General features: G+C 44.6%; 5 protein-coding genes across 7 annotated transcripts in view; 2 read left to right on the top strand and 3 right to left on the bottom strand.

Moving 5' to 3' along the window:
• The first annotated feature begins 16,751 nt into the window (after positions 1-16,751).
• On the top strand, positions 16,752-28,381 carry RFC2 (replication factor C subunit 2). The gene is made up of 11 exons (XM_032786955.2): positions 16,752-16,881; positions 18,987-19,056; positions 20,186-20,227; positions 20,643-20,749; positions 21,724-21,825; positions 22,522-22,622; positions 24,418-24,575; positions 24,926-24,991; positions 25,635-25,715; positions 27,035-27,148; positions 28,047-28,381. Exons 1-11 carry the CDS (start codon positions 16,772-16,774, stop codon positions 28,155-28,157), a joined length of 1,062 nt encoding a protein of 353 aa, XP_032642846.1. The 5' UTR covers positions 16,752-16,771; the 3' UTR covers positions 28,158-28,381.
• Positions 28,382-29,609: 1,228 nt separating this feature from the next.
• Positions 29,610-67,136, bottom strand: LAT2 (linker for activation of T cells family member 2). 3 transcript variants are annotated; one of them, XM_032786956.2, is made up of 13 exons: positions 66,997-67,136; positions 58,345-58,451; positions 55,359-55,398; positions 52,075-52,118; positions 48,868-48,922; positions 48,189-48,226; positions 46,020-46,058; positions 43,808-43,838; positions 42,681-42,736; positions 37,933-37,998; positions 36,697-36,759; positions 35,555-35,615; positions 29,610-33,574 (listed from the first exon to the last, which is right to left on the bottom strand). In XM_032786956.2, exons 2-12 carry the CDS (start codon positions 58,430-58,432, stop codon positions 35,557-35,559), a joined length of 579 nt encoding a protein of 192 aa, XP_032642847.1. In that variant the 5' UTR covers positions 58,433-58,451; positions 66,997-67,136; the 3' UTR covers positions 29,610-33,574; positions 35,555-35,556. The 3 variants fall into 3 exon arrangements, with proteins under 3 accessions (XP_032642847.1, XP_032642848.1, XP_032642849.1); XM_032786957.2 differs by having other exon boundaries at positions 33,300-33,574; positions 48,198-48,226; XM_032786958.2 differs by lacking the exon at positions 46,020-46,058 and having other exon boundaries at positions 33,300-33,574; positions 48,198-48,226.
• Positions 67,137-75,916: 8,780 nt separating this feature from the next.
• On the bottom strand, positions 75,917-92,081 carry EIF4H (eukaryotic translation initiation factor 4H). The gene is made up of 7 exons (XM_032786959.2): positions 91,947-92,081; positions 83,041-83,225; positions 81,876-81,940; positions 81,665-81,764; positions 80,880-80,945; positions 78,190-78,351; positions 75,917-77,962 (listed from the first exon to the last, which is right to left on the bottom strand). Exons 1-7 carry the CDS (start codon positions 92,000-92,002, stop codon positions 77,826-77,828), a joined length of 771 nt encoding a protein of 256 aa, XP_032642850.1. The 5' UTR covers positions 92,003-92,081; the 3' UTR covers positions 75,917-77,825.
• A 69-nt stretch (positions 92,082-92,150) lies between these two features.
• On the top strand, positions 92,151-168,498 carry MYBBP1A (MYB binding protein 1a). Its single transcript, XM_032786961.2, has 28 exons — positions 92,151-92,548; positions 94,664-95,298; positions 96,061-96,156; positions 97,480-97,563; positions 98,316-98,390; positions 99,140-99,247; positions 100,549-100,739; positions 101,085-101,252; positions 102,384-102,501; positions 104,518-104,807; positions 105,775-105,882; positions 106,794-106,919; positions 108,939-109,145; positions 110,255-110,363; positions 111,611-111,698; positions 115,124-115,275; positions 116,185-116,277; positions 117,031-117,177; positions 117,938-118,102; positions 120,424-120,581; positions 121,814-121,948; positions 123,450-123,570; positions 124,450-124,581; positions 126,483-126,551; positions 152,232-152,348; positions 164,350-164,451; positions 165,263-165,387; positions 168,034-168,498. Exons 2-28 carry the CDS (start codon positions 95,122-95,124, stop codon positions 168,401-168,403), a joined length of 3,831 nt encoding a protein of 1,276 aa, XP_032642852.1. The 5' UTR covers positions 92,151-92,548; positions 94,664-95,121; the 3' UTR covers positions 168,404-168,498.
• Positions 168,499-181,353: 12,855 nt separating this feature from the next.
• LOC116828607 (SPNS lysolipid transporter 2, sphingosine-1-phosphate) overlaps positions 181,354-225,197 on the bottom strand; it is a 166,484-nt gene continuing 122,640 nt past the window's right edge. Inside the window, exons 8-13 of the mRNA XM_032786962.1 lie at positions 221,032-221,221; positions 217,615-217,680; positions 211,831-211,929; positions 201,201-201,364; positions 184,399-184,445; positions 181,354-182,188 (exon numbers count right to left, since the gene is read on the bottom strand). Of these exons, the coding sequence (XP_032642853.1) occupies positions 184,403-184,445; positions 201,201-201,364; positions 211,831-211,929; positions 217,615-217,680; positions 221,032-221,221 (562 nt within the window). The 3' untranslated portion in view covers positions 181,354-182,188; positions 184,399-184,402. The remainder of the gene's footprint in view (positions 182,189-184,398; positions 184,446-201,200; positions 201,365-211,830; positions 211,930-217,614; positions 217,681-221,031; positions 221,222-225,197) is intronic.

Here is a 225,197-nt window from a genome sequence, read left to right as displayed (position 1 = left end):
GGCAACCTGCCTGCCGCCCTCGTAGCGACTGGCAGAGTGGCCCCCACAGCTTGCTGCCCCAGGCACGCGCTTGGCATGCTGGGGCCTGGAGCCGCCCCTGCTTGTGCAGCAAGAGTTTACATACTAGGCTGCAGTAGAATGGCTCCCATGTGCCCAGTCCTAACCTGTCCTGAGGCCCTTCAACTCTCTCTGATGTCCATGGGAGCTGAAGCCCCAATCCAGCAAAATACGTAAGTGCGTGCTTAACTTTAAGTGGGGGAGCAGCCCCACTGAAATCAATGAGACTACTCATGTGCTCGAGGTTAAAAACTTGCTTGTGTGTTTTGCTAGCCTGAGGCCTGAGGATGCTCAGCACCCCACAAGATCAGGCCTTTACACGAACTCCATGTACTTCCATTGTTTCTGGGGAGCACAGCACAGATTCACTGGGATGCCATTAGAGACAGCACTGGAATTTCAAATTGTCAATTGTTCATTTCCTCAGGAAAACTCCACTCTAATGGAGCAGCTGGTATCTTCTGCCCCTTACCCAATTTTCCAGCTGGGCTGATTGAGGCATAATGAAGTCGAATGCATGCTCAAGGTTACAGTGACTGATAGGCTTTTTTTGCCCAGTACATTTTTGACTGTTGAAGATAGGGTGACCAGATGTCCTGATTTTATAGGGACAGTCCTGATTTTTGGGACTTTTTCTTATCTAGGCTCCTATAACCCCCCAACCTCTGTCCCGATTTTTCACACTTGTTGCCTGGTCACCCTAGTTGAAGATGACATGTATCTTCAATCATTTACTGCAAGCAGAATTTTTTTAAAAGGACACCAATTCCAGTAGGAAAAAATGATCATTTATAACCCTGTCAGATGAGGTATGTCTGCTAGACATGTACTTCTTTTTCACACATGCACAAAATGCTCTGTGGAACCCTTATTGTGAAGTCATTTTTTTTTTTTCAGAGAACAGCATTCTGAGATGAGATGCACTCTAATTGGAATGGCCATTTGTTCTCTACAATGCTATGAAAGAAGGGGGATATTGATGTATGTTGGTTCCATGATAAGTCATACACCAACACATCAATAATGTTAGAGGTGTGGCTGACATTGATAACCCATACAAGTAAAGCAGGTTGTATAACTGCTAATACTGCTAGACTCCAGTGATAAATGTGCTCCAGTCTCTATGCTGGCTTTGATGCTGGTGCAACACAGCACAGGATGTCACATGCATTGTCCTACCATAGTCTATGAAAATAAATTCTGAAAGGCAGAGGGAAGCCACTAGGCCAACTGCACCTCCATTCCAGTTTCATGGGAGTACATGAGGTTCCCTCATCCTTTGGCGCTTATACCACAAACCCTCAGTGACGATTCCCTGACCTGACAGTCAGTAGTGTCTTTAAGGGAACAGTAAAGGTCTGTCAGGTCACTATACACTTATGGAGCACTCAATATGCATGCTCTTGCCAGCCCACGCAGCAGTTTAACTAACCAAGAATCCTCCTGAACTGCAGCATTAAAGGGTAGTTACAAGAACAATGGCCACCTTATTGGGTGAAGAATAATTTGAACACTTAATAATTGCACTTGATTTACTTTAACTAGTACAGAACACTGCAGCATTTCTCCTCAGAAACACAGGCTACTCCCAGCACATCAGACCTGTCCTTCACTCCCTACACTGGCTTCCCACAGAATTTTGAGTCAAGTTCATGGTCTCAGTCCTTATCTTTAAGGTGCTCCATGGCCAGGGCATAAAGCCCTGGGATGAAGACCATAGTTGACAGCTGCACTCCTGTGGCCCAGTGGAACTCTCCATTATAAGGGTAAAACTTGTCGGTCCGTGAGGCAGAACTTTCTCAGGGGCTGGTCCAAGACTGTGGAATGAACTTCCCCAGGAACTAAGGGCCATCATAAACCTCACCACCTTCCGCTCCAAGGCGCATTTCTCTGACCTTTCCTTCTCTAACAAACAGAGAGCAACATGTGGATTTATTTTAAAGCAAACCAAAAGAACCCACCCACCAAAACAAAACATTCCACTGCACATGCTTCTATCTCTGGGGAGAGGATGAGAGAACAATCACGTGACAAACAGTAGTCGCCTTGCACAATGCATTAAAGGAAGGCACTCAGATCTACAGTGATGAGCATGGTATTAACACCTACATAGAGTAGAACATATAGCATCTGAATGTACAAACACCTGTGTGTCCAGATCTACACCAGTACTTGCATGTGCACACACACTGAAACATACATGTACATACACTTTATATAAGTGCATAATAAACACATGCACATGTATACAAACGAAGGAGGAACATACTAGTTCTTAATGAGAGTCATGGTTCCAAGTGTATGCCTGGCTTAGCTACTGAATTGCTCTGTGGCCTGGGACAAGTCTCTGCACTTTCTTGCCTCAGTTTCCCACTCTATAAAATGATTATAATAATGCTAAATGCTGTTCATTGCTCTGTAACCGTTGGATAAAACAGGATCTAGAAGGATGACGAATTATTATTAGTGCCTGTGCATAAATTATTTCAGGCCTGAATCCTTCTGTTACCAAGCAAGAACCCTGCCTAGATTCTAAACCTTGGAAATAGTGAGCTACAATAGAAAAACTGGTACCTAGCAGGTCTGTTTCCTGCTGAGATATATATATATATTACACTCAAAAAGCTACATTAAAAACTTTAAGGTTCAAAGTTTAGTACTCAAAGATTAGGCAATGCCAGAAGTAAGGTTGTCTGTGCAACCTTAATTCAGCCCCTGCATTATGATACAGTCTTTAACTATAGGATTAGATACTATTTTATCCACAGAATTGCCTGGTTCCTAGTAGTGAGAGCAATGAGAGCACAGGAGAGATGGTCACCTTCCTCATTTCTGGTGCCTTGTGCCACAACAACCCACAGTAGCCAGATGCAGCAACTGGAGGGAAAGTCCTGCTCAATCCCTGCAGCCAGGGCCTGGAACATGCTCAATACAGACCAAGTCTTCAGAGAATTTAGCTGCCAAACTCTCTCAAGTCTCTACCGAGCATGTGCAAAGTGAGATTTATTTTTTTTCAAAGAACTAGCAAAATTTGGGTGGTTTTCATGGGAACAGCAAAAGGTTCAGCCCTGACATCAGTGTGCCCCCTCTGCCAAATTTCAAGACCCTGCTCCAAAGCATGGAAGCACTAAAGCTTCTCAACAGAATGGCTGTAAGAAATTTTTTAACGTAGGTAAAACAATGTTTTTTTCTAACCTCATTCTCAGAAAAGGCTGAATCATTTTGCTGAAACTTTCCAAAACAATTCAGCCTGAGGCAGACACCCAGCATGGAAACTATCAGCACAGACAGTGAAAGTTTGACGAAGTTATAAGCAACTGAAAACAAGGTCTTATAATGGGATGTGTTGGACAACATTAGCGCTGCCTATAATTTTGATGACCATAATTCAACTCTGCATGTCACAGCGCCTCAGCAATAGCTGACAGCATTCTGTCTTGAAGGCTTGGGAATTGCTCTTTTGCTCTGTGTATGTGAGGCAGGAGTCATCAGCAACCAAAGCAATAAAGAGCTGTGGGCCACACCAGCTGGCAGTGGTTTCCTCCTTTAGTGGCTCCAGAAAAACAGCTCATATTTTATTCATGAAAAGCGGCTGCTGGAGGTCTAGGCAAGAAACAGGAAGTAAATATTTCTTGGGGCACACTGGGTCGCAATCTGGCCAACATCCAAAAAAAGGAATCGAGAGGGAGGTTGGGGGCAGGAGGCGTGAAACCTCCCTTGCTACCACATGCAGCCGTGGGAAGGAGAAGGATAATGGAAGGCATGCAAGCCCACCCAGCAGATCTGCTCCCTGCATTATTCCCAGGCGCGGAACAGCAGGCACACTGCATATGGAAAGAAGCTCCCTTTAGTGCAGTGCATGCAGGGGCTCTTTCACATGGGGTGGCCTAACATGGCATCTCTGCTCATGTCCTGACATTGCAGATCTATCCTCCTGCGAGTTGTTCTGAGTGCTGCAGAGACCCTGCGGGGTATATATGGGAACTCTCCAGGGTTTGGTTCACAGAGGCTGGCACCAGTCTAGTCTCTGCTGGTCAGCCTCTTGCAGGAAGGTCTGGCATCAGGTAGAATCTAAACCACCATGGAAACTTCCCCTCTCCCCCTACCAGGTCTCCTACCCGGGGTTGCTCTCAGGCTCCTCTCCAGATGGGGCTCAAAGCATTTTACAGACTATGACCTCGATCCTACAAACATTTAAGCACATCTTTACATGTTCACAGGCTTGAAACCAACAAAGTTATTTTGCAAAAAAAAAAAAAAAAAAAAAAAGAAATGAAAACTAGTTTAAGGTACACATGTCCCTGAGTCCCCTAGCCAATTTCGCTATATTTTTTATGTTTTCTTCCTCTGTGTAAAAGACTCACACAGACAACAGAGGAAACTGATTGAATGCACTACCCACAGGAACCCTACCCCTAGGGTGGTTAGCCCTACCCATAGGAACCCTAACTCCAAATGGCCTATTTATAGGAACCCTAACTCTACAATGTGGAGCCCTACCACAGCAACCCTAATCCTAGGGTGTGGTGTCATACCCATAGGAACCTAAACTATAAATCCAAGTGGCCTACCCATAGGAACCGTAACCCTAACTCCAACTCCAAGTGGCATAACCATAGGAACCCTAAATCTAGGGCAGGGAGCACTACCCATAGGAACTCTAACCCCAACTCCCAGTGGCATAACCATGGGAATCATAAACAGGAAGTCCTACTCATAGCAACCCTAAATCTATGGCGGGGAGCCCTACCAATAGGAACCCAAACCCTAGGGCAGGGAGAACTGCCAATAGGAACCCTAATACTAACTCCAAGTGGCCTACCCATAGGAACCCTAGGGTGAGGATCCCTACTCACAGGAACCCTAACCCTAATGCCAGGAACGCTGCCCATTGGAACCCTAACCCTAATTCCAAGTGTCCTGCCCATAGGAACCCTAACCCTAGGGCTGGAGACCTACCCATACAAACCTTAATCCTAGGGCAGGGAGCCCTACCCATAGGAGCCCTAACCCTAACTCTAAGTGCCCTACCCTTAGGAACTGTAACCCAAGGGTGGGGAGCCGAACCCATAGGAACCCAAACCCTCATAGCAAATGGCCTATCCATAGGAATCCTAACCCTAACTCCGAGTGTCCTACCCAGAGGAACCCTATCTCTAACCCTAAGTGGCCTACTCATAGGAAGCCTAACCTTAGGGCAGGGAGTTCTGACCATAGGAACTCTAAACCTAACTCCAAATGGCCTACCTATAGGAACCGTCAGCAGGAAGCCCTACCCATGGCAACCCTAAACCTAGGGCTCGCAGCCCTAGGAGAAACAGTAAAACCGACTATACAAAAAATGTTGTCCAATTCATAGAATAAACAAACTGAAAGAAAAAAAAATGAGAGAAATACTGTTTTTTTGCTTTAAAGGCTTTCCATTACTGTAATCATAGGCTTTACTTGGAACAATAGCAGGTAAAAAATATTCAGAGAGAAGTGGTATTTTTTAAGTTAACATGGTACCTGTAACTGACTGTATTAACGATGGATTAGATTGCGATCTCAGTTATTCTGGTGACACTCCACTGATGTTAAATACTGGACGAGATGGGCACTGGTCTGATCTGGTTTAGCAATTCCTAGCTTCTTGCATGTGAGATCAGTGGGGTGACAGAATCAAAAAAGTGCAGCCATCTCTAGGTGAAATGTGACAGCTATTTAACAGCGCCCAGCAACACCTTACAACTGCTGAGGGCAGATTTTCACTACCAACTTTTTCTGGCATAGCTGTGTCCGTCAAAGGTGTGATGAGGTATGATCTCTGACCAACATAGCTATGCTGGCAAAACCCCTATTTTAGATGCAGTTATACAGACAAAACTGTGTTAGCTGGCAGCACACAGTATTATCATTCTGCTCTGATCCAGCACTTTGCATCCCAAGGTGATATGCAACCGTTAACATCAGTCCTAAAAACACAACCCCTGTAATTGTATCACGTGTGTGGAAATTTATATATAGCACTTTGGGTGAAATTGTGCAGAAGGTCACCACAAGGATGATGAACCACTTAGGTTTTCTTTTCCTCCAACAACCTTCCCACTCACACATCTGCATGTCTGTCCACTGCCTCTACCACAACATTGCTGGAATCCATCCTTACCGTAACCTTCTGCTATAATCCTTCTTCTGGCTTCAAGTACTTCCTGACTTGACTACTGCAGTTTCCTTTTACGGTATTTCTATATCCTCACTCTGTTAATTTCAAGGAGACCAGAATGCTGCAGCCAGATAAACAATAAACTATTATTAGTCCATCTTTTAAACATTGAAATTGGGGGCAAAAATGCAACTGGTTCTGATCTGGGTCCCATTTTCTCATAGCCCCCCAGAGCTTGGGTGGATGGACCCTGATGAGTAGTTCTGACCTCTCTTTGAGAGGCTATATGCAAATGAAATGAATTGCAGTGTGATGCATCACCAAGAGTGGCAGCCAGTGCTGAAGAATACCTGAGTGCTGATGTTAGGAACTGAGTATGAGATAGTGCAAACGGTGTTAACACCATGCCAAGAACCTAGAAGCCTGCAATGGTTCACAGTAGAAAGAAAAATGTAATAGCTTAGGGTGCAGTAAATGGAAATGCTCTAAATCCTTCTTGGGCTGTGTCTATCCCGTAATCAGGCATTATTAGTATTATTAATGCTTTGTACTTCTGGCACACTCTCCATTTAAAGGGTTTTTAAGCACTTTAAAACATTCATCAAGTTTTATAATAACCTGGTCCACTTTTTTATACGGGGGAACTGAGGCCACAAAGGTTAAGTGACTCTGCCTATGGTCACACAGTATGTCAGTGGCTCAGCTGGGAACAGACTGTGCTTGGATCCCAACGGCAGTTCTCACCACTAGACAACATTACCCTATGTTAGAGGGGACTGAGCTACTGTGTCACAATATGTGTCATCTGGATTTGCACAGCACCACAGCTGAGTTTCAAAGCAGGATCCTCATGGTGCCTTGACTGCAGAAGCATCAGGTGAGACAAAGGGATCCTTCCTCTGGCTGAGCCAGCGAGCTTGTCTCAGCTGCAGGTTGCCCTTTGAAGAGTTTACGTTTGGCAGCAAAACTCACGCACACAAATGCTTTCTTTGTATCTTCAATGAAAGGAGAGGAGGTGGCATCATCTCTGCAAACACATAGCATGCAAACAGGACGCTGCAGCAATTCATACAAGTGCCTGATCCTAACAATAAAAAGGGCCCCCCCCTGCCAGCCATTAGCAGCAGGTGTACGTGGCCAGAGAGCCCCAGAGTGTATCAGCTGTAAGAGGGGAATCTTTTAGGAGCCTAAATGAACAGTCGCTTCTCCATCATTTTTAGCATATTAACAATATCCCACATTTGCATTGTGGTCTCCAGGAAAATTTGTGCTTAAAGAAGTTCTCTGTTTACATAGACTCAACAGGAATCTCTGTCTAGTTCTATTTGTTTTCACGGCTGGGATACAGCAGTATAACTCCCTCTAGTGACTAGTGTTGTAACTTCCGCTCTCTTGCACTGATTGTAAAATTCAGATGGTTGAAACAAAAAAATTAAGGGGCTTTCATGAGGTGGTTGTTTTTAGGCTATGTCTATACTATAGCTGCTACAGTGACACAGTCACGGCGGTGTAAGTGGGCCACTGTAGTTCCATAATGTAGATGCTTCCTACATTGAGAGAAGGGATTTTCTGTCATTGTCATTAAGCTAACAGAGATGGTAGCTAGGTCAACAGAAGAATTCTTTTGTTGATCTAGCAGCATTTACACTGAGGGGTTAGATCACAGAATATCAGGGTTGGAAGGGACCTCAGGAGGTCATCTAGTCCAACCCCCTGTTCAAAGCAGGACCTATCCCTAACTAAGTCATCCCAGCCAGGGCTTTGTCAAGCCTGACCTTAAAAACCTCTATGGAAGGAGATTCCACCATCTCCCTAGGTAACTCATTCCAGTGCTTCACCACCCTCTTAGTGAAAAAGTTTTTCCTAATATCCAACCTAAACCTCCCCCACTGCAACTTGAGACAATTACTCCTTGTTCTGTCATCTGCCAGCACTGAGAACAGTCTAGATCCATCTTCTTTCAGGTAGTTGAAAGCAGCTATCAAATCCCCCCTTATTCTTCTCCTCTGCAGACTAAACAATCCCAGTTCCCTCAGCCTCTCCTCATAAGATCTACCTAGCCACAGCAGTCAGAGCACAAACTTTTTCACAACCCTGAGTGACTTAGCTAGGTCAATCTAATACTGAGAGGTAGACCAGGCCTTAGTCATGAGTCCAGAGAGTGTGTGATCTAGAGGTTAGAGTAGGACCTGGGAGTCAGGACTGCTGAGTCCTATTCTCAATAGTCCCGCCACTCATTCACAGGAGGACTTTGGACAAGTTATTTCTGTGTCTCCATTTCCTTATCTGTACAATTGGGATAAACTTTCTCTACCTCATAAGAGTGTTGTGATCCAAATCCATTCTTTTAAGTGTTTTGATATCCCTTTATGAAATATATTTGTTATTTAAATGATAATAAAGATATCCGAGCTTCCCACTCAGGCAGTATGCTGCAAATTCGATGCTGGATTGCTGCTATTTTTTTACAACCACAGGCCCTACTGAATGTGCCATGAAGCTCTTCAAGCAGTATGAGATTGCTAACCTAGGGCTAAGGCACCAGGGTCACACTCTGATGTTGCCTGTGACTCTCTCTAACATAAAAACCCACATACAATACTTAGGCACGTAAAGTAAAAAGTGAATACCTGCAGTGCATAAAGGTACCTGCCCAGAGTCAGTTAACAGCAGTGAATAAACATTTGACTGTACCCATCCTGCCCATCCTGAGGTGCCTCCACTGCTCTGCAACAGCTGGAGATGCTCACTTGGGAGGAAGGAGGACCTGGTGGGTAGGATAACACAGGGCTTGGCAGAGCCAAGTTCAGTTCTCTGCTTTGCCAGAGTTTTCCTGTGTGACCTTTGGCAAATCATGTAGTCCCAGATCCACAACAGTATTGAGACTCCTAACTTCCACTGAAATACCTTTGCGGATCTGGACCTCTCTGTCTCTGTTCCCCATCTGTAATATGGCATTGATAGTGAGTTCTCTAGCTCACGGGGTGTTGGGAGGATAAATACAGTAAAAGGTTATGAGATGCTTGGATACTATGGTGATAAGGACAATCTAGGCATCTTACATTGTTAGCAATCTAGGATACTGCATTCTTGTTTGGGGTGATCAAGCCTGTTAACTCCATAGTAATCTTGGCCTCTACAAGTCTGAGGAGGGAGAGCCCAAGTCTTGAAGCTGAGCCCACACAGCAGTGCAATGTTTAACACTAGAGAACCAGCCAGCTTCCCTTGTGGCAATCTCTTCATTATTCCTTCAGCTAGTGGCTTCTGTACCTGCTTTACCTTCTGTTATAGGTAATCTCTTACTGCACTGGGAAAAAAACCACCTGTGCAAAATAAAATGATTGGCAGCAGTGGTGGCAACAGCATTCGTTCCAACCCCACCAGCATGAAAGAGAGAGAGACAGCAGGGAATATTCTCAAAGGGGATTGCAGACACTGTATTTCTCTGGCAATGAGATACTTGTGGCTGCTGAACAACAGCAAGTTGCAATAGGAAGCAACGGATTTAAGATTAAGAAGATGCTGATGGGACGGATGAGATACTGCTCATGGAAAGAACCCTGCATATCTCCTAGTCAGCTCACCTTTGTCTGGCTTGTCCTCATCCATCCTACCACGAATGCAAGTCGATGCCACATCATTCTATTTTGTTGCGAGCACATTCCTTCCATTTCTGGCCAAAGAGTTTTGTCATGGGATCAGCCCAGCACATTTTCAGTCTGCCCAGAGATCTCTTGTAGTCTCTGGAGAGCCAGTCACCGATGCAGGTTGTCCACGTATTATCATGCCTGCAGACTACACAACTCAACCATCTTCGCTTTGCGTTGTACATCGCCTGCACTACATCAGTCACCCCTGTATGCCTTCTGATCTCCTCATTCAGTATATGATCATGGAGTGATATCTTACACATTCGCCTGTCCATTGCTCTCTAGGTGACAGCAAATTTTTCTTCCTCCACTTTCGTCGTTGCACAGCTTTCTGCTCCATATATCATTTCTGGCAGAACAGTGGCATTAAACAGTTCTTTCCTTTTCTTCATGGGCAGTTCATCATCCGTTAGAGACATTTTTATTTCGTTGAAACTTGCCCAACCCACCTTTCGCCTCCTACTGCATTCCCCTTCGAATGAGTTGTCTCTGCTCAGCTGCTGACCCAGGTAAATATATTTGTCTACCTCCTCAATTTCTTTCGCATTTACAGTGATGATTCCTTCTGCACAATGCTCATTCCACATCCACTTCATCTTCAATGTGTTCACTTCCTACCCGAAAGTGTTTGCAGTTGATGCAATTTGTTCTCCAGTTCTGCTGTGTCCTTTGCCAGTATTACACAGTCGTCAGTGAAGAGAAGATGCATTAACTGTTCTCCATCAATTCTGATTCCTTCTTCCCAGTTCAATTTCTTGAACAGTGACTCCAGTACTGCTGCAAACAGCTTCACTGAGATTGTGTCACCTTGTCTGACTCCTCTGTGTATAGTAATAATGCAGGAGACATTGAATAATGTTATCTCTGTCCAACAATTGTGGTTAATTTCTTCCAGCAGGTCAATGTACCTCAGGTTAATTCCAATTTCACTGAGTGTGTTGAGTACAGCGTTAATCTCTACTGAGTCAAATGCTTTTTTTCAGTCGACAAATCCAGTACACAATGGTACTTTGTATTCCCTGCATTATTCTATGAGCTGTCAAACTAAGCGGATGTGATCAATTGTCGAACACCCTGAGAGAGTAACTTCCCCTGCTTTGAGATATTCTGGCCAAACATCATCCACGCCCGGACTCCTCCCTCTCTTTATGTTACAAACTACAGATTCAATTTCTTCCCACATAACTTCTGGAACTTCTGTAACCTGCTGCCTTGACGGTGTATGCTGGGCATTGACATAAGAGGAGTAGTGGTCATTGTAGAATTTTTTACATATTTCATTCATCTTGCTCCTTTCCAACGTCCTTTCACCATTTTTATCTTTGAGCTCTGCTGGGATAATCTGTTTCAGCCAAACATCTCTTTCTACTTTCTTCAGAATCTCGTTCTTTTCAGCCACCCCTCTCAATTTCTTCTTTCTATAGTCTTCGTAGTCTTCTTTGATCTTCACATGAATTTCTTTGCAGTGTTCTATATTCTTCACCCATTTTTCCTTCTAATTTCATGCATGCCCTCCTTGCCATCAGATTCACAGTTTCCACCTGATTCCCTGATTCCTCCTGATTCCCAGCGTTTTCAATGCTTTTGCCTTCTTAGCTGCTGAGAAGTCCTCATCAATGTCCTTGTTTACCTTATACTTGACTTCCATTTCACTCACTGCCTGTGCAAATGCCTCTTTCTTGAAATGCCATGTGTGCTTCAGTTTCTTGCTTCTCTTAATTCAGTCTTCATAGATATTGTCAATACATAGTTTTGAATGCAATGTACCATGGACTGAGCCTGTGAAAATGATTCATTCTCTTATTGTCGCTACAGTGTTAAAAATTCTTCTGGTATCTGTCATTACTTAATCAATCTGATTCAGTGTGTGACCCCATCTGTACTTTTCCATATCCACGGCCAACACTTTTTAAAAAATATCGTGTTCATTATGTGGAGATGGTTTGCCTCTAAGAATGCAACCAGACATGCTCCATGATCATTTCTTACACCTTTACCAAATTTTCCCACGTACTTTTCTTTCTCACTCTCCTTTCCACCTAAGATTGCATTGAAGTCCCCTTGGATAATTGCATAGGTGGATTTCTTCTGCATCATCTCCTCCAGCTCTTGGTAGAAATGTTCCATTTCTTTGTCTTCCGCTTGCTGCATGGGAGCATACACCTGAATATTCCTAGTGCTGGAGTTTATAGTCTCAGCATTTGGCCTTGTATAAATACACAGCCACTCTGTGTTAGTCCCAGCGTCAAACTAAACTAAATCCAGATGTTTCTTGGCTCTTTGCGTCCCCTCACCAGCCTCTTCTTCTGGTTGCTTATGGACAGAGTAACTCTTCTGGAGGATTTTAGAGCATATATGGAATGATCTCCCAGGAGAAATAGTGGAGGCTCCCACTGCTTGGTATACTTAACATTAAGCTATACTGTTGTGAACCTTCCTGCACGAACACCCAGTGATGGACTATCTGGCCTAATTTTTCAATTCTTTGAGCTGGTTCTGGATGGTGTTAGAGACAGGGTAGCAAGCAACAGCACAGCTGACTGCAGCTGACCAGCTGCCTGTCCAGTGGGCTATCCTGGTACACTTGAGATAAAGAACAAGGATTTAGAAGCGGGAGTGTAACAAGAATCTATCTGGGGCCATGGGGCTAGGAGGGAGAGTCTGCCTCAGGTTAGGTGGGCTGTATAGGAATTGTATAGTCTGTCCCGGGGACCACAACATTTTAATTGCATGTTGGTTCCACTTACCACTGAAAATAATGGGAACTGCTGGGTGAGCACTTTGGAACATCTGGCTACTTCCTGTAGGCACCTAAAAGGAAGCAGAACTCTTTTGAAAATCTGAACTGAAAGCTTCATTACTCATCACCAATTCCTTGAGATGTCTAATACTCAGGTTTTTCTACTTTGTTTGCTGTTTGCAGTAGGTGCGGGTGGGGAGTGTGAAAGCTTCAGAGAGAACAGTCATTATAAACAGAGAACGGTTTAGTTACCTTCTTCTGCTACCCATAATCTTCTGGCTTCTTCCCAGTTTGCAGGCTAATAGGATGGACAATACCATATCCTTTCTTCCGTCTGGATCTCCTTGGTACTTATAATTTACTGACAGCAGTCACAAGGGCAATTTCTCTCCTGCCAGAAAAAGAGGATGAATGATTATCTTGGGGTCCAACAGCACCCAGAAAGAATTTGCCGTGAATATATTTTCACAGCACAGTAGTTCCATGTGGTCTAAGCCTGAGGCTTTCTGCTCCTAAGAGTGTCTAGGGGCAAGTGTTGATATTGTTGATTGGGTTTGCTTCTTCTCATTATTAAATGCCATATGGCTTTACTTGTATTTGCACATGAGCTGTGTGGTCAGATCTTTGAGGGTTTGGTTAGGACATCAAGAACATATCCTCCTCCAAAGCAGGGACATGGATAAACAAGGAACCAAAACCTTTAGAAACAATAACCCATTTTCTGGTCTGACAGGGAACCTGACATAGTCCTACTGTACCCACCCCTTCTCTGAGGACCATGGCTGAGCGTCCCTAGGATTATGTCTTCTCACATATATTATTTTTCCAGTTTTTTTATTATGATTCTTTTCCCTATAGTATCCTGGTTAGATGCTGATGGCTGCTTATTTTTTTTTCCTTCTTCAGGGTGTTTGCTTGTAACTGGACCTTGAATTACAGCTCTATCTGCTACATTCATGTTTTTTACCCCAGGCTTCTTCATTAACATATTAAACAAGTTCTGCCATTTGACACTGAACTGGATAGAACTGTACCCTGAATTTGGTCCAGGAGCCTAAGAGGCTGGCTTAGCAATGGTTGAAATTGTGGCAGGGAAATTATGGTTTTAAAAAGTCCAGTTCAAGGGGTTCTGATGTCCTAGAGAACATAGCAAAAATCCACTTTGCAACCTGCCCCAAATCACCACAGTTACAAGCAACTTTTAACATTCTTCTGCCCTAAATGAGCGCCTGTTCTGCCTTTATGGTGGCAAAGCCATCCCTGGTACCAAACTACTGGATCACCGTGAATCTGAAAGAGGTTACTGCTCTTAACAGAAGCCTGGATGCCTACATACAGGCAGTACAGGGCTACTATAGAACACTGTACACAAAGGAAATATGTTAATTGCATTTAGCTAGTGGAATGATATCATGCAAGCTGTCAACATGCACTCAGCAACAGTTCTTCTGTACGTTTTCCACAGTGCCTTTGGGTGCAAATTTGCAGCAATACTGCACACATAATGGGAAAATGAATGTCGGCCAGGAAATTCTATCTTATCTGAAGGTTGGCACCTCCTAAGAGTGCAACACCTGTTGAACTTGGCAAGAAACCAAAGCACAATCCACTGTTTTGTACAGTGGGAGCGCTCTGACCAGCAGCACTCAGTCAGTTCAATGTATCTGCATTATCTCACTCTACAGAGTAGGCTCGTTACAAAGTGGTTTAATGAGCTACCCCCCAAAAGACAAATAAAATAAATGCATTGACAGCCTAACTCTAGTGAGTACATAGTAAGTTACTAGAACTATGCAAGGGCAGCAAAGAGTCCTGTGGCACCTTATAGACTAACAGACATTTTGGAGCATGAGCTTTCGTGGGTGAATACCCACTTCGTGGGATGCATGTCATCTTGAACTATGCATTCAGTTATCAATAGTGATGGGAACAGCACAAATACTGAAAAAAGATTGACAGATAAATAAATAGGAGAGGCTTGTCCTGTCTCTGTCAGCCATATATTGCTTCCTTAATAAGTTTATTAATTTACTGCCCTTGAAAATCTGACCCAAAGTGACTTGCACAGTAAGTCTGTGTCAGACTTGCATCAGAATCCGCAATCTCTTAGCTGTCATATCACTCAAACTCACTCTTCTTTCTATATTTTAATCACTAATTCAGACTCATACATTTGTTGGGTTTTTTTGGTCAGCTGCAACCTTACCTGGGAAACCTCAAGCTATACAGAGATCCTACTTCTGAGAATATATGACTCGCTGACTCTTCTCACAACAAAACACTGATCTGAGCATGAAGTTTAACTACTGAGACTTATAAATATAATTTTAAAAGGTGGGTATCATCTCCTCAACGATCACAGCCAATTCCGAATTTCTAAACAAGGGAACATTACATTCCCGATGTTTTTCTCCCCAGTTTTACATCAGTCTAATTCCATTGACCTTGAGTGGAGTTGCTGATTATTTACAACAGGAGAAAATCAGAATCAAACCTTCTATTTCCAATTTTTTTTTAATGAAAATGTGTCTGACTCTGCCATGGCTCACCACTTACACCCACACAAAATGCTTCTGTTCTGATTTGTCTAAAGGCAGCAGTACTGCACCCAAAAGTCCCAACCACTTGAACACCAGCTCAACCCTCTAGCTCATGCTCCCACCTAAGGGGTGAGACCAGAATCTAGGAGTCCAGCTTGTCAGTCCTCTGCCCCTGGCATGAGCATAGAACCCAGGAGTCCTGGCTCCCAGTCCCTCTGTGGTGGAAACAGCACAGGAGCCCTGGCTCCCAGTATAAATAGAACTCAGGAGTCCTGGCTCCCAGTCCCTCTGTGGTGGAAACAGCACAGGAGCCCTGGCTCCCAGTATAAATAGAACCCAGGAGTCCTGGCTCCCAGTGGAAATAGAACCCAGGAGTCCTGGCTCCCAGTTCCTTTGCGGTGGAAAATAGGACCCAGGAGTCCTGGTTCCCAGTCCCTCTGAGATGGAAACAGCACAGGAGCCCTGTCTCCCAGTCTCAATAGAACCCAGGCGTCCTGGTTCCCAGTCCCTCTGCGGTGGAAACCCGCAGGAGCCCTGTCACCCAGTATAAATAGAACCCAAGAGTCCTGGTTCCCAGTCCCTCTGAGATGGAAACAGCGCAGGAGCCCTGTCTCCCAGTCTAAATAGAACCCAGGCGTCCTGGTTCCCAGTCCCTCTGTGGTGGAAACCCGCTGGAGCCCTGGCTCCCAGTATAGATAGAACCCAGGAGTCCTGGTTCCCAGTCCCTCTGAGATGGAAACAGCGCAGGAGCCCTGTCTCCCAGTCTAAATAGAACCCAGGCGTCCTGGTTCCCAGTCCCTCTGTGGTGGAAACCCGCTGGAGCCCTGGCTCCCAGTATAGATAGAACCCAGGAGTCCTGGTTCCCAGTCCCTCTGTGGTGAAAACAGCGCAGGAGCCCTGTCTCTCAGTGTAAATAGAACCCAGGAGTCCTGGTTTCCAGTCCCTCTGTGGTGGAAACAGGGCAGGAGCCCTGGCTCCCAGTATAAATAGAACCCAGGAGTCCTGGCTCCCAGTTCCTCTGTGGTGGAAAATAGAACCCAGGAGTACTGGTTTCCAGTCCTTCTGCAGTGGCTATGGAACCCAGGAGTCCTGGCTCCCAGTGGAAATAGGACATAGGAGTCCTGGCTCCCAGCCCTTCTGCGGTGGAAAATAGGAGCCAGGAGTCCTGGCTCCCAGCCCTTCTGCGGTGGAAAATAGGAGCCAGGAGTCCTGGCTCCCAGCCCTTCTGCGGTGGCTATGGAACCCAGGAGTCCTCGCTCGCAGTGTAAATGGAACCCAGGAGTCCTGGCTCCCAGTCCCTCTGCGGTGGAAAATAGGAGCCAGGAGTCCTGGCTCCCAGCCCTTCTGCGGTGGCTGTGAAACCCAGGAGTCCTGGCTCCCAGCGGAAATAACACCCGGGAGTCCTAGGTCCCCACCCCGTGCTCTGTCCCTCCGGTCCCCCATGTAGGTATCCAGGAGTCCCCGAGCCGGGACGGGGCGGGGGGTGAACACGGAGCTCCCTTAAGGCTGCCATGGAGGCCCGGGCAGGAGGCCGCGCAGCCCCGCTGATCACTGGCTGAGCGGCGTGGCTGTGGCGGGCGAGGGGGCGGCGCTACCGCCCGGCTGGCGGGAAGGGGAGGCGGCCGCGGCCGGGGCCGGCATGGAAGTGGAGATGGCGGAGGCTGAGCGGCCTGGGCCGCGAGACGGGGAGAAGCGGGGAGCGGCCGACGCCCCTGCGGCCTCCGGCAGCGGCCACTACGAGCTGCCCTGGTGAGAGCGGGGCCGAGTGGGGCTAGTGAAGGGGGAAGGAGTCGGGGATCGCCCGGGGGCGGGGGCTGCGGGGCGGGCCTGGGCCTGGGGCTGTTGGTTGGGGTCTCCTGGCAGCTGGGGCCCCTTGAGGGAACTGCGGGGGGGTGCGTGTGTCCCCAGCTGCAGTAAGGAGGGAGGGAGGGAGATAGATCAGCTATTGAATGGGGGGGTTGCCCTGGGGGTGCAGCTCTGCCAGCATCTGGGGCCGGCTGGTGCGGCCCCATTATGCTCAATGTCCTGTAACCCTTCCTTAGCACCCATCACCCTAATGTGCTCTGGGGGTGTCCCGCAGCCTGCACAACCTCACGGCCATGCAGCTGGCTCTGGGGTGGGGAGAGCTAGCCCCAGCATTGCCGCACAGCGAGCGGATACAGCTTTGGCCAGGACATCATCAACTCAAAATCTAGTCAGTTTGATAAATAATTAAAAGTTTCAGGTACTACACCTGCCCATGTGTCCCTTTGCCAGTTTTTGTGGCCTGCAGTTTTTAAATGGCTCTGTTTTGTGAAAAAACAAACAAACATCCAAACAGTACAACAGATGGCAGTGTGGTCTAGTGGACAGGTCACTGAATTGGGTGTCAGAAGGCTTAGGCATTGTCCTGACCTGAACAAGTCACTAACTCTCTCTGCCTGTGTTTCCCTCTTGCCTTGTCTATTTACATTTTAAACCCTCTGGGGCAGGCACTGTCTCTTAACTGTGTGTTCGTACAGTGCCTAATACAATGGGACCCTGAACTCAGTTAGGTCTCTAAGTATTACTGTAATACAGATCATGACAATGAACTGAAATTGACAGCGTGCTGTCATATGCACAAAGTAAACAAACTGAAAAATAAGACTCTCTAATGTTTTTCTACTTTAATAATCTATGCTTGCATCCGACAAAGTGGGTATTCACCCACGAAAGCGGGTATTCACCCACGAAAGCTCATGCTCCAATACATCTGTTAGTCTGTAAGGTGCCACAGGACTCTTTGCTGCTTTTACAGATCCAGACTAACATGGCTACCCCTCGGATACTTAATCTATACTTCTAGCAGTAATAATTTTTTTAGATACTTAATCTGAGAGATTTGGGATATGTTTGTTCTAAGCTGAAGCTCTTTTAAGTTAGCAGATGCTTTGGAATCCTTTAGGAGGAGGAGTGTCCTGTAAGTGGAAGAGGCCATTAAACACTGCCATCATTCTGTATGACTGTAGAACCAAAATGATTTACCAGATATTTATACTGAGTTCTGTTTGCAGAGTATGGTGTCTTGCTTGTGGTATAAACTAGGCAAAATGAGGACATGCTTATATGGCCCTGATCCTACAAATGGCTATGCAGGGTCTGTGCAGAGTTCCACTGACTTCAGTGGGGCTCTTTGCAGGTGCAGCAGTCTGCCCAAATGCAATCATTTGTAGGATCAGGGCCCAAGTAAGTATGAAAACAGGTGTGGGGAAACAGTAATTAGATTAAAGCAGCAAAGAATCCTGTGGCACTTTATAGACTAACAGACATTTTGGAGCATGAGCTTTTGTGGGTGAATACCCACTTGGTCAGATGCATGTCTGGGTAATTAGATTGTTACCCAGCATGGGATTACAGGCCATGTTGCATTTGTGTATTGATAGTGTTCAGTGCAGCAGTTCAGCCTTATGCTAAGTGTCACGTATGCAAATCAGTTAAATAAATTTCTCATCATCCTTCTTTGTCCTTTATTTCATCATTATAATCTGACTGATTTTTTTTGTAAACAGTCATTTGGTAAGCTAAATTACCATGAAGGAATACAGTCAAAGGATCAGTATCCCTTCCCTTTGCATTTAGCAGCACCTGAAGATTATCAAATGGCCATGTTATAATATAGTGACATATTTAAAATATTTATTGAATGTTTGCGCTTAATCACATGAGCAATCTGCATGTAAGTTTCCTTTTGAAGATGTCAAAAATCCTCAAGAAATTTAGACATTGACTTCAAACATTTCCAATTATTTTATACTAATTGAATCTGTTTTGATTAGTGTAAAGCATGATCTAAATTAGATATGTCTAATGTTTTGGGATTTATTTTTAAATAGGGTTGAAAAATACAGACCTATGAAGCTATCTGAAATAGTTGGGAATGAAGATACTGTGAGCAGACTGGAAGTATGTAGTTGGCTTTTTTTATAACAAAAACAAAGTGTTGTCTTCTATTTATTTTGTATATATTGTTTTACTACACCATTCTGTTTAAAGCTCCAATTCAGGAAAACATTTAAGCCAAGTTTATTCTCTATTCAGGAAAGCACTTTAAACAAATGTTTTTTCCTTTAATGGGATTTAAGCCTGAACCTAAGAGTAAAGCTTGTGCTCGAGTGTTCGTCCTTTTCAGTAAGTATGCTTTCCTGAATCGGAGCCTGAGTTTATTCATTTAAACTTACTATCAATTTGTCTAGTTTTGATGTGGTTCAGAAAATTAAATTAGTGCCCTGCATGTTAACTGTAATCATCACTAAACATAGTTAGCATTACAGCTGACTTTACGTTGTATCTTCCTACAGACATATTTGTTGTTTTTCTAGAGTTTGTCAGGTGAAAAATATTTTCATTGTAGTCATCCTGACAAACTACTGTAGTTTGTAACAGACATGTTCACTGATGTTGTGGTCATACAAAGTTATACTCAGTTTTGTATACATAAACATACTCAACTTATTTAAATTGCACTATTCTGTCGTGTGTGTGTGTGTGTGTGTGTGTGTGTGTGTGTGTGTACGTACTTGAAATTTGGAATGACCATTTTAACAGTCTCCTTGGGGGTTACTCTAAGAGGAAGTCTTGTTTAATGGTTATAATATGGGACTGGTAGTCAGTATTCTGGAGTTCAGTTCCCAGATTTGTTAGTGACTTATCGCAATGTTGTTTTTTAAATGGATGGAAGGAAAATGCATGGATACTAAAAATCTCAGGTTAGATGAGCCGTTTTAAGTATGACAAGACTCTGCACACAAAAGATGAATACAAAAGGATCAAGTAAGAAACCTGAAGTAAGTAAGGGACCTGAAGAAGAGTGCTGAAGCTCAAAAGTTTGTATCTTCTACAAACAGAAGGTGGTCCATTGAAAGATATCTTTATTTACTCTCTCTCAAGTAAGAAATATGAAACTGATAAGATGGGGTAAAAATTAAGAGGGGAGGAAGTGAATGAGGAGTTTTTAATTTCAATTATGAAAAATGGTAGTATGTAGAAATTCTCCAATTTTCTGGCAAAGTAATCACTCTTTTTTTTTCCCTAGGTTTTTGCAAGGGAGGGGAATGTACCAAATATTATAATTGCTGTAAGTATTTTTGTCCTCCACCATATTTCTTCTTGCTGTATTTTTGTTCTCTATTGATGGTGTCGGTTCAGGATAGTAAACAGACTCTCTCTAGCATTGCATTGGTCCGTGAGTCTGTTGGTAAGGGAGACCTTAAATGTATAGCCAAAGATCAGTATGTTTGTTTAATCCATAATTGTCCCAGATACACACACGCTCATGCTCCAGGGCTTTAGGTTTTGTCCCATAACTGCAAGGTTTTTTGCAGTCTTCTCTGAAGCATCTAGTACTGTTGGAAGCAGGATATTCGACTACATGGACTTCTCATGACAGTCTGTATAGGAATTCCTGTGTTTTTGTTACTGATTTCAGAACACAGTGGTTAGAGAGTGCAACTCACTTGAATGGTATAATACTTAACTCATTATATTCATAGGGTCCTCCAGGTACTGGTAAAACAACCAGTATCTTATGTTTGGCTCGTGCACTGCTTGGTCCTGCATTAAAGGATGCTGTTCTGGAGCTGAATGCTTCAAATGACAGGTGTGTATGAGAACTCCATAACTAAGTTTCAAATTAAGGAAGAAACACAACAAACTTCAAATGTTTTTACTTGAAATCTACTATGCTTGTTAGATTGCCAATATTTGCTTCTCAGTCTCTTCCTGCAGACCTCCCCCCACAAAAAACTTAGGTGATCTTAGATGTTTTAAGGTCTCTTGTAGACATTTTCCACTTCCTGTTTTGGGAATGTCATCGATATTAATGGAATGGAATTGTAAAACATATGCAGATTATTAGATCCTATATAATCTGTAATTTCTGTTCATAACTTCTCAAATTTATCCTAAAGAGCTCTCCTCAATCTGTTGTGTTCATAAAGTTCTCATTAACATTTAAAGGAAAATAATTTTTTTTTGTGACAGAGGAAAGATTTGAGTATAGGTGGTAGGGACCTCAAGTACTAAAACAACAGGAGTCTGGTGTTGGTTTTGTTGATACAGACTAACACGGCTACCCCTTGATACTCAAATACTAAAGATTGCTTTGTGGTGAAAGCTTATGGGCAGGAGAACTGGGTTATATTCCTGATTTTGTTAGAGACTTCCTTTTTGATCTTAAGTAAGTCACTTAATTTCCCCCTATGTCATTTCCCTGGTTCACAAGGGTGTTTTAAGACTTGCTTTGTGCATAAGGGCTTGCCACACTACTGATTACTTTCAGGCTCTAAGTGCTTTAAGAACGTTTGCTGGAAGAGTGTAAGTATTTGTTCTGTCTTTATTGTTAACTTCAATTACTGAGTAACTGTAGAACACTAAATTTTTTAACTCTAAACTGAACATCGCAGGATAATGAAATGTTTGCTCTTATTTTCCCCAAAACTATTTACAGTTCTCCTCAAATGTAAATAGCGTCCATTTAGTGTTAATGAAATGTAATTTGTTGCGCTTCTTTCTTTACATTGATGTGAAATACAAACTGGTCTGAGTGATCATTGAATAAGATTATTGTTTCAGGGGCATTGATGTTGTGAGAAACAAAATCAAAATGTTTGCTCAGCAGAAGGTCACACTTCCCAAAGGTCGGCATAAGATAATCATCCTGGATGAAGCAGACAGGTAAACTGTTTCTTTTGATCACAAATAACGCCTCAGAAGTGTTCTGCCTCCATGTTTGGAATAACTTGCATAAAATGCAAAGCTTCTATTATAAACCAATTTCAAGTTTGGGGTATTTTGCTAGCCTCTCACAAGTCATTTAGTTGTGAATATATGTCCATTTAACAGCACTCTTAGCAGACTCCCTTCCAGCAGAGGCTGCTGCATTTCAGAAATGTTTAGTATCTGAGAGAAGCACTCTAGGATTTGATGGGAAGTAAAACAGCATCCAATTTACTGGATTTATTTCTAAGGTCTCATTTGAAAAAGGGGTGGCTGATATAGCATTCGTAGTCCTGAAGTGGATAGTACTATTTTAGCTTTACTGGATGAAAAGGGGTTATGGGAAGATTACTCCATGTGCATCTACAGCTAGAGAACATTCTTTCACATTTTGATGGCTTGGTTTTAATTGTGTAATATTTATAGAATATTCAGAGATGGTATGTACTGGGGGGTGACTAGTTCCTCTAAGCTTTCTGGATAAAGCTACTTAGATTCCTAGTTGCCTAGCCAGAAGATCAAATAATTCACAAGGCAGTAGCTAATATAAATAGAAACTCTGAAGGTGATATAAACATTTATTAGACTGTAGCTGGATGTTAGATAGTGAAGGGCAAAAGCCAACCTAACTTTTTTTTTTTCCACCCCCACCAGCATGACTGATGGAGCACAGCAAGCATTGCGAAGAACAATGGAGATTTATTCCAAAACAACTCGCTTTGCACTTGCATGCAATGCCTCAGATAAAATCATAGGTAAATGAAAATAGCTATGCTCTGTGTACACCTTTATTACACATCTTCCATGTTTACAGTTAGCTTCCTGCCGCTGTTATAGTATGTGATGGTAGGGCCCCAAGATTGGAGCTCCAAAAGTCTCTCTAAGTATAGCTGTAGGGTAAACTCTCTTTAATTGTCTGCCTTTGCTTGCACTTTATTTGTAGAAGACTTCGGAGTTTGAGGCAAATCTTGATAAGTTCAGTAAAGCCAAACTTTTCAAGTTTAAATCAAAGTGGCCTTATTTTCATAGATGAGTGAGCATCTGTCTGCACATCACAAGAAGGTGTAGGTGCTCATCACCTCCCTTGAAAAATCTAGCTACCTATAAGCACCCATGCTCACAAAAGTTCCACTGGAGTAAACTCTCTGACCAGCTAGTCTCATAGTTAAGGAGGAGAAAACTTAGCACAGATGAATACAAGCTATGTCAGAAGTTAGATCATCTAAGTAAAATGTTTTATCTCATTGTTCAGCTCCCTGTAAATATACTTAAAGTTTCAAGGTTATGTTAACTACTGTTGCACTGTGGACTACACAAAGTGCTTTCAGATTGTTCTGTTCATAGGGGCAGTTAAAAGTCTAGATAAAACAAGGGTATTTTTTATTGTGGACACTGTCACAGGGTTCACTCACTGTCAGGGCACCTCCTCCTTACTGCTCTGGAGGTTAGCTCTTCCCAGTCTGCTGCCCCCTTCTGCTGCTTGTTCACAGACCCTACCACCTCTCTTTTCATGACTTGACCCTTCAGCTAGGTTGCTGGAGTCCTCCCCTTCTGCAGTATCAAAGTCCCACTGGACAACTGTCCTTGGCAGTCTTCAGCTGCACTGCCTGGTCTGTGCCACTTCCACAGTGGATGGTAGGGAACCCAGGCCTGCCCACTGCTCCAGGTTCCAGCCCAGGGATCCTGCAACCGGCAGCCAACATCTGCACAGTTCCAAACCTTGCCACTGTTTCCCTGGGCTGCTCCTACTTTGCCTCTAATCAGCCTCTTTTTCCACTCTCTAGGTACATGAAGTCCTGAAGGAAGCTATTCTCCCCCTGGTTTCCTCCTTTCCCTGTCAACGGCTAGCGAGTGATTGCCTGCCTCTATGCTGCAGCCCCTCTCTGCTGCCAGCTTCCTGACTTTTTCATAGCCTCCCCAGTTCGTTCTTAGCTGAGTTTTACTCCTGGCAGGGAGGGAGGAAGAGAATGTGTGCTTATCCAGCCTAATTCTTGTCAGGTGTACCCTATCCAGTTAATTGGCCCCCTTCTCTCCCTCATTAACCCTTTCAAGGCTGGTATGGGGTGAACTCCCAGTCACAGTTAAATTTCAGAACCAAATTTGGCCTTCGTATTAGCTTGCCAGAGACCGGGCCTTTGGTCTCAGTTGAAGAGCTGTGGCCAAAATCTAAGGATATGTCTACACTGCAAAAAACCAACTCCTCTGCAGCTTCAAGTCTCAGATCATAGGCCAGCTGACTTGGGCTCGTGCTACAGGACTAAAAATCCATCTATACTGCTAAATATAGTGACTCTGAGGTAGGTGGGGGTGCAGTATAGGCCCACTGCACACCACAAGTAGTGTGCATTGTAGACATACCCTCAGAGTGGGCTTTGACAGTGAAACTTTTCCATATAAAAGGAAATCAGATTAAAAGGTGATGCAGAAATTTCAGATGCCTTCTCCCAAGCTGAAAAACCTTGGATGGATATTTTAAGAGAACAAGATGTTCCTCCTGCAAATGTGTGTCTGTCTGTCTGTCTGTCTGTCTCTCTCCCCTTCCCTCTTCAGAGCCAATCCAGTCTCGCTGTGCTGTGCTGCGCTACACCAAGCTGACAGATGCTCAGATCCTTGCAAGATTAATGAAAATTGTTGAGAGGGAGAATGTACAATACACAGATGATGGACTGGAAGCCATTATCTTCACAGCACAAGGAGATATGAGACAGGTATTAAAACAAACCCAGCAAAAAAGAGGCCGTCTTACTGAAGTACAAAGCCTGGGTTGTGGGAAGTAAAGGGGAAATGACATGATCTGCAGTTCTCCAGGAACTACACTGTATGGTTTTGCTGAATTCTGAAACGGTTAGTCACTAGACCCTGCATCAATGGAAATTGAATGCTGACCTGTAGCTGGAGGAAGTAAAGTCTGCACAGCTTTTAGAGTTTGTGCTATTGATTCATGGGAATGGTTGATATGGCAGCCGTTCCAAAAAAAAATTCTGTGCTTGACTGAGGAGGGGGACCAGAGGTAGAGCTTTACTGATAGTAAGAGAAATGTTAATTTTACTCTTTACAGGCATTAAACAACTTGCAGTCCACATATTCTGGATTTGGCTTTATTAACAGTGAGAATGTATTTAAGGTTAGTACAAGTTCTTATAGCAAGATGTGATTGCTCAGTATTTGCACTGTAATGGGAACATATAACACGTTTTCTTCCTAGTTTTCAGTATCTGGCATTGTTCTCACACTAAAAATAGTTGAGCTTATAGACTTCAAGTATACAGATATTGATCAGGGCATGAAAAGTTTGACATTGGTTTGTCAGTTCCCAAACAGTATTATGTCTTGAACAAGACTGCTGTATTAAACGTAAGAGATGCATGCACCTTTTGAAAAGATTGTCACAAAGTAAGAGGTTTTCCCTTTAATGCTGGAGAAAGAATGCATCTGAATGTAAACTGACACAGCTCAGACCCATTGTTTGTATAACAAATCTTAATAGAACTGCTGTGAAATTCACTGATAGTAACTGTTAATGTCAGTATGTTGGGTGCTTTATACTCAGTGGTATAAAGTCTGACTTAATGTTAGTTGAGTAATTACGTTACCAGCTAAGTTAGTCACTTAAAAATAAAATGTGTAGCGAATAACCTATATTATAGGGCTCTGTCAGATATAGTTGAAATGCTCTATAGAAGACTGAAAATTATTCAGGATATTTGAGTGCAGGAGGGAATATGTGCATTGATGTCTCCTAAAATTCGAATTTCTCTTTGGTATAGGTGTGTGATGAGCCACACCCTCTGCTAGTGAAGGAAATGATACAGCATTGTGTGAATGCAAATATCGATGAAGCATACAAGGTGTGTATTTTAGTCTTTTTGGGCACTTTCTCAACAGACTACTTGCTTTTCAAAAGACTTTTTAGTTTGCCTTACTTTCCATCCAAATCAAAGGTAAAACTATACAAATATATAGATAAATTCATGAATATAAACATTTTTCACGTAAGGGAGGGAGGGATCTTAATATGTAAAAATCCCAATAGCATGTGTATTTCTACACTGAGGCATCTTTGTGATTGACTGGATCTAAATGTCCGAATACAAGTGACACACTTTAATTCACACAGAAATAGCTGCAACTCCACTTCTCAAAAATGTAGCAGACAAGACAAGACAAGGGCTAGTATCATTACCTGTATTTTCAAAGAACATACTACAGAACCCTTCCTGGTGTATTTTGATAAATGGAAAAAATCTGTTGCCAAGATAAACAAACAAACAAACAAACATCTGAAGCACTATCCTTGCTTTCATTCTTCACTTGCAACTCATTCATAATTATGTGAATTATTTACTGGAGAGGATTAATAGGGTTCTGAAGTTTTATTCTAAATAGCCCTTTTGGCATCCACTTGAGGGCCTCTGTCCTCCGCCCCCACATACTCTTTGGTGCCATTTTTTATTTATACTTCTCTGCTTTTAGTTGTCAGACAGTCATGGTATTTCTGCTTGCAAAGGAAAAAGTTGTTCATTATAGAATCCCACCAATACTACTTTGTAATATGGCTGGGGGGAAAAGATTTTGGTTTAAATAACATGTCTGGTCTCTGTTGGCCTCTGAAACAGCTCAGTCTAAAACCTGGATTATTCTAATGGCAGCAGGAAGGGTACCAGTGAATGAGGGATTTTAATATGGACTGTTTACCTTATGGTGGCAGATGTAGCTACTGTGTAACAATACTTGATATGAGTATTCGGACACTAGCAGCACCAGGAGCAAATATTTGCTCTCATATCACTAAACAGGAAACTCGTTGTTGGTCAGTCTCTCAATGTTCTGGTCAAAGATGCTAAGTATAGCAATAAAATACCAATTTATTAGTTTATAAATGGGAGACCATTGATACTGGCTCCCGAAATTTGCGGCTTGCCTCAGATGTAATTATGTCTAAGGTGGGAAAAAAAGTAACAACCAAAACAAGTACGAATGGAGTGTCACTTTGGCACAGAACTTCTTGCTAGCACAGGATGGAGATTATATCTGTTGCTTTAACATTAAAGAACTATATGCAGTTTCACCATATGGGAAGTGATTGGTATGCAAGAATGAATACAAACTTGATCCACATAACCTTTTTTCTCCCCGGGGAAATTCACATTTGTTTTCTCCTGCACAGATTCTTGCCCACTTGTGGCGGCTTGGGTACTCACCAGAAGATATAGTTGGCAATATCTTCAGAGTGTGTAAAACTTTTCAAATGCCGGAGTATCTGAAATTGGAGTTCATCAAGGTTAGTGCTAGCCTCATTATCCCATTATTCTTTTAAAAAAAAATCCTACTAATGGAGCAGCCTCAGTTTGTTCTCTAAGATTTGCTAGTTCTTAGTACAGAAGGTATCTAAACCTCACTGTTTCCCCTCCCACGGTTGTAAGAATGTTGAGAGTTTATTTACACTTTAACAATAAACACCCATGCAAGCTCAAGGTGCCATATCATTTAATTAGACTTAGCCAGAATATAATCCTATTCAAATAATGAATAAACTCAACCAGCCACTAAATCAAAGCTTCAAATAACCATTTCAGCCCTTGGCCCTGCAACATACACTCTTATTTCCCCTAAAACTCTGTGCCAGATAAATGTTTTTTACAGCACGGCCAGGTGGTCATCAAGTCTGGGTTATTTCAGTAGCTTACTAAAGGTTAAATAGCATTGAGTTCTAATTTGATACGTGATAATCATTGTATCTATTGGAATCAGACCCCGTAGGGTTAAATCCTGCCCTCAGACAAAAATGGGAGGGATATGCATGCACCACAGAGCCAGATTTGACCTGATATGTCTCAAAGTTGCTGTACAGCCCTAGTGTGGCTGGCTTCAAGAAGAAACAAGCCCTACTCTTGTTGACAACTTAATTTTTCCTTCATCTCAGGGAGCCTGAGGCCAGCGTTTTTGGAGCTGATGGGCAAGCTCTGTTCTGTATGGTGTATACGTAATTTGTTAATGTCTGGGGACTCTGTACAACATGTACAATCACAGGACAAAGTAGACAAGACAAACTACTCTTGCTGCTGGGGGAAAAAAGTACAAGTCAAAGTCTTCCACTAAAACTGCCTCCCTTTGCTGTAGAAATGTAGACAAAGCAACAGAAAAAGCTGAAGTTTGACCCCTAATATTTTTATTGCCAGGAAATTGGATATACTCACATGAAGGTAGCCGAAGGGGTGAATTCTCTCTTGCAGATGGCTGGACTGCTTGCCAGGCTCTGTCAGAAGACGGCTGCTCCTGCAGAAAGTTAAACAGAGGATTTTACTGGGCTGCAATTACAGCCTTGATTCTGGAAGTATGAGGTTACTGAGTTTAAAGCCAGCTGCTATCTGCATACTTGAACCTCGTGTATATAATAATTTCTGAATTCACTCAACTTACTCTGTTCTTGCAGAACCTGAAAACGAAAGCCAGCATTTATTTTTAAATTGCTTTGTACTTTTTTAGGCCAAATAAACTTAAAATCCACTGCGAATGGTTGTATCTGTGGTGTAAAAGTGGTGGGGTAGGACTGGATAGTACAGATGATTAGCAGTAGAGTTAAAACCCCTTGTCCTGGTCTGCCTGTTGAAATCGTTCATGGCTGTACCGACCAGAAGTTAACAGCCAATGGCTGTTCAGTGACTTGTGAAATGAAATGGTTTCAGTCTCATTCCTAGTGGACAGGTGTATATATCACACAACTGATCATGACTGGAGATCTCAGTGAAGCCAAGGATAAAATGGGCTGTGGAAAATGACCTGCCCTCTTGCACATATGTTATTTTACTAGGTTAATATAGAGCAGGTGCCATGATCTAAGCTATACCTGTGCTGTGGATAACAGGGAAACCATCCAGTAGGCACCTTTTAATACAACTAACAAAATTTGACTACATCTGCGCTTTATTATACAAAGTGACACCATATCTGGGATACTGCCTTTGAAAATGGAAGCACTGTGTCAGTAATGAAGTGTTTGTTTGCCCATCTCAAATAGATGCTGGTGCATTCTAGATTTAGGCATCAGTTCTGGCTGACCTGGGTTAACTTAATCATTAGAAATGAAAAATGCCTGATCTTTTGCCTGTAGGATTAATTCATCTAAAAGCTAAGGCCTCTTTTCTCTGCTTCCATGTTCAGCTTCAGAAGTAATTAGCAAGCAGTTCAAATACAGTTGTTCCTCTCATAAGCAGTAACTGTATAAAATGCATAGGGAATATAAATATGGAGTGAAAAATTTACCAACCTCTCCAGGAAGTCTATTTGGAAATGGAGCCATGTTAAAATACCAAGTTCATAATTTACAGGAATTATGGATACATAGAAGGAAGACAAATTAAATGTTGATGCTGCTGGTGATTACCTGGTCATGCTTCTGTACACAGGGGAAAAAATGTCTTGCCTGATTCAACTGCATGATGTATATTCCTGCTGAAGAGACATGAAAGCTGAGTGAATTACTGTCTGCACAAATCTCATTGGCTTTAGGGATTTCAGTTTAGGAAATATTTGTAATTTTTTCAGAGGTAAAAAAGTGGAAATAGTTGAGGCAGTTTGGCAGAAGGATGTGACAAGTTCCTTTTCTGAAAGGGTAGTTCTAGACTGTGGAATGGAGAGGGGAAACTGCGAATGAGGCCTTTGCCTCCAGAGTACAGGTACATGTGGCCTAGGTGTGATTGATTGATTGGTAATGCAAATGAAGACAGCACTAGAAAAGCAGATAAGTCAAAGTATTTCATTTAATTAATTAACACAGTATTTCACTAAGTCTTTATCAAACTATACATCATCACCAGCACTTTTGATTCTCAATATATGGAGCAACTCCTTAGTACAACAAGTACAATGATAAACTATGCATTTATTAAATACTATGAAATCTGGGTTGGAACCCTCATCTGCTGCATGCTGTCCACACAGTCTTGGCCCCAAAGAGCTTACCAATCTAAATAGAGTAGTAAGATACGAAAGGCAATGAACTACTTCCCAAATCCTTCCCCTCTTTCCATGTATTCCAGACAACCTTCTCTGCCCCTAATGGCCCAATGTACCCTCACTTTCATAGCATTTACTACAGGCCCAGTCCGAAGCAAGGGGGAAAGAACTACAATTGCAGACTAGTCATATGTTCAAGGGCTTCCACTGGTACAGTGGCCAGGACCCGATAGGGTTGGTCTTTGCCCCCATTGTGTCCTCCACTGGGATCTCCTAGCTGTCCATTTTCCCTATTCCTATAGAGGAGAGAAGAGCAGCTCTTGGTGACATCTAGAGTGACTCTGTCTTCTGTAGCAGCTAATGCCTGTTCTTCCACCATCAGCAGCTTCCAGCAGGACCTCCCAGGATTGAATGAAGATGTGGTTGTAGGTGTACTCAGCTTTGAGCTAGTTCACGTCTCCCTGGGTTGTTGCTGGAACACATAGGCTAGATGCTACGGGTAGTCAACATTGTACATACCCTGAAGTCTCTGTACACCTATAAATTAAAGCTTTCTGAAAAGGCAACCAATCTGTCACTGTAGATACTTTTTCTTGTGTCCATAGGTGACAAAGGGGTGTTTTAAAAGCTACACTGTAGAATTCCAATCACTTCAATATAATTTTTTGTAAAATTTACTGGATATGTTTCAGCACACTGAGCCTTGAATGAAAGGTACTTTTGTTAAAGTGCTTCACAACTAAGAAAGGGTTTACCTTGCTCTAGAGGACCACTAGAAGGTAGGGATTTGCCTGAATTCGCACAGATTAAAGGAGAAGATACAGATTTTATTCCCCAATCACTTTCCTACTCCTGTTTGGGCAAGAAATATTTTCTATAAGTGCTCCAGGAAATACTATTTGGTTTATTCACCTCTCCCTGCTGAGCACAGAGTACAAGAAATCCTGTATTGCCCTGGCCTAACATCTGTTTAAATCCTAGAATTTATTCAGGGTTCTGTTACTTGATAAACTGTATCCCAGGGAACTTCTACTATTGCTAAACTTTAAACATTTGAATCTCTCCCTCCAAGTATTACATCAGAATCTTAAACTGACACATCAACAAAATTGCACTTCTCTAACAACTGAGACCAACATTTTCAAAACTGAATTGAAATTTTGAGACACGTTATAGAGCAGGGGTAGGCAACCTATGGCACGGGTGCTGGAGGCAGCACACAAGCTGATTTTCAGCGGCACTCACACTGCCCGGGTCATGGCCACCGGTCTGGGCAGCTCTGCATTTTAATTTAAATTTTAAATGAAGCTTCTTAAACATTTTAAAAACCTTAATTACTTTACATACAACAAAAGTTTAGTTATATATTATAGACTTATAGGAAGAGCCCTTCTAAAAATGTTTAATGTATTACTGGCACCTGAAGTCTTAAATTAGAGTGAATAAATGAAGACTCGGCACACCACTTCTGAAAGGTTGGCGACCCCTGTGATAGAGTCACAACACTTCTGAAAATGAGGCAGTTTTGAGAGAGATCATATTGGACATCCATCATCACCGGTCACATAACATTTTGTATGGTCTGTCAAGTAACACAATATTTCTATAACAAAGGTTAGAACTTTTCAGTTTAGTCACTTTGGATGAAATTCACCTTTCAACAACAGAGCCAGGGCAAGGACTATGCAGTGGATAAATCTTCAGATTAGGGCTTTAATTAGGGTGACCAGATAGAAACTGTGAGAAAACGGATCAGAGGGTAGTGGGGTAATAGGCGCCTACATAAGAAAAAGTCCCCAAAACCAGGACTGTCCCTGTAAAAATAGGACATCTGGTCACCCTAGCTTTAATGGTTTACTAGGCCTGAGCCCAAGTCTATTGTCTGTTGATCGTTGGTGTCCCTTACTTGTGTGGGCCCTTTGCACAGCAGAGAAGAATATTTTGGAAAAAAGAAAATGTGATTCTAGCTACAAACTGATAGGAAACTTGGGTAGATGTAAAACCAACCAGCTGTGTTTAAGTCCTGTTCTGAAACTGACTACTTGTATCCCTTTCAAGAGGTTAAGGACGTTCTAGATAGTTTTCTTTCCTACATGGGCTACATTAAAGGCCCTGTCTTGCTGCCTCTATGCAGACTTGAGGAATAAACCCATTAGTGGGAGCTGCGATTAAGTTTTCCCCCAATCACTATTAAAAAATGCTTTATTGGCCTAGTTTCAGACACACAAGTAACAGGCACCTTGTTGCTGTGATTAAGGTGTCTCAAATACAAATGAAATATTAAATTCACATCTGTAAAGAGGCTTAAATTCCACCTTAACTCTCACTGGGCATAGACTGATTAGATCAAATAGACTCCTCCACTCAGAGCAAAATTTCGTAAGTGAAGTACTTTGTAGTAAGAAAGGTTTCATGTCCATACCTTCCACTTCATAGCTGAATCTTATTACCCTTATCCAAGGTTCTCTCTAGTCACTGGTACCAAAAGGGAGGAAATTGCTTGGGTAACCCTTTTCCCTGCTAGTTAGAGAGTACCTGTTCATGCTAGAGCACAAGAGCTTGGTGAACCATTGCCAGCAATAAGTAGAACTGGCAGGAGACAGTCGCTCGAACACATAATTTGCTGTTCTAAAAGAACTCCCTTACTAGGCATTTACCTAAATGTTCTCACTCTACCATAGGTGAAGTTTGCCCCTATGCAGCAGGCCAGCATGTACACCACTTAAGACTGAAGTAGTGTGTGAGCTTTTCCTTGATTTCCTGCACAGAGCTGCATTTCACCTGAAACGAGCACATGCTGAAATGCTGCCAGGTGAAACACCAGGCTCATGGACAGTTTAGTTGTCAGAACTGAAGCATGGTTCCAAGGCAAGGTTTGAGTTCTAGCACTGATGTCCTTCTCTACAGCCATTCTGAAAAGCAGGTGCAATTCCTGAGGCTGGCAATGTTGTAAAGACGAGCTCAGTGCCCCGTTATCTGTCTCAACTGCTATGGATTGCTGTAAAATAGCATCTTGCCTTTGTGCTTTTGGGATTTATCTATCAGCACTCTGAATATTATCTGTAGCTGCAGAAATCTTGTTTGTAGTAGCCTTCTGTCCTTCACCATTTGTGAGCATTTCAGTGTATTACTTAGCTATACAGAACTACTCCTATTTGAAAAACTTGCCATCTGGCTGGAAGGTTGAATCCCTCTGCTGGAAGCAATGTCTGTCCAAGAGCTTTGCTACACTGGGAACTAAACAAGAAATATAATTCATCAGCTTTAGTACCTCCTTCCAGGAGTCAGCTTGGCAAGTTCAACTGTCAACTGCATTGCCACTCAGAGGTTTAAAGATTCATTTCCCACTTGACAGCAGAAAACAATGTTGAGCAGACAAGCCATCATTCCCTTGAATGGATGGGGAGCAAAATATGATAGAATAACAAAACCTTGGCATTTCTCTTGGTAACTGCTGTACCGAGCAGCTGAAATTCACTTGTTGGGGGGTAGTGGGGTGGGCTTTCTCCATATACTTTTTCCAGTTGTACTTTTGTAGGACTTCTGGATCCAGTGCATTTACTTTCAGCAGTGTGTATCCATGTCCTTAAAGTGAGTTAGCTACTTTTGGCAGGGTTTGGAGAACAGGTTATTCCATTACACTTGTGAATCAAAGGCCCCCTTTCCACTGTGTGTATGTAGCAGTCTTCAGAATGAAACATAAGCTTCTGCAGCTTTGCAACAGCCTTTTTTCAGATTGTAGGGAAGGTACCTTGAAACAAAAGAAAGACAGTGAGTTCACTGCTCCCCCCCCCCCACTACTATTGCTTTCTGCTCGCATTTTATTTTCAGTGCTAGGGTTTTCTCCCTTGGCTGCTATCATTCAGGTAGATTTTTGTATGAGCTGGATAATGTAAAGATTTAAAATTTGTAACTGATAATCTCGGAACAGTTCCAAAAATATATGGATGCCAGGAGTCCAAATAATTTAAGAATCCATCATTCCTGGAAAATCCATCTAACTAAGGGCAAGTCTAAACTAGAAACTCTTGTCAGCATAGGTACATTGGCAAGGGGGGTGATTCTGTTTTGAAATGACATTTCTGTGCCAGCAAAAGCCCTAGTGCGGGTGCAGTTCTAAAGGCAAAAAAGTGCTTTTGGCAGTGTAGCATATGTTGTTTGCAGAGCTAATATGAGTTGTAATGGCAAAAGCAGCCTTTTGTAGTATAGCTGCATATACACAAGATGGGTTTACTGGCATGGCTATACTGGCAAAACTTTTGTAATGTAGATTAAGTGTTTGTATGGCCACTCCCGCTGTCATTCATAACAGGGGTTCTCAACCTTTTTCTTTCTGAGCCTTCCCCCCACCCCAAGGTGCTATAAAAACTCCACGGCCCTCCTGTGCCACAGCAAGTGGTTTTCTGCATATAAAAGGCAGAGCCAGCATTAGGGGATAGCAAGCAGGGCACATGCCACAGGGGGCTCTGTGAAGCTAAGTTGCTCAGGCTTCAGCTTCAGCCCTGGATTGCCAGGCTTGGAACCCCAGGCTTCAGCCCCAGCTTTCTGCCCTGGACCACAGCAAGTCTCATGCCAGCCCTGTTTAGTGAACCCCTTGAAACCAGCTTGGTGCCCCCCAGTGGGACCCAAGCCCCTGGTTGAGAACCACTGATTTATAACATTCAGTGTTGTTTACTATTTGTTTGTGGTGTTAAGTGCTTACCTGAGATTCACGAGGGGACTTCCATAGAGATTTTTTAAATTACAGTATTTTACAGAGGTCTAATTAATCCTTCCCTCAGCCAGTGAGGTAGGTACCTTCCATTTTACAAAGAGAAACTGAGGCATAGAGAGACTGACTTGTCGTAGGCCACAGAGGGAGTCGTTGTCAGAGCAAGGATTGGAACTTGCTCAGTCCCATAACAAAACCACTAAACATGAAAATTTAATCCCCTCCTCTTTGAAATTCCATTGGAAGGGGGGTTAAATGGAGAACTGCTTGCAAATGTTATCAAGTAGCCTTTTTCTCTGCTTTCATGTAGATCTGATTTCCCCCCTGCATTTGTCTAAACTACTGCCTTGTAATTCAGTAAAAGTTTCACACACACCAAGAAGAAAAGCTTCAGTTAATTATCCCTAAAACAAATTTCCCATGCCCCTTTCTGAATGAATTCACTTTTATAATAATCACTCATGGAAAACTGTCATTTTGCATCTGTTAAAGCGAATAGCAACACCTAGCTGTGAAATGCTGCTAAGATGTGGACAGTGAGCATCTTTAAAGATAAAACTGTTCTGCTCCCACAATTATGCATTTTAACTTCTAGCAGACTCCTAGGACCTCTCAGCTATAGTCTTACCGGGACTATAATGGCATACAATGACTACTTGCTTTGGAAATTTAGGACAAATATCAGCTAACTAACGTTGGCACAGCCATGACTTGGTTTGTAGCATCAAGTAGATAATTTTATAGGCACTAGATATTTGCTAGCTGATCCAAAAATGTTAATTCCTGTCACAGGAGTAATCAGCACTTGTCATGCTGTGACTCCCATTATGGATACATCAATACATGCAACATCATCCCTGCTTTCTTAGAGTCTGCCAATATAGAGATTCACTCCTTCCACATTTGCTTTTAAAAAAGACTAAAGCCATCTTGCAGTAGAATCAAGTTTGAGTGCAAATCATTATCTAAGAACAGATATGCCCCCACCCCTGGGTTTATAAAATATGCATCTGTTTTTACCTTTAGTTTGGCACAGCTGCAACATCTGAGTTAACGTAATCTGGATAATCATCTGGGCTTTCTAAATGTAGAGAGTTGTTATTGGGAATTAAAAGCACTGATCAGTAAATGCATTGATCTACACACCTTTATATGCCCTGTCAACCTTTTTAACCCATGATGTTGATATCAGATTGTGTGTTCCATACCAGCCATTTTTCTGTATGTACCAGAAATACCAGCATCAAGGCTCCTTGGAAAGTCTATAAGACTGTAGATAACAGCAGTTTGCAGTGTTCCTTCAGTAGATTTTTATAATAGATCATAACAGATCTACACAGATATTACAATCTACTGGATTTATAAACAGGGCACAAACACAAAAAGCAAGAAACAGTTTGCCTAGATTTCAGAGTGGTAGCCATGTTAGTCTGTATCAGCAAAAACGAGGAGTCCTTGTGGCACCTTAGAGACTAACAAATTTATTTGGGCATAAGCTTTCGTTGGCTAAAACTCACTTTTTGGTTTGCCTAGAGCATCCCCAAATCAGATACTAGAAGTTCCTAAATTCACTCATCAGTGCATCTCACAACTAAAGCTGTCTCAATGTCCTTCATGGGAAGCTACATATCCAACTGAACCTCTGTTTTAAAAAGTTAACCTAACCAAGGCTTTTATGCTGACATAATTACTGCTGGCCCATCAGGGAGCTTCATACTCCAGGGACATAAGATACAAAGATACGGTTGCTTGTTTGTTTCATGGTCTTAGGGCTCCAAAAGCAAGGCGGGGTTTGCAGCTTGGAGAGTTAAAAACTGAGAAGGTTTGAAATAAGAGAAGAGACATCTTCTATAAGGGCCTGCCAGGGGACCTCAGTTAGACTGTAGGCCTTCCAACTCTGTGCTCCCTTAAATATCAGAAAGGCAAAAAGCACATAAAGATTCCAAGCTAGTATTCAAAATAGTTGCTAAGATATGCAACAGTGTGCAACTAGTTTGTAAAATGTTTCTATTATCATGACTGTACAGGAAAAGTACAAGGAAAATCTCTTGAGGCAGAGGTCATGTCTTCATCTACAGCTTGCAGAATGGGACCCCAATTTTAACTGAGGCTTGGGGGTGCTACCATAAAAATATTAAATAACAATAGTTTTCAGAACATACCTGATATATTTGATTGTTGCCATCTCTTTATAGAGGCGCTATTCTCATAGTCCTCCACATCATCTGTGAGCAAGAAAAGTGTGCACAGAGCAATGGAAACAAGTGTACTAAGAATGTGGAACTGTTCTTTGAAATATCTCACTTCCACCCTCTAAAAATGTAAGCATTTGGACAAGACTGAGTTTCCAGTCAGACCTGTGGGCTTGTGCATTTTCATGTGGAGCAACTCCATTCCCACGTCTGGTCATCGCCATCTTATCTACTTCCCAGTTTAGTGTGTGGTTTGTTTTTTAACAGGCGTGGGTTCAGGGCTGGCTCCAGGCACCAGCGAAGGAAGCAGATGGTTGGGGACAGGGCCAGCTCCAGGGTTTTTGCTGCCCCAAGCAGCAGAAAGAAAAAAAAAGCCACAATTGCGATCAGTGGCTGCTCCACTGCACTGCTTTCTTCTTCAGTGATAATTTGACGGCAAGTCCTTCCCTCCGAGAGGGACTGAGGGACCCGACGCCAAACAGCCCGATGGGCCACCCCTTCCCCTTGGCCGCCCCAAGCACCTGCTTGCTGAGCTAGTGCCTGGAGCCAGCCCCACTTGGGGCAGCCAATGGAAAGGGGAAGCATATCCGGGTCTTCGGCAGTGGGTCCCTCATTCCCTCTCAGAGCGAAGGAACTGCCGCCCAATTGCCAAAGAATGAAGTGGTGCAGTAGAGCTGCCACCAAGGTGCTGCCAATCGCGGTTTTATTTTACTTGGTTTTTTTTCGCTTCACCGCTTGGGGTGGCAAAAAAGCTGGAGCCAGCCCTGCATGGGTTAGACCTGCCTGTTGATGCTACTGCTGCCCATTAAAACAGGATACCCAATGTAATCATTCAGCATAAAGCTAGTTGTGACCAGAGTCTGAGATGTTATCAGCACAGCATATAATATCAAAAGCCAAAATTAATCCACAATTTTGCAAAAATATCCCAGAGATAAAAGTTCTCAGAAGTTCACAATCTCTAAGCAGAATTCCCCCTCTTCTTCACTGAAACCAATGGCTACAATGAAATCTGTGCAGAGCCCCAATGACTTCAGCTGGATTCCATGCAGGCACAGGGAACTACCTATATGGAGCTCATTTCAGGAGAAAGGTCTAGGTGAGTAAAGCTTTAAGCGAAGTGACTGGGGGCTGGGCTCCATGACTGGGGCATCTCAGCATAACTGGAATACACATAGTAATCGTCCCCCAAAATCTGACACTTACCAGACTCAGCGCTGTTGGATGCCCCAATCACAACATTTTGATAGGAACAGGAATCCTCTTCTTTTTCTGTACAAGATAAAAAGGAAGGTGAATGATGGTGAGAGCTCTCTGCATGTGGCCAGGGCTGGCGCTTTTATTTAGGCGACCTAGGCAATCGCCTAGGGCGCCAGGATTATTGGGGGGTGGCATGCGGCTCCGGTTGACCTGCCGCAGGCATTCCTGTGGAGGGTCCACTGGTCCCGCAGCTGTGGTGGACCTGCCGCAGGCGTTCCTGCAGACGGTCCGCTGGTCCCACGGCCCCGGTGGACCTCCTGCAGGCACTCCTGCAGCAGCTCCACCGGAGCCGCGGGACCAGCAGAGCCTCCGCAGGAACCCCTATGGCAGGTCCACCGGAGCCGTGGGAGCAGCGCACGGGGCGGCAAAATGGCCATGTGCCTAGGGCGCCAGAAACACTGGCGCCGGTCCTGCATGTGGCTCTGTGTACAACACTAAGTCTCAGCACCATCTGCCTGTGGAGAAGCAATGTTTACCACAGAGGAACAAATGCACTACTTAAGAAAGTTAGCAGAAAGGTCACTGTAAAAGACTCTGGAGTCATGTTCACTGTCAGTATAATCACTTTAACATGGGATCGGATCCTGCATTGAAATCAACTGGAGTTTTGCAGTTGGCTTCAAGGAGACAAAGACTGGGTATTCAAGACAGTGTTTAGAGAGTATCCAGGGTAGCCATGTTAGTCTGTATCCACAAAAACAACAAGGAGTCTGGTGGCACCTTAAAGACTAACAGGTTTATTTGGGCATAAGCTTTTATGGGTAGAGAGGCCGGGAGCGTCTGCTGCATGATATAGAGGTTAGGAATTGATGCCCTACTGCAACCTCAAATAGACTGTCCTGTATAACTAGGAGTAAAAATTTAAACTGGGGTTATTAATCCTGCATAGTAGGGTAGCAATAGGAACAACCAGCTTGTATTAGCTCAGTGCAGTTCTGGTAAACAACCAAAACCTCTATGATTTAGATCAGAACCTACAAGCAGGGGTAAAAGATCCTCAGGCTCATACTCCAATCGTACAGTTGTAAGTGCAGGGTTTTTTCCTTCTTGTGAGCTAAGAGCTGGTCAGAGGCCTGATCTACACTGAAATGTTTCACTGGTATGTTGTTCCAGGGTGTGACTATTCACTGAAATACTTATTACCAGTACAACCTCTCGAGTACATGCAGTTATACCAATATAACAGTGCCTTACACTGACATAGTATGTTTCCTTTCCTGCATGGGAAATAAGCTAGCCCAGTATAAGCCCTTTTATACTGTATCCACACTAGGAAGTTGTATTGCTTCAATGATACTAGTATAGTTAAAGTTGTCTGAACTGTATGTATAGACAAGCCCAAATGTGCCAGTTGGCAGCCCCTTGAAACCAATGTTACCTACTGAGCCCATACGGCAACCAGGCAGTGGAGAAACTGCATCTGCTATGCACTGCTCCACCTAACAAGATAAAGATCATTTCTGGGGTGAAAGGATTCTTCACTTTCCATTGCTAAATCACTCCTTGGCCTCTCTGCTGAGACTGATAACAAAGGTGCCAGCTGTGGTGGTTTTCCTGGGACAAGGACACAGCTTCATAATGAATTGGATGGAGACTATCACCAATGAACCATTAGAGAATAAGTTTCCATCATTATCAGCCTGGGCAGGATTTGAATTGGCAATCTACACATTTAAAGTCTGTTACACATCCCTCAAGTGCCACCTACTCTGAAACTGGCCCTAAAAACCATAATGATGTTGAGAGGTGTCTGTGTTTACTGCCAGTCAGTGGCACATCCCACTGGTTTTAAAAGACGTTTTTTCTAAATACCAGCCCTGCAAACTCACTCTGGAATCTTAGAATCAAGCTGGGTTCTTTACATCTCACACATCATGACCAGTAATGAAAGTTTTGCAGGTCAAATTAACCCCTCAGTGATACTTGAGAAACACCCCTGTCTTGCAGTTATGGCCTCAGTGACAACTATATAGCCCCATTGCTTTATTTATATTAATCATTATCAGACAAAATTGCCATATTCCAATCAATTTATCCCTAACTCCGCCTAAAATAAAATAATTGAACTACCACTGTTTTGGGTTCTAAAAACCCCAAATAACATCCTCAGACCCTACTGGAATACAAATAGTAAGCCATTACAATCACACAGCCAGCTGGGAAGATTGCTTTTGAATGAACAGGTACATCTTATGGGCCTGATTCCAAATTCAGCATAGAACTCCAGGAAGCTACTCTGGATTTACACCATGTAAGAGAGATCACAAGCTGGCCCTAGTCCTTATGTACTAAAATTAGTCTGCTCTCTTTGTGGTTTGCTGAATGGGTGCTTTGAAGAATCTGTTCCATTTGATGAGTAGCTTCCCATTGCCTCTCAGCCCACATTCACTATTTATCTTCAGACTAGCACCAAAGCTGAGAGAGACTATTGGCTGAGAGAAAGGCTCAAGTGCAGGCATTTAATAATATTTATAATTAGAATCCGTTTAAAAAGCAACCATGATATACATGGGCAGTTAAACCACACGAGCAACTGCCTGTAGTTTACTATCTGAAATGTACGTCCACAAATGCAGAAAATGTAACTGAAACCTGAACAGTTGATGTGGTCACCACATCAAAGTTAGGAAGATTCTGCAGATATTCATTCATGCAAATAAACATGCCAATCAGTTTTCATCTTGCTTTAACCCCTCCCATGGCACAAAATGTAAGTGCTAGGCTAATAAAGTCAGTTGATGCTGTAGTCACAACACAAAAGTACCATTCGTCTCTGTACCACTCAAAACTCAGGATTTTCCCATTTAGTTTTGGAATTCCCCCCCTCAAATAGTTACATTTTTGCCACACAAAAAAACATCCCATCAGAAGAATATTTTTCTTCTTTTTTACCCCCCACAAAAATAAGACCATCTGAGTGGAAAACAGACAAGGTTTTGAAATTTCTTTTGGACAAAAAAAAATGGATTATCCAAAAATGGTGTCAGAATCCGATACAATTTCAGATAAGTTTTGCACACTTTGGAATATCAAAATGGCCATTTCACAGAATTTCACACATGCAACATCTGCACTGGGTTTTTTGAGAGTCTTCTCCTGCCCATAATTTTCACACAGTCCTCAAGTACTAGTTTTATAAAATAGAAAAACAAAATTAAAGACATTGCTTGGATTGCAAGCTTTTGGGAGAAAGATTGCCAGTTAGTATGCATATATATAGCATCGGGCACAATGGGGTCCTGATCTCCATTAAGTCCTATGGTAACTACCACAATATAAAAGAATAATAATTAAACAAATAAGTCAGCGATGTTTTTTAAAGGTCTTTATACCACATCCGTCTTCTGGTGACAGACCTAAATTAGCTACCCTCTTTTTTGTGCTTTTAAGAACAGTGTATTAAATAAGTTGTAACAGAAAGAGGTGTTTAACTCTAAGTGTGTTACAGGATTTAGTTTTGCAGAAGCAATTTGGGACAGAATTTTCATGAAAGACCCTAGACAAACCAGGACCCTAATTATTATGATTATTTTTTATTGTTTGTATTATGGTATTGCCTAGAGGTCAGAGCTTCATTGTTCATGGCACTGGACAAACATACAACAAAGAGACAACCTCTGCCCTGAAGAGCTTTCAATTCTGCAATGGGTTTAGCTGGGCCTGCATGGAGCCCCGTTAACGTCAATGTCTTTCTAAACATTGCTTCCAGCCTCGCTACCTCATCTGTTCTGTATTTAACACTGATTAGTGTTCCTAGTAGTAGAGATCTGGGGCACCGTCCTGCATCCCTCATTCACATGAGCAGGCCCACTTACTGCCATGGGAGCTGCAAGATCAGCCCCCAGGTCCAGGTCCTGGAAGTGTTTTACTTTCAGGAGTAGCTTGAGACACCTCAGGTAGCCATAGGGGATTATTCCCTCCCAGTGCATACAGGTAAGCACATCTATAAGTGTGTGTGGCTTCAGGGCCTAGGAGGATGCACTTTTCTGTACATAGACTCAAGTTATGAGAACACAGAATATTGTATGGTTTGAAAAACAAAGTGACCATTGGAGATTTAAGACCTGTGGCACTTCACATTCTCTTCCTGGGACAGCAAGCTGCCTCAGGGAATTCCACTGTAAATGTAAAGTGCTTGGTATACCACGGCCATGCCCGAAGCACTTTCCTGACTTGCTTGGGCCTGGAGCTGATCTTGTTTGCACCACCTACAGTACCCCACTGAGCCAAGTACTTGATGGTGCTGCTGTTAGGCAGGGGAAGCATCACCTTTGAACATTCAGGGCTTTGGCTCTGGACTACATGCGGCTTTCGGCAATGCTCTGCCACTGGCCTGAAGCCAACCAGGACTTAATGAAAATAAACCAGCTGATTTGCAGTGAAGTAAGGCACCTGACCATAGCCCTGAAGCGTAGCACAGCTTTTCAGTGGTTTTGCCGCTATGTAGCACCCTCCTTTTGGATTCCCCCCCAACACAATAACTTTTAACCCCTTGCTGCCCACATCCATTCCTTAATTAAAATTGCATCAAACCATATTGTAACAAAGGAGAAAGATAAAAGAAGAGAACTGTCTGTTTCCAGCTCATCCCAAACCCACACTACAACCTGGCTGGCTGGAAATACTTCACTGGTTTTATCTTCCACAAGTGGATTGAACAAACAGCCATTCATTTGTCCATCTTGTAAACATACCATTTGGTGGTCTCAAGAACGTCACACAGTTGTAGTAATCTGTAGCTATAGGGTTGCTGAAAAGATAAAACATCTCAGTCTTAGATATTTTCTGCCTTTGAGATGGCGCTTGGGGCAAAATTCCACTTACCTTACTCATGCATGGGACCCCAATTTCCCAGCCACCCCATGGCCTCAAATCAATCAGAAAGAGCCACAGAGCCTTCTCTTCCCAGAATCTTAAATTTTCATTAAAGTTGCCACAGCTATCACAAACTGCCTCATCTCCTGGGCAATACACTTCTGTAACTGAGTAAACTGAATACAAAACTTCCAGAGAGGCCTCCCAAAGCTATTTCTTTTAAATGAGATTTCTGGGACCTACATCAATACCACTGTCCATTTCTGTGATTAATCTAATAGGTAGATTCTACAGTAGTGGGTCCATGCAAGGATGTAAATATCTTTGTGAAGGTGAAGTAAAATATTTGGTTTTCTGTATATATTGCATTCTATCTTGGTTGCATCTGGAATGGGTACGTTTCTTGTGATTGGCTCCTTGTCCAATATCATTCTTGAAACAAGCCTGTTGTATTCCTCATGGTTCTAATACTCCACAGCCTATGAGATGTGTAGGTGTGAGCTGCACTACAGACTAATATGATACAATGGAAGTCATACTCTATACGAGTTATGTACAACTGCAGAACTTGGACTTGGAACACCTTCTCTGTGCATGTATCCTGCTTAGCACCTGGCTTCCCATAGGTTATTCATGACCAAGTCAGAAGCACTTAGGACAGATTTTTCATTTCCATCCTGAGATCTTGCATGTTCTGCTGAGAGTAACCACAATAGCAACAAGTTACTATTCACAGCGGAAACAATGGCTCACAGTAACGTGGTCCATTGCAAGGCCTTATAGAGAGTGTGAAATTAACAGAGCTATGCACAATCTGAATAATGAAACAGCATGATCATGATCTTCAAAGCTCTGCTTTGGAACCCAAATCTTTGGAATTTAATTTCCTCTGTAAGAAGATGAACTAAATGCTCTGTAACATCCTACAATTCAAAGCTACCATTAGCAAGGGAGACTGAAGAGATTAGATTCAATGTACTGATGGATGAGAGAAAGATTGACTTACACATAGGCAGCATCCAATTCCTGGTTGTCTTCTGCAAGTACAAATCATTTACCATTAGCGTAGTCTCAGGGACATTTCTCATAGCGCAAAATCAAAATAAAGTCACAAAACCGATCCAGAAAAGGTCTATCCACTTAACAACACACAGGGCCAGGTTAGATTCTCCAGGAGCATCTGCAGGTGATTGTTTCCCTTCAGACAAGCCTTCCAGCTCTTCCCTTTCTCATTCGGTTTTTCACTGGATCTGTGTATCTCTTGCCATGGAAAAATTAACACTTCTCCCCCCCAGTGGACTGTTGCACAGACTGCACCAGTCTCACCTTCATGTTCTCTTGTCTTGGTGTTCCTTGTCCCCTCCCCATGCCCCATTCGGCAACACCTTCTCCTCTGCATGCCCCACCCTGCTGCTTTCTAATGCACTCCCCAGAAACTTCAAAGTGCACTGACCAAAAGGCATCAGCCATGTCACTCGCGAGCCTGCAGCTCAGACACCTCAAGAGAGGCATGTGAGCAGGCTCAAAATATTGAGCAAGCCACATCCAGCCTGACACTGCTGAACTAAACATGAATTTAATGCAAGTTTTGCCATTGACTTCCATGGGATCAGGACTGGACCCTATGGGTATGTCTACATGGAAATAAAACATCCGCAGCTGATCCTCATCAGCTGTCTTGGGCTCTTGGGGCTCACGCTGCAGGGCTGTAAAGCTTGGGCTGGAGCCTGGGCTCTAAGACCCTGCGAGGGGGGAGGATCCCAGCCCAAGCCTGAGCATCTACACAGCAATTTTATAGCTCCACATTCCAAGTCCCATCAGCCCAACGCCGCTGACGCGAGCCAACCATGGGAGTTTTATTCAGTGTAGACGTATCATAAGGGCCCAGTGAAAGAGAATTTAAGGGGCTTTGTTTTAGATAAAGAGTAATTTAGCATATAGTCTAAGTTATCCAAACGCAGCAGTTCTCAACCAGATGTACGTGTACCCCTGTAGATATGCAGAGGTGTTCAAGGGGGTACATCAACTCATCTCGATATTTGCCTAGTTTTACATAAAAAGCACAAGTGAAGTCAGTACAAACTAAAATTTCATACAGACATATATGTAAACTGCTCTAAGTGGTATACACTGAAAATGTAAGTACAATATTTATATTCCAATTGATTTATTTTATAATTATATGGTAAAAAGGAAAACGTTCGCAAGTTTTCAGTACTAGTGCACTGTGACACTTCTGTATTTTTACTTCTGATTTTATAAGCGAGTGGTTTTTAAGTGAGGTGAAACTTGGGGTACGCAAGACCAATCAAACCCCCGAAAGGGGTACGGTAGTCTGGAAAGGCTGACAGCCACTGTTCTAAAGGACAATGAGGCCTGGTCAAGGGGCATGAATAGTTAAACAAAAGGATTTGACGAGCTCCTCTATAAAAAACAGACTGAGCAATGCCATTATTTGGGCTTTAACACAATTATCTGTGGCATTTGTGATGGTCGCTTCGCTTTATCCTTGCAGCACAATGGGCTAGTGCCCCCATCAGCCCTATCTTCCTCCAAAGATAAAATGTCCTTTACAGAGCTGTGCTACTGGACACCTCAAGACCAGAATAATTACTATATTCCTACGCATTAAAGAATAAAATACTAATGAAGGGAATTCGGACAGCAGGAGACGCCTTCTTCCTGCTGCCTCTATTATTATTATTAATTATTTGTATTATGGTACCATCCAGAGGCTCCAACTGAGACTAGAACCTTCTTGTGCTATGGATGCTACTAAGAGACTGTCCTTGCCGCTCTTACAATCTAAACAGGAGAAAGGCAGCATTCTGACCTCCATTTTACAGCTGGGGAACATCTTGTAGCCTAAGAAATATCCTGACACAGCTGAATACAGACAGGGTGTGATTAGAAACTCCAGGGGAAGCCAGTCCATATACTAACAGATTCTCCACTCAGAGAAGAGACAGGAACAAAAATGTGATGTTGCTTCCAAAGGCTGGTGACCTTCCATCTCACATGCAAAACACCCACATACATTAAAGCAGGGATCACAGCTTTTCATTTTCCACTATTATTTTAAATAGAGGAGTAGATCCAGTCCTACCATAAGTGGGTGCAAGTTCTATTGACTTCAATGGGAGTTACTTATACTAAGGCTGAATTTTGTCTGCTGTGTTCTTAGCCTAATTGAATTATGTTGCAGTCGTAATGTTTACCTCTCATGAAATTTTGGTATCTGGGCTCAGCACTGTCACCTGGAAGAGAGCACATGTTGACATTGTATGTTAGCCATGATTTGCTAGCTAGCAATTACAGGGGCTATGAAATCTGATTCAGAGGCAATTGAGCCACCAGATGTGAAATACAGGGGGGAGGGATAGCTCAGTGGTTTGAGCATTGGCCTGCTAAACCCAGGGTTTCAGTTCAATCCTTGAGGGGGCCATTTAGGGATCTGGGGCAAAAATCTGTCTGGGGATTGGTCCTGCTTTGAGCAGGGGGTTGGACTAGATGACCTCCTGAGGTCCCTTCCAACCCTGATATTCTACGAAATAGAGCTCAGTACAAAAATAAAGGGGAAAATAATGAATAGTGGCACAAGGGACCAATCTGCAGAAAATGCTCTAACGGGAAGAGCCACTAAGGTCACTAATGAGGAAATAGATTTGAGGGTGAGAAAGGAAGAATCACCAACACCATCTGCTCAGTGTAGCACTGTAGAAAAACCAGAAACACCAGGTAGCAAGCTATAATAGCAGAGACTAGAATCCAAGACACTCTAGAAGACATTTGCTAAACTCCACCCCTGGACAGAGAGGGTGGTGCTATGGTCCAGGTCTGAGACTCAGGACAGCTCGTTTCAATTCTCAGCTCAGCCACAGACTTCCTTTGTGAGCTTGAGGGAGCAACTTAATCTTGGTTTCCCAGTTCCCCTTCTGTAAAGTGAGCATAACAACAGACTGCAGTACGGGGTCTGGGGAAACATTCATTAAATATTTGTGAGGCCCTCACATTCTACCTAGAAAGGTGCTTGAAAACTTGGACAGAACCCTTAGGGACTCTGTCTCCATGGGAGGCAAGGTGCTTTGGAGAACAATCCCTAGCTATACAGGGGGCCAAAGATGTGAAAACTCCCTCCTCTCTGGTATTTCAACGGATCAAACCAGGGTGGGGTGCAAGACACACGTTTTAGAGAACGCTATGGTCCATCACTGAGTTATCTATTATTATTGGGATGTTTAAGCGGTTGAAGGGCTCAGCATTTACAATCAGCAAGATCTTTCCTCCAAAGGAACAGGGTTTTTAGCAAGGGAAGGGAGGATAATAAATGAATATAAGCAGAAAGTCAATAGGAAAAACTCCCCAGATTGCAGTTTAACCCAGCCATTGGATGAGAAAACTGATCTTCGAAAGGGCATTTTCCCCTCCACATTCTCACAAGCAGCCCCTTCTCTAGTCCTTAGCTAAGCAAGAGGAGAGGGTAAAACTGAGCTGGGATTAACTCCTTGTTCACCAGTGACTAGGTAGACTATTGTATCACAGCAAGACAGGGATGGTAGCTGTTTGTACTGAATATTGTGGGAAAGAGGAATTTCACTTAATACCACATTTAGGGCCGGATTCTCAGAAGCATTGAGCACCCAAAACTCCAGCTGAAATTACTGGGAGATGCAGGTGCTCTGCTTCTCTGAAAATCCAGGTCACCTGCCCACATGCTCCAGCAATGGGCACTCCGAAAATTAAAGCTGGAATACTGTGTGCAGAGCTGGCTACTGCACTGCAGCAAGACGGCCACTGCTTCGGGAAGAGCGCAGTGTAGGGCAATAGAGACCGGGTCTGAAGAATCTGCAAAGTTGTGGAAAGACTCAGGAGGCTGGTCTTAGTCTCAAAGGAAAAGAGAAGAGGAGAAAGGACTGAGAGAGGTGCTGGAAAGAAAGTCACATAGGTAAAGAGTTTAATCAGGATAAAAATGGATAGAGAATGTAGGCAAAATTCCATCATGCAAAGGGTAACAAATTACATGGGACATCATGAAGGTGTTTGTATAGTTCTACAAATGTTTGTGCATTAGATATTATTATAGGAGTAGGTTGTAGCGTTAGCTAACTTACTTCCAAGGTAACCACTATCCCCATAATGCACCACTCAGAATTCAAAATGGATGACCATAAATGGGAATGGAACATCCTCTCCCAGGCTTAGTTTCTGTGAGCTTTATAGGTGTATATAGCAGTCAGAGATCTCTTACCATGTATGTTCCATTTGCCAATATAATCAGGCAAAGATTTGTAATATTTCCCACGTACTAATTTTGTACTGACTAACAACCCACCCAGGGCAGATAACAAAAGGTGTAAAGAAATGGATACTTTTGTATAAATACCTACCATCAATACCCGTGGCCTGCAGTCGCTCACTGGTTTTCCTGAAAGAGGTAAATTTATTAATGTAACAGATTCTGGCAAATACTCTTTCTCCCACGGTATAGGTCTATACCTGGAATACAAGCCATTCACACTGGAAAGCAGCTAAAATCCCAGTTCTAAATACACCATAGTAAATATTGGATATTACAGTGGTCCCCAACCAATGGGCTGAACAATCCCCATGCTTCACAGAGCTTTTCCTGGTGGTGCTGTGCAATAGGAGACATTTTGAGGACTAAGAAATGGGAATTGGGGTATTTGGGATGGGATTTGGATAAACAAATATATATTCGAGCCATAATATTCTGCCATATATTTTCCATATCAGTTTGCTTGGGCTTCATAATGTCAAAATGGTTAACATCAAGGACCTCCTGCACTACTTGCCTTTCACGCACCATGATAGTTCATTTCCCTGTCTTGGTTTTAAGGATTCATGCTAGTGGATGCTATAAAAGCATTTGGAATGCAGATATCAAGAGGATTTAGAACATTATGAAAGAATAAGCAGTAAATTTAATATAGGCCAAGCCAGAGAGTTCAGATCGATGTGGACCCAAATCCTCAATTCTCTTCAAGTTTAGGTGGACTCAGTGGTCCAAATTTTGGCTGAAATACTGTATCTTATTTTGTCACCTACCTTGTTACTGGGACGTTGTCTGGCAATTTAATTTGATCTTGCCTTGTCACTGCAACTGGGGTGGAAAATAAAATCACATGTTGAAGGTTATGGCAGCAGGAGACACGTTTTCAAACTGAGCACAGAGCAGTCAAATGCAAAGGATTTCCAGATATTTGCAGACTACGAAATCCAGAACTTTTTCAATTACCTTCCTAAAAAATATAGGGTGGGCCAGGGAAGGAAATGACTATAGAAACCTATTGTGTCTACAAGCAACAGGAACAGGCCACTGCAAACAAATACCTGTTAAAGCTCCACTCCTAATAGTTAGGCTGGTCCCTAGTCCCCTGCAAGTTATCTGACATTTTCTCCAAATTTGCATGAGTTTCCATCCCCAAGCTGCTAGCAGTTCTTTTTTTATACACTTTCACTCTCTAAAAATTATAGCTATGGGTTCTCCTAGGTCAGGGGTGCTCAAACTGGAGATCAAGACCCCTCAGGGAGTCATGAGGTTAAGAGCTGCGGGGGGGAGGTCCGCAAGCTGTCAGCCTCCACCCCAAACCCTGCTTCAGCTCCAACATCTATAATAGTGTTAAATATTTTGAAGTGTTTTTAATTTATAAGGAGGGGGGAACTCAGACTTGCTGTGTGAAAGGGGTCACCACTACAGAGGTTTGAGAACCACTGTCCTAAATGCTCCAATAGCAACTTCTCCTGAGGTTTGGTTGCATCTGTCATTGTCCTAGATCTTGTTAAAATAAAGATTTCTTAGATTGTTTGGCCCATCACTGCCTAATAATTCTCACTCTCCTCCAGCGATGAAGGGCTGCAGAAAGGCCAAGTATTATTAAATGTAAGTTGCTGCAACCCACTTTTGTTCATTTTCAAATTAATTTATCTCCACACCACAAAAACCTCTCCCCAGTTCTCGCTATCTGCACTGGGACTTCCCTGGCCTCCCTCACTGTAGTAGTCAAATGAGGCTGAAAATTGCTATTATCCCCACGTATTACAGATGGGGAAACTGAGGCACATAAATACTAAGCAACTTTCCCTAGCTCATATAGGGAATTTGTGGGAGAAAAGGGAACTGAATCCAAGTCTCCCAAATCCCAGGCAGGTACTATATCCACTAGACTCTCTCTATGCTGGTTTAATCCTTCTGTGGCTGGGAATACATTCCATTGTACAACAGAAACAGCACTCCTTGGACCGATGGATCATCAGAGGCCGGATACCCACAGCTCCTATTACCGGAGCATCATTTGCTGCTGTTAATCATGATTTAGCATTGTCCCGTTTTAAAGATATTGGAGGAGTCAATGGACACCTGCTGTGATGACCCAAATCCATTCCTTGCAGGCTGTTCCCAGACAGTACTGTTGGACAACTGCCCTTCTGCCACCAGAGCACTCCGTCATGTTTTCCGCCATCCCAGACAGTCACAACACCTCGCTGCTGGGGAAAACTGAGACATCAAGTCAAATGCCAGCAATACATGGATGACACCCAGATCTCAGTTTCATTTACATTCTGAGCTAGCAGCACCATTTTTCAGCTATCAGAGGTCAGCACCTGGACGTAAAACAGCTGCTTAAGGCAGCAAGACAGAGGTATTGTAGGCAGAGAGAAGGAAATGCTTTGAAAATTCAACTCCCACCATAAAGTCTCGCTCTGTGGCGGGAACCTTGCTGCTCAGATCCTCATGTCACTTTGCAGCTCTTCACCCTTCTGGACTCCTCATTGCTCCTAGATACTCTAATGACAACCACTGCAAAAGATGTTATCTTGCAGCTGCAGCTGGCCAGAAGACTGCACCACATGCTGTCCAACACGGACTTGGCCATGATGCTCTCTAGGCTGGATTATTACAATTCACCGTATCTAGCTTCGAAATACAATTGGTTCAAAATGAAGCAGCCCCATCTCCTCAGCAGTACAATCCCATAGTGCTCTGCTTGTTTTAATAGTGGCCATTAGAACACCAGTCACATTCCAAGGTCTCCGTCCTATGCGCTCCATTGGATTGGCTCATGTTACCCAAGAAATGTTCCCCTCTCTCGGTGTGACAACACTCTCCCTAGAGATAATGTGGTCCTCAGTTGCTAGGAAACAGCCTCAAGAACCCGAAGACAGTTTTCTCAATAGTCAGCTCAAGACCGTGTAACTCATTTGCACAAATCTTGCTCCTTTCAGAGCCAGGCATAACACTTTTCTTGCAGATTAGCTTTCCCAAAACTCAAACCGAAACAGCAGGGGAGGGGAGGTAGCAGCAGAAGATGGCATAGGAAGAGAAATGAAGAGAAGAGGGGGAAATCATTAAAATTAAAAAAAGAGAGAATAGAAAATGTGAAGACAGACAGACAAAGGAAGGGGAAAAGAAAGAAGGGGCAGCCAGAGAGGAAAGAAAAGCGCAAAATCAAAGTCCCCTGGAGGTGACTCAAAGGAACAAGGGCCCAAGTGATGGTGCCTTTGTTCAGTGCTGTGATATCACTGCACTCAGGATGACTGAAGTACTTAGATCGACAGCAGCGGGAAGCCAGGGCTTCGGCAAGCTTAGCTTCCTGCACCGTCTTTGTTTACGATGACCTTTAATACCGACCCAATCAGCAGCTCAGTTTAGGATGAAATCAAAAGGTCAGCTTGTAACCAAATGTGCCGCAGGAAGCAGTGACAGGGCAAGGATATATGAGTCATTTGTATCAATTTGGGTTCAAGTGTTTCCCCCCTCTCTCTGTCATTTTCAGGGGGAGTTTAAGTTTCTGCTCAGAAGAGCAGGCACCCTGTAGCCTAAGTCAATATGTTGTTACATTTCATGATACAGATTCTATGTGACACTAAATATTTAGGCTGAGATTTTAAAGGAGCTTAGGGGAATTAGGCACTCAAATACCAAGTGGGCACCTAAGTCTACTTTGAAAATCTCAGCCTTCTAGTTTTGTCAGTTAGGCTTTCCACGCTTTCCCAATTGTAATACATTATTCTTTGAGACAGGAATTAATTCTCCGCACTGCAGGATACTGTCATGAAAAAAAGACACAAATTGGTATCCTTGCAAAAACTACAGCCTGGAAAACGCTCTCAGTATTTAACAACTACAAGATTCTTCCAAGTATCAGAGGGGTAGCCGTGTTAGTCTGGATCTGTAAAAGCAGCAAAGGCTCATGCTCCAATACACAAGATTCTTCCAGATACCTATAGAGCTTTGTAAGAAAGTATACTCACTTGAATAGGATCGTATCACCTCAAACCCCGGCTGGTTTCCATGCCTGAAAATACAGGGAAAGTTCTGTCTAATGCAATATGTACTAAAGGGAAAGATATGCAATGGGAGTGTGGGGGGGGTGCATTGTTAAAGTCACAGAGCATAAGATGGAGGCAGAAGCCACTAAGGGCATGAAAGTGGAGCCTAAGGAAAGATTAGGCTTATACTGCACAGCACGTCAGCACGAAGGCTGTTACAACTGAAATCCAAAGAAAGGGCTTCCGTGATCACATTAAATGTTAATATTTCTAGGAGAGGGGCAAAGAAGTTGTTTGAATTGCAGCTAGAGCTGGGCAAATAACTGGTTTTTGCGTTCTCTGGGCTACAGAGTCGTTCTCTCTCTCTCTCTGGCCCAGTAACTAGTCATGTATTTTATGCAAAGTGGAACAGCTTCAACAGGAGAGAATGAGGAAGACCCAGCTCAGAATACCCTACGGTCCAATGACTAGGACACTCCCTAGTGAATGTCTTAGCCACAGGACGATAGGTATTAGGGAGGCACCACCATCATCTTCTCCTCCTCCTCTCCCTCCCCCATCTCCTCTGGCTGTGTTATGAATGGAGCCTAAGTCCCAAACATATTTTTTTGGCCAAAGCTATTTGGTGACATGTCACTTCATTAATATTTTCAGGTCAATCGAAACTGTATTTTCAACAAACCATTAGTCAAAAAATGTCACCCAGCTCTATTTTCAGCCTGTTTATGGGTCTGGTCTTGACCTTTGACGTCAATGGGAGCATTTCCAATGACCCTTAAACACACAACAGGAGCTGGGGAGGGGACCCAAGGATGGGGGCAAAGCCACGTGTGATGAAGAGATATCCTGGTCCAGAAAACAATGATGATTTCGACTCTATTCATCCCATGATGGAAGCATTTCAACACGAAGTAAGTGCAGACTTGCAATAGAATTCAAAAGGTTCTAGAAACAGGTCCACAAAGCCCAGAAGGAAAGTTTAACCTCTCACATACCTTGGGTCTATTCAGTCTTTTCGGAAGGCAAGCATCATGTTTTTTACTCTTTTTTTTTTTTTAATAAAGGTAAAAGAGCTGTTGACTATGCATTTTGCTGTGGTAATATTTAAAAAAAGAAGGTGACATGTCAAAAGGAAGGGAATACAGCAGAGCTGAAACACTAAAGAGTATCTGTTACTGCAGGTACATACATTGAGGGAGATTTTCAAAGCCCTAATGGGATTTGAGCACTCAGCTCCGATTTACTTCCCCAGTCCCCAACCCAATGTCTTCAGAAGAGGGTTGGTCTCCTTCCTCTGAAGCATCAGGGCTGGTCATGGCTGGAGATGGGATGTTGGACAGAGAGGGACAGGGCTCTGAGGTGGCACCGAGCATTCTCTCTCTCAGGTGCTTGGCTGGCTGGTTCTTGCTCACATGCACAGGATCTAGCTCAGGGGTAGGCAACCTATGGCACGGGTGCCAAAGGCGGCACGCGAGTTGATTTTCAGTGGCATTCACACTGCCTGGGTCCTGGCCACCGGTCCAGAGGGCTCTGCATTTTAATTTAATTTTAAATGAAGCTTCTTAAACATTTTTAATCCTTTATTTACTTTACATACAACAATAGTTTAGTTCTATATTATAGACTTATAGAAAGAGAGCTTCTAAAAACATTAAAATATATTACTGGCACAGAAAACCTTAGAGTGAATAAATGAAGACTTGGCACACCACTTCTGAAAGGTTGCCGACCCCGGTCTAGCTGATCACCCTACATGGGGCTGGGAAGGATTTTCCCCCACATCAGATTGGCAGTGACCTTGGGGTTTTTGACCTTCCTCCGCTGAGTATGGATGTGGGTCACTTGCCAGGATAATCTGGGTATACTTTACTTAATCATTTCCCTGCCATTGTCGGGCCTCAGGCACTGGTGCCTCTCCTAGTCTCCCCATGACACATAATTGTTAAGTCTCCTGTGGGCTGTAACACTTCAGTTTCATTTCAGTTGTTGGGTTTGGTGTGCGGATGCTGGTCACTGTTGGTGGCCTGTAATAAACAGGAGCTCAGATGAGGTGATGTGACAGTCCCTTCTGGCCTTCAACTCTCTGACTTTCAATGGGCCCTGGGCCCCCAACTCCCCTTTGTCCCTGTGAAAATCTCTCCCTCTTTCTTCCAGTAGTGCAGCTATTACTCTAACACAGACAACAAATCACTCCATTTCTCTTCATTCTGATCAGCCCGGTTCCTACAGCTGGCAGTTTGGTGGTGATCAGGGGTCTTTTCAACCAACGTCCCTGTTTAGATTCCTTTTTACTGTGTGAGTGTTTCACTGGGGTTGCAAAAAAAGCAACAACCACCACAAAAACAGCTATAGAAACGGAACGTGAAATCTTGACCTCTCTCAAGTCAGTGGTTGTTTAGCTACTGACTTCACTGGACCAGGAATACATCCAGGCTCTTGGTTTAATTTCAGCAAGCCAGGACATCTCTCTAACCCTAGATGGGATTCAGAGGGATAGAGCCCTGCGGTAGCTCTTCCATCAATTGACAAACATGACACCAAAATCCTCTCACTTGGTCATTTTTAAATGGAGCAGCAGGGCGGCAGCACACAATATGGCCCATCCTTGGGCCATTCCAGAGCCCTTTGCAGCAGGTTAGCTATGCTGCCAAAGGCAGGAAGAGGTTAAAAGCCATGATTTTTCTTTTTTCTCTAATCTTCTGACTTGTGGTTTGTCTGTTATTGAAGGAAACCAGGGTGTGTGTGTGTGAGAGAGAGAGAGAGAGAGAGAGAGAACTCATGTTTCCTTGCTTAGCTGACATTGTAGGTCTGGTAGTTTAATGCTAGCATCTGTTCCTATTAGCTAGCACGTTATTGTTTAAATACAGGCTTTTGTACCTAATAAAGTTGTTCATCTACCTTAATCCTAGTATAGATCTATGTGGTGGCAACATTTTGCAACATACTAATTTGCTCCTCTAACCTTTCTCATCCAAAAAACTCTTATTAAAGCATCATTCAGGCCGAAGGTCATAGCTTGTCATTTAATTTCATGTTATTCTTTCTAAGGGCACTACACAGCTTTCCTGTGTCTCTGATCCATTCTTGGGCACTATGGGATTGTGGACTATCATTAATACTCTAAGGCAACTATTTTTCACCTCCAGATTTCCTAATATGTGCAGATCTGGGATGCATAGAACTCTGATCCCAGCTACTGTGTGGGCTCTCATCTCCTCCCTGTGAGGACCTCTTGGGAAAAAATGTGAGTGTGAAGGGTAACTTACAATTTTCTCTGCTTGCACAGCTTCTTTTCCCGTTTAGTAGCTGGAAGAAGATCATCAAAATGGGTGACTTAGGAACTGAAGTGCAGAAAGAAGACAAAACACTTGACAACATGAGCTAACAAGAATTTAGACACAAAGAGGAACTGGAGAACAACAGCTCTGAAAGAAGCTCTAGTGCCTCCATCAAACCTGCAGCCAGGACCAGGAAAGAGCGCTGGACTAAAGCGGATGTCTCATTGGCCAACTAAGAGATGTTTTAACAACATCTGGAGGATCAGAACCAGGATCAGTCAAATTAATCCTGGATCCAACAGCCTGGAATGCAGTTCAGCCCAGCCATGCAAGTCTGTGCCCAGCAAGCCGCTCAATATCAAATCTTAGAGCATTACTGTAAGCAGCATTCTCCAAGGGTCTGCTCTTTTGTGGAGCTGAGCAGTCTCCATTCCTGACATCTTGCAGCAGATGCTGAACACCTCACTTCTTAGGTATTCTGCTGGCCCTCATTGCTGAAGGGTCTGAGCACCTCACAACCTTTCCTTTACTGTCCCTCCCACACTCCTGTAGATCAGGCAGTGCTATTATCCCCATTTTACAGACGGTGAACCGAGGCCCAGAGAGACTAAGGGCCAGATTTTGAAAGTATTCAGACCCCCAGTGGAATTTTCAGAAGCACTTCAGCACTTACCTCCCCTTGAAACCAATGGGAGTTAAGTGCTTTCAAAAATCCCACTAGGCACTTCTCTGCATCTTTAAGCACGTAAATAATGTTAACAATCTGTCCTTAAGTGCCATGCCCAAGGTCACGCAGGAAGTCTGTGCACCAGCAGGAAAACGAACCTTAGGCTATCTCCCTGACCAGCAGACCATCCTTCCTCTCACAGGATCAGCCATAAGCTGGGCAAAGGTCACTTGTCCAAGATTAGTACCACCGCTGCGTTGGGTTTTTCTCTCTCTCTAGAGCATGGGGTCACACTCATCCTTTGTACAAATCCAATGAACCGAGTGGAATTCCACAAAGGATGAATTTGACCCAGGGTTTCCTTTAAAGAGTCATTTGATCTCATCTCATCTCAGACAACAGGTAGGTATACAAGCTCTGACCTTCAGATGGGAGGTTAGGGTCCCTGTATCCCATTGCCCTAAATGATCACAATGGCCGGACAGGTGGATGCCAGTAGCAGAAGACAGATCAGTATTGCCAGACTTTGCTTTGAAACCATTGGCACCATGCTTAGCATACAGCGCCTCCTGTCTGCGACCTCTTGGAATGACACTCTGGGCCAAATCAGTGCAACTTTATTCAGCTGCTGCAAAACACAACCAAAGCACGGCCAAAACCCACCGTAGCAGGAGTCCACTCTGGCACTAAGCTCGTTAATTACCAACATCTCCTAGTCAAACCAGCCTGGGGAGATCCTTAATGGCTCCGCACCACTGCAAGACAATGGATGAAATGCATCCCTGGAGAATCTCCATGGCCTTGGAGGTGGATTTGCCCCATTGCGCACAGGTGCTGAACTGAGAGATGAAGTGGCAGAACACAGATTCAGGAGGGAGATGTGATACTGAATGCGAGGGCTCTGGGCCACTTCGGAGATGCATGTGCCCTCCCTGCATTAGAAGGCAAATGATGAATGAATCGCAGAGTTGTGAACGTCAGAGATGGCAAAGCACATCGAGTCCACAGCCTCTGCCAGAGGGGGAGTTGGCTACGAAGGGGAAGTTTTAATCTCAGTATAAACTTTATTGCTGAGCTAAGCTCCACTGACCAACCACCACCAATCAAATGCCAGCCAGATATAGATCCTTTGCTGGAGGAGAACAGAGACAGAGGCAGGTCCTGGCTGCTTGTGACTATTGAGCTGCAGTGGTTAAATTCTTTTGCATAAGGCCTGTTCAGCGACAGAGCAAGTATGCTTGGCAAGGCAGGACTATGAGCCTGTCATCGGGGTCCCATGCACACACAGAGCATCTCAATTTCAAAATAAGACTTCTTAGTGTCTTGCTTTCCTACGAACCCACCACAGCAAAGTGCTTTTCAGATTTCTCCGCATCCCCAAGGCTTTGAAGCTTTTCCTTCTACAGCCTGCAGTTAGCTGGAGAGGGAACCCCGAACCCTCCTGTTGGCTCTCTCCGTGTAAGAAGCCAGGGATTACAACCCCGTGATCAGTGGTTCCTTGCCTCTGTTCCCACTGGCTCCTAGACAGCACAACTTCTGAAGAGGATGTGCTACCAGGGACTGCCCCATCAACCACCCCCAAAAACCTTCCACAGCGTGGATGAGTAAAAGTTGCAAGCCCACACGCAGGCTGTATTAACTTTCCCTGGTTACATATGGCAGGGGTTAGAATCTGGAGGGGTCCAGGCAGATCCCCACCATCCATCTTCCTCCCTACTCCATTCCAGCTCTATAGAGCTCTAGCTCTGTGTAGGGGATTGCGCTAGGTGAAGGAGGAAGAAGGCTGCAAGCCACAGAGGTGGGCACTGCCTGCAAGCACCAGCTTCCTGCCACCCACCATTTCACTAGCAGGAGTTGCATGCACAAAGCAGTACTTGCTATGCACATGGCGAGGTCGGGGCAAGTGACTCCCTCAAGAACTTTGTGTATCAGAGAATTGGCAGCAGAAGCTCACTCTCCACAGAGTGCGGGTGGCAGACACTTAATGCCTAGATCCAGCCTTCCTCACATGCCCAGGAGAGAAACGCGAGCCCAGGCACCTGCTTTAGGACATCGGGCTCAGCTTGATTCGGAGGGGTGGGGGTGGGGAAATCATCTCTGCAATACTGAATGGCAGCAAAACCATTATGCTCAGGCAAACCGCTCATCACAGTTAACTCCTGAGTAGGAGAGCAGGCACCATGCCCAGCCCACACTGGGACTGCAGGGAGATACGTAGCTATCTGGCACAGGCAAGCAGACTGAGCAATGGAACATTTCCTCATGCTGAAGATGCCCCTGATTCAAGATTGAGGGAGAAGGTCTTACTGGAACGTTGACACTTCATGCACATGCTCACAAGGGCCCCCAGCACCATCAGTGAGGCCGCAGCCCAGAGCAGCTCCGCTTGGTTCATTGCTCCGCTGAGGTCCGGCCTGAAACACACGCAGCAGAGGAGACAAACATTAACCGAACTGTCAGCGCTTGACAGCAGTGTCAGCCAGATGCACGTCTGTGGCTGGGAGGGTTTAAGCACAAGCAAGACCTATTTCACACCTGCTCAACAAGCCTCTCACAGAGCGAAATACTTCCCTCCCTTTACCCACAGAGCCAAAAGTGCTTTTCAAAGGGGGTCAAAGTGTCGTCATTAAATTGTGTAGAAGTTGCTTTTTCTTATTCCCCTTTCCCTGATCTTCGTGGTTAGATTGTGAGGTCCTCGGAGCAGGGACTCTCCTTAAGCATTTGGAAAGTATCTAGCATACAGTGGTGCTACCTCAAGTCATTCAAAATAATCATTCCCATTTCACACATGGGGAAACTGAGGCACAGGGTGGGAAAGTGACTGGCCCAAGATCACCCAGGAGGTCAGTGACAAAGCCAGGAAGAAAATCTGGGTTTCCTGACTCCCAAGGCAACTCCCGATCCACTAAGCCATACGCCCCCCCCAATAATTTTATTAATTAAAAAACATCCAGGAGAGACTACAATAGAGGGCAGGTAGGGTTTCCTAGCATGACAGACCTACACATTAGGCCATCCAGTCCTTCCCCCTGTTAATGCAAGTTTGTTCTCTGTGCTATATTCTCCAATATTTTTTCTGCATTTAAATGGCTCAAACCATTGGGCCTCCACTGCTCCTCCAACCCCTTAAAGCGCCTCGACAACAAATATTTCTCACTAGTCCTCCTGGATTTTCTTTTGCTTGGATTTCAGCCGTAAAAATGTGAAGTGTTACGTATATTACCCAGGACTAGAGAAAACAGAAGGCCTGATCTCCCCTGCCTTGACCTCTGTGAAGCGGGTGTAAAGTGCTACCAAATCAGAGCTCTCCATACTCACCACTGGTATCCTTTTACAGGCACTTTGCACAGGTGAAGGTTGGAAAAAACACACCCAAGATGGCCCCATTACCACAGCATTCAAGCACTTCACAATCTTTAATGTATCTTCACGAGCCTTTCTGTGGGGTAGGGCAGTGCTACTATTCCCCGCTGTACAGATGGGGAACTGAGGCACAGAAAGATTAACTGAAGACCTAACATCAAATGGGGAGGCTGTAGTAAAGAAAGAATTGAGCCCAAGTCATCTGATTCCGTAAGATAGGACTCTGCCACTGGGCCATCCATGCTCTCATGGGAACTCGGCCTTGGGTGAAGTTAAGGAAAGGACTGTCCAGTACTTTAGGCCGATGATCACCTGGAGACAATGATGCTTTCCCTCTGCCAGCAGCACCCGGATGTCAGAAAGAACAGTAGGAGCTGCAGCAGGTGTGCAAGGATTACTAGTAACCTCTACCCGTTAGAGCACAGTTTATTGGCAGACAGTCTGTGTTCAGCACACAGGTCCTGGCAAAGCCATCTGACTTTCCAAGCATGTTCACAATGACTTTAAGGCCAGCATGTCATTACAGATGACAATATTAATCCACATCAGTTTGGAATCCTCTCGGCTCATCTAGGATTGGATTAAAGCTCCCTGAATTCACTACAAAAGCATCTTTCACTGACAGTTTCCACATAGATTCATAGACTCTAGGACTGGCAGGGACCTTGAGAGGTCATTGAGTCCAGTCCCCTGCCCTCACGGCAGGACCAAATACTGTCTAGACCATCCCTGATAGACATTTATCTAACCTACTCTTAAATATCTCCAGAGATGGATATTCCACAACCTCCCTAGGCAATTTATTCCTGTGTTTAACTACCCTGACAGTAGTAGACATCCCTCTCTCCACCCTCTCCTCAGTTCTTTTCACCTTTGTAGAGAACCTTGTGACATTTGCATGGGTACTGAAACGATTCTATGGCCGCAGTGTGTGGAAACCAGTCCTGCCACAGCTGCCTTCCGGGGTATGGCCAGGCCCTTGCTTTTTGTACATCTCTGTCCTACGCGCACACATGCACAAGGGAGGATAGCTTCCTGCAATCCCTTTTCCTAGGATTGACAAGGTGGGCAAGGTATTCCCTTTTATTGAACCAACTTCTCTTGGTGAGAGACACAAGCTTTTTCCCCTCGGACTGCAAGTCATGGCTGGAGCTGGTGACTTTCTGGAAGTTCTCCTAAGCAATACCCAAAGTTAGGGTAAAAACTAAGTCAGGGATATAAACCCTCATTCTTCAGGGCATAAGCAAATCATCAGCTCCCCAGGCTTAGGAAGAAACATCTCGTTTCAGAATCATAGCTCACGCTTAGAACTAGGAGGTGCTAAGCACTCCGGCTGCTCATGAGCAAACACCTTAAACATTTACTTACTCTTATAAACATGAGTAGCCCAATGGCACTGGCAGAGAGGATCCTGGACTAATTCGACCATTAGTACGATGCTGCATTGGAATACTCTTCTCACATTCTGTACTTATCTATATGCACTCAGACAGACAGAGAAAAATATGTCCCTCAGTTTTCTCCATGCATGGTCCAAAGTATTCCCTGTTGCAGACTGCAGCCATTCAGGCAATTACAGTAGAGTTTTAATTTTTTTTAAAATAAAGGTTCTACATGGTGCAGTTAAAATCTCTGCTCCCTGCAGCGGGCAGGGAGCTATTTAGGCTCAAAGGGCTGTGACTGTCCTTTGGCGAGGCCAGCATTTGCCCCCACAGGAAGGAATGGGAGTTGGGGTATCTCAGGAACAAGATTTTAAATCAGTAACTACACTAGCTGACTGTTAGAAGAACTGCAGAAGGAGAGCACTCCCGCCACGGAACTCGTGCGAACACTGTTGTCCTTGCAGTATATCGTCTTCTCCTTCCACGGGAACCCATAGCCCAGTGTCTCTTGTTGAGGTTTGTGCAGGAAACAGCCCTTGTGAGGAAACAGCTACTGTGAGCCATCAACCGCACTCTGCCGAAGCCCTGAGGACTCCCCCTTCTTTATACTCCCAGCCACCGACACCCCAACCTCATTGTATTCAATTCTCTTCACTTGTGTGTGCATCCATGTAATTTCTAGCTTATTCCTCTCTGTGTTGTACAGACTGCCATTGGCCACCCCAGAGGTGGCTACATTGCTCTGGTGCTACAGGTACTTAGCCTGTGAAGCGCTTCAGGATGCGAGTTACTATAGAAGCATAAGATGTGACCATTAATGAGGCCTGCAGAATACAATGAAACTTCTAGGCCCTGGTCCTACTGATTCAAAGGGGGGAAAACCTCCCATTGGCATCAAGTGGTACAGGATCAAGCCCTTGGTCTAAAGACATTTTTGGTATTTAGCAAGGTTACAGGTTAGCAAAATTCATCTCCCGACAGGCTATTGCTGTCAAAACTCAATAATTCCACCACCACAAGATGTTAAGAACAGCTTTTTCTTACAAGACCCTCTCTCTGAATCCCTGAAATTTCCCACTTTTGCAGTGTCAGAAACTGTTTGTGGACATAAAATCCTTCTAGAAAGCTGAGCCCCAACAGTCCGGTGATGCTACATTCAGTTATAATTCATTCAATCCAAGCCCAGACAGAGGCAATTTGCACTCCTCAAATAGGGGTGGAATTGGTCTAAAAACTAACAAAACACCCCAAATCAGAAAAAAAAAGTCCTCAGACCAGATAAATGCATTATAAAAGCCCACTGGATTGCCTGCAGCATGACCAGGTTCATGACTGTGCAAGGATGGAAGGGGTAATCTGACTCTTGGAATCTCCATGTCAAGCAGACATCACATGAGCTGCTGGGAACATGACCATGAGGGAGCAAGCGCGTATGATGACTGTCTGTCTGTAGTGCGTTAGTCCCAGAGTGCAGAGATGCTGAAACACACAAGCCTCTCTCTCTTTAAAGATCTAATGGAAGAAGTTGACAAAAGGATTTACAACCCGGCAGAGTGAGGCCGGTAACATTTGCTCGGCCTTTGAGGAAAATGAACCAATGGGATGTCTTTCTGAAAGGTTGAACTCTTCCTTCTCCGGCTGTCTTTGGGAAATGGGTGGGAAGGGTCAACATGCTCCAGCAGCCATGTTTTTGTCAGGGTTTCCAACACACCACAGATCAGGGGATTTCAGAGCAGAGAGAGTTCTGGGGTGGGATCATTTAGAAGATGAGGGCCATTTGCAAAATTCAAGTGTGAATAGAAAACAGGATTCCCTGTAGTTTAGGGGCGGCTCAGCTCCTTCTCTAGAACTAAGTCTGAGAGAGCTCTGCAGGTTTGGCCCATTTTAAAGTTTCTCAGGCTTCTCTTTGATCTGTCACCTGTCCTCACACAAACAAGGAGACCTCTGTAAGTATTAGGTAGCTGGAGCCATTAATAGTCACTGTGCTATAATGCTTAGATTTAAACATTGTAAGAGGCTGAAGAAGAATAAGCAACCGTCTGTGAGTCACACACTGCATGATAGTTCCTGGAAGAATGTCTTATCATAAATGCTTATTCCATTCAGCACAGCAAGTAGTAGGGTGGATAAACTACTAGTATTTTCCAGTCCTTATCACCCCTGTGAGGATTACACATACACTTCAGAGCAGGGCACGCACCAACAGCAGCCTGGGGACTCTCTTTTTTTCAAATAAAGGGGTGTTCTGCACAAACAAAGATGTTATTTTAATGGAGATGAAATAGGGAAGTTTTCAAGTGTCCTTCAGTCTATACCAGCTAGGTCCTGTGATCTGGACTGCTCTGGTTAAAGGTGTCTCAGCAGTTGGACATTACAACCTGATCCTATAATTAAGTCCAAGCAGAGAACTGCGAAACCATTTCGGTTGCCAACCCTCCAGGATTGTCCTGCAGTCTCCAGGAAGTAAAGATTAATTTTTAATTAAAGATTGTGTCATGTGATGAAAATTCCAGGAATATGTTCAACAAAAATTGGCAACCCTAGAAATCATTATAGTGAAGCCAGCAGGGCTCTGTGAAGGCACCATATTTGTCCTGATTGCAAGATAAGGGCTGAAATTGATACCTGAGGGAGTTTATAAATCTCATCCATAAAACATGTACTTGTGCCTAAGAGTCCCGTGTAAGCAGAGGGTCATCCACGTCTTCCCCCTCCCACCATTTTAGATTATGGTTATGACAGGAGCAGCCACTTGTATAACCCATACTGCTTTTAAATAAAATGTGAAGAATTAAGATGGTTTGGTGATTTGCTGGAATAAAAAAAATCAAATGGGTGGCTGATTGAGAAGCGTTCCTCCAGGAATGATAGCACACATACTAAGGCTATGTCTAACATGAGGCACACTTTACTGGTACAGGAGTTCTGGTATACTACCATGGCAAAGCGCTCCTTGTGTGGATGCAGCTGTGCCAGCATAACTGCACTTCGTACTGATATAGTAAAAATCACCCTTCTCCCTGCCCCCTGAGAGAATTACACTGCACTGGTAAAAGCTGGTGTAACTGTTTTGCTGGTGTAACGGTCTATGTCTGGGACTTCTGGCGACTGCTCTGTTGGTCTTGGATCAGCCCTGACTGACAGCCATGCTGGCAGCCATGCTGGCAGCAGCCTGTAGCATAGACAAATCCTTCCTAAACAGATGCAGTCCTCATGCCAACTCAGTAGCTTCTAATAGTCCCAGAGAAAGACCCTTCCCTTTTGCCCTCATCTATGCTACTTCCCCAGGAATTCGAACCGATTTTAAAAACTGTCAAAGCCCTAGGATAGGCCAGGTTCCAGCGACTGCAACTGTTTTTATAATCCGTTTATAGTTAAACCTTCAAAGCCAGTTACAGAAAGCAATCGGGCTGCCAGAACTTGGTCCACACCAGTTCCAACCAGTTTTAAAATCAATTTGAGTTTTGGGGAAAGTCTCAGCAGCAAAGATAAGGCCTTCATGTGTATTTGTGCAGCACTCGACACAATGGGGCCCCAATCCTGACTGACCCACTACCGTGACACAAACAGCAACAGTGTCAAGGAAAACAGACTAAAGTCAGCTCACTTCCCAAATGGAAACCGAAGGAGTTGCAGCCACTTAAACTAGAGCTGCATTTTGCTCATGTGTTTTCCAGATAGCCCTGGACAGATGTTCAAGTAGACACATTTGTATTTTGTGCCAAGAGAGGAGTGGATGCATGTTAGCTGTAGATGGAACAATAAAGATAAATAGTCCCTTCCAACTCTCCATTTTTATGATTCTATAAACATTTGAATTGGTAAATTATGACTTTCACACAGATTTTTAGCTAACTGATTCGGATGGATTACATGACAATCATGTGATTTGCTGTTTTGTTTCGTGTTTTTAAGTAGGCAACCACACACACCCCAATCCACCCACACTACCTCCTCCTGGAAAAAGAGTTGCCTGAATCTACACGTATTTCAAAGGATATCAGTAAATGACCTGCTACTGACATATTGTGTTCCATTTGGGTGCATGTTACATATGCCCACTGTAGTTGTCTGTCTCTGTCTATATGCAATCAATTCAGGTTAAATGCAACACTTTAGTGCTTATATGGCCCTTTATAGCCATTCACCTTAGCTCATCCTACAAAGTTTATTTTGCACAAAAGCCTGAAACTGTAAACTTTGTAGAAATGTACAGGAAAACATCCTGCCTGAATTCCTAGGATGCTTTGTGTCTCCAATCTGGCAGACAAAGGTATAAACAAGATCCAGTGGCTGAAAGATGAAGCTAGACAAAAAGGAAAAAAGGGGCAACTTTGTAACAGTGAGGTGATTATTCACTGTAGCAATTGACTGAGGGTTGTGACGAATTCTCTATCATTGGAAATTTTAAAATCAAGAGGGGACTTGTTTTAAAAAAAATACGCTCTAGAGCAAGCAGGAATTAATCAAGGAAGTCCTAGGGCCTGTGTAATACAGGAGGTCAGACTAGATTATCACAATGATCCCTTCTCGTTTTACATTCTGTCAATCTTATGTTTTGAGCATCAGGATTGAATTCAGAGCTAGGCAAAACAAAGAGGAGACAATGGCTCTGCCTCTCAGACTTACAATGTTAAGGCCACAATCCTGCAATGTGTAGGTGCATCGTGGGACCATCACGATGCCCCATGAAAGTCAATGGGGAGCCATCCTCTGCTCACTTAGATCCCATTGCAGGATCAGGGGTAAGGGGTCTGATTCTGAAAGCAACTGATTGCTGAGGAGTGTTTGCTGTTTAACCCCACTGAAGTCAGTGGGCGTAAGCACTGAGCTGGTAGTAAGTGTTTGCAAAGTGGTTTAAAAAATTAGAATAATTTACCCAGAAGGAACCCAGCACTGCACGTAAATTACATATTGTGGATGTCAGTCGTGGAATGGTCCACGCAAGGATAAAATGACATAGCACAGGAGAGAGCTAGAGTAAACGCAGAAGCTGCATAGAAAGAGTTAAAGAAGGAATCAGATAGCAGGTGAAATCAAACAGAATGACAAAGAGCCTCCCGTTATCAACTAGTTAATTCCTTAGCATCTTGTAAAGTGCTTTGACAGCCCCAGAAGATCCTAAGGAAAAGTCTACCACCTTCTGCACTGGAGATTGCACACTTATGTAAGAAAATATCTGATAACTACCCATTACTTGTCAAGACACATGCGACACTGAAGCCATGCTGCATGGTTACTCATCACCACAGCTCCTGGGAGGGACTCGCTGTTTGGAATGGCAATATTAGCGTGTATATGGAATAAAATACTTCTATTAACTGTTCTGAGACAGAATGTGTCACAAAATTCTTTAATTATCCCAGATTTTGCTAACCTCTCTGGGGCATAGCTCAATAACCTAGATTTCAAGAACACTTTACCCCTGTCCTGATCTTAAGAACAACTTGGCACAAAGAGGGTTTTATTTTTTTCTAACCAGAACTGCTAGATATTCCAAGGCATCTGTATGCGGGAAAATTCAAACACATACAAGCCATGAAACAGGAGGAAACCCAAGATAGTGTAATTACAGCTCAGACTTTTCATAGAGCTGGACTTCTGTAGGGAAAACATGGCAGACAGCTGGAGCCCTGAAGTCAGGAGTCGTACGCAGAAAGCTACGGTCCGATTGCAGGAGAGGGCAGCTAGAAAAGCCTAGCATGTAACTTATATACAGGACCCTACAAAACCTAGGGCTCACTGCAGATTTTAATATAAAGGGCATAATAAAAATCAACAGCCAGGATCAATCAGCAGGAAGATAGGGAGGGATATGAAGCCACTTTTATGGTCTGACTCAAATGCCGTGGAAGGAGCTGGTAGGAGTCTAATGTCTTTTGGAGCAAGCTCTTTGTGTGAGTAAAATGCTGCTGGGGGAAGTATATTTTGGTACCTTCTTCGCATGGTGGAGCACATAAATTAGCTGATGGACCTTCCACTGGTACGCCCACCACAAGGAGCCACATACAACAGAAGGACAGCAGCCCAGCTACAGTCCTTCTTGACAGGGATAAGCCAAAGCTCCAAGTGTCCTTTCCTTCCCAAATCATTGCTGAATTAGGGCCCAACCCAAAGCTCATTGAAGTCAAGGGGAAGACTCCCACCGACTCCAGTGGACTTTGGAGCAGGCCCTACCCACTCCCAGCCAAAGCCCCTTCCCAACCCATCTCACCTGTAGCATCAGCCAGTTCTTTGCTGCTTCCCCATTCTCCTCTATCTCCCCTCACAGAAGCAACCAGCAATACTGGAACAGGTTCCTCGTCGGGACTGTAAGCAGGTCTCTGGTTTCCTGTCACCATGTGAATCACTAAACCCGACATCCGTTGCTGTGCTGGACAACCCCCTTTGGCTGATGAAGAAATCGGCACACAGTTTGACACACTCGTCTCAGCTGGCTCTCACTCAAACACTTCACTTCATGTTCATTAGGTGGGGAGAAGGAGACTCAACAAGCCACACTAAATACACCTATTGCCAGAGCTTGTTTCTACACTGAAATAGTGCTGCAAAAATTGTCTTTTGCCTCTAAACAAATCAGTGCCAGCAAGTTATTTCTCCTTGGTCAGCAAGTCAGTACCAGGAATTAATAGCTACACAATTAGTCACAATTGTTATTTTTCATATTACAAATAGCACCTAGAAGCCCCAATTCAGTTCAGGGCCCCAGCCTGCTAACTGCCGTTTAAACACATAGGAAGAGACAGTCCCTGCCTCAAAGAGCCACTAGTCTAAATAGATGAGACAAAGGGCTTGGCTACACTTGTGAGTTACACCACAATAAAGGAACCCCGGAAGTACTAGCTCAATACCCGTCCACACTAACAAGGTACATAGAGCGCTCTGACACCACAGCTACAGCACTGCTGGTTTCCACCTCGGCAAGAGGAATAACATTTGCTGCGCCTTGGCTACAATGCCCGGGTGTTTGTGTGAATGAGGTGCTGCGTTACTGCGCTCTGATCAGCCTCAGGAAATGCCCCATAATCCCCTTAAGTCAAGTGGCCACTCATCATTGTTTTCAACTCCTGTAGGAGTGCAAAATTCCTGCTCAAAGCTCCATTTCTGGCAGCCAGGATGCAAGCCGTTACCGTGTAATGCTGTGAGAGAGAGGGGGGGTGGCTGCAGGGCGGAGGGGCACAGTTTGCTGCAGTCTGAATTTACAAGACAGCTTGCTGACATGCTCTCCCCCCACATACACACAACACTCCTGTCACACTCCACCCCACTCCCCCATTTGAAAAGCACCTTGCAGTCACTTGCATGCTGTGATAGCTGCCCATAATTCACCGCTCCCAATGCTGCTGCAAGTGTTGCAAATGTTGCCACACCAGTATGCAAGCAGCTGTCAGTGTGGACAGATTGCAACGCTTTCCCTACTGTTTAACTCACAGTGCTCTACATCTGCAAGTGTAGCCTGCCCAAAGAAAGCACTGTCATCCTCATTTTACATATGGGTATACAGAGGCCCAGAACAATTAAAGTGACTTGACCAAGACCCAAGTTGCAGACCAGTGCCTTAACCAGATCCCTCCCTTCGATCTTCGGCAGCGCTTTCCACATTGGAAGCCTGCAGTTAGATCACGGTCATAGTTTATTCCATTTAACTTTTCTACGATGCTCAAATAATTTTCTTTTTTTGGGGGGGTGGCAGGAAGATAGAATTTCTGCTTAATGGCAATGGGGAAGGACTTATGAGCTCTCCCGACAGGGGATTTACTTACCGGCTCAGAACTTTTCCATAGAAGCACATTTTCATGTTTCAGGAACAAAGTGTGTATAAACAAACACACACACTAAACATACACCCATCCACACATTTAAAAAAATACAATTAATAAGAAATCTGTTGGATATTCCATGTTGTAAAGCACCTTCCATGGCTGGACAATATCTCCCAACTATGCAATTGTGTTTGTATTGTATGTGCTTTAATAATTACACACCTACCAGATGTTATTCAGCAGAGGGAGGGGTTTATTAAGCATGACATTGAACAGTGATGCCATGCAGTATCTGTCGCAATGACCTGGGATTTGTGCACACGTTCAGCAGAGGGTGGGATTTTTCTATCACCATGCCTTATTGAAACAGCTCCCCAATTTTGTGTCAGGAATGCCGTTAGCCAGGTTAACATAAGAAAAAATAGAACATTAGCAAATATTATTTAAGCCTATATAGAACTCTGATCTTGTGACAAAAAGTAGGTTTTTTTTCCACGTCTTTCAAAATAGCTACTATGTAAAATCCAGATTTGTGGAAGGCCACATTGGAAGCAGCATGAACGCTTGTAGATAAAGCACTCTAGGAGTAGGGCAAGGAATGGAACATTCCTCTGCTTATTTGATTATGCTGCATTTTATTAAGGGAATGTGACACTACCCAAGGGTACCCAGGAGCACCGCTCTACCACTCCACCCTTAGCATGAGGAAGCCTTGTCTGTGCCTGCCAGGGCTCAGCTCCCTGACTCTCCCAGCCACAGGCAGCACAAGCCCCCCCCCCCCCCCCAAGCCTGTGTGAGCTCTGCCATCCCTCATGCAGGTTAGCGATAGACATACTCCAAACTCCAGCACCCTCCCAGCAGCATCCAACTTCTGTTCCACTAAATACACACAAATACCTGACCCGCTGTTCCCAAGGGAACAGTCACCGCAGCTTAGTTACACCTTAGAACACAACTTCACTTAGCACAACATGCTTAGATTTTGTGTAGACAAAGCAAGGATTGTTTATTGAACAAAGAACAGAGATTGATAGGATCGCAAACACATATTGGCAAACAGTGTTACGTAGAAAATCAAATCATAACATGCATTCTAGTGCCTAAACTGGACTAACAAGATGCCCCCTCTTGTTTAATAAGATACTGCTTACTCGAAGCCCTTCTCACAGCATTTTTCAACCAGGATGGCTGATATCCTATTTCATAAGGCAAAGATTCCTGGGAGTTTGCCTTCACAGAAGGATGCCCAGGTGTCTCTCTGCACCCTTAGATATATTAGGCCAGTCCTTTGTTCTACAAAACAGAGTCCCTCCTCTGTTTACCTATACCTTCTGAAATGCCACAATCTCTTCATTAGCATTTGACTCACCACGCTAATAGACTTCTCTGTAAGACACACAATGGTCAGCTAGGGAGAAAAGCATCTCACCCTCTGTCTGGGGGACTCTCCAGGCCCACTATGGGTCACCTGCCTTTAACTACAAGGCCATAAAAACAATTTCCAATATATCTACAGATCTCCTTATATATAACCCACACAAACCTTGTGCAAAGGTTAGGATGATCATTGAGACACAGGATTTCAGAAAACTTCAGTACCAAATCCAGGGATCCCTGGGACCCTTATGCACCCCTGTGGACCCTGCTCGTTGGCATTAAGAAATCCCTAGTCAGAGATACTAAATGAGGTTATTTACCCTAGTGCATAATTTTGGATGCAGTTTTGAGTAATAGCAGGGCAGGCAGAACTTTGAATGAGTTTTTTTCCAAAATAAAATAAGGATTTTAATCAGAGCTCTTAGCTATCAGTTTATTAGGTGTTTTCCAGAGATTTTTCTCAAAAGTCTGCTAGAATAATAGCTGTGCGTAGCTATTTAATCTTAAATTACAACCTATTCTAGTCCCCATTATTACAGGCCTAGTAAACACTGCATGGAGGGAAGTGAAGAAGTTCTTTTACAAGTGTAGTCACCACAATAGCTGTATGTTCTATAATTAGACTGACGATCATGGCTGGTTTTGTGTCTTCAATATTAAAAGCAGAAGTGTTTAATTCCATTTATGGTTCCATTCACATTTTGACTGTATGTGACAAGGATACAGTAGGCATACAGATAGTTCTCCTATTCTTCTTGGGAGGTTTACAGATGACTTCTTTTTTTTGTTTGGGTGGTTGGCATACCCCTCTGTGGTAATGATATAGGTGTACTTTATACCAGAATCCCCATTCTCTGCTAGTTTTCAGCTTACGTGGCCATTTTCACATGGATAGCATAGCTTTGAAATGCCACTGCAATGGAATGGCATTGTTACAACCACACTGCCCAGAAGTAAAACAGAAAGTGCCATGGTGGAACAGACACCTGCTGGATTCAGGTGGCATGCATTGCCCCCAGTGCTGCAGGTAGACCCTTGCTACTTTGCTTTTAGTTTTAGATACTGGGCCACTTCCTTAATTTCTGACTTTGATTTAAAAAGTAATTATTTCAACAGTAGGGTCAGGTATAAAAGCAGACTATTTACCAAACATGACAGCTGTGCCCAAGAGGCTAGTTTGCACAGTTGGCAGGTTCCAAGATGCTGACTCTTCTAGTGTTTAGCTACTTCTAGCCACCTGATCTTTGACTTGTGAAGAACCCAGGTGCCTTTAAAAGCAACTGGAAATGAAGAGACAGCCTAGCTGCAACAAGGGAATAAGAAAGATGAGGCCTTGGCTTATTCAAGAGTCCTACTCATCATGACAGAGCATCCACTCAAAGCAGCAGAAAAGCTAGCCAAATACTCTGGTCTTTGTAATACAAGACAGAAGATTTGGGGAGGGCTGGCAGTCTTCCTCCTGCCTGAGAGCAAGTTGGTAAATGGTTATTCTGTTGATATTTGAGGCTGCAAGACCAGTTTTCCTTCTCTCTCACACACTCCCACCCACCCAGTGTTCCACTGATTTGAGCTGCTGGTACAAAGGAGTGCTGATTAAAAGTCAGTGATAGAGGCTCCTGCTGCCACCAACTGCAATAAATCTCAGGCTACATCTACACTTGGAACTGAGGGTGCGATTCACAGCTCATGTAGATCTGCTCACGCTAGCTCTCAAGTCAAAAGTGGGTAGCCAACCACAGTAGAATGGACAGTGGTAAGCAGTGGTAGGGGCTAGCAGCCCAAAGTATGTACCCACAGTATCCAGATGGGTTTGTTCTCAGGGTGACTAGCCTGGGTTGCAGCTCACCAGGGCCCATCCTACCACAGCTACACTTGTTTTAGCAGGCGAGCTCGCTGAAAGCTAAAGCAAGTAACGTCTATTTGAGCTGGGAAGCACAGCCCTTGCTCACACAACAGACCCAGCCTCAGATGCCACCCTCAACTCCATTACACTTTTAAAAATGTATCCATGTCTGTTTTTTCTAGGCAAGTTTATACAGGTCGCTCCTTTGGGACAGTGCGACCCTGTACACATTGTGCCAGTTCACATCACTTCTGTATTCTAAAGCCACATAGAAACTATTGACGGGGGGAGATTTCTAGGGGTATTTGTCGGAAGTAGGCACCCAACTTGTATTTGGGTCACTGAAAAATTCACCTTCTATGACTGGGAGAGCTAAATGATTCAAATGTGAAGGATTTTAATCTGCAACCACCTTGTCTGGGAAGGTTCGCTGACACCCCTTATATGCCATATAGAAATAGGAATAACTGATCAAAGTCTCTAGCCCAATGAGCATGGAACAGAAATTACAACTGGCCTTAGCTAAGGAAGAGTGAATGTTTCCAACAGCCCACCCTTCCCCCAGCCATAATGCTGTAGGTCTAAGCTCACCACAGCTGTAACTGTAAGTGGCAAGGTTGTGGCTGAAGATATACCCTATGCTACCACCCAGTGGAAAGAAGAGCTAAGTGCAAAATAAAGACTAGCAGTCATTTATACGAGCTGTGTAGCAATTTGACATGAAAGTTTATCCTGGCACAAAATTTTAACCTTCCAGCTTATACTTACAAAGGCTACTGTACACTACTTAATGTTAGGATGCTTCTGGCAAGGAGTATTCTCATGCTAGTATTCAGTTTTTATGGTCAAGACAATCATTTCTAAATTGGAACACATAATCCTACCAAGGGTAGAATGCTTTATTTGATTGTTTACAGCAATACAAGTTACACATTTGTTACAATAGAGAGGTAACTGCAGGAATTTATAGAGGTACTTACTGATTTTGGTTAAATTTAGAACAAAGAGGCAGCTCTCAGGAGCAAGGTGTGCACAAGTCATCCAGTCTCAGATACCACTCTGGACACTAACCTGGCTGAAAACTGGTAGGCAGAAACAACTTGATATTACTATATGTGGCAAAGAGAGCAAAATTAAACACCGACCCTAGAGTTCTACATGAGAGCTTGTGGGTTTCCAAGTAGCACTGATGTTTCTTAACAGTGCTTAAAACTAAGACTCCAAGCCCATGGAGATGTTTTACTTGGAGTAGAAGTACCAGGGAAGCCGATGTTACAAGTTTTAACTTGCAGCTGAGCATGCAGTGTTAAAGTGAGTCAACCTGGCTCCATAAAAGTCAATCCATCCCTCCAACACTAGACATATGGACCTATGTATACACTGCTGTGTGAAATTGGCTTTTTTTTTTTTTTTTTTTAAGTAGTCTACAGTTTGGACCATAAGTCCCCAAATTGTGGGGTGCACGTAGGACCCCCAGCCTCAGCCCTGATTCCCCACTGGAGCTGTGGCCCTGCTCCCAACTCTGACTTGGGGGGGCTGCACAGAAGTAAAGGGGTCATGACCCTGAAAAGTTAGGGGACCACTAGTTTACACCCATTGACAATTTATTACACAATGATCATTTACAACCCTGGGACCAGTACTGCATTCTTTATGAACCCCTACACTTCCTCTTTAAATCAAGAGTTTTGGGAAGACAACAGAAATGCAGTACCTGGCCCTTTATGGGTGGGACAATTCTACGCCATTATAGCAAGGTACAAGAACTATGGTGGAACAGAACACCAAGACCAATTAGAAAAACCTCAAGTATTGTCATGATAGCAACATTACAACATATAAACCAGGCTGTGTCAAGCTTCTAGTGTTAAAGTTTTAAATTACTGCTGATGTGACAGTCCATGTCTACTTCTACATTGTTTCAAATCCCTTTACCAGCTCAAGATGGCTTCTGCTGTAATCCCCTGCCCATTAAAGTACTTTGCTTTAAAAATAAGCTTCTGAACACGTCTTTTGTCACGTGGAGCCAGTTATCAGTACCAGAAAGGCCAGTGTAAGGTGGTAAAAGATACAGATGCTTTCAGTGTCATCTGGATTACAACAGATTTTTGAGTCCCTATAATCCAAGGTAAATGGCATGTAATGTGGGCGGATTTAGCCACCAGGCTGATAAGAGGTTGATTACTACAAATTTAGCTCTGTCTTAAGAGTGAAAAGCAATCTGGTATCCAAGCACACAGAAGTAATTTCTAAGAATTAAATACAAACATCAATACTTCATATTCAGAATTAAAATCTCAAAAGCTGAGACCAACTGAATGCTTTTAGGTACCTCCAAAATGATACTTGATTCTACGTTAGCTGAACAACATACATAAATATTCTTCATAAAACTACCCTGTGCACCACCAGTACCTACAGTTAGCTAAGAAATGAAAGGCATTTTATCTCCAGGACACTAAAATACCAGCAAGACACTAAAAGCCAGATGTCCAGGAAACGGCAAATGTGGCCTTGAATAGGACACTGCATGCTGTGATACTTCAGTAATACATCAGTAGAACAAATTGATGGTCTCTCCTTTTGTAGTTAAGCTCAGTCCGTGCCATGGGATGCATGCTGTTAAACCCCAATAGTAGGACTGGTGAGCCTGGATCAGAAGGTACATTTGATACCTTATTTATCTGGATATTCGGGTTTGCCACTGTGATCCAACCCAACAGCAAGATATTTAAATTTAGTTTCAGTAATAAATTATGTCCCCATAGTATTTAGTTAGGAGACATTCAATATATTAGTTTTCCAACACTGACGTTTACTTCCAGTTCTGAAAAATATTTCACTAGGTTGAAGACCCCAAATCCACTGCCTGGTGACTGACAGGTTTCATCCTGCCACTTCAATGACAGAGCAGAGGAATAGTAAGCCTGGATACTCAGAGAAACCAGGTATCAAGTTTATCTGAGATTAACGTGTATTGGTACAATGCTGCTACAAGTTGCACTGAAGGACTCTTGTCTCAAAAATATGCATTAAAAAAAAACACAGCAGCCGCTGATCCATTGGTGAAGAGGGACTATTTACAGTCTCAGAGAAACAGGTTGCTTTCAACCTAGTACACTGCACTTAGTTTAAAAAGCCCAAGTGAAGTGTAAAATAAATCAGTATAGAATGATATTTTTTCAGTACAATTTAGATGCGCTTATGTAATATTTCCAGATTTCCCACAAAAAAGGCAGAAAAAGTACAGTAAATCCTTGTTTTCACATGCACCTAAGAACTTCCACTCCTACTGCAGGTTTCGGTTCTGCTACTAGGATTCTCAAAACACCAAGTCTCATGTTTCCCACTTTCTGTTGAAGATATGGATTTGAAATGCTTCTGTATTTTAACCCATCTCCAAGAGATCCTATTGCAATGGTTAGAACAACGCAAACTACCCATAAAAACAGGCACGTAAATTTTTCATTTCAACAAAGTCAAGTTACAGAATAGATTTCTTTATGAGGAAGCCATCACACTGAAGGCTCCTTAAGCTTATGAGCAGTTCACCCAGTCTTGCCCAGCCACCTTTTATCTCACTACAAAGAGAAAAAAAAGACCCCACTGGAGTACTGATCTGTGTGAGAATACCTGTGTGTCCTATCAGATAAGATAGATTCTAGGAACAGTCCAGAAATCTGTCCACTTAAGGCTGTTAACTTGTTCCACTTGAATAAAATGCTCTGCAAGAGGGACAGAACTCAACTTCTAATTTAAAATGAATTAAACCAAGAGACATCAAACTAAGAATTGCAGCTTTCACTTCTGCATCTGTCTAACATCCTTTACTTCCTAATCCAACAGTGGAATTCAGCCCAGGCAGAGAATGAATAAAACAATCCTAATTTTTTAACAAGTATTTTTACTGTATTTGCAAACTAATTGATCAGTTTTATGCCATTCTTATATGCTCCCAATGCTTTATTGAACAAGAATCTCTCCACTGAAGATGTTCCTTTGCTATTGTAAGATACACCCCATTCTACATGAACATCTAATCTGACAGTTTCCCTATTTGAAATGGACTGACCAAAACTTTAGAATTAATGCAATGTTGCAGAGGGCTAAAAAAAACTGTAGCAGACTCAGAAATAAAGATGAGCATTAAATATTACTTAATGTTTTCTTTTATTTAAAAGATCATCACAAAATACCATATTCATAAATTTACTTTCTGTTATGAAGCAGAATGTGTTAAGTGTTTGGAATTCCTTTTTTACATTTAAAAGTCAACTTTATTGAGTAGAAGTGAGTTTATATGGGAGTATTTTTGTTCTTAAAATCTTTTCCACATTGACGATGCAACTAGGTCGTTGGCTATTATTGGTTTGGAATACAACCACACAAATGCATGTCTTTGTCTTAAATTAAGTATTAGTGTTAGACAAATGGTTCTTATTTCAGAAGCAGATTAAGTGACAGACAGAAGAAAGGAACGAAGGATCGTTCTGTAAATTGCTCAGACTCTGATGTTAACAAGGTAACTGTAAGGAAAAAAATCCAGCACTGTCAGTGTATTTGGTACTTCCAAAACTCTTGGGCTTTTGCAGGTACTCTGGTAAGCTTGTTGCTTGATACTTGAAAATTCTCAGCCGTTGTGTTTGGGACCCAAGAGTAATTTTCATGCACTGGATAAGTCTTCACTTAATATTTTTTAAGAGTGTTACAGCTCAAAATTTTTATAACATTGCAACTATTCAAAATGTCCTTCCCCACACTCTTCCATCAAAACTGATAACAAAATAATTCAGATCCAAAGAGATGCCGCTATTACTACCTATCTGTTTGGCGATAATTATCTGAAACTCTATGCAGTACAAAGTAGAATTCATGGAGTGAAATGAAGGTAAAGAATTTAAATACTGTTCATTTTAGAGACTAATCTGTCAGCTCTACACCAATGGGCAAAGATATAGAGGGGCTGAAGGCAAAAAGAGTGGCAAATGATACATTCCTTAAACAAAACAAAAATAGTCAACTTTATTTGTAGAAACTTCATTTAAAAATTTACCAACCATGTAAAACTTAAAGAAATAGTAAGCAGAAAAAGCCAGACAGCAGTAATGTGCTAGAACAGGCACAGCTTTATAGCACCAATCTGCAAGTTCAAAAGAATGCCGCATTATACCATTGGGGAGCTAGAAGTAGATGGCCCGTTGCAAAACCTAACGGCAGATGCATCTTCCTATTTAGTATGCCTATTGAAATGAGTGCTTTATTTGTTCAAAGACCAACAGCCACAGTGGCTTGGTGAAATCAATTACAAGGTACAGTCAGCCCAGAGGATTTCCTTGCACACTATACACAGATATTTCAACAGAGATCTTTCTTCTCTTTTACTTTTATCTTTTCAGAAGAGATTTTTTTTCCTTACCATTGAAAAGGACAATCTAATTTGTTTTCTTAGTTATATGGAGCTCTACTGTTGTATATGGTAATCTTATTCACCACTGCATATGGTACTTAATTCTACAAGGTCAGGGCTGCATAGCTTACTGATACTGTTCCCTTTGCTGGGACTCTTCAGTTTACCTCTTTAGAGCCACAGCAATACAGAACAAAACATGCAGGTCAGAAAAGAAGCACTGAGAACATCAAAAGAAAATGATACTGGATAATTAAGTCTAACCTGTGCTTCTAAAGTAAAACAAACTCAGAAAAGAGAAAGTGAAGCAGCACCTTAGTCTAGAGAGGATGCCACAATGGTGGAAGCAGCCACTGATTTACCTACTGGAAACAGTGTGCTGCAAAGATGATGGAAGGAAAAGCAGAGAAGGGAAAACTTAGCACAAAGCAGGCACTAGATACAGCAAAGCCAAGAACCTACTAAAAACCACTTGTTAACAGCTGACATGCATTCACAAGCTCCGTGTTTTGGGTTTCAAAGAGGACAAGCATCAGATGGCAGGAATGGTAACTGCAGGGTAGACGTTCCAGCAGAGCTAGTCACTCTGTGCTGTCTTGCTTATTCTCCTGCCCGCCCCCAGCCCCTCCACTCCCATTCCCTCAGCCCCAAGCTCATTCCTGCTCTTTTGTTGTTTCCTCTCGGGGCCTGGCTCCACCGAAGATAGCAGAGTTAGGGTTGGCTACTTGATTGAGGGGAGTAGCAACTGTTCGAGGTTTGAGCTGAAGTCGGGGCCGCTGTGCTCTTTCCTCTGGAAAGAGAATATTTAAAGATGTTAAAGAGGGACGAAATGCTGAGGAACAATTTTGAAATGCTCAGCTGTATTATTATATGCATCACTTTTGCAGACCAATATAGTTTACTTCCAGGACAAGAATAAAAATATTGCCTGTTAAGGGTGCTAGTTTTAAATTTGGAGTGAAGGTTAAAGGTTAATTTTACTGGAGATACTTCATGCAAAATATACAAGTTTTCCACCTTCTGTTGGCTCTCTGAAGTCCATGGAAGTCCCACGAAGGGGAGGTCCATCTCTAAAGCGACCAGTCCCACCACCCCCCATTGGGGGGGCGCATGTTCGACGATCTCCACCAGGACGAGTTCCTCTATCCCGGCCTCCCAAGAAATCATCATCTTTGAAGCCTGAAGGAGGAAGATGTTGAGTTTTGAGAGCACATTTTTATCATACCTTCAAACTTAACAATACAAATCTGGCGGACTTGATCGCTGTATAAACTATCACTGCCGTTAGTCCAAATACTGCAATGTGATTTTATGTAAGAGACAATTTATCTGTCACTGAAAATCAAAGATCACCTCACGGATCTGAAGGAAGCCAAAACTCATTTTAGAAAAAAAATCTAAAACTTCAGCTTGAGCTGGTAACATTACCATGTGGTTTTCTTGGACTCAGAGGCTATTTACCCATGTAGATATATATACCATGGTCACCAAAATGTCAGCTGAGCTCTGGACATGAGTTCTTACCAGCAAGTGAAGGTATTGTTAAAGTCACAACCACTATAATCTGGGAAGATGGCTGAACATTACACCAATGAATAGATCTAATACAGGAATTCTGTTTCGAAGCACCTGACCTTGCTAGCCACAGAAGTGGAGGCAGCTTTTGCATGGGGTATGTACAAGTCTATGAGGAAGAAAGGAACGAGGGAGCAGAGAAGTATATACAGTTTTTAATGCTATGAAAGCGAAGCCAGACAACAGTAATCTACTGATAGTGTGAAACGGACTGCATGTCTCCAAAAGACTAAAGTTCAAGAAACTAAATAATCAGTCTCTTCCTCGTGTAATACAGAAACATCGGGGGAAAAACATCACTGGATCATTAACAATGAGGTTTATTCATTGGTCTATTTCATAGACTTTAAGGTCAGAAGGGACTATTACGATCATCTAGTCTGAGCTCCTGCACAATGTACCTCCCTGTGATTTTTATATCAAAAGAGAAGAGAGCAGCAGAGAGAACCAGAAGGAGGTGGAGACAGGAGGAGAGGAAATCACATCAGAAAAAGATTGTACTATACCACCTTTGTGGTAGCAAATACTTCTGCTACATTACCAGTGGAGCATTCTCTCAGATTCATCAGGAATTAGAGAGTTTAGTAGATCTCCCAATGCAGTGTTTCATAACTATCAGAATACCCAGGTGTATTTGGAAGCACATTAAGAGATCTTGCAGATGTTACCTGGGTTTGAAAGCTATCTTGCCTCTATTATTAAATCTCTTGAATTACAGTGATAAGGTCGTCCCCTTCACCAGAGGGGAGGTAGTAAGGTTTAAGGAAGACAAGTTTTAGACCAATGCAGTGCCCCAAGAGACAAAGGTTCTGCAAAAACTAATTACAGTGGCAGTTATTTAATGACTTGTAAGTATTTGGGCAAACAGTATCATTTAAACTGTAATAAATTAACTGCTGCATTTTGAAATGCTTAAATATCAGACTTGCTGTGCATTTCATTCAGATCAGCTTATCCAAGCAGTGCAACTTTTAAAAAGTAAACTACTTTCATGAATAGGATACCTTCTGATTGGGTTGATGGTTTTATCAGTGAATCCATTCAACATCTAACTGGCTGGAACAGATTCCATTTCTTTCAAAAGGAAATTAATAGTGAAAGGCACAAGACTAAGACCTGGGAATCAGAACTCTAGCTAGAATACACTGTATGAGCAGTGGCATTACAAGATTCTCCTATTCCCCACAATACCATGCTTCGTCTTCACTCTGGAAGAACTAATACTATTAGGAGTGTGTTGTGCAGTTTCAATGTCCATTCAATTTCAAGTAGGGACTGAAAACTGTCCATTTTGCAACATAACATCTCCCCACCAGAAAATGGATCCAACGCATCAACCCATTTCACAGAGGACCATCAACAGCTATCAGGTGGTTATAAATGATCTCATCCTAGCAAGCAGGTGGGTTTTCTAGATGAAGAGTTATCAACTCTTCCAAAACATGAAAAATACATCCACTGTCACTGCTATTTACAACAAGCTGTTATCTGAAGCTACTTACAACTACATTACAAAAAAACGTAGAAAATTCTGGAAAACAACGTTTAATCATTCAGACATGACAATTTCTTCTGGAGAAACAAATCATGATTGTCCTATGTATTTGAAAGAAAAGATGAGAACATACTCCCACCTGTAGCAACAATATATATTAACTTGTAATTATCTTGTGAAAGTTAAATGGATCATTTTCTGCACATGAAGTACCTACTTCTGCTCCTAGTCAGATGTGTACTCTGTTGGTTAGTTTGTTTTTGTCACAGATTATGAGGGAATACGCCAACTGACATTAATCATCAGTTTTTGTTTTTTTTTTTTTAAAGGAAGCATCTATTTTGCAGATTCACACTGAACCACAGGCATCATTTTATCATCTTTTCGAGAACTAAGGTTACTCCGTGAATCCTGCTAGCATCCCTGTCCTTACTATTGTCAAAGATAATGGAAACCTTCCATCTGGAAAGTTCTGTTCTAACTCACTTTAGATGCCTAAGTGAGATTGGCTTACAAATATTACTTCTATAAATCTGATACTTAATCAGCAGTTATGGGACCCGTGTAGTAGACATGTCAATTCATAGGCAGCATAAGAAATGAAGGAGTTTGTCAGTATGAGTATAAATACAGATACCAGAACTGAAATCATCTCTGGGTTCCCATCCACCTCCTCTTGACTCTCGAGGACCTCCTCCCATTCCTAGAAAGAAAACCATGTCACAATTGTGGTCAGCTCTAAAGTTATGCAAGAGAATGATTAACAGGAAAAAAAATCTGAATTCTAGTCCATAAACTGCCAAATTAATCTGGTGTAAAACCTTTGTACAGTTTAATCAAGTCATAGTGCTACCTACTCCCCTTAGATATACACAGAAACAGTTTCCATAGTGAGAACTTTCCAAGTGAATTAAGGAAGGGCTGATGACAAAGCCTCTCTAATGCAACATCAACTAGACAGAAATGTTTAAAATGCTCTCCCTTAGAAATCCAGCTCAGAGAAGCTGTGGTGAAGGAAATAAGAACTCAAATTTATCACAGGATGCTTGATGAATGTCATATTGAGCCTATATCTTCTCATATTGATTTAGTCTGCTCATCTTTTATACCATGAAAAAGCATAGAAGACCAGACTGCTGGACTAATGATTGTGGTTTCACTTCCTGGGCCAGGAGCAACAATGCATCCAGCTCTCAAGGAAATATGGAGTTTATTTACTCCTCTAGACAACTATGGAGCAGCAATGACTGGGCTAAACAAAAGTATGAGTCCCTTCTACTTTACATTTAATCTGAGTGGAAAATTTATCCATATGCTTTCTCTTCAGATGTCAGGTAGTTTTCACCTTACATGGTCATTATAAAGCTATAATCCAAAATGTGAACACATTTTAAAACTGCCATCTAAGTAAGAAAAAGTTACCTCTGTCATCAGGCCCAGCACCTTTTCTGAAGCCAAAGCCCCCTTTGTCTTGTTTTCTGCCCTCGGCTATGTCCACTCGGAGTGTTCGGTCATTCAAGAGCTATTGAAAAGAAGAAGCGAGAGTCCTCTAAGAATCTGCCAAACTGGATTGCCAAAGAATTCTAACATTCTGCTTGTCTTTACATTTAGAAACCAACGGAGTTATACTTACTGCACCATCAAATGTCAAGGCTTCCTTAAGTGATTCCACCTCATCAAATTCTACGTAACAAAATCCTGTAAGAAAAATTAGAAGTTAATTAAAGAGCTTCAACAGTGGGAACACACATCAACACCTAGAAAGGTGAAGAGCAGGGATATGAAGAGTAATTCTGCTGTACATAACTAATAGATGGCATGCACATGTCAGACTACTTGCTTTTAATTTTGCAGGTTCTCATGATAGATTAAGTTTAATATTTCTCAGATTTTACAGTTAAGTATAACGTTTTCAACCAGATCAAGGAGTGAACCATTACTTGCTTCCAAATTTTCTAAGATTAACTGCAGCATCTGTTGGGCTGAAATCCTGATTATTTTAAATGCCAAAGTAACATCGCCTTAACACTACCATTCTGCTTGCCATTCTGTTTTTTGAAATCCTCTCCTTCCTGAAGTTACAAACATTCTTCCTGCTCCAAACATCATTAGATTATACACAGGCTACCCACTCTGGCAGCTGCTGAGGGAGAAAGATGCCAATATCTTAGTGGTGAAACAGGGGTGCCAGAATCTTTTCTTTTAAGCTGGTTGCCCTCATGAAATTCAACCCCTTTCTGCAGTTTATCCTTTTCCTGTAGTAACCAGAATTGAAACCCATTTGAGTTTTCCTAGGGGCTAGAAACTGAGTTAATCTAAGGATCAAGGATCAGTAAAATCTGTCTAGGTTTCACGGTGCTTAAATACTGCAGAAGTCTCAGTTCTGTTCTCAGAAGACTGTCACTTGCACAAATTATTAAAAATATGCATGGCCTGAAAAAGCTTGTAAGGGAAATCCATGAGAATAATCCAAGTTCCTAAGTCCCTTGTGTTGGGGAGCAGAAATATTTACTATTCTGGACCATGTCACCTCAGTTTTCTGCAAATGAAGTTCAAGTCTCTCTGTGTTATCCACCTGAGAGAGGTTAATGCTGTTTGTGTTCCTTCGATTCATAGTCAGGTCAGATGCCAATAGGTCCACAGAAGTCATCACCATGCATGAGAAGATTGTCAGATTTACTTTAAAAATACAGATTAGAACCCTCAAAGATAAAGCATCTGTGCAAACCTAATGAGTTTCACCACCCTTTACTAATCATCTATAACTATGTAAGGAAAAAAGTCACACAAGTGCCCACCTTTAAATTTGTCTGTTTCTTTGTCTCTGACTAGTCGTACACTCCTTACACTGAGATCCTTAAAGATTTCATCTATGTCTCCTTGAACAGTGTTGAACGGTAGATTTCCCACATATGCTGTGAAAGGGGGTTCTGTTGGCAGATCTTTCTGTTTACGAGAACCAGGGCCAGCACCACCACGAGACCTAATGAGAAACACAGAATTACAACTCTGACACTTGGACAGCTTCCAGGGTGGTTAAGTACTAGTAGTTACATTAATTGTTTTTTGGCTTGTAGTTTTTAGTCATTGAGATGATCCCAGGTCTTAAAAAATTAGTTCCTTCCTTTTTCTTTCAGAAGGTTAGGTAATACTAAATATGAATTTCCCAAGAGAGACTGGCTTTACGAAAAGTCATCACTTTATTGCAAGAAACACTGGTTAGCTCAAATACGTTAAAGTCAAACCAATAATAGCCATGGGGAATGAAATCTACCTTAAGAACTACAGTGCAAGCTTATGATATACTTCAAAACTAAGCAGAAAGGAGGGAACACTTCCAGGGGGTAAGGAGCTATGTTCCCTGTAAGCTGAATGGCTGCGCAGCAGGATCTCGAGGGCCATGCAGGCAGGCCAGGAGAGGCGCCCCTCCCTCGGCCCAGGCCCACCAGAGCTGCCAAGGAGAGGATGGAGCCCCGTCCCCAGCCCAGCCCAGGCCCGGCCCACCGGAGCTGCTGCTGTGACGCATTTCTCACCCTGTCATAAATAAATAGCTAAGGGTTAATGTTTCTTTCACCTGTAAAGGGTTGACAAAGGGAAGCAAACATCTGACCAGAAGACCAATCACGAAACCGGATTCTTCAAAGCTCAGGGAGGGAATGTTTGGGTCTGTGTCTTTTGTCTGGCTCTCAGCTATGAGAGGGGTCTTTCTATCTTTAAGCTTCTAATCTTCAGTTTCAAAGTTGTAAGTACAAAGGTAGAAAAAACAATAGGCTGTTATTGTTTTTTTTGTATTTACATGTGTGTAGTTTGCTGGAATGTTTTAAATTGGATATTCTTTTTGAATAAGGCTGTTTATTCATATTTTTCTTTTAAGCAATAGCCCTGTATTGTCACTTTGATACAGAGATTATTTTTTTTTGTCTTTTTCTTTTCTTTTTATATAAAGCTTTCTTTTTTAAAACTTGTTGACTTTTCTTTTTCTAGTTATGGCAAGGGGATAGGAATCTCTGTGCCAGGATTACTGTCTCTCTCAGGGAAAGACTGGAGGGGGGAAAAGAAGGAGGGGGAAGGTAAATTGTCCTCTCGTTTTGTGTTTCAAGGGATTGAAGCAGGGAAATCTCCTAGTATACCCAGGGCGGGAAAATCTGGGAGGAAGTAAAGAGCAGGAAGGGAAGTGGGTTATTTCCCTTTGTTGTGAGACTCAGGGCATCTGAGTCTTGGGGGTTCCCCATGGAAAGTTTTGGGGAGACCAGAGTGAGACAGGCACTGATTCCTGTCTGGCAGCAGCGATATCAGATCTAAGCTGGTAATTAAGCTTAGAGGGTTCATGCTAGCTTCTCAGTTTATGAATGCTAAGGTTCAAATCTGAGTAGGAAGCTATGACACACCCAGCCCCGAGTTTCTGCAACAAGAGACGGGTTGGGGAGAGTCCTCTTCTCCCATCGCAGCCCTGGTCAGCCTGTACCCCAAACCCTTCATCTCCAGCCCCACCCCATAGGCTGCACCTCCCACTCAAACCCTTTGCTCCAGCCCTCAGCCCCCTCCTGCACCCTGATCCCCTCATCCACAACCCCACCCTGGAGCCTGCACCCCAACCCTCAGCCCCCACCCCCGAACTCCCTCCCACACGCCAAACCCCTCTGCCCCATCCACACCACATCACCTCCATATTGGTGCACATAACAAAATTCATTCCTCACATGGATGTAAAAAACTTGAGCTAATACTGGTGAGGGGAAGTCTATCTGACTTCCGCAGAGAATGCCCAAAGGGTTCAGATTAGTGTTTATTACATGGACATCTGACACTTACACCTTCATTTTAGCATCTTTAAGTTTTTGCAGTACAGTCTTGGTTTTGGTTTGTTTTTTTTTTAAACTCTTAAGGTTATTTTTCAACCATCAGAACAAGATGCACCTGTGATATCACAAGCACCCGCTGCTGTCAAACAAAATTAAATACTCAAAGGAATACTAAGTAATCAAGGAAAGTCAAACAATGGGTGAAAACTGAGGGGAGACACTCCATCTTTGATTATAGACAGTACAGGGACAAAGTGCTAACACAAGACTTACAGGGCCCACTGTTATGCTTTAATATAGAGCAGTTAAAAGATTAATTCAGAGTGTGATTTTCAAAGGCACCTAACTTCCTTAGGCATTCAAAGTCAACAGATTTGGGTACTCAGCTCCTTCGAAAATCTCAACCTTAGACCAATAGATAAACTCAACTGCCCCTTACCTATCATTTCTAGACTACTGAAATTTAGACTGTTAACTCCAGTATGTTACTAGATTAAGCTGTACCAGTGTAAGATCCCCCTTTGCACTGGTGCAGCTCATCTACATTGGGGGTTGCACTGTGTGCAGTTAACCAGTCTGAATTTTCTTAATGTACACAGGACTGGAGATTGGAGAAACATCCATTCAAACTACCTGTAAGAGAACAATTTTAATATCAGGTTCTTAGAAAACAAACTTTCCTCCAAAGCTGTTAAGAACTTGGCTCTACTGAACTTTTTGTCAAGCCAACTGCATTTCACTGTCCAGAGGCTATAAAAACATAATACAGCTATTTAATATTACAAGCTTACTCTGCAACCTCCAAATACACTCAATGAGATCATAAATAGGGTTCATTTCAGGCTGCAGAATGATGGCCTAAACATGACCTAATGTCAAAACTGTTGTTTTCTAGGCAGTATTAACACAATAGTTCTTGCAGGAGAAAGCAACAGGTGAAGGAAAGAATCAATAGCATGGAGATTGCTCAAGACTTCTCTCTCTAGTGATCTGTACCAGAAAGCAATGTACAGGCTACATATTGATCAGTCTCACTGTAGGACTAAAGGTAAGCCAAACCATATTGGCCAGTCTCATGTTTGTAGCTAATAGAATTGAGTTTGGGAAAGAGGGGAAAGGCAGAGGGAATAAGCAAATGTTAAATTTTCAAAGGTGTTTTCACCTCCAAGATTTCCAAGTGCATTTGGCATTTTAATATTGTTTACTATACCATTCCTAAAACAGGAATACAGTTTAAAAAGAAAGTATGAACAGGAACTGTCCCAGCAGTATTCTTTCCACCTCTGCATCAAGTTACTGGATTCTTTCGAACATTGTCCTTTGCCCAGATGTCTGCTGCTACATGTGTAGTCTGCTTGTCAAACTGGCACTGACTCTCAGTTGCCAAGTTAGCTTCAGGTTAAACCTTCATTTCATCTCTATAAATAAAAATGTTTGCACACTGCTGCCCACCCTATTTAAAGGTGGTAGTAATAGAGCTATGCTTGTATTTGTTCAAAAACTACACGCTTGTATTTGAACTTTCACCATGTATGTTCTATTTGCCACCTCACTTACCTATTTCACCCTATACAAGTGAACTATGCAAATGAACTGAGGTAGGCTACAAAAGAAAGGAGTGATTTACCTACAATTGGCAACACCATTAAAACATGGTGTTCTTTGCAGGAATTTGTAACAACCTGCTTCCACTACACTAGTAGTCTCCAACTTTTTTACACACAAGATCACTTTTTGAATTTAAGATCAACCCAGAATCTACTCCGTCCCTTCCCTGAGGCCCAACCACGATCACTGCATTTCCTCACCCTCCCTCCGTCGCTTTCACTGACCAGGGTGGGAAAGGGGTTTGGGAGAGGGTGCAGGCTCTAGACTGGGGCTGAGGGGTTTCGAGTGTGGGAGGGAGCTCTGGGCTGAGCCTGGGGCAAGGGGTTGGGGTGCAGGAATGAGTGAGGGGTGCAAGCTCTGGGCTGGGACAGGGTGCAGGAGGGGTGTGGGCTCTGGGAAGAAGTTTGGGTGCAGAGGGGTTCTGGGTTGGAGTAGGGGATTGGGGTGCAGGAGGGTGCGCGGGGTGCAGGCTCCTTCCAGGAGGTGCTTACCACAGACAGCTCCCCATTGGTGGTGCAGCAGGGCTAAGGCATGCTCCCTGCCTGCCCTGGCCCCATACTGCTCCCAGAAGTGGCTGGCTTGTCTCTCAGCCCCAGAGAGGAGGGGGTGTTGGGTGGCTCTGCGCATTGCTCCCACCCTCCAGTGCCAACTCCTTCAGCCCCCATTGGCCAGGAACTGCACCCCACTGGAGCTGCAGGGGCAGTGCACAGAGACCTTCTGCCCCTTCCCCCTGGGCCTGCAAGTGTCACCCACGCAGCTCCCGCCCCATGGGAGTTGCGGAGTCAGTGCTGGGGGGTTGGGGAGTGGCAGCTCACAGAGATATGCCAGCTGCTTCCAGGAGCAGCATGGAGCCAGGGCAGGCAGGCAGCCTGCTTTAGCTCTGCTGTGCCACTGGACTTTTAGCAGCCAGAGAGTGCAATAGACTGGCAGAAGCTCCAGAATCGACCGTTGGTGATCCCTGCACTAAGCTGTAGAGATTGCCATCTTGCCATGATGTGACATGACAAAGTTTATTTATCTGTACTGCAGTAGTACCTAGACTTCCCAGTCATGGACTAAAGTGCCACTGTTCACGGCCAGGGGTGGGCAAACATTTTGGCCCAAGGGCCACATCGGGGTTGTGAAACTGTATGGAGGGCTGTTTAGGGAACCCTGCCCCCTCCCACTCCCCCCACCCCTCGATCCCAGCCTGGAGCACCCTCCTGCACCCCAAGCCTTTCATCCCTAGCCCCAATGGCCCCACCCACACAACGTCCCATCCTATCCCCCAGTATGGCCCTGCCCCCTCCCACTCCCTAGACTGCCTCTGTGTCTTACTCAAGTACCAAGGTGGTGGGTGTGATGAAGTGGGAGATTTTCTTGTGTTTTTCATGTTTTCCAGGGGGTTGCATGCAGAGGGAGGGGGACTCAGTGTCCCCGGGTGTTACTGGTTTAATNCAACCCCCCCTGCTCCCTGTCACCTGACTGCCGCAACCCCATCCACACTCCTGCCCCCTGACAGGCCCCCCAGGACTCCCACATCTATCCAACCCTGCCCCATTCCCTGTCCCCCACCCCCCTTGAACCACCGCCCCCTGCTCCCTGCCCTCTGATGGCCTCCCAGGTCTCCCTGCCCCCTATCCAACCCCCCACTCCCTTACCATGCTGCTCAGAGCAGCAGGAGCTTGCTGCCCAGATGGAGCCAGCTGTGCTGCCCAGCAAGAGTGGCAGGCCAGAGCCCTGGTGGTGCAGAGCACTGAGGCTGTGAGGGAAGGAGAACAGCAGGGGAGGGGCCAGGGGCTAGCCAGGACCGTCCTGCGGACTGGATGTAGCACGCGGGCTGTAGTTTGCCCACCTCTGTTCTAGGCTCTGAACAAAGTAAAAAAGATCCTGCCCCAAAACAACTTACAATTTAAGTACAAGACAAGAAACAGTAGACGGATGCAACTGAAAGGGGGCAGAACACAAAGACAGTAAAAGAATACTAGTCACCAGGAGAGGCAGTGGTCTCAGAACACCAGCTGCCTACCTGTACTGATCAAAGTAAACTGTCAGAAAGATTTGCCCTATATGAGAGAATTTTACCATCTAATAATCTGTTCTCCAGAATCAGGTTTCAGATCTGTTTGGTATTCGGTGAAAAATGCTCTCTCTTTAAGTCAATGGTTCTCAAACCTATTTGATTGCATCCCCCCTTCCTGTCTGTAATAGTTTATGCTCTCCCCCCGCCGCACAAGTACATATACTGAAAAAAATCAGCATGCAATTCTCATTAAATATTGAAAACAGTAAGGCATTGATTCAAACAGAGCCTGCCCAGAATACCTTCCGCGCCTGTTTCTGCAGTTTGAGAACTCCCTCTGCCTCAGGTCAACCAGATATGATTTTGGATATACCTTATCAATACAGTAGCTATTATGTTTCAAATGATGATTTTGCAAAGTTTCTACAACAATTTTATATATGCTATTTTATAAAATGGGTAGAATAAAGGAAGAGATCATTTCTGAATTTAAGAAACAGGCCTTAAACTTGACTTGCAAAGAATAAGATTTAACTTCATTTCCATTAATCCTTTGTTTCTATTAAAACAAAAATATAAGGAAGACTGGAGCAAGGAGTACAGTAACCTGGTATGCTCATCATATTTATGATGTCAAAGCGTGAGTCAGCAGTGACTAAACAGTCATTTTCATTGGGAAACTAGTAAAAGCTCTGAATTAGGCACAATTTAAGAGATGATGCAATGTTTTAAAGTACCACAACCATTAACAAAACTTTACTAAATCGAGAGTTCGGTGTTTCAGGCACAAGAACAAGACTCCATTAAATTAAAAAGTAATATATTTCTTCAACCAAAGACTTATTTACTGATTTGCCAGGTATGTTTTTGTATTTCAGCTTCATGTGAAAAATTGTGTAAACAGACTAAGCTGTCCTTTGGTTAAGAGATACAGGCTGTCCCTTCGTTTGCTAAATCTAATCTAGATTTTCAGCATTTTTTTAAGGACAGAAACTTGTCCTGTCTCTAGAGAACCACAGGAGTGCATGGCCCTATGTTAATACTAACACAGCCTGTGATTTCCTCTTATAGGTATCATATAACTTCTTGCCTCCCACTTTGTGCTTATTTGATTAATATACATTCGATCCTCGCTAGAACTTGGGATTTATGCATGATACAGTGTTAATGTGGTGACAGCATTAACATGAATTGCAATTCAAGTAATTAACTTTGGAATCTATAGCTGCAACCGTGTTGTATGCAAATCTGCGCTATATAGACACACATTCTAGCAAGGGTCCAGTGTACTTATGTTTCAGCCTTCTGAACACTATTTGAAACATCTGAGGAAGATGAACATTGAAGTTGTTTTAACTTCATTTTCATTTCATGAGTTTTCTACAGAACCTTCGAAGGTTTACCAAGGTTATATCATTATCTGGTAATAGCAAGATTTGCTAAAATAAAACTCGTAATTTGTTGTAAGTCATTGTCAAATACGCTTCTAACCTAACATGGGCTAAAAAGTATTACAATTGTATTGGAATTGCAAACAAGCTGATGCTGTATACACCCTTCAAGAGATTTTTGCCATAGAAACACAAGAACAGTTGATCATTCTGGCACAAAGTTTAGCTTGCTTAATTTACAAACCTAGACATTCTCAAATATTTCCAAATAATAAATGCATGGGTTTCTTTTGACTTTCTGTAAAAGTAGCAAAGAGTCCTGTGGCACCTTATAGACTAACAAACTTTTTGGAGCATGAGCTTTTGTGGGTGAATACATCTGACGAAGTGGGTATTCACTCACGAAAGCTCATGCTCCAAAAAGTCTGTTAGTCTATAAGGTGTCACAGGACTCTTTGCTACTTTTACAGATCCAGACTACTACAGCTATCCCTCTGATATTTTTGACTTTCTGTTTCTATTCTTACTACTCTATGCATTGCTTATTATTCAGACAATATGCTAACATACGGGAACCAGAAACTGAAACTAATTAGCCAATTTTCACTGTGGAGGGCAACATCACCACCACATGTGACTAGTGGAAAGTAAATCTGATATTTCAAAGTGTTTTATTACCTGGTATTATATTTTAGTGAAGGCATGTTTTAAAAAATAAGATCAGAATACCCCTTTTAAACACATCTGTGACCCAACCTAAGCAAGATATATTTTAATTAAGCCATCTGACATGTATAAGCTGCATAACAGTGGAATGCCACCTGCTTCCTCCTGTAGCATGCAGTAGTAGACTATGATGTTATCCTAAAGGCAATATAGCCACTTTACTCCATACAAACTTGGACAACTCAGTGGTTTGAGCATTGGCCTGGTAAACCAAGGGTTATGAGCTCAATCCTTGAGGGGGCCATTTAGGTATTTAGGACAAAAAACTGTCTCAGGATTGGTCCTGCTTTGAGCAGTGGGTTGGACTAGATGACCACCTGAGGTCGCTTCCAACCCTGATATTTTATGAACCCCTATTACTCTTCAGAAGGGCTTTGAGACAATCCGGAAATATAGCACAAAGCACTCCCAGGGAGCAGGACAGCTCCACGAGACAGGTTTACCAAAAATGTCACCCTGCAGTCTCAACTCTTTCAGTGAAGCAACCCCCCCTCTCCCCGCACGGACTCGCAGACTCAGGCGTCAACTCCCGAGCCCTGAAGCCCCAAAATCTCAGCCGACAGCACGTGACAAGTGCGCGTTCCCCACTCCTCCCGCGCCCCGCGGAGATACCGCAAAGCCGCCCCACTCTCCCTCCGCCGCAGGCCTCACAGCGCTCCTCCCCCTCCGCATAGTCCCTGAACTGAGGCGGCCCCACGAGACCCTCCTTCCAGACCCATCTGCCGGCAACCCAGCCCGCTCCCACCGGAGGCGCAGCCACTCCCCTGCGCACACAGTCCTCGCCCCGCCGTCCCCTCCCTGCTCCACGACCGCGCTCGGCGGCCGCGGGACCGGCTCTTCCCAGAGTTGCGTCTCCTCCCCCCCGTTAAACGCCTTTCAGCTCTTCCCGCACCCCCCCCCCCGACAATTCCCCCCAGCGCCTGTCCCCAGAAACTCGCTGCGCCCTGGGCCTCCTTCCACCCAGCCCCCAACGCCCCCAGGACGCGCCGCCCGCCCGGCGATTTCGCCCCCCAACCAGGACCAGCCGCAGCCCCAACGCTGCTCCTCAGCCCTGGCCGGGGGAGGGGTCCAAAATTTCCCCACCCCGGCCCCAAGGAAGGGAAGCGCCATCCGTCTCCCCGCGCGCCCCAGGAGTGCCCCGCCAGCCGGGCCGAGCCCCGGCCCCCCGCGCCCACCGGCCTCCGCCGAAGCTGCTGTAGGCCCGGTCGTCATAAGCATCAAAATCCGCCATCGCCGCCTCAGCCTCCTCCCCGTGCGAGCGTGACAGGGCCGCGCCCGTAGGACCCCGCGCCACTTATATAGGGGGCCCCGCCGGGGCTGCCCGCGCCGCTGCCTGCGCCAAATTCCCGGCCCTGCGGCAGGTGTCCGTCGTGCTGCCTGTCTAAAAAGTCACCCTCCGCCCCCAACCCACATGGGGCTGGGCCCGCCTGTGGTAGCACCCCAAGAGCCAATGCAGCCATCTCGCCCCTGTGGCAGCACCATAGGGCTAGTGTGTTGCCTCCCCCAACTCCCAGGCTGTGTGCAGTATAGGGGTGAATGCAGCTGCTGCTAACTCAGCATGCCTATGTATGGGCCATAGGGCCTAGGTGCTCGCCCCCAGGCCTCCAGCTTGTATGTGGATCATGAGAGGTAGTTCCTACCTTCAACATCGCAGCCCAGGCTAGCACCATCACGGCTTGGGCCGTTATAGGGTGACTAGATGTCCCCATTTTATAGGAACAACGAGGAGTCTGGTGACACCTTCAAGGCTAACAGATTTATTTTGGCATAAGCTTTTGTGAGTAGAAACCCTACTTCTTCAGATGCAGATGTCTGAGTACGTATTAACATGGCTACTCTCTGATATGATTTTATAAGGACAGTCCTGATATTTGGGGCTTTTTTTTATATAGGCACCTATTATCCCCCCCCGCCCCCGTCTCGATTTTTTCCCCATTGCCCTAGGCTGTTATCACATGTATGTACTTGTAGAAACCAATAACATGTAATTCATAGCAAGCACATTGGTGTACTCTGTCAGGTACTTTTAAAGCAATGCTGTCAGCCAGCATAGGGCCGCAGCATTTAGGTTTTGGAAAGAAAAAATAGTTTTACAAACTCTATGATTCATAGAAATGTTTTTTGATTTTTTTTAAATGTAAAAACAGTGGATTTGAACAGTGCTTGCAACACGAACACTGCAGCACCAATACGGAAACTAGAAAATGAAATGGCCTTTAAAATGACACTTGAGCACTGTCCATTGTGCCATCCAACCTGAGTGGAATGTAAAAGTAAACAGCATAAGTTGTGAAAAGCCTTTAGATGTTACAAACATTTTCACTTTCAATGATCTAAGATATCAAGAACACAAAGGATATTTAATTTAAAATAAGATTTTTAATTGTTTTAAAATAATATATCAATCTGTCAGGATGTCTTTAAGTTGACAACAGATTGCCTAGCTGTCGCTAATAGCATAATAGAAAGTACAGTTATTTCACATTCCAGATACTGTTGTTCTGTTTTCTCTCTATATGTGTAACAGATAGGATATGAGAAGAGATTTTAAAAGGAAAAACTACACCACACATTTATTGGACTGGTCTTCCTGATAAATAGCATCTTGAGTGGGAACCTATCCTGGTTCTTTGTGGCAGTGTTGAGGGAATATAATGGATTCTAGCCGAGAAACTGCTAATATCTTACAAGATATATCTTTTGCGTTATTTATTTATTTTTCTTTTATTGGGCTGCTCTTTGGGTTTTTATTATCGAACTACAGGACTTACTGACTTTTTTCCACAGTTTGATTGATTCTGTCAATATGGCTAATGTCTGACCCAGACAAAACTAGTCTGTCATATTTCAAAAGCATTTAAGAGGCTAGCTTTCTCAGCATCCATTCCACACAGCAGCCAGTTTTAGAGAATCTCACTTTAAAATTTAGGTCAGGAGAGATAGTCCCTATTCATAGAATCTGAACTGACTCTAGATGCTACCAATAGGAAGATCCTACTTTGCGTATGTATGTGTGTTTCAGACTTCGACACTGGTCGCTCTGTGGAGTTGTGTGAAATGGAGATTGTGTGATTCTAGAAAATTTAAACAATACATGTAAAAAACAAATGAGTTGATCCCACATCACTGGTTCTTGATTTCCAGTTCTCTGCTGTGAGTTGTTGGCCCATCTGCCTGTGTGGGGCCTATCTCAAGCTATGAGAGTTGGTCTTAAGTTTTACAGTTCCTATCCAACCTTTCTGCCAAGGGGACCCTTTCCTAGATCTCTCATGATAGCCTGTGAGCTCCTCTCCCTGCTTATAACAAGTAATAACAATGGTTAGCACATTACATAGAAATTTCATAGTCAAAACTGTGTACAAACACTAAAATCACTTGACAGATTGCTCATGAATTTAAACTGGGTAAGTCACTCAGCCTAAAAATGATGGGGGAATCTTCAGACATTGTGATACGGTGGGGGATTGTGAACACTGAAGGACACGAAGGCCCAAGGGGAAGAGGGACAACACTGTGTGCACACTGACAGCACAGGCTACTCCAAAATGCAGCACCTCCCCAAGCGTGGAGCTGGGGTATCACCCCTTCTTGAAGTCTAGATTTTGCATATGTGAGACAATTTAAAGGAAGGGATCAAGGGTGGGGGTGTTAAATCAATAGTCAGCGAGTTTTTAAGCTTTTTCCACTGAAGTGCCCACAGCAAAACCCTGCATTTCCCAGAGAGAGAGAGACTTTAAATGACTCCTTAAAATATGATATCTGCCAATATTTGAAACCTATAAATGGACACTTAATGAGCTGGTAGCTCAGTTTAAGTACATTTTTGGATGGATGCAGTGGGAAAATAATAAATATTTCGTTAAAAAACAGAGACTCCACTATTTTCATACAGGCTTGGCCATGTGAGGTGCGGAGTGCCTCCTGCGCTGGGCTGAGAGGGCATGCTGGACCTTGTAAGATGGTGGACCAGTTGGCACATGTGAAGTGACTTCCCAAAGCGGTGGCTGTGGCTCCCTACTCAGGAGTAAGACTGAAGGTAGGTCTAGTGAAAGCAGCACCATTGCTGGGAGTGGGACCCTGCTACTGGTGCCTCTCGCCTGTTGCACTGGAAACCTGAAATCCAGCAGGGGATTTTCTGCTGGAACCGTACGATTGACCAACACAGCCAATGACTCCACCCTTCCCAGGGCTGGGGAGGCTTGGCTTCCCAGGAGGCCAGGGCACAGGCTGGAGGCATGGGGGTACCGGCGGCTGCAGCTGCTAGGACTAACCCGGAAGAGGCTGTCCCCGGGAGCCCACGTGCGGCTGCAGCGTGGCTGGGGAGCGCTGAGTAGCAGCTGCGGTCGCGTTATGGAGACGGCCCCAGCCCCGGTTCCAACTCCAGCCCTCCCCCCCTCCGGCCCGCGGGGGGTCCTACAGCAGAACCGGCAGTTCCTGGACTTTTTCTGGGACATCGCCAAGCCCCAGCAGGAGGTTCGTCTGGCTGCCACCGAGAGCCTGATCCGGTACCTGCGAGCCAGCGAGCAGGTCAGAGCGGCGAGGACTGGAGGAGGGGACCCAGGGGGCTGGGGTCGCGGTGGGAGTTTGTGGGGTGGTGGGGTGAATCCAGAGCCCTCGGGGCTGTTGTAGGCGGGAGTGGAGTCCCGGGGTGTGGTGAGGAAGGGAGGTGGGTTCAGGGTCCTAGAGATCTACTCTGTTGGGCCTGGGTGAAGGTGGGGGAGTGAAGAGAATCGGGCTATGGGGGGGCTACTGTGGTTGGAGGGTGGGTGGGTGTGCGGTGGATGTAATTGTGTCCAGGTTCTCAAATGGTTGGAGGTGGAAGGCGAGGAGGAATTGGGCCCAGCGTCCCAGGGGGCTGGTTGGGTTCTGGAGCGGGTGGAAGGGTTAAGGGAATTGGGCTTAGGCTCTCAGGAGGGTGCTGTGATTGGAGCTAGATCTCGGGCACTGTTTTGTTTGGGGTGTCTGGTGCATAATCAATCCCAGCCCTACCTTCTGTGGCTGTGAAGTAGAGAATCTGGTTACAGTGCAGTTGTTCCCTGGTCCAATCAGTATCCCTTTACCTGAGCAAACCAAGTTGCAGGGGTATATGCTTGGGCCTGGTGAATCTAAATTAGGGCAATGAGGTGGATTTTTAGAACTGGATATTCTTTGTAAATCACACTCTTGAACCCAGTTAGTGGTATGGTTCAGACAATATTTATGTATTGACTAGTAGTACATCCATATGATTTTCCTTATTGTAGGAAAGTGTTCCTAAAAGTACTGTATTTTTAAAACATAATTTTTTAGGAAGATGAGCTGAAATATACTCTAAAACGATTGATAGAAGGACTGGGAGCAACTCGAGAGGCAGCCCGTCCAGGTTTCAGTCTGGCACTAGCTCAGGTTGGTATTTTCCCAGGGGAGCGCACTCTCTATGGAATGCTGATGGGTATGTTAATAACATTCTGATAGAGCTTGGTGAAAACATGGTGCTTGTTTTTTGTTTAAGTACTTGAGAGTTGTGTTTGGTTAACCTCTGGATGCATAGGGGTCTTGAGAAGAGTTCTTGTATCTCAGAGTGAACTCTTCTAGGCCTTGTCTACACACAAAAGTTGTACTGCTTTAGCTACGCTGATAAGGTAAAGGAGTACAACTCCACCCCACGCCTACTGTGGGCATGGTGATGCTGGTTGGTATAGCTTTTCCTCATAAGGTAAGGGGAACGTGCTCTATGGCAGGACTACGATTTCCTGAACATCAATCGTACGGACCAACTAATTATATGAACTGTTTTTTGCTGCTGAACGAGAATTCAGTCCTTTAGCCAATGGACAAGCAGCTATACAGGTTGGAAAAGATGAGAGTGGGTAGCAAAGAGATGCAATTCTCCCAGAGAAAAATCAAGCGTACTGTGTACATATGTTACCATTGTTTGCATACTCTGTTATTGAATGACTAATGCATTAACTTTTCAATCGTACCCACAGTCATTTTGAGATCTTCAGTTTTATGAACTTTTGGGGTTTTCATGAACTCCTCAATCCCAAAATAGTTCATAAACCAGTTCTTCTGTACCTACATTGGGCACCTTTAGTGTGGACACTGTTGTCCTGATATCGAGATTGTACTGGTATAACTGTATTGGTTTAAAAAAAAAATCAACCCCCTTGCTGACATAGAATGGTACAAAAACTGTGTGCAGACCAGGCTTTAAAACAGGTTAGTCTCTAGAACTGATTGAAAAAACTGAAAACATTTTAAAATCAAAGCCAGCCTGCTCATGTCTGGTGCCAGTCTGTTAATACTGAAGTACCCTGCCTTCGGAACAGGTACAATATGGGCAGTGAAGACTGTTGTCTTTCATGTGCTCCCTTGCTAGTAGCTCTCTAGTCTGACCCAGAAGGACCACCTCTAGAGGTCAAAGGATATTTCGTACCCTACTATAGACACAGTTATACTTCAAAAATTGTGTGCGCGCTATGGCTGTTCCCAGCATAGCCTTGTCATTGGAAAATAAAATACAATTTAAAAAAATGGCACCTCTAACCAACATAGCTATGCGGGGAAACTTTCAACTGTAGGCCTGGTCTAAGGTTGATAGAAAGAATCAGAGAGTTCAGTTCTAGTTCTTCCTTCAGTCTATAGTTGTTGAAGGTAAATATGGATGTTAGTTGAGCATTTTGTCATGGAGTTTAATCTCTGTCTCATGTTGGTTGTGATATCCAGGTTTTGCAATTTTTTGAAGAAATTCCACTGCATGCCATCCTGCAGCAGATACAAGAAAAACACAATCTTGAGAGAGTAAAAAAGGTAGGTCTGCCTTGTGCTCATAGCAACTCCAGACAGTTGTTGTAAATCCTCTGTGTTCCTGTTACCGAAATATCGGATCTCCCTAGCTGAGAGCCAATAACAGCCTGACAGCGATAAGGAAAAGATGCTTTATTCTGCAGAAGAAAGGAGGGCCTTGCACCTTGGTACAAAGACTCTGTTCCATACAAATTTCACAAGCCTTTTATACACTTTGAGACAAAGACCCTTGCATGTTAACACTTGATTGGTAGGTGTCAAACCCCGCACTCTGTTATCTGGTTAGTAAAAACTGGTTTAAAGCAAGTTTTCTCTGCTTTGAGGAAGAAGGGAAAAGATAGTTCTGAAGTTCAGGTTACTGTGTACGTGAGGCTTCTGCTTCCCCCTACTGGCTGCTTGTAAACTGTTAAGGGGGCTACCAGTAACTTTCACATTCCTTAGTGAGTATCGATTACCTCTTCACCCTGGCTTTGGGTCCCCTTTTGAGGTAAATGATTGTATTTGTCTGGTGGAATCTGGAGTTAACCATGTTGTCACAGGACCCCGATGTGCATGCACCTCTTCCATTGAAGAGGTTTGCATGTGTGTCTTGAGGGCAGCACAGTACCTTTTGCATGGAAGCGTAGTCAAGGCTGACTCTTCCTGCCTGCTTCTGAGCAGTTTTCACCTGTGGTGGGAGCTGTTGTTGAACTTGAGATCTAACTATTTTTGCATTTTGAATTGTTGGACTACAGTGTTGATTTTGTTCTTTTTAGAAACTCTTTAGAAATGCTGCCTTTGGAAACTTTTTTGGGGTACTGTCTCTGTTCCAGTCTGGTCGTCTTGCAAAGGTAACATGAGTGTTGCTTGTTCATGAGCAATTGACCTGGTGCTGTCCCAAATGTGGAACAAGACCCAGAGAGAAGGGATGGTCCAGTGGTTATGACATTAGCCTGGGGACTTAAGAATCACAGGTTCAATTCAATTTCTTACTCTGCCATATACTTCCTGTGTGACTGTGGGCAAATTACTTAGAGTCTCTGTGCATCAGTTCCCCATTTTACAAATGGAGGTAATAGCATGTCTCTATCCCATGGGGGTGTCATAAGGATAAATACATTTCAGGTTGCAAGGTGCTCAGGTATTTTGGTGATAGGGGCCAAACAGGTACCTCAGACAGATGATACCTGCTTCTAAAATCACAAGCTTTGTTTCATTAAAATGTATTATATACAGCTGGAAATCAGAAGTGTCAAGAAAATGCAGAAAATGTATTTAAGGAACCTCCTTGCAGAAACGTTATCAAATCCAATCGTCCTGTGATGTGAAGCCTGGGGAGGGGAAGGGAAGGATGTGGAGAGAGGCCAGAAGCAATATGGTAACAGTATAAAAACTGACAATAGATGGAGGGACAGAGGAGATAGAATATCATGTGTCAGTCATACACAGAGAATGCTATATCGGGAAGATCTGACTTATGCATCAGGAAGCGATTGGGTCAGTTTATTATTAATAATAGTAAGATTCAGCATATTCATTATGGAACTATGAGCTTAACCTTGGCTGTGTAGCCTTTACTTTTTTCTTTTTTAATTTCTAGGACCAAAAGGCCCTCCTGGAGTGTGTCCGACTTCTGCAGAGCTTGGCACAGCACCATGCCCACCTCAGAGATCTCCCCAGGAAAACGCTCGTTGACATCCTCTCGGAGGTAGCTGGCATCTGAATAGCGTAACTTTTTGTTTCTGGTATTGTTTTTTCTTAGGTTGGGTCTGAACCAGCTCTACTGATGCCAAGGGAGTCTTTCCATTGACTCCATTGGGTGTTGCACCGGACACTCGGTGGTCATGGAAAAATGTCATATGGCATGTGTATAGGGAAGCTTATTGTATGTCCATAAAATTGGTGCATGGGCAACAGCAGTATAAGTCTCCATGTGTTACTCAGTGTTGGTTGCTCAGGATAAGGGTGGATATGTTTGGACTGTTGGGACTGGAGCAGAGGTAGGTCGGGAGCTAAGGATTATAGCATAAAAAGAGCGTAGAATGATTTAGATGCGTATTTCCTTGCTTCATATGGTTTCCATGGGTAGACTATGCAGACTAGCAACCTTAACTCCAAGCTAACCAAGCTTTTTATGTAAGAATGTTCTTGGTCTAGCAACTTTGATATTAGTTTTTTTTTTGTTTTCTTTTTGTATGCTTGCCATACTCCTAGTCTCTGGCAGATTCAGATACTTTGTAGGTTCTTCAACAATGGAGCTTATCTTTTTTTTTTTCAAAAGCATCTATCCAGTTTATTCCAAAATATATTAGTGTTCAAAATATTCAGCCAGGAAAATCCCATTGAGATAAACAACACCATTTTAAAATTGATTTGTATCAGTGCAAGAAATGGTACAAAAAACTCATGGCTGTATAGCACTGAAAGAGAGAAGAATCAAAATGCAGCAGGAAGTTTGCAATTACAGTCATAAAATAAAGCTCTTAGGGCAGAGACCATCTGGGCCCCATTCTTGGTTTGCCCTTTTTTTGGTTACAGCAGTAAAAAGTAAGTTTTTATAAGGTGCCAAAAATTATGCAGCCTTTGCTGCAATCGATGATGGGTCTCTAAGATATTTTTAGGTCAGAATCTGTGTCTCTTTTAAAAGCCAAGGAAAAGGGTTGATATCCCTCTTCCTATCAGATCCACCATGGCTTTTGATGTTGTGCATTCTTGTCTCTTAGGGCCTATTTTAAGCACAAACTTTTTACTCCTTTAACTTTATCAGTATAATTACACTAGTACAACTATATTGGTATAACGATGTTGTATATCAATATAGCTATTTCTGTATAGGAAGGAGCATATGCCATACTGAGCATAAAGCACATTTGTACTGCTATAACTGCATCCACTCTAGGGTATTTACAAAAAACCCACCCCCTTACCTCATATAGTTATAATATTCAATAATGGTGTGTAGAACAGGTATCACTTGCTGTGTTGCTTCTCAATTGCATTGCTGTGTAGATTCCTGAAGCTGTGTTTGAGGAAGTCCTGTTCAGCGCCTTAAAGGCTGACTTCACTTTGGCCTTCAGCACCCCGGAGCAGCTGCACCTCCTGCTCGTGGGCATACAGAAATTCCCTGGGGTTCTGAAACCCAATAAGCTGAAGATACTGCTAGGCTCATCTGCCGTCATAACCACGGAGAACATTCCCAGGTGAGCTGTAGGAGAAGGGTGCAAAGATACCAAGTCTCCAACTTCCTGAATGTAAATGAGAAACCTAATTTGGCTCTGAAGCCTAGCGGTGCTGGATGCCTGCATCTCCCATTGAATCTAATGGGAGACACGGTATGGAGTGCTGATCCCAGAAAGTGCTGATCCCAATGTTCAGATCAGTTGCTCATCTTTAGAGGCAATGGCCATGGATAACTTGTTAGTTTCCATGCAGTTGTCTGTCCACTCCAGAAGGTGGTCAGAGGAAGGGATTTTGCCTTCAGAAAGTTCTTTACCAACCAGATAGTTCAGATTTCCTAGCCTCCTCTGATTGCTTTTTCTCTCAAGGCTTGTGAAGGTTTTGAAAACTGCTGCCAGATCTGAGAAGAAGGATAGGAATCTTCCACATGTCGGGCTGGATTTGCTACGAGTGTCTGTGAAGGAAGGTGCTTTTGAACTCTTCTGGAAAGAAGCTGTGGAGAATGGGCTGCTAAAGGAAAAGTCGGGTCCTAACAGGTTTGTTTTTAAATGTCATTCATTGTTCACAATATAATCTACTGTTCTGCTTCCTATCTGAACATAAGTTCTGTTGCTGTATGGCAACTAAAACCTAACCAAAAAAAAGTGACAGATTTTTCATGAGAAATTCCCCCACGCTCCCACGCACACTTTTTCTTTGTTAATTTTTTCATCCCAGATCTAGTTGTGACAGACTTAAGGAGCAGATGTGCTCCTTGCTGCTATCTGGGAAATACTGCTTACAATATGATGTTGTTTCCTGTTCGTAATAACTGGGACAAAAAATTAGGCATATGTGACTGTGAAGACCCTGGAAACTGGCAGAGTGACTTAAGGGCAGATGTGCAACCTGAAACTACTTAAATTGACCAGATTTCAATGTGACAGTGTCCTTCTTAATGTAAGATTTGGAGGTGGACCAGATCCTGAAACTTGTGTCCAATCCCCTTTGTGTGTTACTGTGGGCTGAATTCAAATCGTCAGACCTTATGCGCACCTCTGTTGGATTTGGATTTGACACAGAACTGAAAAGTATCTTTTCCATTTCTAACACGGAAGTGGTTGAGACTGCAAGAGTTAGCTGTTTTAGCAAGCTTTCAGGGTAAGATACCAAAATATTTTAGAGAACAAAGCTCATCAGTCATCTACTGTATTGAGATTGATGCTGTTTGGAGTCAAAATCTTGTAAGATTTGTTTTTTTTGGCACTGTTTAATCTGAACCTTGGTTTGTTCACAAATCTGCTCCCTGAAACCTGACCTGAATCCAGAGCCAAACACTGTTTCCTTGGCCTATCGCTAAGGGATTTTGTTAACTTGCTGCATGCAATTTACAGGGAAAAAGAGAGACTATTTTCCAACAGGAGCTGCCCAAATCTTGTATTTTGGTGCCCGAATCAGCATCAGGATAGATGAATCAATGCTCATTTTATGCTCTGAAGTGCCGTTCTTTTACAAAATCTGCCCGCCTTAGAATGCTAGGCTGGTAGTGTCCCTGTTGTCTTAACTGCTGTCCTTTTCTTTACATCTCTGTGAAGCGCACACAGGTGCTTTTCTTTCTCTGCCCTGTCCATTTGTGTGGTATAACTACTGTGGCCTTCGCTGAGGGAATCTGTTCTCTTTTCACTCAGTTACATGTGCTACCGGTTGCTGGGCAGTTCTCTCCCACTCTTGTCTCTGGACCAGCTACAGATTGTTCTCCGAGGGGAAGTGATGCGGCACTATGGGGATCATGTGGTATCGGCTCAGGTAGGCATCCCTGTGAGGATATGATGCAACCCATGCTAAAGGCCCCATGCTCATCAAAAAATGGTATTGGCTAGGCTCTGGGCTAATGCAGTCCTGTTGCCGTTTGCTGTGGATGCAGCAGTCATTGCTCTTTCCTTTGTTGGGGCAAACTAGTGTTCCAAGCTTCCATTGCTGGTATCACAGCAGCAGCTGAAGTGGAGTTGTAGTCTGCAAGTGAGAGTAACAATGGCACCTTCTGGCTTTTTTTTCCTCTAATATCTGCAGATTTACAGTTTTAGAACATCTCGCACCCATTAGCCCTGCAAAGCCAATACAGCTGTGGGAGAGTGGACTGAATTTTCTGTTCCTCTTTGCACATCAGTAGACTTGTTTTCTAAATTCTGATCTGTCATCCTTGTACGAGGCCATGGGATTCTAAGGGTGACATGGAAGGCCTAATTTGAAGGCACAGAAATAAATGCTAATTAATTTAATCTCCAACACCTTTATTACTAGTTTGAGCCTCCATTCCCCAGTTAAATTAGCAGGGTTGGCAATTGGGGAAACTACTGCTCGGTTCTTACTTTACTCCAAGTCACCGATGCAAGCTATTGGAGGCTGGGTGCTGGTTTGATTCCCCTGTTCCTAAAAACACAACAATCCATATATGTATATTTTTTTACTTGTAAAGTGAGCACATTTGATTTTGTTTAATCAAGAGACAACAACATGAAACCCCTGTATCCCAGTGGTACTCCGCTTTCAGCGTAGAATCACATTTTAATGAAATTTTTCAGGGTGGTTCTATTGATTTTGGACAATGCTGACAGTACTGGAGTAGCTGACCAATAGAATGCAAATGTAAGCTCATTCGGTTGTGCTTTGCAGACAATATCTTTCTGAGGCATATGTCTTATGGCCAAATGGATGTGGCTGCAGATTAATCACCTGTGAAATTTACTGGCTTTCTAGTTTAGGGAAGATTCAGTCTTTAAATTTCATTACTGCTCCAGCTTCCCTCGTATCACCTTATTGATCTTGACATTTCATAAAACAATTTGTTTAATTCCCTTAGAAAAGTTGCTTTATGTGGTTGGAATGGAGTCACTGTTCTTTTCCCCTTCAAGCTTTCTCTAGACATATTTTCATTCTCCTCACAGCACAGTAGAGTGAGTGGGAATGAATGTGCGACGTAATTGAAACGCTGTGGATTGTAAAAGACCATCGGGAAAATGGGATAAATAAATGTGTCTGGTACTGCTGGGTTGAAAGTTCTAACCCTTGCAGACTGCTGTCTGTATCATTCTAGCATATATGCAGTCTGGGTCTGGGCTGTAGTGTAGATCTCAGCACCATGTGGCACTGTTTACAACACTCCTAGTCTCAAAATTTGAACCACTTGATTTACACAGCTTTCAGCAAGCTGGGAGAACAGGCCCCATTGAACATTTGTGCTGTGTTTCTACTGCAGGAAGATAAAGCAGTTCTCTCAAACTTTTTGGGCAACATTGTCAGCTGAAGGTTCTTAAGACCTCACCTATATCTGTGGTGTCTGATCTACCAGGGAGGGAGGGCTACTTGCAGTTTGAGATTAAGGTTTGGTGAAGTCCAAGATCAGTGACAGGTTAGAGCATGCAAGACTCCATTGCTGGTAGGTGAAGCAGTTGGGTCTGGTGGATTGAGCACTGGAGTGGGCTTGAGACCTGAGTTGTATTCTTGGCTTAGCCATTAGCCTCTTGGGTGACCTTGTGTAAGTCACTTCCCTTCTCTGTGCTTCAGCTTCGCCATCTATAAAATGGAGCCCCTGAGCTCATTGTCCAGCACTTTGTGCTCTAATGACATCTGAAGGGGTGAGTGGGTTGTGGGAATCTGGAGTATTGGTAATGCCCCAGTGAATGTTCAGACCCAGGATTTATTGTACCAAGTGCAAGTACAGAGCAAGGTCAGTTTTGTACAGTGACTGAGTGTGCATATTTCTCTGTCTCCCTCATGCAATAGGATGGGCCGTAACCTGCTTGCATTGACTATGTCTTTCAGCTTCCAGACCGGTTCAAGTTCGCTCCGGAGATGGAAACCTATGTTAACTCATTCCTAGAGGGCTGTGATGATCCAGAGAAGCAACTGGCAGTGATGATTGGCTTCTCCACTCTGACCAATCAAGGCTATCCGGTTGTGCCCAGCTTCTGGAAGGTGGTGAAACACTTGCAGCCTGTAGCATTGCTGAAATATGTCAACTGGCTCAAGAGGATGTTCCTTAGGCCAGATTTTGACTGCTGCTTAGATTTCACCACCAGTCGGCAAAACCAGAACCAGGAGAAAGTAAATATGTGAGTGTATTTACAGTACAAGCCCCTCCTCTTTCTCAGAGCTGTGTTGTATGCATCTTCCTGTGTTTAGCTCTGTTTTGATTTCCTGGGGGAGATGGGGGACAGCTACAACAGCTGATTACCAGCAACACTTTTAGCTGGTCCTAGGTCAGGAGCAGCTTGTGTTTTCTTTTCCTTTATCCTTATTGGGAAACCATAGAAATTTCTTATTGAGAGAACGTCTTGGGGAAAAACCGGGGGGATGAATTGTGTCTAGGTGGTCTTTATCGCTGTGCTTTCTCACTGTGCTACTACCCCAGCTGGACACTGTGTTGCTCAGTGTCTCCTTCAAACTAAGATGTAAAACTTAGGTCCTGATCAGTTGTGATACAGCACCCTTTGTGACAGTTGGAGCACTGGTCAAATGAAAGTTTGGGTAATTGTATTCTGCCTAGTTTAAATTCCAGCTGCACTCCCTCAATTTTAGATGACGTGAAGGAAAGGGACCTGTGTGTCTTAACTGTTACTGTGGTGTGGTACGCTAGTGTGATGCTTCACCCCAGACATGGGCAGAGACTTGTCAAGGGTAAAAGACACTCTGTCAGTATGTTGTATTCTCCTTGTGACTTAAGATCTTCAATCATAGGAACATGCTGGCTTTTCTTGAAGCAGTTTTTGGTGGAATGCCGAGGCTCAGTGGATTAGAATTGATTTGAGTTCATATTTGTTTATAAAGTGCCTGTATACCAACTGAAGAGCAAATGCAGGTAGCTCAGGAAATGTACCTTTCTACATGCACCTGTCACTTCTTTCTGCATATGTGTCAGTATATGCTGCATTCTAGCTGATTTCTAACTACATAAGGCCTCTGAGCTGCTGAAAGTTTATGCAGTATTCAGAGTCTCATCACCCATTGTTTCAGTGTTTTCTTATCCAGTGCAGTGTCTGAGCTTCTGTTTTATAATTGTATCCATTTGCTTATTGAAAGGACCCAGCACCGAGTGGTTCGGCTGAGAAAATGGATTATTGCCCGACTAGTCAGCATCATTGACAGTCAAGGGAAGATGGAAGAGGATTTGGTGATGGACGTTGTCAAGTGAGAAGGCTTTAAAGACTACTTAGTGCCACCCAATGGTGGGATGATTCTTGACAGAAGGCTGGAGTGGTACTAAAGCAGGGGTTGGCAGCCTTCAGAAGTGGGGTGCCGAGTCTTTATTTATTCACTCTAATTTAAGGTTTCGTGTGCCAGTAATACATTTTAACATTTTTAGAAGCTCTGTTTCTATAAGTCTATAATATAGAACTAAACTATTGTTGTATGTAAAGTAAATAAGGTTTTTAATATGTTTAAGAAGCTTAGTTTAAAATTAAATTAAAATGCAGTCCAGTGGCCAGGACTTGGGCAGTGTGAGTGCCACTGAAATTCAGCTCGCGTGCCGCCTTTGGCACGCATGCCATAGGTTGCCTACCCCTGTACTAAAGCAACTGACAGGCAGTCTTGGACCAGTCATTTAGGGTAAAATTTTCAAAAACGCCAAAATAATTTAGGAGCCTAACTCCTGTTGGTTTTCAGTAAGACTTAGATTACTTAGGCACTTCATAGATGCTTTGAAAATTATACCTCTAATCTTTTGGGCTAGAGTTTTCAAAGGTATTTGGGTGTCTATCTGCATCTTCGAGCACCTGACTACCTTTAAAAAGTTGGTCTTTGTGCCTCAATGAGTATTGTAGTAGTAAAAATGATGTTGCAGGGTGTTAATGGCCTTCTTCGAGGTACTGAGCACCCTCCTCTTCCATTAACTGCAGGTACCTGGTGGGGTCAGGTGCCTATAGAATTCATGAGACTTTATTAAAATTTGTGACGTGCTTGGAGATACTTGGATGAGAAATGCTGGATAAGCACATGCTGTTTACAATGTTGAATTGGCTTTTTATAAAGGTGGTTTTGTATAGGCCCACAGAACCCAAGTCAAATCTTCATCTGCTCTCTTCCTTTTTCCCCTCTAGGTTTTGCTTCTTCCATGCTTTCTTCGAGACCCAGAAACCAACCACTGAAATACCAGAGACGAAATCCCTCCCCTCAGTACCTCTGAATGGACAGACTCACTCAATGGCTGCAAACTTGTTTTTCAGGTATGGACTTTGCCTGCATTCATTTAGCACTGGAAGTTGATCTGTCCAGAGAAGAGCGTATTATTATTTATATTGCCCATGGGTGGGGCTTCTGGGTGCTAAGACAAGTACCCCATGATGATAGGTGCTGTACAAAACACAGAACAAAAAGATGATCTCTGCCCCCCAAAGAACTTACAATCTAAGTGCCAGGAAACAATGGGACAATATTGTCTAAATAGACAAGACAAACACAGGGTAGGGCAATGGGCAGAACACACAGGCAGAGTGAACAATGTAATGGTGGCAAACATTATGTTCATTCAAAAAAAAATTGGGGGGTGGGGAGTGTTACTTAGGACAGTGTCAGCTCAATGGGACGGGAGAGTGGGATGGGACAGGTGTAGAGTGAAACTGAGGTGAGAAGGGAGCGGGAGGGTTGGTGCCAACGGCACCAGGCAGCCAGAACATTCTGGAATTTTGACTGGAATGTCCTGAGATCCCAGCTTTGGCTGCTTCTGAGGTGTCTCTAGCTGGCCACTCTGGCATGAGGGAGAAGGCACTGCCTTGTCCTACTGCCCCCAGGCATTTGTGTGGTGTCTCCCGTGCACAGTTGTGGGTCCAGGAGGGGTGCTGGGGAGAGGGATGTGGCTGGACCTCGTCTTGCCCCCTCCCCTGCCGTACGGCAGCCCCTGCTTTGGGTACTTCTGGCCCTGTCAGGCGCATGGGAGGAGACAGGGGTTATTGCACTTCTGTTGCATTAAGTGTTGTGTGCTTGTGCATCAGTGCAGCCATAACCAAAACCCCCTTTCCTTAGAGATCTTGGGTAAAACTTCCTAGAAATGCTTAAGCTACTGCTGCTTCTTAACACAGTAACTGACTCAAATCGTATCTGTGCAGTGCTGAGGTCAGGCCAGATTGCCTTTCTCCTCCAATTTCCGTTCAGCCCCCATTACACAGCAGCACTGCTGAGGGGTGCACTATTTATGGACTCCAGAGAGGGAGGGTTAGTTATGACACTGCAAAGTCTGGCAGGGTCACGTGGCTGCTCTCTGTTTCCTGCTAGCAGTGTAATATAATTCCAGTAATCCAAATTTCCTCAATCCCAAAAACCTTGTTATCCAAATCCACAGTGTGTTCCAGATGTAGCCTGTGTTAGTTAAGATAAGTATCGGCTTATCTGACCAGCTGGTTATAGGCTGTCTCATTTGGATGAATAGGAGTGCATTGTTTTTGGGACCTGCTGATTGGTGCTCCACTGACCGTGCCTGTTCTTAAGCAAAAGAAATGGAGTATTGATCTCAGGGACATTGCTGCATCTGAGCTCTTCTGTCAGGCAATTGAGAGGCCAGGTGCTCAAGTGCCCCTCTGTTGGAGGTCAGGAGAAAGGAGGAGGTGGTGAGGGGAGCATAATGAGGGGAGCTGTCGCTTTACGAAGAATGCTGTGAAGCCTTGTGGGATCAAGGCCTTGTGGTTATAAGACACTGGACTGAAAGTTGGGAGAGCTGGGTTCAGTTCTCAGCTCTGCCACAGACTCCCTTGGTGACCTTGGGCAAGGTACTTAATCTCCCCCGTGCCCCAGTTCTCCATCTGTAAAATGGGGATCATGCTTCTTGTTCCTGTCCTGTCTAAGTAGATTGTAAGCCCTTTAGGGCAGGGTCTCCTCTGACTTTCTGTTTAGACAGCACTTAGTCTTGACTGGGGCCTTGAGATACTGCTGTAGTACAAATGGGGCTGCAGAAGAGAACTGCAGCTATGTTTTGGGCCCTGGAAGCAGAAAGCTTGCAACCTGTTGTTAAATTAAATACATCCATAGAGCTATCCAGAAAGGAATAAAATGAGTGAGCCATGTTTTGAGACCGGTTCCTCTAACTCATCCCAGCCATTGTGGTGTTGGGAATGGATGGTGGTAAATCAGGCTCAGTGGGGCACTAGTCCATAATTAGTGTGTCTCAGTGCTGTAATAATCCGGTAACTAATGAGAACGGCAGCAGTTCTCCATGTTAATGTGGCACTCTCTGCTGTCTGCTTGCCTCTCAGTTTGCTTCAGATTTTAAACTCTCTGCCCGTGCTGGGAAACACGGTTGAAGCTGCAGCCCTGAGGGAGAAGCACATCCACGGGATGACTGCAGACAGAAACCTGTGGATCTACCTCATTATCCAGTATGCCAGCGTCCTCCTGTCCCACGAGAAGCACGTCAAGGCTGTGACTCCTTTCACCGCTGAACAGAGGGCTGCTTGGGACCGGTGAGAGGCTTGGGAAGCCAGCTGAAGTCTGTTGACTAGCTGTGGGGGTGAGGAAGGGCAAGGGCAATGGCTGATGCATGCAGGAAATTGAGGTTTCTGTAGCAGAGTGCCAGAGATTTGGGGAAAATGTGCTCCATGAGTGTGTTTCCCCGGACTCTTCTCTTGGTGTCTCCAAGGCTGTGGGCTATGCCTCTGCTTTTGGGTCAGATCATCCTAGAGCAGCTCATTTGTCTAGGCTGATGGGTCCAGGTATGTAACATGAGACAATGGAAGCTGCCTGACTGAATAAACATCTCCTCCACTCTGGGTGAAGCAGCCTGTATCTGCCTGCTTTGTCTTTGCTGAGGGTGTATCCTAGATGTTAGAAGTGGATAAGCCCTGTTGGGGCACCTAGTCCAGTGACTTGGCCAGTGCAGGATAAGTTCCCTATACTGTACTATTCTTTTTATTGCTTTGTCCAGTGTGGATGAATCGTCCTAAGCAGTGCGGTTCCGTTCCTTCCCTTTGGAGACCTGTCCTCGATGTTTGTTAGTCTGTGGAATTCTGCCTGAAATCCAGGCTGTGTTTTCCCTTTAACTTCACCCCATTGCTCCTGGCTAGACTCCCTTGCACCAACTCTAACTCTTCCTCCTGCTCCTTCCTCCTTCAGATACTTGTTAATGGTCATGTGGCTTCCCACTCCCATTAGCTCTCCCGGGCTGGATTTCTCTTTTAATCTTTCCTCCTAAAAGGCCAATTCCTTTGGCCTCCATCTGACCTTTTCTGAACTCCTTCTCCTCTAAATGAGTGTGCTGTTGCTGTGTATTCAGCTGAAGTCTATTGAGAATCCGTACCTTGCCCTAAATACGTTATTTAGAAGCCATAAAGAGAGTACTGTTGTGAGAATTCAAGAGAAGACATTTATTCCTGCCATTTGTTAGTCAAAGACAGATCCTTTCCTACATGCTTTGATGTCATTCTGGTCTAGTTAAATTGCCTCTGAGTATTTGAAGTGGTGCAGTTAATGAGTGCAGGGACCAGCAAGATCATCTGAAGCTCTTGCTCTTGTCTGAGATGCCGTGGACTTTTTCTTGTAGCACTGAAAGGCCCATTGTCGTTTGTCTCTTCAGAATGCTACAGTCTCTGGAAAACCTGCAGAAGAAAGAGAAGGAGTCCCGCAATATGGAAATTTTTGCTTTCCAACACCTTCTGCTCTTAGTGGGCATTCATCTGTTCAAGGTAACAGTCGTCGTGCGTATTGGGCTGTATGAACCATACTGATGTCGGCTGGGCTTTCTGAACTGCCGGCAGAAACAGTTGGATACTTCCTTTGTGTTTGACAAGATATGATCCTTTGGAATTTCTGGCTGTTTAAATGAAGGGGTCAGAAGAATAGGAATCCACCACTGGTCATAAGCACTGAGCTTTCAGCCAACAAAGGAAATACGCTTGGCTATCAGGGAGGGAGCAAGAGTGACTGGGAGTTGGAGTCCTGGTTTCTAGTCCCAGTTCAGCCTCGAACTTGCTGTGTGACTGTGGCAAGTCACGTACTCTCTTGGCTCCTAAATGGGATAATGTTGCTGCTTTCTCAAGGGTGTTGTGGTTGATTGAAGTCTGTAAATGTTTGGAGACCCACTGGTGCGTAGTAGTATATACATGCAAAGTTATTAATACTGTGGGGGTTGGAGGACTCTTGTTGGACTGCCCGTCAGAGTCCTCATTTAAAATATAAAAAAAATCCAAAAATACATTGTGCAAAGTGTTGCTGTATTCAGATCCTCCACTTTGGGATTGGCACCTTGTTAAAATAAGAATCGTGTCTGCTACTGGTAATAGAAAACAACCAGAAAATCCTCACTGCGCCTCATCTTGGCCACTCCAGCTACCAGCTTTGCACAGTCTCCAGCTCAGATGTGTGCTAGGGGGTGGCCTAGTGCTGACGGCCAAGGTGGGCTCTTCAGTTGTACATTCTGCTTGAACTGGAATCCCGGGTCTGAGCTAGAATATAATGTTCACATGCGCTATATATACAGAAGACCAGCAAAGCGTTTCCTGGCAGTTAATGACTGGAAAGTGAGGGGCTTTAAAACTGCACTCTCCTTGCAGAATGGTCCTACGTACAAAAATCCTTTTGGGGGGTGGGGGGGAGTGTTGGGCAGTTGCCTCTGAAGTGCTGAGCCCCCTTCCTTCCCGTGGACTTGACTCCCAACTCTCCATGGCACTTTCCTGAAGGCCTGCACAACCCTGAAGCACTGGGTCCTGTAGGTTCCTAGCTAGTCCTGTTAACTCCTGCCGTTTGTCCTGCCATATCCACGTGGCTGAGATGTAAACCCCAACGTGTCGGTGTGCCTAGCATCCTAATTGTGGCACATTGTGCTGCATTCAGGAGCAGAAATGGGTACGTTTCTTGCGTTGTTGTTGCACTTGCACTAGTAGAGGGTATTCACTGCCTGGCTTCTCTCTTTCTCCTGTTTTACATCAAACAGACTCCGGCAGAAACCCAGGACCTTCTGAATGACCTTCTGAACTGCATTGAGAGGGCATTGGACAAGAAATCCAAGAAGAAGAAGCCTGGTGAGTTCTGGTCTAAAGAGAGAGACTTTAGGAATTATTAACAATCCTCTACCCTGTTAATGTGTTTTCCATTGCCCAGAGCACAATGGGAGCATACCAAAATATAAAGCCCATCTTAAAACAAAACCAGAGGACGTGCACTACTAACCAGCGGGGGCTAGGTCCTGTCCTCTGTGGAGAATGTTGATTTTTGGTAGAGGAGGGAGTGAGGTGAGTCTGTTTCCTTCCTCAATCATACAGAAATACTCAGCACTGAATGTCAGCATTGCTTGTGAGCTGGGGGTCGGCTTGTCATGCTCACGTACCAGCAGGTGCGTAGGGTGCCCATTCAAACTCAAAACTCACTTCACCATGTGACTAGGGTGTCCAGATTTCCCAATTTTCTAAGGACAGTCCCGATTTCTGGGTTTTTTTCTTATATAGGATCCTATTATCCCCCACCCCCTGTCTTGATTTTTCATACTTGTTGTCTGGTCACCCTACATGTGACTAATTCCCTTCTTCACCCACCCAAGGAGAAGAGCTATAGGGTATATACTCTGAGATCCTGAGCACCTGGATACAATCGTTAGGGCTATGTTATAAATGACAAGAGTAGTTTTCTTGGTTAGAAGCTCAGGACAAGAATTCTAGATAAATCTCATGAGGGAGTTGTCTTTAGGAGTTTGGACTGAATATTTACTTGTGAAAAACCTATTTCTTAACCACTGAGGGCTAAATTAATCGCTGTCATAAGTGGGAGCTTCTCTAGTGGATTCGTGGCATCTGCTTGTCCCAGCAGTGAATTTGGCTTACTTTGGCTTACGTCTGCTTTGAGTGTGGTTGTTTGAAATGGCTGCTCTCTACGGTAATCATTGGGGTAGAGCTAGTAGCTGATGCATGATCCAGTGATTGCAGCTGGGCACTGGGAGACAGGACTCCTGGGTTCTAATTCTGGCTCAGTCACTGACTCATTGTGTTGGACAACTTGTGTTACCGCTCTGTGCCTCAGTTTCCCCATGTGAGAAACAGTGAGGATAATACCTGACTTACAGGGTGTGTTGTGAGGCTTAAGCCTTTCCCTTAACTATTTTTTTCCACAGAGCAGCACAGTAATTCGTGTAAAATATATGGATATAGTTCTATCTTATAGAACTGGAAGGGACCCCGAAGGGTCATCGAGTCCAGCCCCTGCCTTCACTAGCAGGACCAACTACTGATTTTGCCCCAGATCCCTAAGTGGCCCCCTCAAGGATTGAGCTTCCAACCCTGGGTTTAGCAGGCCAATGCTCAAACCACTGAACTATCTCTCCCTGCAAAAGATACAGCATAGAAAACAAAGCATCAAAAAACATGCAGGGGATTACGTAAAAGTACATTGTTAGATTATTAAAATAGAACTTGTTACATTGTGGGACCATTAGGACCTCAAGATCCCATATAAAACCCAGATATAAAAGAGGATGGTTAAATTGTATGCTCTGGGGATTGTGGAAGGAAATGAGAGAGAGAGAGAGAATTAAAATTAATTTTCCCCTGGCCAAGAGGGTAGGAAGGCTAATGGAGTGTCCAACTCATTGGGAACAGAGGGCTAAATTCCATGCTTATTCGTGTGAAGGCCAGGGTATCAATTCAGAACCATTTGCTCCCCAAAGCAACCTGGATGCCCACTGGCGTTAGTGGGAGGTTTGCACGGAGATCAGGGGTGAGCATGACCTGTGTAGATTAGCCAAGTGCTCAATTATAAGTGAGCCAGTGCTTTTTTGAATGTTCATCACCTGGTGAGAGAATCTGCTCCCCTTTGGGCCACTGCTACCAGAGTTGCCCGTCATTTCTCTTTCTTCCCCATCCTCCTCTCTGTTTCTCTCTTCTCCTTCAAGCCTTCCCATCTTTGTGAGTCTTCTTTGTTCGTCCCTGTGGCAACCCTCAATTCCCCTGCCAGAGAGCGTCACTTCCATCCCTGTCTCTGTCATCCACGGAAACAATCAGCCGTTAATGGTTAATGTCAGAGGTGGGCAAACTACAGCCCATGAGCCATATCCGGGACCATCCTGCTTGGCCCTTGAGCTCCCGGCCGGGAAGGCTAGCCCTCGTCTCCTCCCCTGCTTTCCCCCCTTCCCCGCAGCCTCAAGTTGCAGTGCCCTGGGCAGTGGGGCTGCGAGCTCCTGCCGGGTGGTGTGGCTGGCTGCCAGACATGCTGCTCTGAGCAGCATGGTAAAGGGAGTAGGGGGCTTGGATAAGGGGCAGGGAGTTCCAGGGGGGCAGTCAGGGGACAGGGAGTGAGAGGGTTGGGTAGGCGTGGGAGTCCCAGGGGGCTGTCAGGGGTCGGGGCAGTAAGAGGACAAAGAGCAGGAGGGTGCAGGAGGATAAGGGCTCTGGCTCGAGATGAGAGGTTAGGGGCAGGGGGTCCCAGGAATGAGTGGTCAGGGGACAAGGAGTAGGCAGGATTGGATGGGTCGGGAGTTCTGAGGGGGATGAAAAGTGGGAGGGGGATGATAGAGGGTGGGGGCCAGGCTGTTTGGGGAGGCACAGTGTTCCCTGCCCGGCCCTCCATACAGTTTTGAAACCCCAATGTGGCCCTGAGGCCACAAAGTTTGCCCACCCCGGGTTAATGTTGTCGTTCTTGGTATGAGTGTTGGCATTTAAAGTTGATCCTCCAATCAGATTAGTAGAAACGAGGGGCGTTTGCGCCGTCAAGTGATTGGTTCCAGGCTGTCTGTTGATTCAGGCATAGTTACCCTTGGTTCATTTTTCTAAGGTTTTCTCTCCAGTTATAAGGCAAGGATTTTTGTTTTTTTAAATGAAAGCTGAGATTCTGGAGACTGAATATTCCCGGGAGGCTGAATCCATCCTGCCTGCTCTGTGTGTGACACCCTGATCTAGTGGGTGAGGGACTAGCCTGTGACTCAGCAGACCTGGGTTCAATTCAGAACTCCTCCGTAGACTGCCTGTGTGGCCTTGGGCACATTACACTTCAACTACCCTATGCCTGCATTCCCCATCTGTAAAGAGGGGCTATCGGTTCCGGGACTCCGTGGGGATGGGGACAAATCCATTAATGGTTGTGAGGCACTTGAATACTAAGGCAAGGAGAGCCTTTAAGTACCTAGATATAGGTTTGTGGAGCAAACCAGATGGCAGGACTGGCCAGGCCTGTTGCCTGGTGGAATGCTCGTTTGCTTAGGCCATGTTCTAAAGAAGATTTTAGGTCTGTCGTCATTACAGTGACAGTAACCTGTTCAATACAAATGCGTTACCTAGCAACATGCTATATTGTTCCCAGTCCAAGTCACGACAGGAAAACCGGTGTTCTTCCTCCATTTGGCTAGCGCTGTTGGTTTTTTGCCTGATGCAGGTGTCTGCAGCCCTTTCTTTGAAGCACCTTGAGAGCCTGCTACCCAAGTTTTAATTTCTCCTCTGCTGATGCCTTTCTGTTTCCTGCACAGATGACGAAGAGCCAGAATGGGTAGAGGTGATTGTGGAAATTCTTCTATCCCTCCTCGCCCAGCCCAGCCTGCTCATGCGCCGGGTCTCCAAAAGTGTGTTTGGACGCATATGTCCTTACATGTCAAAGAAAGGTCTGCACCTGGTCCTGAATGTAAGTGAGGGATCTTTGGTGGGAGCTGGATTGATTGATGTTTCTGATTGATTTACAAGTAAAGTGAAGTTTTGGTTAAATTAAGACAGGGGACATACTATGGCTCAGAGGGTTGTGGTAAAGGAGATAGCTCCTTCACCTTCTAGGCTGCATCCTGCTATCTAGCTGCCTGTGTCATTCTAGGTCCAGCAGTATGTGTCCAGTTTCTAGGTCATGAGTTAAAGGAGAGGCCTCCATGAAAGTGCATGCTATGAAATGGGAATGTCCTCAAATACGTACTTCTAAGTCTTAAAATAATCTTATGAGAAGATTTGTGTAGGGCCACCTGTTCTTGAACCAGCAAACCTGGGAACAGCTTATATTTGGTCACTTTTTTCCTTTATCTTTAGTTTAGGAAATTATTGTGTCACTTTATACATCATTGTGCTTATATGTTTTAGCACGAATCATAATTTAAAAAAAAGCAGCAGCAGCTAAAAGTAGCTAAAATTAAAAATCCGAATGAATAGGATCACATCACTACCTAGTGTTGCATCTTATGAGAGAATAATCTATCGATTTGTAAAAAAAAGACCTAACAACTAGAAAGTACTTCCTATGAGGAATATAATGTGTGTTAGGAGTTAAAATAGATGTTTGTTCATTTTACCACCCTCTTCCTCTGATATTTTTCTTTCCCCTCTTATTTGTTAGCTGTAGAAGTATCGTATGGCTTTTTTCAAATTTTCTGCTATGGGTTTCCATAAATAGCGGGTACAAAAGTATTGATGCAAGCTAGAAAGCTATGTTTTTTTAGCCTGTTTTAACTTTAACTTGGTCATTGTTCAGCTAATTCAGTTTGCTGAAAACAGCTGTACATTCTGTATAAAAAAAATAAAAGTAAAACTTGTTTGGAAAACTGTTCCACAGGTTGTTGATCCAGAGCAAGATCAGGATGAGGAAAGTGCTGTTGTTGTGATGGAAGAAACAGACAAAAAGAAGAAAACCTTACTGGAAGATAGGGTAACTCCTTTGTTTAAAGAAATAATCTTCCATCCCTGACCATTGAAAACAGTGTTACTGCAGATCTGTGTCTTTAGAAGTTGGTTGCATTTCTCTTTTAATAAAGTGACTGCTCCTCTGCTAAGGGATATTTTTCTGATGCAGTCTGAACATGTCTTGTTGAAAGTGCCTAAATGTTAGTTTCTTTGTACTGAAGGAAAATACAGCTTTAAAAAGTGTATGATTTCCAGCGGACAGGTCTCCGGATCAGACAGGCCACCATGATGGTCACCTCTTGTTGGAAGTTAAGCAGAAAGGCCACAGGCTGAATAGTTGTGACGCAGGATTGTCTGGATCCTGGAGCTCAGAGTTTAGGAACTGCAGAGCCTGAAGTGGTGTTGGCCAAATCCAAGTTCATTAGGCATGAGAATAACTCTCCAAAGCAGGTTTCCTAACAAGCCCCCTTCCTTCAATGCCTGCAGGTCTTTTTCTCCAAAGCCAGTCCCAGTCTGACTTCTCTTTGGTAATTCTCTTATTTTATACCGTAGAGAGGTTTCCTGGTCCGTCCTGCTCTTTCTGCTACAGTGATATCCCTTTCATTCAGACCGGATGTCTTTTCTGCCAGCAGCACTCTTTCCCCATCCCATTTGAGGCACACAGGCAGGGCAGGACAGCACTGAGAGAGCGTGCATTGTCATTGCTTATTCTTTGTCTCACCAGCCTTAAATTCACACGCCGCTTAATTGGTGGGGTGGACTCTTTTCTTCTTCACAGAACGAGGAAGAAAGTGCAGACTCTTCTGATGATGACAGCTCCGAGGAAGATGGAAAGGAAGACAGTGAAGATGAGAATAATAATGAAGGCGTAGATGAAAATTTTCGGAATCAGCTGATGAATGTCCTGCAGGCGGGGAATGCATTGGTAGGTGTTGACAAACCTGCAAGATGATTGATGCTTCAGAGAGCATAAAGGAAGGCTTGGAATATTCTGTGGTAAAGTATAACTAAGGTCGTGATGCACTGTAATCCACTTTCCTTCTGGGTAGCAAGAATCCTGATCCAGCTATCCTTTATATGCATTTGAAACCCGTGGCTGGTGATTTCACAGGAGTCTAAGGGATTTAGGCACTTAACTCCTATTGAAAGTTAATGGGACTTGGGTACTGAGCCCCATTCAGGCACCTCTGTAAATCTCAACCTGTAGCTACAAGTTCCACATGTATCCATGTCAGAAGCAGTCTGAGTTGGGCCTATATTGCGTAAGTGTTTCTGCCTCTTGCCCCTCGCTGGGTTCGGTGGCTGGAAAGCATCCAATTACCTGTCCAGTCAGTTACGCAGTAACCTGGCCGTCAAAGACATGCATGCAAGACCTAGGCAGGTGGTTGCCCTTTTAGGCATCTCTGTGGCCTTCTCACAGCCCTTTGCATGGTAGGCTTCTACTGGGCTAATCTTTGCTGGGCAAAAGCTTCTAAGGCTCAAGTCGGTCTCCACATGTGGGGAAGTCTGTCCGACACCTGCGCTAGCCAAATCCATCCTGTCCCTCTTGAGGCTTACTGGCTGGAACTCTCCTTTCCTCTGAAGTGTTTGGACATCAGTGAACTACAGTCCCAAGAGGCTGAGGAAAGGGGGATTGAATTTTAAAATCAGTAAAATTACTTTTTTGGGTTGTTTTTTTTTTAAAGGGAGGAGACAAGAGTGATGAGGATGTGGATGATGAGACCATGCTGGCCCTTGATGAGAATGTTTCAGCCCTCTTTGCTGAACAGCAGAAGCGGATCCAGGCAAAGAAGGATGAGAAAGAAAAAATGCGGAAGGAGAAAATCTTACGGAGGGATTTTAAGATTAAGGTAGGAGGCAAATGTCCTATTGAATGGCCCATGGCTATCTTTGTAGCATGTCGTTAGACAGCTGGATGTATTTTATTGCGTTGAATAAGCTGCTAAAGAAACCAAAAACGTTAAATACGTCTTTATATTGTAAGCTTCGTTTGACAGGGACTGTGTTTTGTTCTGGTTTTTGTACAGCTCCTAGCACATTAGGGTTCTAGAGCATGAATAGGTCTCCAAAGACCTACTACAGTATATATTATAATAAAGAAGTAAAGCTTTTCAAAAGAAAACAGTGATTTTTGGGTGTTTTAGCTATTGTATGTTCAATTGGGGACACCTTAATGGGGCCTGATTTTTCAGATGGTGAGTACTTGGCACTTTTTGATTTTATGTCTCAGGTTGAGCACTGAGAAATAGAGGCACCTAAAATCCCTCCTGGGAACTCTTGGCTGTATATTTTTCCCTGGGTTATTAGGTATAAGAATGTGAGTCTTGGACTTGGCAGTGAAAACAGTTTCCCTAGGTGTGAACATAGTATTAATTTGTGACAGGTTTCAGAGTGTTAGTCTGTAGCAGCAAAAACAAGGAGGAGTCCTTGTGGCACCTTAGAGACTAACACATTTATTTGGGCATGAATTTTCATGGACTAGAAACCACTTCATCGGATCTTAAATAAGATGTCACAAGGACTCCTCATTGTATTAGTTTGTGACCACTAGGTGGCAGTAGAACCTGTAGAATGGATTTGCAATGTGTCAAGCTGCTTCATCCAGTGAAAGGATTCTTGAGCAGTAATTTATAAATAGGGCCCTGTCAAATTCTCGGCCATGAAAAACATGTCATGGACCATGAAATCTGGTCTACCTCTGTGAATTGTGGTCTTTGTTATGCTTTTACCCTTTACTACACAGATTTCACGAGGGAGATTAGTGTTTCTTAAATTGGGAGTCCTGACCCAAAAGGGAGTTGCAGGGGGGTCACAAGATTATTTTTGGGGGGATCGTGCTATTACCACCCTTACTTCTGCGCTGCCTTCAGAATTGGGTGGCCAGAGAGCAGTGGCTGTTGGCACCCTTATTTCTGTGCCATACCATGGCATCCTTATTTCTGTGCTGCTGCCTGCAGATCTGGATGGCCAGAGAGTGGCAACTGCTGAATGAGGGCCCAGCCTTGCAGGCACCAGCACAGAAAAAAGGGTGGTAATACCATACCATGCCCTCCTTACTTCTGCACTGCTGCTGGCAGTAGCTCTGCCTTCAGAGCTGTGATCCTGGCCAGCAACCGCTGTTCTCCTGTTGCCCAGCTCTGAAGGCAGCGCTGCAGCAGTGCAGAAGTAAAGGTAGCAGTACTGCAACCCCCCCCTACAATAACCTTGTGACCCCCTCCCCCCAGCTCCTTTTTGGGTCAGGACCCCTACAATTACCACACCGTGGAATTTCAGGTTTAAATAGCTGACATTGTGAAATTTCTGATTTTTAAAATCCTATGACGGTGAAATTTACCAAAATGGACCCTGAGTTTGGTAGGGCTCTACTTATAAATGTTGCCAAACTGATGGGGGAAAAAATAACTAAGGGGTGTCCAGGGTCACAGGAGCGTCTGCTTTTTTATTTTAGTAACACCAATGCACTGGTGTGAGATCATCATGCTGGGCTGGAAGTCAGTGGGCCTTCAGCTGGTGAAGTGTTTGTAGTTTCTTTGTCTTCAACTGAATTATGCCAGTTTACACCATCTGAGGATCTAGCCAGGAAGTGTAATTGACCCATCAACAGCACAGAAACTGACTATTCACAAAGCACTGTCAAATGCATTAACTAAAGAGAATGTTTTTCTCTCCTCTCTTTCAGTTATAGCAGTGGTCCCCAACCTTTTTGGCTGGCGGCCGCCAGTTGAAGGACCATTGTGGCGGTGGAGCACCCGCCGAAATGCTGCCAAAATTCAGGGGCGACGCCTCTCAATGACGTCACTTGTCAGCGACAAACGTCGTCATCGAGAGGTGTCCCTGCCAAAATGCTGCTGCGGCATTTCGGCGGGTGCTCTCCCAGGGGCCAGGATGCGGGCTCATTAAGATGACTCCGCGGGTGCCATGGTGCCCGCGGGCATTGCATTAGGGACCCCTGAGTTACAGTAATTCTGGGTGTTAGTAGGTGTCCAATTTTCAGACAGAAATGTGATTTTGTTTGTTTGTTTTAAGTTTTGTTTTATTCCCTACTACTTCCCCCAAGTTTACAGGTGACCCTTGAAAATGGACAAATTTGAAGGAGCTGTTTTTGGCACATCCTGATAGTCCATATTGCCTAGTCTACAGGGATTCTCATTTGAACGACCTATATTTCTAGGTGCTGGACCTCATTGAGGTGTTCCTTGCAAAGCAGCCAGAGAGCCCCCTTGTGTTTGATATTATTGACCCCCTTCTTCTGGTGATTGAGCGGAGCATGAGTTCAGACTCTGACAAGCAGGAGCAAGACTTCCTCCAGAAAACAGCTGATATCTTCACGTAAGTGTCTGCACTGAAGTGTCTTTCAAAATCCTTTAACTACCTGTCAGTATGTCTTTGGTTTCTATAGTAGCTGCTTGGTGGTGCTGATTTGACTTCTAGCAGCTGATTGTGATGAGTCTGTGCATGTGGATTAAGTATAATTCTTTTTTCTGCTAATTGCATGTTATTAGAAGGGAAAGAATCCTGATGGGTTATAGCATTCCTCCTCCACACTCCTCCCACTGAAGTATTTCAAGTACAAAATACATTTGAAGAAGGTGAAATCCCTACATACCATGCTGCTGAAGTCAATGGTAACCTTTCCATAGACCTCAAGCTATGTGTTGAATCACACACTTTACGTGGAAACTTGCCCTCTTTTGTCCAGAGTGAAATCACCCAGCAACTTTGTCTTTTACTAAATTGCTGTGTCAATTTCACGGCACTGTAAAAAACGATTTTTGTAACACCCCCACCCTGCTAGACCTTGCCTGGTGAGCCCTGCAGATGGGGGACAGCACCAGTTGCATTGTTCATGATCATGCAGCAAGGAATCTCACTCGGCTGCTGGAGATTATTTTGAGAAACATGCTATCCTCCTACGCAAGGTGAGGAGACACATAGGGTTGACACATTCCTGATTTCTCTGCTAGTTGACATCATCCCAGACAGCTTTGGGAGGGGAGGGTGTTTTTATGGTTAGAGATTCTTCATGTGCAGAAGCAGAATTCTGCATGTGTGTGTGTGAGAGAGAAAGTGTGTGTGTTTGGGGTTGTTAAAGAGCACAAGGGAGACTGATAGGACAGGCTGGAGTTAGGGATTAAGTGCTGTGCATGGTACATGGCACTCTCCTGTCCCTCACACAACCCTGCTCTAGGCACCTTCAGTTCTGAGTCATTCTCTCACTTCCAACCAGTGCTCTGCATATGCTTCGGTACTGACGAGGTTTGAGGCCACCAAATGCATTTCATGTGTGAGCCTGGATCTCTAGGTGAAAGGTGTAAACAGCTGCTCCGCAAACCCTACCCTCCTTGAACTGAAGCACAAGAAGGATCAAACAGCTAACGAGTGCCGTACCCACTCTGCCACAGGGCTTCCTGTGGTTGCGGCACAGATCCCATGTCCAGCTGCGAGATGCATGCTGGTTAACTCCGAGCCGTAATGTCCAGGGTTAATGCCAGCGCATTGCTCTGAACTCTCTCGTCTGAGCTGACAGCCCTGCATTCTTAATGCCTGCGTCCTCTTTTCAGGAATCGCTTATGTAGAGCCAAGCAGTACTGCAGGAGTGTGGGTGACCTGGTAGAGGATTTGCATGCCTTGTTGGAGAGCCTGGTGAAGAGAGCCAGCAAGCACATGGACTCCGTGTTGGCACTCTACTATTTCAGGTGGGTAGCAAGGTTGGGAGAACTCTTCATTTAACACCATGCTAGGAGGGGGGCCTAACACCATGCTAGGAGGGGGGCCTATTCACAGCTGCTGTAAGTGGGTGCAGTTGCATTGACCTCAGTGGGGACCTTACACGAGGTTTGTCTTTGGTCCAAATGCCACAGGCATTTTCACTAAGTGGGTGGGGAGGTACCTCCATTCAGGTTGGTGAAACCAAAGACCTTGATGGCTCACAGGCTGAGGAAATGGTGTTAATATTTCAAATCGGTAATTGGGGGACAGCGGCAGTTTTGTCTGGTCCATTTTAGTTGGTTACAATGGTTACAACTAACCATTATAGCTGGTTAGTTATGGTAACACTGAAACTATGCTAGTAGACAGAGCTGGTGAGACCAAGTTGACCAGTAGGCTTGAGGGAAATGTGAGCATTAGAAAATTGTGAGGAGGCTGCAGAGAAGTGAGGGGACCCAGCGTCTGAGCTGGCAAGCTAGGGAGAGTGTCCTGCCAGTTTGAAGCGTTGCTGACATGAGAAGCAAAATTTGTCATGCTCCTCTTGCCTGAGATATATGGTACAGAAATGGTCCAACTCAACTGGTAGAAAGTGGAAAGACTCTTGCTGGCTTCCGTAGTAGGCGATGGAATTGGGTCTTGATTCCAGCTGATCGGTATGGGAACTTGTGTCACTGCAGGACTGGCGTCTCCTTGCAGTGGCCGTTCTGCATGCACCCTCGTAGCTTTGTTTCCCCATCTGTGTTTCACAAAGGAAATGCAGCCAGAGCTTTAAACAACTGAAAAACATAAGCGGAAGGGCGCTAATCTCTACTTGACAGTGTCTGCTTCTCTCCCCCTTGGTGCAGGTGGGTTAGGAGCTCCCAGGATGCTATGCAGCATATATTTATTTCTTCTGTTGTTGTTATGCCAGAAAGCGTGAGTGACCTCAAACTAGTCCCATCCCATCTCTGAGCCTTGGTTTCCCCCATCTCTGAATGGGGATGCCACTGCTTAGCACTCTAAACATGCCTAGTCAGGTTTGACTCAACTATAACATTGTGCATCCCTCTGCAGTCTGTTGGCTGTATCCCCCCATGCATGAGGTTGTCTGCTCTTTGGGGTAGGGACTGGTTTCCCACTGCATGTGTGTACGGTGCTTAGTCCGATAGGGCAGCTGTAGGCGCTACCACAATACAGTGAATAAGAGTGTGCAAGGCACTGGGCTATTCTTGGGTGGAAGGTGTAACAAGAGCAAAGGGGTGTTAGCTCATGACGTAGCCGTCAGTAAAACAGAGACTGCATTAGAGAGAGGAGACCCTGCAGCCACGCCAGCATCCAGACTACTTTGTTGTCTGTGCTGCAGATCACTGAGAAGAGCTCCTTGCTCTGTCTGTCTGACCAGTGGCCTGCTTGTAAGTTCTGTGGGAGACCTGATTGCAGGGGCCTGGGCCTCGGCTTTTGAGCACTCCATTAAACACTGCCCACTTCTCGGTTTTGTTTCTGGGTCAGCGCCTCTTTGTACCTGTTCAAAGTGCTGAAAGGAAACGTGGCCAGACAGACGGCAACTCCGCTTTCACCCTTGAAAAAGAAACACAAAAACAGTGAAGGGAGCAGTGCACAGACTGACCAGGTAAGAGGGCTTGCCCGCCTCCCAAGGCAGGGGCTCTGTGGGGCTGGGATCCCCGGTGGGCTTTGTATTGTCAGTCTGCATTGTGTTATTGCCATTGGTGGTCATGGACGTGGTCCCCCAATGTTCCGCCTCTTCGTTTCTTGAACTGCCATGTCCTTGCTGACCCTCCTAGTCCATCTTTTTCTTAATCACCTGTCCAGGTGAGGTATATCCTTCCGCATCAAAGGGTGCGAATATGTTTTGGGTGCCTGCTAACTGGATAATAAACCAGACCCCGAGCTTACATATTAATGCTGCTTACCCCACTAGTCTCACGTATCTTTGCCCCACTACCTCTTCCCGCTGACTCTGAGCCCTTTTCCAGGAGGGGTCAGGAGTAATCCAGCAAATTGGAGCATGGCCGAACTCATGTGTGTATGGAGGCAGCATTGCCCAGTGGACTGGCAGTCAGGAAACCTGCATGCTGTTTCTAGCTCTGCCACTGATCTGCTGTGTGGCCTTGGGCAGGGGTCTTGAGCTGTTCTGAAAATCCCAGTGTCAATCCCTTTCTGTGCCTTAGTTTTCCCTACCTGGATGATGGGAATAAGGATAGTTATCTTTCATAAAGAACTTGGGGAGCTATAAATGAAAAGCACCCGGTAAGAGCCAAGCGGTCTTGATCCTGCATTCCTTGCACACTCAGAGCTTGTGTGAGTTTGGGGATGTGAGGAAAATGCTGAGGGTGGGCCCTTGATAAGGCATGTTGTTTGGGACAAATGTATAAGTTACCCAAGAAGGATAAGTTTGGGCAATCTCAACATGTGCTCCCTGGTGCTCTGGTGTAGATAGAATTGCTCCCATTGTTTCACAAACTTCATATTTTCTTGCTGCCCTTTCCAGCTTTCTGGCACAGGCATTCTGGACCTGAAGAGAGTGACCATGGTGTATCAGGAGGCATTGAGTGGATTCATGACCAAGCGGAAGAGTGCCCTCACGGGGTCTATGTTTCTTGATCTCTTCAACCGCTTCCCGGTAAGTGTTGCTAGGAATGTGGTACCCTGTGTTCCAGGGTAAACCCTCAGAAAGCAATGGGTTTTATTTTTCAGTTCATTGCAGGCTTGCTGAACAGCTGTAAGATGTAGAAGAATGCAGCTTGCTATGTCTAAGAGGCAGAGGAATGAACTATTGTTACCCTCTGCCATTAACACATCATTGTATGGGGGGTACTGGCATAGAAATCTGAACTGAATTGAAAGGCCATACTTTTTAGGATGTCTTATGAGGCCCCAGACAGATGAATTCTGCCATTGTGTATTAGCTTGATACATGTACTCAGGATGGTAGGGATGCATTAGACTTGCAATTCTAGTCCCGCTGCCTCCGGGCAATGGCTTTTTATCTGCACTCACAAGGTGTGTTGAGTGTCTGCATTTTCTCAGTCTCCTGTAAAGTAGACTCCAGTGGACATATTCCAACCTTGTTGGTGAAACAGTGTCATCACCCCCAAACCTTTGGGATTGGCAGTGGATGTTGACTCCTGCAGGCTTTGAACCTCTGCACTTAATTGGAACTAGTACTCCTTATACAGGCTGTTTCTAACCCTCCTGAGCCAGTTGGCTTTCCAGGAGTCTGTCCAAGAAACAGTTCTCTGAACCCCTTCCCTCCTCTTGACAGCTAGAGGACACGCCCCTCCTGGTACTTCAGATTCACAGAGGCTTTCTGGTAAAGGACGCTCTGCTTTAGGAGGGCCCTTTCTCCAGAACCTTCAGCACTGTAAACCCTCTCTGGGGATGAGGCTGACCTTGGTGTATTGAACTCAGTGAGCAGTATTTGTCCTGAACACTTCTCTTCCCAAATAAAACCTCAGACCTGCAGACATCCATCTCTCCCTGGGCTGCTGTGGCAGTTGAATTAGTTTCCTGGAGAGCAGTGGTGTTTGCAATAAGCTATGATCATGGAGCCTCTGAGCTGGGGCCATCAAGAAATGGAGGTGATGGTTTTTATTACCAAAAAAAAAAAAAAAAGAAGAGGCCAAACTAAAACCCACAAAATTCTGTGATGCTTCAGGTCCTTTGGGAGCAGGGGGGAATAGCTACTGGACAGCTGTCTCCTGGTTGTTTAACTAATCAAAGAGGTGCTAAAATGTCAAACTAAGAATGAGATTTTCAGATTCTTTACTTAATTCAGCTCTGGCAAGGGGGAGCTTCTGGAAGGCTGGTTTCTTTGTGAGGCTGTGCCCTGCCCTACCCTAATTGACTAGTGAGAGATGGGAAAGGCAAATACAGTCTATTGGCCAGAGAGTCTCATGTGCATACTCCCGGCTCTTCCATTGATCTTGGGCAACTTGCTTAGGATCCGATTCTGCAACATGCCAAGTGCTCTTGGCTCCCATTGGAGGCACCGGGAGCTAAGGGCACAGAGTTGCTTTCAGGATCATCCCCTAAACCTCCCTGTCTGATTTTGTCCATTTAAAGGTGATGGTTTATGAGGGTGTTGGGATGTCTAGTGTCAGTTTAACCTGTTGCCAGGCCTGTCTATTCACTGAGTCACGGGTCTGAGTTCCCTCCTGAGTGTCTATGGTTTTTAATAACTGCACAAAGAGTAAGGAAGGGGTTCATTATAGACAAGCCCTAACTCTGGGTATTCCATGCGTCAGTGGGACAATTGAGGTGGCTCAAATGTTGGCAGGATCTGGGCTTAAGCCCACAGTGGCAGAGCATGAAATTGGGACCCTACTGAAGTCAGTGGGAGTTCTGCCACAGACTTCACTAGAGCTAAGGCTTTGCCCAGAATTGTTGTGAGTAAAGCTGGTTACCTTTCCAGTAACCAGGTGCTGAATCAATGTACAAAATTTAGGCCTTTTTAAAAACAAACAAACAAACAAACTAGGCTTTGCAGCAAGGCACTAATGGCCAGGCCCTTCTTTGTTACAGGTCATGTATAAGCCGTTAATAGACACCCTCGTCAAGTCCGTCACAGCGGGAGCAAGGCAGCATCAGCAGGTAAGAAGGAGAACAAGGAAGCAAAGCTGCATGAAGCAGCAGTTTGGAGATGGCACTTAATCGCGTTGGCTCGGCTGATGCTTTATGGGTGTATTGCTGTCTTTGGAGTTGCCCAGTTCTGCAGAGTGGGCTTTCCAAGGAGGGTTCTCTTGTGGCTGTTGCTTTCCTGTTGTGAGTATATGAGGCAAATTCTGAGGTTTTATATTTTCCTGGTCACTCCTTGTGTTCTCTCAGCTACTGAGCTTTTTCATTCCTGCTTTTTACTCATTAGTTCCATCAGGATGCTTGACACCTGACAGGAGTGCTCACCTCACAGCGTTGAGCTGATATGATTGTAGAAGATTCCTGATTTTCCTTGCCTTTGAATCACTGCTTGATGCTTTTGTGGGTCAGAAGCTCTTTTTATTAACTCATCATATTAGGAAATATCTGCTTCCTAATGTCAAGTGCCTGCAATTCCAAGGTTAGCCTCCTGCGCCCTCCAGGCAATGTCTTCTCCTCAGCGACCCTGTTCCAGCTATCCTCTGCTTCCCAGGCCATGTAGTTCTGTGTTTAGTTGGAAAACTCCTGTACTATGGAACTGTGGTTTTTATTTTTCCAGGTTAATTGTGTGAGCTGGCCTTTGCTATATGTGTGGTGTCTTATTGATAAAACGTGACCGGGATGGCTCCCCACTGAGGCTGCTTCACGTCCACGCAATCGAACCCTGTCTCTCAGGACTTTTATACCTGCAGCCATCACTGTGACATCCAAGTGCCTCCCCTGAAAACCCTTCTAGGCCAGTGGCATAATCTCATTAACATTCCCTTCCTTAGCTATAAAGTTCATCTGGCTGATAAACCAACGGCCTGCAGTGACCTTACTCTGTTATCGTTTGATCATTAACAGCAATGGAATTAAAATGCGAAGGGCCAGAGACTCATCTATACTAAAGCTGCCTGAGGTTGCCAGTGTGAATGAAGTTTACTCACTCTGAGAGGCCCCTGTATGCTGCTAGAGCGACCTTGGTGTAAATGAGAACCAGACCCAAAGTGACTTTGGTGGATGAAAATGAGAACGGGTTCCGTTAATAAGCAAATTAATTAATTGAGGCATGTTCTCGCTTCTGTCCCTGAGAGAATGTGCAGTCTGCCTAGCAGAGGGCTTCGTTTGTGTTACTATCTTGGCTTCTTCCATGGGGAATAACAACTCGTTCCTGTAGGGATTCCCATGGTAATGTGTGAGCTTCATTTCAAGAGAGTATTTAGCTGAAGGACTCTAGGCTCTGGGTGCGTGGGAGGGGGAGAACATGGACTTGGCTACACTGTGCTGATAAAGAACAGGCAGAAAGCCTGGCAAAGTGTTTTTTTGGAGTCTGGAGTAGCAGTTAACTCACTGCAATCACCACCTGAATTACCCTGGCTGCATCCATCTCAGGACGTTTGGCTTCTTACAGTCAAAATTTCAGTCTGGGGTGTGTGTGGGGAGGGTAGGAGGTACCTTCTGTTAAATCTTCCTCTCCTGATCCTAACTGACTTTCTTTTGCCTAGGGATGAGACCCAAAGTGAACACCCCATCCCCTTACCCGTGGTGTAGGAAGTGTGCCAAAGATGGGTGGGAGCTGAGCATAGGAGGGAGCATCTGCGTAGCACTTGGTGCAGCCCTGAGTTGCCCTTGGGAAACTCATGAATTAGAACAGCTCCATGGCAGATCTCACTTATACACAGCGCTATTCTGCCTCAGAATCCAGGAGGTGAAAAAGTGGAGTAAATTCATCTTTGGGTCACCCTGGACTGTGCCTGGAAACAGCATTTACTGGACTGGAACCAAGCAGAGGTCCATCTGGTGGAGTATCTGATCTCCAGTGTCAGATGTTATGATATATGTCCATGCTATGATAAATCTCGATATTCCTGATAGCAATATGAATGTCTTTGAATCTTGTCGAGTCCTTGGCCTCAGCGACTTGAGTTTCACAGAATCTGAGCGCTTGTTGCTGTGAGGGGACCTTGTACTTTCTGCAGGGATATGTTCAGGCTCTGTGAGGCAGGCAGAAGTGATTGGGTCTGCTGACAGGTGTCTCTCCTTAGCCTGTCAATTAACCCAGCAGGCTATCATCAGCTGAGCTGCTGCTAGGCAGCATGTCCCAGCCAGAGCCTGCAGGAAGGACTCCTGCCAAAGGATCAGGGTGAGTCAGACCTGGGTTTGGACTTTTGTGTTAACGTCTATAGTTACCTTATGGTGAAAGGGGTGTGAAGCCTGTTACCCTGGGTTAAGGGGGGGTTCTCTAGTGGATTTGTTCAGTTGAGCCCCTAATGTGGGGAGACAACATGGCACAGTCCTGTACTTAAGATATTGAGTGTCAGGAGATGTGAGTTCTATTTCTGGCTTGGCCTCTGGCCTGCTGGATGCCCTGGGGCAAATCACTTCCCCTTTCTGCTCCTCTCCCACTGTTTGTGTGGCTTGTCTGTTAAGATTGTACGTTCTTGAGAGCAGGGACTTTCTCTGGGGTGTGCCTGTCTGGTGGCTAGCAGAATGGGGGCCTGCTTTTGCTGCGGGGCCTCTGATGCTATTTTCATAAAGGAGTTAAGAGCAACTAATAATGGGTAACACAAACCTCTGTGTGTGGGGAGGGAGGTGAGAGAGGCAGACACTCACAGCCGGCTTTCTGTGTTTGTACGGGGCTTAGCACAGCAGCTCTGACCTGGTCAGCCTCTAGGCACTAGCACCATGTTTAAATAATAACAGTCCATTTGTAGACCCAGTGTATGGTTGGGGTATGTATACCTTTACATAGCATTTACAAAACCATTCCAATTGTTGGAGAGGGATTAAGTTGGGAGACTGGTGCAGGCTCTTGAGCAATGCTGGATAGTTTTAATATAGCAGGCTTCGTTTAGGAAACTCATCAGTGCAGATTAATGATGGAAGGATCTTTTGAAGAGAAGAATCTTTGCCAGATATAGAAAGAGGATGGCCCAGCGGTTCAGGTGCTAGTCTAGGACTTTGCCTGGGTGCAAGGCCCTGCTCTGCCACACACTTGCTCTGAGACTTGGGGAAGGCATTTAATCTCTCTGTTCCCCATTGGTGAAGTGTGGATAATATAATAGTATATCCTGCACTGGGGTATTGTGGGGATAAATACATCAGATTGTGAGGGGCTCATCGTTACTACAGTAATGAGGGCCATACAAGTACCTAATAAGTATATTGTATTGACCCTTCTTATATTTACTACAGAAACGGGTCTCTCCTGGAGGAGTTCAGGGGAGGAGGTTGTGGAAAATGGGGCCTGGTCTGCTTATAAAAACACAGCAGTTGAGTGAAAAAGGTGGTTTTTAAACTGATTCATTTAAAATGGTGCAACTTTGTGTGCAAGTCACTTCTCTCCCAGGGCTTCAGTTTCCCTACCTGTGATATGGAACTGATGATGCTCATCTCCTTTGTAAAGCACTTTGAGATCTATGGAAGTAGGTGGCATTAATTTGTCGGTGGGAGCTCTTAAATCAATATAAACCTGGCTCAGGGGTTTAGTGTGTGTTGGTAAATTTGCAGACAAGCAAAACCAGTAAAGCCAGTTTTAAACTGGTAGAAATGTCGGGAGCATGTTTTGAAACCAATTCATGTTTAAACAAGTGCAAAACTTGTGAGAGTAGATAAGGCCTGAAATTCCATGAATGTTACTCCCATCAAAGAAAGGAATTGTACATCAGTCAGCCGAACTTGGATACCTGGCAGGAGACTGGAACAGATTATTAAACAATGAGTTAGTAAGCACCTAGAAGATAACAAGGATATAAGAAATAGCCAGCATGGATTTGTCAAGAACAAATTATGCCAAATCAACCTATTATCCTTCTTTGTCAGGGTTTTTGGCCTAGTGGGTAGAGGGAAAGCAGTAGATGTGATGTATCTTAATTTTATTTAAGGCTTTTGACACAGTCCCTCATGACTTTCACATATTTCAACTAGGGAAATCGGATCTAGATGAAATTACTGTAAGGTGTGAAATTCATTGCCTTCCGGTTGGTACAGTGTGCGGAGACCCTCTGATGGAGTACAAAGCATTGATGTTTGTAGCTGGATACAGTAGTCGCATTCCGAATGCTGTTTTTCTTCTGAGCGAGCAGCAAAAGAACAGGGACTGATGCTCCAGACATGCCTATCTCCAGGCTAAAAATCTGCAAGCCGTTTGAAATGAATCCCCGTCTGCTTGGTAGTGCTTGGCATCTGCTCCTTCTACAATGTCTTTCAAAGCTTTATTTCCCTTCAAGGGCTTGGGGGGAGCAGGCTGTGTTTTTACATTATAAAAATTCACAAAGGCTTAAAATCTTTAGACTCTTGTGTTAATTGCTGCTCTTACAGCACTTTCTACCATTGCCCCCGAAACCATGCATATAGTACATTTAGATCTCCGCTGTAATGACCTCTATGAATTTGGCCTGTTGCATGTTTATTGGGGCATTAATTTACTGTGCTGCTGCTGCTAGCAATAGGGACTTTTGAATAAAAATTTGTTTAAACAAATTCTGAATTGCAAAGGATTATTCATTGAGCCTTTAGACCTGCTTGCATGTGTGTGTATCTGTAAAGTTTTCTTACAAATCAGAGCAATAATTACTGGAGATAGTATGTTATAGGCCAGATCTTCCATAGGGCTCAGCTCATTGGATGCAGTTCTGGGTGCTGAGCACTTGAAAATACTGCCAGCTAACCTTGATCCTGCACCCAGTGAAATTAATGGCACAATTGGTGCATGACCAGGGTCATTGTTTATATGGAAACCATCTGCATGCAGTGAAGGCTTTGGCAACTGTCCTTACCCCTAGTGGAATGTAACCATACTGTTTCAGATTCCTTTTTACACGTGTGTATACACAAAGGTAGTACAAGCAGAAGTGGCAGTGAGCAGGATGCTCTTTGATCACACACATCAGCATAGAAAAATAATACAATGTCTTATGCCGCCAACGAAACTGCTTGTGTCAGACCTTTGAACTAACCTGCCGCTAATGAATTGCATCGAACTTCTGGTGCATATGGGTCTGTTGGCAGTTTTGATGCTTGCAATTAGTTAAGTAGAACATGTGTGGCATGTTAACAAGCATGGGAGGCATGCTGGTGTCTCTGCTGTTCTGTTGACTGTATGGGACATTGGCTTCTGGTGCTGTCAGCCAGACAGTTTCCATAGCACTAAACTCCGTCTTTTAAATTCTATTCTGAAATATACGTGCATGGGTTTATTTCCCTCCTACTTCCCTAATGCAATTTGATCTTATTGTGGCAATTGTTACCTTAGGGAACTTGACCTTCAAATTACTTCCTTGTGCTTTGTTTCACTCCATGCAGAATTGTTTTTCAATGAACTCCTGAAAGGATTGTTTTTGCTTGTTGGGCTGCTGGAGTATGAACAGGGGATTGAGGTGTGTATTTCATCCTAGAGATGGTTGCACAACTCAGCTACATACCAAAGCTCTCCGGACCCTCAGGTGAGAAATGGCTTCCTGCTTTATTTTAGCAACATCAATACATGGTGTGAATAGCTGAAGTAACACTGAGTTGAGTAACTGCCCGTGGCCTTGGATACATCCCTCTGAAGCTATTAATGTGGTGTTTGTTAAAGCCCTTTGAGCATCATTGTGGAAAGGGCTGAAAAACAGAAAAGTCTGATTCTTCTTTATACGATGGGATCACTTGGAGGTTGTGGCAGCGATCAAGGCTCTGTTGTGCTATAGGCAATGTATGTATACATGAGACTGCCTGTGACAAAGAGCTTGCTATCCAAATAGGAGAAAGAGAGAGTGGAAGACAAGAAGTGCTGTTTATCCTCTTTTTACTGATGAGAGAACTGAGAGAGTAAGTGATTTGCTCAAGATAAAATAGCGAGTCTGTGGCAGAGCTGGGAATGAAACCCAGATCTTCTGAGTTTCAGTCCAGTGCTTTGACAATGAGCCCAAGCTCTCTTTGGAAGTAGTAATATGCTTATACTGGTGCTCATTTGCTGTCATTACTCTAGGGGCTTGTGTATACAGGAACACAAACAAACTGACTAAATCTGTGAAGAATGCACATCAATGAAAGCCCATTTAGGACTGCCTGCTCCACCCCATGGAGGGCTCTCATTCCGTCAAGGAGGATTAAACCACAGTGAACTGAAGGCCACTTTATTTCTGAATGAGAACATCCATGCATGGGTTTAATGTGCTTGAACTTACGTGTGGTAACTTCCCAGGTGTAGTTAATCATTGTAGCGCCTTGTGTCGACCAGCCCTGGGTCTGTTGCCATCATCCAAGCAGAGCCTTTGATCTGGATTAGACGATTGATGCATTCCATTGAGACAGTAGCAAAATGTGCTTGGTGTTCGGATGATTTTGGTGAGGGGTAATAGTCATTTAGGTGCGTCCAAACAGAGCACTGAGCCTTTCACAAGGGTTTAAGTAATTTCCCTGCCATTTTCCAAAGAGAAACTAAGTAGAAAGTGTTTGACTGTCTCGAAAGATGCCCATGCACGTACTCTGAATCTCCTGGTGTGAGGCAATGTCTGTAGTGAAGACTTCTCTTTTAAAGGCTGATCCAGTCATTTTAATCTTTAATGAACCTTCCAGCTTGGAAAGGCTTTGGGCTACTGGACAGAGTGACCAGACAGCAAATGTGAAAAATCAGGACGGGGGGTGGGCGGTAATAGGAGCCTATATAAGAAAAAGACCCAAAAATCGGGACATCTGGTCACCCTACTACCGTATGATGGCTCTGGGCTGGCGGTGGGGAAAAGAACCTCTTGCTCATAGCTTGAATCTTCTCAGGCGGGTTTTGATGGTGGTTCAGTGGCCTGTGTGACATTAGTTTCTAATCTCAGTCTGTTTCCTAATGAAGAAGAGTTCATCCTGCAAAACCATCCATTACCATGGATAAGAATAAGTCCTCTTATCAAGTGTCTCAGTGGAAAGTCACAGGATTCCCAATCTCAAGACCTTTTTCCAAGGCTGGGCTAATGGAATAATGCGTGTTCCATGGCCTGTTTGTCTGGCAAATATTCATCATTGTGTCTGTTGTACAGTTTGTGCTGTGTGTTTGTTTAAACACAGTAATCTGGAGCCTTTATGTTCACCTCACAACGTACCAGGTGAGGTGCAAAGGTGACCCACCTGCTTTTTCTCTGTGGAGATTAAGGATGCGGGGATGGGCCAGGGAAATCGAATAATATTTTACTTGTCCAGCACAAGTTTCTTGTCCTTGGGTGATTTGGCTAGAATTCTGCAAGGCCTTCAAGTAAGTGCATAGCTGACATGAAACAAAAAAACATCAAATCACTTTCCTTGGAGCATTGAGGCTTCAATTGGCATGGAGATGGAACTCAAAATGTTACCTTTTGTCAATATATATTCATCACTGTTTCAAAATCCATTTTCTAAAGCAGCCCATGATGGGAAATACTTGAAAATATATTTAATCTACAATATACTGTAGGCAAGTTACTGATTATTCTTGGTGTCTCTGGAGCCTCTTTTAAGAGTTCTAATTATGTAGATAAACTTTGCAGAATCCAAGTAATTCTGTGCCAATGCTGCCTTTGCCATGAGAGTGAAAAATGATCTCTGAATCTTGCCAGAAGTGGTCTTGGCTGGGTGAGACTAATGTATTTGAACAATTTGTTTTATATGAATTTTTTAAGTTGAAAAACAATTGCATTTTAACACAGTAAGTACAGCTAAAGAGCTGCACAGCATCAAAAGCTGGCTCCTCCTGGTAAGCATATATTTCTGTCCATGCTTGTGATCAACAAATCAATTATTACACTAATGCACCTTATTTTGAATACGTTTTCATAGATGTTTTCCAGCAGGTGGTAGGAAGAATTTGTTACGGAATAGTTTGCATAAGCTACTATTGGTAATGAAGCAAATGTGAAACCTGCCCAGATTAGTACCATTGCCGTTTGTACTCCACCTTCTTTCCTTTTGAAATGTGACTTGAGAAGGGACGGAGGGTGGTAGATGATGTTTTCCAGATCTCAATAATTTAAACCAGCCTCCTCTCTCTTTTCTCCACATTGTTTCAGGCTGAGTACTTGCTGTGTATTTCCTTGGGGGAAGAGTTCTTTCACAGAGCTTCCACTAGGGGGCGGGCTTGACACCATGTCCTGCAGAGACAGGTGGACTATTTAGAAGCCTCAGTTAGCTAGGGGAAGTGGTATGGTTCTTTATGCAATGCAGTATTGCAGCAGGTGTAGCCTGCAGACCTCTCTGTTTATTTTTAATCATGGCAGACAATTTTTTAAGAGAAGAGGTATCTGTAAAAGTCAGGGGTGTCTGCACTAAAACCTTATTGCAGTTTTCTGATTTTTTTTTTCTTTCTCCTCTTTTGCTTAGAGAAGAGTGGTCTAGGCTAGTTGGGTGGAACGGAAGGAAAAGCTGAATTTAGGGGTTAATCCCACAGTGCTGAGCCACTATGATCCTGATCCAGCAAAGCACATAAGCTTGTGCTTAACTCTAAGCATGGGAGTAGTCCTTTTGGCTTCAGCTGGAATATTCATGTGTTGAAGGGCTTTGCTGATCGGGGCCAGAGTGCTGTGCTCCTGGCAGGATCAAGCCTTTAATTCCTAAATCTTTGAGCTGTACTGTGGATGTAGATCCATCTCAGCCTTCCATTTCTGCAGTGGAATTGTGAATTTGACACCCTGTTTGCCTCAGGAAAAGGCAAAGAAACCCATTTTTCCCTCAGATGCTGGTGCTGCTGCTGGAGTCTATATGTAACCTCTGATGTTATTTGGAAACGTGTCTTGTGCCATTTTTAAATGCAACCTTCTGGCCTGAATTGCTTTATAAGCCACTTTTTATTTTCACCTATTCAACTGGACTGATTAAAAAAGTATCATATTAACCCCATTCAGGGGAGTGTGAAACATTTAAATAAGCAGGGGTTCCAGAGGAGCTAATGCACGAGTTTCCACTGTGGTACACAGCTGTGTTGGTTACCAACTGGGGTGTGTAAATGGGGTTGTGCTACATCTCAGCCAGAAGTGTGGCTTATTTTGTTCACTCAAACTCTCTTGGGAATGCCATACACACCTATGTGCACCTCCTCTGAAAGATCATCTCACACCTGTTTTCCCCTCGGTGGTGGTGATTTTTTTTTTTTTCCTGGTTGCTGTGTGATGGCTCTTGAGTGGCCTGTTTCCAAAGTTGATCAGAATGTGTTTTCTGGTGGACAGATGTCTGCACTGCACACACAGAAACCCACAACTGGCACCAGCCTGTCTCAGCAGAGATGGTGAAGACAGATAGACGGGGGCTTGAAGCAGTCTTGAGGTGGGCCCCCCGCATCAGGCTTTTGAGGCAACTTGATAGGTTCTTGATGGCCAGGTGGAGAAGCTTGCACTGCTGCTGCCTGTGCATAAAACAGGTGAGATTAGGTTATTGCTCCAGCTCTTTTGCTCCAGCACCTTTGACAGATACTAGACACATGCCATCTCTCTGGGCCAGGTTTTCAATAAGAGCTTGACTGCCATTCAGACACCTACATAAATGGACAGATTTTGGGATGCTGAGCTCTGTTTGAAAATATGGCCCTATCTGTGTGTCATTACTTATTTGTTGTTGTAGCTGTGTTGGCTCCAGGACATTAGAGAGACAAGGTGGGTGAGGTCGTATCTTTTATTGGATCAACTTCCGTTGGTGAGGGAGACCAGCTTTTGAGCTGCGCAGTCTTCATGAGGCTCTCATAAAGAAGAGCTTTGTGTCACTTAAAAACTTGGCTTGCTCACCAACGCAAATTGATCCAATAAAAATATAGGACTTCACTGATCTTGTCTCCCATTTTTATATTGCCGTAGCATCTAGGAGCCCTAGTCGTGAATCAGGACCCCATTGTGTTAGGTGCTGTACAAAAACAGAACAAAAGGATTGTCTCTGCCCCAGTTCTCTCCTTTGTTTTGGTTTTTTAGTGGATGTAAAATATTCACTCTGCTAGGTTCTTCATATTTGATTGCAAGATGATGGGTTTCTCTACCAAATTCCCACGGATAGAGGAAGGGTATTTTCTTTTTCTTTTTTGTTACTCCATCAGAATGGAGGCTCTTTGAAGGAAAGAGGAACCGCACACTGGTGTGCCAGTATGCATTTCACAATGTTATGGGTTACAACTGATAACCAGAACTTTCAGCAGCTTTCCTGGCTGGAGTCATTCACTGGGCTTGTAGTAGCCCAACCTGTCTCCAGTGGACTAGTTTGCAGTGAGTTACAAGCCTGAGTGATTTCTTAACCTACTGAATTCTGTTTGCCATTTGAGGTTTTTAAAGAGCCGTGCATTCTGCTCCTCCTGTTAAGCAAAGCCCTTTGGTCTAGTCAGTGGAAGAGTAGATGTCTTTGTGGAACAAGTGGGATAAATTTGTTCGGTTACAAGGCTATTGTAACATATTTAATAATTAAGAGTGGAGAAAACGGGGGGAGGGACTCTTATGTCTGCTTATTTTGATGCAGTGGGTGACTGACTGACTGGATCATCTGTATTTAAGTAGCATAGATGGTACAGAACGTTTTATGGTTTTTAGGATCAAATCCTGTTCCGTTCAAGTCACTGGTGACTTTGTCTTTGCCTTGAATGGGACCAGCATCAGACCCTAGAAGAGAAATCACTGCTTTGCTCTCAGATTTGTATGTGGCTACTATTCTGTTTGCTGCTTTCCTTTCACATACTGCAAAACCGAAAATGGCAGGGAGAGCATACGTGCAGTGTTGACTCTTTTCTTGGAGTTTGATGGGTGGAGGAAGTTTTAGATTCTTACAACCTGCGATGAGAGAGTGTTGTATAGCCTTGACCACCCCATCCTAAACAGGGCCTGGAATGCATTGCTGATGGCCACCAGTGAAGGAAGAACGGAGGCTGTAATACAGACAGAACTGCCAGGTACAGCAATTCCTGTCTGTGCTCTGGCTGTTGTGGTGGGTGCAACTGAAAAATTATGGCTCTCCTATTTTGCCAATGAAGATGCAGTTAGGGCCCAGTCTTGCAACTTGTGAGACTAGTTACTGATCCCACTTACAGAAGCCATCCTCTTGACATCTGTAATAACAACAATGCCGAGCTGTTACAGAATGCTTCTATCCGCAGATCCCAAGTGCCTTACGGAGTGTCATTATCCCGGTGTTAGAGATGGGGAAACCGAGGCATGGAACACTGATGTGACTTGCTCAAGATACCCCACCAGGCCAGTGCCAGAGACTCCCATTCTCCCATGTCCTAATCCAGCGCTCTATCCACTATGCGACACTACCTCCTATGTAGTGTTCCTTCCAGTACTAAGGATTGTGAGACTATCTTAATTGATGAAACTGCATTATTTGGCCCTATATGTGCTCCAGTGCTTTTGTTTCCCAGGCAGCAGCTTTACTGGTGTGATTTTTTTTAAATAGTTTGAATATTAAACTTCAAAACTGATAATTGAGTGAACCCAAATTTTAATTTTTCATTATTTGGCTGGTAAGAGTTCTTGAGAGAGATGAAAAGCTCTGTCAATCAATTGCAAAGTCACGATTCTCGTTGAGTGAATTGGGGAATACAACTGAGAGAGAGAGAATGCATGGGCAAAATGATAATTAGGACTCTTCCCCCCCCCTCCTTTTGCATTTATATTGGTCTTAAATCTCTGATGATTTGACACTAGCAAGGTCTTTTTAACTAGATTGCTTAATGCAGTAGTCTCATTATGAATTGCCTTTAAATAAACACTGGCACGTGCCTCTTTGAATTATGGAAAGGCAGCATTTTGGACCAGGGGGAGCCATCCTGTTCAGGAATTGTCTGGAGGAGAATTTATTGCAGGACAGAGGCTTTCTTAGGCATGCAGATGACTGTAGGCACATGAGATGTTCTATGACGTTTGATGGGATTACTCGAGTGTGTAAAGTTACTCATTTGCCTCAGTGTTAGCAGGATCAGGACCTTTGTTTCTCAGGAAGAAGAAAAGACTGCGTAAGGAGGGAGGTGATTGCTAACTCTTTATTATAAGGCTTATGATATTTGAGCTTTTTTCCTAAAGCCCCAGCTACTGCAGTATTCCATGAGGATCTCTGCCTGCATTTAAAATCAAAAGATTCTAGGGCTCATAGCTGGGGAGAAATCACAAGATTTTTTTTATTTTTTAAAATCTCATTTTTGGAGGCTAACTCATGGTTTTTGAACACTTGAGCTGTAGGCAAAGGTGAAAGCACCCAACTAGACCCTTTTCCAGGTGGCCCAGTTGCAGATGTACAGCACAGTGTATATTTACAGTTCCAGCACTCTTTGTTACCAGCCCAGTCCTGGGTGAGATGCTGTAACTAGAGTGAGAAACTGTATATCTGCATGTGCAAGTTCTGGTCCCAGCTCTGCCACTAGTTCATCATATGACCTTGTGCAAGTCACTTAACCTTTCTGGCACCAGTATATTCTCTCTCACCCCCTTAAATTTTAGGATAATAAGATACTGACTTCTGGTGAGGTGAATATTAAGACTGATTGGCCCTTCTGCTTTGGTCAATATTTACCTCAAGGGAAAATAAATCTTTGTGTTCAAAACAAGAAGTCAGTATATGGATTGTAACATCTATTCTGATTAACTTCATCGGACATTTCAGAGTGGAGGAGGGCAAGGGGATCAGTGTGGATTTTCTTTTCATAAGTAATTTTATCAATAGCATCTGCCTAGCAGTCTATGATGAAAGAGAAGCAAAAAAATGAGAAACCCCCTGAAATATTTGAATTTTTCAGGGCCTGGTGTCTGATGAGATGTTCTTTATGTTGAATTACTAAATAGCCAATATACTCTGAAAAGTGCCGGGATGGGAGAAGGCACCTGCTGTATTAGGCATATCTGCTGACTTTTAAAAAAACAAAAATGGTAAAATATTATTTCTGTTACTGAACTCCTGTTAGCTCAGCAGTGACAGCTCAGCCACAGGAGAGGCAGCTGGATTCTGTTCCATTGTGTGTGCATGGTTGTTTACTGAGTTCTGATCAGCTACACCTGTGCCAATGGGGCCACACAGATGTAACTGAGAAGCTGATCAGCAGAACCCCTACCCATGGAGATGTTGTGTAAGATGGAAAGAGCTCAGCTTGACTCCGGGGGAGTTGCAGGGCAGGCCATCGAGGGGAGGAGGTGGGGGTAAACATCCTTTTACTTGTGAAGTGAATATTTTTCATCTGAAATTGATGATGAAAGAGATTGAGCGTGGGACTCCACACCCTTTCTAGGCCTGGTTTGCAGTTGACTGGCCTTTGAAGTCACTGGAGGGTGATGTTACACACTGTGAGTGGCAGAGGGATAGCGCTGCATGTACCATGCCCACATTGGGGAAATAATTACATTTTTTGGAGGCACCTAAATTAGGGAGCGCTTTGGGGTCCAGTTTGGGCTCTGGTGCCTGGGAACAAGGAAAGCACCTTGCTCTCCTGGGTTCAGCAGAGCATTAATATTCTATAAATAGAAGATTTGTTTTTAATGGCTTTTAATGTAATTTTGTGTAAGCTTGTAGTAAAGCGCTGCTCAAAGGCACTAAGTTTGGTCTGATACTGCAGACCTGAGACTATGCAGCAAACACATCAGGAGCTTAAATATTTGCTAATGCCTCATAGCAAACTTTCAAAGGCATTTGTGCTAATTACTATTATCCATATTTATAAGGCACCTATTACTGTATGTTGTGTTTTGTGTTTCTTCTCCCGTTGTTGGTGTGGTGTTGTGTTTTGTTTTGTTTTTATTGGGAGATAAGGATCATTGCTGTACCACAGCAGTATAGACTGTAGCTGTCACGATGTTTAAAGTAATAGCTGTACTCAGAGCTTCCTACTTTCCTGATTCCCTTTCGTTGTTTTGTAGCTGTGGGCCCTCTTAAACTCATTACTCAGGCAGTGCAGGGATCTCTCGCTGGCAAAAAGACCATTCTTTACCTGGGTTTGTCAGAGCTAGAGTGGCTTTGCCTTTGGAAGCCAGCCTGTCTGTGGGGACAGTAATTCCTGTTTCTATGGAGATTTAAACACTTAAATTGAGACTTCATAGTGCATCCAAATGTTTGTACCTTTCTTCATGGGAGCAGCACTCAAAAAAACCCCTCTCTAGCAGGGAGCGAATGGAGTTGCTCTGATGAATGTGAGGGGCCCGGGTCATCAATTACTCTGGAAGCTAAACTTTAATTTAAACAGAATATCTTCTAGTCTTTGTGGTTGTGAAGAATACCTCCTGAGTGTAAATGGATGCAGTGTGGTCTGCCTGTGTCTGCAGACAGACTGCTGCAGTGCCTCAGTAGCTGCTCAGAGCTTTGCTAGGGGCTGGTGTGTACTACAGAAGTTAAGGATGATTTTTTTTTCCTGATGGGGCTTACGTTATCATTACTGTAGTGTGGACACAATAGTCACAGTTAAAGGTGATTTATATTGGTATCGCTTATTCCCCTTCCTGAACCAGAATAAGCTGCATCAGTATAAGTGCTTTTATACCAGTAAAATTGCATGCACGCTAGGGGGACTTTTACTCCTTTATCTATACCAGTATAGTTCTAAGTGGCAGAACAGTGTAGTGTAGACAAGCCCTTTAAGTAGCTGTAAGTGAAAATACCCTGAGGCAGCAGTGAAAGAACTTAGAACTTGACACTGCTATCACTGAGCAGAGGAAGGGGGGAGAGAGAGAGAGAAGACCAACAAAGCAGGGTTTGTGGGAGGGATAGAATGGTGGTGATCTCTTCCTCCTTCCAACAAGTTCTGGAGTGGGTAGAAGAAACAGAAAGATCCTGCATCCGACGAAGTGGGTATTCACCCACCAAAGCTCATGCTCCAGTACGTCTGTTAGTCTATAAGGTGCCACAGGACTCTTTGCTGCTTTTAGAAAGATCTTTATCTCTTTCAGCAGCTTTTGGGGAATGACGTTTCAGATCCATAAAATGTGACAGATGGCACCTCCGAAGCAGAGTCCAGGATAGAAACACTAGTGCCTTTTCCCTGGCCAGCAGCTGGCAATGCCAGAATTCTCTTACCGGGTCATTGCCCTTGAACCTCACTGGTCAGTATCCCATCTCTCTTAACTGGTTAACTCTGCCAAGTGGGGTTAGTTCTCCATCTAACAGGTGTTTGGTTGTCTGGGTTCGTTTTTCCCCAAGTCCTGCAGCATAGCTGAGCTAGTGACTGGGTGCTAAAACTGCAGATGAATTCTGCTGAGTTGTTTTTTTCCATTAGGAAGAGGAATCATTGGGACTGGGTGTTAAAGTTGTTCATAAAGCCACAGAAAGCCCTGTCTGCTTGGATAATCCAGGGTTGCTGTGCAGAATTGTTCATTCTGGAACAATGGTAGTGCTTTAAATCATAAAGATCTAGGAATCATCACTGGAGTGTACTGGGTGAGATTTCCTTACTTGTCAAAGGTGGTAAAATGTGATGATAAAAGTGCCACTTAAATGCTTCATGGGTAGTGATTAAACCAATCTGCAAAATTCTACTCCTCCATCCAGCTGAGTCAGTAACCTTTTTAAACAGGTGAGTAAAGTGTCAGTTTTCCCTCCCACCCTGTTGCACTAAATTTTTGGGAAGGAGAATTTTGTTCTTGGGCTTGTAGATTTTTCCATTGGATTAACCAGTGCTGCTTCTCGAGCACATGACAGCCCTTTGGTGTGCTTTAGTGAGAGTTGATTTTGCAAAATGTTATGTGATGGGCAGTTATGTCAGGCTTAATGCTTCAGAGAATAAGCTTCTGGCCTCTGAGGTCAGAAATGAATTCCTCCTCCGACCCATGTACATCAATGCACAATATCCTTGGTGCTTTTTATGGGATTTTATTTTTCATTTTGTGTATTTTTTTTTCTAAACTACTACTGCAGCATTTCACATTGGCCATTCCTGGAGGAATGTGTAACTCAGACCAAAATACATAACTCAGAGGTTGTGTCTACGCTTAAACAGCTACCGCGCTTCAGTGTAGACACTCACTACGGTGACAGAATTCTTTCTTCCATTGACCTAGTGGTGTCTGCCCTGGGACTTAGATCAGTTTAACTTCATCGCTCGGGGGTGGTATTTTTTCACACCAGAATGGTGTAGCTAGGTTGACCTAACTTTGCAGGAGGAGATCTGGCTTTAATCCCTGGCTCTGCTACACACGCCTCCCTGTATGACCTTGGGAAAGTCACTTCAGCTCTTCTAGGTAGAGATTGTGTCTCGCAATGCAAGTATTTAGCACCTAGCCCAATGGAGCCCTGATCTCTTTTGGGGCTTCTTGGTCAACTGTAGCGTGGCAGAGAATAGAATGGCTGAAAGTCGTACGAACGCATTAGGGACTGCAGTTACTGGGACATGTTGTCTGTAGGAGGTGAGGTCTCAGCTGACACTGATCTGGGATGGGAGATGCCTGGCTTCTGGGGGTCTAGTTGCAATTATCAAGTGTGCATTCTTTAAAGGTGGACAGGATTGAAACGATGATAAAAAACTGTGTCTCAGAGCATTTCTGCATTGCTGCCCTGGTCCAAAGGAGACAGCACTTGCTGTGTCTTAATAATAATGCACATTCTCCTAGAAGTGGTTGGATACTTGCATTCTAAACCTCTTTAAATAGCCCCCAATTGAGGTTCTTAGGCTCTCTGGATTCTGTTTGCATTGCACCAGGAATACTGAAATAGGATTTTGTTGGCTTGTCAACTTGATCAGAAAAAAACAAACAACCACTAATGTTTATCAGCAGGCAACTTCTCTTGCTCATTAGCACATTAAAAATAATCCCATTGCAAAATAGGCACATTTTGCTTGCGCTTGTGGAATATCTCAGCTGTCGCTCTAGATTGGAGAAAGCTGTTGGTGGAGGCTTCTTAGTCACCTGTTTTATCTGTAAGCTTTTCAATTGGAAAGTGACTCTCAAGCCTATCTTTGAATGAGTTATTGCTAGCCGAGTGTTTGTTCAGTGGTCAGGTGAGTTGGGTCTCATTTCAGAACCCGCATGACTCAGTTCTCCATGGCCCTGATTCAGAAACTCATTCTTAATCAAGAGAGCACTTAAGTGGATGCTTAAGTCTTATCAAAGTTAATGGGACTGAAGCATATGCCTCAAGATAACTGTGTACTTATGTGCTACACTGAATAGGAATGGACCTAAGCATGTGACGCCTGTATCATAACATCAGCAATCTTGAAGACACCAAGGTCTGAATGGGCTATATAATGGCCCAGTAATCATGCAGTGATCTATGCAGGCGTGCTTGGAAGGATGGGATATGAGGAAGCTTGCACTGCTGCTACTCATTCACCATACTTCCTCCATCTCTAGGGTCATGAGTCTGTACTCTCATTCTTGGTTTTTAATTTTTTGTTTCACATTTTGCTTGCTATAATCTGCTGCTGGCCAATCAGGGGCCCATCCTTCAGCATGTGGGACCATGGTGTGTGTGTTGCAGGCTCCAGCAAAGATCAGGGCCCCATAGCAACATTATGTCTGCCCATTGAGAGGTGGGTGTGTTACAGGAAGCAACATGGCCCTCTGGATAGGGCATGAGACTGGCAGTCAGAAGACACTGGGCCAGATCCTGTTTTCAGTTACGCCATTGTAAATCCAGAGTAATTTCATTGCTTTCCCTGGTGGTGAATCTGTACTGGTGTAACAGTATAATTTGAACAAAGGTTCTTTCCTTGACTCTGTCTCTGATTCACTCTGTGATCTTGAGTTGAATAGATTGCTTTAATGTGTCTGGACTTCAGTTTTCCCATCTGTTTTAAACTGAAATGAAATAAGGCGAGAACTGTTTCTTTCAGTAGGCCGTTTAATGACCGAGTAATGCAAAATGCTATACAAATGGGCATTTAAGGTGAAAGAAAATGATGTGGTTTAAATACCTCGTTACTTACACAGACTTCCTGGAGGAGCAGAATAAAAACAAAATGTATATCTTTTCCATTATAATAATGTTTGCTGAGTCAGACACCACACTGTGCTGGCATTGTGTGCTCATCTAGTGAGAGTCGCTATTGTAATATATGCAGTGACCCATGGACATGGTCGCAGTTAAGGTTGCTTTGCTATAGCCTGACACCTGAGCACTGCAGTTTGTGTGGCAGCAGTTTGGAGCAGTTCTTCGATATGCCAATAGCCTATTGGACTGCAAAGGTGCTTGGATAGTCGGGTAAAACTTCCTGTACAGTTTGCCTTCTCACCAGGGTATGTTAGATCTATCACCAGAATGATAACAGTGAATTTCCTGGCTGAAATGTAATTTTAAGTTTAAGATTTTAATTGCTTATTGTAACTTATTTTTCATGTAATTTTTTTATATATTAAAAAAGGGGGAGGAAATTACTGGCTGTGATACACCACAGCCTTCCATCTGCCAAGTTGGTAGCATACATTCGGAGTTGCTAGAAATTGTACGTCTGCTCTGCACTTGCCATAGGTGTAGATATAAAGTAAAATCAGGCCCAGTGTATGTTTCGCATTTTGATTTGCTGAAAAAGTACACCCTAAAACCTAACTGTAGCATCACTGCTAATACTGAAGTACAGGGCGTGTGGTCTAATGGTACCAGTACGATCCTGGGTCAAAATGCCTAGACTAATGAGTTCCATTCACTGTACTGCCACTAACTTTCTGTTGAGTGGCTCTCTTAAACTCTTTGCTTCATTTTCTCTCTATGTAAGATGGAGATAATTCAGGGGAGCTTTGAGGCTTAATTAGTTAATGAATTTCTGCAAAATGCATGGAGAGCAACAGATGAAGTGGTATTGTAGGAGTGTGAACAGTTCTAACTTCTGCAGTGCCATAATACATTGCAGATCCTGCTGTCAGTCAGCCCTCTGCACGACTCTGGGTGGCATCACAGTAAGTACAAACCCAGTGAGTAGCTCTATGTAATTGGTGACTCTGGGGGCTTTCTGCCGTCTCTGTGTTTGTGTGATACCTTTTCACCTGCTTGAAGTGCCTCCCTGGTGCCGTCCTTTTAAAACATGCAGAACCGGAAAACGCTGTCTAGCCTTGTGTCAGAAACTGGTGCATGAGTGAACCTGTGCAGCATAACAATTAGCCATGTGTAAAATACAAGCTGAGATTTGGATAGTGCCGTCATCTTTTGAACATGGGACGGTGACTTTGATGCCCTTGTAAAGGGCTGTCACCCTGGCGCTGTCTGCGAACTGTACACTCTGGGGTTAAAATTCCCGTTCCCTGCGCTGTCTTGGATGGTGATTTGGGTAATCTTTGTCTTGTTTCCAGTGTAGCAATCACACCAGAGGTGATCGGTCAACGTGAGAACAGTGGTTGTGTTGCTCATGCTTAGCCCATCGCTTGCTATTTAAAATGATCAGGTTGCTTATGCCTTACTGGGACAGATAGAGGCATGCTGTATATCCCAGCGTCTTAGCCTGATTGCTCTGTGTCTTAGACGGTAAATAAGGGAAATGGGCAGATTTCGGATCCCCCATCATCTCAGTTCCTGCAGTGAGTGTACGGTTAGTATTTTAAAGGGAGACTTTGAATGTTTTTATACTGAATTGACGTGTGTTAGTGTAAGAGAGAAACAAACAAAGCTGGCAGAAAACCTACGGAACTGGCATGTTATGGATTGTTGTTCATTTTTTTCCTCCCCCATGAACTTAGTAATGAGCATTTCTACCTCGTTTACTCGTACGGGTGGGTGGATGGATATGTCCTCTTTGGATGAATTTTTTTGACGGATGGGGGGAGGGTTAGTGTTGGGTTTGTTTGTCGTCTCTCCCCCCCCCCCCCCCCACCCCCCCCGCCCCCGTTTTGTTAACTCTGAATTTACTGAACTGTTTTCTAAGTAGATTTGGCTGGGGAAATAGATGGCTTATAGGACCCAGAATGGGTTATAAAGTTTTTTCACCTGGTAACGGGATCTAACGTAGCTCAGAATGTAGTTTCACTTACAAATTTTCATTTCAGGGATATAGGAGGGTGGGGGTGCAGTGAGAAGCGATGTGTGTCCTGCTAGTATCCTTGTCTAGTGGATTAAGCCAAGGGTTGGGAGCTGGGAGCTCCTGGGTATTCTGAGAGAGAGTTGTTTTTTGAGTGTAATCTTCTTGAGCTTCAGTTTTGCCACTTGTAAAATGTGGAGAATAATATGTTTACTTCCCTACCAAGGCTGTCATGAGCCACAACTAAATAAAGGATCTAATCCCATTCCTAGCGAGGTCAATGACAAACACCCTCTGACTCCGTTGAGATCAAAGTTGTACTGCTTGTTTGTGAAGTGGCACATGCAGAGGGGTAGGAAGATTCGGTGGCGTAGTTGGGGATAGAACTTGAGCATTGCTGGCCTCTGTGCATGGGCTGAAACTGTTACAGCCACACTCCCTCTGGAGAGCTCTCCTGTATATATGGTCAGTCTCTTTTGCCACAGCAAACACCCCCTTTAAAATGTAGGAATTCCCAGATCAGGCCAGTGGTCCCTCTAGTCCAGTATCCTGTCTTTGACACTGGAGGACTCAGAGGAGGGTGCAAAAATCATGGAGGAGCCAGTTATGGGACACACTGCACACAAGGAAAACTGCTTCCTTATCCCATTCAGTTAGATGCTAGTCTATGCCCTGAATATGAGGGTTTATATCCCTTCCAAAATTCTTGGCTTTTTAAACACATGCCATTGTGTGAAAATGTTCTGCTAAATAATAATAATAATAATTTTGCAGAATGAAAAACAGGCGAATGTCATTGGAAACTTTTTTCTGCACATATTTTTCACAGTTCTAATAGATGGAAAGTTATTTGGGGCAAGGACAGCATAGATGTCATTGCTAATTGTAACAGTATTTTTATGTATACACGTGTACCCAGAGCAGGGTATGTTTCTAAGCATCTACTTAACTAAAAATAAGTAGTATTGGCTCTTAGAAATCTTATATTTCTCTAGGTTTTGCTGGTTTCTCTCTCCTTGGCTCACCTCTTGAATTGCCAGCACCATCACTTGGACATAGAAATAAATAATAGCCTAAATTTTCAAGAGTGAATAGTAATTTTAGGTGCCTCAATTTTTGGGCTATCAGCTTGAGTCACTTTTAAAAGAGCTGGGTTCTCAGGAAGTGCTGAGTACCCATTTTCAGAAAATCAGGCCCCCTTACGATGGGCACCCCAAATCATTAATCATGTTCCAATTTTAGTGTGTTCCTATGTAGATTCCCTAGCTAAATTCTGACAAATTTGAACTCCTTGAGTTCCTTATGCATTGTATTTATGTCCTCAATATACCTCCTTTCAGCCAAGCTCTGTCCACTAAGGAAATATTACCTATAAAGGGAAGAGAGCAAGTGGTTTCTCAGTGCACCTGAAAAGAAATGGCTTAATTTGAGTTATAACTGTACTTCAGTGACTCTTGTATTCCTTCCCAGCAGACTTATTTCCCACCCCTCTTAAAGTGTCACTATATAAATAAAAAGGAAAAGCTTCCTAGAGCAGTCCACTCAAACAGCAGATTATCCCTTCCTAATTTTTAAAATTCTCTTAACTTCAGTAGGCACCTGGGGCCGTTGTTCTGCAGGCAGCTTTTAATATGTGTCCAGCCTTCAGGTCCATAGCTTGGTGTTTCTCAGGGGGTGCTCTCTGACAATATATCAGCTTGGCTTAGAACTATAAAATTATTGCTAAGGGCTGGTAATTTCCAGTCCGCTGTGGTGCTGTCACTTACCATCCCAGGCACCTGGTGAGTTTCAAATCTGAGCACCAGCAATTTTCAGGTGTCCACGATTGTCCCCTTTGTAGAGCTATAGAATCAAAGATCCATTTTTACGTACTAATAAAACGATATGAACAAGGACCGGTATTTGTACTTCTCTCTAAACAAGAGGGTGCTGAAGTTTGCCGCCGGTTTGTTGTGTTGGTTGGTCGCTCTCGTGCTATAATTTGAGACCTGCTGAAGTGGATCAGTTTCCTTTCTTTTGCTTACTCTGTTGAGGATTGTTTAATTTCTTGCCCTTTCCAAGGACAGTGAAGCATTAATGTGACCAGGGTTGATTTATCAATAGCCACAATTCATAGGTTCATTCAGTACGCAGTCAGTCTGGGGCAGGAGTTTGGTAGCAAGGAGGAATGTGGGCCAGGAGATTAAAACCACGTGTGACAGACAGTAATCCTCATGGCAGTAGGTCAACCTGTAACCTCTTAACTCACTCTGATTCAGAAAAACTAGTCCCAATGCCAAACTGAAATCTGTGGGGTAAGATTATGGTTATCTGAAAAGAGAAAAATTGCCACTTGCATTAGCAACCTAGAAGATAAATGGGTGTGATGGGGCTGTGAAGTCTCTTTGAAAACTGCAGCCATTACAGTTCTACCTGCCCATGGGGCAAGTTCCACTGGAATAAAAACAGAAATAGAACTAACCCTTTCTTCCCAGCAAAGGTAGGATTGTTAAGGTTCATGGGCTACAGGAGTGACTCATCTTCAGGTCACACAACAACTGTGGTAGCAAGAATAGAGACATTAAGTGTGGAACCAGGCGTTTTGCTTACGCACAGTAACTCTGTTAGCTGGGTTATTTCAAAGAAAATTGCAGAAGTCGTCATTTGATTGTTGTTGATTTAACCAGAGTTACAGATTCCTACCACCACGTGCCAGGCAGGCACTCACACATTCCACTTGTAATTAAGAGGCAGCTATGGCTTATGAGACCAATTACGGCATGTCTGGGTGCATGCACCAACTGTAGCCTTTGTGCAATTGTAAAGAGAATAGGTGACCCCTGGAGTAAATGAAAGGCTGTAACTCACTTGAGGGGCCAAACGAGATCATAAACCTTAAGACGTCATCTCTCCTCTTGCAGTTTCAATAACGTTCGTCCAGGCAACTCATCTTGATTGCACCAAGATGCCAAGCAAGAGAATGGTTCCTTTAAACAGCTCTAATAGCATCTCAGGACTGGAGATCAACTCAAGAGTGCATCTTGCTTTTGTGGTTTATTTATGTGAAATGCTGATCTTGTGGAGAGTCCTACCAGGGCACCAGTGACAACGCTGTATTCCAGAGAGCTTAAGTGATTATTGGGTAGGAACATCACAGATCAAAAAGAGCAGCATCAAAATGACTAATAATGATGGGTGCCATTTTGGATATGTGACCTGAGACCTGCTTGGGACCTGATTTTCAGTGAAGTGCTGAGTACCTGCCCTCCGAATATCAGGCCTCTAAGAAGTGTCTCAGAAGGCCTAGTCCCTTGAGAACCTTGTTTATCATCACCATTTTAATGACAATAGCGGGAGTTACTCAAATAGTTTACGTGCCTCCAGCCTGCACCCTAAATACCAGCAGACACACACATATACATGGTTTTGATTTTCACCTAGTTAAAATATTGCTGATTACTCTAACCATAATTATGCTATGTTCCTGATGACTGTTTTGGTTGGGTGTTAATTTGGCACCAAGTATGGATTTAAAAAAAACAACATCCCTGCTTGCTGTCTGGAACTGTCAGTTTTAATCTGAGTGTCTCAGTCAGTTTGCAAAGGTAAAGCCAGTAATTCCTATTTTGTCATTGCCCATTCTCTTCTCACTGGGCCTGATTCTCCTCTCAGGGGTTGTAAATCAGGAATACATTTGATTAGATCAGTGGAGTTCCACCAGCATCACGCAAGCTGCATCCAGACTGTGGTGTGTAGCTACATGTGTCAGTGAAAGACTCTGGCAGCGGGGAGGCAGCAGGACACGTCATGTGAAAAATAGCAGTGTGGAGGGGGGAGGCACTGCCTGGGGGTGTTGAGAATAGGATTCATACCCTAGGGTTCAGGCCTGTCTTTATTCCCTAAGCTGTGCCTCACTGTCTACACTGCTATTTGTATGCCTGGGAGGGGCGTATGCCCTCTACATGCTACCGTGAGGAGTATGCCACTTAGATGTGCCCACCGATACGAACACAGGAATTGCCCCATCGAATGAGAATGGATTAGATGCAAAACCAGTATCCTGTCTCTAAGTGCAACAATGTTGAATAGGCAGCTAGAGAAAAACTTACTACCTGGAGAAGTTTCCTCCTAAGCTCCCCTAATTGGAGGCTGGCTTATGCCCAGGACTATGAGGACGTGTATGTTCCTCCCAAGCTCTTGTTTTGTGGTTGCTTTACTCCTTACTATTGTAACTCCGGATGTTCTTATTACCTATAGGAACATCAGATCCTTTTTTGAATGCTGCTAAACGAAGTCTCGGGTATCTTGCATCAGTGAGTTTTGCAGGCTATGCACTGTACGAAGACAAACCGGGGCCCCTCTCTTTGTGGAGTTAAGATGCGGTACATGGTTACAAAATGGAGACTTTGTGAAGCAGGGCAGATTTATTCTTGATGCAACTGATTTCAGTAGTTACACCCCGTCGCTCATCTGTCTGTGCTAAGACGCCCCCTTCAGGCTGCGTAGGAAGTGCGCACACATCAGTCCAATTACTCCACCCCCACGCCAGCGGGTGCAGGGCATCCTTCTAGCAGGCCAGCACTCACCTTTCGGCCAGGGTCTCAAAACTGTCTCGTCCCTCTCTGTGTCCCCGGGGATGTCACCAAATAACCTGTAGTCAGCAAACGGGGTTAAACAAAAGAAAGGTAAGGAAAAGCCTGTAAGGAGCTCCCTCCAAAATATGGGCCTCTTACTTCAGAGGGGGTCTGGGAGAATCAAGGTCCATTTCAGAGTTCATTGAGATCCAGTACAAGTCTCAGTTCTTTTCCCCTTCAGTGGAGGGGTTCTGCATCCTCCTCCTGTGTGTGCAGGGGCCATGCAGGCTATCAGTCCGCGCTCCAGCTTCTCCCACTGGAGTGGAATTCCCTCTTTGTGACTCCTCCAGTCCTGGCATAATGTGCCATTACTTGAAGGCTGGGCCACCCCAGCCCAAAGCAGCTCCGTAACCCTTTCCATGCCAGTGCAGAGTTTATATATCCCATCACACACCCAGATTGAAATTAGCCCTTTGTTACTTTATCTGCAGACAGCAATACTGTGTTTCTATCCTTGGATAGAATTCACTCACTCTTTTTCTTTCTGACATTTTGTTGTCAGGGAAGTGTCCCCGTTAAATCCTACAGCATATTTACACTAATTGTTGGTGTCGTGTCTTGATGTGTTTCTTTTGTTTGCTTTGTGCATTGCCTGTAACTAAATGAGGACTTAAAATAGAATCTCTGGACTAGAGGAGGACATGTGAGAAAGCTGCACATTCCCATTGGATACTCCTCTTCAATGGTACTGTTTAACATGTAGGTTTAATGAGTGCGTTTTACTCCAGGGCTAAGCTGTGTGCTGCTTTGAGCTGGAGTTTCCATCTGGAGCTTCCTTTTGAAATGGAGCATTCGCTAGGCTGCCAGCTCCAATCTCTTACGTTTTGTGTGTAATTCATTTACCAACAGCGCTAGAGTGCAATAAAAGGCAAAGTGACTGAAAAGGTTGCTTATAGATTTATGGAGACTATATATGTTGCAGTGCCATAAAAGGTTGATTCTGAAATAACGGTGATCTCTCCACCCGCTTGACTCCCATTTTAAATGCATCCATTCTACCGAATAATTCCAGTTTGTTACTCGAGTGCCTTGTGTTAGGAGTGACTCTGAAAGGGAGAATGAATGTTCTGTGACAAAGCATTAACTGTGCTGGTGAGTCTAATGTGGACCATTGCCATATTTTACTGGGGGTTTCAATGGTCTGTAGGTAAGTGGCTAATGCTATCCAGCAAAAAGAGCGGAATTTCACGTGTCCCTCTCTTTTCCTTCCAGGCGCAAGCGTGTATGCTTCTCCATAAGGCCCTGCAGACTCGGGATTTGAAGCTCTCCATGACGACGGAGGAAGAGTGGGAGGAGCTGATCAGAGAGAGTACCAATCAGATCACAGAGGTAATGAGAACCAGCAGGTTAAACGTGGGTAGTGCCTACTGGATGCCTTTTCTGCACCTGTACCTCATGGGCTCATAGGGCCAAATTCAGATGCGGTACAATTGCTTTGGATCCATTAAATTGACTTCGTTGCATTTGCATCCATTTACATTTGATCTGAATCTGGACTGCCTAGTACCTAGTGAAAGCGTTCTTTGGTGTTCATGCCACATGAACTCCTGCATTCTGTAGGACATGGCCGTTTTCTATCATATATAACAGGCCTGGGATGCTTGGCTGTAGGTCTGATACCAGAGGGTGTGGATCCAAGTGGAAGAGGCGAAGCATGAGAAGGAAACTTGCCTGAGTCAGAACATTTTAGGCATTTTAGATTCAATACACTAATTACCTCTTTGCCTTACAAGTTTATCTAGTTGTAAAACAGGTCAAGTGACTTGACTTGCGTATGGTCGTAAGTGGAACCCAGATTTAGAACCCAGGAGTCCTGGCTCCTGGTCCCCTGGCATAGCCCCGACCATTCGCTGCTAATGGCAGATGGATATTTCCCAAGAGAAGCCTAAAATCATTTGTTCTAAAAATACAGTGATGCAAAGATCGCAGCATAGCTAGAGCAAAAGAACGATGGCTCCGTGCTAATTCTGGTACTTTTAGGAATGAGTGTTCCAAAACAATACAAGAAGTGGTCTCAATGAACAGACAGGGCTTAATTTCAGTGACTCATATTGGTTAAGGTCTTACCTGTATTATTATCATCTCTCTGAGTGTAGCTTTCATTCTTCGCACATTTTTAATTGGTTATGATGGTCTTAAGTTTCTGTAGCAATAAGCAGTATTAGAATGTTGGCAACAGATTGAATTTTTCTTCGTTGAGTAGGAACAAGAATTCCAAGCAAATCTATTTTAAGAACCTCAGGGGTGACCTTTGTAGTACTCTCGAGAAATCAGGGAGTCTTGGGTTTCAGCGAAATGCATTTTATTAATGATTACATCAAGAACACGATGGGTAGAATCAGATCAACTATCTTCCTCAGCAAACCTTCTGTGTCACCATGTCTCTCTCTAGCCAGCAGGCCCTGTTATATACCTGCAGGGCTCACAAGAGGGCCCTGTGTCACATTAGTGATACCCATTGAATTTTACGATGCCTCCATATCATTCAGTACAGGATCCAGTGGTAGTGACATGAGCTGTTGCTGAGCTGAATGATTCTTCATCCCTTTCCATTTCTGTGGATGCTTGTTAGCATTTTAACAAAAATTGCCACAATATGGTTCAGGTAGATGGGGATTTTCAAGGATTCCTAAAGGAATTAAACTCCCAATTCCCACTGAATGTCAATAGTATTTGGGCATCTAGACCCCTATGGCTGGAAAATCCCAGCTGTAGGGTCTGAATCTCCAATGCCATGCGCCAGTTTTATACCAGTGTAATGTCTCTGAAATCAGTCCATTTACACTGGTGTATAACTGACATCAAGAATTGCAGAACTAGTCCCATAAAATGCTGGTTAAGTGCTAAGGGTTGTGGTGGTGGTGTACAAATACACGGTGTATAATTCCTAATTTATTGTAAAATGATTTGCCTGTTTCTGGTTTAGTTGAGCGATTTAGTGCATTGCGAGGTTGAACGTTGTGCCAGAAAAATGTTTCCAAAGTTACAAACGCTGTAACAGACCTTGCTGTAAAAAGAGCACCAGGTGTTGTGTGCTGTTGTTGTACTGAGTAACCTATACAGTGCCTGACTGATAGCACAAGAAACATGCGGTGCCTTGATGGTCTAGTGGAAAAATTCTTAGCAAGTGGACACAGGTTCAAATCCTGGCTTATCTCCAGGAGAAAAAGGCGCATGGCAGATCCACTGGTTAGAAGCTGAAGCTGGACAAATTCGGACTGCAAATAAGGCACACATTTTTAAGTGATGGTAATTAACCATTGGGACAACTTACCTAGGAACTTGGTGGGTTCTCAAAGTTTCCAAGGATGTGTCTGTACTTTGAGCTGGGGGTGTGAGGAGACACACTGGCGAGAGCTCTCATCAAACTAATGTGCTTAAAGAGACTGTTCCTGCAGTGGCAAGAGCAGCAGGGGAGTAAGCCACCCCGATACCTAGCTGTGTCTCTGACAGGCACATCCTTGGTGCTGCTCTGTGCCGTAGCTGCATTCTCTTTTTGGCATCCCAGCTAAGTCAGAGCTGGGAATTGCACCTCCACCTCAAAGTGATAGACGTGCCCTCAGTCAAGACTGGACATCTTCTTAAAAAAAGAGGCTCTAGTTGAAACAGATGTGAGGGGCCGTGATGCAGTTGCTTTTGGGTGAGGTTCTTAGGCCTGTGTTGTGCAGGAAGTCAGACGAGGTGGTGGTATAATTCTTTCTGGCCTCAAAATCTAGAAATGCTTTTGTTTAGCTACAGACTAGGTAGGGCATAGGAAGGGGTAGGAGGAGCTTCCTGCTCACTAGAGCGTTCAGTCTCAATGGCCTGTTCAGCCCACGATCATGCTGAAAACTTGGCCAGCAAGGGTGCCCTTCAGTGCCTGCTGTGTCAGGCTTCTGAGATGTGTCCACTGGGAACCGGATTGAGACCAGTAACCCATTACGTACCGGCAGCTGGATGGTAGTAACAGAACTCACTTGCCACCAGTGGGAGGTTGGATTTAGATGTGACCAGCTCAATAGTCTCCAAATGTCCTGCACCACCCCGTGAGCCTCTGTTTCCCAAAGAGGTGATGGTGTGAGGGCAGTGTCTGAAATAACCTGAAAAGCCGGAACTTTAAAGTGGCTCTTCGCTATCGGGCGCGCTGGCTGTTTAAACAGCAGCACGGCTTGCTGGGGAGCAGTGGTCAGGAGGGTTGAGTTCTGTTCTAGGAGCTGTCAGTCAGGTTTGCAGCAACAATGCCAGTGATTTCCTGGATGGAAGTTGGACACAGCAAGGGCTGCAGGAGAGGAGTGGAAGCCGTTTTCTGTGTTTTGCTTTCCCATCTTGTCTTGCCTCAGTGATTGTGTTACACGCCTCCAGATCGGAGCTCTGCTTTGCGATGGCCATGGATGGCAGCCCAGGAAGGCAGCCGTGTGAGAGAGCTGCGTTGGTGGATATTATTGCAATATCTGTGTCCCTGTGCAAAACTAAAAGGCAAAAGAGGGAGAATCAATTGTTTGGGAACCTTAAATGATGAGACAGCTGCTTGAAATAGCAGCCCTGGCTGCTGCAGGGCTCTGCCTCTTTTATTTATATAAGCTTCCTTGACCTCATTTGTTCCCAAGCTATTTTCACACACTTAGAAAACATGCACGACACAACCGCTGGGGATTCATGCTCACTTTCTCCCCAGCCCTTGTGATGGTGCCTCACAGATGGCAGGACAGCCAGATACTTCGACAGCCAGATACTTCGTAGAGGATTTGATCTTGCACAAACCATGTTTCCTGTGTGTGCTCACTCACTCCTGGGCACTGCAAGGGAATCTCCTTTCTGCTTGCACAATCACTGCACGTCCATACAGCCGGAGCAAGTGGCCACGCATGTACAGAGCTGTCCAGGGAGGGCCCCTAGAGAGGTTGGAACGCCGTGCAAAATAGTTAATGGTGCAGCACTTTCGTTCTCGTTCCATTGCAGGTACTTTTTAAAAAATATATTACTGCAGCTTTTAAAGTTGCCCTAATTTGGGGACCTAGACAACATGACGCTGTTGACAATGAAAAAGGAATAATAATAATACTTGCCACTCTACTAGCTCCCTTCAACGGAGGTTCTCAAAGAGCCTTAGCGATGTTCATTAATAATAATAGCACCTGTTCTTACATGACTGACGAAAAGGGCTGATCTGAAAGTGCATTAAAAAAGGAGGGATCAGCCATCACTTTGTTGACGTACTCACTAAATAAAAACCATTTCACTGAAACCCAAGACTCCCAGCTTCCTGAAGAGTAGCACAAACATCCTGGTCGTGCAGTGGGCCAGTGGCTGGGCCAGTGGCTGGGCCAGTGGCAGAGCCAGGAATAGAACCCAGGTCTCCTCAGTCCCAGTCCAGTGCTCTCTCCACTAAACCTTGCAACAGCACTGTGTTAGAGAAGTAGCATTATCCCCATTTTGCACATGGAGAAACTAAGGGACCGTGTTCTCAAATGAATTACTCAGTCACACAGCAGGTCCAGTGGCAGAACCTAGGACTCCCTCCACACTCGCTATATGTTTTCATGGAGCAGGGGTCGCGTATATATTGGCTTTGCAATTTATTGGCCAAATTGCTAGCCGATGTCACTGCGTTATAAAGATCTAATTTCAGATGCAGCTGCCCTGAATTGTTTGTCCTACTCTGCTGCTGTCCTGCCTTTAAAGTAGTCTCAGAGCCAGTGACCCATTGATAAAATTTGGTTAGGAGCCAGTGTAATTCTAAGCCTTGGACAGATTGAGTGCATTTGCGGGGTACCTCCTTACCAGAAACCGCACTTGATTTTCTGTGGCCAACTCTCTAATTCTGTGTGACCAAACCCCTGTCAGCTCTTGCACAGGATGCTGCAACTGAGGTTGTAAATAGGTGTTGAGAGTTGAAAGCCAGAGGGAAATGGAAAAGAGTTATGAGAAGTGTCACTGGAAAATTGGTACATTTATTACTGAGCTTTTGTGGAAAACCTGTCCGTGAAGGTCAGTCTTTTCTTGGCTTGTAAATGGTGGTTTGCTAGTTGGTGTTTTTTTGTTTTTCATCTGTCCTCTTCTGTAATTACATTCTGGGATAGCCTGGATGATTTTTAATTTCCTATCAATGTAGCATCCTGTACAAAGGGGAGAGTCCAGCAAGCAGTGCTGCTGTTCGGTGTTCAACCCATTGCTGTGCTGGGAAACTTGTGCTGAATTTGATATCACATTAGACCATTAGCCTGTCTACCCTGGAATGAAGACTCTGGCTATAGTCAATACCTGAGATGTGCAAAGGAAAATGCAAACATCCCATGCTGTGATACACCTCTGTGTGTGTGTGAATCCCTCTACCCCCATGGGTTATCATTTTAGGCCTGGTCTACCTGAGAAAGTCCCCCCGCCCCCCCATAACCTGAGCCATGAATTTAATGTTGATCTAGTTATGCCGTTATAACACCCCATGTGGACACTCTCTTATTGTGGTATTAGAGTGGCTTTTGGGGGTTAGTTTATGTTGCTTAGGAAGAGGTTTAAGCTACACTGGAAAAAGCCACTAGTGGGATTAGAGCTTTCACGCTGGGGGGAGAGAGTGAAACCATATAACTGGTAAAACTTTCCCATGTAGACCAGGTTTAGTCTCCAGAGTGCATGACATTTGATAACCTGCGTTGGTGTCTTAATTTGCATGGCTGTGAAAATCACCAAGTCCTGTTATAAAAATTCATCCACATTGTGTGTCCTGATGATCTCCTGAGCCAGTGAGTCCCTGTGTGTGTCTGTGGGCAGCTTGTCTCTGTGTCTAGGCAGCAGCTTGTGTGGACGTGCCTGTGCTAGCTATAGGCTAGCCAGCTTGCTGAATGGCTATGCAGATGCAGCAGTGCTGTTAAAGTGCTCTGTGCACACTAAATATTGCTGGGGAAGCATTCAGTCGTGTTTATTCTATCCCCTGCACTCTGGCTGTCCTATAGCGTGTCTTTTTCAGTATTGTTATGTGGCTTTAAAAAAACCTAAAGCTTTAAACTCAGAAAAAAATTAAATTTTTCTGTGTGAACTTGTTTTTGCAGATTTTTTTTCCGTGTCTGCCAAAATAAATGTTGCAGAGAAAATGGAGTCCTCCTGTGGTCCTCTTTTGAGCGGGATCTGTTTGGTCTCTCATGTGGCCAGGAACAAAACAGGGTCTGATTCGCTTCCTTCCCCACTCATTAACGACCATGTCCCCACTAACACTGGTCCTTTCCAGGCTAAGTAATTCTGCCCTGCCATCCCAGCCTGCACCTCCTGCTTCCTGCACTATCAGCTGCATGCATATAACGGGGCTGCATGGAATTCACCCACCTTTCTGCACAACCTCTGTAAATGGGCAGGAAAGGAAATATATTTTGAGGTTTGAGCCTAATTTCTCACCAGGCATTCTGGGGAGGAGATAATATGCCTTCTCCTCCATAGTGTTGGTGGTAGCTGCCGTTTTGTCAGGGAGTATGGTTTGACAGCCCTTCCTTAATGTACAAATGGAGAAGAATCCTCAGATTCCACAGATGCTGCCTATGCTGGACCTGTTCCGTGGATAAACTGAGGTCGTGTGTCTTCAGGCCTATCCATCTGAAACCTTTTGCCCTTGCTGAAATTAAATGATTGAGCAAACTGTAGTTGGTTGGGGCCAAAGATGATGAGTGCAGGGGCTTGGTGGAACTGTGGAAGTGTTGTGCTTTTGTATCCATGAGGTCATAGGTTAGGGCCTGGCTCATCTGTTGCAAAAGTAGTGAAAATCTGCTGGAGAGGTAGTGATTAGCATGCTGCAGGCTCCTTGAGTGACCTTAATCAAGTCACTTAGCCTTTCTGTGCCTCGGTTCCCCATCTGTAAAATCTGGATAGAAGCACTTCCTTACTCTCGGGTATCTTGAGGATAAATACATGTGCTCAGATAACATGGTGATGGGTCCCATAAAAGTACCGAAGATTGAATGCTTTGGGTATTTTTTTTATTAGGCTGTTTGGTTTTTTTCTTTTGGCCCTAACTAGAGGAATCCTTTCTACTTGTGACTCTGTGTAACAATGAGGAAGTGAACTTCTCTCTAAACATTAGAGCGGACTTCCCGTAATTGGAAAAGGTCGCTGAGCTGTTTACTGGAGCTAGAAAATAACCTTTAAAACAGAAGTTTCCTTGGCAATGTTGGGGTGTACCAGGGGGTGTGAGGCAGTGAAAGGTGTGTGAATGCTGCAGACGTCTGGCATAGTGCTGCATGACAAATCTGTACATCTATCCATCAGCAACCTGGTCTGTTGTGTGGGAGGAGGGAAGGATGGGGATAGCACACGGCGTGTGGAAAAAACGCAGCTTGGCTGTGAGGTTTGTTTGACTGAATGGAAGATCCACCCCACAGAGCGGTGACTGATATGTCAGGATGAAGGGCTATTTGTTTTGTATAACAAAATATGCTGGAGGGTGTGCCAGGGGTATAGAATTTTGAACTGGTGCCGGAGCCCTGAGCTAGGAAACGGGCCCTCCTCTCTCTGTAATAGAAAGATCTTCTGGGATATCGCTGTGTTTCGCATCAGCCTAGACTAACAGTTTCCACTTCAAAAGTACCAGGCAAGAAGCTGTCCTGCTTGGGGCTCCCTCAGGTGGCAGAGCGACCCACGCTGAAATGTAAAGGCTTTGAGAAGTGTTGAACCTGTAGGGCCTGTTTCACTGCCCTGGTGTCTGTCCACTGACACCCTCCCTACCCCCGCCCCCAGGTATCTGCAGGAAGGAAAGGTATCTCTCAGGTTCGGATATTGGCCTTAGACTCTGGAGATACCGGTTCAACTCCTGCTCTGCTACAGACTTCCTGCATGATCCTGGGCTTGGATTTATCCTCAATGGGTACATCTACCTGGCAGTAAAATACCTGAGGCACAGCCATGGCTGGCCTGGGTCAGCTGACTTGGGCTTGCAGGGCTCGGGCTACAGGGCTAGAAATTGCAGTGTAGACTCTGCAAGGTGGGAGGGGGTGGTGGTGAAATCTCAGAGCCTGGGCTCCAGCCTGAGCCCAAACAGCTACTCTGCTATTTTAGCCCTGGGAGCTCAAGTCAGTTGACCTGGGCTCTGAGACTGGGTGCTGTGGGGATTTGCATTGCAGGGTAGATATATTCTGTCTCTGATCCCCATCTGTAAAATGGGCATCTTGGCCTTGCCCCATCTCACAGAGATGTTATGGTTAAAGATAACAAGGTGCTCAGATGCTACTGAAAGTACCTGAGAGAGGGGGACAGCTTGGGTTTTGGATCAGCTCAGCTATTCGTTTGCTTGTTTTTTTTAAACACCTGATGTAAGTTAAAGCTCTTGGCAGTAGAGGGAAACTCAAGGTCTTAAACATTTTATACGACGAAGGCTCAAGTTCTGCAAACCCATGCATGCAAGGTGACTCCCCATTGACTTCAGTGGAGCCTGCACAAGGGAAGAGATCCAGCAGCGCAAAGCAGCAGGATCAGGTCCCGGGTTTGTATTTTGTTCTGATTTGTAAAGGTCAGATTTGTAGCTGGTTGAGGAGTGTGACTCCTCCTGATTTCACCAAGTTACCATGATGGTGCTTGCAAATCAGGTAACTGCATGTACAGTGTATCTGTCTTACCTGCATGCTTAGTTACCTTGAATTATACCTGCTATAATTACCATAGGAATTGTCTCTCCAGACTGGGTATGAAAGTGTGTGCCAGTTTGGCCGCAAGAGTTGTACTAAACGTGGGAGTGAGCCTGTGACCTGTTTTTAAGAGGGAAGTTGAGGGCATTTCCCATCTGCTTTCCCTTCCCTTCTGAAGTTTCCTGGCTACAAATGTGCAATAACTTCCTAGCCTGGGACTCTATTTCTCTCTCTGTGTGCGTGTTTTCTCTCCATTTCCCGGGTAAATGCTTTGTGTTATCACTTCTATGGAGGTTACATGTGCTATTTTCTGTCAGTTGTACTTCCATGACCCCCCACTGCTGTAGTATCTGAGCTCTTCACAGTCTCCAGTGTCTTCACCTCTGTGATGTAGGCATGTGGTGTTATCCCCATTTCACAGAGGGACATTGATGGACATAGATACTTGCCTAGGATTATACAGGAAGCCTGTGGCTGACCAGGGAATTTGAACCCAGGCGTCTCAAGTCCCAGGCTAACCCCCAAAGCACTAGACTGTACTTCCTCCTACTCTGTTCCTCTGAAGACCGTTTTTTGTCTCTCTAACTGGCTTTTAGTAACACAGTAAAAATAGTGAATTGGCAAATTCCAGTTGTGCTTTGCACTCCAGACAGCAGCCCTATGCGCGGTAAGGCTTAGAATAAGAAATGCCACACTCTGCCTTCAGAGGCAGCAGATCCCCTGTGAATGTGAGCAGGACGAGGCAGAGACTGTGCTGCTGGTATTTGGCTTGGAGTGAGATGGGAATTCCAGCTGTGAAAACTGCCTTCATATTTTTTCCTCTTGGAGAATGACCTGCCCAAATATGCTGACAACTCAGATGTGCTAGAATGATTAACTGGCGAGGGTGTTGCTGAGCTGAAATCTGAGCTGAGTTTCCTTAGGTGGCACTAGTGGTTCTTAGAGTAGCGACAATAGAACCAATAGGAAATATTGGGATTGGCCAATAGTGCCTGTGTGGACATAAAGGGTGTAAGCAGCATTTCCTGTGATGGTTAGAGAGGGTGACGGGGTAATTTGATCAGTAAGCTGTCCTTGTGAAGGATCTTTAACTACAAGTTCCATAACCTTGGACAAGTCATTTCACCTCTCCATGGCTCTGTTTTCCCTTGTATAATAGGAGGCTATTTATCAACTTTGCAGGGGTTTAGTTAGTATCTCTCACGATGCCTGAAGTATTGTTAGAATAGTTATATATTTGTTGTATATGCGGTGTGCCATTTGTTGTTGGTAATCACTTTTGGTTTACATTTGTAAAATATATTTTAAGATTTGAGCATTCAGTAGTAGAAATTGCACACCAGACAGTGACTTGCATACCTAGACCGACTGTGTAGAGTTTCTTTCATGGAGTTTTGTGGGGGGAAGGAAGAAAACCAACCCTCCTGCAGACTGGTGATGTACAAACAGCAGTCTCTGCTGCAAATGGCAAGAATACTTGGGCTGATATTTTTCAAAGCTGCTGATGGGATTTGGAGACAATTCTCATTAAAATGCGCTGACCCGCAGCTGGGAAACAAACTCCTCCGGGGACTGAAGACCATCAGAAACCTCACCACCTTCCATTTCAGATGCAAAGCACACTGCGTTGGCCTGCTTTCTCCAATGCTCCACAGTGCAGCATGTATAATAACTTAAAACCTCCTCCCTTCTGCACGTGTCTCCCTCTGCAGAGAGGATGAGAGGCATAAACAGTCGTGACAGAAGTTAGTCGCCTCACGTAATGCATTGCTGGAAGGTGCACAAATACTATGGTGATGAATGCAGTGTAAGAAACAACATAAAATAGAATGGGAATTGGGTGTCCAAGGCTTCCTAGGCAACTTTCATCATCCCAGCTGAAATGTGCACAAAGATTCTAATAAACTTATATGCTTTCACACTTGGAGGAAAAGATCTTCATTGCCCTCATCAAAAAATGAGCACAAGCTGGATGAGAAACCCAATAGGTTAAACTGTGTTTGGATCCAATTTCATTAAAATCATTCTCTCCAGCTTCTGCACCATTAAAGCTTGCACAAGCTACAAGAAGAAATATTGGCTGCTTCTGCGCTAGGTGAGTGGCAATCATTTGTCTGATTGAGCTTATCACCAATAGGTGACTGTAGGTTTATTTTTTTTAATATAAAAATGATTGATTTAAATCATAGTATTCTCCTCCACCATGCTTTATTGGTAACTTGCATAATAATAATACCAGGATGTAAATCTGAGCCTAAACTTTCTCCACCAGCCTGACTGTTCCGCCTTATTTCTGCCTCTACTTCCCTCTAGCCAGATGGCCATGCGGCTCTCTCCACAGCAGTCCGGATTTGTTGACCTTCAGAGACTGTTGCATGGCTTTTGAGTGGAATTTATTTCTTTTTTTTTTTTTTGCAGCATGGTTATTCATTGGGGGAGCGGCTGTTTGGTTTGTTCCCTTTTCACTGCATGAGTTGTAATTGCCTGAGGTACTGCGGATGTCAAGATACGAGTGAAAACTCTTGTTGGAATGTTGTTGTTTTTTAAAAAAAACCTAAATCAATAACTATTCTGCTGGAGTTGAGAAGCTGCCACTCACCACCGTAGAACATAGGGTGTGCAGTGAGGTAGCAACACTGAGGACTGAGGCTAAGATTTGTCATGGATATTTTTAGTAAACATCAGGGACAGGTCACAGGCTTCTGTTAATTCTTCATTATTGTCCGTGACGTTTACTAAAAATATCCATGACAAAATGGGGAGCTCAGCCGCAGGGACCCGCTCCCAGTGCTGGGGCCCCCCACTGCCTGTGAAGGCTTGCAGCTCCAGGGTCCCCCACTACCCGTGGTGGCTCAGAGCTCTGGTGTACTCATGGCAACCTGGAGCTGTGGGGTACCCCTACCAAATGCAGCTCCTGGCCGCCAGGCCTGAAGTCACGGCGGTCACTGGAAGTCACAGATTCTGTGACTCCTGCGACCTCCGTGAAAAAAATCGTAGCCTTATTGTTGACTCCACTATAGACAGATCTTTACTTGGGCACCTTCCTGCAGGGTTCTAACACCTGTAACCAAAGACCCAGCATCTCTGTGCAGGGTGGCTGCTGCTGCCACCCTTCACGCTTTGTTTTCCCTTCTTCCCCTCGTAAATAAATCTGGCCTCCTTTTAACCCATCTCTGCATGTGGCTCTGCTTTAAGGAGAACCATACTGGTGTCTCAAAGCCTTCAGTGCATAAAGGAAATAGAGAGAGAGCTTTTTTTCCACTCTCCTTTTTGGTGAATACGCTTGATTGACAAGATCCCTCTTGGGACTGGCGATTGGCGCTTCCTAACATATGTGTTAATAGAGTTTTGCATTAGCACGTAGTGTGTATATCCCCGATTCTGCTGCCGTTGAACTGGATGGTGGTCTCTTAGTAGTAGTTATTTTCCAGCAATGGAATTCTCCTTTTAGCGGGTGAGATATTAACTTTCCTCTTTTATCCAGCGTATAGTAGTAGGTCTCTGATTGCTGCAGTCTCCCAGCAGTGCAGGATCGTGCCTTGCTTTGGTCAGTCATGTTTATTAACCCAACCGATAACAGTTCCCAGCACTTACCATCTTAGGCTCTCCTGCAGTCTGATGCCTCTTGTCTCTCTGAGTGTTTTACTGATGTTTTAAACCTGCTAATTGCTTGTTGTCTGCTTTCTCTTGAGGGAAGTTCTTTGTTTTTCAGTTTGATACACCGTGTTCCTTCCTTCCTTCCTTCGCAGAGTTTGAAGGCGGTGAGAGAGTTCAAGGTGAAAGTTGACCAGGAGAAGGTCATTAAGTGTTTAGAGCTGTTGAACTTCGTCATCAAGACTGTGAACCAGCAGGTGAGCCCAGACTTTGGCTGAATTTGTGATCCCTTCCAGTTTCAGTCCATCACACGTGCTGTTACAGGCTTGATGCTTCAGTCAGTAGCTGTTGTGTTTGCATCCTCCGTGAAGGCCTGCGTTTCCAAGAGTTGCACTGGGGTTTTAACCATATGGCTCCCACTGAAGCCAGTACAAGTCCCATGTCTATATCCCTGTACAGCTTGTAGAAAATGAGTTAGTAGCTGGGTCTGATGGCAGAAGAACCCTTAACAGCCACAATAATTATAATAATACCTAGCTCTTATATAGGGCTGCTTCAACTGGAACTGCTTGGACAAGTCACTTTCTCTTTTCCCGAGCCTCAGTTTCCGCATCTGTAAAATGGGAATAATGATACTGCCCTACTTTGTAGGTTTGGACACTGGATGGTAGTTATGTTATTATATGAAGAGACATCCTAACATCCCTTTCTCATGCGAGCAATACTGTGTTGTTACAGGGGCATTATGGGACTAGGAATGGAAGGGTGGGTGTCCACAGGATGGCAGATGAGTTTGAAACTAGGATAAGCCACAAAGGTGCAAGTCAGTTTTGACACAGATGTAATGTCTTTTGCACTAGATGTGTGTACTGGGGCATTGTCCCCCCTAAGATAGACAGTCCCTAAGGAAGGGGAAAAGCCTAATGGCTGCTGGGAGCTGGCTGAGGGTTGGGATTTGCCTGTTGTAGCTTTTGGTTTAAGGAGTATCTGGGTGCAGTGCCACTGTGAACGAGGACTGAATGCAGTTCACTGTATGTCTGTCTTCGTTTGCTACAATTCTCCTTGCAGAAGCTGAATGTGGATTTGATGGAGCTGAGTCAGACACTGCAAGCGCTGAGCCAGCAGGAGGGGTTTGGGAAATCCGTGCGCCTTGACAGTCTCTACTGGAACGTCATGAAGCTGCTGGGATTTGCGTATGTACCCTCAGCTCTGGGGCCTCTACACCAGTTCGTGCCTCGGGCTTTCTGTGCTGCTCTGGCTTCTCAGATTGGGGAAATAGGAACAAACAGATCAGTGCCTTTGCCATATAGGAGACTGGGTAGAGACTGAATGTCAGCCTGAGCTGAGCTCATGGGGCTGGTGGAGTTGGGACCTCGTTAAACCAAGTGCAATATGTACAGGTGTCTCATCAGCCCTGGGGGAAGGATAACAAGCTCTCCCTGACCTCGGATCACCTTCAGTTAGCTGCTGTGCTGTCTCCAGCCACTTCACTTGGCAGTGCAGACTGGACCAGCTGTGTGAGTATGACTAGCTACTGTGGAGGCCGGGCTGGACGAGGAGAGCAGAAATACCCAACCAGTGGGTATTTCCCATACTCCAGCTGCCCAGGGAAGGGTCTGAGTAGCAAGAAGGTCAGCCGTTTCAGAAATGACTTGTGGTTTTGGGTGCCCTGGTTTCTGGATGCCCCAATTAAAACGCTTTAGTGAGTAGGGTGCCTAGATCCTTCTAAGGTGCCTCAAGTTACAGTCTCAAGATCACTGGTCACTTGTGACCATTGCAAGGGAAGAGCAGATCCAGAAGGTGAGGTCAGCTGGTTTAGGTGACTGTTTTAGCACCCCCCCCCCCCCCGAGCTCTGTTACCTCATGTGAGTCTCTGAGTAGGGAACAAATTAGTTTCCACGTCCCTCAGCAAGGCTTTAAAACCCTCTCAGAAGAACAGGGTGGGGGTCAGGCACAGCGCTGAATGTGTCTGTTATATCTCAGACCAAGTGGGTTAGTTGTTGGGCTGTATTAAACTTCTGCAGAAAGAAATGCTGCGTTCCTGGAAATCAGTCTTGTTTTCAGGCTAAAATCAAACTTACAGCTTTGCCACTTCCTGGTGGTGGCATCAGTTTAATTATTATGCAGACATTAGAAGATGTGGTCCCAGCCAAGGGCCGCTTTCTGTCTAGGTGATAATTCCTCCATGGCAGTAAGATGATCTGTAGGGGAGGGACTTGCGGAGTGTGAGAGACTCATTTCACAGTATGCACAGGCATGCAGTTTGGGTTTTAAGCCCATTGAAGTAATTAGGATAAATCTCTAAAAACATATTATGTCCTGCTAATGCAGTAGTGGAAGCTCTGGTACAGCATACGAATGACGGAACAGAACTGGCACTCTTTATCCACAGCTGAAACCACTGCTAGGCAGTCTCTGTCCCTCTCATCTCCTGCCTGAGTTTATAGGGCCCAGCTGCCATAACCAGAGACAGAGTGGAGTGTTGGTGGCTAATGTGTCAACTAAGGAGCAAAGTGGAATCCAATTAAGTTAATGAAGCGGGAGGTTGTGATTCTTTCTTCCCCTTCAAGACACATGCTCATTCTTCAGCCTAACTCAAGGGCGTTCTGTCTAAATGATGCTGAAGGGTGTGTTATAATGGTGGATAATGAGCGAATGCCGTTACCTAAACGAACAGCCTGGCAGTGCCTAGGGGAGGTTTTAGGGATTCCAAATCTTATTCCCTGCATCATTCTTGGATTGCGTGAGTTCCTTGGGCTGGCACCGGGGGATGGAGGTGTCGCAGCGCACTGAATGGTGCAGTTTGGCTCCATCTTTCCCGGGTGGAGTCACTGATGGGCAGCCCTGAGAACCCGAGACCTCTGCAGTGAAGACACTCTGACTTGTACGCTTTCGAAAACAGTTTTCTGGATTAAAAAACAAGGAGAGAAGCCAGGGAGATTCAAGACTGGATCCTTTCCTGAATCCCTGCTCCGTGTGTTCTGAGAGACACGGTAGCTGATAGCAGTGCTGTAACCTAACTGGTTCAGCAGGCAAATGGACCTGGATTAACTGTCTAGTTGCTCCACTGAGTCACACTGCCTCCAGAGGAGTTTGGGGGTGGCTGGGTTTGCCATAGGCTGGTGTAACTTAGCAGGGTTTGAGGTGTCTCGGTTGGGATTGCTGGCAGGCTGAAAACTGCCCAGACCTCCCTCTGTCATGCCATACGAGGACAAAGGGCACTAGAGAGAATCAAAGTGGAGTGTGGTTTCACATAGTGTCTTGTAAACATGGGCAATTGCTGCTGCTTCACAAATGAATTTATACAGGGGTGGTGGGGCTAGCATCTCCGCAATGGAAATATTGTGGGGCCTCCACCCCTGTGGGAACTTGCACGTGCTTAGGCCAGGTGCAGGTGGTGAGAGCAGGGTCTGCAGGGGCTGGAATGAGCCCAAAAGTTAAGTAGGAACCCCCGGGATCCTCCTTCCCATCTTTGAGCTGGCTGCCCCCATCAAGTCTCTCACTTCCCCTCATATCCCCCCACTCCCCACCCTTGTGTGTGCGGAGAAAGACACACATATACAGCATTGTTCATTATTGGAGCTGGGGTTGCCTTCCTCTGAAGCTGTTGTTTATCTGCCTGGATTCTGGCCCCGCTGGGGCTGTTGTATGATCACATGGAGCAAATGTTCCGAGAATGTAACTGACTTTATTCACTTGCTATGTTATGCTTCCCGTGACACGCTCATGCTTCTGTCTGCCATTACTAGCCCATACTGCCATCCATAGGGGGCAGGCTGTGCCACACGTCACCTTCCTAGCTGCAGTGTGCCATGATCTCTGGTGCTTTTGGTTTGCAGGCGCCCCAAAAAGGAGAAGGCAGTGGCCCGGCCTGAGCACACCTCTGGAGCAAAGCCTTTCAAGCGGAAGAAGAAAGGCTTCCTGCCAGCTACCAAGAAACGCAAGAACCGCAAAAAGGCTCTCCAGGAGAATGGGGCAGAGAGCGGCAGAGAGGCAGGCCCAGAGAGCGGCAGAGAGGCAGGCCCAGAGGGAGGGCAGGCCGCAGCACAGAAGAAGAACAGAAAGAGGAAAGGAGGAGCAGGAAAGGCAGGTGCAGAAGGCCCGTCGCCAAAGAAGGCCAAGGGGACCCATGGCCAAGAGCCTCAGGGGAAGCAGAGTAAAGCCAAGAAGAAGAAGAAAGCAAACAACACACCTGCTCAAAAGGCGTGAACTCTGGACTTACTCAGACCTGGCTGGAATGTTTTAATAGCTTATATATATTTTTGCACCATCTCATAGTTTTAATAAACCATCTGTCGTGCTGACCCATGCGACCTGCCTGTCTGATTCATGCACGGGGACTCTTCTGAGTGCAGGGTGTCGCTGTCTGCTGAGCCTCAAGCCTGGAATCAGAGGCACGCATCCCTGTCTTCGACCCCTGTGGATGTGCCCTCACGCTCTCTGCTCTGTAACCTTGATGCAGTAGCTATGTGCCCCCAGGTACCATCCTCTTTCCTGCCAGGGTGATTATCTGGGACAGCGGGAGCTCTTGTCTCGCTCATGTCTCTGTTTTGCCAGTGGTAAGATCTGTCTGTTTCAATGGAGATTAGGCAGGTAGTTGGCCAGTCAATCAATGCTGGAGTTCTGGGGTCAAGTCCTGACATTCTGCAGGTCAGAAATGGTCTGTTACAGTCCTGGATGGACATTTGTGTAAGTTGCTATGACTGGAGAGATGGGTCTCTCCCTCTCCCCCGTCCCCCCATGGCCGCCCTCCACTCCTCCAGCTGAGAACTGCAGGAGTTGATTCCTTTTAGCTCTTCGGTGCTGGACTGGGGCCCATTGCACAAGCACCTGGTCCCCATCCTCTTCAGCGGTCCTGGTCCTTGCCAGCCTGGGAAGCAGGAGCTGGGCTGTGGGCCAAATTCCTACCAGGTGTAAGTGACATCTTGGCATGGTACCGGCTTATGCCAGTGCTTCCTATTTGGTTGCCGAAGGAGCCCTCTTGTGCTGTGAATGCAGTGGCCTCTGTCGGCCACGCCAGAGTGACGCCCTCCCTGTCTCCCTGGCCTCTGATGAAGCAGTATTTACTGGGAGGGTTGATGGCGGGCCAGGCACCCTGGTTCCCTGCGGCTGGGATGTTGGGTTCTAGCATTGCTGCTTCTGCACTGCTGTGCAGCTGCTGGGGTCGGCATTATTGACAGATGCACCCCAGATCACAGGTATCCTGAGACCTTTCCAGTCCCCCATGTATTCACCCTGATAAGTGCCTGTGGTGAGCAAATGGAGACTTGAATGTCAAGAATCAATCGCTTCTTTTAAAATTTACTTGTGGAAACAGTGGGTCTTAGAACTGGTTTCTGCCGCGGATCACCCTCCTGGCTCCTTTCCCAGCTCTTCCTCCCTGCTTGGAGCACAGCTGAGGCTGCTGGCAGGGGGCGTTATCCCCAACTGGGACAGGGTCTTGGGAATACCCCCTGGATTTAGAGCTGTGTGGGCTGGTGGGAAGGGTCTGGGTTTTTAGCTGTTCCTCCAACCTCCCTCCCCTGCTTTATTTGCCCCACCGAAAGGGCTGCTTCTTGCTAATGCAGGTAGGTCACATCCCTCCAGGTTTCCACCCTGCAGGAGGGCTTTCTCCACAGCAGCTGGGGGCCCTGGTCCAGGCAGCAAATGCGCATGCACTGAGAAGTCCCACCTGAAACACACTTTCGCCAGGAAGTGGGGTGAGCTTACCCATTCGTGGCCTCTGTCAGCCTTGCTCATCTGTCTCCCCACTTGCTGCCCCCCTCCGGCATCTCCCGTCCTCCTGCATGTCCCAGAAGAGCACCTCTTGCAGGGCCCCCTGCACGCTTGCTGGTCGCTTTCTGTGGAAGCATTCAGCACCAGCCTCAAAGGCAGAGGAGTGAGATCCCTGTGATTCATACCAGGCCACAACATCCCTTCCTCCTTTCGGATGCGGGGGGATCCTCCTCTGATGTTATGCCCTCATCGCCTGATTTGGATTTTAAAGTGTGGGGTGGGGAAGGTTCCAGTGAATGGTGAATGCACACCCCCTCTGCATGCCAATTGTTCTGTAATGAGAAGTTGTGTGTGATTTTTCTCCTCCCAGTGCACCAAGGAAGGAACAGCCGGTCTGCCCAGCTCCAGGAGGACAGCAGCTGCTTTCAGGTGGCACAGAGCTGCACTCACCAATGACGTGAGTCACACAGACCCTGGCACTGATCCCCAGCTTCAGCAAAGAGGCTGGAGATCGACGCTGACGTACCTGCTCCCCTGAGAGGTTTGATGACACCATGACTGGTGCAGGAGGTGGAGCAGGCTCCCGCAGGCCTGGGCTCAGCTTGTTAGTGCAGTGGGATGAAGGGAAATTTCTGTATCCCATGCTAGTGAATGCACTGTGTGCCTTTGTCCATCTCTGGACTGTGCACAGAGGTTGAAGAGGCTGCTGCTGCTCAAGTAGCATGCAGGCTCATGCTCTTAGATCCAGGGTGCCGGGATCAGTTCCTGCCAATGACCCGTCTGGAGCCTCGTTCCAAAGCCGTGGGCGAGCCATGTTGCATGGCCTGTGCTTGTGTGCTGGCTGCCTTGGTGGCCGACACACTGGGGATCAAACCCAAAGCAGGAGCGGCTGTGGCTGGAGCTAAAGAGCTGTGGCTCTGGAGCTGGGTCGGTTTCTGCTTTCTGTGGATCAGCACAGCGGGGACCTCAGCACACACTCCCCTGAGGGTTGCATGGGCACAGCTGCTGTCCTTGCTGTGCCACTCTGCTGCTCACCCCGCCTGAGGGAATTCTGACTATTTAGGGCCTGACTGAGCTACTCAGGCTTTACTTCCAAGACCACTTGCTTTTAAGGTTTGAAGGGTCCCTGGTAACTCATCCATCGCTGTTCCTGGAGGGACTGAAATGGCCATCTGTGAGCCCTGTCTCCCTGACCAGGGGAAGCTGGGAACTATTTCCCTTGATATGACCAAAAAACGCCCCCAAAACCTCCATATGCCTAAACTTCAAAGCAGGGTGATGACACACACGGCATCCTCTGCCACCTGGAATTATGGGGGCCAGCACCTTTCAAAGCCTCTGCGCTAATAAAGGGCCCCACACTTCAAATGCCTTTTCAGACTCCTTGTGAGAGATGACTGGTGGTAAATTATGCAAATACAGTGCGTGGCGGTCAAGGCCTGACCTGCTTGATGATCTGCCGATGCCCTAGATGGACTGAGAGGGGTTTGAAGCTGTGTGTGTATCCGCTGCTGATTTATTCTCTCCTTTAGAAAACTGCCACTGTTGGGGATTGAGATTTGCCATCGGCCCCGCTGCAGATCTTGGGAATGAAGCAGCACACAGGCTGTAGCACAGGTGAGCGTGGGGGTGATGTCTGGCTGAGCCGTCTCATTGTCCCTGTGGTCTGAAGGCTGCCCATGGCCAATATTTTAAGCAGCAGTTCAGGTGCCTGATTGCAGTTAAAATGAGCCTTCCCGTAACTTGGTTTGCTGCCTGCAATGAGCCCAGAGCAGAGCCAGGCATGTGTTGTACTGGACTCTGTTTTTACATAGGCACCTTTGTACGTGGGTGTGGATTCTGCGGCCTGAGTGGGAGCCTCCTCGTGGGCCTGATCCTAAAAGGTGCTGTGCACAGCAACTCCCATCGCTTTCAGTGGAGGTTGCTGGTACTCGGCATCTTTCATACCTGGACCCCGTGTGTCCCCCCCCTAGGTACAGAGTGGATGAACAAGGGCCTGCATTGCTCTTCAGTGGCTGGCTGGGTTGGAGATCAAATCTCAGCAAGGCTGCAGGGGAGCAAAAAGCTCCTAGCCGCACTGAAGTGTTTCTAGGAGACTCCCCATCGTTCTTGCAAGCGACGACAGGGCAGAAATACATAGGACCAAATTCTGCTCTGTTGCAGTGGCTTTAGCACCTAGACCCCAAAGGGGAAAGGCCTGTTGTTGGCATCTGGCACTGTGGGGCCCTGCCTTGGCAGCAGCCTCTCAGAGAACAGAAATGTTTGATTCTGACCGGGTGGTGGTAAATGTAGCATAATACCACGGAGGCTGGTTAAGTTACTCTGGACCTACGCTGGTACAGCTCAGTGCTGAGTTGGGCCAATGAAGGGAGAGGTACTAATTCTCAGTTCCTGTGCCCACTATCTTCATCTGCCTCTGTCTGTGGGATGGAGCGGATTGCAGTTGGGCAGTGTTAGGCATTGGCCTCCGATGAGGGCAATCGGGTTTGTAGCCGAAGAGCTTGTGTGAAGTGTAGCGCGACTGTAGTATATTTAAGGCCATGTTTACACTATCAGGTATGTCGGCAAAATGTACATGGCTCAAGGGTGTGAATACCTTCTCCTGCCGACACAGCTACCGCCGCTCGGCGGGGGTGGATTAGCATGTTAACAGGAGAGCTCTCGCCTGTTGGCACAGAGCGGCTCTATGAGATCTGACAGCAGCACAGCTGCATTGGTACAGCTGTGCCACTCTAAGCTCTCTAGTGTAGACATGGCCTTAGTCTTGGAGATTGTGTAGTTGGGATGGAGGCAGAAAATCCTTGTGGGTTCACCCAGGCCATTGTGCTAGGATAACAACTCTGTTGCCTATTACACTGCCTGGTGGAGCCTGGCTTTGATGTGCAGTGTATAGAAAGTGTTTCCTAATCCACCAAGTCCAATCTTGTTTCCCCGGAACTTAGTTGTGCCTTTCAACAATTGCAGAGGCTTCGTTTCACATGGTTTCATGTCCTGTCCATCGCCCAGTTTTCAGGAGACAGACGAGGTGTTGATTTTAATTAAGGCTTTTCTTTCTATTGGTGTTTCAACAATACCAAGCAGAGCAACTCAGCAGCCTTGAAAGTATAATGGAGTGAGTGCTGTAGGCTACTTGAGCAAGCAATAAAATCACATGGGGATCTGGACTCACTAAGGAGATGAACAAATCTGTAGTAAGTAATTATGTAGAGCAGCGTCTGTGTGGAGTAACTGGGCTGTGGGTCTGAAGACAGCACAGGAAAGATAAGCAACAGCTGCCTTTCCAGTGTATTTGCCTTAGACTGCAGGGAGTGGCTTGGTGGTTAGAGCAGGGCAACAGAAGCTGGGGCTGCAGCGTTCCCTTCCCAGCTCTGCTTCTGCCTTAAGCAAGTCATTTCATGGTACTTCTGTCTGAATTGATTGTTAGGTGACCACCTGCCCGGTGTTTCTGGGCCAGTGGTGCTCTGTTGCTGGTGTTGATCTCCCAGCATGCTCAGTGGCTGCCTCCACCTCCCCACAAGCCCCTGTGGAGGCAGGTTTTGCCCAGTCCTGGGGCACTAGCCACTGGTGATTCCATGAGGAGCTCCCTTTTAGGGTGACCAAGTGTGAAAAATCGGGACAGGAGGTGGGGGGTAATAGGCGCCCATATAAGAAAAAGCCTCAAATAGCGGGACTGTCCCTATAAAAATCGGGACCTCTGGTCACCATACTCCCTGTGAGAACTGCAGGTTCAAGTCCTGCTGGAGAATTTTAACAACATAGAAGAGTGAGTGGGAGCCAGAGGAGAGAGAGAGTTTGTGCTCCCAGCCATGCGTGGAGTGAGGCAGCACAGGAGGGCTGATGCAGCAGGAACCAGTCGGGGGGTGGTAAGGAGGCCCCCATTAGCAAAGTGAAGAAGATTAAAAATCCATGTGTCAAACATGCCAGGGCAGGGCCCAGGGTGCTGAGGGACCCTTGGCCAGAGTGGTCATTGAAGAGTGGGCAACAGGAGCATTGTGGGAGCATCTGCACCATGGTAGCTGCTATGCGCAGGGTTCCCCATCTGTGACTGGAAGAGTTGCATGGAGCCAGAACAGGTGCGGGTGGCAGAGCCTGTGAAATGTGAGCAGCACTTCAGTGGGGATGGTTACATCAAAGGACCAAAATTCTTAGTTCAGTGGCATTTTCCTTTGCATCCAGGACATGTTATGCTCCTCACTGGGCTGGGAGTGGAGAGGTGAGCTATATGGAAATGCAAGTTGTGGGTTTTAACAAACCCTCTGTGGCCAGTACACTCCTGGTCCTAATGACAGGGTGCACACATTCATTAACTATGCAGCTGCTTGTGCTTGGTTTGTTTAAACGAAGAAATGGTGTTTACATCTCCAAGGAAAGCACATGGCAACAGCATTCAAGACGGCATGCGTCACCCGAAGTGGAGTAGTGGCAGGTGGATGGCATAGCATTTTGGGCAGGGTGGGAGCAGTGGCATTGCATAACCAAGAACAATGCAGTTGTTTTACATGCATGAAGGCTAAAATCGCTCCAGGGCTAACTGGAACTTCTGACTCTTAATGGGTCTCTTTCTGGATTGCTCTTGGCTGCCAAGAAACTAACAGTAAGGTGTCGATTTTTTTTCAGCTGCTGCAGTTGTCAGTTGTGTAGGGACTGTGCTGGGCCAGGGCCTGCTGTGAAACCAACCCAGAGGAGGCACAGAGAGATGAGGACACAAATATGACCTGCTAGTTCAGAAACATTTTAACTAGGAGTACAGCGTGGAAAACAGGTGAGTGTTTGTTTTTCCTAGAGAAATTGGGAATAATCCTAGGAGACGCTTCCAGTATCTCAGCCCTGGGGCTAGCTAGGCATTTGCACCCTGCTTAATGAAGTTCCTGATAAAGCAAAGATTGGAGGTGCTCTGGGGAGCTCCTAAACTCAGCAGGGGCAGGGTTTCAGCACTGTTACCTCAAGTCCCAGTTTGGGCAAAGGTGTGGGACGCTGGCCAGGACCTTTGTGTAATCAGGGTTGATACTGACATGTACAGTGCTCAAAGTGTTAACCTTTGAAATACAGAAGCCCTATGGATAGAGGACAAGACTCTGTTTGTTAGTAAAAGCTAAAGCCAAAGCCAGTTTAGGCGTCTCTAAGAAACCCTGGGGACTGGCACATTGGAGCAGGCGTAGCCAATCTGAGGCCTTGTGCTGTGATTCCAAGAGCTAAGGAGCTATGCGGGTTCTGTCTGAGTCCCCAGGGGAGGCCTGCTGCAGGAAGTGGCCAGATTGAACAAGTAGTTCATCCCACTGCGTTAGGACTGGTGCTGAGCTGCAGGAGAACGGAACATTTTGGATGAGTTTTGGAACGGATCATGAAAGATCCAAAGCAAGGCACTCTGGTGTCCTGGTCTCTTTGTTGTGTCGAGACTGTTCTCTCTCTGCGTCCGTCTGCCTCACTAACTGAACAAATAAGACTCAAGTATTACAATTCCTAGTGGCTGACTTCATAACCCTGGAGAAATCCCTGTTAGAGTTTTCCCCTGTGTACTGTAATTTGTATTGCCACCAGTGCAGACTGACATGTTTTTTGCAGCAGCTGGTAATTGTGGAGGGGAGTGAGGGAAGTGTAATGCCCTCCCTTCCTTAAAGCATTTGTTTAATTGTCACCATGTGAGTAGTTTTCAATGAGTGAGATACTCTGAATTCTTTGCAAAGAGCTTTGCTAGGGAACACAGGAGGCTGGAGTCATTTGCAGTGAAATGTGTATTGCAGTAGAGCCTAGAGGCCAATGTGGTTGGGTCCCTGTCATGCTATCTGCTGTATGTATGTAGTAAATGACAGTCATTCATAATGCCATCAGGAACTCTGTGAATGAGTCTTGGACTCCCAGAGAAAGAGTCTGTTGGCGTTTCATCAGCAGATCCCATTCACAAGGCAGGAGCGTTGCCCTCCATTGAAGGCTGTGTGAGTTGCAGGTGCTCAGCAGGTCTTAGGACCCTGGGTCTCTGTACCAGGAGTAATCTAGTAAATTGGGCTGTGGTCTACATGTCTTATTGCAAAAGCCCTCAATCAATGCCTTGGAAAGACCTCCAGGGCCAGCACCAGATGGGAAAAGGAGTGACTAAACTAACATGGTAAAGGAGAGGAGTTAGAGGTGCAGTGTCTAATCCAATTTTAGTCTCCTCACTACTGGGTGCAGGGCCTGCTAATGAGTGCACCATGTACCTCCTGCCACAGCCACACACAAAAACTGTGACCAGGAGAGCCATGTTGGGAGCTTTGACTTCCAGTTAACTGGGCAAACACTGCTGAGGCTCCAAGTTCAACTGCAGGAGCATCTGAATGCATAAAAATTTGCTTCATCAAATCATTGGCACACTCTGCCAACAGGAAATTAGGACTGATGGCAATTACTATGCCATGAAGCAGTGCTGTTGTGCTGCACAAAGGGAAGGGGCTCTAGCATGTGTGTTAGATTTCCTGGTTGGCACAAGGGCTGGCAGCACAGTAGCGTGCAGTGGGATTGGCAGTGCATCAGCCTCTGCTGGTGCTGTGTGAGGAGTACTGGAGCTAACATCACTCCTCTTGGGCTGGGGGAGGACTCCCACCACCTGGGTATCTTCTGCTGCCAGGGGAGTTGCACCCACTGTGTCGTTCAGCTGAAATATGTCACTGGTTTTAGGTTCTTGCTAAGTTCAGCCCTCTTTTTGTGACTTTCATCCACAGGACCAATTGGACCCATTCCTTAAAATCAGTGAAAGGTTTTGCCTCGGCAGCCCTGGAGACTAAGTCCTTCATCCACAGAACAGATCCACCCTTGGGATTCTTCTGCACCTACCTCAGCTCTGGTCCCACGTGCTGCTCCACCCATTGCTGCACTATGGGCAGTTTAGTCTCCTGGGGTCCTTCAAACCTGGGGCGGTACTTCTCTGAGGCAGATGAGTGCCTGGTTGCTGGACACCCCTCCACTGAGAGCATTGATTTTTGCATGGGTCACCTGCTGATCACTGTGTTTACCAGCAGCCTGAAGAGGCTCTGTAGCCCCTTTACTCATCACCTGAGCTCTCCTCTCTGCTGTTTTCTTTCATCCATTTAAGAAAAGGTTGATGCTTCTCCCATTGGGAGCTGCTGTAACCACTGTTGGAGCACTCCTATCCAGCTCTACTTTCAATCTAAGGCAGCCCTGAGCAACCATCTCTCTGGGACTTGCACCATCAGCAGTGCCTGAGTCAGAGCCTGCAGCTGCAACACAGACAAGAAGCCAAGAGGTATGTTTTAAGTACTTTTATTTCTTAATTTACATAAAGGTATAGATTTGGCTTTATTTCTCTTTATACTCTGAGATTGACAATCAGTTGCTCTTAAAAAATAAAATAGCCATTTGCTTCTGAAAGAAATCAGAAAACTATTTTATACTCCTGCCTTGTATAACAAGAAAACCTAAGATATAGTCCCATACATCACATGGTAAAAGTGATTGCAAGTGCTGGTTTACAAAACAATAAAGCAAATAGAGAACAAACCAAATTACTAGGATGTGGGGGAAAGTGGGACAACTTTAGCATTCCAGTTTAAGTAAAGTTTATTTTTTGTCTTACCCTGAGGTTGGACTGAGATTAGAGGATGCTGGCCCAGTACTTCAAGCTTCACTCAGGTAAGCAGTCCTGTAGCTATTACCAAACCCAGCTATGTGAGTAAAGGCTGCAGGATGTGAATACTTACTGGGTGTGGTTGCAGTGTTTACTTGCTGCCTTGTCCCCATTGCCCTTAGTTTTGCCTCCTGCTGTGCAAAAGCTCCCATGGAGGTTGAATTGGGACACGGTAAAATGCTTTTAAGATGAAGTGAAGTATAAGGAAGGTTTTGCTGAAGGCACCCTGCAGCCTCCCCAGCTTTCTGTAAACTCTACCTCACCCATTCATGCAGAGTGCCATTACACTGAATATGGCAGGGTAACCACAGATGATTGCACTAAGGGAGCAGCTATCTTGCAGCAAAGCATCACAGGTGCTGAAATTAGGGATTTCAGAGGAGTACTGAGGGAGAAGGATGGACTTAACAGTAGTGTGGGCTACATCTGGACAAAAGGTCCAGTCTATGCTTGCTGATAGTATTGACTATGTTGCCTCAGGTGCTGTGTGCGTACAGGAAGGAAGGAGAGAGTTAGGTAGGCCCCAACCCACCTTCCATTCTGATTGTTTTCCCTGCTCTAAGGTGGGACAGGAGGGTTTACTAGACTATACCCTAGTTATCAACAATGCAGTTTGTTTGGGGGGCAGAGGGAGTAAGGGGACAGGGGCCATATAGATGTTCCCAGGAACCATTTAAATTAAAGACTTAAATCTAATGGACTGAACCATGCTTTGCTTACAGATAATCAACTCCAGCCTTGCTAATACATGAAATCCCTTAAGGTAGAGCTTTAATTGTGGCCCCTCTAACAATTACACTAGGGTGTCTTTTCAAGTGGAGTTGATAGGCCACAAAATGTAGGATTGTAGAGCTAACTTGCTTATGCTAAAGCTTTCTCTGGAAGTGATTTCATAAAAACCCACACCTCTGCAGATTACAGAGACTGGTACATTGAGCTAGTTCTCTGTACAGAAATGAAAGGCTCCCCCATTCTACCTTCACATCCTCCCTGTCCCCATTTTGCCAGCAACTGCAGCTACACACAAGGCAAGGCTAAACTTTTTCTGAGTGTGTGTTAAATAATAAGTCCACAGTTCTAGCTGTTAAGTGACAAGATCCCATTAAACAATTTGGATTGTGGTGCAAAACACGGTTCACCACATTCTCTGTTTCTATATGACTTTTCCTGAGGCATTTCTGTGGGGAAAACTCATCACTTTGTCAAAACTAACAACTAGAGACCCCGCCCTACTAAACTCTGCATGTGGGAGAGGATGAGTCTAGTACCGCAGGGTAATACCAGTGTTTGGCGCACTGCACCAGAATACTGGAAGTGGATGTTTGAGATGGGGGTAGGGAAGAGCATACTTCCTTGATACAGTGCCTCATGGGTCCAGTTTACAGCTGAAGAAACAAGCAGAGAGGTAGTGACTTGCCTGCAGTCCAAGTGGCAGAGCTGGGCTTGGACCCTCACTCTTCCTGTCGACAGAAATATGCAGCCTCTGAAGAGGGAGCAGGTACTAGCAGACACCCAGAATGTTACAGCAGAAGGTAGGTTGTACCCAGCCACCTGCTCTTTAGTGTTTTTCAAACCTCTCCTTTTGAGAGTGGTGGGAAAGCTTAGCTTGACTTAGAGCTTTGTTACTCCCTTTATCCCAATGATCTGGTTTCTTTCTAAGAGAATAAATATTTAATAGAAGCTCTAATAGAACAATGCTTGAAAAATTCCATCCAGGAATAGAAATATGTAGCTACAACTCAAAAAATACCTTCCTCTCTTCAGGTGGCTGAATATGGATCATGATCTGTAACAGGGCAGTGACAGCCTCAGTATGGGGATTCCAAATTCCCTGTTCCTTCCCCTCCCTTACTTCTCACAACTGGCTACTCTACCTCCTTGGTGCCAGGTCTTGTCCTCCAACAGGAGAATAATTCAAATCAGTGAAGGATCCTTTGTGTGGGGGGAACTAATTCTCCATTGGCTGAACTGGACTTTGTTTCATAGCAAGTGAGCTCAGCCCTTCCTACCAAGGAGATGAAGCTGCCATCAAATGAAGGTGTATTTTGGCTCTCTTTCCATTGCAAATTGATGGGAATAAAATCACAGTAAACGCTGACGTGCTGTAACTTTTAAGACAAAGCACTTGAAATAATAATTTAGGAAATTCAGCTAATTTTCCCTTGGCCTCTGAGATCAAGTGACTAATTGTTGTTTGTTTTACATAAATTAACATAATAAGCAGCACAAAAAATTCATGTGCTTCTAACTCGGCCCTTGGCTGCCAGACTGCAGCATTGACATTTTCCCCATGCAAAGTTAACAACAGTACAAGATGGGAAATTAAGCATTGTTTTGGACTTGCTTTGGTTATTTTAGTGGCGCACAAGCGCATTCGCTGCTCTCCTGAGGATGGGCCAGTAGTGGGGCTTTTGTCTCCAATTAAGAAATACTTTTAAACATAGGATGAGTAAAAAAACAAACCACTATTTAAGAGTATCTTAGTGAAAAGCAGCCTTTGCAGATTCATCCTATAGAATTCATAAGGAGGAAACATAGGTTTTGCTAGAGAATTCTATAGGGCACTTCCATCACAACCATTTATTTAAACCTTATTGGCACAGCTTAGGAGAAATTAAAAGAACATCATGTGAGATTTGTATTAGCACGCACATAGGGGTCACTAACCTCTCTATTTAAGGTTACCCAGGCACTGCTAGTTTCTCTAGCATTACTGTTAGCCAGTGTGAAGGGCTTGTATTGCTCTCATTCCTTTGGTAGGTGATCCCAGATAAACCACCTCCTAGTTCCAACTGCAGTTAAGAGCTGGTCTTGTTAATTCCAAGGGGCTTATTAACAGATATTACTGGTCAGTCTGGTTTTTAAAAGGAATATTGTTAATGTGGCTGTTTTTGACCAGGCTGCTGGTAAGTGGAAATATCTGCCGTATCTTGTGTTTTCACTGCAGAGCACAGAAGTGAAAAGACAGGAAGTATTTTAAATTGGGGTGAACGCTGATTACTTAATGCATGTGTCATATATACAGTCACTGCAGTGCTGCTTGAAAGGATGAGACACTAGCCAATTAATCAATGGCTCCAATGACAGCATAAATTAATCAGTGTTTTTGAGATTATTAAAATCATCGCAGGGCTGGTAATGTCTTTGCTAATTTAGTATTGTTTCCAATCCAGCCCTGGCCAGAGTTTGAAAGGGTCTGAGGCCTACATACATTTTACAGTGATGTGTAGGTAAAGTTCGAAAAAAGTATAAGCCCAAATAGAAAAAGGTGATTTGGCAATCCGATATTTTTCTGGTGGTGGTAGCACTTAGTTGCTCTCACAGCTGTAATATGTTTGATGCTGGTGTAGTATAAATTTTATACTTGAATGTCAACTGCAAGAAACAAGACCCCTTGGTGAAACAAAATCAGCTAAGAGAGGCTCACTTCTTACTCACTCAGTTTAGACTAGTGTATTAAAAAGAAAATTCCAGTTGCATTTCTGTAAAGATCAAAGTGAATTTAAGTAATATAGTCGCTCCCATTGGAGGGAGCAAACCTCAACAGTAGGAGGGTAGGGAGGGGAAATGGGGTGTGCATTAAATCTAAAGATTCTTCTATAAATGCAGTTGCTGGGCAGAAACAAAGCTTTATAACATAATAAATGTGCCTGAAAATACTGGAAAAAATGATGAGTATTTGCAACATGCCTAATGATGAACATTATATGCATGTAAACAAAGACAGACCATCACTGGCACATCAGGGCCCCAATACCAGACCCCACATAAAGCAATTAATCTCTGGATTTTGGTATTCTGCAAACCTCCTTCTACCTGGAACTGAAACCCACCAGATATCACTGACCGTGGTTTTCCTGGCTCTTCTCTAACAATCCCAAAGAACATCTTGTGCAGGGAGAGATGTTTCCTCCTCCCAGCTGTTCAAGAATAAGAGACGGATGTCCATGCTAGCTCCTCTGGTATTCCCTTAAGCAGGATGCTGTTGCTTGAAGGTCTGTGCCATACTTTCTGAATGTTCCCTTGGAGCCCTCTTGGGGATAGATGCTGCAACACAGTGGAAGCTTTCACATCCAGTACAGGTGCATGGGCCTTTCGAGATGCTCAAAGTTAAAACAGAGATTTGATAGAGCTGTATTTAATGTCTTTCATGAAGATAAAGCATCCTCTGACATGTTTAAATAATAATTAAAGAAATCTGGGTTGAGCCTTCAATTTGTAAAGCTGTGATGTACAGAAAAGGTCCCCAGCTAGCATAGTCTCTGCCTAACAGAACTGGCAGCATTTAATAGGACGGAAGTTGCCCTGTATGCAATGTAGACTTCACTGGCTAAACCTAAAACTGTATACACAATGTACAGTCACACACACGGGTAGTATGATGGTGGGCTCTTCGGACACTCAGCCATGTGGGGAAACCCTACAATATCCTTAGGCTTAGAAGCCCTGATAGCTAGGCCATCCCCATTTGTGTCTTTGACCCCGACCCAGCAGCTGGTTAGAGTGAAGTCATTAGTTTAGCACTCAATAAGACTCCAAATGCAGCCCGGAGCTGGAACTTTTGCTTGTGTCCAGTACGGAAGTTTCCTATCAGGAGGTTGGAGTGGTGGTTGTGGGAGCTGGAGTCCACACAGCATTTCCTTCATCATCGATAATGTCAGCTGTGAATAAAAGGGAGGGGGAGGGAGTCATTAGTGTGACAGGGGCTGGGTATGGATCTATGAAGACAGGCACTGGTTCTGTTCTTCCCATGAGCTTGGAAAACAAGCTCTAGTCTTCACTCAAGAAGCCAATCCAAACAGATGAGGCCTCATCTATGTGCAAGTTGTACCACTTTAATTATGCTGGTATAGTTAAAGCAGTACAACCAGCCTACTGCAGGGTGCAGTTCTACTGGTGTAGTCTGTTCGCACAGGGGAAGGGAGAAGTGTTGTACCCGTATAAGGTACTATGTACTCACCTTACTTGAGGTGCACTAGGGCTTGTACTGGTATAACTAGAGGGGTTAAAAAAAAAAATCACTCCCCTTCCCAAAATAGTTACACTGCCATGTAGACTAGTTGGTAATTTACTGCTGTGTAACCCACACCATTGCTAAGTACATGAAGAACAGGCAGTAGGAAAAACAAGGGAGGGGCAGTCTAGGTGCACTTAACCCTTCTGCAAACACAGCAGTGGCACATTTGACATTCCCTCTGAAATCAGCCCATTATCCGTATCACAGGACATCCAAGAAAGATGCTCAACCGTAGCCTGAAGTTTTTGCAATGACTGTGCCTCTTCAGATTAGAGCCTCAAGCCTCACGCTTGTCTTTAGAGGGCACAAGAGCTTACGTTTGTCTTAAATTGCTCAAAGACTAAAAATTAAATTTTACTAGGTGACATGGGGTACTGGGAAAATTACACTAAAATCAGGAAGAAAAGGAAAAATGTATAAAGAAACACACTATCTGTGTATTTGTAAATGGAGCAGATTGGATGTGAAAACAACTGAAAAACAAGCCTAGAACCTCATCCTTTTCTTAAGTCACTTTTCAAATTAGCCTTCCTGTAAGCTGAGGATGATTCTGCAGCTGGAAAACTCAGCAGTTCTGCCACTAATGAAGATGAAATAGAACCCAGCCACCTCTCTCTGCACAGCAGGGGTCAAGGGAGTAAAAGGCAACACATTTATTTTAAGCAAGTGGCACCAGCAGTTTTGATACTGAATTCCCTGTTTGAGTAGGGAAATATTTTTTTTACATCACTACATGACCCTTCCCTTTCTAACTGCTCTAAAGGGACACATGTTAATGCCATTAGAAGTAAGTCTTGCAATCAGAATTGATGATTCTTTAACCATGTAAAAAAGTGCTATTAAATAGCATGAAGTTGGTGTTAAAACTCCCAGCCCGGCACATGAAAGGTATAAGCTTGCCTATTAAATGCTTAGATTCTACATCCCCCCAGAGAAGCAACACATCTGCTGCAGTCAAGATTGTATTACATCAGTCCCCAAAAAAGGCCATTCTTAATTGTGCTATTTCATCTTAATTCTCCCAGTGCACTTAGTTTATGGGAAAGAAAAATCTCCTCTTTTTTAAAACTTGCTTCATTAATTTTGGCCCCAGTCAAAACCCAGGAAGAGTTTATCCTTTGCTCCAAGCTGTAGTTCTGTGACTGGTGGCTAGCGATAAAAACAGCTGCTGCAAATTTGGGAAGTGTTATGACCTAGAGCTCCCCACTCTCCACCAGACTAGAAAATGAAGGTGGTGGTAAGTGGTGCATGAGCTGATTTAATAGCAGGGAAGGTGGGAGGGGGCTGAGACCAATTTTATAGGCCCTTTCCTCTCCATCTTAGTTTATTTTAATCAAGGCAACAAATCTACTTCTCAAACTACATCTCAGGCCATGCAAAACACAGGAGGTTGTGCAGGCCTCCTAGATGCCTCAGTCCCTTGCATTTTTTTGCCTGAAGTAGTGATTTTATTGCAAGAGTCACCGAGATCTGATGCACTGGGTTTTTGCTCTTACAGGTAAGCAAGGCTGGAGGTAGATCTCATGTGGCTTTGCTTTGAAGGATTAGGTGGAATTTGCTCTAAGGAGGCTGTAACATAGGCTCTTGTGGGTGGGCAAACAGAGTAAAATGGGGAGAGTTTGCAGCTGGGGCTGCTTTGCTATAATTATCAGAACCCAGAGTCACCTGCTTTGCAGTCCATCATGTTGCTCACCCTTGCTCCCTGGAGGACGTATAGGTGAAACCACCTAGTACACAGTGCAATCCCTCTGCCAACCTGCAGTGTCAGGAACTGGCATTTCTTCAACACCCAGCACACACGCAAGTCACCACTGTCAGTAAGAAAAACATTTTGTGTTGGTTTTGGTCACTCACCATCTCAGACTTTCACGGAGGCTGGTGGCATCATCAGTTGATTCACCCTGAATGGAGAGAGGGAAAAACATGTCAGATGTAAACTATCACCACGGAGATATTAGAGCATCAGTTAGCCAAAAGAACACTACCTAAAATCTGCCGTCCTTGCATTGAATTGTCATGGTCCATACTGTCAGTGCGTCTGCTATTTCTTTCAGAGTGCTGAGTCTCTAAAGAGATAGGAAGCTAGTGTGCATTAGCAGCTGCACTGCAAACACAGCTCTTTCACGGTAGCATCTGAGGGTAATTCTGACAGCCACTGGAACACACAAAGTAATGCCGCTGATACTAATTGACAAGAACCCGGCAATCCTCCAAAGGCATTCAGAAATGTGGCAATTGTTTCCCTAAGCAGGGAACAAGGCTGTTTGTGCAGTAGCTGTTGCTTGGTGTCCTTTTGACTGACAACATAAATGTAAACAGTCACCACTGATAAAGGTTAGTTTAAAAAAAAAAAAAAAGTCTTTCAATCACTGGAGCTGAAAGACTTGTTGGGCCTGACAGCGGCTCTCTGGGCTATATCTAATCCACCGGACTATGCAACTTCTGCTCAACAGCCCTGTTCTCTGTCCCAGTCAATGTAACTGTAGTATAGACCGGGCTCAGATATAAACCACTCATTCTGAAGCTAAGCGGAACAGTTTAATTCTGCCAGTGCTTTATTCTTATCACAGAGAATGCATGTGCCTTGCTGGCAGGTGTACCAGGGGCACTCAGAGTGCACTGTTTGTGCTGCTTATGTGCAGCATGTGAAGGGTTAAAATGTATCTTCTCCCTGTCTATCTTGGGTACTTCTATGGCCCTCATCACCATAGTATTTGAGCATCTCCATTTTTAACATATTTATCCTCACGCTCCTCTGTGAAGTAGAGTAATGCTATTATCCTCCCTACCCCCTTTTACAGATGGGGAACTGAGGCTCAGAGAGGTTAAGTGTCTTGCTCAAGGTCACCTAGGAAGTCGGTGGCAGAGGAGAGAACTGAACCTAGGTCCTCACGTCTTACCCACTAGATCATCCCTCCTCTGCCAAACACTCCAAGTGTTTATGGGGTTTTCTGCCTAATCTCCTAGGAATAGACAGCTAGAACATTCCTGCTGTGCTGCCCACCTACATCCTAAGTATCCTTGGATTTCATCAGAACGCCCAGGAGGCACCGAAAGGTCAGCAGTGAAGACTTACCAAAAAGGGGGGGAAATAAGGGCCAAAATGCTGCTAATTCCAAATTTTTTCAATGGTGGTAAAATGTCCCCCCCAGACCTGAGCTGCCAGGATGCTGGAAGAGTATCGCAGACCTGAGGGGTCCCACTGGTCTAACTGCGATAAGCCCACATTGAAGAGTTTGTCACTTCCCATTTGGGAATAGTTGCTGACTAAGTAGCTGTTCCTAAACTGTGCTATTTTCTGCCAGGGGAGGGAAGACGGGAACCATTCTGTTATTTCTTGACAGGAAAGGAAACTCTTCCCAAACTGCCTTTTAAGAACCAAAATTGGTGGGGGACACTTTTTTCCTGGTTGTTTTCACTGTTATCTCCACCAGTCACAAATGAGTCCCTGTCCCCACCCCCAATTTCCTCCATCTAGAAAACCCAAATATTTCTCTTAGATGTGATCAAACAGATTTCATGATATGTGACAGTATCTATAATTACCAACTATTCATAGAGCCATCTCTTTAATATTAGACTACATGCTCTGAAATTATGTATTAAATATTTAAGGTTGTAAAACAGATCTAATTTTGTTCTGTCCACAGCAATGCCTAACATAGAAACTTCTGTAGGAAAAAGAGCCAATTTAATATACAGTTGCTGTGACCTTTTTATGGGTTATTTTCTCTATGCAGCAGTCTCACTGAAAGAAGACTGGGCAATTTAAAAAAGGCTATCCTCCAATTACCCTTTTAATCCAGACAGTGACCCGGCCAGCCAACGCACTACTCACTGCACCCCAAGATTTATTTATCATGCTAGCAGCTATACAAACATGTAATATGGGACAGTCCCTGCCTCAGCTTCTGAAACAGCATTTGCTGCCAAAATCCTAGCAGAGAATCACATCTTCTCCTTCCCTAGGTTCAGGCAACCTTCCCTTTCTAGCCACTCATTTAGGCTAAAGTTTTCAATAGTGTCTTGGGAGCCAAGCTGCCCTTTTCAAAAGTGACTTAGACAATTAGAAATCTAAGTCCCCTTGACTTTCCAAGGGATGTAGGTTCCAAAGGGCTGGAGGCACTTTGGAAAACATTACCCTGCCTGTGCTTGTGACTTCCCAAACTGCAGGCTGCAGTATCACTAGCTGAATTGAGGAGGAGCAGAAGGGAGAGAACACAATTGCTAGCTAGTACCTAGGGGCATTAGCAAGGATGAGACTGTGATTTTCTAAACCGGGACAATAATATTTGTCAGTGCTTCCCCGATCCTTTGACCAGTATGTTTCATGCATTGATTACATCTATAGTATGCATGTTTTAGTATCCGACACATTTTCAAAATACCTCTTTTCGCAGTACCCAAATTAGAGCTATCTATCGTTTTGCTACAGAGAGGGATAATTGTAAAAATTGGGGCATTTATTTCCTGCTTTCTCTATCTAACATTAGTTCACTTATGAACAGCAATACAATCCCTTTACAGGGTTCCTTTTGTCCTGTGATGTTAATAGCAAAATCTCTTCAACCTTCACAATACTCAGGGCAGTGGTTCTCAACCAGGGGCATGCATACCCCTCGGGGGTACGCAGAGGTCTTCCAGGCGGTAAATCAGCTCATCTAGATATTTGTCTAGTTTTACAACAGACTACAGAAAAAGCACTAAAAATCAGTACAAACTAAAATTTCATACAATGATTTGTTTATATTGCTCGATATACTATACACTGAAATGTAAGTACGATATTTATATTCCAATTGATTTATTTTATAATTGTATGGTAAAACTGAGAAAGCAATTTTTCAGCAATAGTGTGCTGTCACACTTTTGGGAGCAACTAGATTTTTATGTCTGATTTTGTGAGCAAGTAGTTTTTGAGTGAGGTGAAACTTGGGGTACACAAAACAGCTCAGACTCCTGAAAGGGGTACAGTAGTCTGGAGAGGCTGAGAACCACTGATTTAGGGCCTTCAAATTTCATAACCCCCAGTCTCCATTGACTGCAACTGGAGTGAAAAATACTAGAGCCCCAGACATACACAATGCAGGTTGGCATTAAGTATTAGGACAGGTATCTGGCCATTTGAAACACAAAATTCTCTGTGGTCAATTTCCTACAGAAATAGAGGCATCATGCAGAACATCCTTAGAGCAGGGGTTCTCACAAGAAAAATTGTGGTGGCCTTAAAAGTGCAGCCACAAACTCTTGCTGGCAGCTGCTCTGATAGTTTTTCCTAAAATACTTCAGGAAGAACAAATATGTACATATACATGTCCAAATCATTGTAATTTATTTAAGTAGTGTTTTTTGCTGACTCAATCAGAAAAATAAATAATGTATAATTGTTTCTATTCTGTCCGGTACAGACTAGAGACAAAGTAAGATGCTTTGCATGATCTTGTCTTTTTGTGTTCTCTCTTTTGCCTTTTTTTTTTTTTTTTTTAGACTTGCTAGCTAGTAAGTCTAGTTCTGTGAAAACTGATATTTGTATGCTTGTACATTTCACTTTAAATGGCAGACTTACTATCTCGCTGGGAGGCAGTGAAAAGTGATACTAACAAACATACAAATATCGCTTTTCACAGCAGTCTTACTCAGCTCCGCCACAAGCTGGGCGAAAAATTAAGCCCTGGATAGAGAGTTGAGTAGGGAAGCAGTGGGGCGCAGGGATGATGGAGGGCTGAGGAAAGTGGCGGAGTCCAGAGACAATGGGGGGTTGGTGAGCCTGCAGCCAGGGGATGGAAACCTATAGCCAGAACCTGCTACCCCTGGGCAGAAGCTGGAAGCCCAAGCCCATGGGAAGGTGGGGAACTCACATCAGCTGCCTGCTCCTCTGGTGTTTGTGGCTCCAGCGAGGGACAGGGCCCAACCTCTGCTGGATGTCCCAGGAGAGGGGCCATTACTTTGTAAAAGTGATGTGCCTACAGGAACATCTGCAAAAAACCTACCTTTCTGTCCCACTCAAATAATGCATTTCTGCAGACACCAGTTACGTCCAAGAGAATTTCACCTAGTCTTTGGGAAGCACAAGCCTCCCCAAAAACACCACCAGAAAACACCAATGTCACTATTTGTTTCATAAACACCAACACAGCTTTCAAAAGCTTTTGTCTGTTTGTTTGAATATATATATATAATAACCTACCTAAGGAAAAGATTTCTGAGACCAGAGGGTTCTTTAATCTAGCAGATCAAGGCATAAGATCCAATTACTGAAAGCTGAAGCTAGACAAATGCAGACAGACTAGAAATAAGGCACAATATTTGTTTTAAAACAGGGAGGGCCGTTAAGCATCAGAACTTCTTACTCAAGACTATGGGTGGAGTCTTTTAAATAATACACAATAGCTAAACCAGAAGTTAGGCAGGAATTGTTGGTGAAATTCTCTGGCCTGTGTTACATGGGAGGTCAAACTAGATGACCATAATAGTCCTTTATGCCTTAAAAATGTGGAAAAGCAAATCTTTCCTTAACTGCTAGAGATAATTCATCTACTCAGTTACTTTTCGTAAAGGGCATTTATGCTTTTCTGCCCCAGAGCTTAGTTAGCAACAACTCTCCCCTGCCTTGCGTGTGGGTGTGACTACAATTGCTTGTAGGGTCCAGCAGTCTGTGAACCCAGGCACCAGAACTCATGGAGTCAATTGCATAGCGCTAACTTTGTAACACTACTCTTTGAACCTACCTGACAAAACCGGAGGCGAAGGATACACCACTCATAGCCGCCTCATCTCGTCGGAATGCAGAGTGAATAAGTAAGCCCTATGAATCAGCAGAGGAACAGAACGAGCAAATTGTACAATGCCTCAGCTCATACAGTGTCTAACCAAAGGGCCTGTACCTAGTGCACATCCCTGGCCGAATGTCCAGGGTAGGCGTCTTACTTTGGGGTTTCTTGATCTTGGATTGGCGCACACCAGGCTTGTATTCCAGGGGGATAGGCAGTGGTGTCAGCTTAGTCCCCCAATGGTCCGAAAGGGACTAATTGCTAGTTGTGGCCATCCAGAAGGACGGCGGGCAGGGACTCAAAGGGGAAGAAAGATGGGTCCCAGCGTGGCATGGGAATCTCCATGTAGTCTGGGAGGAGTGCTCCCCCACTGTGGAACAGAATACCAGCACCCCCTTCTCTCCTCCCATTTACAAAGGGAGGTTCTAATGGGCTTTCCTGGACAAGGAATACAACAGGAAAAAACCTGAGCCATGGAACCACGTCACTTCCCATTCTGGTAACTGCAGGGAGGATGTGAAATGGGCACGTCCCTGTAGAAGCAGAGCACTGAGATAGCTGCATTTTAAGGTTTCGATCAACTCACTCTGAGTCAACTGTCTACCTGTATTGTTTCCGCAACTGATCTGGTAACATCAATAACTTCGTAAACACGCTTCAAGTAGATTTAAAGCTAGTTGTTCTGCAAATTCTGTCCCAGCCTGTGATACAAACAGGTGGCTGTGGACTAAAAGACACATTCAGATTTTGTTAGGCATGGGCTGACCCTGCTTAGCTCACTCAGAAATCTGCTCGTACCCACAAGCTGTGCTCAAGGCAGCGACAGCTGCTCACGCTTCTCATCATTCAGCCTCCACATAAATTACAAGCACACCTCTGTACAGCACAGTCATGGAGACTGTGCTCAACTGAAATTTCACTGCACAGGGACTCACACCAACACTTCTCTTGGGTTTCACCACGTCCCCTGGAGGGCTCTGAGTCAGTCAGACCCAGTTAAATCCAACAAGTTTCACCTGATGTTGCATGTTGCCAAGCTGTCTGCTGGGCCCAGGTTCATTCAGAGGTTCTGCCCAGTATTGAAACAAGTCAGACAAATCCCTGAATTTCGTTTAAAATTATTTTTTAAAGAGCCCAAGGAGCAACAGAAACCAAATCAGCTGTCTAACTATTGTACGGTGTTCTCTTCAACAGCTCCCCACTGAGCACTCTCCCCACAGCTGCACGGGGAACAAGCATTGTCACAGCAACGCATCATCTTTATGTCAGTTGCCAAGCTTTTCTAGCCAATAGGAAAATGACAGCTCAGAGCCTCTGGCTCAACAGTTCAGAGCTTCAGCTGCACGTTTTTTTCATTCAGAAACGGAGTATCCTTCAAACACCTCCTTTAGCTCCTTCCATCCCCCACAGCAGGAGCAACAGGCTAGTGGTCAGGCTGCCAGGCTGGGACTCAGTCAACTTTCTGCTCCACCAGAGACTCCCTGTATAATGAGCAAATCACTGTCTCTCTGTGCCTCAATTTCCCATCTGCAAAATGGGTCAAAGGGCACTTCTTTACCTCACAGGATGCTGTGAGTCAACCCCATTCAAAATGGTGAGGACCTCAAACTATGGCAACAGGGGCCATATAAGTGCAGTACATGGCTGCCTGACCAGGACTTGAGAATCACCAAAGCAGAGGCTGCTTCCAGAGAGCCCCTGCCTGGCTTTACACTGACCCCAGTGCACTTTGCGAGTTTGGTCCATATGGTGTAGATACTCAAGCAGTGCAGAGAAGGGTACTACCATGCATGTAGTACCCTTCTCTGCACTGCTTGAGTATCTACACTACACTAGAGAAGATCAGTGCTTCGATTACAAAGCTCCTGGTGACCTGGTACATTGAATGCAATGCCCATGTAAAACTGCATCCAAGCAAGAATGCAGGGAAGGTGAATGGTGATGATACAGCAACAGACAGGAGCCCAATGATTTGCAGGGGAGGAGATGGAGAGTTAGTGCACAGCTAAAAATATTCCATCCAATAACAATTTCCTAATGCATCACGACAGATTTTTCTAGCCTCTTAGGAGCAGGATCTGTTTGATGCAGCAAAGGTCAATTTGCCAAGGGAAAAGACACTAACGATTAGACTGCTTAAAAATGTTAATGAACCAGTGGAGCTGGCTGTAGCTTGGTTTGGGGTGGCAATTGCTACTCCATTTAACTCTCACTACTGCTTACCCATGAAATTCACCTCTGTGCAGATGGGCAGCACAAGGGCTAGACATACTTCAGCCCTCCAAAGAGGAAGCTAAAGTGGGAGGTCAGTAATGCACAGAGCTCCTGCTCACCCTCAGCACGGAGGTGAATTTCTGTAGCCCATCTCACAAAAGCACAGCCCTTTGGCAAGACAACAGTCTGAGCTGAGCTTCATTCTGGTGATGTCACATGCTCCGCCAGCTGCCCTAAGAAATAAATTGGCTTAAATCTACTATTTCTTCCTATACATCAGTGGCTTTATTGAATGGCTTCAGTAACCACGTACACTAGTATTTTCCCTCTTCATTCAACTTTGTCCCTAAAAGCTGCACAGACTCCAAGTTTTCCATCTGCAATATTTAATTCAGGTACTAAGCATATTTACTTAGAGGGAGAAATGCAAGCCAACTGTCTATGTTCCTTTGCTACAGAGATGTTAAGAGAGGGATAAGACAGGAATTGGGCGGGAAAGAATCCCTAACTATTTTTCAGGCAGCAGCCGAACGGTTTTGAAGATGAATGGTTAACAGCATTCATTAGGTATCAAGGACCTGGAAGGAAATAATCTTCAAAGATAAACCTGTCATACTCCTCTGGGGCAGCAGGCTAATGTGAACCTTTAGAAAGTGCTATTGAAGCTGAAAATTTCTAAATCCTTCAAAACCTGCTGAGAAAAAGTTTCTCTGTGCATGGACAATTCTACCTTGGTGACAGTACAGCTCCAGTGGAAGCATTCTGGCCTCACAGCCAACAGTTCTAGCGCCAAGCTTGACATGGGCTCATCCTGATCAATGAATTGCAGTATGGGAGGACGACGATTTTTGTTCTGAGTGGAAGTGAGGAAGAGGTGTCCTGTGGATGCAACATTAAACTCTGGTTCCCATCTGACTCTGCAGATAATGAAGATTCCACTTTTTGATGCAATTTGGGTAGGAATGTACCTCATCCATGATACTTCTCTCCTGTATAGTCCAGAGGGTGCAGGTAAGGACAGCCAGCTAACGTGGTAACATCTGTTGTTATTGTCTGATCTAATAGCATGTAGAGAGGCCTGAGTGCTTGACTGAATGCTCCCCTTCCTTCAGCCTAACAGTCTGATCAGGATCTGACTAGGATGTTAGAAATCACTTACACTGGACTGAAGTCCAGTGCTTACGGCACTCTTAGATCCAGCACTGGGAGACACAAGGAAACAGCTGTGGCCTCATTTCACTAGTAGGTGCAGTCTGGGTCACACCTCCAGACATTGTTAGTGGGGACAATACAGTACCCTATAACCCAGCCTCTCAACTCAGTAGAGTCTGCCTTACTGTGCATTTAAAGTCTACTGTCCTGATTCAGAACGGGTGTAAGTGCATGCATGTCCACTGATATCAGTTATGCTAGGTATAAATTAGCCCACTATTATTCTCTTGCCTTAATCATAAACATGTCATTCTTTATATGAACAAATGTTACCTTCCTTTGGCAAAGTATTTAGGGTCTATGGTTGCATATTCATCCCATGACAGCATCAGGAAATCGAACAGCAAGGCTGAGGTTTTCCATAATTTGCTCTTCTGGTTCCTTGTGTCAAGAAAGTCCGTGGACTGGAAGGCAGCCTCCTGTTCCACCATGCTAACCACCTCCCTGTGATCTGATAGGATTTCATATCTGTGCCAGTGCAACATTAGCAAAGAAACTGTCCTAGTACACACTTAAATCATTAGGATCTTCCAGCTAGATACAAAATCCATTATAACCCCTATGTATGCCAAGAACTGTCCCTCTGCAATGATACTGCAGTGTATATAATCTGTTGGGAGAGCTCTTTGCAAACAAATACTTAATGCTTGGGAGGCAGGCAAAATGCTCTTTATCCCCGTTTTACAGATGGCAGATTTGTATGGAGAACTTTGACTTCCTTAAGGCCAAAGAGAGGAGTTAGTGGCAGAGCCAGGATGAGGGTTCCAGGGCATTTCTTAGGTCTCCCCTCCCTCTCAATTCAAGCTCAGGAAAATATTCTCTCTCCTCTGCACTGCATCACACAATTGATTAGGAGCATCCTACAGAGTTTACTTTTCTCAGCTGCATCAGGTATTCACGTTCCCTGCTGCAGGAGAGAACATTTGGGTGACTAGTCTTCACATGGAATTGATGGGCTTGGAGAGTCAAAGTCCTGCCCGTGTTTAGGATGCAGTTATAACTGCCAGTGCCAACTGTCCCAGTCTTTCAGGTCTTACTCAAGCAAAGCTCCCACCACCTGCTGATTAGCTTGAGTGGTGCATTTCAAACGCCACAGGACATTTACCTCCATAAGGGCTTCACTACTGGACCCAGCATGTCTGAAATCAAATAAATGCTAGAAGCAGCCAAACCAGGCTCGGATCCCTTCCCAAATAACCTGCAGGAAATCAGATTGATCACAGCAGTAAAACAACATGATACTTTTTTCACAGAAGACAGTCTTTTCTCATCTGTCCAGTGGAAAAAGCTTACTGCATTGAGCAAGTTACTGTTCCCATCTCCCCTAATTCCAAATGGTCACGTTTCTGAATCTGTCAGCTTCCTTTGCCGTTCAGAATCACGGCTGGGTAAATGGTTTAAAGCAATGGGGAGAAAAGTTGGCTTTTTACATTGATGGCAGAGACTAATAACCCCCCTTCATCTCTACTCTCGTCTCCCCTACATTCCATACAGAGCATTCCAATCCTCCAGCTCTTCCACTCCCTTTGGTATCCGTTCCCCACCGTCAGCCTTGTGCCTGCTAATCCTGTTCTGCCCCCAGCACACACTGCTTGGCTCTCGCCTGCTTTCAAACCTTTCCTCGTCATGCAATCTTCCTTTCCCTCAGTAATCCTCCAGGATCCTGAATTGTGGCCCTGCGTCTTCCTCTTTGGTTGTCTTATCTTACTAAGACGGTAACCTCTCCAGGGTCGGGAGTGCATCCTGTCTAGGTTGGGGGAGCATGGGGCACGGTGTAGTGCCATGCGAGATCAGCTCTATTTTAGAGTGTAAGGCTGGAATTAACAGTGGAACCCAGAGGAGTTAGGTGCTCAGTTTCCACTGAATTCCAGTGGGTTTGGACTCCTAATTCCAATAGGCTTTTCAGAATATCACAGCCTAACTTTACTTGGGTAGGGACTATGCTTGAGATCTGCAAAGCTCACTAGGATTTAGCCACACAAATTCCATTCTTTGGGGGATTTCAATGCTATGCTGTGCACTGTTGACATACAGCTGCTTGTGAGCGTGTGTTTAACTGTGGGTGAACTGATCCTCAAAGATCCCTTTACAGGAGTTGTGTGGGTAAATCACCAAGTCAGCTTTGAAAAATCTCAACCTACAACCAGCACTGAGCACATCAAATCCCTCTAAAGTGGGTAACTAGCTTCGTCATCAAGGAGAATTCTTATGAGTTTGTCTTACATTAATTGGCAGAAAAAACATTTTTCCCTTATGTAAATGGGCAAGGCTCACTAACGTAGTATTCAACAAAATTTATATATCAGCTAAATATTGCATACATCCTCTGTTGGGGGGTCTATATCCTGCTCTGGCAGAACATACAATATCTGATGTCTCTCTTCTGTCTTTAACTACATTCCTACATAAAAGAAACTAAAAAGCAACAAGGATGTCAGGCACCTTCAACCAAAATAATTGCTGCAATGTGGGAATTGTGAGATGATTTTGTACCCGCCCCCAGAAAAGGCTAAAACAAGTTTAACGTAAACAAGAAAAGAAGGTCTGAAATGGATTGTTCTTCTCTTTGCTATAAAGGAGTCAGCAGTTTGTAAACTTAACACATTTAGGAAGATATAAAGTTGCATGCTAATTAGGCAGTCTTCTTTTTGTGTCTTGCATCTCCTGAGCAGTAGTGTAAAAAAGCAATAGCTTCCTCCTAGTAAGTGTCTGGACTAATCACATTTAAATGATACGTAAATCATGGTTACTCATCTGCAGTTTCTGCACTTCATCAAAGGTGTTAAGAGCTGCAGGGATTTTTTTTAAATAAAATATTTAATTTTTCATTGCAAATATTTCAGGGAGGGAAAAACGGAGCCTTTCAGGTGGCCTTGTCCTTTATTGAAAATATGAGCTAACAGGTGAATTATTTACCCTCACAAGTCTCTTTGAAATTCTCTCAGTGTGCTAGCTAGTTAAATACCTACACTCTTGTTTAAACCAGCTGCATCCGGGCAATTCCTTACTCCTGTTTATGGCTGCATTGGGGATATGCACTACAGCTGCATCCTGCTGCCTGATCCGAATTGTCATGCATCTTGTAAAAAACTGACTTTGCATGTATCATACAAGATTCAAAGAGGGACTGGCGGATTATATGAATAATAAGAATATCCAGCGTTATAATAGTTAATGCTAAAAAAGCATGGGAAGGGATGTAAAACCTCATGCTTTGGGGCTTACACCAGGAATTAGAAGGAGACCTTTATGAGCAGCAGATTATGCCACAGCTGCTTATTGTGGGGTCCTTTCACCTTCCTCTGAAGCATTTGGCACTGGCCACTGCTGGAGATGGGATACTGGGCTAGATGGACCACAGGTCTGATCCAATTTGGCAATTCCTCTGGTCCTGTGTCACAGAGGAGGCAGAATAGCTGGCTCTTCCCAACGGAGGATCAATCTCTAGATGTATAATAGATCAGCACGAACAATATGAAAAAGACTTCCAGTGAATGCAAAGTGGTCATGAGGGTCTATGTATTGACTGGCATAAGGCCATGTACTGGAAGGAGCCTGTACCCCAACATTCCTAGTAACGTGGGAAATGGCCCTTATTCTGTTCGTGTTATGAAGAGGGTAGATTCTCCCTAATTAAGGATGAAACTATATTACGACTACTGAGCACCAACGTAATGCATTTCTTCCACGTGGGCAAATACTTATTTTCCAGGGATTATCTGCTTTACAGATGGGGAAACTGAGATGCAGGCAGACTAAGGATGTGATTTTCAGAACTGCTGAGCACTCAATAAGAAGTGAAGTCCATGGAGCTGCAGATACTCTGCATGTCAGAAAATCAGGCTTGAACTGACTTACCCCAGAGTCCTGCAGAAAGGCAATGGCAGAGCTAAGAGTGAAACCCACATCACTAGATTTACAGTCTGTTGCTGTGTACACTCAGCCAGCCAGTCATAATACTGTACTTGTACATACCACTGAAAGAATATCAGACTTCAGGTACATTAATTAAGCCTCACGACCCCTTTATACCTTAGGTAGGGATATTTTAGGAGGATCAGTCCACCCACAAATAACCTGCTGCCATCTCCAGAGAGCAATACAACAGCTGTTTTAACAGTGCACCATGGCACCACAGAACAGGAAATGACATCTTACTCATTCAAGTGCAACAGGAGAAGTTTCAGGTGAACAATGTACCTACCCACGGCTGAATGCGACCAAGGGCCAAAACTAGTACTCCTGTTCTTACAAAAAGGATTGAGAGAATACACATAGCCAAGATCTCTATAGACATCCCTCTCTCATATCACTTTTTTAGGAGGGCCGAGGGGGGTTATATTTTATGTATCTATGAAAACACACCAAAAGTAATTAGGTTACATTATGAACTAAATGATGTCCAGATTGTTCTCCTCTTGTGTCATTCCTAAATCTACTGAAAACCTCCTGCAGTTAGTATATTTCCAAGGCCCTGTTATGTGTGTGAAAGACCCAGTATTTGAGAACAATCTCATCTAACGGGAGAAGGCTCACTGTATTGCTGTTAGCATGAGATTTTCTGAGTCGTCTTCACAGTGTGGGGAGGAAGCTTCATCCACTGGATTTAACTTGCTAAAAAGGTAATCCATGAAGTAGGCCAGGAGCTGCCATGGTGACAAGAGGCGTATAAAGACACTGCAGGGATTGACAGGTTTCATCTTTTCCATTCTCTCTTCTAAAAAGGAAGTGTGGCTGGAACTGCACTGCAGCTTTTCAAAAGGGCTCAGAGGGGGCTGCTCTATTTACAGCTTGTGCTGCCTGGATGAGGAAGTTTTTCCTAAGCAAATACCCAAGCACAAGCCATAAACCTTGAACTGTCTTTTAGCCTAGCAATGAGAGATGGGAGAGATCCATCTCTCCCTTCTCCCTCAGCAGAGAACAACTCCAGGCCACAGAATTACACCTCTTGGCCCCTATATTTATTCATTAGTCAGGCTGTGACCTCCAGCCTTTGTGACCTGACCCTACCTGTGATGAATGAGTTTAATCTCTGGCGTGACACTGGGGCTTTCGATTCCTGCAGGTTAATCAGTTTCACTTGGCAGAGCACATTTGGGAGTCCTGATGACTGATCGGCGGGATTCTTGGTAGAGGAGAACACGGATTCCTGAAAGAGCAGTGCTCTGTGCCCAGCCTATAATGGGTGGGTGGAAGTGGCGATCGGCCAGGCAAGGAAACTAGTCTAGCTAAAGATGCAGAATGCCATGTACAGACTGCCTGTTTCCACCAGCCAGGAAGCACGGATACAGGTGGTAGCTGGAGATCCTAATCCCAAGGCACTCGACCTTCTTATCATCACTACGTGTTCAGCCATACCCAAGCCCTGCTCCTCCCCCACCCCTCAAATGCACCCGTTCCAATGGGACCTGCCTGGGGATCTCTGCTGCTGAGCAAATCAGGAACAGGCTGACAACTGACAGCATGCCCACCCTAGATGGTGAGCAGGAGGAGGGAAGAGGTGGTGTGGCCTGGCGGTGACTCAGAGGATCAGAACTCAAAGGTTACTAATACTTATTACAAATACAGGAGTATTCCTCAGTAATGATCCAAAACATTGCAGAAAGCAACACCGTCCTGGAGCATGACTGTAGGACAGTGGAGTATTTTTAACAAGGGAATAACTGTCAATGGGCACATTGAAAAACCCAGCAGACTGAAAGGCAGCAAAGTTGCTTTGCCGATCATGATTTATAGTAACTGTTCTCTCTGTGTTCTATCTGAGCCACTCGGCAATCGCACACGACGGAGCGCTGGCCAAATACCAGTAATACACACCCAGATGCGAGTCAGACAGAGAATGGAAAGGGGAAGGATGCTGAAGGGGAGACAGAAATAAAAATAGGATGGAGGCCTGCGTTTGTTGCTTTGCTAAATGGAATTGACTGAGGGGAAGGAAACTGGGTGGCTCTGGACGTGAGCAGAATACAGGAGGGCTTTGCTCAGGGTGGAAAGAACCATCTAGAGACAAGCACTTTATATTTATTGCTGGGGAAATGAATGCAGGGGGCTCCCGTCTCTTAAGATTTGGTTTGCAGGTATCAAGTCACCCCAGCCAACGGATCTTGCATGCTGCAGGGCTGCGCTGTAAAAGGGTCGAGTAAAATATCACTGCACACTGGCACCTAGATGAGGTCAACTAACAGCATGGGGATTTTCAATACAAGCTGAGGAGCACCCTCCTTTCTTGGACCAAATAAGGGCTCTTCCAGAACCATAACACTAGCCAGACACTGCAGAGAATTCACCAGCCACAAAGGGGTCTGGCCTGGCCTGGTGCTTCAGAGTCGCCATTGCCTGAAAGCTGTTTCTCCCACACCTCAATCATCTAATGCAGGTGCTATTCATTCACATACACAGCTGAGGACAAAGCATCATACTGAGTAAGTGCAGAGGAGGTTGCTCAGCACTACTGGCTGCTCTCACAACAGAGATGGGGTCACCAAGCAAAGATTCACACTGCTGCCAACCACCCTGAAGAATGAGATTTCTTTAAACTTATAACATGGCAATGTTACATGTTGTTATTAAATCAAGTTATAAACCTGGACTCTCTGGCCCCTCTGGCAATGAAAGCCAGCCTGAGTTCCTGCTGCTGTATTAGAAGCATCCATTCACCTCACTGCATCCCCACAACCATTACCACACTGACTCACGGTTAGGCACCATCTGCTTTATGACATTAACAGAATCAGGGGACAGGGTAACACACCACTAAAAGGGGCAGTGCAGGGTGGACAAAACCACATCCCCAAAGCCAGGTTAAGTCTCCGTACAAGGCTGTAATTCAATTACAAGGGACATGACAGGGTCCTGTCCAGGCTACCACTTGGAAGCGGGTTGCACACTGGTTAGAAGACAACTTGTAAACAGGTCCCTTCCCACAATTATTGGTGATGCATAAGAAATGGTTTGGGGGTTAAGCAACAGAGACCTTTGCTTAATGTATGACATCTTGGCTCACTGTCACCCTGTCTTCTCACCCCACCCATCTAGTTGGTTCATCCACTTGGTGCATCTTGACGTAACCCAGATTGTGAGCCTCTGGGGGCCTTTTGACTGCATGTCCACCCAGCGCCTAGCACAAAGGGCCCATGATCCCCAGGGACAAATGAGGAAAAGGAATGGCAGAACCACAGAGATCCAGCTGGCCATGTGCACAGCCCATACTCAATTATCAACTGTTTGTGAGCCAGAAAGTGCTTCTAGCCATTCACAGGTATTCACACAGCGAGGTACTCCCAGCACTTCACTCTGCTCTTAGATTTCTCATATCCCATAATGCCGGTACACGTGACTTTTTAAAACTACAACATGGTTTTTTTCCCCTCCCCTGAGCCTGGCCTGCAGACAGACACACGTTTGGCCCTGTTAAGGCTCTGGACCGCTCTGCATTGAGGAGATTTGAGCTGGTGTAACAACAGCAGTGTTACTACACCGGCACAGCCCCGAATGCAGATGTGCAGCACTGGACCTGACATCAGGGCAGCAGCATCCTGAACCGTATCGAGGTAGGCTGCATTCGGGCAATGGATCTACATCAGCGTGGCTGCACCGCTGCAAGTTTCCTTAATGCAGATGGGGCCTCTGTCAGGGCAAATAACATCACCTCCTTCTGAAGCAACAGCAACACAAAGGCCACTCTCGGGCACTGCCACTATTCTCAACATGAAACACAACACACAGATAGTCATATTTTTGTGCAAGGATTACAAGAAAGAGACTAACCCCAAAACTGTGTGTGTCATGTGGAAGCGTCTTCTGAGTTACTGTAGTTGTCAACTGGGAAGTGATCTGAATCGGTTTCCTTACTGAAAAACACGTAGCTTTTTTTTATAAGCTGTAATGAGGAACCAGGAAAGACTCTCTTTCACATTACAACTCAGGATTTCTATATATGTATTCTCTCCCCTCCCCCCCAACACAAAGTTTTTAATTTTCTCAATTGCTCCTTTTGACTATTGCACATACCGAGTAGTGCAAAGGTGGCCCAATTGTGTAGCCATGAGCTAAAAGTTAACCACCGAGATCTACAACATGGCTCATGTTCATCCTCTGCTTTAATGTGGAGAGGTGGCCCTGGGAGAGTAGAGCTCCCAGCATGCAATGCTCAATCTTAATCCAAATGGACAGGATTCCAGTGCCCCCTGGACACACCCCCACAATAAAAGCTCAAAAGAAGGCTGCAGTCTAAAATCAGGTGCTAGCCCCAGAGTGTTGCAGCACATGGTTGAGAACCCCTGGAAGCAGAAACTTATAAAGGATGCAAAACTAGCATAACCAATTCCCAGGGCCTCGTGGCATCACGTGCTCTGCTGCATCCTTTAGCTGGAAGGGCTTGGTAAAACACTCCAAACCTAACTGTGGTAGGAGATAACGTGCTCCCCTCCCTCCCCCATTCCTAGTTGCCTGGCTACTCACTGTTGTTCAGCTTTGGTGCGGTCATTTAGAAAGAAGAGGGCCGTGGCCAGGAAAAACATCCCTCCAAGGACGACGACAAATGGGCAGAGCATGAGCGCATAACCCAGACTGAGGAACTCCCAGAGCGGGGACTCCTTTGTGCTTTGTTGTATCAGATCTGAGATCTATGAGAGAGGGGCAAAAAAACCCAACAACGTTACCCACAACTCCAGGAATGGCATGACGCAGAAAGTGATTTATCATCGTTACAGGCGAGGGAATATTTCCTTAACTGCCTGAACATGTGGGCTTGGAAGTTCTGTTTGTTACATATCTTGTGTCCTCTGGATGCTTTAAGACACCTCCTCTGTGCACACCATTATTCTCTGCTCAGGAGTCCTTGGGACATTTGCAGAGAGGGATGCGCTAAGAGCTCTCTTTTCCCTATCTCTCTTGGTCTGCTTCATTATTTCCACGTTCCTTCCCCCAGCCCCTGCTTTGGCATCTCGATGAGTGAACAGCTAACCCGGGGGTAGGCAACCTATGGCACTGTTGCTAAAGGCAGCACCTGAGTTGATTTTCAGTGGCACTCTCACTGCCTGGGTCCTGGCCACTGGTCCGGGGGGGTCCACATTTTAATTTAATTTTAAATGAAACTTCTTAAACATTTAAAAAATCTTATTTACTTTACATACAACAATAGTTTAGTTATATATTATAGACTTATAGAAAGAGATCTTCTAAAAATTTTAAAATGTATTATTGGCACTTGAAACCTTTAATTAGAGTGAATAAATGAAGACTTGGCACAGCGCTTCTGAAAGGTTGCTGACCCTTGAGCTAACGTACAGGCTAACCAAGGCTGTTAGTGATTGTCTGCAATGTCACATGGGGCAGTATAACCCTGCAGTGATTCCTGGTTATACCTGCCCATTATCTATCCTCCAGCAGCAGATACACATACAGAGTTAAGTTGCAAGGAATTCGATGTGTGTCAGGGGTGGGCTTTCAGATAACGTCAAAGCAATGGTCCTATCAGCTTTTCATGGACATAAAAGCAGCAAAGAATCCTGTGGCACCTTATAGACTAACAGACGTTTTGGAGCATGAGCTTTCGTGGGTGAATACCCACTTCGTCGGATGCATCATCATGGACATTGTGCACGCTTCTGTGAATAGGGACCCGTCCTCTCCCCTTCTGTTATTTTATGTGCCCATTATTTGTCTTGCAGTAGTGCCTAGGGGGCCCCAGTCATGGAAGAAGGACACATTGTGCTAGGTGCTGCACAAACACTGAACAAAGAGCCTTGCCCAAACAGCTTCTAATCTAAGCAGCTGGCTCCTTCTACCAAAGAAGTGGCATGACTTCAGTGTAAGAGAGAGAGAGTCTGGAACACTGGCCCTGGTGCAAGATCTCAAGCCTGAATCAGAGGCTACAAACCAAAGTCAGGCCATGTATTAAAGCAGATAAGCATCTGGAGCATAAACCTGGCAAAGTTGTTGCTGGTTGACTAGGTACCAGATATGTATGTAAATATATCCAGCTAGTACAGATACATCCCAATCTAGTACAAGATAAAATGGCTTGACAAAATAATTAATAGGGAACAAGAGAAGGTAAACAGCTGTCATGAAACATGTAAAGTGGTATGTAAGATGTTTATCCCAGTTGTTTGTCTCTGTCTATAAATGTTGGGGTATCTCACCTTAACCCTTTGTGTGGCCTAGGGGACAGCAGAAATTTCTGCTCACAACTGAGACATGCCTTGCCACAGGGCACTCATTTGTTAGTGTACCTGTAACCAGCGCACAGGACTATGTCCTGAGGGCAACAGACCTGGTTGAATGCCTTTGTCACTGAACCATGCCTAGGGTCTGTCTTTCTGAGTAACACTGATGTCTGCTGAATTAGCAGGCTGCATTATCAGCTGTTAATACTGATAACACTGGAGCTCCGAGGACAGAAGCACTGAGCAGTGTTACTGGGGCAACAGCATTCTAGTTTTCAACACTTAACATTCAGCAATGAAACGGCATAATTATATGACAATGTGCATGCATCTGGGGTGACAGAAAAACAACTTAGAGTGGCGTTATTTATTCCAATCTTCTGGAAAGTGTGGGAGCTAAAATGTAGTTTTACATTTACAATAAGGTAACTTATTTCTATAGGCAAAACATCAATCATCTCTTAGTATTAGCTGGTCAATGATCTAGTGAACAAATCAGCTTCCAAGATGGCAATAGTTCTAACAATGATAATCTACTGGAAATGGGTGGAAATCTCAGTGCCCAGTCAATCTGTGACTTTATTTTTATTTAGTTTTTTGCTGATATTGCATTAGTGCCAAATACAGCAAGGTTTGTGTACTGCACACCCCTGCTGAAGCCTGCACTGAGACCCACCAGACTCTTGGGTCTGAACAAACTATCTGAACATATACAGATTTCTAAAAAAAACTTTTCAATTCTAGGAATGGAGAAAGGTTGTGCAAGGAAAATTCCCTCCTCCTCCTTCCCCTGAAAAAACTAACTTCACCTAATAAAGCAAGTTGCTCTGTGACAAGAGCAGCTGGCTAAAAGCACAAACCAACAGCAGTAAGTGACATTTAAGTTTGAAATTTAAAGATAACAACTAATTCAAGTGGGAGAAAATCCTATACCCAGAGGGAATCCCCAACTCACAGCCCTGAAGCCGAAAGTGGCGAGGCAGCAGGTAAGAGCCATTGTAAGAAGCACCTCAGCAGATGAGAGAATTCAAAACAAAAGGTCATAGAAATATGGGACATATGGGGACTTCATTGAAACTGTTGCACAAAGTGCTCTAAAGGTATTGTAGTTAGACACCCTCTCTATGAATGAAGCAGCAGTGCTGGTCTCAATGTCTTACTATTCCTACCACCGCTCACATTGGGGTCTACTATGGAGAAGCACATGCCAAGAAATATACAGACGGGCATGCGGCCAGATGCTGATAATGAAACCTGTCTCAGCCTAGAACAGCAAGACGAACATCTTTAAGGAGGGAGCTACCAGAAGTCGATGGGGAAATGTTTCAGTAACTATAGTATCCAAACCATCCCAGAAGTGGAAAGGGATTTCTCCCTAGGAATGGAAATCTGCCCCCAGCCAGAAGTGAAAAAGCTGCACTCACAAAGATTTAAATTCAAAATCTAAGGATGTGTCTATAGTCAGATGCTTCCTACACCAACAGAAAGAGTTTGTCAATTGATGCAGTTAATCCACCTCTCCAAGAGGCAGAATCTAGGTCAATGGAAGAATTATTCCATCAACCTAGTGATGTCTAGTGGGGGTTAGGTCACCCTAACTACGTGGCACAGGGTGTGAAATTTTTCATAGCTCTGAGCAATGTCACTAGGTCAGCCTACATTTTAGATGTAGCCCAGGCCAAAGCCTCTTCAGCCAAACTCCTGTCCCTCATTTCTCGTCCTAAAAAGGAGGAGATTTAAGTGTCTGGGATGTAGCAGAGGGAGGTTTTGCTGTCCTCTAAAGGAGAGTTTTGTTTCAGCTGATCAATGCTTAGTTTGCAGATGGGAAATCAGAAGAGTTGTTATATGGGAGGTTATTGTAAAGACTGGTCCTTGGACTGAAAAGCAAATGCCGTGGTGGTTGGTCTGTGAAGCAAAACTACAAGGCAAGAATGTAAAGAGCATAAATGCTCAGGAAGTTAGCAGGCCACACAATGCAGCCTGTGTGCAGACATGCCAAACCCATGGGGAAAAAAACCACAGAAATTGGGCTTGTTTTTGGCTTAATAGGCTTGTGAGTTGCTAGTAGGCTAGTTGTAGATTGTTGGGCTGCTTGTTTCTTTTTTTTTTTGATTGGCCTCCGGCAAGCAGGAGCAATGGGGGGAGAGAGTCTGGGGTGCACAGCGGGTCCACCACAGCCCCAGAGTGCACACCAGGGGGATCTAATCCCACAGAGTGTTGGGGTTCTTAGGGACTGGCACGTTTTGGCCTGGTTTTGAAAGGAGACTAGCCTGATTTTGGGCTTATTGTGAAAGTCGGGGTGCTTATTTACCACATGAAAGTTGGCAACTGTGCCTGTGTGTGGCCAGGCGACAGGGACCTCAATTTGTAGCTATTATTCCCTGGCATACCCAACTGTCATCAAAGCAGCCCTCTCAATGTGTAATAGCAACAATTAATGCTTTGCACTTCAGAAGTACCTTTCACCTGAAAATCCCAGAGCCCTTTTCTACGCTGGCTGGTACTATTCTCCACAGCGTCAGGTGGCTTGTCCAAGTCACATGACAAATCAGCAGCGCCGAGAGTATTACAACCTGGACTTCACCTCCCACGTGCATTTGCTAACCACTAGCCATTGCTAGATGACATGACATTCCAGGCTCATATAGCTTGTTACACTGAAGTAGTCTTTAACTAACACAAATACCAAGGTGGCTCCCCACAGCTGTTCCTCTCTTACTGACCCACCACCACGTCAACACCCGCCTTTCACCAGCCTTGGTGCAAGAGCTAAGCCAACCCCATGCATTTTGTGGCTGTGCATTTTGGGAATTGCAGTTTCAATCCAGTCCCGTTTGGATACCAGGGAGTAGCTGAGCTGCCTGCAGAACCAAAGGGGAATTTCTGCACAAGTGGCATGATGCTAGGGATAAAGGGTTTGAGCCTCAGTGGGGCTGAACACCCACAGCTCCCTAGCAGCCAGCAACCGATCTCTGGGGCAGACAATGCCAAATCCAGTGAGACCAGGCAAATGACAACTCAAGTGAAGGATCTAACTCCTTACAGACTGTTAGAGCTCAGACCGTTTGAGTTTATGGGCAGAAAAAAAAGGGGGGGGCAACACAAAAGGGACCAGCTGGCAAGCAGTGTCCCCAAAGCAGGGGAAAGACCTAATGAGAAAAGCCCCCAAGCACAGCTGGGCCAGAGAATTCCTGAACTTGATGTTATTGCACAGAAAAGTTGAGCGCGTAGAAAACCGATCCCAGCACTGCTTCTCTGGGCAGATGTACTGTAGGAATCCTGCTAGATGGACCCATTTAGGCCGGCCCTGCATTCATCCTTATACCCTCGTTCATTTAGCAGTACAAAGCCCATTGTGGGGGAGGTGGCAACTTCCCCTCTGCCATAGGGGCCAGTAGGGGACCCAGCACAGCCAGTAGAGCCCGTGGCGCAAGTACAGTTGCCATCCCAGAGTGGAATCCCTGAAAGAGGACAAGATGGGGCAACACCCCCCCACACAGAAACACAGGGTCTCCGGCTTGTGCAGAGAGCTGTAATTTACACCTCTCTGTACCACCTTGGGAGAACCTACCCTTATGGCCAAGTGATAGTTACATCCCAAGCCACGCCACAGTGATTCCCCCAAGCAGACAGGAATCAAACAAACACTGCTGTTTTGCAAGAGCAGAGTGAATTATATTGCACATTTTGAATGCCAAGGCAGGTAACTCATGTTATAATTGTCTAATCCAGTACTTTCCAATCCATCACCCCTTTTACCAGCAGCTGAGTAGCCCTCAGGAATACACAGTGGGGTGACAAGACCAAAGAAAATCAGAAAAATTCCTTCTGTTCTGATCTTTAAGACTAAACCACCCCATTACTGATCAGTACAAGCTAATGGTAAATACATCAGCCCTCAATAGGAAATGGCATTCAGGAAGTAGCATCCGATACATTATAAGCAGAAATCACTATAAACTCAATTCCACTCTGCTAGCAAGAAAACCCATAAAATGCACTGCCCTTCCGACACTAACTGGAAACTGTCCTAGTGCAGGGAAGGTTTCAGAGCTTCTGCAGACTGTTGGCCACATGTTAACAGAGAAATTGCCTGGCAAACGTCTCCCCTCCAGTCGTAATCTCATGATCTCTCTCTCTCGTCGCGACTGCAATGGCTCACACAGAGAAGTGATATTAGGAAGGCACGTCACCCATTTTTAGCTGTTTGAGCACGGTAAGTGTCTGGTCCTTTTTGGATTCAAATTCCTCTCCCGCTGTACTTTTGTTCTTCATTTCACCTCCTCCCCTCCCATCAGTTCTGGTGCTTTCACATGGAAACAAGGATGCCAGCCAGCACCAGGTGAGCAGCCAGCTCTATGCAGATCACTAGCAAGTGCTCTGGAGAGCACAATTTGGAAGCTACTGCACTACTCCTCTCAGGCCTGGGCTACTCCTAAAATATAGGTCAACCTAGCAACACCACTCATGACTGTTGAAAATTCACACCCCGGAGACACACAGATAAGCTGACCTAAGTCTCTTGTTCGTTAATGGCTGTCTTCACTGCAATGCACTGTATTCTGAGACAGTAATCCTGGGGGAGACGAGACACTGTAGTTTTTACGTCCATGTAGTTAGTAAAGGCAAATCTCAGGTGTAAAGTGTTAATTCTGAGAGAAGAACTGACTGTGCTTTGGCTCCACTAGGATTTTACATCAAGGGTGGGTCTAGATGAGAAATTATTCTGGAATAATTCCTGATTAACTCCATGTGGCAATGTTCTTATTCTGGAATAAAGCTGTTTTATTCCCAATTAGTTTTATGCAGTGGATTAAGCTAATCTGAAATATGGCCTTTTAGGGTTTTTCTACACTGGGAAATTAATTCAGATTAAGATAGGGTATGAATTCAAAGATTAATGCAGGGTGTGAATGTAATTCCAGAATAATTCTCTTTCACAGTGGATTAAATTAATTTGGAATTAGGCACTTTTGTTCCAGAATAAGAGCATCCACAGAGGGAGTTAATCAGAAACAGCTATTGTGGAATAACAAACATTTATCGAAGAATCAGAGCATTCACACATGAAGTTAATCTGCTTTAAATTCATACTCTGTCATGTTCCAGATGATGTGTAGAAAAGCCCCAGAATAGTTCTCTAGACCTCGTGTATACACAGTTCTGCCACAAAGTGACCTTCCACCTGTATTTAAGAATACTGATGGGCATGGCTATGAACCCAGACAGCTCTTCAAAAATCAATCTGCAATGAGGCCACTTCAAACCAGGCCAAAAGCCTGAGGAACCTACAGCTCCAATTATAATCTTCATTAAAGTAGTATCCCAAATGCTGCATTTATTCTGATTCTCCCTAGCTATGTTGCCCATCTAGTGCTGCTCTATATTTGTGTAACTCAGCACCAGCCATAATTAACACTGTTCTGTTAACTACTTGTTAAAAGAAAGTCATTAGCATTCTTGCTATTTAAGTAGCTCATTAGATCCATGTTATCAGCCCACTCAAATAATGGAGTTGGGACAGGGGTGGGAGGTGAGAAGTGACAGGTTTATGGCTAAAATTTTTCCAGGCACTATTCAGAGCCACACAAAGCTCTTTTAGAACAAGAAAACAGCTCAGACTTGTCTACAATTGATTATGAGGTCACTACCTTCTAGCAGGGCCACCCAAACGGAAAACAAAAAATAAAAAAAAAAAAAAACAGACCAGACTGTACCACCCCAAGAATGTACGGAATGCCACCCCTTAGCATGTGCTGCCCCAGGCACGTGCTTCCTCCACTGGTGCCTGCTGGAGCTGGCCCTGCATTCTAGTCACTGCAGCCCTCTGTTCTGGGACAAGATAGGTCAAAAGGGCAATGAGCCTTCTGCACACACTGCAGTCATCTGCCTACCAGATAAACAAAGCTCCTGTCTTGAAAATGAACACACCCCTGTTCATTTTCAAGAGTTTCAGGCCTGTGGGTTTCACAGGGAGGAGGCTGTGCAGAGCACAGGGAATTGAATGAAATCAGCAGTAGGAGCACCCATTCTCACTACACGGAGCTGTTCCAACAGTCTACGTGAGGGGGCAGCAGTGGGATTGTGAGGTCCTGAAGCCCAGTGCCTACTCTGACAATGCACAGTGGGGGTGTCACACACTGTCTTCAGGATGTGTTGGTTTGAAGTCACTTTAACAACAACAGGAACAATAAAAATGGCTCTTGAGGGTCTCCAAATTAGAAGAGCAGTCTTTCAAGGGGATTCCTTATCACCCATGCTGCTGCTGACATGGATGCTCTGCAAGATAAATTGTGGTTCTCTTATCAGCAAGAACCACCACTGTGGTTATGTGTTATACACAGATGATCTATTACAAAAGGAGATGTAGAGACTGGTGACACTTAGGAAGGTTGGGTGAAGATCTAAAGCTATGGGGTGGATTGGCTCAGCATGTGTTGGCATCTCAAAAGATGGGTAAATTAGTACAATCATAAGTTAAAGAAGGTACTATCCAAGATATCTTGCAGCATGCCCCCTACAAATACCTTGGAATCAGGGAACTGTTGGAGTTACAACATAAGGAAGTCAAAGAAGAAGTAAGGAAAGAATATTAAAGACAAATAAGAATTACTCTGAGGACAAAACTTGAAGAATCTTATCCAAGTCATTAATATGTGGATCATACCAGTAGTATAGCACACTGCTGGACTGAACATGTAGAATCAAGAGGAGAAGAATAAAATTAACATCCAAACAAGAAAGCTCCTGGCAATGCACAGAGTAATCACTCAGGAAGGGAATACGATGTACAGCCAACAATGTGATGGAGGAAAAGGATCTGTAGAGGAAGCAACTGACAATGAAGAATACACTATTAAAATATCTGAGGACTCAGTCAGAGGAAAAGTATACCAAGGAACACTGCCTTTCGTGTATGGAAATACTGTAAATCCACACCAGTGAAAACAGGCATATACACAAACACACACCCAGAAGCACTTATTCATCCCAGTAATGTATCTGTAGAAGGCAACAGAGATATGGCTGGTTAGAAGTAAGAAAAAAGGCAGCTTGCGGAAATATGCTGCCATGCTCTGGCACATGAGGAGTTAACTATGTACCAAATACTACTCTCCATTAACACCCAGGCAACTTGACTAGGTTTGCAACAATGCAGCCTAGCACAGGAACCGGAGTTGGGAGGCTCATGTTTTATGCCAGACGCTACCACTGGGGGATTTTGGACAAGCCAGTTAACTGCTCTATGCCTCACTTTGTCATCCCATCTGTAGAATGGGGATCACACCTTTGCAAAGTGCTTCAGAGCACTTCGGCTGCAAAGTGCTATATAAGGGGTAAACCTCATTGGATTCCCTGGGGCTGACCAGAGCACAGGGTGTCCCTATGTTGTTCAACAGGACTGATGTCAACTCTGCAAGTTATTGCAAAGCTCTCTAAAAAGACAATTATAGCCATCGAGGAATAGAAACTCTCTCACCCAAAGTGGAAGTGTAATGGTGCCTTCCCCTGCTTACCATTCATCCACCAGCACCAACTTACAGTAATTGGTCCCTGTGCTAGCCAAGTAGTAAAACCATCTTACGCAAATTACGGCCACTTCCCTAAGCGAACACATTTGCACAGCATCTTCATCACACAGTCACGGGGCCTTTTACCACAATAAAACTGAATGAACATTATCAATATTTTAAAAGCCACGAAAAGCAGCCACACACTGACTTCTGGCCAGTTAGTTTTAAACGCTGAAATGCACTGGGCAAGTTGGATGGTAATACGAAACCACATAAACAAGGAACATAATTACCAAATGCCCCAGCTCCTATGGTCTCAAGGTTTGGAACCAGAATAGATTAAATAAACAGCCAATTCCGACCCCTGCAAACAACTTGGGGCACATGAAAACAAAAGATCACTCGAGCACGCTAGGCCATAGCCGCTATGTGTCTTATATGTACCATAAGAGGGCTTTAAAATCAACAGGACATTTTACAGACAGCTGAACTATGATGGGAACAGTATGTTGACACAACTGATTGCCTGCAAGGCCACGAAGGCCTGAGTTCTTCATAGAGAGACATTCTAGAATTAATTCCAACACCCACTCCCAGAAATAGCATCCAGCCTTATAATAAACATAGCGGCTTTTACACTTCAGATCAAAAGCCTCCTTGATGAGCAAGTCTCTGATGACATAGCCGCACTTGAGGCAGTGGAGTTGTAGTAGCAGAGAATTTGGTCCAATATACTCAGAAATGTTTCTTTTCGTGAAGCTTCTTAGGCCTTACATTTTTAATGGCGAAAATTTTCAGACTCTGTCTTTTGGTTCTCTACTTGTACAGCAGCTAGCACAATGAGGTCCTGGCCCATGACTGAGAGTCCTAAGTGCTACTGTCATACAAATAAATAATAAATCAATAAAAGATGCAAGGCAGTGTGGGTGGTTGTATTTGTTTAATCATTTACGCCTCTGAGAGTGACTGTAAAATACCACCCAATACCACACCTTCCCAGAGATTTTTGGCTAATGAGACTAGATATTTAGCTAAAAAAAAAAAAGACATGCGCACACAGTATCTAATTTCCAGTGGACTCATGTTCACATCACAGAAACCACTGCTCTCTCCCTTGTTGGCATTTGCCTAGACAGTGTGATGGGCCCTTTACAGATTGCTTGCACTGGGATGGACTTAGAGTTTGAACTACTGCCACCCCAGAAATGGTCCCACCAGGCCAGGATTGCACCACATGTACTGTGTGCACATGTTTAAGCTTGCAATGCTGCTGACCATGTAGTTCCTGTTCTGCAGATAAGCACACGGTGGTTTAATGTGGCACCTGTTATCAGCACTAAATGAGAGTGCACATGTGCACGCACACATACACACAAACCCCTGCTCAAACCCACAGCGTGCACTTACGAATCCAATCAGGTAGGGGCTGCCAGCATCTCCCAGTAGGTGAGAAGTGAAGCTCTGCAAGGCCACTGCGGTCGCGCGTCGTGTCGGGATAACCACATACTGCAAGGAAGAGGGGAAAACACACACAATGGAAGTGAAATAACCAACCTGCCAACCTTCTCTGTGTGGCTGGGTTTCCTTCCGACTGCAGATCCAGGCTGAGTGCTTGTGGCATGGGAGCGAATGGGAAAAACAACCCCATGGCTTTCAGTGGCAGCCGTGTCCAGCTCCATACTCACAGCTGTTCTCCGGGTGGCCAAGGCCGCTTTGGAGCTTTGCTATCACCACCGCAATTCTAGTGCACCAGTCTGCAGGTGGTTAACAAAGGAGGCTCTCTGTCCCGTCTGACCCGCTCCTGCTCTCAACAAGATCATAAGCACAAAGGCAGCTAACAAGTGGGCTCCAAGGTGTATATCCCATGCCGATGCCTCAAACCCTACTTCCCTCTAAGTTGCCCCACAGCACTAGAGCCTTTTATGCCTTAGGAGGAGAATGCAAAGGAGGGGGCATGAGGCTTCCAGAGTTTCACCCATGCAGCAGAATGGGATCAAGCCACATGCCCTTCCTCCCCCCAAAACCAAGCAGCAGCTGCTTTTTGTAGGGCTAATGGACCTTCCTTATCGTTATGTCAGCACCAGACTCAGTGGTGGCCTTGATCCCATAACGGTTGAGGAAACATACCCAAAGCTTGGGGAGGCTCAGATCTGGTTCTGAACTTTGTGGCTCTGACCCATCTCTAACAGAACAAAGCCATGTCCGAAAGGGAATTTCCCTGGGTGATTTCTACGAGTTTAGTGGATTTTATACCTACTCAAGTGCCTGCATGCTTGATCAGAGCTTTGGTTGAGTTAGAGCAGTGGTTCTCAACATGTGACCCAGCTGTGTGCTAAAGGCTGCCCAGCCCATGTGGAGAGGTCTGGAGTCCCGACTGCCTGATTGGGCAGGGTCCAGGCTGCCGCCCGGCCTCACACAACAGGGGACAGTGTCCAGGGTCGGGGCTCCCCTGCCACCCAACCCAGCCTAGACCCGTGCCCAGGGCTCCACTGTTGGCCCCACTCTGTGGAGGGGTGTCTGAACAGGGGACGCTGGGCCCATAGTGATAAATAGGTTGAGAACCACTGAACTAGAGCATCTCTTAGAGAGAGATCCAGTCCGGTTTTACAGATTGCCAATGATGGAGACTCCACCATGTCCCTAGGCCTGAACGTGTCGTGTTCAGCTTCCAAGCACTGGATCCAGTTGTGGCTGAATTAAAGCGTCTGTCCTACCAGAAATCTCTTCCCCGCGTTAATTCCTGTAGATCTTTTAACCTTCTCTTTGCTAAACTAAGCAGATTGAGCTTCAGCCGTTTACTATCAGCCACTGTTTTCCTAGACCTCAAATCATTCTTTTAACTCTTTTCTGAACCCTTTCCTAGCCTGGTGTATTTGCTGATGTGCCACTCTAGCCCTGAACTAACATCATAATGGAGTTACACTAGAAAAGACTTTGCCTCTGTTTCACTAATTCATTTATCCTGGGTTTTAGGGCACTAATTGCTCCACAATAACATCCCTGCCTCTCTCTCAGAATGGGGCAGCTTTGTTTCCATAAAGCATAATTTCCCCCTAAGGTGGGAAGGTGCAATCACTGTCTGGTGTGCAAAGGGTTAATCACCTGACTTTAAACAGCCTGATAATGGAGCAGAGCCTACAGCAAACAGGCTCCGTGAGGGACTGTTTGAACGTGCATGTATCACTTTAGGAATTATGGGTAATATGGGACTTGGGCACTTGGGAAAATTTTACCCCATTTCTTGTGATTTTGCCCCTGCTCTTCAGGAACACCTGCCGGGGGGGAGGGGGAGATCTTTCATCCCAGCTGTGACGGTGCCTGCAGACCTAACACGTAGGTAAACCAAGGCACAAAGACACCTGATAGGTTCCACAGTGAAACAGAAGCCAGGAGTCATGGCTGCCACTCAGTACCCCACACCCAGATGACGACACAGAGTACAAGGAACTTCCTGGGCTGGTGAACAGTCGGTGAACTCTAGCTCACCCGCCCCCACCCAGTTTGCACAGGCGCTACAGGGAACTGCTTTAAGAGTGACTTTTGAGAAGGTACAATCACTTTCCACCTTGGAGGGGCCAGATCTGAACAGTGGAGGGGGGTATTCAGCTAAAAACAGTCAAAAATATTTGTTGTATTTGTTATGAACAGCAGGTGAATGAAACCCAGCTCTTCTGACTCCCAATCCTATGCTTCAGCCATAAAGCCATCCTTTTCCAGAAAAAGAACAATTTAAAGGCATTAGAATTTACTATTGATAAATGAATAGCAGTAAATTAATGCTATTTGAGACAAATACAGCTTCTTGACTTGGTTAACTGAGTTATGACCATTAATTGTTCTTTTAAAAAAACATAGCATTGCAAATAGCAATACAACTTCCAGTAAGATTTTAAGCTAATCAACTTATTGATGGCTGAGACCAGCCTTTATAATGCCAAATACATGTGTGTGTCTAGGTTGAAATCCTAGTGACAGAAATACAACACAGCAACCAAATAAAACATGAGACGGTTTCTCCTCCCTTAAATAATGTTAGGGGGAAAAAACAGTTATTCCTGCTTAAAGGATATTTTATTTTGACAGAGCGGAAATAGCTGGTAGGAGACCTTAGCTACTGTCCTAGGGAGGATAGCAGTAAATTAAAGATCTGAACTGGGATTTCGATATTAAAATAGAGCTGGTTAGTTAGAACGTCCCCGCGGAAGCTGGAGGTGGAACAGTCACCAGCCAAGAGGAAGAGTGTGGGATTGTCCTGGCTCATCTCCCTGACTCCAGGTTGGGTGGCATACATCACACAGGATGTCCAGGGAGGCTGACGAAGCTGCTCTGGGGCGAGCCTCGCCTCTTTAAATAAAGGCTCGGAAAGGCTGTGGTTTTATTACTGACGTATTCCCTAGTGGAGCTGGCAGAACTGTTTTTCCCAGACATGTGCCCTGTCCTTACTCAGTTTAACTGTGAATGCCTCATAGCTGAAGGACAAAATATCCTTCCAATTTAGGGCTCCCATGTCAAAGACATAACTTCTAGATGATGGTGCTGAGAATAAGGCTTGTTCTGTGCAAATCTGCATTTGGAATAAATAGCAGCCTTTTGGAATCTCACACAAAGCACAATCCATCCTGCAGCACTGACTGTTAATCAAATCCAATTCATGAGGGCCTTTTGCAGGACAGACTTCAACCAGGGAGCACAGATAAATCCACAGGAATGGAAGCATGGCAACAGCATGGAGCGAGCTAGCAAGAACTAACATTTAAATAGTAAGGTAATAAGCAAACATAAGGACCTTGGAACTTGATCCTGCAAAGTCTATGAAGCTGCTTAGCAAATTGCAGGATCAGGCCCATAAGCAGTCATGAGATTTCCAAACCTTGGGTGACCTTGGCTAAGTCACTTAGGGTGAGATTTCCAAAAGCCCTCACTGCTGGTCTAATTCTGCTCCAGCTGAAGTTAGGATAAAACTCTCATTGACTTCAATGGAAGCCAAGTTCGGCCAACACTGAGAGCTTTTGGAAACTCCCTTCATACCTGTGGCCCAAGTTTTCCATCTGCACAAACAGGATAACAAGATTTATGTATGTCACAGGGGTGTTAGGAGTCTCATGTCCTTAATATTCGTTAAATGCTTGGAGAGCCTTAGACTGCAGGCAGGCACCACAGACCTGCAAAGTGCTGTTACTAGTCCACCAAATCAATATATTGCCAATTAATTTCTACTGGGTGTTGTTCCAAGTGAATCCCAGCTACAGCATTTACACACCTCTCTGCTGGCTAGGACTGTTATAAAGCTGTCTGATAAAACATGGTTATATAATCTTGGCTCTCACTTGCTGTCTGAGTACATAGCCTTTCCAGACCCACATGTAATATAAACGCACTTCAGACCATTTCTTCAATTTATGGGCTAGTATTGATCCACATGGATGTTCACATTTATTTGTATAATGCTCTTAAGTTCATCCTCCCACTCATAATGTATTAAGCAGGGACATTATTATATATTACAGACAGTTCATTTTTCTAAATAGACTTTTAAGCCACTCTTGCAATTGTCTATGTCAATTAAAAAGTTTTATTAAAAATAATTTGATGTTATTTTATGTTCTCTTTCCTATGCTTCACTTGGGGTGAGGGTTGTTTGTTTTTCGTTTTGCTTTTAAACTGCATCTTAGAAATTATTTCCATGTTAATTTGTTGTTGTTTTTTTGTGGGGGTTTTTTGTTTTGTTTTGCTCTGAGACAGTGTCTCGAACTACAGCAGTGTCTCTGCAAAAAACAAACAAACAATGTAAGATCCAGTCATACAAGGCAGACTGCAGACACCTGAAAATCTATTCAAAAGCTACAGGATCCTACTCTCCCATTGAAATCAAGGCAAATTTTAAAGGGGTTAAAGAGGGAGCAGGATCATGCCTTTAGCTCCTGGTTTAAACACAAAATATTTAGAGGAAGAATAGGGATAGTCCAGAGATTAGGGAACTAGCCAGGGACCTTGGAGGCCTAGATTTGAATCCCTGCTCTACCACAGGCTTCCTGTATGACCTGGGCAAATCGATTAGTCTCTCTGTGCCTCAGGTCCCCATCTGTAAAATGGGGATGGATAACAGCAATGCCCTGCCTCACAAGAGTGTGGGAGGGTAAATACAATAGATTGTGAGGTTCTCAAGTACTACAGTAATGGGGACTGTAAAAGTATCTTAGACAGACATACACAGGCATTTGTTCTGCATTCATACAGCACCTAGCACAATGGAGTCCTGGTCACTGGTTGGGGCTACCAGGTGCTACCATAACACACAGAAATAATGTGCTTAACTTTCATCAGTATTCACCAAAGCCTTTAAGCACATGCTTAGCTTCAAGCTTAAGTTCTTTGCTGAATTAGGGCCTTAATGTGTAGAAATACTGGGCTTGATTCTTCACTTACTCACGTTTGTGTAAGTGAGAAAGAACCTTACATGGAGTTACATTGCCGTAAAACTCTGAGGGACAGAAGAATCAGGACCTGCATTGTATGGGGGACCGTCTAGTGAAAAACGCACAGGACTGGATTCCAGTCCAAACTCTGCCACGGACCTGCCATGTGACCTTGGGCAAGTTCTGTAACCCCTCTGTGTCTCTGTTTCCCCACCTGTAAAACATACCTATTATTAACCTCTCTTCCACCCAAGGATCAATATGTTTCCAGATCCTTGGGTGGAAGAAGTGGACACAGTTCAAAATGTCTTCATACCTTTTTCCCCCTCCCCTCATCTCAAAGTGATACTTGTGTGTATGTGATGAATGGCTAGTTTTCTGGGGCTAAGTCAGGCAGAGGTAGATGGGGCTTTGTGTGTGTAGCGAGTGACTTCCTATTACTAAACAAAGCCAGTGGGAACTCTGGATGGTAAAACTGGCCAATTGGCAGCCCATTCATGAGCTCTCGCTGAGCTCCAGTCACAATTCCTTAGGATTTCAGGGCACCAATGGAATTCTATGAAGGTTTCACCAAACTGACGTTCAAAAGGAAGATAAGGGAGAATATACAGCTCTTTCCCTTGCAGCAAGAAAGAAAAAACAGTCTGGAGTTGGAGTTAGGCTTTTAAATGGACTTGTGAACACCCCAGGCTGTCCAGTGCAATCTGAAAAGCTGTTTTGACACACACACACCCCAGCCCCCTGAAGGAAAGATGCTTTGACAGCATAGACTCACCATTAGTATGTCAGCTGTGATTGCCCAGTTTGAAAACAGAAGAGTTTCTCCGATAAAAATGCAAATCTGTCATAACAAAACACAGACAAAGGACAAAGTTTAGTCACACAAAACTCAAGGGGGGGTAGGGGTGGGAAATCATCTGCCACACAGACTTTCCTATACGGTTTGTTTATTTCAAACTAATTGCAAGGCTTCTACCTACAATAAGTCCCTGGTTAATGTTCAGAACTGAACATATTACCAATATATAGATTTTTATCTGAACTGAGGGCTTGGACCAGGTCTCCTTTCGCAAACATTGTTTAAAATCTAGAGAACAGTTAGGCAAAAGGCTGACGCTTTCAGTGACAGATTAACATGAGCCATCAATATGAATGTATATCACGGTGGATTCCTGGTTTCAGAACATGAAGTCACATAGACCAACCAGAAAAGGAACAATGTTTGTGTTAAATGGAACTCCCTGGGGGACACAAGTCAGTTGCTTCACTAGAAATTAGCTTAAGTATTAAAGGTCATATAGCAAAGTGGGAATGAATTTCTCTAACCACAGAACAGGCGTATCAGTGCAAGATTCCCTCAGTATAATATGAGGTCTCCCTCCCTTCTCTGGAATGAACATACATCTAGGAACCAGTAGTAATAGTTTAGGCTCCAATTCACCGAAGCACTAAGTGATGCTTAGCTTTAAGTACATGCTTGAGCCTAGCCCCATTCAACAAAGCACATGGCACATGCTAGGTAGAACTGGCGCTTTAGTCTCTATAGCTAATTCAGTCTTTGGCCTCTTGCCGAGAACCAACAAGAATAACTAACTTATTTCAAAACTACATGTAATTGTTTTGAACACCCGAGAAATAAAGGTGAAATGTCTTAAATGGGATTCATTGTTCCTTTTAACTTTATACTTTGTGCTTTGATACCATCTGTTTGTAGGATGATATGGCTCAACTCAACAGGAGTACACACCATTCTGATAGGCTTGTGATGACCCAAAACTCCTCAAATCAAGAACGTAGGGAAAGCCACGAGTGTCATAATACGCCATCTCAGGAGCTTTTTTTTGCTCTCTCATACTGTTCATTTTTTTGACACTCTACCTAAAAGAAACACTTCTCCTGAATTCAGTCCTGGTGACAACTTGGGAGACTTCAAGCTCTCAATTTATTTTTAATTCACTTCTTCAGTATCCTCTCAGGTCTGGTTACCGATTCCACTTCTAACTGCCACATTTCTCCATCCTACTCCTTGACCTCATTACCTTCAAATGGGGTACAATTCGTTTTTGGGATGAAACTGGCTATGGGGGATACTTCTGAAGTACATTGTTTGCCCTGTCCCTGTGAGTTCTGAGGGCCTCTGAGAGGGGATGAAAGCTTTAGCAACATGCCCACTGGAATGAATTGGGTTAATTTATTTTGATTGTCTTAGGGGTGAGCAAACTTTTTGGCTCAAGGGCCACATCTGGGTATGGAAATTCTATGGTGGGCCAGGAATGCTCACAAAATTGGGGTGTGAGAGAGGGTGAGGGCTCTGGCTAGGGGTGCAGGCTCCAGGGTGGGGCCAGATATGAGGAGTTCAAGGTGCGAAAGAGGGCTCCAGGCTGGGGGTGCAGGCTCAGCAGTGGGGCTGAGCGTGCAGGAAGGTGCTCTGGGCTGGGACCGGGCGGTTCTGAGGGTGGGAGGGGGATCAGGGCTGGGATGAGGGGGAATGGGGGTGGCTCAGGAGTGCAGGCTCCAGGCAACGCTTACATCAAGCTTATTCCAGTTAATTGAGTGCTGGACATCTTCCTAGACAGGAAATTGTAGTGCAACTTTTTGTTTGTTTCATTTAAAATCAAACCCTACATCCCTGGATTGATTGCGTTCTGGTCACGGAAAGCAACATTTTGACTTTCTGATGTTACCCTACTCCCACCTTCCTGCTCAGGCCTAAAAATACACACCTAGCTTCTCTGTCCTGCAGAAAAACACAAGGGCTTTAGGGTTTAATGTAACTGGGATCTGTTTCACTGCCCAGGATTTCGATTCTCCCGTGTTAAAAGCAAGATCCAGACCTGGGACTGGACTGTGATAGCAGTCCCTCCCCTAGGCCAGCCTGCACACTGAGGGAATGAAGAGAAGTGAAGGATTCTGCATGAGAGGGTTATGAGCCAGTCTGAAGCGTACCTGGTCACACTTTACTACAGGATAGCGCTATTGCAATTGCTGTGTAATCACAGACACTGGCCAGAAAACAAGAATTCTACTTTGTGAAAAACTCTGAGGTTTCAATTTTCATTTTTGTTCTGTATCAGAGTGAAAACAAAACTTTTCAAAGCTTTGACATGCCCACGCACCCACCCCAGAGGTTAGGGCACTTGCCTGGGATGTGGGAGACACAGACACTCAGGATAAGCGGTATCTAGGTTCTAAGTTCTGTTCTGCCTGATTCAGATGAGGGACTTGAATTTGGGTCTCCCACATCCCCCGCAAGTGCGCTACCCCTGCAGGTTATTGGCTAGACTGAAATCTCCATCTCTCTTCACTACCATGCTAGACCATGTCTGTGCCAAGTTTTGGTTTTGACCAATTAGTGTTTCCAATGGGAAAAACATGTCACTGAAAAACTCCCAACCATCTCTAGTAATCACACACTTCTCACTGTGTAATTATCACTAATTCTTTCAAATGTCCAGTGAACTGCATGACTGATTTACTTACTACCCCTTTGGGAGTCTCGTCATTAGGCATTACCCCATTGTTTCCTTGTATCCCCATCTGTCTGCATCCACCTGTTGTCTCATACTTAGACAGTAATCTCTGTGGGGCAGGGACCATCTTTTTGTTCTGTTTGTACAGTGCCTAGCACCATGACCCCCCGGTTCACTACTAGGGCTCCTAGAGCTTACGGTAATAAAAATAGATAATAATACAGTGTATCTGGTCTGTTATTCTCAATCAAGAGGCAAACCATCCAGTCTCATGAATTAAATGGTAATTATAGGTTTCAGAAAGGATGGCCTCAGTGCAACTGACATTTAATTACATTGTAATTACAGAACTTTCATAATAAAAGTGACTGCCATTTCCCGGTACTGGCATTCTGGACTAAGGCAATGCCCTTACCTGGCTAAAGCGGAACAAAGGAGGAGAACGATGGATTTCTGCATGTGAGCTATATCCCTGTATCTAATCTACAGCACTTCTTGGTGAGATTTTGATGGGAAAAGTGAAAACGGTACAATGCCATTTTGCCCCCAAACAGAGCATGGTAATGCTGAGATGGCAGTGAGCAAAAGAAAGAAGGTCAAGCAGAAGAGAAGCACGCACAAACCAGTGTCTCAGCCCCACTGCATGGAAGGATGCACATCGATCTGCTAAGAAGCTCGGTGGAGAGGGCAAACACGAGATTCAGAGAATGCACAATACTTACATAGGCTCCCACAATACTGCTCTTGGCAGCAACAAAGATCAGACAGATGAAGATGGCTGACCCTAACATGCCGACAGCACACACCAGGGGGTCAGCTCGCTGGGTTTTTAACCGGCACCATTTGGTTGCCCCAGCCCCGGTGATCACGCCCAGAAAACCAGTGAAGCACGTGATTGCTCCGAAGATCAAACTATTAAAACAAAATATTGAGAGAGTTATTTGTTCACTGATGCACTCATGTGGACAAGCTGTAGTCACAAACAAATAGGGAAAATACAGGGTGATCAGATCTCAACTGGCTTTGTGGGTTTAAGAAATACAGTCTTTGTCACTGTCAATTTTCCTGGAAGAAAAGAGAGGCATATTAGGTGCAATTCACCCCAGCTCAAAGGGCTATGGGCCTAAATGGGACTTGGGAGGTGCACGGGGCCTTTGGCTGGCTCTCTGAACAGGGGTGAATTTCATATGAAGTGCACTTGACTAAGTCTGCCTTATGCATCTGGTTGTTAAGCAGAAGTACAGCAGGGCAAATTCTCAGTGTTGTCAATTCTCATGATTTCATTGCAAGTCTTGTGATATTAGATGCTATTCTCAAAGCCTCAGCTCCCAGATTCATTTGATCAGGGAAAAAGTTTCTAGCTTGCATGTCTGCGGAGAAAATCTTGAGATTTTAACATGTGCTAGGCCTGAACGCAGCAGAACATTGTTCCGGTACTTATAAAGAAACAAAATGGCATCCTCCACACAACATGACCTCACACACTCAAGGTCATATCGGCAGGGGCAGGGTAACACTGGCAGGGATGGAATAACTGCACTTACAAAATCATAACTGCACCCTACATCCTAATAGCTCAAAAAATAAGGCAAATAAAACAATCTCTAAATGATCATTTGAACAAATTCTCCTGATTTTTTGACTCACTTTTTGAATGCTTGGTATTGGCAACACTGAAAAATCTGTAACTTGTTTTCTAGCTAGCAACCTGTGGCAAACTCCTGGACTACTGAGGAACTGGGAATGCCATGGTGACAATAAAAACTAGAAGGCTGCTTGTTCCAAAACTGGTTGCCAAACCATGTCTGCAAAGTCTGCATGGGAGAATTTTGGAAACTGTCATGTCTGCATGTGGGGAAGAATGGAATAGATGTCCATTGTGGGGAGCCAGCAGGGGCCTTGTACACAGTTAGTCTGATGCAAAGTTCAGAGTAGAACAGGAGAGCAGCTTATTTCAGACACAAGCTACAACAGAAAGTTCTGCACTAAGCTCTGTGAGGGCAGAGTGGGCACGCCCAGCAGCCTCACAGCACTTCTGGATCTGCTCTTAATTCCAGCCTGCAATCTTTACCACTGCCTCTGCCTATCAACAGGTTATCTTCTAGCTCCCTCTAATGTACAGTATTCAACTGGCAGCAGCCATTGCTGGTGAGCTGGGTGCAACTTAAGTGGCCAGTTTTGAAAATATAGCCCTAAGAGTCCAGTGCCAAAGCCGCTTTCTTATTCTGTCTCTTGTCCTATTATGGGGTTGGTGGGTGGAGCTGGGACCAGTGAAGCTTTACAATGGTATCATGCAAGGAACTCTGTCTCAACTTGGAACGGGGAGGGAGTGGATAGTATATTAAATGCCCCCTTCAAGCTCAAACATGGCCACATTATGGCATGAGAAACAAGCAAGCAACAGGTTGATGACGGATTAGGAACCACTACTCCATTGGAGCCCTCAGCTCCTCCTCCTACACTGTGGGTTGAATGTGTCATACAAGTAATAGGCAGAGTGGGAGCTAAGGAGCATAAAGGGAGTTAGACACGCAAAGCTCATTGAATTTCAATAGGAGTCAGGTTCCTAACTCCCTTTGGTCCTTGTGAAATCCCATCCAACCTGATTCCTCTGCTGCAGCACTACACATTTGCTATTTAGTTGTCAAAATGTAAAGGCGTGTCTGTTCATCGCCCAGGTGTTCTGCATCTTGCATGCGTGATCTGGAATACAACAATCTTTGCAGTAATGGCAATGGAGCTTCAAGATAGCTAAAACTGTAGGAGGAGAAAACCTCTCTTTATGAACTAGAGATGGGCAGGCTGTTGGGGCTGCTTTCTCCACTAGCGACATTTTTGCAGGATGGCCTGAGTCTGCTGGATTAACCACTCTTGGCAGTTAATTTGTGACATATTATCATCTTAGGAAAATCCACCTGTCTAAACTTTGTTTCCTATAGCCAGTACAAAGTCAAAAAGCTGGCAACAGGATGCTTTCCTACAATTTTAACCCAGCCATAGCAATGCTTTCATCACCTTCTGAGCACCTTTCATGCAAAATGTAACCGGGTACAACATAAAGCAACGTTCCATCAATGGTGCTGAAAGAAGAGACCCAGGTGCAACGTGTAGCAACACAGAATGGAGCAAGAGCCTTCTGTGATACATTAGCAAAGCCAGTAGGACCCAAACCTTACTTTTCTTCCCGTCATCACAGCTCTCATGCTCTCCCCTACTGCCATGATGGATGTAGTAACAAAGTACTGGCTCTTAAAGGACCAGAGGACAACGGGGACCAGGTGGGGCAATCCTTAAGTAAGATTAGTGAAAGAGGCACCTCAGGCTGTTAGAGATTTCATGGCACATGTTAAGGGTATTAACTAGAGCTGATCAATAATTTTCCACCTTTTTAAAAATTAAAATTGCAACATATGTGAAAAATATTCCATTTTCATTCAAAATTCTCATTTTTTTGTTGAAAAACTGAACTAGTTTTCAAATTTTAATTTAAAACTTTCAGTTGCTGAAAAATCTTCAGGTTTTTATTTCCCAAAAAACTTGAGAAAGTCAAGAGATTTGGAAAAATTATTTTTTTTTATTTTTGTCACAATGTTCTGTATGGGGGAAAAAATAATGATTTCCCAATCAACTCTCACATTAACTCTGGTGTGATGGCCTACTTCCAACTCTGGTAACTGTGTTCTTAATACCCAAGTTACCCCTGCAACTTGGCAGTTCTTCACTGTTTTTTTAAACAACAGGTTAGACAAACACTTGTCAGGGATGGTCTTGATAATATTTAGTCCTGCCTCAGTGAAAGGGACCGGACTAGATAACTAGGACTTTCAGTTCTGCACTTCTATTACTTTATTCTTCCCAAATAGTGTGCTATAATGTAGTCCTACTGTTGCAATCTACTTCAGAAGCAGCTGCAAGTTTGTAGCACGTGAGCGATACCAGCACACACGTGCCATCAAGTGCTTAGGGATATCTTCAGGATGAAAGGTAATTATTAATACTGCTCTCCAGTATTAAGCTACTCCAGCATGGCAGGAAAGTTTATTCACTCTGATATCCTCAGACCTTATTTCTTTATTGCCTTAGGGTCAGCACTACAGTAACATTAAAGAGAAACTTTCACCCTGGGGCAAGTTCAAACCCAGCGCCTTTATATGAAAACAGTAACAGGCAAAACCAGTTTTTGATACTTTCCCTGCAAGTCTGGGATCTCTCTTCAACTCATAAAGGACCCCCAAAGCCCTTCATCTAATCAAAGTTCCTCCTTTGGCAGCCTGTTTACAGCACGTGGTGCATCAGGCAGAGGAGCGGTGCACCAACCACAGGGGCTGAGGATATGGCCACAAGGGCAGTCCCTTGCTGGCTGCTCTTCCTCCAGGAGCCAAACTGAGTCCTGAACTTTTGGCCACCACGCCAGCCCAATCCCTGCTATCGCTGAAGAAATGTGAGCCGTGGTAAGATCCTCCTCTCTCACCATGGCAACCATCTCCTGCTGGATCCTACAGTGAGGTTATGACATCACAGTGTACAGCATTCCATGGAAAGATCTCCAAGCACTAGATCCACACAAATCAAACGAACGGCTTAGCCCCACTGCAGACGTGGTACATCCACATTACAGATGTTGAATTTCAGGCATAGAGAAGCCCCATCTCCAAGTAACATCGTGCTGGGAATTAGTGGCCATATCATAAGCATCTTTCCCAAATCTGGATCTTAGCGTCCAAAAATCTGGGTGCCTAGCATGAACCTCCAAGCTTAATTACCAGCTTGGATCTTATCTCGCTGCCACCAGACAGGAATTACAGCGCCTGCCTCGCTCTGGTCCCCCAAACTTTCCCTGGAGGGACCCCAAGACTCAGGGACTCTGAGTCTCACAACAAAGGGAAAT

Source organism: Chelonoidis abingdonii, chromosome 20, assembly GCF_003597395.2.
Source record: "Chelonoidis abingdonii isolate Lonesome George chromosome 20, CheloAbing_2.0, whole genome shotgun sequence".
In the NCBI taxonomy this organism is placed as follows: domain Eukaryota; kingdom Metazoa; phylum Chordata; order Testudines; family Testudinidae; genus Chelonoidis; species Chelonoidis abingdonii.
The sequence above is the reverse complement of the archived record's forward strand: the minus strand, read 5'-3'. Positions and strand labels throughout refer to the sequence as shown.

What these genes read in the sequence shown, in the direction of transcription:
- RFC2 (XM_032786955.2), top strand. Translation starts at nt 16,772, where the DNA reads ATGGAAGTGGAGATGGCGGAGGCTGAGCGGCCTGGGCCGCGAGACGGG. An exon ending in ATACTGTGAGCAGACTGGAA is followed by an intron (nt 19,057 to 20,185) that starts GTATGTAGTTGG and finishes TTTTTTCCCTAG; the next exon opens with GTTTTTGCAAGGGAGGGGAA. An exon ending in TGCCTCAGATAAAATCATAG is followed by an intron (nt 22,623 to 24,417) that starts GTAAATGAAAAT and finishes TTCCCTCTTCAG; the next exon opens with AGCCAATCCAGTCTCGCTGT.
- LAT2 (XM_032786956.2), bottom strand. Translation starts at nt 58,432, where the DNA reads ATGAACCAAGCGGAGCTGCTCTGGGCTGCGGCCTCACTGATGGTGCTG. An exon ending in CATGAAGTGTCAACGTTCCA is followed by an intron (nt 55,399 to 58,344) that starts GTAAGACCTTCT and finishes ATCTTCTTCCAG; the next exon opens with CTACTAAACGGGAAAAGAAG. An exon ending in ATCCAACAGCGCTGAGTCTG is followed by an intron (nt 36,760 to 37,932) that starts GTAAGTGTCAGA and finishes TCTTGCTCACAG; the next exon opens with ATGATGTGGAGGACTATGAG.
- EIF4H (XM_032786959.2), bottom strand. Translation starts at nt 92,002, where the DNA reads ATGGCGGATTTTGATGCTTATGACGACCGGGCCTACAGCAGCTTCGGC. An exon ending in CCTTGACATTTGATGGTGCA is followed by an intron (nt 81,765 to 81,875) that starts GTAAGTATAACT and finishes TCTTTTCAATAG; the next exon opens with CTCTTGAATGACCGAACACT. An exon ending in CAGAGATGATTTCAGTTCTG is followed by an intron (nt 78,352 to 80,879) that starts GTATCTGTATTT and finishes TTCCTCCTTCAG; the next exon opens with GCTTCAAAGATGATGATTTC.
- MYBBP1A (XM_032786961.2), top strand. Translation starts at nt 95,122, where the DNA reads ATGGAGACGGCCCCAGCCCCGGTTCCAACTCCAGCCCTCCCCCCCTCC. An exon ending in ATCATGTGGTATCGGCTCAG is followed by an intron (nt 102,502 to 104,517) that starts GTAGGCATCCCT and finishes TATGTCTTTCAG; the next exon opens with CTTCCAGACCGGTTCAAGTT. An exon ending in AAAACAGCTGATATCTTCAC is followed by an intron (nt 120,582 to 121,813) that starts GTAAGTGTCTGC and finishes TCCTCTTTTCAG; the next exon opens with GAATCGCTTATGTAGAGCCA.